The sequence below is a fragment of the Choloepus didactylus genome (assembly GCF_015220235.1).
Source record: "Choloepus didactylus isolate mChoDid1 chromosome 25 unlocalized genomic scaffold, mChoDid1.pri SUPER_25_unloc1, whole genome shotgun sequence".
Classification (NCBI taxonomy): Eukaryota; Metazoa; Chordata; class Mammalia; order Pilosa; family Megalonychidae; genus Choloepus; species Choloepus didactylus.
In genome coordinates this window covers 4,144,461-4,431,035 of record NW_023637606.1, presented here as the reverse complement: position 1 = coordinate 4,431,035, position 286,575 = coordinate 4,144,461, and the positions used below count along the sequence as shown (strand labels likewise).

Genomic DNA, 286,575 nt, shown 5'->3' with positions numbered 1-286,575 from the left:
GCGACTCTAAAAGTTGCATGTAAAAAGCACTTTGCCCCAGTTCTGTAGGCATGAAGCACAGTGGGGGGGAGAGACACGTCCCAGTCGCACAGCCCGGAGGTGGCAGAGGGTAGATTCGAACCCAGGCCCGTCGATGCTGACTCTTCTGCCTTTTTCATTTCCTCGCCACTGTTCGATGAGGTTCACTGCCACGCAGGACGGTGCAAGGATGTCGGGTGTGGGTTTGAATCCTGCCTCAGATGCAGCTTTGCTGTGTGACCTTGGAAATCCTCCTCTCCCTCTCTGGATCTTAAGTTTCTGTACTAAGAAAAATGGGGAGGCCCCACTTGGCCCCAGAGCCCAGCACACAGAAGGGGCTCCCAGAAGAGACACCAGATGAGGGTGCCCACTTGCACCCCAGGACTTGTAGAACCCCTCACCCCACCCTCATACCCCCTCCACCTTCCCAATTTCACTCCCTATTCCCTGGGTTGCCCCATGCCAGGTTTCTGTTTAGTTTAATAATCTTCCGAAAGTTTAATTGTTGTTTTATTCATCCGTGACCTTTCTCTCTCATCTGGAGACGTATTATTGCTAATCTACAAATTTCAAGAACCAGATTTATTTGCAAAACCAATTACCTGCCTATGCAAATGACCTCTCTCCACGCCCGCCCCCCTGGCCAGCTGGAGAAGGGGGTGCTGCTGCCCGCCCCGATATAACCGCTACTCAAACACTCGGGTGCAAACTTTTATCTATAATTCCTCTGAGCAGGGTGGCCCCGTGGCCCCGGAGTTAATTAGAATCTCAGCAATCAAGAGAGGTTCTGATCTCAGGCATCTCAGCTCTGATCTCCTAAAGGGGCCTCTTGGAGTGGCTGGAGGCTGATTGCCTTCCTGCGTGGTCCTTCTGATGGGAATTAGGCTCACTCATTCATTCATTCGTTCATGCATTCATTCATGAATGCATGCACTCCTTTCAAAATCTCCACTGAGTGGCTGCTCTGGCCCCCACTGTTCCAGTCTCTGGAGACAGAACAAGGAACGAACAGGACAGAAGAAAAGAGGTCTCTTCTCTTCATAGAGCTGACAGTGTGGGGAGGAAGGAAACAGACAGGAAAAATAAGGAACATTTGCAGCGCATCACAGAATAGCAATGGAGAAGAAGAAAGGGGGCCGGGGTATTGGGGCGTGCCAAGGATGGGCAGCCAGGGGGCACTGACCACTCTCCCGCTCGCTCCCTCAGCTACAGCTACAAAAACTTGGTCCCCACCCCACGACCTGTGCACTTGCCGTCGTCTCTGCAGGGAGCACTCTCCCCAGACCTCTTGGCATGACTGACCTCCTTACACAGTTCTCTGTTCATGTGCCACCTCCTCAGGGAAGCCCTCTCTGACTACCCCAGCTAGAGGACATCTCCCCTACCCAGTTTCTGCTCCCGTCCCCTGCTTCCATGTGCCTTATAGTTTTTACCACTTCCTGAAACCGTAAGATGCATTTATGTGTTATTATCTGGTTTGCTTTACTTTTATATCAGCTTCTTGAGGACGGAGGGGCCGTGACTGGTTTGTTTGCAGCTATATCCTCAGCAGCCAGAGCAGTGCCTTAGCATGTACTCGGTAAGTTCTTGAATAAATGAATGAATGAATGAATGATGCCGGGACCAGGAGGTCCTTGCTGTGGTCAGCTTGCCTTAGTGCTTACTCGCAGCCTCATGGAGTGGGTGGTGATCTGTCCGGGAAACACCAGCAAGAGTGGTTGGGGATGGGACCAGAAGCAAGCTGATAAAGGGGTCATCCAAGAGTGTCCCCGGGACCCCCACAACTCTCCGACGTGAGGAAGGGGCAGAGAGATCACCGATGGGAGTCTGGGCTGGGAGGCAGTTCCTTGCCAATCCTGGACCTTAAATCCTCCATCTGGGCAGTGGGAAGTGCTGGCTGACCAGTCCCCGCTCGATGTCCCCTCCCCTTCACAGGGGACCGTGTCCACCCCTGGCTCCCCTCCCGCCACTCTAGGCTGCACCATCTAGTCCCCTTTGCCTTCTTATAGTCTCCTATGGATGATGCTTGATTATCCCTCCTGGACACCCTGCAGGCCCTCCAGAACCAGTGGCACCCAAACTTGGGTCAGCAACTCCCCCACCACCACCAAACCCATTCCTCCTCTACGGTCCCCTCCTCAGAGCAGCTCTGTCTGCTCCATGCTTGAGCCAGACATGGGACATTTGTCTCCCCTTTGCGTATGCTGTTCCCCTTGAGAGCCCTTCCACGACCCTCCAATCTAATTAGCCTTCCCCTCCTCCCTCCGCTGCACACCTCAGAGCAGCCCAAGTGTTTCTTTAAGGAATGATTACAATTCAAATGATGGAGTTGTTTGTTCAATTATTTGTTTAGCTTCCCAACTAGACCCAGAGCTGTCATATTTACCCTTGTGTCTCCAGCACCCAGCACAGATGTGGCTCTCAGCAGGAGCACAGTAAGTGTTTGTTGAAAGATGGAATCAATGGGTGGGAGAATGGATGATGGGTGTAGGAGTGGGTGGGGGGATAGGTGGGTGGGAGTTTGAGTGAGTGCTTGGATGGGTGGATTGATGGAAGGATGGATGGTGGGGCTATGATGGATGGATGGATGGGTGGGTGGGTGGATGGATGGACAGATGGACAGATGAATGAGTGGATGGATGGATGGATGGATGGGCAGATGAATGAATGGAAGGATGAATGAGTAGATGGATGGATGGGTGGATGGACAGATGAATGAGTGGATGGATGGATGGATGAATGGGTGATGGATGAATGGATGGGTGGATGGATGGATGGATGGATGGACAGATCAATTAGTGGGTAGATGGATGGATGGATGGGTGATGGATGAATGGATGGGTGGATAGATGGATGGATGGATGGACAGATCAATTAGTGGGTGGATGGATGGATGGGTGAGTGCACAGATGGATAGATGGATGGATGGGTGGGCGGATGGTTGATTGTTCATTATGATACCAATCAAATGTGGAATTCTCTGTCTATGACACTCGGGTTTCAAAGGGGAGAAACAGTTTATTGTTACATGAATCAAGGAGAACAGATGGCCTACTGGCCTAAAATCTGTCAGAGAGAACTGCAGTAACTCTGATAGTTTTATAGTATCAAAAAATGGGCAGGTTTTAGGATAATGAGCATAGCGACAAGAGATGAAGAAGTTAGAGATGATCTAATTGTTGAACAGGTACAGATTGATTACATGCATATGTAAGAAAATGGTGGCCTTAATATTTTGATGGGCATGATTTTTAGTATTATAATGAGGTATAGGTCACTTATAGATTAAATTGTAAGCTATCACACATGTCAGGAGGGCCAATTTTGGTGAGATCTAGCTCTGTCTAGTAAGATAACTTAGGAATCGGGGAAGGTTAGTTCTGGGCTGACTCAGGCTCCTTCATTAATAAACACTAGGGGTGGACTTTGGTGATCATAAGACTCTAAAGTAAAACAGGCTAAGGAGGTTAAAGTGGGGCCAGTCACGAGGGTTTTTTACTCTCACAAGATAAAGGTTATATAGTCATACGATCGTCATCAAAGATCAAGGCATCTGGGTTACAGTTCAGTGGGTTTCAGTGATTTCAGATATTTTCCTTTGACTATTGTATGATTTGCTAGAAATTAAGAAAAAGGCATCTATAGAATGATTCAACCATCCTAATTATGTGTTGGTTCCTAATTTATCTTTATAGTGGAAACTAGTTTTGATGATCATGGGCTGCCCTTGTCAGTGGACCCCAGTGAAACTCTACCTCCCGCCCCCCACCCAAGTCTTGCCACATGGCTCTGAGGATTCAGCAGACCCTGGGGGGTGGGCCACGGATGATGGCACAGGCCCCTCTCTCTCTCTGCAGGGCTCAGATTGTCTCAGGTAGAGCAGTGAGAGGCAGATCTGCTTGTCAGATTTCACATGCCCCTTTTCCACAGCCCAACGCATCCCCCCAAAGAGGGCCCCGCTTTTAGCTGAGAATGAGGCCCCCCAACCCTCCCCTCCTTACCCCCCTCACTTGATTCAATCCCAGCCGCCCCGCCGATCCAATTATTCTGCTGCCGGGGTGGCCGGCAATTTTCTTTCGGGACTGAGATGTTCTGGGATCGGTGTGACTTTTAACAGCAAGACGACCCAGGGACAGAGACACAGAGACGAAAAGAGGAGAGAGACAGAGAGAGAAATAGAAAGTCAGAAAGTCAGAGGGAAAGCGAGAGACAAGAGACGGAGGCAGATTTGCAGAGACAGGGAGAAAAGATGCCCAGGCCGGATTAACCTCATTCCCGCTGTCTCAGTATCCCAAACAGCAACCACCCTGCAAAAAATTCCAAAGCTTCCGAAATCAGCTCATCACTCATTCCACCACTGTCCTTGTCCCCAGCCCACACTTCACAGGGAACGACAGTGAGCCCTGGCTTCACCCCTGCTGAGCAGGACTTGGCTAATGGCCATAACTGCTCAGAGATGCACCGGGAGTTGTCGGAAGGTAGTGAGCTCCTCATCCAGGGAGAGATCCAAGCAGAGGCAGTGAACTAGACATTCCTTTCAGATCTGAGATGTGTTCAAGATCCCCACTTACTCTGTATTGGGTCCTTTAATTTTTTTTTTTTTGTTTTTAGTACTTGCTAACGAGTGGAGAGAGCAAGGGGGAGAGAGGGGCAGGGGAGAGCAGGGAGGTGACGGGACAGGTCATGCAAGGTTCTTGTGGGGAGAACTTGGATTTTTAAGCTGAGTCAGGTGGGAGCCATAGAGGGCTGTGGACAGAGGAGAGTCGGGACTCAGGTGCTCACAGGCGCCCTCTGGCTGCAGCAGGGAATATATCTTCCATCCTTTGCTGTGTGACCTTGGGCAGGTCACTTTCCTTGTCTGGCCATCTCTGAGCATCCTCCTGGCCCTGACAACCTGGCCCCACCCACGAAGCATCCCGGGGGCATCTGTGAAATGCCCAGTGCCCTGCATCACAGGAGATTATCTGTAAACGTCAACTGTCCCGAGAACTTTGCAGACACTAACAAAATCACGTAATCTTGTGATCGGAAACTTATCCACAGGCGCCATTCCCCAAGGAGAGATTCCCAAGGCTCGGGCCGAGGAGAGAAAATGTTTCCTTCCCATTCTGCCTCCCCCTGCCAGGAGCTAAACAAAGTTGGCTGCTCCCTGGAGAGAGATTGTGGTGTTCTCTTATTCATTGAGGTTGAAGATGAAACCTAAGATCTGGCTGTGTCCTTGTTTGCTGTGTGGTCCTGGGCAACTCCTTGCCCTCTCTGGATCTCAGTTTCTCTAAACTGGCACCTGGTGCTGCTTCTAGACCCATTGTGGAAAGCAAGGGGAGGTTACCTGTTAGAGGCAAGAAACTTCCTTCAGCCCATTTCAAAGGTGAGGGATTGAGCAGGAGAGGAAAGAAGAGAAGAATTTCCACGTGCGGCTCAGAGAAGAACTCAGCACAGAGGGAGCCAGGCCCAGTGATCATAGGGTGGGATGCAGAATGGTTGAGAAGATGGGCATCTGGAATTGGATCTCAGCTTTATCACTCATTAGTTGGGAATAATCCTCAGGCCTCCCCTCTATAAGCCTCAATTTCTTCAACTCTAAAACAAGGTTAGAAACAGCATTACCTTTGTAAGAGTAATGGTCAGCTATTGCTGTGTAACAAACCGACCCCAAACAATGTGGCTTAAAAACAATCATGAATTATTGCCCTTCTGCCTATGGGTTGGCTAGGGTTTGGCTGATCTAGGATGACTTTGGCTGGGGGGTGCACCCCAAGTTAGATCACAGCTCTGGCTGCCTCAGTTCAGTCCCATGTGTTTTCATTAGAAGGCTTGGGCTGAAGGGGCAGTAGCTACACAGGGGGAGTTTTTCTCTTGGTTACAGCAGAGGCACACGAGGGAAAGCAGAAACACACAAGGTATCTCAAGGTCCAACTTGAGAACTGGCACAGTCACTTCTGCGCACATGCCACTGATCAAAGCAAGTCATGTGGCTGAGCCCAAAGTGGAGGGAAGGGAAGTTCAATCCAACTACAATGAGGCCATGACAAGAGTGTGGATGCTGGAAATGCTGAATAATTGGCACCATTTAATCTAAAACAATAAACAAGGCTGCTTTGGGCTGCAAGTTATAGAAACTCCAACTCAAAAGGCCTACAAAATAATACAGCTGTTACCACACCTCACAATGCATCTGGTGCAGGGTGGTAATTCAGTAATGATGAAAACATCATCAAAGTCTCTGGTTGTTACCTTTCCCCCTTCCACCATTCTCATCCCGTTCCCTCATGGTCAGTCACAAAACAGCTGCCAGAGCTCCAGCCATCACACCCAAACACAAACACCATCCAGGGAAAGAATCAGGCCCTCTCCTCCTCTGTGTCTCTTTGTAAGAGCAAGGAAACCTTGCCCAGAATTCTCCCGGCAGACTTTTCTTCACATCACTTTGGACGGCACGCCCACCTCTAAACCAATCATCGGCAAGGAGCTTGGACTGATCACATCTCATGCCATGGGGCAGGGGCTGGAGGCAGCCTGTGTCCTGAAAGGCCATGGTCTTTCGGGAGGAGGTGGATATCCAAACAAAACAGGGAAGGAAGAGGAGGGGACAAGCAGGAGTCGCTGGGGTGGGCCACTAGCTGGGTCTGTCCCTCTTCTCACAGGGCCAGCATTCAGGATGGAGTCGACAGAAATTATAAGCTTAAGGTTTAGGAGGGGTCGATAGTCTAGGTGTCCAAAGAGTTTCCTGGGTCAGCACCATACCACAACCTCTTTCTCTTTTTTAAAATAAATTTTATTTTTTATTTTTTGAACAGTTTTGGATTTACAGAAAAATTGCAAAGATTACACGGAGAGTTCTCATATAATCGTCACCAATATGGTACATTTGTTACAACTAATGATACATTATGATTTGTTACATTCTTGTTAACAGAAGCCCCGGCTTCATTCAGCTTTCCTTCATTTTGATCTAATGTCCTTTGGCTGTTCCAGGATTCTCTCTCCAGGATCCTATAGAGACATTTAGTCATCACATCTCCTTAGCTCCCTCTTGACCATGACAGTTTCTCAGACTTTCCTTGTTTCGGATGGCCTTGACAGTTTGAGAAGGGCAGGCCAGGTAGCCTGTGGAATGTCCCCCGGCTGGCATTTGTCTGATTTTTTTTTCATGATTCGACTGGGCTTACAGGTTTGGGGGAGGAGGACCCCACAACCTCTTTTCATGGAGTGTTGAATTGCCTGGCTGTGTGCTAAGGGCTTTACATGTATCATTTCACTTATTTGTTACAATCATCCTCAAGGTTTTATTATCCCCATTTTATAGATGAGACAACTGAGGCTCGTGGAGATGGCTCCATCTTCCCAGGCTCGCACAGTTTAGGAGTCTCCAAGCCATGATGTTCTTTTCCTCTTTTTGTTTGTTTGTTTATTTTCTGATTGCATTTCTGCCTTTTGTTTGTTTCTTTGCTCTATATATTTATATTTAGTATTCTGAGGAGGTAATGTATGAAAAGATATACAGTAATTAAGACGTCTCTTTGTCATCCCATTGCTCATTTGCTCAGTTCCTACGTTCTCATCCTAGGAGACTTTTTATTCATTTCTTGCAACCACTTGTGTGGTTTCCCCAAATGCAGTTAAATGAAAATATATATTTTTATTTACCTTTCTCCTTTTTTAATGCCAAAGGTAACCTCTTGAATATTGTTCTGCACCTGGCTTTTTTTTATCTTAACACTTTGTCTTGGACATCCTTTCATGAGACACCTCTTTCTTTTACATGGTTACATAGTACTCCATGGCGTAGACAAACCATCATTTATTTGCCCATTCCAGGTTCTCTAAACCAGGACTCATACTCAGGTCTAATTCTAGAGCTCAGACCCTTAACCCTGAGCTATCTGGCTAAGAATCCTTGATATCTGGGGTGATATTAAAAATATTTAGCTGTAGGTACAGTGGATAGCAGTGACCAGAGAGAATGGACCATTGGGGGCAGGTCCTAGCATCTTCATGGGGAGATCCAGGGATCACAGGGGAAAGGACAGGTCAGTGGGGACAGGGGGTGCCTTGAGGGACAGGAGACAACAGCTATTCACCAGCCATCTAGGAGTGAGTGGCTTGTATGGACATCAAAATCACGGCTGCATCTGGATCCCAAGTTGTCTTGCTCCCTATCTGCTGGCTCTGAGGTCTGAGGCTTTCTGAAGCCAGTCCTGACATTTTCCACTGGCTTTTATTGCTCTTTCTCCTAGAGAGTTTCTTGGGTGTCAGAAAGCCCAGGCCGGGAACCAGGATGGCAGGGAGGGGCAACCAAGGATCCCGAGAGCTCCTAGCCAATCCCTGACCCAGTCTGCAAGCCTGTAAGGGCACCGCCCTCTTCCCTCGAGCCCTCTTGGGGGTGGGGGTGGTTGGAGATGGAGAGGGAATTGGGATGCGCGGTGAGGCGGAACTTAACATTTTTTTAATCAGAAGCTGCCAGCCACCTTTTCTTTGTAAAGCAGAGACAGCTCAATTCCTTGAAGCAGAACTTGCTTATTTAGGGAGAGTCAATTGAGTGAGTCCTCCTATTTTGTTCAGATTTAAGGTCAGTGGGAACCTGCTGTTCTGGGGAAACGGTGATGGTGATGCTGTTGCCGATTGTATCAGTCAGCTACTGCTGCATAAGTAACAAACCACCCCCAAGCGCCATGGCTTAAAGCGCTAAGCATTTATGTTTGTTCATGAGTCTACAGATGAGCTGGATGTTTCTTCCGGTCTTGACTGAGCTTGTTGCTTCTTCGCGGACTAACAGCTCTGCCGATCTTGGCTGGACCGCCTTTTTGTTTGGGGGTCAGCCAGCTGTTGGCTGGGACAGCTGGGCTCTCCCCACATGGGCCCCCCATCTTCTACTGACTAGCCTGGGGTGATTCCCATGACAGAGTGGTGCTCTCTAAGCCCAGGCACACCAAGGATTGCCAGCAGCCACCCGATCTGGGGGAGAGACATGGAACAGATTCTTCTCTAGAACCCACAGAGAGAGCACGCTCCCGGTGACCCCTTGATTTTGGACATCAAGCCTCCAGAACTTTCAGAGAAGACATTTCTGTTCTTTTAAGCCATCCAGTGTGGGGTGACTTGTTACAACAGCTGCAGGGAACTCATACAGGCTGTATGACCCAGTCTAGCAGCCCTATCTGTCATGCACTCGAACTCACCTCTCCTTGCAAAATCTGCAGAGTGCAAATACCTGCGACCCCTTCCTGAAGGTGTTTCTCTGGCCGACGCAAGCCAGGCCAGAAGGCAAGAGAGTTAATGCAACCTTCAGCCTTTACAGAAGGGGAGTTGGTGTATACAAGCTTCAGCTCCCTCATTCCTCTATTGGGACAACTCAGAGTCGTGTTCTACACCCTCTCCCAGGGGGCCCCAGCGGGACTGAGCCCCAGTTGCCCACAGCAGGCATCTGTTCATCTGTGTTGGCTCTTTCCTTTCCTAGTCTCACTCTCCTCTCCCTTCTGGATGCTTCTTGGGATCACCTTCTAGATAAACCACTTGCCCCCCATATCTTTGCTTCAGTGTCTCCTTCTTGCAGAACCCAATCAAAGACACCCAGGGCTAGCTAATCAGAGGATATTCTGTCTCTAGCTACAGCAATCCGTTCAAGGGCCAGACACCATGACCCATGGCCCAATCAGAGCGAACCCCTGAACATTTGCTGAGATTATGGGGGATGCTTTGCTATGGGGAAGGGGACCCTCTTTTTACTCAAGGATTGATGAGCTCATAGGAACCATCCGATCACCACGTGGGAAGTGCCTCCCTGTGACTGGAACTAAGAGAGAGGAAAGCAGATGATCTTGACATGGTTTGAGTGCCTTGATCGAACTGTGCCTGAAGCCATATATTTCTGTTATAAGAACTATTAAAACGTTGCCTGCAAAGTCAGCTTTCTGCAAACACCTGCAACCACTCTCTGAAGGTGGTTTCCCTTTCTTTCTTTCCCTCCTCCTTTCCTTCCTTCCTTCTGCAGATCTGAGTTTTGCTGTACTTGTTGCTGCTTGCAGCCCAAAGAGTCCTGACTTTTAAAGACCTGGAACTGGTGAAGCTGGTCTCGTGGGCTTGTGGTTTCTGAACCTCCTTAACTGCAGAACCATGCTGGCTTGTCCTGGAAGCTGGAAGGCCAAAGAACTGCTCAGGGTAACAGGAGGGATCAGGCTCTAACACCTGGGGGATGTTACAGCCAAGAGTGGTTTAATAAGCAGCTTTTGGGCTGGAGCTTGGTACTGCAGGTGGAAGCCCATCTCCCAGAGCAGCCGTAATCACTTAGCAGAGTGGTTAAGAATGCGGGGCTTGGTAACAGAGTGCCTCGGTTCAAATCCCAGCCTCAGAGTTTACTTGCTGTGTGACCCTGCACAAGTTAGCTAACCTCTCTGTGCCCTGCCTCACTGAGTCACTGGCTAGGTTGAGCAGAGGGCCTGGGCCTTTTCTTCTGATGGGGTCTGCCTTGAAGGCTGGTCTGATGGTCTCATCTTCCTGATGAAGAACTTTCTAGGGCTCTCTTCTGCCTGGTACTCAAGGCCTTTCCATGGTCCAGCCCTGCCTTTCCCACCTTCTACAATCTCTCGGGTAACTCTTGGCTCCCACATCGCTCACTAGGTCTTTCCAGTCTCTTCTGCCAGCCCTTCCAAATTCTCCCCATCCTTTAAGGCCCAGCTTCAACATTGCCTCCTCCAGGAAGCCTTCCAGGTCACCTCGAGTTCTCCTGTGTCCTCCTTCAGGATTTCTCCACACCCACCAGGCTCAGCATGTCTGTCACGTCAGACCCACATCAAACCCCTCTGTTTCTCAAACCCATTTTGCAGATGGGGAAACTGAGGTCCAGCAAGTTAAATTGCTGGCCCAGCATTAGAGGAGCTGGGTTGGGGATCCAGGTCTGAGGATTCCAAGATTTGGGCTCCTTTCAGCTGCTGAGTCCTGCCTCCGAGGGTTTCCAGGAGGGGCCTGGCTGACCCTCCTGGAATCCCCTAGGATATCTTTGGGAAGCTCTGCTGTGTCCCTCAGGCTCTGCTTTGCACCAGGCAGCCTGACAGAGACCTGGAGAGGGGCAGAGGGCTCTGGGGTGGAGGTGGGAGATGGGCAGCACGAGGGGTGGGTAAGATTGATCACCTGCAGCATCCTGAGCCTCTGTGGCCACGTGGCCTGGTGGCTTCTGCAGAGAAATGTCACCTCAGCACTTGGCACGGCTTCTCCCAATCGCTGCCACTCCAGCTTTCACTGGAAAGACAAAGGCGCAGCAAAGTCCCAGCTTTCTCCCTTGACACAGTGGTAGACAGTGGACCAGAGCCTGGCAGCCCTGGGTTCAAGTTCTGGCTCTGCCACCTGCTGTGTGACCTTGGAATTTCCTTCAACCTCTCTGTGCCTTAGTGGTCTCCTCTGTAACACCCACTCCAGAGACTTGGGTCAGCAGATCCCAGAGGCTGAGGCTTGGTAGCTTCTCCACAAATGGCCCCAACGATAAGAGTCGTGAGACAAATGATCTCAGTGGTTAAAGAAGGCACGGACTTCGTGTTCACACAGGCACAGGCTCAAACTCCAGCTTTGGAGCCTCAGTCTCCCAATCCATGCAATGGGTACAGAGGTATTTTCTCCTTTGCAGGGGCTTGGAGGATGAGTTGGGGAGGTCAAGGGTGATGGTCTCAGCTCCAGGCTCAGCGTTGAATACATGGGAAGGCTGCTACTAATTTTCTTCCCATCAGAGGTGCTGCTGATTGTCCAGGTTAGGTGGGGCAGTAGACAGAATAAAAACTCCTCCATCTCACCCCTGAAGATGTCCACCTCCTAACCCGCAGAATCTGCAAGTATATCAGGCTTCATAGCAAAGGGAAATTCAAGTTGCACTTGGAATGAAGGATGCTCATCCTTTAAAATAGGGAGGTTATCCTTGATTATTTGGTAGGGGAAGAGGGAGGCAGAAGAGGGAGAACCAGGGAAGGACAGCTGAGAGAGATTTGGCCCGATGTTGCTGGCTTTGAAGATGGAGGAAGAGGCCACAAACCAAGGGATGCAGGCGGCTTCTAGAAGCTGGAAAAAGGAAACAGATTCTCCCCCCGATCCTCCAGGTGGAAGGCAGCCTTGCCTACACCTGGATTTCAGTCCAGGGAGACCCACTTTGGATTTCTGACTTCCAGAACTATAAGATAATAAATCCGAGTTGTTTTAATCACTAAGTTTGCAGCAATAGAAAAACTAATACAGGGTTAAACGGCATCTGGAGATGTGGGGGTCACAGTACACCATTGTTCCCTAATAGCTATCCTTCTGTTTTTCCTTACTTGCAGAACTGCTGCTGGATGGGGACGAGGTGGAGACTGGCACTCTGCAAGACTACAATTCCCAGAATCCCTAACAGCAAGCCAGGTGTGGCCATGTGACTGCGTTCTGGTTGATGAGATTTTGGGAGGGACTTCTGGGAAGGCTCCATAAAGGGGAGTCAGCTGAATAAAGCCTCCTTTGTCCTGCTACTGGTCTTCTTTGCTGCTGCTAGAATGAGGGTGTGATGGCTGGTGCTTCAGCAATCATTTTGGACCATGAGGTACACCACGGTAGCTTTGATGAGGAAGGCAGAGGACAATATTCTTGAACAGCTGAATCAACCAACCCTATATGAATAAGTCATTCATTGATTTAACATTTTTGAGGTCCTTCTGTGGGCCAGGCTCTGTACCAGTTACTGGGGAGATGTGAACAAAACTGACAGATTCCTTCCCCCTGGGGAGCCGACAATGTGCAGATACATAGTGCTGTGGATAAGGAGACTCAGGCTTGGAGGGGGTGTGACTTGTCCAAGAACACAATTAATAAGAGGGAGGAGGCAGAATGGGTAGCTGGGAGCCATGGAAGGTTTGAATCTGGGAATAAAGCAGTGAGATCTATGCTCTGGCAGTATGATTGGCAGTGGGGAGGGGGTCAAGGAGATACATGAAGCGACACTTTCAACCTCCAAACCTTTGCTTCTGCATCTCCCCTGCCTGTGATGTCTTCCCCTTCCAGTCCCAGCTGCAGCCACACCTCTTCCAGGAAGCCTCCCCAGGTCTCACTGTCCCCAGGGCCCCGCCATGCCCTGTGGTGAGAGCTCAGAGAGTTTGGGGACAGCTGTGAGTCTCTCCTGCCTGAGACGTCATGTTTATGCATCATTCTGGAAAAAACTGATTACATTCTAGCCTGACCTTCTCCCTGGTGGTGGGGCCCATTACCACGTCAATCACACAGGCTCAGAGGGGGAAAAATTATTTTATCTTTAATGATATTTAAAACCGCTCAGCAGGGCCGTCATGGGGGCTGGGCACAGCAGCTGAAGGGCCCCGTGTGCTCTGGGTCTCTGCCTCCCTCAGACCCCCCTTTAGCTATCTCCCCCCTTACCAAAATGCATGAGCCTTCTGGTTGCAGCTCCATTTTCACTCTTAGGGCCACCCCATCTCCAAATGGGGCCCATTTTGGGGGACCCACCATCCAGATCCCTATCTCTCTGTCTCTTTCCATCTCTGACCCTCTCTGTCTCTCTCTGTCTCCACCCCTTTCTATCTCTGACTCTGTTTCTGTCTTCACTGGTACTTGGGGGGACCCAAGTAACCCCTTCCACGTATCAAGCACTTGCCCAGGTGGTGCCCCCACAAATCATTTCTCCTCCCCAGCACCCCGAGATGGAGGTGCTACATTCATGCCTGTTTTACAGAGCTGGAGATGGAGGCCCAGAGAGGCATAGCCCTTTTTTCAACATCACACAGCAATTATGAGACCCAACCAGGACAAACTGAACCCACGTCTGTCTGTCACCAAGGTCCATCCCTGTAGCTCCTCTAGTCTGACCCTGCATAGAAGGAAAAGCTGTTCGCTTCCCTTCAAAAGCAGCATGGGATCTGGAAGCCTTTGGAAGACTTGGGCTTTAGGGTAGAGCTTGAATCTTAACTCTGCCCCTGTGTGACCTTGGACAGGCATTGAATGACCTCTTGCCTCATTTTCCTCATGAGATGAAAGGGTATCCACCTCGTCCCTTGTGGGGCTGTTGGGAGCTGGCATCCTGGGTGTCACAATAGGATTGTCAGATAAAATACAGGATTGTCCATTAAATTTGAATTTCAGACAAGCAACAAAAAAAAAAAAAAATTTTTTTTTTTTTTTAGTATAAGTATATCCCAAATATAGCATGGGCTATACTTATGCCAAAAATTTATCTGCTGTTAAATAAACTCAAATTTACCTATATTTTTATTTGCCAAATCTGACAACCTCAGCTGGGGGCCTGGGAGGAATTTGAGATTCTGGGCCAACTCCCTTCCATACGTGGGACTATACTGTCTTGGCTGCCACAGATACAAGGTCAAGGCTCCAACCACAGAGCTTGCTGGGAGATTTGAGAGTGGCATGGTAATTCAGCCCTTTGGCAGGAAGCAGGATCTGCTTTGGTTATTTGGAAATGCCAGAGTCCTCTGGGGCTTGAACTTCCCGGGCAAAGCTGGCCAGAAGCCAGACATCTCAGAGGGTGACCCAAGGACACGGACAAATTCAGGCCACCATCTCCCATCCCACCCCCACCCCTGACCCCTGCACAGGCCGCCCCATCACCACCCTTCTCCAAGGCTGGTGGCCCTCTCCCCAAGTGTCAATACCCCCCCTTCTAAATTTCACCCTAGAAATCAATTCGGGGCCTGGGGGGTGGGGTGGGGATTGATTATAAATCAGCTGTTTTCATAATTGTTATGTCTTTAATAAATTACAGTGGCCCAGGTCGCCGGCAAAAAGGAGCTGTTCTCTTGGGGTCATCAATTAACTGGGGCAGACAGGCGTGTGTCCACATGCTCTCATCCTCCAGCCAACCCGGACAGGCTGCCGGCCATCCAGGGATTTCCTGGACCCGGGCCAGGCCCTTCCATTATGGAATTGCTTAAGCAGCGTTTTAAATAACAAAAAGGGATATCATTTAATTTTTTCGCAACGTGGAAATCAATACACTGTCCTTCAGGCGGCCTGACGGATTGTCTTGGCAAGTTTCTCTGAGTTAATCCAATTTCCCTGGGGCTGGCTGGGGCTGGGTGGGCTGGGCAAGACCTTCCGAGAGCTGGCATCATCCCAGACTGGAACCCGTGGGCTCGGGGGGTCTCTGCCTCCCCCATCTCCAGCTCATAAATGCTGAGGGTGTGTACAGCAGTAGGGGAAGCAGGGAGATGGGCAAAAAGCCAGTTATCTAGGATAGGGACTCTCTACTGGGGGTGGCTTTGCCCTCCAGGGGACATTTGCAATGTCTGGGGACATTTTTGATTGTCACAACTTTGGGGGATGGAGTGGTTACTGGATTGAGCCAGGCAGGCTGCCCAGCACCCTACAATGCCCAGCATGACCCTCATCCCAGAGAAAGAGCCGGCCCCACATCTCTACAGTGCCAAGATAGGAAAGTTGGCTCTACGGCAAATCATGGGGGGACAATTTGGGGACTGCCCCCCTCTCTTCCCATCCTCCCTTCTGAGCCCTGTGTCCGGTTTATTCTGAGGCTCAAGGCCCTGCCACAATAGAAGAGAGAACTGGGTTCCAGGCTCAGACCTTGCCCAGCTGCACGTGCTCACCCAGTCTGTGATCTGGGACTTTGCGTCCTTCACCATCCAATGGGCCTTCACCTGCCACACCACAGGGCCTTTGAGACCACAGAATCAGGGATCCACTTCAGTCAGTATCTATTGAGCTCTTACTGTATACCAAGCATTGAGGTTACAGCCACAAGCAAAATGGACAAAACGCCCACCCTTGTGTAGTTTAAATTCTAGTCAGGGGAGAAAGACAATTGATGAGCAAATGGATAAACACGGAAGTGGGTTTGGACTCAGTGAAGGGAATAAAATGGGGTGCTGTGGAGTGGCTAGAGGTGGGGTGACTTCAGACAGTGCGGTGCAGTCATGGAGGACTTCTCTGAGGAGGTGACAGCAGCACGAAGGCCAGGGGTCTGCAAGAGAGTCTGGACCAGGTCTTTATGGAACTTCCTTGTTATAAAATAATAATTATGATTAATGAGAGCTTGTATTGAGCACATTCTCTGAGCCAGACCCAGGCATTATCTCTCTCATTCTCCTTTGTCAGGTGAAGAAAAAGATTCTGGGATGAATAAGAAAATGAGGGGAATGGAGCTCAGCCTTGCAATTTGCAAGGGACAGGGGACTGGGAAAGCCCTGGGTGGGGGGAGCGGAGTGCTCACTCCAGCTCTGCCCCAATTTGTTGGGGGAGGGTAAACAGGGAAAAGAGGAAGGCAGAGGGGGCAGCGTGGATGTAATCTTGAAGTGGGAATATGTGGGTGAGCAGGAGCTAATTGCTGCCCCTCTTTGCTGGCTAATTTGGTCTTGTTCAGCTCTTGGCTAATGTATCACCTCCTCCAGGAAGCCTTCCTGGGAAGGCTGTGGGCAGAGGAGGGTTGGGACTTAACTCAGGTTTTTGCAAATGCCCTCTGGTGGCTGCAGCGTGGACAGACTGTGGGGTGAGGGTGGGAGCTCGGGAACCAGGGAGGAGACAGAGAGGAAGGGGAGAGGCAATATTCTGGATAGGCTTTTTTATTTTTTTAAATGTCTAAAACTTAACTCTGTACCCACCCAAAAGCAACCACTCCCCTTTCCACTATCCCCTGGTAATCTGTAATCTACTTCCTATCTCTATGAATTTGCTATTTGTAAATATTTCATGTAAGTGAAACCATACAGTGGTTTTCCTTTTGTGTCTGGCTTGTTTCACTGACAATAATGTCTTCAAGTTTCATCCATGTTGTTGCTTGGATCAGAACTTCATTCCTTTTTAGGGCTGCATAATACTCCATTGCATGGATAGACCACACTTATTTTTATCCTTTTGCCTGTTGATGGACACTTGAGTTGCCTCCGCTTTTTGGCTATTGTAAATAGTGCATCTGTTTGAATCCCTTTTTCAGTTTCTTTGGGTTTATACCTAGGAGTAGAATTGCCATGTCATATGGTAATGCTATGTTTAACTTTTTGAGGAACAGCCATATTGCTTTCCACTGAGCCTGCACCATTTTACATTCCCACCAGCAATGCACCAGGGTTCTAATTCCTCCACGTCCTCGTCAACACTTCTTATTTTCCGTTTTTCAATAATAGCCATCCTGGTGGGTGTGCGGTGCTCTGGGTAGGTTTTGAAAGCAGCAGGGACAGGATTTATTGAGGGATTGGATGTCAGGTGGTTGAAAAAGAGAGGGGTGAAGGATAGAGGGCAGTCCACATATGGAAGCCAGGAGGCTGGAGAGCTCAGTCCTCAATTTATAAAACAGGGCTAGTAGCCCCTGACTCCCAGGTTCAGAATCAGCAACTGTTATGGACCCACTCCATGGAGCCCAGGGCTGTATGAGTCTTTATGCTGAGGTGTCCCTGACTCCTAGGTAAGCATATAACACAGTTTCAAATTCACACCACTGCAAACCAGGGTAGGGATTCCTGTTAAGTTGGAGGATTGAAAGCAAGTGGACACCCTCTACTGGTGAAAGGTGACATTGCAACCATGCTCTATTAGACACAATAACTAGAAAGTGCAGGAGGAAAAGGTGAAATCTGGAAATTCCTTAGAGAAGGAATAAACTAATTTGATTTTATGGGCTATGACTCTGGTGGCTGTGGGGAGAGTCCAGGCTAGGAGGAATCATATGTAGCAGGTAGCATGGAAGAGATATTAAAAGACACCAATCCTAGGGTCGAACAGAAGTCTGCCTTTGGGACTTGTTACCTCTAGGGGCGAGCTACTTTGAATGCTCTGAGCCTCAGTTTTCCTATCTATAAAATAGGAGTGATAAGAGCATCCATGAGGTTTAAATGAGACCATGGGGGCAGAACACAGAGCATGGAGCCGGGCAGAGTAAATGCCTAAGTAAGTGTAGCTTCTATTACTAACTTGGCATTTGGGAGCTGGCTGCCAGTGGAGCACCCCTCCCCTTTTTCTGCTTGCACTCACTGAGCTCTTTTATAACTTAGGGGAAGAGGATAGAGTTTGGGGGAGGGTGCAGAGGCAGCAAGGAAGGAGATGAAGAGATGGAAGTTCCCAGCAGGAAACAGCTGATCCACTCCAATTTGGATAGTTTGTGTTGAGTTTAATAAAGGCACTGCTTTCAGAGATGTGGGAAAGATTAAGGGAAATCACCAAGGGATGGTGCAGCACCCAGGCTAGAAACAGTGGGGAACACTTACAATCCCTACACCTGAAGGAGCAAAGGAAGAAGAATTTTCTGGACCCCAGAGAGAACCATGTTAGGAGGGTCACCTGAGTCTTTGGGAAAGTGGAGTCAAGCTGCAGCAACCCTGTAGGGAGAGAGCCAGGGAAACATATCCCCAGCCCTCTGCATCCTACTTAACACATTCCAAAGTTTATTTGGTCACATAGCTCAGGGGAAGCCGATCTGACCTTCAGCTCCAGGAGAGATGTGTGTCTTGTCCAAGGGTGATCTCACCTTCTTCATTCAGTCACCAGATATTTATTGATACCCATGCTGTTTCATGGCACTGTTCTTGGCACTTGGGGTGCAATAAGGAGTGAAACAGCCAAATAGCCTTGTCCTCATGAGCTGAACTTCTAGTGGGGGCACAGAGACATTAAACAATGAGCATGATAAATTAATAACATGTATAGGTGATGAGTGTGATGGCAAAGAAGGTAGAGCCAGGTATAAAGATGGGGTGTCTAGTTCCAAAAGAGTCATGCAGATCACTTCTGACCTTTAAGATGCAAGGGAAGCCATGGAAAGTTCTTTCTGTCTTATAAGAGAGAGAGTTTTATGAATCCAGTCTCCCTCTCTCTCTGTCTCTCTCTCATTGGACATGAACCAGGAAGCATTGTCTCCTGTAGTTGCCCCAGCTGCCCTTCAACCCCAAGGAGACCAGATTTAGGATGAATGTGGCAGAGGGAAGAGAGAAAATGAGCCTGGATTCTTGTCACCTTGTTGAATGCTGGATCAAACCAGTCCTGAAGTTCACCTGACTTCTGAATTAAATGCAGACATGACCTGACTTTGCCTTCTGAGCCACTGAGGCTGGAAGACATTCAGGAGACCCACAAACTCTGTGGGAAGAAAGATGGAGAGCAGTTAGAGCATTCTTCTCCACTGGCGATGCTTCTGATTTGCTGTGGGATATGGGACAAGTGTCTTGCTATCTCTGAGCCCCAGTTTCCTCACTCATAGCATGGAGATGAGAATACCTCCTTGGTGGGGTTGTCTTGAGAGATGGATGAGGAAGCATGTGTGGGGTGCCTAGTAGAGGGTTTAGCATAAAGTAAGTGTTCAGTAAATGGGTCCATTAGGGCTGTTTATTGGATTCCAGTTTTCTGTCCACCTGGGACATGATACTATTGCACTTCCCTGCCCTTTTGAAGTAAGGTGTGGCCTCATGACTTGCCTGGGCCAGTAAAACATGTATCTCTTATAGGTAGAAGCCTTTAAAAGCCAGTGTGCAATTCTCCACGTCCATTCCCCTGCCTCAGAAACCACTGATGTCCCACCCATCTGCCTTGAAGCTTGAGTGAGGTAGACACAGAGGTCTCCTGCCAACCTATTTTGGGCAATATATCATGAGTGATAAATAAACTTTAGTTGTTTTAAGGCCACTGAGATTTGGGGGTTTGCATCTGTTACTACGGGTTGTATAAAAATACCTGAAAACTTAGTGGCTTAAAATAATCATTTCGTTCCTCCGGTGATTTTGTGGGAGGGGTTTGGCCAGGCAGTTCTGGTTTTAAGTCTTACAGTCGAGACATTAGCTGGGGCAAGAAGGAGCTGCTTCCGAGGTGGTTTGCAAACACAGCTGTAGACTGGAGAACCCCGTTCCCTGCCATGTGGATTTCTCCACGGCGCTGCTTGAGTGTCCTCAAAACATGGCGGCCAGCTTCCCCCAGGGGGGGGGGGGTGATTCAAGAGAGCCAGGAAGAAGTTGCAGTGCCTTGGGAGCAACTCTGTCACTTTTGCCTATTCTATGAGTCACAAGGAATCACCTGGATTCATTGTGGGAGGAGACAACAAGAGGATGTGATCCCAGGAGGCATGGCTCATTGGCACCATCTTGGAGGCTGGCTCTCCAGGGCTGTTTGTTACCCAGCCCATCCTGACTGATACAAGGCACCGCTGAACTGTCTGGCTTGGGAGATCTTCGGAGAATCACTTCTCCTTTCTGAGCCTGAATTTCCAAACGTGTAAGAGAAGTGGGGGGCACTCGTCAGTTATATGACAGCCTCCGCAGGGGAAGGGGAAGTTCCCAGGCACTCATTGACTCCATTACAAACCTGGAGATGTATTCATGGGACAAAAGGCCCCCTTCTGTCCCCCACCCCCAGTTGCCAGAATTGAAGACATGTACCCCGAAATCCCTGCCAACACAATGCCATAACTTGGGAGCTGAGAGTGGAGACCAAAATAAAGCACATAGTGGTTAGGTCCTGGATCAACCACCCACCAGCTGTGTGACTTTCAGCAAGAGGCTGGACCTCTCTGGGCCTCAGTTTCCTTATCTGTAAAATGGAGCCAATGCTAGGACATACATCATAGGGGACAGTGAGAGTGTGTCCAAAGAACCTAGCTTATAGTGAGCACTCATTAACATCAGTGATTATTACGACAAAAATGGCCACAGAGAGGATTAATTTCCAATGGACTACCCATGTAGGGACCCTAGACTCACAGAACCTTAACTGAAAGAGATTTCAAATCCTCCTGGATTCAAGAGCCCATTTTCCATGTGGGGAGATTGAGGCACAGAAGGGAAAAGAGAATTCCTTGTTTGGATAGCAGTCAACTTCCTGACCTCTCTTTCCGGGGACTCCGTTTGCTGTTCTCCCTGTGGGCATGACGTTTGGGCTGAGGATTTGAGGGGGTGGGTAGGAGGGGTGGAGTTGGCCAGCTGGGTGGAGGCCCTTGTGTGAACAAAACCCTGGGGATGGACAAAAACAAACAAAACAAAAGTTCAGGCAGTCTGGGAAAGAGAGGCTGAGACTAGATCTCAGGACAGAAACTGCACCTTGATTCTGGATGCCTGGTTGAAATGCTGGATCAAACCAGTCCTGAAGTCCACCCAGTTTCTGAATTAAATGCAAACATGGCCTTGCTTTGCCTCACGAGCTGCTGAGGCTGGAGGGCATTCAGGAAGCCCACAAACTCGGTCCAAAAAAAAAGAAGGAGAGCTGGTGAGCGGGCTTCACGCCGGTGCTGCCATGACTTGTTTGGTGCTTGGGTTGAACCCAATTGGACCAAATGATGTCTTTGGCAGCTGGGGCCATGGAAGGTGCTGAAGCAGAGAACTGACTCCTTCAAGTGCCCCTAGTTATTGCACTTTTCTTTCTCTGGATGGTTTAGAGAAGGCCTTGGGCCTGAGCCGGCCGGCTGGGACCCCCCAGTTCCCCTGTGTTCCCCCTCCCAACTGCTGCTGGGCTGTCATCACTGCAGGAGGGCCTGGGAACTGAAACGAGAATGACCCGTGATTGTCGCAGAGGCCTCTGCTCTAATTTTCCGAATGGGTTTTGAGCGGCTAATGCAGCCCCTGCTGGGCAGAAGATGGGGCACCCGGCAGGGCCTCGGAGACTGGAGCATTTGAGGCTCATCCACTGCCTGGGCCTTAACCTGCTCACTTGCTGCCCTGGGCCCCTGGGAAAGCTCCAGTTCTGGGGGCTGTGAGGGGAGAAATTGGGGCAGGTCCCCTGCTCGCCCCTCCTGGAACTGGCCAAGCTTGCCTGGGTCTCAGAGCCTGTCCCTTAGTGGGAAGTTAGGGTTGGGTTGAGAATTTAAAGATAGCGGGACTGAGAGGAGCCCAGTGCCCTCTGGGGATGGATGTGGAAACTGAGGCTCAAAGTGGGGCAGGGTTAGGGTCGTAGACCAGGGTCAGGGCTCAGTCTGGGGTTGGGGCTCAGCTCACTTGGATTTGGAGCTCAGTGAGGATTAGGGATCACCTGGGATCAGGGCTCAGGTGGGATAGGGGCTCAGTTCAGGTTGGACCTCAGTCTGGGGCTCAGCTGGGATTGGGGCTTGGTCCAGGTTGGGGCTCAGTCTAGAGTTGGGAATTAGTCTTTGGTCAGGTCTTAGCCAGGTTGGGACTCAGGTGGGATTGGGGCTTAGTCTGCAATGGGTCTCAGCTAGGTTTGGGGCTTGGTCAAGATTGGCATTTATCTAGGATCAGGGCTCAGCCAGGATTGGGACTCAATAGGGATCCGGGCTTACCCAGGTTGGGGCTCAGTTGGGACTGGGGCTCGGCTAGAGTTGGGGCTCAGTCCAGGGTCAGGGCTCACCCAGGTTGGGGCCTAATCGGGGATCAGGGCTTAGTCTGGGATCAGGGCTCAGTCCAGCATCCGGGCTCAGCCTGGTTAGACTAATCTCAAAGAGGACATGAGGTCACTGTTTGTTGACCGAATCAGGGATCCCCCAACGTCATAGAAGGTCCCAGGTGTGAGTCCTAATGGTGGAATTTCAGACATTGTGACCGTCATCAGGGACTTGCCCCTTGCACCCTCACCCCCTTCAAGGATGGACGTGGCCATGAACTTTCTGGCTCTGGGCTCCCAGAGATTCACATGGGGGGTGGGGGCAAGGACGGGTAGGTGTCTCCCCCAGTCTCCCCACCCAGCCCTGGCAGACGGATGATAGTGGAGACAGCTGCGTGCGGGGAAAGACAGAAGTCATTCCTGCTGGAGCTCCAGTGAGAGCCAGGACATTGGCAGGGACGTGAGTCAGGGGGACGGACTAGCCATCTTGGGATTCGGGGTGGGGGTGGGTCAAGTCAAACTGCCCGGGACGAGAGCGTCGGTACCCCAGGCTGCTTGGGGGGTGAGGCTCGTCTTGTCTTCCCAGAGAGCCTCAAAGATTGTCGCCATCTGAGGTTCTCTCCATACGAGGTTGTCAGTGTGACAATCACAGAGGCTCGGGAAGGACAGAAGTTGACGGAAACCCTCTCCAGCTCCCACCTTCCTTGGGGTAAGAGCCCAAGGAGCTTTCAACTGTCTCTTCCAATATCACCTTCTCCAGGAAGCCCTCCCTGATTTCCCTGGCTTAAGTACCACCACTGGGTTTCTCAACACTACCACCCTGTTTATTTTGATCCAGAATTTATCAGTGGCTGACATTTTCTTGTTCATTTATTGGCTTACGTGTCTCTTGCCCGTCTTTCCTGCTGGACCGCACGAGGGCCGGCAGCGGGGTCGTCTTAGCCACCATGGCAACCCTGGTCTGGGTTCACGGTGCCTAGAATGGTGTTGGAGGGGACTGACTCGCACGTGTCATGGGGAATGGATGGATGGATCTCGCCTCTGGTGTACCCGGAATTAATATTTCAAAATAAATCATGCAATTACCTGGTGAAGAGCATAATTATTTGCATCGGATTTTGTGCGGCGTGCAGCGGCGGTCTCCATTTGTTAAATATTCTCTGTTAAAATAAGCCGGCGTGCTTTGGACGTGTCTTTGTTTTTTTATTTCTTTCAGGGTGTTAGTAGTCAGAAGCAGCCCTGGTCTGTCTTTGTATCTGAGACACCTGCTTCTGGGCAATTCCTTCTGTCATGAAAACGACAGATGCACTTTTCCCAGCATCAGCCGTGCACAGAGCACTGGCTGTGGGCTGGGTGCTGGGGAGACACTGTGGGGACTAAGAAAGGGCCAGCCCCCACCCCCACCCCACCCCAGGGTCCATAGAGAGCAGGTGATGACAGCAAAGTGGAATCCCAGCTGTAATAGCAGATGTGCAGAGAATCCAGAGGGACTTCCTGGTGGAGGTGTCTTCCAGGCTGAGACCTCAAGGGAGAAGAGGATGAAGTTGGAGGAGGCTGCAGGGAAGGGTGTTCCAGGCAGAGGGAACAGCACGTTGAGGGCACCAGAGGCTCAGACTGTAGCTCAATCCCTCCACCCTGTAGGTCCAACCACCACCTGGGCTTCTCCCCTTGGACGTCTCCCAGGCCCTTCACCCCTCAGGGCCCAGTCTGGCCTTGGCATCTCCCCCAAAATCTGCAATGCCTCCTGGGTCTGTGTCTCAGAGGTGGCCCTTCTGTCCCCCCCATCCCCAAGCTGAAGACCTCGTGTCCTATCTTGCCCTCATCCCTACCACCTCCTGCTGGTTTTCCTCCAAAACCTCTCTCCCATCTGTGCCCTCCTCTCGGCCCTTAGGCTCTGCACAAATCCCTCATCCCCCAGCCTCCTCCCTGGTCCCCTAGCCACCCCACTCTGCACCCTCCAATTGCCTGAAGAGCTTGTGGCTTTTGCCCTCTCTGCCGCCTCTGCTGGGCTCACTCCTAAGCCCCCTCTCTTGGCTGCTTGTTCCAACTCATCCCAAGGGCCTTGTTCAGAGCCACCTTCTCCAGGAAGCCTTCCATGATGCCCCAGGCTGAGCCCTCTCAGCACCTTGTTTGCCTTCCCATCAGAGCTCCCACCACCCTGCTTTTCAGCTGCCTCGTCCCGGGTCCACCTCCTTCCATGAGAGCTGAGATTTTTGTCTGTCTGGGATTCCCCTGTGTCCCCAGCACCCAGCATGGGATCAGGCACACAGTAGGTGCTCAATAAATATTTTCAAAAGGAATATCTAGATGGTAGCACGGAGTCAGACCTCCTGCCTCTGCCTTTGGTGGGCAGGGACCCCTTGCAGAGACTGAGTTGCCCTGAGACGGGATTTCTCTGTGCCCCTACTGTGCGCAACACAGACTCAGATAGGAAACCAGACAGGATTCCTGCATGATGGCCAAACAGAAGCCACCTCGGAGACAGTAAACCTCAGACCCAGCCCAACAAGATTCCCTCCTTGGAAAACCTCCCCCTCTGGCTTGACCTCCAGATCAGGTCCAACAATGATGGGATTTCATCGAGCCTTTCTTTTTCTTAAACACAAATCAGAAACAAAACTCTAATGAAAAATGCCTCCCTCTAATTCCTCAGGGAAGCAGTGATTTTTCCCCCGTCATTAAATAGTTTGCGATGACTGAGATGCCTTCCACGAGTAGCGTGGTGATTAATTCCGCACCCCCCTTGTTGGAACTTCCGCAGCCCCCCGTGCCCCACCGTCCCTGGTGGCTCCCGGCGGTGGGGGCGGCAATCAAGCTCAGGAGTGGCCCTTCATTTTCTGACAATAGCAAGATCTTCTGCCCTGGGACAGGGGCACCTGTGCCCTCATAGGAAATAAAAGGCTGGAGATGGGAGGGAAAAGGGGATCAGAGAATCTTTTACCTCAACGTCGCTGAGCCACTCACCCTTCCGCACCTCCTGGGTGCCAAGCCCCAAGCTTTCTGTGGAATGATTTATTTCATCCTCTTGCAGGTTTGTGGTATTGGGACTATCGTTCTGCCCAGGTGGGGAAATCGAGGCACAGAGAGGGGAGGTGATCTGCCCAAGGTCACACAGCACTGAGATTCGAACCCAGGCAAGCTGGCTCTTGAATCAGGAGACCAGGCTGTCCCGTGCTACACCCCCATCCCAGCTCCCATCACCCCTCGTGGTAATGGCCCGTGAGCCCCAGCGGGGCAGGGCCAGGTCTGTCCCGGTCACTGCTGTGTCCCCAGAGCCCAACACACTGCCAGGCACATGACAGGTGCTCGGTAAATGTTTTCACTTGAACTGAACTAAAAACCATAACCCAGTTGATTATTAGTTCAGAAGGGGCCTTCTGGAGGAGATTTGATGCTGTCAATGGGGTTAGTGTTGGAATGACGTGGGAATGATTGCTTATTGTCTTCCACCTGGACATCCCGATCAGTCCCCACCCCCCCGACCCTCTCCCCTCCTCCCTTCCCCTGGCAAGGAACCCCAAATCTGGATCCTGCCTCCCGATGGCTGGGTGACCACGACCCAACACCTTCTGCTCTCTGAATGACCCCAGATCCCATATCCTTACAACAGGGATGCATAAAAGGCTGCTAATTCCCATTAGCAAAAAGGCACAGAGACTGCAAGCAATTGTCTCAAGGTAACACAGCAACTCAGGAGGAGACTAGGGACTGGCCCCCTGGGGTGGGGTCTCTGCTTACTGCTCCCAAGCCAGCCTTCAGGCTCACCACCCTCTTATCCCACCCTACCACCCCAGCCTTCCTTTCCAAGCCCCCCCAGCAGCTTGGCTGGCGGTTTCCCTGGCAGGGGCTAACCAGAGTCTAGCAGCCAAGAAGACAAGCCCGATGAATTTGTTTTTCTGAATATCTCAAAGCAGCCACGTCGGCCAAATGCTCGCACCCACTGCCTCGCCCCCCCACTCCCCCACCCGCTCCCCTCGCCCCTCGCCCGCTTGCGTCAATATCTCAAAGCGGCAGGCGAAAATCCCCTTCAATGGAAACCTCTGCAGAATGCGCAGAGCCTCTCTTTTATTCCTTCCTCCATATTTATTTATATTCCCCCTCCTCTCTCCCTCTTCCCACAGCTCCGAGAGGAAGCAATTCGATTAACAGCAGAGGACAAGGAGAAATGCACAAAGACACTTGCGTTTTGGGCCCGGCCGGCCAGGCAGAATGGGGGGATTTTTAGGCCGAGCTAGCGGACGCGGGAGGGTGGAAGGTGCAATTGATGGATTGAATGGAGGCCGGCTCTGAACAGAGGATTCTCCCAGCTCAAGGCACAAAAGCAAAGCTGCAGCACCTGTTGCCTTTTCAACAGCCCTCAAAGGAAGTGCAGCTTCTGATGCAGCCTCTTGGGTCCCAAAGAGGGGGAGCAGGGGGGACATGAGGGGGCAGCCAGAGGGTCTCTGGGCCCAGGGCTGTGAGTGAGGGGCTTTGGCCAAATCCAGTGCCCGAGAATCAACCAGCTCGGATTTGAATCTCGCCTCCGTTTTTTGCTAGGGGTTTCTTGAGCACCTACTATGCTCCAGGCCCTGTTCCAGGCCCTGGGGCCCCAGTAGCAAGTGCAAGAGGTGCCAAATCCCTTGTCGCTGTGAGGCTGACCTTCTAACAGATTGCACGACCTTGGGGATTGGCTGAGTGGCTCCTGGCCTCGGTGTTCCCCATCTGGAAAATGGGTTGGCACAGAAGAGGCCCCCAGGACAGGGCCCCGCAAAGAGGCTGTCTCCTCCATGCCAGCTGGCTTCAGGGTTTCCCACCGCTCACAGCTGACATTTGGGGCTGGGTCGTTCTCTGGGGTGGAGGCCATCCCGGGCACTGTGGGGTTTTGAGCAGCCTCCTTGGGCTCCACCCTCTCGAAGCCAGGAACAACCGATGTTTTGCCATGTTGCTATTTTTATTACCTTTTAAAAATTGAGGTAGACATCACCAACTCTGCATTTTGCACCCTTAATGGCAGTGTTGTCAAATTTTAACTGTGGCCCCTTCCCCATAACTGGGCATCACAGACCAGTAAGACCCCTCACGCTCCCTGGCCCGAGGTTAGACTGCAAGTTGGACTTCCCATATCGGTTCTTTCCACCTCTATTAGGATCCTTTCTGGAATCCTTGCCCTCAGCCTCGGGGCCCTTCCCAGCCCCAGAAACACCAGTCTCTGCAGAGCGGGGAGCAAATGACACCCCTCCCTTGCCCTAACCTTTGTGTTTCTGTTTCTGGGGTGAATGGGATTCTTATACCTGTGGAACAAAGATACACTGGAGTCTCTGTCGGGGGAGGAAAGAGACAGACCGAGGGGCTGGCTCTGCTGCCCCTGGGGAATTAGCCTGTTCCCAGCAAAGGCCCTGATGGGGGGCTCCTGTGGCTGCCTGGGGAAGGGGGTGGTCAAAGGAGGAGGGGTGGGACATGCACCCCAATCTGGCGAGCTTTAGGGCAGAGAGAGGGGCTGTCGGAGGGCTGATGTCTCGGGATCTGCGGGGTCCTTTCCACTCTCACTCCAATGCCTTCCTTCCTTCCTTCCTTCCTTCCTTCCTTCCTTCCTTTCTTCCTTCTTTCTACATTCACCACCCCCTCCTTGCACACTGGCTAAGGCAGCCCCAGCCCTGCCCTCCCAGAGCTCACAGTCTGGCCTGGGGGTGCAAACATAGGCAGTTCCAATGCGGGCAATGACTGTAAGCATTTGGGGTGCACTGGCAGAGGACAGAGCCCAAGGAGGCAGGTGACCTCACCTGGAGTTCAGGGATGGTGATTCTAAGTGGATTCTGGAAGAAAGAGGAGTGAGTTGGGTGAAGATGGAGAGGTAGGGGGGACCTGACCAAGGAGGAGAGGGTAAGGCTGGTGGTGGGATCCTGGGGATGGTGGGAGAGGGTTTTGGGAGGGAGGGTGCACAGGATGTGGGGGGCAGGGTTGGGGGGAGGTGAGGCTGAACCCCCAAGTCTCAAGTCCCGAGGCCAGGCAGACTCAGGGGGCTCTGAGACGGGAGCCAGTTTGGGGGTGATGCTGAGGCCCGCTGACACCTTCCCTGACAGGAGCCTGTTTTTGGGGGACCGGGGCACTGACAGTGGTTAACAGCAGCCGGGGAGCAATGCAAATGGGCCCCTCGAACACACTGACAGCCGAGTGACGGGCCTTTATTAGCTCGCGAGCCGCGTGGGTTTAAAATAGCATCGTCGAGCCAACAAAAGCAATTTGCCTTCTGAATTTTCATTCGGAACGGGTGATCTGCTTTTAATCAAGCAAGCCATCCCAAAATGCTCTTAATTACCCTGACTCAAGGGCTCGGCACTTATTCCGATGTCGACTTTTCGGGCGGGCGTGATTAGGTTTTCACAAAACAGGTTCCCAGGAAGCTTGGCCCTGCGGACAAGGATTTGGGGGCGAAGTTGGACATGGCTGCCCTGACTGCATCGATTTGGAACCAGAGGGCAGGAGGCCACGGGGGAATTGCCCCCTACTTCTGAACCCTCAGTCTCTCCATCTGCAAAATACAGATAACGCCGGCACCTACCAGTGTGAGAATAAAATGAAACAGAACTTGGAAACGTCTTAGTCGTGGGAAAGAGAGTTCATTCATTCATTCAACCAGCATTTATTAAGCACCTACTGTATACCAGCCCCTGTTCTAGGCACTGGGGACCCTGTGCTGAGTGAGACAAGCAGAGTTGGGGTCTGTCTGAGAGGCACCCACGAAACAAAAAAACATGCCACTTTTCATCGATTCTAAGACACACATTTCCAGGCAAGGCCATCTTCTTTCCTAACAGGATATAAAATGATGTGTCATATTTGACAACGTCTCGGTCAACAAGATGCAGTAATCGGTACGTGGCAGGGCGTGTTACATGGTGAGAAATGGTATGTAAGGGAAGAAAGAAAAGACGGTGCTTTCACAATGTTTGGACTTAGGCCAAGGATCAGGAACTGTAGCCCTCACCTCACCCGAGGCTGAAGGGCAGCGAAAATCTATGGGTCCCGTGTCTCCTGATCGCAAGACACTTAGAAGAAAACCAAGCAGTGTTGGGGGTTTCCCCAAGGAAAAGGGTGTCTGTGATAGGAAATCTTACCCTGTGACAATGGTCAGATCAGGGAAGGAACTGATAGCATTGGGTATGGGATTTAATAGACAGATTTAAATCCCGCAGGTGAGTTTGAGCAGCCCTGTGGTCACATGGCTTCCACTCAGTGGAGACCGAAAAACCACGTGGCTGCAAATCCTCGGAACATTGTGGCACGGAGGAAGCCAGATTCCAGGGATAGGCAGGCTCTGGAGTCGGGAAGCAAATTCTGGAACTATCACTTCCTTACTGTGTGACCTTGAGCAAGCCATGCCCCCTCTCTGAACCTAGTGTCCTATTAGGTAAAATGGAGACAATATAATATAGCATGAGTGCGTAATAAATGAAATAGTTCTGGAAAGCGTTGAACATAACATCAAACCATAGGGGAGGCTTTCACCCAGATCTGTGTCATCCGCCACCTCTTTCTGCCCAAAATGGCAAAAGTCTCATTTGTATTGTATCAGTTAGGATGGGCTTGGTTTTGCTGCAGTAACAAACAGCCCCTACATCTCAGATGCTGATAACAGCAAAGGTTTATTTCTTGCTCATTGTGTCTTTTTGGACCAGGGCCTTACTCCACGTCACCTTACCCCTAGACCCTGGTGGATAGAGCAACCACTGTCTGCAATATTATTGGTTTTGTGGTGGAGGGAAAGGAGAGCCCTGGAGGGTCTCTCACTAGCAATTAAATGCTCAGGCCCAGAAATGACAAGGCCATTTCCTGTCACTATTCATTTGTCCAGAACTGGTCACAGAGCCTCACCCACTCCAACCAATAACAGAGGTTAGGAAGTGCAATCCTATTATGTGAGCATGTAACAGTCAGCTATTGCCGCATAATAAACCCTCACCATATCTTTTTGGCATAAGACAACAAGCATTTACTTCTCATTTGTGTGTCTGTGGGTTAGCTGGGCTCAGTTCTAATCTACAAACTGTGTCCAGATCCACTCCATGTGTTTCTCATCTTCTTTGTGTTACTGGCTACTCAAGCCATGTTTGTCTCACGGCTAAAGGCAGGAGTACAAGAAGACAAGCAGAAATATGTGCCACTGAAGGTCTAGGGTTGGAAATGGCACCATGTCACTTCTGCCCACATTGGCTTGACCAAAGCAAGTAACGTGACTGGGCCTGACTTCAGTGGGGCAGGGAAGTTTGGGGAGGGGCCCAGCAGGAAGGAAGTTTGGTAAATAGTAAAACCTTCTGCAGCCCAGAAGGTGAGATTAGGAAATATCTGAAGAGTGCGTTTATGGATGAGCCATATACATACATGTCCAGGTTGTAACCAAAAAGCCTGGAGTGGGGGTGAATATCACCTTCAGGCATGGCTGGATCCAGGAACTCGTAACTCTCTGTCTCTCTGCTCTACTTTCTCCACATTGCTGTTTTCAGGCTTCATGTAAAGATCCAAAAAGATGGTTGCAGCAGCTCCAACCTCTTTTCGTTTCAGGTTCAAGCCTCACAGGAAAAAACTGTATTACGACATTCCCTTTTCGGGTGTCGAATTTCTCAGATAGCATGCGACAGAGAAACAGCAGCCTCCATCAATTGATTGATGTGTAAAATGAGCAAATTATAGGCTTCTTTTCCCACTGCCCCCTCACACTTCTGGTCACACTGAGCAGTCAGCTCATTCTCTGCAGAGCAGACTTTTCCTTTCCACAGCGTTTTGCCCAGGGTTTGCTCACAGGCTACCTTCCATCTCTCCTCCCCACCCCAGCCCAAAGGGAATCGGATTATACAATCAAAGCATCACAGGCTCCCAGGGGGCTGGGTTGGAGCTCTTTGGATGGATGCCCGATCTCGCGGCCCCTTCTCAGATCTGCCCACAAGCACATTTGCTTGAACTGAAGTTGCAGGACCAGAATATGAACCTCCAGCCGAGGTCAGAGTAAGATGGTAGCAGCCAGCACAAAATTTGTTTAATTGATTTGCTCTTAATTGGCTGTCTCCCAGCTGGTCCTCAAGGGTGAGAGGGGATTCTGGAGCTTGCCTTGGCCACTCGCTGACCCTGCCTCTGCTATGACTCGGTGCCAACCTGCCCTCTAGAGATCCCCAAAGTTGAGAGAGAATAAAGATGGACTCGGATGCTCCAAGCCCCAAGCATGGGGGGCTGGGCCAGGGATAGTGACCCCAGTTTGTTCCAGGACTGAGAACGCTGCATGGGAAGTCCAACAGCTGTGGCTTCAAATCCCTGCTCAGCCACTTAGTGTGTGACCTTGATCATGTTGCATGCCTCAGTGCCTCAGTTTCCCCATCTATATAAAACAAGGCAGCTAATAGCCTCTAACTCAGAGAGCAAGGAGTTAGTAATGCATGGAGAGCAGGGGTTGGCAGACTTTCTGTAAAGGGCCAGATTTTCAAGCTTTGAGGGCCGGACGGCTGACTCTACCACTGTAGGGTGAAAGCTGCCGTGGATGATATGTAAGTGAGTGGGTGGGGCTGTGTGCCGCTAAAACTCTATTTTATGGGCACTGAAATGTGGATTTCGTATCATTTTCATCTGTCACAAAATATGATTCTTTCGATTTTTTTCAGCTGTTAAAAAATGTAAAAAACAGGCAATGAGCTATATTTGGCCCCTGGGCTATAGTTTGATTCCTGAGGTACAGCATTTACTATAGTACTCAGTGCATAGAAAGTGCTTAGCAAGTACTATTATTATCGTTGTTGTTTTAAATCTAGACATTGTAAAGCGACTCTCAGAGTTAGGACGTAAGAGCTAAACAGGACTGCAAACATCCATTTTACAAACAAGGCTGTTCCTCTTCCTGGCCATGTGACCTGGAGAAAATGACATAGCCACTCTGACCCTCAGTCTCTTCATCTGATGACCATCCCTTCACCCTCTTGCAATATCATGCTGCCTTCTCTGATACATACAACCCTCTGCTTCTCACTCCCAGGCCTTTTTGCTCAGGCTGGAATCTTCCATCCAGAACACACTCTCCCAATGCACCCATGGGCTCCATCTCATTCTCTGAGGTCACTGCAGAAGCTGTCTCCTGCAGAAAACCCTTCCTGACCTCCAGGTTGGCTCTGGGCTCACTCAAGTTCCTGTATCCCTGTTCCCATGAGGGCAGACATCACACCAGGCTGGGAATATCAGTGTTAGCCCAGGAGGGCCCGGGGCTGGGTTTCACTGGGACGAGACTAGGAAAAAAGGAGGCACCAAATTTAGGGGTTAATAATGCACAAATAGCAAGGGCTGGCTTTCTACTTCCCTCTCCCCCAATTCCCAGGTTCTCTTACCCTCAGCTACTTCCTGTTTTCCCTCCCTCCCTTTCTTCCTTCTCACATTTCTGATAGAACCCAGAGCCATTTCCAGCTGTCCTTTTCACCTCCAGCTTCCCATCCCTCTGCCTCCTGATGTTCTTGCTGTGTATTGCTCCTCTCCTTGGGGATGGGAGGAACTTGTGAATTGCTGCTAACAGAATATTAAAAAGGGAATGGAACGTCACTTCCATCATTAGGTGACCTTATATAAGATTCCATCGTGCTAGCAGATTTGCCACTCTTTTTCTCTCCTGGCAGCACGTGGTCATGTTGTGAGCAGCCCACAGAGAGGATCTCGTGGCCAGGAACTATGGGCAACTCCCAGGAGCTGAGATCAGCACCCATTGACAGTCGGCAAGAAGACGGGGCCCTCAACAAGGAAATGAATCCTGCCGGCGACCAGAGGGGGTTTGGCGGGAGATCCTGCCCCGGTCAAGCCGCTGATGAGACCACAGTCTGGGCTGACACCAAAATCACAGTTTCATTATGTGAAAGCCCCGGAAGCAGGGGGACCCACCTAAACCACCCCAGAAACTGAGAGAATAAATGTGTTTCACTTGAAGCTGCTAAGTTTGTGGTGCTTTGTTACATGGCAATAGCTAACTAATACATCTCCTTTGAAACATGTTCCTCAGAGCTCTTCTCTAGCTCAAGTATAATACGGGGAGCCCTAAATTCTCCCACTCATGCCCCAGCTGCCCAGACTGTCCCCAGATCCGTGGAGTCCAGGCCACCTGCCCCCGTGCAAAGGAAGCAGTGGGTCCAGGAGGCCTCATTCTGGAAACGGATTCTTCTACCATCTCTGCAGCCCTGGGGTTGTGCCTGCTCTGGATGATGGATGTAGTGCGGGATGCGTGTAACTGTGGCCGGCTTATAAAATACCATTATTGGCCTAGACAAGGTGTTAAATTACACTGCAGAAAGAGAAAATTCACTCTTTTTCAGTTGTCTTTCAATCCTTCGACCGCCACATGGCCCAAGAGGGTGGCTGCCAACCACATCTGGCTGTCTGAATTTAAGTGAATTAAAACGAAATAAAATTTTGAAATTTAGCTTTGTGGTCACCCTAGACACATTTTAAGCGCTCAGTAGCCGCGTGGGGCTGGAAGATCCTGTATTGGGCAGGGCAGATAAAGAACGTTTTCTCGTCACAGAAAGTTGATCTAGAATGCATCGAGAAGAGAATGCTTTTTTTTTTTTTTATCATCATTTTATTGAGATATATTCACATACCACGCAGTCATACAAAACAAATCGTACTTTCGATTGTTTACAGTACCATTACATAGTTGTACATTCATCACCTAAATCAATCCCTGACACCTTCATTAGCACACACACAAAAATAACAAGAATAATAATTAGAGTGAAAAAGAGCAATTGAAGTAAAAAAGAACACTGGGTACCTTTGTCTGTTTGTTTCCTTCCCCTATTTTTCTACTCATCCATCCATAAACTAGACAAAGTGGAGTGTGGTCCTTATGGCTTTCCCAATCCCATTGTCACCCCTCATAAGCTACATTTTTATACATCTGTCTTCGAGATTCATGGGTTCTGGGTTGTAGTTTGATAGTTTCAGGTATCCACCACCAGCTACCCCAATTCTTTAGAACCTAAGAAGGGTTGTCTAAAGTGTGCGTAAGAGTGCCCACCAGAGTGACCTCTCGGCTCGTTTTGGAATCTCTCTGCCACTGAAGCTTATTTCATTTCCTTTCACATCCCCCTTTTGGTCAAGAAGATGTTCTCCGTCCCACGATGCCGGGTCTACATTCCTCCCCGGGAGTCATATTCCACGTTGCCAGGGAGATTCACTCCCCTGGGTGTCTGATCCCACGTAGGGGGGAGGGCAGTGATTTCACCTTTCAAGTTGGCTTAGCCAGAGAGAGAGGGCCACATCTGAGCAACAAAGAGGCATTCAGGAGGAGACTCTTAGGCACAAATATAGGGAGGCCTAGCCTCTCCTTTGCAGCAACCGTCTTCCCAAGGGTAAAACTTATGGTAGAGGGCTCAACCCATCAAACCACCAGTCCCCTATGTCTGTGGTCATGTTAGCAACCATGGAGGTGGGGTAGGCGAATACCCCTGCAGAGAATGCTTTTTTAACGCCTCTCCACGTGCACTAATTTTCCTTTTAAAGAGCACAGAGGCCAAAGTTCACAGCTTTGGGAGGGCAACAGAGAGGACTGGTTTTCAGTGTGGTTCCCCCAACTGTCCTCCCATAGCCAGCAGAGGGCGCCTGTGAGCACCGAGTCAGGACCCATCCCTCCTCTGCCCACAACCCTCCATGGCTCCCACTTTCCTCTGGACAGAAGTCCAAGTCCTCCCCACAGCCCACCAGGCCCTGCACGATCTGCCTCGTCCCCTCCTTGTCCTCAACTCTTTCTGCTCTCCACCTCTGCTCCAGCCCCACAGGCCTCCTCGCTGCTCCTCCAACTTGCCAGGCCCCATCCTGCCTCAGGGCCTTTGCACTGGCTGTTCCCTCTGCTAGCAAGCTCTTCCTTCAGGCAGCCACATGGTTGACTCACTCACCTCCTTTGGGACCCTCATTTTCATCCCAAATATTCATTGTAACCCCCTCTCCCCCATACTCAGAGCTCAGAGCCATTTCCTAGTTTACCCTCCAGAGAAGACCCTGGGGCTCAGAATCTGGGACCCCCCCCCCCAAACCAGGCTCCCAGGATGGGTGTCTAGACTGCCCCGGCTTGCCCACAACCTTGTCCTCAGCCTGCTCTGTCTTCAGCTCACTCTGCCCCCTCCCTCCCGGAGCTCAAAAATTCACCCTGTGCACAGATGCCAGACGGGAAAATTAACTGGGGCTTGCAAAGGCTGCTCTCCCAGCTCCCCCGTCAATAACAGCCGTAAAGCAGGATTTATGTGGCCGTGCTGGCTCTGGATAGAAACGGGGAGGAGGGGCAATGTTCTAGAAAAGTCGATGCCTTGCCACAGGAGGCAGGCAGCAGCTGGGGCTTATGGTCCAGAGCCACCCTCCCTGCTGCCTCTCGGGATGTCCCCCCTTTCCATGCAGGGGTGGGTGGGGGTGTTCAGGAATCTCTCACCTGCTTCTATGCCACATTTATAAGCACTTACTCCGCACCAGGTGCTTTGGCAACATTTACCTTTTGAATCCTTGCAACAACCCTATCGAGGGGCAGGAATGATTTTATGATAATTTTACCGACAAAGAAACTAGGCACAGAGAGGTTAAGCAACTTGCTTTAGGTTGCACAGCAAGAAAGTGGCAGAACGGGGATTTGAACGCAGATCACCTGGGCCTACCCAGGTTGTGGCTTTTGACTGATGGACGTGTGAGTATGAAACTACCTGGTGGTGGATGCTTTTGGCTTTTTGATTGCAAGGATGTTGTGGCCAGGCAGTGGCCACTGCTTCTCTTGCTCTGGGCAAGGAAGTAGGGGTTCTCCAGGGGTCCCTGCTTCCCAAACTCTAGCCTTATTTCCCTTACCTGAGCCAGCTAAGGTTTTACCCTCACCCCCGGCCAAGGGGTGTGTGGGGATTAGGATCTGATGGGAAAGATGTGGCCGGCCGGGTGCGGGATGCCAAAATGCCCCATTTGCGTCACCACTGAGGCTGGGGACCCTTTCATGTTTGTGCCCCTCCTTCCAAGCTCCATGCAGTCACGGACTGATTTAACTGAGGGCTGCTGGCTACAGCTGGGGCTGTCAGGTGGAACGTGCTTGAAGCGTTTGCCCAGGCTGATCCTTCAGCTTCTGTCACATTTCCTCCCCTCTTCCCAGGGTGGAGGCATCCCTGGGAAGGTCAAGTAGGGTCTGGGTTCAAATCCCCCTTATGCTGTGTGACCTTGGGGAAGTGTCTTCCCGTCTCTGGGCTCAGCCTCCCTCATCTGCAAGACAGGACTATTTAATCGTGGGGCTGTGCAGGCACCTGGAGCAAGCACAGACTGCAGAGCCCCCAGCCCAGGGCCCGGTGCTCAGCCAGCGGTGGCCGTTTTACTCTTATTTTTACTGTTTCGAGGCCGCTGCACCACCCTCCCCCGGGAGCCCTTTCCGCAGTCCCCGGACCAAATCTGGCTTCGTCCCTCTCCCTGCCGGCACCGCGGGGATGCTTTTGATGGACATGTTTTTTGCACGGAAAAAAAAGCCGGAGGAATTGTATTTTGCCAAAAGTGTCAGCCGAAGAGAAAATATTTCCCGCATCTCTGGGCGAGTGTGATGGGCAACAGCCAGCACTTGGGGTGGGGTGGGGTGGGGATGACGGGGGGGACAGGGAGGCTTCACACACCCCGGGGACTGCCACCCCCTCCCCAGCTGTGGCCTCAGCGGCCCACCCAACCCCACTACAACCCCGTCACCCTCCCCAGCTCCCAGGTCCCTGCCTGGCTTCTCCCCTTGAAAAGCTTTTTCACCTTCTCACTCTCTGAGGCCCTCAGATCCCTCCCTCCCTCTCTCTCTGTCCCTTTCTTTCTTTCTCTCCCTGCCTGATAAGTATGGAATGAATCAATGGCCTGAGAGCTGTGATTTGAAACCCGGGTGGGAACGAGTCAGCCTGGAGAGAGGGGTTAGCATGAAGAACATTCTAGATGGAATAGCATGTGCAAAGGCCCTGAGGCAGGCCTGGGCCTGGAGTGTTTGGGGAGCAGCGAGGAGGCCCGTGGGGCTGGAGCGGAGGGAGTGAGGGGGAGAGCGGGAGGACGGGAGGGCAGGGAGGGGATGGGGCAAGGCGTGCAGGGCCTGGTGGGCTGCAGAGATCTTTGGGTTTTATTCAAGCAGCACTGGGGAGCCAAGGAAGGTATGGGGAGGAGGGTGAGTTCCTTTATGTACAAAAGATCCCTCTGGCTACATGCCTGGCATGGCTTGGGAGGGGGCAGAGGCCAAGGCCGAGGGCTCTGGACACCCACCCCTTGGGGACAGAGGGAGGTTGGCAGCATCACTCAAAAGTCAAAGTTAACCAAACCCAGCCTTTGCCCCATTTCTAGAGCAAGGGAGACACACGTCCAATTGCTGTCAATTCTGCGTTGAAATATAAATTCCTGGAAACCACCAGAAGACCCTCTCCAGGGGGCAGTGACCTGGACCCAACTCTTATAAAGGAGGACTCAGCAGCCATGATGACAAATGAGGGATAAGGAGGGTGGATAAAGTTCTGGAAGGATCTGCACCAGAAGGTCAATGGTAGTCATGCAAGGGAGGGGGATTGAGACAGGTTTTTGTTTTTGTGTTTTGCAGGTGTGTTTTTGTTTTTAACATTTTTATTTTTATTTCTAAAGTTCTAAAATTTACAAACACTCTGTACCCACCGGACAAAACCCTGTCCCCACTCCCTCCATCCCTTGGTAAGCTGTAGTCTACTTTCTATCTTTTTGGAATTGCTATTTCTATGTAATCCACAGATGTGGAATCATCCAGTAGTTGTCCTTTTACGTCTGACTTTTTCCCCCAAGCGTAATGTTTCCGAGATTCATCCATGATGTAGCATGTATGAGAACGTCATTCCTTTTTTAGGGCTGAAAAATATTCCACTGTCTGGACGGATCACATTTTGTTTCTCCGTTCCTCGGTTGACGGACACTTGGTCACTGCCCCCTTTCGGCAATTGTACTTGGGGCAGCTGCAAATTGGGAAAGAATAATGAAGACACCTTGCTCAGAGCAGACACATCTGGAAAGCCAGGGCTGACGGTTTGCAAATTTTGGCTTCCACTTGTCTATACAGTTTGAAGGCTCTCTCAAACATGTGTGATGTTTGCAATGTGAAAAAATAAAGGATTAAAAGGGGCCGCAGGGGAGGCTCTGCCCACAGCCCTTGACGGGGGTCTCCGGCTACTCACCGAGGGGTAGGTTTGCTGAAGGTGGAGGTGGAGAAGCAGCTGCAGAGATAGTGGTGGATCTTGGGGTCCCTCAGTGGGTCCCCTGCAGCCCACGGTGGCCCGGCTTGGGCTGGGGGATCCCGGCTGGGCGAGGTCCCCGCAGTGAGCAGATGTTCCCAAGAAGGTGGATGCGAATTCTGACTCCATTTAAATGAGCCTCCCCAACAAATTACCACCAACTCGGAGGCTTAATACAACACAGATCTATCACCTTACAGTTCTGGGTGCCGGATGTCTGAAATGGGTCTTGCTGGGCTACAACCAAGATGGGCAGGGCTGGTTCCTTCTGGAGGCTTCTGGAAAGCACCGGTTTCCTTGCTTCTCCAGCTTCCGGGGGCTGAAGCCAGCAGCAGAGCATCTTAAAATCTCCCCCTGACTGTGAGCTCCCAGACTCCCTCATCGAAGGGCCCACGTGCAATGACCCAGGATAATATCTCCAGCTCAAAGTCTGCTTTGTCACGGCAGGGAACGTACCCACAGATTCCAGGGATCAGAACGTGAACATCTTTGGGGGGCCATTATCCTGTGACCGCACATCATCCATCTGGCTGCTTCCCTCCCATGCTCAAAACCCTCCCATGGCTCCCTATTGCCCTGGAACAAAACTAAAACTGCAGCTCACAGGGTTTGGCATGGTCTAGAATCTGCGGCTTCCTCCCACGTCCCCCTCCCAGATCACCGCAGTCTGCACCACCTTCGTGCTTTTCTTAAAACAGGCGAGCTCTGTCCTGCCTCAGGGCCTTTGCACTTGCTGAGCCTGCTCTCTGGAATGTCCTTTCTTCTCAAAATCTTCTACTACCTGCTTCTCATTCACCTAGAAGTCAAAGGTCACTTCTTTAGAGAAGCCTTTCCAGATGGCCTGGGCTAAATCCCCCATCCCCGTGTCCTCTACCATCCCTCACCCCATGCCATAAGCTTATAATCCTGCCCTGGTCCTTTAGTTCTCACCCTTTTCCCCACCCCAGAATCTGTTCCCCCCTGCAGCAGCCAGAGGGCGCCTGTGAGCACTGAGTCAGGGTCCGTCTCTCCTCTGCCTACAACCCTCCATGGCTCCCACCTTCCTCAGGGAAAAAGCCCAAGTCCTCCCCGCGGCCCACCAGGCCCTGCACGCCCTGCACCGTCCCCTCCTGCCCTTCCCTCCTCCCGCTCTCCCCCTCGCTCCCTCCGCTCCAGCTCCACGGGCCTCCTTGCTGCTCCTCCAACACGCCAGGCCCAGGCCTGCCTCAGGGCCTTTGCATGGGCTGTGCCCTCTGCCTGGAGAATCTCTTTCCCAGATACTCTCCCGGCTCCCCCTCACCTTCGGTCTCTGCTCGGACATCATCATCTCCTCAGTGAGGCCTCCCCTGATCTCCCCCTCCCAATCTATGCCCCGCTCTGGCATCCCGTCCCTCCTTCCCTACTTCTTTTTCACAGCACCGATTACTGACCATACCATATGACTGTTGACAGTGTTTATGGCTCTTCGCCCATTCCCCGGCCTGGGAGCCCCAAGAGGTCACGAGCTAGGTCTGTCTTGGTCGCTGCTGGCTCCGACGATTATCTGGGTCACCCCGGCTGACTCACTGCCCATCCTGGAGCCTCAGTTTCCACATCTGTCTAAGGGGCCCTGCTTCCTCCATTCTTGGGGTCACTGCAAGACTCTGGCCATCCTCCAAGTCTGTGGAAGCCCGCTGGACCCTAGCACACAGGGAGCCTGACTCTCGCTCCCTCCAGGAATCACTCGGATCCAGCGTGGGTGGTGACGACTCTGCAGATGCCAGCAACGGGCCAAGGCTCTGCCATGTGTCATAAATTGCAGGCAGGCACCTCCCCCAACCACAGAGCTGAGAGTGTGCAGAACACAAGTGGGGTGATCTGGGTAGCCTCTTAAGACCCACTGCTGGGCTGGGAGCTGGAGGCCTGAGACTCCTCCCTGCACCTCTCTGGGCCTCAGTTTCCCCATTGGCTAAAAGAAGGGGCCTTGAGATTATCAAGGCCCCTCTGTCTCGAGTCCTTGATCAAACCCTTCAGTGGTTCTGAGCCTCCATATGTAAAGTGAGAGGATGAACAAAGAAATGAGGTCTGAGCACAGGGCGTGATCCTTTGTGAGCTCAACCATCTGTCTCCTAGTGCCCAATAAGCAATCATGATAACCTCTTCATAATGGCGAACATTTATGGAGCACCTGCTGTATGCCTGGCCCCTGTGACATGGGATACTATTATTACCCCCATTTTGCAGATGGGGAGATCGAGGCCCAGAGAGGTAACAGTGCCCACCCAAGGTCATAGAGCTGGGAAGTTGTGGAGGTTGAGATGGAAGTAGGTTTCTCTGATCCCAAGTCTGGGAAAACACCACATTCTCCCGCCCCAAGGAAACGTTTGTTGAATGACTAAATGAGTGTCGATGAATCATTTGGGAAAGGGGAGAGGGCTCATGGCCACGTTCCATAATGACACAGGGACCCCCATGCTGTCCCCCAAAGAGGGGTCATGGTCCCAGACCCCCTGCCACCCCGTAAACCTCCCAGCCCTGCTGCAAACTTGGAAACAGATTTCTTCCTCGAACCCGGGCTAAGGGCGTCTTCAGCGCCCTTCTCCCAGAAACCCCTTATGAAAGAAACAAAAAGGCAAGGAAAAGAAAGGAAAGGGAAGGAAAGGAATAATCTCCTTGTTTGTCCATCTGCAGCTTCCTTTAAGGAAAACCACAAAATAAAAAAAATAAGAAAGCAAGCCTGCAGGCTGTGTGTGTGTGTGAGTGTGTAAGAGAGAGAGAGAGAGAGAGAGCGTGTGTGAGCTCATGCACAGTTCTATGAAATATTTAGGAGGCGCCCAATGCATTTATGGCAGTAATTAATCTTGTGTCTCGTTGGCAGAGAGCAGAACGTTAAGAAATTAGTTTTCGCAGCCCGGGTGAGGCAAAGGCTGCTCAGACCCAGCTCTCGTGCCTGGGATTGGGGTGTTTGGAGGGTGGGGGTGGAGGGGAGGATGCGGGGCAAGTTGTGATCCCCAAGTCTAGCCTCAGACAGCTTTTCCTGGGGACCCCACCCCCGCTCTATCCAATGTCAACCAAGAACTCACTTTCTAACTGGTAACCCCCATGTGCCAGGCACTGGGCTAAGAGCTTTTGTTTTTGCTTGTTGCTTTTATTTTAAAGCTTTATTGAGGCACAATTGCTGTGCAATAAACTACAAATACTTAAGGCGTACAATGTGATGAGTTTCGACACGTGGCATATACCCACAAAATCATCGGCACATTTAGGATGGCGGACATGCCTCTTACCCCCCAAATTTGCCTTATCTCCATTTGTAATCCCTCCCTCCTGCCCTCTCCTACCCACGTACCCCCTCCCTTCCCCAAGCAACGACAGATCTGCTTTCCCTCATTGTGGCGTAGTTTCATTTTCTAGGTCTTACAAATATACATATATTTTTTTCTTTTGTATATTCTTATTTTGCCTGGCTTCTTTCTCTCAGCATAATGAATTTGAGGTTCACCTGGGTTATTGGGGGTTTAAACACTCATGTTTCTTTTTATGGCTGAGAGGCTTGTCACTGTCTGACAACTGGAAATGTTTGTTGAATGACTAAATGAGTGTCGATGAATCGTTTGGGACCACTGTTTGTTCATCCATTCACCTGTGGATGGACATCTGGGCTGGTTCCAGTCTGGGGCTATTTCAAATAAAGTTGCAACAGACATTTGGGTATAAGATCTTTTACGGACGTCTGCACTCAGGTCATGGTGGAACGGCCAGATCAAATGGCAGCTGTGTGTTTCACTTTCGAAGGAACCAGCATTTAGCAGTTTAACGAGGAGCAACGAGAGCTGATATTTCGACAATGCATACCAAGCACCAGGCATGGGAGGACTTGGTCCATTCTTGAGGCAACTCGGGGAGAGTATGTGTGTTTTTACAGAAGGGGAAACTGAGGACAGTCCACATGGCCGGTGAGTGGCAGAGCTGGGACTTGAACCCAGGGCTGTCCAAGCCCAGAGTCTCACCCATTAGGCTGCACTGTCCCATTCTGGGATGGAAACTCCCACATATACTAAAAGTCTTTCTCTATCTCTCCCAGCTTGGCTCTGATTTTGCACGGTGTCCCCTGTGAGTTTGGAACCCAGTAGGTGTTCAATAAATGCTCACAGAAATGTACAGACGAGGCCTGTAAGTCCAGCTGCAAATCAGATCTCGTTTCTCCCCTGCCTAAAACCTGCAATGGCTCCCCAGTGCCCTTGGGATAAGGACTAAATTCCATAACATAGACCTACAAACCCCTTGAACTCTTTCCCTCCCTCCCTCCGCCACACTCACACTGGCCTCCTTGCTCTTTGTGCAAAACCCCTGCCAGGTCCATCCTCAGAGCCTTTGCACTTGCCATTTTGTCTAACTGGAATGCCCCACCCCTGACTTGCAAATGACCAAGTACATCTTCCTTCAGGCCTCAGTTCAAAGGCCACCTCCTCCAGGAAGCCCTCCCTGACCTCTGCCTCTAAATTAGCCCCACCCAGACCCCTCTGTTGCCGCAATCAACGACATTTCCTGTTTCTAGCCCTTCTTTCTCCTTGAAATTATATATTTACTTAAAAAAAAATCAACATTTACATTAGTGCTTACTGACTGCCCTGCTCTGTTCTAAGGACACACCTGACACAGTGTTAACTCGGCTCCACTTTTTAACAACTTTTTGAGTTAGGTACTTGTCTGAGTTTCCTAGGGACGCTGTAACAAACGACCACAAACCGGGTGGCTTAAAATAACAGGCATTTGTCATCCCACGGTTCTGGAAGCCAGAAATTCAAAATCAAGGTGTCGGCAGGGCCACACTCCCCCTGGAAGTTCGAGGGGAGCTTCTGCTTGGGGCTTCTGACTTCTACTGATGGCCGCCGTCCGTTCGTGGCTTTCCTCTGGCTCGTGGCTGTGTCATGTGTCTTCCCGTGGCCGTCTTCCCTCTGTGTCTAGGTGTGACCCCTCCACTTCCTCTAAGAGCACCAGGTTTTGGATTGAGGACCAACCCTCTCCCAGTTTGACATCATCTTAGCTTAACTCAGGTCACACTCCGAGGTTGCAGGTGGACGTGAATTTTGGGGGTATACCATTCAACCTGGCACAGGTACTAATTATTTCCATTTACAGAGAAGGAAACCGAGGCACAGAGAAGGGTTAAGCTCACACAGCCAGAAACCTGGTGGGCGGTGGGTACGTGCTTACCGTCTGCCACCTCCAGGAGCAGTCTGACACATCCACAGCTGCACCCGTGTCCCCAGCGCACGGCCCATCTCGTGTGTGGTGGTTAAAAAGTCCCTATTTTTACAGGGAAGGCCCCAGAAATCCCACGGGGGTGGAAAAACTTGCCTGGTGGTGGAGTTGGCCTTGAACCTGCATCTCGAGACTTCCAGGCCCTTATTCCATCCTGTCCCCATTGGGGGGGAGGGCCCTCCTGAACTGCGAGCTGGCACTCCGGGGTGGCCTCGGCGGGTGCTGGCTCAGACGACGTCGAACAGATGCTCGCTATTTTAAACCTACTGTTAACTCATTAAGACAGCTGTTTGCCATCCCCAAAGTCGGCGGAATTAGAATTAAATTCATCCCAGAATTAAACACACACATACACACGTGCGCACGCCCCACCACCGTTTAGAGGCAAAACTTGTTAGCTTTTAGGCAAGCTGTGTCTCCCAGCCTGGAGACGGGGCTTGGCTTCTGTCTGAGAAATTAAATCCCGGCCCGGTGGTTACCAGCTGTGCCCGTGGCCAAATGCTCTATGGGCTCAGAATCCTGGGTCTGCCAGAGCTCCGCGATGACTCTCCAGCTGCCAACTGGGGGGGCCCCTGGGACATCTCTCTGACCCCCCAGATCCAGCAGGACCCGGATCAAGTTCACTGTCTGCTCCTGAATCTGTTTTTCCTTCCAGGTGGCTGCCGCACATCCACCTGCCCTTCACACCTTCCTCCCCTCTTACGGCCAAATGCTCAGCATTTCCAAACTGCTTCACTCCACCCTGATAGCTACTGCATAGGTCCGAACCTCCATCTCCTCCAGCCTGGAGGCCTGATCCTTCCTCAGCAGCCACAGGGATCTTCTCAGCTTAAATCAGAACATGCCACTTTCCCACTTAAAAAACCCTCCAGTGCAGGGCCGTCCGATAGAAAGTTCTGGAACATCGTCCGAACATTCACCACCAGTTATACGTGGCTATCAAGCATTTGAAATGTGGCATGGGTGAGCAAGAAACTGAATTTTAAGTTGTATTTCATTTTGAGGAACTTAACTTAATTAACCACATGTGGCCAGCATCTCCCGTATTGGAGTACGCGGCCCCCTAGCTGATACCAGCTGCAGCCCCCCACCCCCTAGTGAATCCCTTTGGCTCTCTCACCATTTCCCTCCGCTGCTGGCTGGCTTTCCAGCTCTGAGGTTGCTCTGTGGCCATCTAAGTCTGCGTGGCCCTTGCTCATGACAGCTGGGAGATATCACAGAATTCAGGCCACTTGTCCCCAGCTATCCCCAAGCAATGACTGACAATTTGCTGGTGGATAAATAGCCCAGCTCCCTCGTCCCTCAAATGGGAACACACCGATGTGTGTACTCTATGATCTCCCCCAGAAGTCCCCAGCGGGAATGAGCTCCGGTTGCCCACAGTTGTCACCTGCTCATGAACACACCTGTCCTGACCCCTTCTTTTCCCTCTCTCACTTCCCCACTCCCCTCCTAGAGCATCCTGGGGTCACCTGCCAAATGAACCCTTTGTACCCAAATCCTCAGCTCAGAATCTGCTTATAGGAAGCTCATAATTTGCAATAAAATGCGCTGTTTACTGTGGTCCTTCAAGGCCCTCTGTGATCAGTTCCATCGTCCCTCTGACCTCAATCCCTGCCACCCTGCACCAGCCACTTTGTCCTCCTGGGGTGTGCCAGTTTGGATGTATTATGTCCCCCAAAATGCCATGTCCTTTAGTACAATCTTGTGGGGGCAGACATATCAGTGTTGATTAGGTTGGAACCTTTGGATTAGGCTGTTTCCATGGAGATGTGACCCACCCAACTGTGGGTGATGACTCTGATTGGATTATTTTCATGGAGGTGTGGCCCCGCCCATTCAGTGTGGGCCTTGATTAGTTCACTGGAGCCCTATATAAGCTCAGACAGAAGGAGCGAGCTTGCTACAGTCAAGAGGGACACTTTGAAGAATGCACAGAAGCTGAGAGAGGAGCTGCAGATGAGAGACACTTTGAAAGCAGACTTTTGCTAGTCCTGAGTTTGCCTGGGAGAAACTAAGAGAACACCCCCAGATGCCTAGAGAGAAACATCCTGGGAGAAAGTGATTTTGAAACACAACCTGGGAGCAAAGGATAAGACGCCGGCCACGTGCTTTCCCAGATGACATTGGCCATTCTTCGGCCTTAGCTTGGACACTTTTATGGCCATAAGACTGTAACTGTGTAACCAAATTAACCCCCTTTATAAAAGCCAATCCATTTCTGGTATCCTGCATAACGGCAGCATTAGCAAACGGAAACATGGGGCATCTTCAGATGCACCAAGCCCCTCTCCTACCGCAGGGCTCTCACTCACACCCTTCTGCTCCCTGGAACTCTGAACCACCCCACCTCCCTTCCTTCTCACCCTTCCAGTCTCAGTGTAAGTGCCGCCCACTCAGAGAGGCCTTCTATGGAGACCTTCTACGACAACCAAGAGCTCTGTTCAAGTCCCCAGCCCTGGTGGCTGTGACTTTGAACTTATTTGGAAATATGACTGCTGCAGATGTCATCGAGTTAGGATGAGGTCACACTGGAGCAGGTGGGCCCTAAAGCAAAGAAAAGACACAGAGAGAGAGATCCACGGAAGGAAGAGGGCCACAGGAGAGCAGATGCAGAAATTTGAGGGGTGCAGTGGCAAGCCAAGGAATGCCGAGGAAGGCTGGGAGAAGCCAATAAGGAATCTCCCCTGCAGGTTTACTGTCAACACCTCAATTTTGAACTTCCGGCTTCCAAAACTGTAAGGAAACATATTTCTACCATTTTAAGCCATCCAATTTGTGGCATTTTGTTACGGCACTCCTAGGAAACAAATTCAGGCTTTCTTTAATTTTTTCTTAAAAAAAACTTCTTATTTGAGATAACTTTAGACATACAGAAAAGTTGCAGAATGAGTAGAGTTCTTATAAACTGTTCATCCAGCTTCCCCTGGTGAGAACATCTTACGTAACCACAAGACAATGACCCAAACTGGAAAGTGATATGGAAGGAAAACAGTTAATCATCTGCAGACCTTATCTGAGTTTCATCTGTTTTTCCATTGATGTCCTTTTTCTGGCCCACAGTTGCATCCGGGATCCCTTGTGGCATTTAGCTGTCATGCGTCATTCGTCTGTGTTTTGGTTTGCTAAAGCTGCCAGAATGCAATATACCAGAGATGGGTTGGATTTTACTATGGGGATTTATTAACTCACAATGTACAGTTGTCAGGCCGTGAAATTGTGCAACTCAAGACATCAACAGGACAATATTTGGACTCTGAAGACAGGCTGCAGGCATCTGGGGCTCCTCTGTCACATGGGAAGGCACATGGCCGGCGTCTGCTGGTCCTTCTCTCCTAGGTTTCATTGCCTCTAGCTTCTGGCTTCAGTGGTTTCCTCTCTCAGCTTCTGTGAGTGTGCCCTTGTGTCTCAGCTTCTCTGGGGGTTTTCCTTGAGCTTCTCTTAATTTCCTCTCTTAGCTTCTGTAGGTGTTTTATCCTCTTATAAAGGACTCCAGGCAGAAGGTTAAGATCCGACTTGAACGAGGTGGGTCACATCGCAATTGAAATAACCTAATCAAAAGCTCTCACCTGCCATAGGTCTACACCCACAGGAAAGGACCAAATTTAAGAACACAGTTGTCTGGGGTCCATAACAGCTTCAAATGACCACGGGCTCCTCCAATCTGGGACAGTTCAGTCTTTTCATGCTCATGAACTTGACACTTTTGAAGAGTCCAGATCACATGTTTTGTAGACTGTCCCTCAATTTGGGTTTGCCTGAAGTTGTCTCACGATTAACTTGAGGTCTTGCCTGCTTGGAAAGGACCCTGATCCTTCTTAGAACATCACATCAGGACACATGTGCTGTCGCAGAGTATTGTCACCAGTGACGTTGACCTTGAACAACTGGTCGCGGTGGTGTCTGCCAGGTTTTTCCGCTGGAAAGTTACCTCCTTGCCTTTAGACTGAATAAACACCTTCGGAGAGCTACTCTGTGGCCCCACAATTATCCTGTTTCTCCTTAAACATTCACCTGCTAATTTTAGCCTTCCTCGATCGATCTCGCCTCTCAAATGCTCTTTATCGCATCTCCTTGCTGTTTCATTTTCCTCGTGGGACTCATCACTATTTGAGATATTCTTGTTTGTTTATTTGCTGGCCAACGTTTGCCCGCTCTGCTGAGCAGGGGGCCCATGGCCATTTTTGGGTTCTCTTTGCCTAGCACCCCTGATGGGTGCTTAGTAAATATTCCATGAACAAATGAAGGAGATAAAGTGATGCCAATTGGCAGCTCATAAGTGCCCAGGAGTGGGACTTGGTGGCACCCCAAGAATGACATATGTTCTAGGAGCAAAGGCAAAATCTCCCTCATAGATGGGGATGCTCAGAAGATACAGAAGCTCTGAATCTCCCAACAGCTTCCCCACCCAGGTTGGAAGTCTGCATAAGATGCTCAAGCCACATTTACTTTGCCCTTGGAAATCTAATCCCATTAAAGCTGCAGTAATAGAGACAGGTGGTATTGGCATAAGGATAGACAAATAGATCAATGGAACAGAATAGGCGGCTTGGAAAAAGGCACCACCCTCGACATACACAGTTATTTGATTTTTGACAATCTGATGACAGAAGGCAAATCTTTTCAACAAAAGCTTCTGGAACTAGGTTGGTCACTGCCTAGACATTCCTGAAGATCGGGAAAGTGATTAAACTAGAGGAAGGGGCAGCAATAGGCAAGATGGAATTTAACAAAGGATGATGAATACTGAATCTTTATATATTTTTCTTTTCCTTAATTGCTAGGGTATTAGAATAGTTAGGAGGAAAAAATTGAAATGGCAGAACTGTAACCCATAACATCCTTTGAAATTTGTCATATAGGTACTTGTTAAATTGTAATTTGAAAGCTATGCCTTTTTGTATAGATGTTAGATTTCACAATAAGGAAATGACTGAAATTATGGTACTATAACTCAAAATAACTTAGGAAATTTTCTATATATCTACTACTTAAATCATACTTTGAAATACAGTAACTTTTTTGTATATGTTATATTTCATAATAAGGAAATAACTGAATTTGTGGAATTATAACCTATAATATTCTTTGAATTTGCTCTCTAACTACTTGTCAAATTGCACTTGGAAAATTGGCACTGTTATGTATATGTTATATTTTACAACCTGAAAGTATGATTCTGAAAAAAGGTGCTGAGGAGGGGGCAAGATGGCGGCATAGAGAGGAGTGGAAGCTAAGTAGTCCCCCTGGAACAACTACAAAAAACCAGAAACAACTAGTAAATAATCCAGAATAACTGCAGGGGGACAAACGAGACCATCCACTCATCATACACCAACCTGAATTGGGAGGAATGCCCGAGAACACAGCATAAAATCTGTAAGTAAAACCTGCGGAACCAGGTCGGGAGACCCCCTCCCCCATAGCCCAAGCTGCAAAGCCTCGTGGTGCCAGAGAGAAGCTCTCTCCCAGCAAGCGAATACAGCTCAGCTGAGCTCCAACTGGGGTTTTAAATAGCGAGTGTGAACTGCTCACTACAGGTACGCAGCCCCAAAAAACAGACAGAGGCTTTGGGTGATGACTGACCTTGGAGAGCCAGAGGGTCGCCTTGGACTGGGTCTGAAGGGGACTATCTGTTTCTTTTTCGGTTCAGTGGAGAAAGCCCCAGTCATTTTCAGTTTCCAGGGCTGTGACTCAGAGAAGGGTGGAGACAGCACAAGCAGAGAGCGAGACCATTGAAATGCTAAAGACCTCCACCTGGGGGCTCTGTCTTCTCTAGGAGGAAAGGGGTGGGGCCCTTTCCATTCAGAACCAGACCCCAGAGCCTGGGGGAACACGGCCACACCTCCTCACACCAGTCAAGAATTATAGGCTGACAGGCATCACCTGCTGGGCAGAAAAGCACAGTGACCCGAGGCATCGAAGGGTGGAGCAATTTTCTAAGACACACCCGCAGGGAAACCAGATACTGAATATTTCTTCCCTCTGGGACCTGAGCCTGTTCTGGTCTGAGAAAACCTGATTTGGATAACCAAGGAAACCATGCCTAGACAACAGAAAATTACAACCTACACTAAGAAAAACAAAGTTATGGCCCAAAGGAACAAATGTACACTTCAACTGAGATACAGGAATTTAAACAACTAATGCTAAATCAAATCAAAAAGTTTAGAGAAGATACTGCAAAAGAGATAAAGGCTGTAAAGGAAGTACTGGGCATGTATACGGCAGAAATCAAAAGTTCAAAAAAACAACCAGTAGAATCTATGGAAATGAATGGCACAACACAAGAGATGAAAAACACAATGGAAACATACAACAGCAGATCTCAAGAGGCAGAAGAAAACACTCAGGAACTGAAGAACAAAACACCCGAAAGCCTACACGCACAGGAGCAGATGGGAAAAGAATGAAAAAATATGAGCAACGTCTCCGGGAACTCAAAGATGAAACAAAGTACAATAATGTACGTATCATTGGTGTCCCAGAAGGAGAAGAGAAGGGAAAGGGGGCAGAAGCAATAATAGAGGAAATAATTAATGAAAATTTCCCATCTCTTATGAAAGACATAAAATTACAGATCCAAGAAGCGCAGCGTACTCCAAACAGAAGAGATATGAATAGGCCTACGCCAAGACACTTAATAATCAGATTATCAAATGTCAAAGACAAAGAGAGAATCCTGAAAGCAGCAAGAGAAAAGCGATCCATTACATACAAAGGAAGCTTAGTAAGACTATGTGTGGATCTCTCAGCAGAAACCATGGAGGCAAGAAGGAAGTGGTGTGATATATTTAAGATACAGAAAGAGAAAAACCACCAAGCAAGAATCCTATATCCAGCAAAGCTGTCCTTCAAATATGAGGGAGAGCTCAAAATATTTTCTGACAAACAGACAATGAGAGACTTTGTGAACAAGACACCTGCCCTACAGGAAATACTAAAGGGAGCACTACAGAGTGATAGAAGACAGGAGTGCATGGTTTGGAACACAATTTTGGGAGATGGTAGCACAACAATGTAAGTACACTGAACAAAGGTAACTATGGATACGGTTGAGAGAGGAAGGTGGGGAGCATGTGAGACACCACAAGAAAGGAGGAAAGATAAAGACTGGGACTGTGTAACTTGGTGAAATCTAGAGTATTCAACAATTGTGATAAAATGTACAAATATGTTGTTTTACGAGGGAGAACAAGCAAATGTCAACCTTGCAAGGTGTTAAAAATGGGGAGGCATTGGGGGAGGGATGCAATCAGCATAAACTAGAGACTGTAACTAATAGAATCATCGTATTATGCTTCCTTTAATGTAACAAAGGTGATATACCAAGGTGAATGCAGATAAGAGGGGGGGGATAGGGGAGGCATGTTAGACACTTGACATTGGTGGTATTGTCTGATTCTTTATTCTACTTTGATTTAAGGTTATTTTTCCTTTTGCTACTTCCTAGCTGTCATTTTTTTTTCCTCTTTCTTTTGCCTCTCTACCTTCTTTGACTCTTCCTCCTGCCTTGTGGAAGAAATGTAGATGCCCTTATATAGATAGTGGTGAAGGTGGTGAACACATAAATGTATGACCATGCAGAGAACCATCGATTATTTACTTGGGATGGAATGTATGGTGAGTGAACAAAACCATATTAAAAAAAAAAAATGGGTTGATGACAAAACCTCAAGGGCAATATACTGAGTGAAATAAGCCAGACACATAAGGACAATTATGGCAGGGTCTCACTGATAGGAATTAATTATAATATGTAAACTCATAGACATGAAATATAAGGTGCCAAGATATAGAACGAGGTTTAAGAATGGGGAGTGGTTGCTTAGTATGAGCAGAATATTCAACTAGGATGAACTTAAATGTTTGGAAATGAACAGGGGTGTTGGTAGCAAGATGTGAGAATAACTAACAGTGCCGAATGGTGTGTGAATGAGGTGGAAAGGGGAAGCTCAGAGTCATATATGTCACCAGAAGGAAAGTTGGAGGTCAAAAGATGGGAATGTATAAAACTGAATCCTATGGTGGGCAATGTCCGTGATCAACTGTACAAATACTAGAAATCACTTCCATGAACCAGAACAAATGTATGACAATACAATTAGAAGTTAATAATAGAGGGGCATATAGGGAAGAACTATATACCTATTACAAACTATATACTACAGTTAGTAGTATTTCAACATTTTTTCATAAACGGTAACAAATGTACTATATCAATACTACGAGTCAACAATTGAGGGGGGTTGGTTAGGGATAGGGGAGGATTAGAGTTTCCTTTTCTTTTTTTCTTTTTTCATCTTTCACTTTATTTCTTGTCTGGAGTAATGAAAAGTTTCTAAAAATTGAACAAAAATTAAGTGTGATGGATGCACAGCTGTATGAGGGTACCCAGGGGCAAGTGATTGTACACTTTGGATCTTTGGATAATTGTATGGTATCTGAACAATCTCAATAAAAATGAAAAAAAAAAAAAAGGTGCTGAAACCACCAGCTACCCATAGAGAAAAATGAAATAAAATGAAATAAAATAATAACATAAAGAACCCCCAATCCCCACCTCACAGTATACATAAAAATTAATTTGAGTTGGATCATCAATTAAATATAATGGGACATTTTGAGTTGGATATGTTACTACAGTAAAAAGATTTTTTAAAAGTTGTAAAAGTTAACACTATAAACTTTCTAGAGGAAAACAGAATATCCTTCTGCCTTTGGAGAAGGCAAAGTTTCTTAGATTGGAAATAGAAATTAATAATCATAAATATGTTTCGTAAATTTGACCCCATTAAAATTAAAAACTGCCCATCGTAAAGACAGCCAGATACTCAGCATTTGTTATGCATTTGTCAAAACTCTAGAACTATACAACACAGAGAGGGAACCTTGTGTAAACTATGGACTTTAGTTGCTAATAGTGTCTCAGGTTGCTTCATCGAGTGTGACAAATGTACTACACAAATGTACTACACTAATGCAAGGTATTAATAATGGGGAAAATTACGTGTGCGAGGAGGAGATGTTTACAGGAACTACCTGTACTTACTGTGCAGCTTTTCTGCCAACCTAAAACTGCTCTAAAATATTAGCAGCAGCCAATATTGTGCATCTACTATGCACCATTCTTAATTCTTTCTGGGTGTAACTGAAGGTTAAAATTGGAAGAAGCAAATGGGATCCAAGATTCAATGGGTATGACCAGCCAAGAAGCAAATTTCCAAAGAGAAATGTCAGAATGCTAGCCATTGGGCTTGCTTGCTTCTAGAGCTTCGTTTTTGCTTGGATTAGGGCAGGCAATCACACGGTTCAAAATCATCACCATAAAAAAGATGTCTGGTGAAAAGTTTTGCTTCTATGTTTTCCCTGGTTCCTATCCCCTCCCATACCTGGTAGTCACTTTTATGGCTTTCTTGTGTATCATTCCAAAGTTATGGTATGCAAATAGAAATCAACTTGAATAATTTCCGCTCTTTATAAAAAAAGTTGTGGTAATGTAACTATAGCACAAAAGTTGTCATTTTAACCATTTTAAAATATACGATTCAGTGGCATGAGTTACTTTTAAAATGCTGTGCCACCATCTATTACCAAAACTTTTTGATCACCTCAATCAGAAACTCTATAATCATGAAGCAATAGCTTCCAATACTTTTTTCCCTCAGCCTCTGGTAACTTCATATCTACTCTCTGTCTCTATGACTTTGCTTATTCTAGATATTTCAATATTTGTGCTTTTGTGTCTGGCTTCTTTCACTCAAGGTTCATCCATGTTGTAGCATGTATATCAGAACTTCATTCCTTTTTTGGCTGAATATTATTCCATTGTATGGAAAGACCACATTTTGTTTTTGCATTCATCTGTCTATGGACACTTGGGTTATTTCCACCTTTTGATTACTGTGAATAATGCTGCAATGAACATTGATATACAAATATCTAAGTCCCCCCTCTTTTTTTAAATGTTAGTGTAGTATGCACACTGTTCTGAAATCCACATTTTCACTCACAATGGAGATCTTAACATATTAGTAAATAAAGAGTGTCTTCATTCTGTATAGTTCTCCATTGCACAGATGGATCAGAAGCTATTTAACTAGTTCCCTCTTTTTTTAAAAAAAATTCAGTTTTATTGAGATATATTCACATACCATACAATCATCCATGCTGTACAGTCATCCATGGTGTACAATCAACTGTTCACAGTGTCATCATATAGTTGTGCATTCATCACTCCAATCTATTTTTTTAATTCAGTTTTGCTGAGATATATTCACATACCATACAGTCATCCATGGTGTACAATCAGTTGTTCACAGTATCATCATATAGTTGTGCATTCATCACCCTAATCAGTTTTTGAACATTTTCCTTACAACAAAAAGAATAAAAATAGGAGTAAAAAATAAAAGTAAAAAAGAACACCCAAATCACCCCCCCATCCCACCCTATTTTTCATTTAGTTTTTGTCCCCATTTTTCTACTCATCCATCCATACACTGGATAAAGGGAGTGTGAGCCACAGGGTTTTCACAATCACACCATCACACCATGTAAGCTACACAGTTACACAATCATCTTCAAGAATTAAGGCTACTGGGTTGCAGTTCAACAGTTTCAGGTATTTCCTTCTAGCTATTCCAATATACTAATAACTAAAAAGGGACATCTACATAGTGCATAAAAATACCCTCCAGAGCGACCTCTCGACTCTGTTTGAAATCTCTCGGCCAGTGAAACTTTATTTTGTTTCATTTCACTTCCCCATTTTGGTCAAGAAGATTTTCTCAATCCCTCGATGCCAGGTCCAGATTCATCCCCGGGAGTCATATCCTGCGTTGCCAGGGAGATTTGCACCCCTGGGAGTCAGGTTCCATGTAGAGGGGAGGGCAGTGAGTTCACCTGCTGAGTGGTTTTAGCTAGAGAGAGGCCACATCTGAGCAACAAAGAAGTTCTCTGGCGAGACTCTTAGGCACAGTTATAAGCAGGCTTAGCCTCTCCTTTGCAGTAACAATCCTCATAAGGGCAAACCCCAAGATGGAGGGCTGGACATACCAAACTGTCGTCCTCATGTTTGTGAGAACATCAGCAATAACCCAGGTGGGGATGTCCAACATTTCCACATCCTCCCCCAGCTCCTCAGGGGGCCCTTGCAAATATATTTTTATTTTCTGCCCAAATTACTTTGGGATGTATCATTATTTCACACTAACCTCTACAAACCTACCAGATCTCACTTCCTATTCAAAGTTCCATGTAATTATGATGTTTGAATAAATTGATCATACAAGTTAAATTATTTAGTGTGCTGTAGAAGGTATATATCCTGCACCAAATAAACATCTCTTCCCTTGCTCTCACACAGAAGTTGAAGTTTTAAAACATAGTCAATATCGTCCTTTACCCTTTGGCCTGATTTGCCTTAGTCCTAACCAGATCTGCCTCATTCATATCTCTAATTGAAGTCTGGACTCTTTTTTCAGCTTTTTTTAAATAGTTGCTGTATGGGGTAATACTGGCATTCATAGCTGCTGAGCTCTAGCTCTGGGTTTCAGGTGTCACACAAATACCCAAAGTTCCAGAGACCAACCAGGTTATACACAAAGGGATACGCATCTCAAAATTTAGAGATAACCATTGCAACTCAGGAATAGATGTGACTGCTGTAAGAGCTTACAATCTAGGGACAATTATGAAAAGTATTCCCTTGATAAGCTGTGCTCTAAGATTTAATTCTCAGAGTTTACACATTGTAGTTAGTCCATATTGGTGGGGCATTATCATGTTTGTCTTTTGAGAACTTCACTCAAAATACTGTCCAAAGGATCCATTCACCTCGTGGCGTGTCTCACAGCTTCGCTCCTTCTCGCAGTTGCGCAATATTCTGCTGTATGCGTACACCACAGTTCACCATTCTGTTCCTCAGTCGATGCAACCTTAGGCCACCTCCATCCATTGCAAATCGTAAATACCGACGCCATAAACACCAGTGTGCAAATGTCTATCCATGTCCCTGCTCTCAGATCTTCCAGGTACATGCCCCATAATGAGGTTGCAGGACCTTATGGCCCCACATACTTAGCTTCTTGGGGGACCATCACATTGTCCTCCAGAAGGGCTACACCATTCTACCTCCCCACCAACAGTAAATAGGTACATCCCTCTCTCCATGTTTTCTCCAGCACTTTTATCCCTATTATATTTTTTCCTATAATTTTATAGAGATATATTCACATACCATACAGTCATCCACAGTGTACAATCAATTGTTCACAGCATCCTTATATATCTGCACATTCATCACCACAATCAGCACTTGAACATATTCATTATATTGAAAAAAATTTTTGTTAAAGAATAATTAAAAAGATAATAATAATAATATAATAAAATGCCATACAATACAATAATAAGATCAGACAACACCACCCCTACCAAGAATCCCATATCCATCCCTTATATCTCCTCTCATACACATTTAGCTTTGGTATATTGCCTTTGTTACAATTAATGGAAGCATCTTACAATGTTACTGTTGACCATAGACTCCAGTTTGCTTTGATGATATTTTTTTCCCCAATACCATCCCTTTTTCAGCACTTTACAAGGGTGACATTTATTTGTTCTCCCACGTGTAAAAACATTTTTATATTTGTACATTTAGTCACAATCATTGACCACTCTAGTTTTCACTAAGTTACACAGTCCCAGTCTTTATCTTTACTTCTGGTGTCATACATGTCCGTAGCCCTCCTCTTTCAGCTTTACTCAGAGATATCTTCGTTCAGTGCACTTACAATATTGTGCTACCATCACACAGTATTATGCTATCTATTTCTGGATCTATACAATCAATCCTGTTGAACATTCTATACTCCTTCAGCGCCAAATGTCCAATCTCTAGCCTCTTTCTATCTCCTAATGACCTGTATTCTCAGCTTTTAACTCTCAAAGTTTGCTCCTTAATATTAGTCCATATCAGTGAAACCATGCAGTATTTGTCCTTTTGTTTCTGGCTAACTTCACTCAACATAACATCCTCAAGTTTCATCTACATTATTATATGTTCCGTGACTTTGCTCTGTCTTACAGCTGCATAATAATCGACTGTGTAGCTATACCACAGTTTGTTTATTCACTGTTCTGTTGATGGGCATTTGGGCTGTTTCCATCTCTTGGCAATCGTGAATAATGCCGCAATAAACATCGGTTTACAAATGTCCATTCGTGCCTTAGCTTTCAGTTCCTCTGAGTATATACTTAATACTGGAATAGCTGGATCATATGGTAAATCTATACTTAGCTTCCTGAGGAACATCCACACCGCCTTCCAGAGTGGTTGCACCATTCTACATTCCCACAACAGTGAATAAGTGTGCCCCTTTCTCCACATCCTCTCCAGCACTTGTCATTTTCTGTTTTCTTGAATAATGGCCATTCTGGTAGGTGGCTTTTGACTTGCATTTCCCTAATAGCCACTGAAGTTGAGCATTTTTTCATATGTTTTTGAGCCATTTGTATTTCCTCTTCAGAAAATTGCCTGTCCATGTCTTTTGCCCATTTTTAAATTGGGTTCTTTGTCTTTCTACTAGTTTCCTCTTAGACTCTCAAGTTGCTTCCTATTTTATGCTGTTACAAATGGTATGCATATGACAAGAGTGTCTCTGAGCTAAAAGACAACAAATAGAATTTCTGAGTCAAAAGGGAACCACATCTTAAATTTAACTTTAATGAAATTATGGGTGAAATATTGCTTTCATACAGATGCATTGGCAGTTTTGCTAAATATTGTTTCCAAATTCCATCCCTAAGGATTGTGTCATTTTGCATCCCCACCACCAATGAATGAGAAGGCCTGTTTCCCCACAACTTTCTGATGGATATCTAACTTTCAAATCTCCCATACATGTCGATGATCCAAGAGGGTCCCTCGAGAAAAGGAGCTGGGAGCCTGTCTCTCTCCTTAAGCCTTTAGTCAGGAGGCGAGCTGCTGGGTGATTCAGTGGTGCAAGCAAAGAACAGGGGTTCCCTCAAGATTAGCATGGGTGTCCTGAAGTGGTCAGGGAAAAGAATTTGATAACAACTCCTAGGGTGCCCTTTGGGCTGCAGAGAGAGACAGAGCAGCTTGGAACAGTTTAAAAGATCTCCCCTTAAAACGTGACTTAAAGGGACTGCAGAGGTTTTGGCTTTTTTTTCTTTTTTAACTGAGAATGATCAGGAAAAAAATGGGTGAGACAGAGGGGACTAGAGCTCATCAGCACTGATATGTCTCCTTTCTCTCCTAGGCATGCAGCTGGTCTTCATCTCCCAGCCTCCCCTGCAGTTAGGGGCGACCATGTGACTGAGCACTTGGTCAGTGGAATGTGGGTAGGAGGTGATTTGGAGCCTCTAGGTGGTGGGAGCCTGGGTTCCTGAATACTCTGTGCAGTAGAGAACCCCTGGCAATTGGATTATGACATGAGAAAGAAAGAATTCTTTATTATTTTAAGACACTTAGATTTGGGCGATGTTTGTTACACAGCTGGTGTTACACACACTTACTAATACCAAGGGATTCTGAACTATGTGACAGGAACAGTGGGAGAAAACAGTATGGGTGCTTTCTGATTGTATCATGTGGGTCCTCTTTGTTCAGGGTTCCAGCTGCACATGCAATATCAAACAACCCTCACCATAATCCTATGAGGTCCTGCTATTACCCAGCAGTACAGATAAGGAAACTGAGACTCAGAGATGTCATGCAACCTGCCTGAAGTCGCCCAGCCAGGAAGTGACCAAGCTGACATAACAGACATCTTGAGGGTCCCTGCTGCAAATCCCAGGAAGGTAGGAAAGAGTCAGCTGGAATTTCAGCAGTGGCCCGGTCTGAATAGTTGATTGGGATGAGGAAGGAAATTGGAGTTTAGTGCAATGTTTTGCACACATGTCAGCCTTCAATCTCCTTGCACTAAGGCAGGGATGAACTTCTTTAACAGGTGAGGAAGTGAGTAGCAGCCCAGGAAACTGAATGCACTGAGCCATGTGGTGCCAGCTAGGTTCCCCAGTGGATCATGGGAAAAGGAAGGCTCAGGATGCCTCAATGCACCATGGGAGAGGTGGGGCTAGACCATCTCAGGGCACCATGGGAAGGGGTAGAGCTAGGCCACCTTAATGCTCTAGAGGAGGAGGGCAAGACTAGACTTCCCAAGTGCATCACAGGAGGAGATGGGGCTGGCCTCCATGGTGTGACATCAAAGGGGTGGGGCTAGGCCACCTCAGTGCACCATGGGAAGGGGTGAAACTAGACTACTTCAGTACACCATGCTGCCCAAGTGCATCATGGGAGGAGATGGGGCTGGCCTCCTTGGTGTGACATCAAAGGGGTGGGGCTAGGCCATCTCAGTGCACCATGGGAGGGAAGCAGGGTTAGGTTGACCCAGTGCACTATGGGAGGGGTGGAGCTAGGCCATCTCAATGCCCTATGAGAGGTAGCAAGGCTAGACCACCCCAGTGCATCATGGGAGAAAGTAGGGCTAGACCACCCCAGTGTATTCTGAGAGTGGGCACGTTTAGGTTACCCCAGTGTGTGGCAGGAAGGCATGGGGTCAGGCTGTCTCAGTACACCCTGGAAAGGGGTGGGGTGCCCAGTGCATCAGGGGAAGGGACATGGCAACTCTGTCCCGGTGCATCAAGATAAGAGGTGGGGCTAGGCTGCCCTGTAGCATCATGGGAGGGGCCCAGACTAGCATGTCGCATTGCATCATGGGAGAGCATGGCACCAGGTGCTGCTATGCATGCTGGAGCTCAGAATGCCTTTGAGTTCAGAACCCCGTCTGCAAATAAGTCTCAAGTCTGCAGGGGCAGGGTTCAAGTTCTGGTCCTTCCACTTCCTGCCTGTGTGATCTTGGAGAAGTCATTTTCCCTCTGAACCTCAATTTCCTCTCCTGGAAAAGTGGGTAATGAAAGTCCCAGCCTCCTGGGGCTAGATTCCAGGGAGAAAGCATGTCAATCGTGTAGCTGGGGGGCTGGTACGCACCAGGTTCTCAGTGAGTGTTACCTGTATTGTTTCTTGGCCCTGTGAGTGATTAAGCACCTACTGTGTGCCTTGACCTGGGTCAGGCCCAGGATGGGGAGGCAAAGAGAAAGAGAAACGCCAGCCCTTAAGAAGTGATCACCAGTCTCAGCCCACCAAGCTCCAAACCATCACCTTCTCTCCATCCTCATGGCTCCCCCGGATGGCCACACAGCTTCCTCCCTGGTCTCTCACTGCCACATGCATCTGTTCTACATCCAGAGCAAGATAAACCTTTTAAAGATGAGAATCAGATCCTAACCCTCTCCTGCTTAATCCTGCCTTGGCTCCCCATTGCCCTTGGCATGTAACACAAACTCACCATGGCCCTGCACAATCTCCTCCCGTCACCTCCCTGCCCGCCTCTCCCCCAACTCACCCTCTCTACTCCAGCCCCATTGGCCACCTTGCTCTTCCTTGAAGATGCCAAGTTTGCTACCGCCAGGGCCTGTGCACGTGCTCTTCCTCCTGCCTGCAACTTTTCTCCAAGCTCTTCCTCCCTCACTTCAGGCTTCTACTCAACTGCCCCATCCTTGGGGAGGTCTTCTCTTACCACCCCGGCTAATGCTGCCCCTCTCCCGGTCACCAGGTCTGTTTAATTGCCTTCATACCCCTTAACACTGGGATATTTCTTCAGTTTTTGTTTTTTCTTCATTTTTATTGTGGTAGCATATATATAATGCAAAATTTCCCATCTTAACCACTTTTAAGTTTACAATTCAGTGGCATTCATTTACCTTTGCAATATTGTGCTACTGTCACCACCATCCGTTACCAAAACAGAAACTCTGCACACATTAAGTGATAACTCCCCATCCCCCTTTCCCCTAGCCCTTGGTCACCGCTAATCTATGAATTTGTCTATCCAGATATTTTATATAAGTGGACTCCTACAATATCTGTCTTTTTGTGCCTGCCTTAGGAGATGTCTTCTTTAATATCTATTCATTTATTTGGTTTGCTTATTGAGTTTCTCCCCCTCACTCTGCTCAGATGGAACATAATCTCTGTAAGGTCAGGGATTTCTGTTTTGGCCACTGCTGTATCCACAGTGCTGAGCACACTGCCTGGCACACATTAGGTCTTCAAGAAAGAGCAAAGGTTTGTGGGTAACAGTAAGGACAATAGGTCCTAGAGTCAGGCTGCCCCAGGTTACATCTGGGCTCTATTATTTTTTTTAAGTGACCTTGATCAGGGTACTTGAAGTCTCGGGGCCTCAGTTTCCTCGACTGTAAGATCGGTTTGACAGCTACCATGAAGCCTTGATACGAGGATGAAATGGGTTAATGGGGACTGAGCCCTTAGCACAGGGCTAGCGCACAGTAGGAGCTCTGTAAATATTAGCTCATCATTTGTTGATTTGTGACCTACCCAGTCAAGGCTTACGGGAAATCCTGGCCCATTGGAGTCAGGAGATGGGAATTTGAGTCTTGCCTTTATCTGTGATGTATTAGGTGAGCTTGGGATGGTCCCTTCCTCTCTCTGGGTTACATTTCCCCACCCATCCATTCAAAAAAGGTGGAACACAGTCAAGTCTAACTCTTAGGCCAGTGGGGACCACCAATGGGTTTTCTCCTTGCACCCACCCCCCAAGTACTAGTCATCAGCAAGATCTGGGCAGAAATTGGGCCACCAGACAAGGCATTGGCATTTGTGAGAACCCAGGACATATTGTCCCGAGCAGACAGATTCCTTTTCCCAGCAATGTTTTCTGTCTCCACAAGTTTAATTATCTCGGCATAAAAACTGGGAACTTGGAGCAGAAAGGAGGGAAGACAAATGAAGCAGCAAGGCTGTTTCATTTCCAGCTGGATGCCTGGCCTGGCGGGGGCCAGGCTGGGACAAAGCCAGCCGGGAGAGGAGTGTTGGGGAGCTCTGTGCAGGCGAAGATGGGGAGCTGAGTCCTGATTTATCCTTTTCTTAGCTGTGGCGCTTGGAGAGGGCTCATCCCCTCTCTGCAAGTCAGCTTTCTCCAGGGTGAAATGGGGACACTGACAGCCCCAAGCTCAGAGGGTGATGGGAGGGTCCACGGGCAACTCTCCAGAAAAGTGTTAGTGGACTCTGCATTGCTTCCTCCTTATTTTATAGGTGGGGAAGCAGAGTCGAGAGGGAATGGAACTCACTCACCCAGCATGTGAGGGGTAAGATGGGGCTTTGTGCCAGTTTGGATATATTATATCCCCCAAGAAAAAGCCATGATCTTTTAATCCAATCTTGTGGGATATTTGGATTCGATTGTTTCCATGGAGATGTGATACACCCAACTGTGGGTAATACCTTTGATTGGATTATTTCCATGGAGGTATGGCCCCGCCTATGCAACCTGGTTCTTGATTAGTTTACTGGAGCCCTATAAGAGTGCAGACAGAAGGAGCTCAGTGTTGCAGCACGAGAGAGACATTTTGGAGACAGCCGCTGAAAGTAGACTTTTGCTAGTCTAGAGTTTGCTTGGGAGAAACTAAGAGAACACCCCCAGGTGCCTAGAGAATAGCATCCTGGGAGAAAGCCATTTTGAAATGCAACCTGGGAGCAAGCAAACACCAGCACGTGCCTTCCCAGCTAATAGAGGTTTTCCGGATACCAATGGCTTTTCTCCAGTGAAGGTATACTCGTTTATGCCTTGGTTTGGACACTTTTATGGCTGCAGGACTGTAAATTTGTAACCAAATAAACCCCCTTTATAAAAGCCAATCCATTTTTGGTATTTTGCGTAACGGCAGCATTAGCAAACCGAAACAGGCTTTAAACTCAGCTCTTGTCTCTTATCACTTCTGGCTCGTGTGGGTCCAGGAAGACAGCATCTTTGGCCTTGAAATTGCCAAAACCCACTGCATGTTTATTGTGGACCAGGGATAGGGCTGGGAGGAGAGAGAGAGAGAGAAAAGAATAGAGACAGAGAGGCAGAGAAAGCCCCAGAGAGAGAGGGAGAGAGAGAGAGAGAGAAAGAGATTCTGAGATAGAGATTCATAAAGAGACAGAAATACAGTGAGATGGAGACACAGAGACATCCCAGGTTGACCTGAAGGTGGATGACTCACCAACAATTTTTCACTGGATCTTTACAGGCTTCCCCACACCACCGAGCTCATTCTGAAGCCCCACCCCCACCAGCCCTAACACCACAGGGCCCCACCAGTCTGTCTGGATCACAGTTCCCGTGTGTGTGTGTGTGTGTGTGTGTGTGTGTGTGTTGCATACCTGTGCGTGTATGGGCAAACCTCACCTTTGATTTAGCAGTAGATGCACCAGCGGAAGGAGGTGGTAGCTTTGACTTCCAGAGAAAACAGGGTTCATAAAGACACATCTCATCACCCCTTCTGATAACTGTTTCACATCCAACCATCAGAGGAGCCGTAAATCAGTAAATCTCTGGAATATTTCCTCTGGGCATCCTCAAAGGAAGCTCCCACTAGAAAAGTTGGGGAAGGGATGCAGCAGTGAAACACAGAAAGAGAATTCAAACTAACAATTGTGCCCTGTGTCGGTTCTCCCATGAGCTCCTGGAAGCCTCCTTGATCTCCTATGAGGTGAGTTGTTCGGAGATAGAGACCTACTCAAACTATCTTAGATGAAAAAGGGAACATGTTAGTTCATATAACTAGAGGTGTTGTGTGGCCTTCAGGCTCAGCTGGATTGAGGTGCTCAAATGATGATTTTAACAACCAGCTCTTTCAGCCTCTTTCAGTTCTGTTAGGCAGCATCTTAACTTAGGTTCCCCCAAAAGCAGAGTCTGTGAAAAGAATTTGAGTTCAAGTAGTTTATTTCAGGAGCCACTGCAGAAAACACTGGGGGAGTGAGACAGGAAAGAGAAGACAACAAAGGATGCATTATCAAGCAAGTCATCCCTGCAAGCAACTGGAGCTCTGTCCCACTGGGACCTCCAGGAGATGACGTGGAATGTGCACCCCAGAGTTATCTTCCAAGAGGGGAAAGGGAAGTGATCTACAGTATTTGCCCACTGACAGTAATCATTCATTGGTTGAGAGTTGCTTCCCAGGGGTGTTAATTATCTAGCATATCCAGCCTCTCCTGCACATGGGAAAAATGGGCTCAGAAAGCCAGAGGAAACACATGGGAGAGACACAGGTGCTAGAAACTGGAAGCCAGACCAGCAGGCACAGAAACTGAAAGTTGGGAGGCAATGAGTGGGGCCCCAACAGCATCTCTTGCTAGCAGCATCTTCCCTATTGGCAGCAAAAGTGATGCAGGAGATCCCCAGACTTTGTTTCCCGCTGCCCCAACTCAGCTGCCAAAGCAGGAAGAGCCTTTTTCCCAATAGTTCCTAGAGAAAGTCCCATGGCAGGCTCTCATTGGCTCAGCTTGGATCATGTGTCTCATCCTGAACCAATCACTGTGGCTTTGAGAAAGCAGTGCTCTCATTGACCAGGCCTGGGTCATGTGGCCACCCTGGGGCCAGGAAAAGGTTTGTCTCCCACCCCTCCAGCCCGATGAACCCAGAATTGGGGGAGTGGTGGTTCCCCACAGGTACTTTATGCTCCTAATCCTAAATATGTTTCCACCATAGATAGCTGGTCTTATTATCCCCATTTCTATAGAGGAGCAAATCTAGGCTCAGAGAAGTACAGTGACATGGCCAACAGTTGCACAGTAAGCAAGCAGGGCTGGGATTCGAACCCGGTACCCTTGACTTTCTTTTAGGATTCTTTCTGCAGATTTGAGCAAAGGACTAAAAAGGCAGTAATGCTTTGCAAGGCTAGAGAAGTCATGGAGAGCTCTGGACAGAAAAAAACTCCTACGCAAAGATACAGAGGGGGCAGTGAACCCGGGGTCAAGGAAGCGGAGGGAAAGTGAAGGGAGCTTGTTTGTATTTTTATATATATGTATATTTTTTGAATTTACCTGAAGCCACTCATTAAATTCTCCCAGCAAGAATGTGGGGTTGCATATTGCCGTGATGCCCATTTTACAGATCCAAAAAAGCAAAGCTTGGAGAGAGAAACAGACCTGCCTACTGTCTTAGTTTGCCTGAGCTGCTATGACAAGTACCAAACAACAAGTTGTCTTCCTGACGGGAAATGTGTTGGCTCATGGTTTGCATGCTAGAATTTCAACATTGAAGCATCACAGACTTTTTCCTGGAGTCTGTAGAATCTGATGCTAGCTTGGTCATTGGGGTTCCTTGACTTACATCTCTGCCACGTGGTGACATCCTCAGTCTCTTGCGGCTTTCTCTGACTTTTGGTCTCTACTTCCTCTACTTCTGACTGTGTCCAAATTTCCTTTCTTTATAAACTGGATGGTTTAAGATCCACCCTGATTCAATCTGGCCACCCCTTAACTAACACTAACATCTTCAAAAGGTCCTATTTACCAATGGGTTCACACGCACAGGAACTCAGATTAAGATTTGAACGTGTCTTGTGTGTGTGTGTGTGTGTGTGTGTGTTGCTGGTTTGGATGTATTATGTTCTCCAAAATGCCATGTTCTTTAATGAAATCTTTGGGGGGGAGGTGCAGATGTATTAGTGTTGATTAGGTTGGGATCTTTGGATCAGGCTGTTTCCATGGAGATGTGACCCACCCAACTGTGGTTAATACCTTTGATTATATTATTTCCATGGAGGTGTGGCCCTGCCCATTCATCGAGGGTCTTGATTAGTTTACTGGAGTACTTTAAAAAGAGAGCTCCAGGCCCAGCTAAGAGAGACATTTTGGAAATGGCCAATGAAAGCAGACTTTTGCTGATGCTTTGGAGATGCTAGCACAGAATTTGCTCTGGAGAATCCAAGAGAGGGCAAAATGCCCCAAGAGCAACATTTTGGAAAATGCCATTTTGAAACACAACCTGGGAGCAAAGGAAGAAGATGCCAGCCACATGCCTTCCCAGCTAACAGGTTTTCCAGATGCCGTTGGCCATTCTTCTGTGAAGGTTCCCTATTGTTGATGTCTTAGCTTGGACACTTTTATGGCTGAAGAATGTAAATTTGTACTCAAATAAACCCCCTTTATAAAAGCCAATTTCTGGTATTTTTCATAATGGCAGCTTTGGCAAGCCAGAACAGGGGGCATACTTCAGTCCCCAACACTCACCATCTGAAAGAGCAAAGCGAGTTTCAAACCCAGATCTGGTAGCCTCCAGAGGTGGGGGACCTTCTCCCCTTCTTTCTCACCCACACTATCAAATGTTCATCTTTGGAGAACTCTGATCCTTTCTTGATTTTGACTCTAATCATCTACCTGTTTTGTTTACCAAACATTTTCTAAAGATCAATTCACCTTTTGTCTGTGTTTAAAAGGAAAATGTTATGAGGATCAGAAATGAAAAATCAGTATCGCTTGCCACAAATAGAAGACACTGTCCAACAAAACAGTCTTTTAAAATTCCAACTGGGCCTTGGACCTACCTGTAGAAAGGGCAATTAGCAACTGTCTGAAAGGTATTAAAGATGATAACACTGAGAAGAGATTCTCTCAAAGTAATACAGAGGGAAAGATTTAGAAGTGGACAAACTGCATTTTCCCTGTGTGAGCTGCTTTCACTTCCCTTCTCTCTCTTCCACCTCATACCCAATCGCTTGTCCAGTCTTGTTGATCGTCTCATCTGCATCTCTCTCACTTCTTTCCTCTCATCCCTGTTCTCTGGCCCCATTCTTGGTTCTTGGGCCCCCTCCCCAGTCTCCCAAACTCTCCTTCCCCCTCCACCCAGCAACCAGAGGGCTCTTTCCAGAATACGGATCTCTTTTTACTTCTGGCTTTTAGGGTTTCTTTCTATTATGGAAGTAGTAAGTGAATTCATGCTCATTGTAAATGATCCAAGCAGTGCAGGAAAAGAGAGCAGAAATGGGAAATACAAATCCAAGCATGCCCTGCCTCCACTCCAAACATTTTGGGGGCTTCCCATCCTTCTGCATAAACTTGAGACTGCACATGTTCAAGGCTTGGGCCTGGCCCTGCTCACCCTTCCTCTACCACCCTCCCATCGCAACATGGGACTCTGTTCCCAGCCACCCCGAATGACTTGTAATTTCCAAACATTCAGCACATGCTCTCTCAGCTCAGAGGCTTTTCCTATGCTGTTCCCATTCCCAGAATGCTGTTCCCTGCTCCCTTAAGCTGAGTTTATCCTTAGATGCATCCTCCAGTCTAAGGCATGCGGTAGGTTGTGCAGGGCCTTGTGGGCAATGGGGAGATTTGGGTTTTATTCCCAGTGTGCCATGAAGCCTTTGGAGGGGTTTAAAGAGAGGGTTGTGTGATTCGATCTAAATCTGAGGAGGTAAACCAATCCTCCCTAAGGTTTCCCATTCTCTGCCTAAATTTCCACCACTATTACATCATATAATCACAGAGGGCAGCCCAAGCAAGCCTCCGATGCCAAGCTGGCAACTAGGGCTTTTTCTCCTCCCAAAGGAAAAGCAGCTATTGGAGATTTCTGCTTCCTGAATGATGTCTGGGCAAGAGTCCTGTGCTGGTTTGGATGTATTATGTCCCCCAGAATGCCATTATCTTTGATGCAGTCTTGTGTGGACAGGAAATGTATTGGTGTTGATTGGTTTGGAGACTTTTGATTGGATGTTTCCGTGGAGATGTGATCACTCAACTGTGGGCAAGATCTTTCATTGGATAATTTCCATGGAGATGTGGCCCTGCCCATTCAGCATGGGCCTTGATTAGTTTGCTGGAGCACCATATAAGCTCAGGCAGAAGGAGCGAGCTTGCAACAGCCAAGAGGGACACTTTGAAGAACGCACAGGAGCTGAGAAAGTAGCTGCAGCTGAGAGACAGTTTGAAGACAGCTGTTGAAAGCAGACTTTTGCTCTGGAGAAGCCAAGAGAGGAAAAAACTCCCCAAGAGCAACTAAGAGTGACATTTTTGAGGAATTGTAGCCTAGAGAGGAATGTCCTGGGAGAAAGCCATTTTGAAACCAGAACTCTGGAGCAGATGCCAGCCACATGCCTTCCCAGCTAACAGAGGTTTTCTGGACACCATTGGCCATCCTCCAGTGAAGGTACCCGATTGTTGATGACTTACCTTGGATACCTTATGGCCTTAAGATTGTGACTTTGTAACCAAATAAACCCCCTTTATAAAAGCCAATCCATTTCTGGTGTTTTGTGAAAAGGCAGCATTAGCAAACTAGAACAAGTCCTTTAGGGTTCAGGGTCTCCATTTGCCAATCCGTAAAGTGGATTCATCTCTGAAGTTCCCTTCCAGCAGCATCTTTACAGAAGATGTGTATGTGATGTAGGTTTTCAAAGTTAAATGGTAAGTAAAAATTTAATCCCAACCACTCAGAAAATGGATACAATTATTATTCCCATTTACATATGGGGAGACCCCACCCCACAAATCCACTTGGCACCTGTTTATAATCACTGTACAAACCCCAGGGCCCAAGGCCACGCTGAGATCATAAATCAAAATTTCGCACGCATTACATACATGCGGATGCTTTGGATTTAACTACTCAAAAATTGCCTGTTCCCATCCCTCCTCAGCAATTACCAGCTGCCACACGGGAAGTGATTATCTGCCAGCCCCCAGCTTTGGCAGGGCCCATGAATTTACTGGGAAACTGCAACATGTATGGTGAGTGTTTTCATTTCCCCGGGCTTCCAAAACCAAGAACCACAAGCTGGGTGGCTTAAAACAACAGACATTTATTCTCTCACAGCTCAGGAGTCCAGAACTCTGAAATCAAGTTCTTGGCAGGGCCACACTTCCTCTGAAGGCTCTCTGGGAGGATATAGAGCCTCTTCTAGCCTCTGGTTGCTGCTGACATTCCTTGGCTTGTGGTTGCAGCCCTTCTATTTCTGCCTCTATTGTCACCTGGCCTTCTCCCTATGTGTCTGTCTGTCCCTGTGTCTTCATATGGCCTTTTTATAAGGACACCAGTGTCAGATTTAGCCATTGAACATTTAGTCATTGGTCCACCCTACCCCAGTAGGATGTTACCTTAATTTGATTGCGTCTGCAATCTTATTTGGAACTATTTACAAATAAGTTCACCATCAAAGGTACTGGGAGTTAGAACTTCAGCATATCCTCTTGGGGAACACAAATCAACCCACAGTAGTGAGTAATTCAGATGAATCTGATTGTCAGCCAGCCAGGCAGGAGGATGGGGCAGAGTCTGACATCGGTGGAGAAGGCTGGAATCCAGCAGAGTGAGGTTGTAAAGACCAAAGCCCTGGGTTCAAATCCAGCTGCATCCTTCACTCCTTATGTGATCTTGGTGTGGTAGGCAGAATTGAAAGAAGACTGCCATGATTTTTGTCTCCAGTTGCTACACCCTGTATAATCCCCTCCCCATGAGTGTGGATGGGACCTGCAACGTGCGTCTAACTAATAGATTATGGCACGGGCAATGGGCAATCGCTCTCTCAGTTAGGTTACATTATAGAAGACTCCTTTTAGCAGACTGGAGCGAGAATCTCCTGCTGGCTTTGAGGAAGCACGCTGCCATTTGTGGCAGGGGGCTGCAGGTGGTCTCTGGGAGCTGAGAGAAGCCACTGATCAAAAGTCTGCAAGAAAACAGGGACTTCTGTCCTACACTGTAATGAGATGATCCTGCCGACAACCTAAGGAGCTTGAAAGTGGAGGCTCGGATGAGACTGCAGCCCTGACTAACACCTGAATTGCAACCTGGTGAGATCCTGAAGCAGTGAACCCAGCTAAGCTGTGCCCAGACTTCTGATCCACAGAAACTGTGAGATAATAATGGTGTATTGTGTTAAGCTGCTAAGCTTGTGTTGATTTGTTATGTGGCAACAGCTAACTGATACACCCAAGCAAGTCACTCTACTTCACTTGGTTCTTTTTCTTCATCTGTGAAATGAGGATGAAAATGGCCCCTACTTCACCAGATTATTGGGTTTAAATGGGCTCACGTGTGGAAAGTTTCCAGCGAAGGGGCCTGGCACACAGTAGGGGCTCAGTAATTGCTTGCCAAAAAGAATGCACAAATTAAAAAGCAGTGAATGTCGTGACAACATTTTCTTGCCCATTAAATTGACAGAGATTCACTTTCTTTTACCAGTGAATGTTCAAATTTCTCTAAATATCTCAGAATATTTTTTACATTGGCTTATTCAAATCAGAATCTGAACAAAGCCTACACAGGGCATTTTGTTGTTGAGTTTCTTGAGTCTTCAGTCTGTGCATATGGTCCCCAGTATACCTTCCCCCCACCCCTTGGAATTTATTTGTTGAAGAAATTGGGTTGTTTGTCTGGTAGTGTTTCCCACATGGATTTTATAAACCAACAAATATTTTTAGAAGATAATAACACCCAGTGCTAGTGAGGCTGTGGGGAAATGACAGCTTTTGTGCTGAACTGGAGAAAGAAGCCATTGGCATAAATTCTGGGGAGGAAAAATTGGTTACACACAACAAATGTGCCTGATGCAAATCCCCCCTTTGGCTCAGCAATTCACCTTCTGGAACTTATCCTAAGAAAAATATTCCTGGATATGGGACCCAGCCCTGGAGATGTTCAGGAAACTTGGTTAAAACACAAGAAGTTCACATCCATTATTCCAGTACAGTAGGATTAGGTATGATTCCCCCACCTATTGCCTTAATAGTCTACAATGAACAGGGATTATTTTACCCTTAAGGAAAGAAAAACAATAATAATTAACTGAAAATTGCTTGTGGAATGACTGTTTGAATTTTTGTTGGATGAATCAATGTAATCAGGGTTCAGATCAAGACAACTGGTCAACCAAGGCCAGCTCAGCCACTTTCTAATAGTGGGATGCTAGTCAAATTACTTAGTCCCCCTGGGCCTCAGTTTCCTCATCTGAAAGATGGGTATAATAACAGCACCCACCTCAGATCTCTTGTGAAAATTAAGTGAGTTAATTCAAGTGGGATTCCTATAACCTCTGAGTGTCTAGTAAGTGTTCAATAAATGCTAGTCATCATCATCATCATTAGAACTGAGGGATTATATTAACTCAGAGTTTCTTAATGTAGTACTGGTGACATTTGGGGCAAGATCACTGTTGGTTGTGGGGGGCTGTTCTAGTTTGCTAATGCTGCAGAATGCAAAACACCAGAGATGGATTGGCTTTTATAAAAAGGGGGTTTATTTGGCTACACAGTTACAGTCTTAAGGCCATAAAGTGTCCAAGGTAACACATCAGTAGTCGGATACCTTCACTGGAGGATGGCCAATGGCATCCAGAAGGTGTGCTGGGAAGGTACGTGGCTGGCGTCTGCTCCAAAGTTCTGGTTTCAAAATGGCTTTCTCCCAGGGCGTTCCTCTCTAGCAAGCTTACTCCTCTTCAAAATGTCACTCACAGCTGCACTGAGTTCCTTCTCTTTGAGTCAGCTCATTTATATGGCTCCACTGATCAAGGCCCACCCTGAATGGGTGGGGCCATGCCTCCATAGAAATATCCCATCAGTTATTGTTCTAGTTTGCTAATGCTGCCGAATGCAAAACACCAGAGACGGATTGGCTTTTATAAAAAGGGGGTTTATTTGGCTACATAGTTATAGTCTTAAGGCCATAAAGTGTCCAAGGTAACACATCAGTAATCGGCTACCTTCACTGGAGGATGGCCAATGGCGTCCGGAAAACATCTGTTAGCTGGGAAGGCACGTGTCTGGCATCTGCTCCAAAGTTCTGATTTCAAAATGGCTTTCTCCCAGGACATTCCTCTCTAGCAAGCTTGCTCCTCTTCAAAACGTCACTCATAGCTGCACTGAGTTCCTTTTCTTTGAGTCAGCTCATTTATATGGCTCCACTGATCAAGGCCCACCCTGAATGGGTGGGGCCACGCCTCCATGGAAATATCCCATCAGTTATCATCTACAGTTGGGTGGGGCGCATCTCCATGCAAACAACCTAATCCAAACGTTCCAACTTAATCCCCACTATTATGTCTGCCCCACAAGATTGCATCAAAGAACATGGCTTTTTCTGGGGGACATAATACATTCAAACTGGCACATTCCACCCCCTGGACCCCAGAAAAACATATTCTTTCCAAATACAAAATACATTCATCCCACAATACCACAGAAACTTAAATCATTTCAGTAACAATAGTTAAGTACAAGATCCCATCAAAATCAAATACAGGCATGGTCAGTCCTAAGGCATACTTTTCCTTTAGCTTTGGATCTGTGGACTTAGAACAAGTTATATGCTTCCAATATACAAAGGAGGGACATTCATAGGATAAACATTCCCATTGCCATAAGGAGAAAGAGTAAGGAAAACAGGGTTAACAGGACCAAAACAGTTCCTAAAACCTGCAGGACAAACTCCATTAGATTTCAAAGTCTGAGAGTCATTAACAGAACGTCGTTGCATCCTTGGGGCTTGAGAGAGTGGAAGTCTAACCCTTCCTAAGGGCCTTTTCAGCAGCCCTTTCCTCTCCAAATGCTTGGGTGAGTGCTCCAACATATCCACACATTGGGGAGACCACCTTCTCGGCCCCACCCTCCTCAAACCTCGGGGCAGCTCCCGGATTCCCTTCCATCTCCGGGGCACATGCTCAACCCCTTCAGAACAGTGTGGTGGCAGCCAGGCTCTCCCCAATTCCCTGGGAATGTGCTCCACCCTCTTTGGGGCTTGGGGTGGCAAGACATTTCCTGAGCATCGAGGCAGAAGGCCCACCCTCAACCTCCAGAGCAAACTCACCCTTTCCATGCATGTGGGCTGCTCTGCTCTCCCAGCCTGAGACCTCTTGACTCCAGACCTCAACCTCCATGGCTCTGTCTTTGAAGAAATTTTTCCTTTAGTTTGTTCCTTGTCTGTCTTCTCCAGTCCAGACTGGCAATGGCTCTGTCTATAAAGATCTCGCAAAAATTCTGTTGGCTTCGCATGAAGCACACAGGGGTCAAAGCCGTCAGACAATAGGACTTTCCACAAATCCTTTCTGTATAATTCCATCTCCAATCTTGGCTTGTACTGAAATGGCGGCTGGGTTCTAAGTTTGGTTGCATCCTCACGTTGGGCTGTAGCTTCTGGGATTCCACCCCCTGGAAGCTCATAATTTTCCAAGCCATCAGCTTCTAGTTTCTTTGAACCCAAGAGTTCAGTTCTAAGTTTCTCTCTCTCCGCTCGCATTTTACTATAAGCTGCAAGGAGAAGCCAGGGTATATCCTCCACACATAGTCTGGAGATCTCCTCAGCTAAGTATTCCAGGTTGTCACTTTCAAATTCTTCCTTCCATCTGACACCAGGCCTCAATTTTGCCAAGTTCTCTGCCACTTTAAAACAAGGATCGCCTCTTGTGCCGGTTTGAGTGTATTGTGTCCCCCAAATGCCATTATCTTTGTGGTCTTGTGTGGGGCAGACGTTTTTGGTGCTGGTTGGATTTGTTTGGAATGTGCCCCCACCCAGCTGTGGGTGATGATTCTGATGAGATGTTCCCATGGAGGCGTGGCCCCGCCCATTCAGGGTGGGCCTTGATCAGTGGAGCCATATAAATGAGCTGACTCAGAGAGAGGGAACTCACTGAGTGCAGCTGGGAGTGATGTTTTGAAGAGAAGCAAGCTTGCTAGAGAGGAACGTCCTGGGAGAAAGCCGTTTTGAGGCCGGAGCTTTGGAGCAGACGCCAGCTGCCTTCCTAGCTACCAGAGGTTTTCCGGACGCCATTGGCCATCCTCCGGTGAAGGTACCCAATTGCTGAGGTGTTACCTTGGATGCTTTGTGGCCTTAAGACTGTAACTGTGTAGTGAAATAAACCCCCGTTTTATAAAAGCCTATCCATCTCTGGTGTTTTGCATTCTCCAGCATTAGCAAACTAGGACACCTCTCTTCCATTTCAAAACAACACAGTCATCATTTCTGTTCAAGGCCTCGTCAGAAGTATCTTTAGAGTCCATATTTCCACAAACAGTCTCTTCAAAGCAGTTTAGGCCTTTTCTATCAAGCTCCTCACAATTCTTCCAGAATCTTCCCCTTATCCATTTAAAAAGCTGTTCCAACATGTTTGGTATTTGCAAACTCAGCAGCAAAAGCACCCCACTCTCGGTACCAAAATCTGTTCTAGTTTGCTAATGCTGCCGAATGCAAAACACCGGAGACGGATTGGCTTTTATAAAAAGGGGGTTTATTTGGCTACACAGTTACGGTCTTAAGGCCATAAAGTGTCCAAGGTAACACATCAGTAATCGGGTACCTTCACTGGAGGATGGCCAATGGCGTCCGGAAGGCGTGCTGGGAAAGTACGTGGCTAGCGTCTGCTCCAAAGTTCTGGTTTCAAAATGGCTTTCTCCCAGGACATTCCTCTCTAGGAAGCTTGCTCCTCTTCAAAATGTCACTCACAGCTGCACTGAGTTCCTTCTCTTTGAGTCAGCTCATTTATATGGCTCCACTGATCAAGGCCCACCCTGAATGGGTGGGGCCACGCCTCCATGGAAATATCCCATCAGTTATCATCTACAGTTGGGTGGGGCGCATCTCCATGCAAACAACCTAATCCAAACGTTCCAACTTAATCCCCACTATTATGTCGGCCCCACAAGATTGCATCAAAGAACATGGCTTTTTCTGGGGGACATAATACATTCAAACTGGCACAGGGGCCATCCTGGGCATTGTAGGATGTGGAGCAGCATCTCTGCCCCCCACATATTAGCAACACCCTGATTATGACAATCAAAAATGTCCCCAGACATTGCCAAATGTCTCCTTGGGGTGGGGGCAGAATTGCTTGCAGTTGAGAGCCACTGGATTAAATAAAAGCATTGGCACTTAGGGTATACAGAGGAGAGTTCAGGACCATGGACTTGGATGAGGGTGGGGCTGGGGGGCTCCAGCTCTGGTTGGCACAGAGGGTGCTGTGGACGCTGATGTTTCTTCCTGTCCCACCTCTGCACGTATTTCAGGTGGAGTTGACTCCATCTCCAGGGAAAGCACAGGGCACACCCCGTCAGAGCCCTGCATGCCCCTGGCCACAGTGGATTAGTTCAGGAATGAGATAGACCTCACCTGGGATCAAGGAGACACATCAGAATAGGCGTTTTCTTCCCTCTGGGCCAGGCAGGCTGGTGACACATCACAGGCCCAGAGCTCCTGGGGCTCCCTTGCCCACAACACGGGGAAAGCCTGATCGGGAGCATGGCCAACACAGAGGAAATGAGATTCCTAAGTGGGAAAAAAATACACGCCCCATGATGTCATTTTAAGTGCCTGGTGTCAGCTGTTCCTGAGTCCCACACCCTGGAATTTCCAGTTACGTGAACCGATAACTTCCCTTTTCCACTTGAACCAGAGTGAGTTAAATTTTCTGTCACTTGCCACCCCAAATCTCCCAACAAAAACATCGAATAAGACTTGGACAAGCAGAAGAAAGACTCAGAAGCACTCACTTGTACTTCTGCTGAGCCTCGGCCTCCACATCTGTCTTGAAAAGGGGTCAGTAACTCCCAATGGAGAGTTAAACTCCAGGGAAAGAGCCTCTGATTGGAACCAGAGGGGAGAACTAACAACCTGTCCCTTGTTCCTCAGGGCTGTGCCTGTCCCCCTAAACTGCGTCTGGAAGGGGTCTCAGGCCTCAGGCAGCCAGAAGCCAGATGCTGTGTGACGATAAGACCTGGGATCCCACCCTCGTTCCTGGGCCCCAAATCAGACTGTTTTCCAGTTTATAAAATGGGAACAGTGGCCATTTGTTTGTCCCACAAATATGTATTGATGACCTATTATGTGCCGGGCTCATGCTGGGGGCTGGGGACAGACAGAAGGAGACCACACAGTCTGATGGAGGAGAGGCCATGAGGGAAACAAAGCTGGGGAAGGAGATAAGAGAGCAAGAAGGGGTCTGCTTTGGATGAGGACGTCAGGAAAGCTGGACGCTGGACGATGTGCAGGAGTTGGCCAGGTAAGTTGCAGGGAAGGGTTCCAGGCAGAGGAAACAGCATGTGCAAAGTCCCTGAGGCAGGGCCGAGCTTGGGGAACTTTGGAGGAACAGCCAGGAGGCCCGAGTGTCTGGAGCAGAGGGACAGAGCGAAGGAGGTGGAAAGCAGGAGGAAGGGGGGGAAGGAGAGGAGGCCAGGAATTTGGGTTTTAAGAACTGACCTCATGGGCTATGTGACCAGAACAAGTTCAGGCCCCACTGGGAGTCTTGAATAGAGGGGTAAGGGTTGCTCTTTCCCTAGTGGATTGCTGGGAAGCTCAGCGAGATGATACTTGTAGAGTCTCAGCACAGCGTGAGTGAGGGCTGAATCTATATGGCTGGGAGTCACCAGCCCACTACGCAGTCTCCTGGGCCTCGTTGGTTCCAAGAGCCAAGGATACTCTGAGCATTCAAGCAATCCTTCGAAAGGCTGCGCAGAACCCCAGATCAGGGACCCAGGAGTTCTCCACCAGCCACAGCCCCAGGCAGCTGGGAGCTCCTGGGGGACAAGCTGGAACCAGACGATGTCACAGAAGCTGGGGGGCATCTAGAACCCTGGGACTCCTGGCTCTAGTGTCATCTACCAGCAAGACGGCCTGAGACCAGCCTTCAAAGTCACGATGCGTTCTAGGGGGTCGCCAGAAGCCAAATCCGCCTAGGACCTCCCCCCAAGGTCCCAGCTGCTCTGCTTGACCACCTCCGAGTGTCCCCCTCTTTGAGCTCTTCTGTTTCCCCGTCCCGGCCACGGTCCCCCCGGGAGGCCCTGGAGATGCCCAAGGGCCTCCCGTCTGCCATCCCCAGCGGGACCTAGCTTCATGCAGCCAGAGGGGGCGTCCATGGGGGCATGCAGGCTGGCTCTCACCCCAGGGACCCTCCAAGCCATGCTGATCCTGTGGGTGCTGCTGGTGACGCCCACCCAGGCGGTGGTGCGGGCAGTGCTGAACGGCAACTCGAGCACGGTGGACTTCGCCGACCTCCCAGCCCTTTTCGGGATGCCGCTGGCCCCCGAGGGTCTCCGGGGTTACCTGATGGAAGCCAAGCCCCCCAACGCGTGCCAGCCCATCGAGGGCCCACGGCTGGGCAACGGCTCACTGGGTGCCATCGCGCTGATCCGCCGCTACGACTGCACGTTTGACCTCAAGGTCCTGCACGCCCAGCGGGCGGGCTTCGAGGCCGCCATCGTGCACAACGTCCGCTCGGACGACCTCGTGCGCATGGCCCACGTGTACGAGGACCTGCGGCGCCAGATCGCCATCCCCTCCGTGTTCGTGGGCGAGGCCGCCTCGCAGGACCTGCGGGTCATCGTGCGCTGCGACAGGTCGGCTCATGTGCTCCTGCTGCCCGACTACCCACCCTGCCCCGATCTGAACTGCCACCCGGTGCTGCCCCTGACCTGGGTGCTGGGCCGCGCCCTGGCCATCCTCACCTCCAGCGTTCTGGTCTTCCGGAGCCTCTGGCTCTGGCTGCGCACCCACTGGGGCTGGGGGCGCACGGTCAAGACCCAAGCCCGCCAGAAGGCCCAGGTCCGCACCTTCACCCGGAGGAATGAGCTGTGCGCCATCTGCCTGGATGAATACGAGGAGGGTGACCAGCTGAAGATCCTCCCCTGCTCGCACACCTACCACTGCAAGTGCATCGACCCCTGGTTCTCCCAGACCGTCCGGCGCACCTGCCCCGTCTGCAAGCAGTCGGTGGCCAGCACGGAGGATGGATCCAACTCCACCGTCGAGAGCTTCGGCGATGAGGACCCCTCGCTGCCCGGCCACCGGGCCCCTCTCTGGGCCGTGCAGGCCTGTCTGCGCTCCCGGAGGCTGGAGCTGCTGACCCTGCCCGGCTCGCACCGCCGCTGCAGCGCCACGTCCGTGGGGACGGCCTCGGAGAGGCCCTCGCTGCCACCCTGAGCCCCGGCTGCCCTTCCAGCTTCCTGGCTGGGGACGATGAGCCGGGGCTGGGTGGATGTGGCAATGCAGAATGTCTCTAATCTGGAGAGAATAAAGTGGATTTGAAAGCAGATTCTTGCCCTCACTGCTTGTCCGGCGGCCCGGCCTTCTGGCTGGGGTGGCACGAGGGGCACCTGGCAGGGCGCCGGGCTGGTGTCCGTTTCTGCAGGTGGGTGAGGAGATGGGACACGGGGCAGCGGGCTTTTCCCCAGCTCTGAGACGGGGCTCGGTTTTACTCGGGGGGTACACGGGTGGTTGGCTTCTCCCCACTGTGCTTATGCTTGACTTCAAAATAAACATTTTAGTCCAAAATAATTTTAGATTCGCACCAAAGTTGTGAAGGTACCACAGAGATTCCCTGTGGACACTTCACCCTGCTTTTCCTCATGTTAGCGTCTTGTCATTATTGGGCCATTTGTCGCAACTGAGAAACCGACTGGGACATGGTACTCTGAACTGAACTCCGGACTTTGTTTGGATTCCACTGTCAGTCAAGCTTTTGACAAAGGAAAACAAACACACTGAAGTCAAAAGAAATTCAGTTCCAGGCACCCAACATACCCAGCGTCGGATTCGACCATCTGGTCACCCGCGTCTCATCGGTACCCCCACTCCCCTTATTATTTCAAAGCAAATTCCAGACATTGCTTCATCTGTAAATATTTCCATGTGTGTCTCTGAAGCGGTGATTCTCAAAACCGGGGTGAGGGTGAGGGGAGAAGGGATTCTGCCCCCCTGTTTTAGTTTCCCAGATGCTCAAACAAACACCGTGCAACGGGTTTGCTTTACAACAGGAATTCATTGGCTCCGGGTTTCAGATGCCATAAGCTGGCTCCCCCCCCCCACAATCTTTGGGGTTCCTTGGCTTTTGCATCACATGGCAATGGTGTCTTTTTTCTCTTCCGGCTTCCATTGAACTTCCAACTTCTGGCTGCTCCCCAGGACTTCTCTTTCTGTGTCCAATTTCCTTTGCTTTTAAGGACTTCACCATATTTCTCTCTCACTTTCTTTCTTTCTGCTAGAGCAGTTGTAGGTTTACAGAAGAATCAGGCAGAAGTATAGTTCCCAGATACCCCACACACACATATATACACAGTTTTCCCTATTATTAACGTTATGCATTAGCGTGGTAATCTCATTACAATTGATGAAACAATACTATTACGATGATACTATTAACTGTATAGCTGGGACTGGCTTTTGCCAACCGTGTCCCTGTGGTGTCATTTATGTGTTCCCCAGTCCCCTCTGTTTCCTGTGGATTTGTGGTTGGATTCAGAGAGCAGATCAGACGCCGTCTAATTTTTTTTTTTTTTGGCAAGCAGATAAGGCACTTCTCCAGCACCCAGCGCCTCCCCCTTTGGAAGGGCTGGGCCATGCTAAGGGGTCTTCCCGGGTGTGAGAGAGGGGCAGCTGCTCGGCTGGGCGCTGATGGGAAGGGGCGGGAAGCGACCCTTACAGCTTCCCCTGGGAGAGTGCAATTGTGGCTGACACTTTCAAGATTCAGATGTAAGCTTGATCAACCTTTAGCGAGGCCTTGCTGTGTGTTCTGGGAGCTCATTCAGGTACTGGGATAAAGCAGTGAGTGACACAGAGAAAAACCCCTGCCCTTTGGGGCTGACAGTCCATGAGGGCAATGGACGCTGAGCCAATAAGTAATAAATGAACAGGGAGGTTTATTCCTAGAGATAAGTGCTAGGAGTCAAATACAGGGGGTTGGGGAGATGGAGAACCTGCTGACGTCAGGCAGGGGACACTGGATCTGAGACTGAAATGGTGAGAAGGAGGTGGCCGGGCAGGAAAAGCATCTCAGGCTGAGGGAGCAGAATGTGCAAAGGCCCTGAGGCAGGGCCAGGCCTGGCGTGTTGGAGGAGCAGCGAGAAGGTCCCTGGGGCTGGAGCAGGGGGAGCGAGGGGGAGAGCGGGAGGAAGGGAGGGCAGGGAGGGGATGGGGCAGCGCATGCAGGACCCTGTAAAGCTTGGCAGAGAATTCAGATTTTATTGTGAGGTGATAAATAAAACCATCAAAGTGTCTTTAAGTAACTTGGAGAAAATCCATCTTAGCAGTTCTCCCAGATTCCCATTTCACAGGTGAGGCAGCTGAGGCCCAGAGAGACCAAGTCACTTGCTTGGAGCCACACAGCACGTGGGTGGTGGCAGTGGGATTTGGACCCTGGTGGCCTGGCCTTGGTGGGTTCATGGGCATTCGTGTTCAGATCAGATGTTTCCTTTTCCACACATGTATGTCTGCACAAGTGCATGTGTGTTGTGAGAATGTGTGTGCATGCATGAATGTGTGTGTGTGTGTGTGTGTGTGTGTGTGTGTGTGTGTGTGTGTGTGGTGAGGGCACAGAGAATGGGGTGATGTTTTTGTGGGGATTCCTGGGGGACTGCAGGCTCTGTGGTGAGAACTGTCCTCCCACCTTTGGGGGGTCCTGGTTCATCCTGGCAGCACCTCCTGACCTATCACCACCGATGGAGGCTGTGCTGTCCACCAAGCTTGGCCTTTGGAGGCCAGTGCTGTCTTCTCGTTCCACAGGCATGAGAGGGGATGAAAATGAGAAACGGGGACAGGAAAGGGCAAATGTGGCTGCTAAGCCAGAAGACCCAGCCACAGCAGCTTAAAACACACAAGTCTAATTGCTTGTGAAGTCAGTCCAGAGATGGCACAGAGGCTCCACAGTGTCTAAGTCCTGGGCTCCTTCCATCTTATTACTTTACATCCTCAGCAAGTGAGACCTTCCTCATGGACCAAAGCAGCTGCTTTAACACCAGCCATCACATCACATTCCAGTCAACAAGGAGGTAGGGATGAGGAAGGGCCTGCCCTCTCCCTTTAAGGACACTTCACAGAAGTGTCACATTCTACTTCTGCTCACACTCCATGGGCCAGAACTTTGCCATGTGGCCACACCTGGCTGAGAGGCTGGAAATTGTGCTTTACTCTAAGTGACCAAACATCCAGCTGAAAACCAGGGGTTCTATTGCAATAGAAAATGAGAGAGCAGATATTGGGAGGCAGCCAGTACTGCTGCCATTTAGACACACTCGTAGAACCTGGCCCACAATGGCTGTCTAATATATATTTGTTGAATGAGTAAGTGAATGAATGAATGAATGAATGAATGAATCCCCAGACCCTAGCACAAACCTTCTTCAAGGTCCCAGGCACACGAGGGAGTAGATGCATCTTAGTTCACCAGACAGACAGCCTTTCTCACAGACTGCTGGGAGAAGGAGTGAGCTCACCATCGCTGGGGATGGAACCAGCTCTTACTGATCTCCTACTGTGTGCCAGGCCCCAGGTCAGATGACTTCACTCCACCATTCAACCTCTCTGAGCCTCAGCTTTTCCATCTGCAACATGGGGAAAACAAAAGCTCATTGTCTTCTAAGCATGACATCTACTAAGTGCTTTGTCAGTCCTTGTTGACCGACTAAGTGACCTGCTCACAGCCCTCTTACAAAACTGGGTGATCAGAGCTGTGATGAGGGAAATCCAGGCACTGTGTTAACCCACAGAGGTGCCTGACCCAATCTGGAGAATCTGGGAGGCTTCCTGGAGGCGGCGTCTTCTAAGTTGAGACAAGAACAAGCAGAAATCAGCCCCGGGGAAAAAATGTGATCCTGGCTGAGCAGATGCATCAGGCATCCAGTAGGTGCTTAATAAGTGTGCATAGTGCTCCCTGCCCCCTCTCAGGATCCGCTCCCTCTGAGAGGGGGCCTTGGCTTCATCCCAGCCCCCTCGACACTCCTGACAGCCAGGCCCCGGCTTGTCTCCAGCTCCCTCCAGGAAAGCCGGGCATTGCCAAGGACTGACAGCTTAACAACGCCAGCCCTTGCCAATGCCGGTGGCCCCAAGTTTGGCTGGTGCTCTGTGTGAGCATTAGCAGAGACCCCCTCCTGCCCATCCAGGTGGTGCCACATCTCTGTTTGCCTAAAGGGGAATGTAGTCGAATGGAGAAACTGAGGCATCAGAGGAGGTGGGAGCCAGCCTTGATGGTGGGTTGTCGACTCAGATAACAGCAGCAGCCAGTGCTGCTATTGAACGTGTATGGATCATGCATCTTCCTGCACTAGCTCCCCAGCATCCCAAGCCAGGTGCACCCCCATTTTCCAGAGGGAGAAACTGAGCCCATGAGAAGGGAATGGCTATTCTGGAGCCACATGGCTGGAAGGTGGCTGAGCTGGATTCGAACCCAGGTCTCTGGCTCCACAAACACACTCATCAATTGCTTATGATTTGGGGCCCCAGACCTGTGCTGGGAAATGCTGGGGACCCCAAGAGACCTCAGTTCCCAGCCTGGCCTTCAAGGATCCCCTGGCTAGGGGGAGACGAAGCAAGACACAGTCGTGTGTGGTTTTGGGCCTGGGGAGAGCAGGGATGGGACAGAGGAGCCCAGAAGAGGGGGTTCAGGGGAAGCTTCCTCTGAGCTTGAAGGACAAAGAGGAACCCACCAAGAAAAGTAGGAGTTGGGGAGGGGTGTGCTTAGCAATGTGGGGTGAACTGGAACTCACAACAAACCACGAAACAAAGGCTAGCGGTGGCAAGGAGGGATGGAAGTCCTGGAGATAGCTGAGTCTGCAGTGACAGAGGGACCGATAGGCAGCACCTGGCTAGAATTGTAAATTAAACCCTGATGTCTTTGAGCCTTCTGTAACTTTTGCAATTTGGAGAATGACAAAATGAGCCCTTAGGACGCAAATGCAGGGAGAGCAGTGGTGTTCAAAGCCTTGATCGCCAATATGAGGAGTTTGATTCTGTACTCCACTGATTTGTTCATTGCTTTATTCAACAAAAACAAAATGCTCATGGATGCTCCCAAAGCTCCAGAGGTGGCGTCCTGATCTGGTCAAAGCTAGGGTCCCCAGCATGTCTGCAAATATGGAAGTGACCAGCCTTTCCCCCCATCGAGGCTCTTGCCTGCAGAACTCAGGGTGTCCAGGGCTGGTTTCTGCCCCCCTCCTACTGGACCAGATCTCCCCTCACCCCCATGAGATAAGGCTGTTAATCCTACCTTCCAGATGAAGAACAGAGAGGTTTAGCAAGTTTCCTGAAGCCACATAGCATGTCAGGGGCTGAGCCAGGATTCGAACCCAGGTCCATAGGATCCTCTGCATTGTACTTTTTTGATCAACTGCCACTTGATCCATATTTAATGAACACCTACTGTGTGCTGGGTGCTGGGCTGGAGACACTATCATGACCGAGAGAGACCCCACCCTGGTGAACTGAATCAACTAGTGAATTGCAGGGTGACAAGGAAATGCAATGATGATGGGGTCCCGGGGACAGTGGTGAATTTACTTTGGGGTAATCAGGGAGGGCCTCCCTGAGGAGTAACCTGTCGGCAGAGGAAGGTGGGAGGATTTGGGGGGAGATGCAGGGAACAACATTCCAGCTGGAGGGAATGGCAAGTACAAAATTCTGGAGGTGGGAAATGTTGAGGCAGGCAGAATGGCTGGAGAGGAGTCAGAGAGGACTTCTTTCACTCAACATAACACCTTCGAGAAGCATCCAAACTGTTGCATGCTATCAGGTATTCTCTCCTTTTTATTGTTGTGTAATATTCCACTTACGGACAGACCACAGTTTGTTTATCCATTCACCTGCTGAGGGAAACTTGAATTGTTTCCAGTTTGGGTGCAATTATGAATAGAGCTGTTATAACCCTTCCTGTACAGGCTTTTTTTGTGGACATGTATTTTCACTTCTCTTGGATGGAAACCCAAGTGGGATTGCTGCACTGTTTGGTAAGCGTATGTTTAACTTTTCAAGAAACTGCCAAACTGTTTTCCAGAGTGGCTGCTCCATTTTGCATTCCCATCAGAAGGATCTGAGAGTTCCGATTGCACTGCATCCTTGTCAACACTTGGTATTGTCAGGTTAGAAGATCTTAGCCAAGCAGTAAGTGAAGTGTATCTCGTTGTGGTTTTGATTTGCATTTCCCTAATGACTCATGGTTTTGAGCATCTTTTCATGTGCTCCTGGCCACCTGTGTATCTTCTTTGGTGAAGTGACAGTTCAAGTGTTTTGCCACAGAGAAGGATGTGAGCTGATTAACGCTTTTAAAAGCTTCATTTGGTGTGGAGAGTGGATTGATGAGGGCTGGGAGTTGGAAAGACAGAAGGGAGGAGACAAATGCACAAACAGGATGACAAACAGGGCCAGGCAAGAGCTGATGGGTCTGGACAGGGTTGGTTGCCATGGAGGGGTGGGATGTTTGCCAATTCTGGAGGCAGACCTCTTGTCTGAGATGTGAAGGGGGCAGAAAAGAGACACATCCCACTTACAGTTAGGAAAACTGAGGCCCAGAGAGGGAAAGTGAGTTGCCCAAGGTGGCACAGCCAGTCAGTGGCAGAGCTGGGATTTGAACCCCTCTCTGAGGACACCCCTCCCTGCCAGACCTGCCCCGATGATGTGGGTATCACAGCTCAAAAGGGAAAGTTGAAAAACAGCAGCTCCATCTTTGCAAGTGCTCCATCGGATTCCTCTTTGGTTCTCCCCTTCTGCCACGCAATGCCTCAGCTCTCAAAATCTATCTAGAATCCACACACCTCTTAACCCCTTAGACCAATGTCATCGCCACCTGCCCGGAGCCACTCTTCTGCCATCTCCATGAAGAATGGTTGGACAAGAGTGACTGCATCACCCATGGCAAGGCCCCATTTCTTCCTCCCATCCCTCCTAGGTGGGTGCCAACACTCTCCAATTTAGGCTGAGAGCAGTGCAATCTTCACCTCCTCTATCCCACACCCTCTGCTCCTCGTGATACAACCCTAAGAGACGCAGACGCCAGCAGACTCAGCCGCCACTGGGGCAGCTGCAAAATGATGGAAACCACGAGAAGGCCAGCTGCCAACTTCTCCATCCCTGGCGTCCATTGGGAAGGCGGCTCTGAGGTCCCGGGGTCCTCCTCCTCCAACTCCACCATCTTCCCACTCCCCGTCCTCTTCCCTGCCCACCCCTCACGGCCTCCCAGCCGGGCCCAGGAGGGGAGGACGTTTTTAGGAACAGATGGCTGCCTTCCTTGCCCAGCTCTCTGCCAGTTAATTAACGCCGTCTGTAATTAAACTTCCCACAAATTAGCTGTCAGCTATGCTGAAGGGAACCGTCCCTCTCAAATGCCACCTTGACTCGCTGAATTGTGAGCCTTGTCGACAAAATAATTACAGGCGGAGGGAGGCGACCAAAATTTGGAGGCTTTATTTATTTATTTTTAATATCTCAATCGGTGTCCCCGGCTGAGTGCTCCTGGTCAGGACTTTGGGAATACAACAAGGTGGTTTTTTTTTTTTTTTTTTTCTTTTTTTTTTTTTTCCCTAAGGTTCTGTGAATTTGTGCTCTCCGTCTTGGAAGGAATCTTTACTAAGCACCTACTGGGTGCTAGGCTCTCTGGGAGGAGCCAGAAAGACAGCTGCAACCAAGATAGAACCACTGCTTTCTTGGAACTTAGCTGCTTGGTGTGCATTTAAAAAAGAAAAGGAGATAAATGAAGTAATTCCAGCTGAGGGGAGAACCTTCTGGGCAGAGGGCTCAGCCCATGCAAAGGCCCTGGGTTGGGGCGTGCAGGGCCTGGTGGGCCGCAGGAAGAACTTGGGCTTTTATCCCGAGGTAGGTGGGAGCTATAGAGGGTTGTAGGCAGAGGAGGGACGGGCCCTGACTCGGTGCTCACGGGCACCCTCTGGCTGCTGCAAGGAGGACAGACTGTGGGAGGAGACAGCAGAAGCTGGGGACCCGGGCAAAGAGGACTGCATGGGTCCAGATGGGTGACAGTGGGGGCTGGACAAGGTGGAGGCAGAGAAGGAGATGAGAAGTGGGAGGGTTCCTGATCAATTCTGCAAGCAGCGGTGACACGACTGGCTGAGATGTCGTATGGGAGCTGGGGGTGGAGGGAGTGGGTAGAGAAGGAAAGGAGCTGTGGATCCCAAGTTTCTGGCCTGATCCAGGTCGGCAGAAGGAGTAGACAATTGATCCACCAAGATGCCAGGTTTCCACGGAGCAAAGCCTCTTTCGAAAAGAAAATTCTCCAGCCGTGCATCCGCCGGTGGTGGAGGAGGCTGGAAAGGCCAGTGTCCCCATCCCCACAGCTCCAGGGTCACCCCCAGATCAAAGACAGGCAGGAGCACTGTCTGTGCCTTTTAGGATATAATGAGGTCTTGAGGTCTGGTCCAGATACCCTTGGCTTCCTGGGGTCAGAGGAGTCTCAGCAGGTGGGGCAGGGGTGTGTACACAGGGCTGGGGGAGGCTGTGCTCTTTCCCCTCCCAGGATGACTTGCAGCCCCCCGGGACAGAGTCCAGACACCCCAGGTCCTTTGCAGAAGCTGCATCTTCTGCTGGAAAACCCTGTCCTCTCTCCTTCACCGTCCCTTTCTGATTTTCAGCTCTTTGCTCAGCCTCCCTGACCCCCTAGCCCAAGTCAGAAGTCACCTCTTCTTCCGGGCAACCACCACGCCCAGGTTTCCCCCATTTGGGGCCAGATCACCCAGTGTTGTAACCACCCGGTGCCATCTTGGTGTGTCTTTCCCCACTGGGCTGTGAACTTTGTAGGGGGCTGGGGCCGTGGTGACCCCTGCTGGGTCCTTTGAGCTCCTGTAAATAATAAATCATAATCCAAATAATAACTTTTCTGAAATCCTTGGGGCCAGATGTGTTTTGGAATCCAGAATTTTCCAGATTTTAGAATGCTGATAAGATGCACTTGGCCTATATTTGATAACACCCAAGCAGGGCCAGGGGCAGCCCGGACCTCTTGCTCCTCAAATCAAACACAGGAGACATGACGAGAAGATTCCCAGCAAATGGGATAAATAAAGATTAACAGCAACCACTGGTCAGCTAAGTTCTTTACACCTGATGAGTTTTAAAGTTAATCTAATGAAAAAAAAATATTCTATTTTTAGAGCTATTTCCATGTTGGAATTGGGGGTGATGGGTGTGGGGTTGGGGCTAGTGTTTGTTGAGTGGCTCCACTAACCTGGAAGGCAGTGGGTGAGGATGAGGGGCCCAGGTTCAAATCCCAGCATCCCCTCTTTTCAACCTGGGGGGCCGGGGCAGGTGACAGCATCTTTCTACACCTCAGTTGTTCCATCTGTAAAATGGGGGTGACACACTCCCTTAGTGTGTTGTTAGGGGTGTATGTGGGGAGGGCGGGGGGTTGGTATTAAATGACTTAATTTGCACTTAACTTACATAAAGTGCTTGGGATGTCACCCGGCCACATTAAGTGTTCAGCAGTTATTTGTTAGATTAAAAATAATAATAATTAAATGCACCAGAGGAGACTCAGGTGAGTTAAGTTTACAAGGCACCTCTAGCCTAGGGGTTCTCCAAGAAGGCATGAAAGTCATGTCCAAGGATGTTTATTGAGGTGCACATGGGTGGTGCCCCAAAACACAGCATGGAAAGCGGAAAACAAGAAAAGGGGTAAATAAAAAATGTGTCTGGAGGGAATTCTCTGGGGTGATGGAAATGCCGTGTACTCTGATTCAGGTGGTGGTTATACAGAGTGCATGTATTTGTCACAATTCATCTGACTGCACCTTGAAATGAAGAATAAACTTGATCAAAAAAAAAAAAAAAAAAAAAAAAAAGGCATGCCCCAAGCACGTATTCTCAGGCGCTCTCCTCCACAGCTGGTGGGAATGCAAAATGGTACAGCCACTTTGGAAAACAGTTTGGCAGTTCTTTAAAAAGTTAAACACACACCTACCAGGGGACCCAGCTGTCCCCCTGCTAGCTGTTTACCCAAGAGAAGGAGAGCATATGTCCACACAAAGACATAGACGAGAATGTACGTGGCAGCTTTATTCATAACAGACCCAAACAGGAAACAACCCAAATATCCATCAGCCGGTGACTGGATAAACAAACTCCGGTCCATCTGTACAGGGGAATACAACTCAGCAATAAAAAGGAATCAGCTATTGATACATGCCCCGACTTGGATGAATCTCAAATGCCTGATGTTGCTGAGTGAAAAGCCAGACACAAAAGACTGTCCATTGTATGATTCCATTTATATAGATTTTTAAAATAAGCAAACTAAACAGTGGTGATGGAGATTTGAAAGTGTTATCTGGGGAAGGCGGGGTATTGCATGGAGGGGAGGGGGGCCTGGGGAGCCTTTGGGGTGGTGGAATGTTCTATACAGGCCCAGGACTCAGGTGGGGTGAATGAACCACTCCCTTTGGGTGCAAAATGTAAGTGGCACCAAAAAACTTGGCAATCAAGCTAAATAATATTTGACTGCAGTATTTAAGAAAAGTCGAAGCGAATGCAAAACAACAACAAAAAAATCCATGATGAACGAAATCTCAAAGTTTTAAAGGAAGAGAGGATCCGACCCTGAAATTTGCCAGACTCTTCTCACTTTTCCCACCCACCTACCCCACCCGCTAGTCCAGGCCCTGATTCAATATCTCGATCTGGTTGCTGGTGACGAGCATCTGTACTTAGGTAAAAATCCATCCAGCTGTGCATTTGCAGGATGGAATTTACACCTCCATCAGAAAATTTAGCAAAAAGAAAGGGAAGGGAGGGAAAGAAGGAAGGAAGGAGGGAGGGAAGGGAGGAAGGACGGACAGACAGCCCATTAAAATGGTTATAGGGCGGGGATGGGGTGGGGTGGGGATGGATCAAAGGGAAAAAGTAAGCAAATAAAACAAAAAGCCTGTGGGAAAAAGTCAAATCCATGTTTGTTGAATGAATACAGCAACGAACAAAGAGGAACAGCTCCAAACCCTCCCGGAGCTCCCAGAAAATAAACAAGTGAACAAGATAATTAAGAAGGGAACTTCCCCTGCGCCGCCTCCTCCAACGCCTCTGCCGTCCCCGCCCGACGGTGGCAGGCAGCGGGTGACAGCGCGGCCCGGCTGCCGGGAAACTGCCGCCCCCATTTCCAGCGTCAGCCTAGGAGGGGAGGAGGGCGCTGGGGGCGGGGGCCGCCTCGGGGGTCCCTCTTCCCCATTTGTCCGTGAGTTCACAGGCATACAGTAGGCGCTCAATAAATGTCAGTTGTCCGGAATGGGCAGCTCAGGGGTCTCCCTCCCTACCGGAGGATTGGGGCGTCCCTGGGGGAGGAGGGCGAGGTCAGGGGTCTCTATGTCCCCCTGAGCCCAGAGAGGGGCCGGAGCTAGGGGAGGGGTGGGGGCAGGTGCCCAGGTCCCCCCCACCCCCGTCCCCACCCCAGGGGCCTTGCTTGAGTCAGCCCGCGCTTGGGGGGCTGCCGGGACCCCGGCTTAGGTTCACCGGGCGCCGACCCCCGCCCCACTCGCCTTCCACCTTCCTGAGAGTGCAAGGAGAAGGGGCTCCAGGCCGGCCAATGGGAGCGCGGAGTGGGGGGGAGCATTACCTCATCAGGCAGCGCGGCCATTGGCTGCGGGCTCCGGGAGGGCGGGAGCCGGGCTCCAGCTCCCGGGGGGCTGGGGAGGGGGTGGCTGCGGCCAGCGGGGGAGGGTCTTGGGGGAGGGGGAAGGGGGAGGGGAGGGAGCGCGGGTATGGAGGGATTGGTGGTATCTGAGGGGGTGTGAGTGGGTCTTCGTAGGCGTGTCACCCCCTCCCACCTCGTGTCGCCCCCTTCGCGGGTCCTCTCGCCTGACCGATCTTGGGGGGAAGCAGGAGGGGCAAGGGAGTGTCCCCGCCCCCAGGCAGGCCCGGGCTAAATTAGGAGACCTCCCAGATTCTCACACACAGACGGATCCCAAAGACAGCAGGGACAGAACCCTCTCTCCAACTCAAACTGGGCAGCACTTTGGGGGTGTGGGCTGGGAGGGGGCCAGTCAGGAGGGCCCCAGGTGCTGAGACACCAACATTCACCCCACAGAGGTGGGGGCACACCCTCCAGCCATAGACAGCTTTGGTCCCCCAGCCCCCAGCCCTCTCTGAGCCTCAGTTTCCCGCTGGATGAAATGGGGTTGATAAAGTCCCGAACTTGGAGAGGTGCTGGGAAGATCCGTAGAGTCACCCAACAAGCACGTATTGAGCACTTGCTGTGTGCGAGGCCTTGTGCAGGATGCCTGGTGATCAAGGACCCTAAGTTCTGGTTGGGGAAGCAAACTTCAACAGATCAGTACAGGGGGTATTTCAGAGGACCGTAATGCTGTGAAGGAAATAAAAAGCAAGGGGCTAAGGAGGGGAGTGAGTTGGAAGGTACTTTGGCCAAACAATCAAGGAGGGCTTGCTGGAGGAGGTGACATTTAGGCTGAATAAAAAAAAGAAGCTGTGAGAAGAAGAAGATCTGGGGGAAGAGTGTTCCAGGAAGAGGGAACAGCCTTTGCAAAGGCCCTGAGGCAGAACCGGGCCTGGCGTGTTGGAGGAGCAGCGAGGAGGCCCGTGGGGCTTGAGCGGAGGGAGCCAGGGGGAGAGCGGGAGGAGGGGAGGGCAGGGAGGGGACGGGGCAGTTTGTGCAGAGCCTGGTGGATGGCAGGGAGGACTTGCACTTTTATCCCAAGTAAAGTGGGAGCTACGGAGGGCTGTGGGCAGCTTGACTTGACTAGCTCTGGCCTCTGAGGGGAGGACAGAGTGTGAGGGGAGCCAGAGGATTGGGGTAGAGGCAAATGCCCTGGAGCCATGGCTGGCTGGAGCCTTGGGGAAGAGTGAGAAGTGAATGAGATGGAGGTGTGTTTGGGATGTGGAGCCAGTGGAATTTCATCACAGACATAATGGGAGGAATTTTGTTTCAAGTGCAGGATTTTACGCACGAGTAGACACTTGATAATGAGCAGGAGTGAGAAGTAGGGGAGAGCTGAGTGGCTTTGTTCTACCCCAGGACCAGTTCTCCGCTCCAGGCCGAATGAATGAGTCACCGCAGCTGAGAGTGGTGGGGAGCTGTGTACACGGGGCACTGACTCAAACTTCCTGCTCAGGAGCCTGTATCCCTGACTCATCTACACTCCCCACCTCTCCCCATCTCAGGGAAGGAGGTCCAAGTCTGCCCCCCAGGACAGAATACTAACACACCCCAATCCTCTCTGCAGCCTCCACTCCCACCCTCCTGGATGAGAACCCTCACTCTACAATGCCAGCCTCCTCCTGATGCTGAAAGACTCACCCACTCATAGGCCCCCTGGGTGGTCAGTGCACTGGCCTTATCTTACTTCCCTCCAGGACTGGGGAGCTCACTCTTTTTGAGACTGTGAAGTATCTTATGATTGACCTCCCAATCTACCTCCATAGACAAGGGTATCTTAAAAACATAAATCTGACTCTGTGTCTCTCTGTTGTAAACCCTCAATGGCTCCCCATTGCCCTCAGGACAAAGTTCAGTCCTCCCCACCGTGGCTTAGAAAGCCCTGGGTAGTCCGGGCTTTGCTGACTTCCCCAGCTCACCCCTCTCCCCACTCACCACGCAGTCACACTCGGACCCCTTAATTGCCTGCTTTATCCTTTTCAGCCTTTGCACAGCTGCTCTCTCTTCTTGGAAGGCCCTTCTCCCTTCCTTTTTGCTAGGCACCCTCAGTTCATACATCAAGCATGGTTTAGATGTCGGCCCTTCCAGGAAGACTTCCCCCATCCCTAACCCCCAGGGTGAGTTAAAGAACCACTAATTCCTCTGCATACATTGTATCTCCCCTACCCAGCCTTGCAGATTGGAATTTCTACCCGCCCACTGCAGCATCTCTGGGCTGGTAGTTGCCTGCAAGCCTCTGAAATTTACCAACCAGGACTTTTGTGAAAGTTCTGTTCTCCCCAGAAGTGCCCCTCAGGCTCTCCCTGAGGGCATCATTAGTTTAAAACCATTTCTTCAGATCCGCTCCCTGCAGGCAACCCCCCATGCAGCCGCCTTTTGAAGAGTGATTGACTAACAGCTATTAGATTAATGGGCAATGTACAGCATTTTCATTTCTGCTGCATCTACACACTAAATGTTCCTGTGTAATTACAATTAAGGACATGTTCGCGGCTGGCTTGGGGCTTCCCAACCTCCCAGTCGCTCCCTCCCTCCCCCTCTCTCCAACCATTTGCCTATTTCCTCCTCCTTCTTTCCCTCTTCTTTGGCCTTCTCTCCCTCAGTTACTCCCAATTTTCTCCTCTCCCCACATTTCTGAATTCACTTTTCCCTCCTTTCTTTCTTTGTTCTCCATGTCTATCTGTCTCTCCTCTGTTTCCGACTCTTTCTCCCAGTCTTTTAGTCTGTCTTTCACTTTCTATGTCTCTTGATCTCCATCTCCATCTCTTTCTGTTGACATTTCTCTCTGTGTCTCCTTCCTCTGTCTCATCTCCCTCACTCTTTTTCTTTCTCTGTCTCTTTCTTTCTTTGTCTATCTCCCAGTATCCTTCTCCCTCCTTTCAACTGATGCATAATTTACCTTCCAAAGTGAGCAAGTCTTAATGTGTGCAGCTTGAAGAATTATTACACAGGTATAGACCCATGCAGCCACCACTCAGATCAAGACATGGAACATTCTAGCCCTCAGAAGCCCCTTTTGTGCTGCATCCCAGGATGGCCCCCTCATGGGTAACTGTTTTATCTGTCTCTCTCTCTTTCACCCTCCCCCTCCTCAGCCTCTGCCCCCAAATCTGATCCTGGGAACAACCTCTTTCACATTTCTCACCCTCCCCAGGTTCTCTTCCAAGAAGGCCCAGATAAGGGGCTATGTGACCGGGATCATGGTGAAGCTACCCCTTTAGAGAAGCTGGAGGTGGGCTGCTGAAGTCCCCAAGGGACATTGCAGGACTCAGGAAAGGAAGTGTGGCCAAGACATCTCTTTGCTCAGAAATCCCTTCCAGCTCTCACCTAAAAATCCCCCAGTATTGCTTACCAACCTCTTATGATGACAAAGACCCTCTCAGGGGTCCCAGACCTACAGGTGAACCTTCTTGGCACAAGGGACCTTGTGCCAGGGAATCCAGCACATTCTAGATTCTTTCCCACCCCACCTCTTTACTTAGGCCAGTCCACCATCCTTCCTCCTCCCTCCCCTGCCTATCCAAAGCCTCCCAGCCTTTCAAAGCAGAGCTGCAGCCTGGAACTTCTTTTTTATCTCCTTTATGGTGACCTAGCACAGGGCTGGGCCTCCAGATGGAAAGCAATATCAACAATGACAGCTTTAGTCATCACCGTCGTCATCATCATCACCACAATCACCACCACCATCATCACCACCATCACCAACACCTCCACCATCATTGTCATTGTCATCATCACCACCACAATCATCATCACCATTTTCATCACCATCACCATTATCACCACTACTATGACCATCATCACCATCATCATCACCACCATCATCAATATCATCATCATCATCATCACCTCCACCACCACCACCACCATCATCACCATCATATCATCATCATCGTCGTCATCATCACCTCCACCACAACCATCATCCTATCACCATCATCATCACCATCACCATCACCATCAACATCATCATTATCATTATCACTATCACCATCATCACCATCACCATCAACTTCATCATCATCATCACCATCTTTATCACTGTGCCAGTTTGAATGTGTTATGTCCCCCAAAATGCCATTATCTTTGATGCAATCTTGTGTGGGCAGTTGTATTGGTGTTGATTAGATTGTAATTCTTTGAGTGTTTCCATGGAGATGTGACCCACCCAACTGTAGGTGATAACTCTGATTAGATAATTTCCATGGAGGTGTGGCCCCACCCATTCAGTATGGGCCTTAATTACTTCACTGGAGCACTATATAAGTTCAGACAGAAGGAGTGAGCTTACTACAGCCAAGAGGGACACTTTGAAGAATGCACAGGAGCTGAGAGAGGAGTTGCAACTTACAGAGACATTTTGGAGATGGCCTTTGAAAGCAGACTTTTGCTCTGGAGAAGCTAAGATAGGACAAATGCCCCAAGAGCAACTAAGAGAGACATTTTGAAGAACACACAGGAGCTGAGAGAGGATCTGGAACACAACCTGGGATCAACAGATGTCAGTCACATGCCTTCCCAGCTAACAGAGGTTTTCCAGATGCCATTGGCCTTCCTTCTGTGAAGGTACCCGATTGTTGATGACTTAGCTTGGACACTTCTATGGCCTTAAGACTGTAACTTTGTAACCAAAGAAACCCCCTTTATAAAAGCCAATCCATTTCTGGTGTTTTGCAAAATGGCAGCATTAGCAAACCAGAACACCATCATCACCATCATCATCATCACTATCACCATCATCATCATCTTCATCACCACCATCACCACCATCATCCCTGCATTGACTGAATATTCATCATATGCCAGGTATTATGCTAAGGAGTTGACCTGAATCCTCTTGGATAAGCTGGACCACTGCTCACAAGAATCTTCTGAGATAAACACAATTATTGTCCATTTTATAGATGAGCAGACTGAGGCCCAGAGAAGGTGCAGTACTTTGCTCAAGGGGAGTGGCACAGGTGGGATTCAAACCCTGGTCAGGGTGATCCCAAACCCCCCACGGGAAGCTACCATCAGAGCATAAGCTGGGTCCCTTCTCTCCCCTCCCTGCAGCTGAAAGGGAGTTCGCAGACATCGAAGGCTGGCTGTCAGCAGCTCCTCTGGCCTCTGATAAATTGAGAGAATTAAAATCCATTTAGAGGGAAATCTCTAAATAGGTCTTGTTATGTTTTGTGTGTGTGTGTTTTTTTTTTTCCTTCCCTATCTTTGTTTTCCCCCCTGCTGTCTCTGGCTGGGTAATGTATTCCAGGAGCAGAACTGAGTCTGACTTAATTGAATTTAAAAACAGGTATTACATCTGCACCCTGTAAGCAGATGCATGTGGAGGAATCACTGCCGAGATGGAGTGTCTTTGCCCAGTGCTGCCTCAATCCCTGCACAAGGAAGTGGCATTAACTCCTTCGAGATCTCCTTAGAAGACCTGATGGAGCTCTTTGCTAGGGACCTCCTGAAGCTACATCATAAATTGTGGAATTTGGAAAGGAGGACTGGCAAGTGGAGTGTGGTGTCGGGCCTCTGGAGAATGGGTCATCAACCCAGTGGCCTCCTTCATCCTTTATCCTCTACTCCTCTATTTCTCTTACCTCTGCCCAGCTTCCTTGTGGCTCCAAATCATACCCCAAACAGCTCACTTCTCACCCTCTCCTCTGCCTCTGCCTGGCTCTGAACGCCCATCATCATTCACTTGGGCTGATTGTTCCATCCTGGTCTCCAACAACAATCAAAATGATTTTTTAACAAACGTCACTCATGCCCCTGCTCTACATCCTTCCATGGCTCCCTATTGTCCTCAGGAAAGCTGAGCTACCTTACCTTTGCCCTCAAGGTCCTGCAGGACCTTGCCAACTTCTCGTTCCTATTCTCCTTTCCCACCCACTCCACACCAAATTACCTTCAGTTGCCCCCACCCCAGGCCTCTGCACATGCTGCTCTCCCTCACTGCAGCTGTCCTTCCCATTATTTTTGGGTGACTACTCCTCAGCCTTCAGCTCTAAGCTTTTGCTGCTACCAGGAAGCCCTCCCTGATTCCCCAGGCTGCGTCAGGCCCCCAGAGCTGCCTGTGCATTGCCCATCACGGCTCAGATCATGGACCACTGCTGATGTGAGGGCACAGCTGGGTCTGTCTTGGTCACTGCCATGTCCCCAGCACACAGCCCGGGACACAGCACACAGTGGGTGCTCAATAAATGCTCGCCGAATGCTGCCACGATTCTTTCGCTTCTCCTGCAGACCCCATGCCCTTGAGAGACGAGACTCAGCCACTTCCGTGCCAACTTTTCCCACTAATGGCAGATCCCAAACAGAAGCTTAGGCTGTCGATTAGAAATAGATCCAATCAATGTGCTTGTTTTTCATTCTGCGATGCGTCGGTGATGGATGGGAGGATGGGTGGGAGTGCTATTAAGCCGGCAGAATTTCCTATATGTTCCAGGCTCTGGGCAGACTTTCTTCAAAAAAGCTAGCTGGCCCTATCTCAAGAAGAGAAAGTCATTAAAACACACACACACACTTCCTCACTCATGCACACATATTGTGGGAGAGCAATTCGTTCCTGAAAAAAAAAGAAGCAATTAATACACAACTGCAAATGTCGCAGTCTGTGTGTGGAGGAAGCAAGGTCCACAGCCAACGAGGAGGGAGGGGCAGTGGGGCATTTTCCAAAACATGCTGAAGTCCTCCCCTGGGAGTGTTGGCACCTGAGTCACAGAGTCGAGAAATTTTCATTGCAGTGTCTTAGGTTGGGTTCCTGGAAGCAGCCCGTGAAACAAGGATTTGGGGGCAAGTAGTTTATATGGGAGGTGATCCCCAGAGGTCCTGAGAGGGGAGTGGGGAAGGAAAAGAGTCAGGGAAGGGAAGGGCACCTGGGGCTGAGTCCCACTGGGGACCCCCTGGGAGACGGCGTAGAGCACGCCTGTGACAATTTGGATGTATTATGTCCCCCAAAACGCCATTGTCTTTGATGCAGTCTTGTGTGGGCAGAGGTATTAGTGTTGATTGTGTTGGGAACTGTTGACTGAGTGTTTCCATGGCGATGTGACCCACCCAACTGTAGGTGATAACTCTGATTGGATAGTTTCCATGGAGGTGTGGCCCCGCCCATTCAAGGTGGGTTGTGATTGATTCACTGGAGTACTTTAAAAGAGCCACACAGGCTCAAACAAGCTTACTGCAGCCACAAGGGACACTTTGAAGAATGCACAGGAGCTGAGAGAGGAGCTGCAATGCAACCTAGGAGCAAGCAGATGCCAGTCACGTGCCTTCCCAGCTAACAGGGGTTTTCTGGATGCCATTGGCCATCCTTCAGTGAAGGTACCTATTGTTGACACCTTACCTTGGACACTTTATGGCCTTAAGACTGTAACTTTGTAACCAAACAAACCCCCTTTATAAAAACCAATCCATTTCTGGTGTTTTGCAAAAGGGCAGCATTAGCAAACCGGAAAAACACCCCTCAGAGTTGTCTCTCCCAAGAGGTGAGGAAGCTGGGGTATTTGCCCACAAGCTCCTGTATCAACTCCTTCAGCAACAACCCAAGCTGAGAAAGCCTTACTTGGGGAGTGGCAGGTGTCTAAGGAAGGGTGCTGTCGACAGGTACTGAAATGTGGGTACCAAGGGGATGCAAATGGGGCACTGACAGCATCTGTCCACTACCATTCATTCATTCAAAAGGTTCGTAAGCCCCTCCCGGGTGCCAGGAGCTGTGTTGGGGACTGGGGACTGTGGTGGACAAGATGGACCCAGCTGTTGACCTCCTGTAACTCAAGAACTGGTAACCAGGCAGTGGTTGACCAGATTGTTGATGAGGGGAGCTTAGGCAGGTGTAGCTCAGCCTTGGGGGTAGGGCACTTGGGGAAGCATCCTGGAGGGGTGAAATCTAAGGATGAGAAGGAGTTAAGTGAATAAAGAAGGTAGGGATGGGGCAAGGAACAATGGAATGGCTAGACTATGAGGAACTTTGAAAAGGAGTTTGGATTTTCTCCTGAGGGTACTGGGGAGCCATGGAGAGCTAGGGAGGAGGAGAGGGGAAGGGTCAGACATATTTTGAAACAATCCCTCTGGCTTCTATGTGGACCCAGTGAAGCCAGCAAGGAGGCTACTGGAGGAGCTGGTGTTTGAATGAGGTAGATGGGGATAGAGAGAGGGGGGTGGTCTGGTGACAATAACAGTGGAATCAATAGGAGTCAGTGAGTGTGGAATTGGGGGTAGGGATAGGAAAATTGAGGCTTGTTCACCAGCTTCCTGAAGAATAATGGGGCCAGGAGGATGAACTGGTGTGGGGGTAAAAATGATGCATCTGGGGTTGGGTAGGATGTACCTGGTGGACCTCCAAGAGGAGGCATCCTGGAGGAAATGGCCACTGCTCTGGGGCCAAGTCTGGGTGGATATGGAGATCAGAGCATCATCAGGGTGGTTAAAACCACAGAAATGTGTTCCTGAAGTAGAATCATCCAGGATAAAGACCAGTTTCAACTGCAGAGCCTCAAAAACTAGTAATAATTAAGTGACTTTTGGTTTTTCCTCTCCCAGAAGCAAATACTAGAAGCCCTCTAGGTTGGCCCAATTCTCTGGCTCTGTGCAATAGGCCGGGCAGTCTCGGGGCTCCCTGATGGGATGGTTCCTGCACACCCACCAAACTTCTTTATCTGTATTGTCCTATCATGTGACCACAGCTGAACCAATCAGGAGGCCACTGGGAATGGGATGCTGTGATTGGCTTAAGTCACTCAAGACCCATCCTACCCTCAGAGCTGGGGCAGAGCCAATTATCCCTATACCACATGGTTGGAAAGGAGGAAGGGTGTGAATTAGTTAATTAGTTTAATTGTTGTTCCAGTGACTCAGGAAGCAGCTTTTTCTGTTCTGTCCTGGCTCGGAGGCGACCATGTGTCACTTCCTCCCACATTCCATTGGCTACATTCAGACACATGTCTTCCCCAACTGCAAAGGATGCTGGGAAATGTAGTCTTGTCCTGTGCCTAGAACTGGATCTGGAGAACACTGCAACAGTCTCTAACAACTTGTAGATTTCCCAGGTAGCAGCAAAATCAGGGCACTGCTGCCTCCTGACCATGGGAGAAGGAATGCAAGCAGGAAAAACACAAGTATGTCCACTGGGATGACTCTCATCTCTAAAAATCAAAGGAGATAAATTATTTAATTCATGTCATGAGGTTGCTCAAGAGATGAAAAGTACCTTCACTAGTTGAGAAGTTCTGAGAGTGTGGGGAGACCAGGTTTGTCTTGATCACCACTGTGTCCTCATATCCTACGACAGTGTCTGGCACCCAGAAAGTGCTGGATATATGTTTACCAAATGGGCAAATGGATGGTTGGTTGGATGGATGGATGGATGGATGGATGATGGATGGATGGATGGATGGATGATGAATGGATGATGGATGGATGGATGGATGGATTGATGGGCGGGTGAAAGGATGGATGGATGGGTGGATGGATGGATGGGTGAATGGATGGATGGATGGGTGGATGGATGGATGATGGATGGATGAATGGATGATGGATGGATGGGTGCATGGATGGATGAACAGGTGGGTAGATTGATAGATGGGTGGGTAAGTGGGTGGGTAGATTGATGGATAGATGGATGAATGATTGGATGGCTGGATGGAAGGATGGATTAATGGACGGATAGGTGGATGTTTGGGTGAATGATCGGGTGGATGACTGGATGGGTGCATGAGTGAATGGGGAGGTGGATGGTTGAGTAGATAGGTAGATGGATAGGTGGGTGTACTCATGAGTGAAACAATCCCTTCTCTATTTTGGGGCTGCACTGATGTGACTGTGGACGCTGATGGCATAAACCCCCAAATGGATGCCTGGCCATAATGCTAGAACTCAGGGTGTTGGGACAGTTTTCCTGCCTCTCAGGTAGATGGGTACCAGCTTGGTGGCCCACGAGATGATTTTAGGTGACATGAAGAACAACCTTAAATGCCATTGAGTCTCACAGTGAAAAATCTCTTCCTTTGCATTTCCTTTTCAAGGGAAAAGTCTTAATTGGGTGCTAATCCATCTTTAACACCTCTTCCACCTGGGAATCTCCCATTTGGACAAAGAAAGAAAGCAGGCCCCAGCTCAGAGTCTCAGAGGCAATGACCTCTAGTTGGAAATTAATGACATGATTTTGTTTTAATTGAGTTAGTGTCTACTTATGGTAAGTCATGCTGGCTTTTCATTTACAGTCACGATAAACAATGTCTTTTTAAATAGACTGAAGTTTTTAAGGAGTGAGTCAATTTGAAGGAAAATATTCAGTAAATAATAGCAGAGGTGGTTTCAAAGTGGTACAAGATGGACTGAGATTTGGTGGGCTGAGGCTTGGGACCTGACCTATCTCACAGTTTGCTGTGTGACCTGGAACAATTCACTTCACCTCTCTGAACCCTGTTTTCTCATCAGTAATCCAATGTGTCAAATAGTTTTGGCAAGTAGATGACATATCACAGCTGTGTGACCCTGGGGACAGGCCCTTCCTTTCCCTGGGTCACATTTTGTCTGTCTGCCTATCTCAGAAAACAAGCCAGGGAGACAGGTTGAAAGTTCACTCTGAATTGTGGGAGGTCAAGTATAGATGTATTATGGACAGGTAAAAGCTCTTACCCGTACAGTCTTGGGGAGATTTGGGGTGTCTGTTGCAGGGAAAAGTCCCTGTTTAACCTCTTTTGGGGTCTGTGCCCCATGGGGTGTTCTCTCAGGAAGTGTTTTCAGATAGATTGTGTCTTAATGGCGGAACGAGAGGCTTTGTCTCCCTGGGGAAAGTTTTGAGGCACTTGGCAGAATGTGTGGAGGGAGATTTGAGGGGATTTAAAAATTCCCTCCCGGGCTCAGCATTCCCACCTTCAGGTGTAACTATGAGGAGCTTTCCCAGGAGGAGAAGCCAGCCCACCTTGGAATAACCTGTGTGTGTGAAGCCTGGTGATATTGGGGGGTGAGCGCCCCAGACTTTTTCTCAAGAGTCGGGGCTGCGTCTTCTCCTCTCATCCCCCCATCCCCCTACCCCCCGCCCAGCCAGGAACGGTGTGTTTTCCCTCGATGACATTTGGAATCTTTTAATAGTTGTCACATTAGCATACATTTGCATACCTTATGCTAATCGGGCTGTTTATTTTTGAAAAAGCACTTTGACTTTTGGAGCCCTTTCTGACCCCGGATCTCAGAGTTTTCCTGGAGATGTCTGCTTCCCTTGAAGTGTGTGTGTGTGGTGGGGGGCTCCATTCTGCCCACAGCCTGGGGCAGGGGCCACCAGCTCACAGGCACGACCCCCCATCCCCTGAGGCAGAGACCTGTCACCAGGCTTTGCGGTGCTGTTCTTATGCCCATTTTTTAAAAAATTCAGTTTTATTGAGATATATTCACACACCATACAATCATCCATGGTATACAATCAGCTGTTCACAGTACCATCATATAGTTGTGCATTCATCACCCCAATCTATTTTTGAACATTTTTCTTACACCAGAAAGAATCAGAGTAAGAATAAAAAATAAAAATAAAAATAAAAAAGAACACCCAAATCATCCCCCATCCCACCACATTTGTCCTTTAGTTTTTATCCCCATTTTTCTACTCATCCATACACTAGATAAAGGGGGTGTGATCCACAAGGTTTTCACAATCACACTGTCACCCCTTGTAAGCTACATTGTTATACAATCGTCTTCAGGAGTCAAGGCTACTGGGTCCGGAGTTTGGTAGTTTCAGGTATTTACTTCTAGCTATTCCAATACACTAAAACTTAAGAATGGTTATCTATATAGTGCATAAAAATGTCCACCAGAGTGACCTCTCGACTCCATTTGAAATCTCTCAGCCGCTGAAACTATTTCATCTCATTTTGCATCCCCCTTTTGGTCAAGAAGATACTCTCAGTCCCACGATGCCGGGTCCACATTCATCCCCAGGAGTCATATCCTGCACTGCCAGGAAGATTTACTCCCCTGGGTGTCAGATCCCACGTAGGAGAGAGGGCAGTGAGTTCACCTGCCACAGTGGCTTAGCTAGAGAGAGAGGCCACATCTGAGCAACAAAGAGGCACTCGGGGAGACGCTGAGGCTCTTGTGCCCATTTTGCAGACCAGATAAGAGAGGCGGGGTGAGCACGCTGTCCCAGGGTGGAGCACCGGATCCCGAGCCCCCTCCCACCATCGAGGACCTCGCTCCAACAACGATCCCTTTCTCCTCTGTCATCCATCTAACAGTGCCAGAGGCAAAGTAACGCCCACACCCCTCCAGGTACCACCCATTTCTCTGAATTTTTGGGGGGGGCCGGGGGGCAATGCTCCTTCAAGAGAGCCGTCTACACTCGCTGATTTCATTACCCACCCTTGTCCCGCGGAACCTTCTCCAAGCGGCCTCCCCCAGCTCCTCCACCTCCCCCCACCGAAATCTCCTTTGCCAAGGTCAGTGCTGACCTCCCTGTGTCCAAGTTCAACTTCAATAAACTTCTCAATTCCCGTCCTCCTCCCCCTCAGGACCCCTCACACACCGGGCTCCCCTCCCCCTCTCCCGGCCCCTCCTCCGCCTCGTTGGGCCCGGGGATCGCCCCTCCGCACCTACACCCTCCCGGGGGCCTGGTGCAGTCCCCCCACCTTAAACCCTGTCTGCACCCTGAGTGCACCCGTGTCCTGCTCCAGATTTCAATCCTACTGAAATCCAGCCTCGGGATCCACCTCTCCCACGACATCTCCACGCGGGGGTCCTACCACATCTCCCACCCACCATGCCCACACCGTGCCCTGACCTTCCCCTAAACCCACATCCCCCCATCCCAGCTGAGGGCAGTTCTCAGCCAGAACCCGGCAGCCACCCAGGCCTTCTCCTCACCCCACAGGCAATTCCTCAGCAAACCTTGGCATCCCACCTTTAACAGTTACCTAACTCTCTCCTCCTCGGATTCCACTCTCCATCACCCCTGCTGACCTCCCGGCTCTCATCTCTAGCTCCCCGTACCCCTCCCCAACCGCACTCTGCTCTCAGAGCTCCAGACACACCAGGCCCCATGGTGCCCCAGGACCTTTGCACACAGTGTTTTTTTTTTACCCCTCTGTCTAGAACACTCCTCCAGATCTTGGGATAAGTCTGTTTTGTTTCTTGCTGTATCCCTGTCACCTAAAACCACACCCTGCATGCAGGAGTTGCTCAATAAATATTTGTGCATGGATGAATAGATATGCACAGAAAAACATTCTGGAAGTTCATGCTCCCTGCTGGCTGTGGTTATCTCTGAAAGGACATATGTCACCTTCCACAGATTTATCTGTGTCTTCTAATTTTTTTGCCACAAGGAAAATAACTTAATTGGGCGTTCAAAGAAAGAAAAAATATATATATCTCAGGATGGTTTTGGGGCAATGATCCACCAGCTGTGCAAGTTGGGGGAGCGATTGGCAGCCCCTCTCTTGGATCCTCGATGTTTTCATCCTGAGAATGGAGCTGATCCCAGCCCCACCCCCAGCCCAGCCCCCCAGAGCCAGCCCTCTCACCTCAAAAAAGAGTTAACTCCGGTCTCAGGCGGTGACATTTGCAATGCATGAAGTTTAAACCTTTTCAATAAAGAAAAACAAACCGGGACTGACAGAGCGTTCTGATTTATAATAATTGCAAACCAGCAGCCATTTATTTAATTGTCCTACCACGGAGTGGGTGGCCGGGGGTTTTCAGCCCTGGGTGGGCCGCGGGCCCCAGCCCGGTGAAGTCAACCCATCTCTAATAACCCAGGAAGGCTGCTGGAGCCATTAGCGAGAGGGGAGAATAAATACTACCCCAAGAAGCTCTAGAATCGGCGGTTTTATCACCGAGAATTGTCCCTGTGCTATTTACTTTCAATTTAGACTTTCGGGAAAGTGGCTCTTGGCACATTTTATGTATGAAGGGGGAATGACTGGAATTGAAAAATGACCTGGTTTCTCCATCCAGGAAGCAAGGAGCCACGAGTTTTCGGGGTCAAGAGGGCCCTGAGCTGTCCCACTGAGTCACCCTCCCTCTTCTTTACTCTTAAAAGCTGTGCACTGAGGCCTAGGCTGGTACATCCTGAGATGGGGACAGTGTGGGTTGATCTGAGTCTGCTGCAAATGCTCGGGGGGCCTGAGGATAAATAGACAGGAACGTGGCCTCATGTGATCTTACAAATCCCCTGGTCTGATTGTCTGTTTACTGACGGGGGAAACTGAGGCACGGAGTGAGGCAGTCATGGGCTACTTCACTTCACCTGCCCAAGTCCTCTTCCATCCATTCTCCTCTCACTCAAGAACCCACACTGGCTCCCCAGGTACCCAGGGATAAACTCCACTCTGCTGAAAACCCTCCCAGGCTTTCCATCACGCCTGGAATAGCATTTTAAATAGATCATAGATCTAAATGTTAAATGTAAAACCATAAAATGTTTAGGAGAAAATCTTCCAGACCTGGAGTTTGGCAAAAAATTCTTAGACAAGACATCAGAAGGATAATCCATAAAAGAAATAAAATTGATAAATTGGACTTCACCAACATTAAAAACTTTTGCTCTGTGAAAGGTGCCATTACAAGGACAGAAAGGAAAAAAATATATATATATGAGATACATGATAGATCAGATAGGTAGATAGATGATAGATAGATAGATAGATATGACACAACGATACAACAAAGGAGGCAAAATGTTAAAATTGGTGGATCAAGTATCTGAGAGGGTGAGGATATGTTGGAAATCTCTGTACCAGGGGGTTTGTATTATTTTGAAACTGTCAGGTAAGTTTGAATTTTTTTCAAAATAAAAAGTTTTTTTAAAAAGAACAAGAAAACAAGCCACACTCTGGGACAAAATACTTGCAAATCACATATCTGACAAAGGACGTGTATCCAGAAAACATAAAGAACTCTCAAAGCTCTACAGTAGGAAAACAAACAATCCTGTTTAAAAAAAAAAAAAATTGGATGAAGACACGCACCAATGTTTTACTGAAGAGGATAGACAGATGGCAAACAAGCATACGAGAGATGTTCAACACCATTAGCCATTTAGGGAAATGTAAATGAAAACCCAATGAGAGATATCACTTCACACCTATTAAAATGGCTAAAATAAAAAATAACAACAACACCAAATGCTGGTGATGATGAGAAACTGGGCCACTGAAACCTGGCTGATGGGAATGTAAGATGGTACAGCCATTCTGGAAAAGCCTAGCAGTTTTTGCCTTTTGGTCTTTTTAACCTAACAATTGCACTCTTTGGCATATATCCTTGAGAAATGAAAAATTATGTTCACACAGAAACCTGTGCACGAATGTTCATAGTAGTGTGCGTATATGTGTGTGTGTATTTATTTCTAGGCAATTGATATGATGTGTATATTCACATGGTCACCACATTGTCAAGACACAGAACTGTCTCCTCCATCACAAAGGACCCCTCGAACTACCCAACCGCCCACCTGGAAATCTGTTCTCCATCTCTTGCAAAACTATAGTACAATTTCACAATCGGGGTATTGATATTAAAACAGTAAAGATACAGAATATTTCTCTCACCTCAAATTTCCTCTTGTTGCCCTTATATAATCACATCCACTTCCCTTCTGTCCCCAACCCTCCTTAACCCCTGGCAACCACTAATCTTTCTCCAATTCTATAATTTTGTTGTTTCAAGAATGTTGCATAAATGGAACCAAACAGTATATAACCTTTAGGGTTTGATTCTTTTTTTTCACTCAACATTGTTTCCTTGACATCCATTCAAGTTGTTACATTTATCAATAGTCTGTTCTTTTTATTACTGAGTACCATTCCAAGGTATGGATGTACTGCATTTTGCTGATCCATTCATCAGCTGATGGACTCTTGGATTATTTCCACTTTTTGGCTTTTGTAAATAATGCTACTGTGAGTATTCATAACAAGTTTTTGCAGGGACATGGTTTTCATTTCTTTGGGGTAGATCTTAAGCATGGAATTGCTGGCTCATATAGTAACTCTATGTTTAACCCTTTGAGGAACGGCCAGACTGTTTTCCAAAGTGGCTGCAACCATTTTGCATCCCCACCAGCAGTGTAGGAGGGTTGCAATTTCTCTGTATCCTCACTGATACTTGCTATTGTCCATCTTTCTTATTTTTGTCATTCTAGTAGGTGTGAAGTGATATATCAATGTGGTTTTGATTTGCATTTACCTAATGACTAATGATGTTGAGCATCTTTTTTATGTGCCTGTTGGCCAGTTGTACAATCTTCTTTGGAAAATGTTTATTCAAATTCCTTGCACATTTAAAAATTGTCATTGGCCTTTTGATTTTTGAGAGAGCTTTATATATTCTGGATCCAAGACCTTTGTTTTCTCCCATTCTTTAGACTGTCTTTTCACTTTCTTTTAAATTTTGATGTAGATTAATTTGTCATTTTTTCCCTCATGTCACTTGTGTTTTTGTTGTCATATCTAAGAAACCATTGCCTAAGCCAAAGTCACAAAGATTCACTCCTACATTTTTCTGTATTACTTTTTACAACTGCATGTGTATCTACAATAATCTCAAATTTTTAAGTTTTTTTAAAAAATGGCCAAGTGACTTGAATAGACACTTTAAAAAAGAGGATTATATGGATGGCAAATAAATACATGAAAAAGATGTTTGACATCAGTAAGCATTAGGGAAATTCAAATCAAAGCTATGATGAGCTATCACTATATACCCTTTAAATGGCTAAAATTAATATAGATAGATAGATAGATAGATAGATAGATAGATAGATAGGTGTAGACAACACCAAGTGTTGGTGAAGATATGGAGCAACTGGAACTCTCAAGCGTTGTTGGCAGGAATGAAAATGGAACTACCACTCCTGAAAACCATTTGGCACTTTCTTATAAAGTTAAATACACACTTATTTTGTGACCCGGCGATCCCACTGTTGGGTATTTATCTAAGTGAAATGAAAACTTGTGATCACACAAAAACCTGCATGTGAATATTTGTTGCAGATTTGTTCATAATTGCCCCAAACTGGAAATGACCAGAATTTCTTTCAGCATGTGAGTGAATAAACAAGCTGTGGCACATCCATACAGTGAGATACTACTCAGCCATGAGAAGGAATAAACTATTGATGCATGCAGCAACCTGGAAGACTTTCAAAGGCATTATAATGAGTGAAAGAAGCCAGATACAAAAGAATAGATCCTGTTTGATTTCATCTATATTACTCTGGTATAGATACAGTTGATGCAGGTTGAATATTGGCTCCCAAGTACATTCAGATCCTAATCTCTGAAACTTGTAAACATTACCTTATCCAGCAAAATAGACTTTGCAGATGTGATATAAAGTTAATGATCTTGATATTGGGAGATGATTCTGGATTATATGGGTGGGAGCTAAATGCAGTCATAGGTGCTCTTGTAACATGGAGATTTGACACAGACAGAAGACGAAAAGGCTAGAGAGGCAGGGATTGGAGTGATGTCATTGCAAACCAAGGAATCAGCCACGAGAAGCTGGAAGACACCGGGAGCAGATTCCCCCTTGGAGCCTCCGGAGCCACCACAGCCCTACAGATGCCTTGACTTTGGCTCCAGGAAACTGATGGTGGACTTCTGTCCTCCAGAATTGCAAGAGAAGAAATGTGTGCTGTTTTAAGCCATCACATTGGTGGTAATTTGTTAGAACAGCCATAGGAAACTCATGTAATGACACTCTTAAAATCAGAAAACTATAGGGATGGAGGTCAGATCAGTGGTTGCAGGGGTTAAAGCTGGGGGGAGGGTGCAACCTCAGAGGGGCAACATCAGGGGGTGTGTTGGTTTGAATCTGTTATGTACCCCATAAAAAGCTATGTTCTTTTAATCCACTCTTGTGGGGTCAGACCTATTGTGGGTGGGACTTTTGATTGGGTTGTTTCCATGGAGATGTGACCCACCCAATTGTGGGCAGGACCTTTTGATTAGATTACTTCCATGGAGGTGTGACCTTGCCCATTCAGGGTGGGTCTTAATTAGTTCATTGGAGTCCTTAAGAGAGCTCAGGGGCCGACACAGAACCAGATGCTTGGAGATGCTGACAGAAAGACGTTTGGAGATGCTAAGTTAAGAGATGAAGCCCAGAAGTTTGCCCAGGAAAAGCTAAGTGAGAACCCACAGATACTTAAAGAGAAAGCACTGGAATCAGAACCTGAAAGCAACACAACCCAGGAGCAAAGGACCAGCAGACACCAGCCACATGTCTTCCCAGCTGACAGAGGTGTTCCGGACGTCATCGGCCATTATTCAGTGAAGGTCTCCTCTTGTTGATGCCTCAGTTTGGACACTTTTATGGCCTTAGAACTGTAAATTTGTGACCTAATAAATTCCTTTTATAAAAGTCAATTTATTTCTGGTATTTTGCATTCCAGTGGCTTTAGCAAACCAAAGCAGGGAGTTTGAGGGAAGATGGAATGGTTCTGGGTCCTTATTATGAATCTACACATGTGTTATGTTTCATAGAACTTTATACACTGTATCAGTAGAGCGAACAACAAAAATCACATGGTCTTCTCAATAGACACAGAAAAAATATCTGACAAAATCTAACACATTTTCATGATAAAGACACTCAACAAAGTAGGAATAGAAAGGAATTTCCTCTGCTTGATAAAGGGCATTTATGAAAAACTCACAGCTAACATAATACTTAATGAATGCTCTCCTCCTAATGTCATGAACAAGACAAGCATGCCCACTTTCATCCCTTCTGTTCAAAATTGCACTGGAGGTTCTAACCAGAGAAAATCAGAATAAAAATAAATAAAAGGCATCTATATTGAAAGGAAGATGTGCAACAATTTCTGTTTACCAATGGCATGATCTTGTACATAGAAAATTCAATCAGATCTAATAAATGAGTTCAGAAAGGTTACAGGGAACAATTTCAATATAGAAAAATGAATTGTATGTCTATACATTGCAATGAAAAAATCTGAAGAGGAAACTAAGAAAACAATTCTACTTATGATACCGTCAAAAAGAATAAAATACATAGGACTAACTTTAACAAAAGAAGTGCAAAACTCGAACTCTAAGAACTACAAAACATTGTTGAAAGAAATTTAATATGTATATAAAGACATCCCATGTTTGTGGATCAGAAGACTTAATATTTTTAAGATGGCAATACTTCCAAATTGATCTAAAGAATCAACACAATCCCTATTCAAATCTCAATGGCTTTTTTTCTGCAGAAATTGAGAAGCTGATCCTAAAAGTTATATAAAATTTCAAGGGACCCAAATAGATAAAACAATCTTGAAAAACAAACAACATTGAAACACTCACATTTCCCAATTTCAAACCTTACTACAAAGCTACAGTACCAAGACAGCATAGTCCTAGCATAAGAAAGGATGTAGAGATCAGTGGAAGAGAATCAAGAATCCAGAAATAAACCATCCCGTTTAGTGTCAACTGATTTTCAACAGCGATGCCAGGACAAGACGATGGGGAAAGAATAGCTTTATAACAAATGGTGCTGGGACAACTAGATAGTCACATGAAAAAGCCAAAGTTGGACCCCTACTTCACACCATAGACAAATTGACTCAAAATGGGTCCTAGACCTAATTGTGAGACACCGATGGCTCAATAACTGAATCATTTGTGGTCCTGGAGTAAAGGGACAATCAATCAAAGTCATTAAGGGGCATATAATAAAGGAATCATTTACAGAGGCAGTGGGAAACACTCAGGGCAGGGTACACCATTGTAGGGCTGCAACCATGTGTAGTTGTTACCACATCTAGATCTGAGCAGGGTGAAGAGAGGACATGGTTGCTGGAATCCAATGAAAGCTGACTCAAAGGGGGCAGGGTGGGAGCTGGGAGAATAAATACGTTCCCAACCTCTCTCTCCTGTTCTCTGATCTCTTATGGATGCTTTCCATTGGTTGAAACCAGCAGGTTTTGACCAATGGGAGACCATAGATTCTGTCTATGCCAGATCATTCTTTCTTGAATCATGGATCTGTATGGAAAAGGGTGATGAGTGGACCTTGGTTTGGGGGTGGGGAATAGGGAAATTTCCAGCTTGCATCCCAGGCTCTAGCCTTCGTGGGACCTGTCATCTGAGGAGCCCACTGATGCTAAGTGTGCATTTCTGCTTCTCTTGCTTTGGTTGGGGTGGGGATTGGGATTCACTGTGAAATGCTGAGCTGTGTGATGCATAGCATCAGAGTGCATCATACGGAGGCTCTTTTTTGGGAAGAAACAGCCCAGGTGCTTCTGGCAAGGATTGGGCTGGTGAGCATGGAGGGGGCTGGGGAACCTCTCAGCCGCATGGAGTGGTCACGCAGCAGAATGAACAGAACTATGCAAGGAAGTGGACCTTAGAGGAGCATTCTTCCTCAAATCCTTTCTTCCATGCTGGAATACAAATTTTTGTTCATCCTGATCTTCAAAGCCCTCTAGAGCCCAGCCCCAGCCTTTCCCTCTAGTATCTTCTCCCCCAAGCCTAGTTCTCCCAGCCTGCCCACCTCTCCACCTGCATCTCCACAGATTCGTCTGATTCAGCCTCAACATACCTGGCACTGAGTCTTTGCTCTGGTCTGAGCTCCCTGCCAAGCACACCCTCCCACAGCACCCCATCTCCCTTCTCCAACTCCTACCACTGTGAGATCTGGGAGGCAATGCATGAGCTGAGGCTTGAAGGATGAGAAGGAGCCAATCACAGAGAGAGGCACTGCAAGTGCAAAGGTCCTGAGGTGGGAGTGTGCTTGTGTATTTGAGGCACAGCCAGGAGTAGAGTGGGGTGTAGGGAGGAGAGCACATCAGGAAAGTCAGAAAGGTGTTGATGGATCATTGCATAGAGTTCGAGCTTGGTTTCAGTGCAATGAAGAGCACTTAGAGAGCCTGAACAAGTGAGGAAATGTTTCAATGAATGGGTGAATGAATGAATGGAAAAAGCAGATGGTGTTGCGCTGTGGCCACAGCCTTGGCCCACGCAGCAGTCACTGACCTCCAAGTGGCATCTGTTCACCCTCAGTGTCCTGTGAAGCTGCCTCTTTCCCCCAGCCATGCACCCCAATGATTCAGAGAAGCCACGAGACTCATACTCGGCAGCAGAGCCCAACCCCAGCTCTGTCTTAATGACACCCAAACAGCTACACAAAACCAACGGCTCATCACAATTATTATAAAATATTAAAATGACTCACAAAATAAATTATTCACGCACCTCATGCTCTCACTTCCAGGTGTTTTAGAGATAATAAGATTGTATTTTTTTAGAGGGGAAGAGAGGAGGGGCCCTTGGGAATTGGAATGGTGCTGAGATATCATCTATCAGTCATGTCACTTTGTTGACAGGGAAACTGAGGCACGGGGTGGAATTGTGGCAGGGACATGGTGACCGTTTATGCCCCAATTACTTTCGCTTATAAATGGCTGGTGCGCGGGCAGGGCGCGTGGTGAGTGTCTGTTTGCTTTGTTCCCCTCCCCAGGTGGCTGGAGAAAGTTGGGCCCATGGCGGACAGCAGGAAGGGCTCAGAAATTTCAAAGAGGTGGGAAGGGGGAGACAGACACGGAGGGCGACCATGTGGGTTCCTGAAACCCCGGATTGCGCAGCTGCAGTGTGGGTAGTGTAAAGACCAACCACCACTCCCACCCCTGACCCAAGATGGGGACTCCAGGTGCCCAGGAACGGTGATGTGGCCGCCCGGCACCTGCAGCTTTCAGCACCAAGGGTAGCACCACGGATAGCACCACGGACAGCACCACGGTCCCGGGGCCTCCGCGGGGTCTCGGCTGTCGGCCCTTTCCCTTCTGCCTGTCGCACCGGGCAGCGTCACATCTGCCATACAGGGTGGGTGCCGTCTTCTCCGGTGGGGAAACTGAGGCTCGGAGCTGCGAAGGCCCGTATGCAACGGAGCCAGCTCCCTTTGGGAGCTTCCGAAAATATGTACTGAGTACTTACAGTGTGCCAGGCCCTGTGCTGGGACTTGGGGACAGAGCAGTGGCCAAAACATACACAAATCTCCACTTTCATGGGGCAGAGAGACAGCTCATAAGCAAGCAGACAAATCAAGAAAAATTCTGAGTGCAGTAAGGGTTATAGAGAAAAGAAAAATGAGGTAGCTTTATCTGGGGCTAGGGCCTGGGCAGGGAGTGCCTTTCCCAGGATATGACACTTGAACAGGGACCAAAAGCTTGGGGTGGGTGCTACAGGAAGAGGGAGCAGCAGGGACAAAGGCCTCAAGGCCGGAGAAAGCTTGGCAAATTCAAGGAAGAGAAAGAAATCAAACAGGGTTCGAGGTGCTTTTCAAACAAGTGGGTCCTGAAACCATGTTTTTTTCTTCTTATTCTTTTTTTGTCATTGAGAGGGAAGTGACCACCATTCATCATTAGAAATTCTGGGTATGGGATCCAGTGGTCATTGTGGAGAAGGAATAGTTGAACAAGTCTCCACAGAGTCCTGGGTACGAATTCTGGCTCTGCTACTTCCTAGTCATATGATCTCAGACAAGTGACCATCTGTATCAGTTAGCTATTGCTGGGTAACAAGTTACCCTCAAACTCAGTGGCTTATAGTTATTTCTTTCTATTTGAATCCTAAAATTAAATGGATATAACCCATAAATTATTTTGTTCTTAGCAAAATAGAATATATTGATTTATTTAAAAAAAATACAATCAATAGAATGTATTGATTTATTTAAAAAATAACCCATAAATTATTTTATTCATATCAAAATAGAATATATTGAAATAGCAGCCACTGTCTCACAATTTCGGTGGGTCAGGGATCTGGGCACGGTTTAGCTGAGTCCTCTGCTTCAAGCTGTAAACAAGGTGATGGACATGGATGCAGTCTCATCTGAAGGCTTGACAGGGGCAGGATCTGCCTCCACTCTCATGTAGATGCTGCCAGGACTCAGTTCCTCGCAGGTTGTTAGACGTGGGGTCTTGTTCTTCTCCAGCTGTTGGCTGGAGACCACCCCAAGTTCCTTGCCACATGAGCCTATACCCCCATAGTGACTTGCTTCATCCAAACCAGCAAGAAAGTGAATCAATGAATGAATTGAACAAGATGGATGTCACAGTCTTTATAATTTAATCATAGAAGTGAAGTGACATCCCTTCTCTTTTGCTGTGTTCTATTCCTTGGAAGCAAAGGGAAGGGGTTACACAAGAAGGAGAGTAGAAGGAGATTACTGGGGCCATCTTTGTAAGCTGGCTGCCATGCTGCCCTCCCTGGGCCTCATCTGTAAAAGGAGCAATGAGTTCCTACTTTGCAAGTTCCTGGGAAGGATGCTGTGTGATGGGGCATAGGAAGGTTCTGGGCTTGGTGGGCCCCTCCAAGTGCAAGGTCTGGGCCCCCAAATTGGAGGACTCTGAGCACTTTGTCCTTCTAATCAGAGGTGAAGTTGGCTCGGGAAGACGTGCTTTGCAAAAGCATTTCCAACTCCTTTCTATGCCCAACTATACAGTCATTTGTTCACCCCTGGGCCTGAATCTGTCTATCTCTGGTTCTTTCTTTCTCTGGGTCTGTCTCTCTCTGTCTGTCTTTGTTTCATCGGCTCACAGTCTGTGGCTTGTGTCTCTCTTTCTCTGTCTGTCTTTCTCCAAGCTCAATTCCACCTCAGGCCCTTTGCACGTGCTTGGAAAGGCCCCAGCTCTTTGCAGGTCTGGCTCCTTCTCAGCTCAGATGCGACCTTCTCCATACCTCCTCTCCAATCTACCTCACCTTCAATTCCCTTCTGTCATCTGCTTGCTGTTCCTCAAACATTCCAAGCACGTTCCTGCCTCAGGAACTTTGCTTGTGTGTATCCTCTGTCTGGAACATCCTTCCCTTAGATCTCCACATGACTCCCTCTCTTGTCTTCTTTGGATCTCAGCTCAAGTATCACCTTATCAGCTAAATAGTCCCTTCCTCCCCCAGTCCTTCCGAAACCCACCCCCTCCCCTGCTTTGTCTTCTCTGTTGCACTTTTCAGCACTGGACAGACTAAAATCCATTAGCGTAACTGCTTCTCCTGGTTCTCCCTACCCTAGGCATGTGTTCCATGAAAGCAGAGATTTTTGTCTGTTTTGGTCACTGCTGTATCCCCAGCTCCTAGAGCAGAGCCTGGTTCACAGCAGGAGCTCAATAAATGTTTGTGGCATTGGTGAATCCTGTAACTAATCAGATCATAGAAAGGCTGCCCAGATTCCTAACACTGTGGAAATTTGGGATTTACTGATGAATCCCAGGTGGAGAATCTTAGAAACAGAAAGAAAAGAGTGTCAAAGTCTCCACAACTCCAGGTCCCTTCACAGCTTCCTGAAGGTTCTCGAGGGTCTCTAGGGTTCGATGCCTTGGTTACCTCCTGTGATGGGGACCTCACTACCACCAAAAGCCATCCCTTTTGGATTTGGACAGTTCCATAGGTGTGAAAATCCTTCCTTAAGAACTGAGTCCACATTTTCCACCCTGGAATTCCCTCTGGTATGAAAATCACTCCTCCCACACCCCACTTTTTGTCCGTATTGGCCAAGATCAGTCAACTCCCACCGTTCCTTGGAAGCCTGGGATGGGGGTGGGGGGACGGGAGGGTGGGAATTGAAGACAAGAATCCTGCTTTCTGATCGCAGTCCCCCTTTATTCTGCCTTCCCTGAAAATTTCTGACAAAGAAGATAGCAGAGGTGTGATCTGATAAGGAAAGTGTTAGCTGATAAAAGGTTAACTGATCAGGGAGAGTTGGCTGATAATGAAATGTTTGAAGCTATCCAGAGTATTAAGTATGAACTAAAGTACACTGCCCTCTCTCCCTCCCTCCCGCTCCAAGCATTTATTAAACACCTACTGCATGCCAGGCCCAGGGCCAAGAGTGGGAGTTATAAAATGGATCAGGTGCAATCTCTCCTTCAAGATTTTCAATCCAACACACCTATGTTCTCAGCCAGAAAAGTCTTTTAAGACACGAAAGCACTGAACTATAATGATGGCTGTCAGACAGCAGGCAGATTCCGCCCCCCATCCCCCAGCTTCCTGACTGTTGGTGGGTAAGGGTGGCCCACTGGGTCCGTCCCTGGTGTTGGCACTTCTGGGAGCTACTCTCTCTCCCGCGTGGGTGGTGAGTGACTTCATCTGGCCCCGAAGGCTGTCACTCAGCTCCAGTCAAACAGGAGACGAGATGGTTGCCATGGTAACGAATACGCTTCCCCCTGGGGTGGGTTGGGGGTGGGGGAGAGGAGAGAGACCAGGAAACTGGAGACCGTGTGCAATGCGTTGTGAACGCAGCACAAAGTGACCCAGGTGGGAGGGGGGCGCTTAACTCTTTCACTGCCGCTTCCAGCTCCGCTCTGCCCACGCGCGCGGGGACATCGAGGAACCGGGTCTGTGAGCAGGGGCCCCTGAGGGGGCCGAAGCCGGGCTCTGCCTCTCGGCGACTGAACCGCCCTGTGCCTCAGCTTGCACATCCAGAAAGGGGGCAAGAATGAGAACGTGCAAGCATGCGTTTCTGCCTCCATTTATTTGCACACTGCATTACAATTTATTCCACGCCTGTTGCTTGCCAGGTGCTGTTCTAGCAGCGAACACTGCAGAAAAGACACGGGGTGGGGGCGAGGGTGGGGAGCAGCGAAGATCTCCCTAAGGAGGTGACATTTGAGCTGAGACTTCAAGGATCAGGAGCCCGTGCACAGGTCCTGGGGCTGGCCTGTGTCTGGCAAGTTGCGGGAGCAGCGAAGAGGCCTGTGGGGCTGGAGCGGAGGGAGCAAGGGGGAGAGCGGGAGGAGGGGAGGGCAGGGAGGGGATGGGACAGGGCGTGCAGGGCCTGGTGGGCCGTGGGGAGGACCTGGGCTTTTTCCCCCCAGGAAGGTGGGAGCCATGGAGGGCTGTAGGCAGAGGAGGGACAGGCCCTGACTCGGTGCTCACAGGCGCCCTCTGGCGGCTGTGGGGAGGACAGTCCATGGGGGGCGCGAGTGCGAGAACTGAACATGTTCAGTAATGTAGACCAGCCATCACTGCTGTATCAGGGTGTTTGCTCTGACCTTGCTAATCCCCTCTCGTGGTTTTGCTGGAGTATTTACATATTGAAATACATCAAATTTTATTATAAAGAATGCTCCTTTTGCCAGTTATATATTTTTTAGTAATTACATTGTAGGCTGCTTATAGCATCCATGAATCTTTCTCTAGAGTGGAGCATTGTTCAACTGGACAGAGCTGCGACCCTCAGTGTTTGAGGACCAAGCCTTGGGGGTACCAGGGTGTGGATACCCTGTAAGTGTGGCCTGGCCCATATGGCCCCTAGAGAGGGCAGCAAGAAGGCAGAGTCCCCCCGGGTCCCTGAGTATCCTAGACACACTGCAGCCCTGAATCTTGACATTGAATCTCTGTTCCTCATCCAGTTCCTCTGCCCTCCTTTTTTTTTTTTTTTTTTAAATTAAATTCAGTTTTATTGAAATACATTCACACACCATACAATCATCCATGATATACAATCCACTGTCCACAGTATGATAACATAGTTATGCGTTCATCACCACAATCTATCTCTGAACATTTTCCTTACATCAGAAAGAACCAGAACAAGAATAAAAAATAAAAGTGAAAAAAGAACACCCAAATCATCCCCCCATCCCACCCCATTTGTCCTTTAGTTTTTATCCCCATTCCTCCACTCATCCATACACTAGATAAAAGGGGTGTGATCCACAAGGTCTCCACAATCATACTGTCACCCCTTGTAATCTACATTGTTATATAATTGTCTTCAGGAATCCAGACTGCTGGGTTGGAGTTTGGTAGTTTCAGGTATTTACTTCTAGCTATTCCAATACATTAAAGCCTAAGAGGTGTTATCTATATAGTGTATAGGAATGTCCACCAGAGTGACCTCTCGACTCCATTTGGAATCTCTCAGCCACTGAAACTATTTCGTCTCATTTTGCATCCCCCTTTTGGTCAAGAAGATACTCTCAGTCCCACGATGCCGGGTCCACATTCATCCCCGGGAGTCATACTCTGCGTTGCCAGGGAGATTTACACCCCTGGGAGTCGGGTCCCACGTAGGGGGGAGGGCAGCGAGTTCACCTGTCGAGATGGCTCAGTTAGAGAGAGAGAGGGCCACATCTGAGCAACAAAGGGGTACTCAGGGGGAGACTCTTAGGCACCATTACATACAAGTTTAGACTCTCCTTTGTGGTAATGAGCTTCATAAGGTCCTCTGCCCTCCTTTTAATGGATGGTGAAACAGATGCCCAGAGAGGGCAAGCCATTTTCCTGATGTCACACAGCCTGTCATGGTGAGCCTGAGATTTAAACCCTGGCTGTTTGGGCTGGTTCAGGTGATGTGGGGGTGATGGAGTTGTCTCTGCCTTTTGGGGGGTACCCTTGCTTCCTGCCTCCCAGCCTGACCCCACCCTGACCCCATCCTGGCATACTTCGGCTTTGGGGGGGAGTCTGGACTCATTAGTGGGAGGAACATATCCTTCAGCCACAATGATTGGCTCAGAGGTGGCCATGTGACCCAAGTCAAGACAATCAGAATCAGCCATGGGCTTTAGGGGAACCAATAGGTTTCCGTTTCCCTACCTGGGAAGATGCAATAAGTTTGGAGCTTGGGGGTCTCTTTTGCATGGAGCCCTCAACTGCGAGTGAAACTGAGAAACTGAAATAGACAGACTTCCAATAATATTGGTTCAGCTCCTGGATCCAGCTATACCTGAAGCTGGATATCCTAGGTGTTGCAGTTGCTGAAGCAACTTTCTTTCTATCTTTCTTTCTTTCTCTTTCTTTTTTTCTTTCTTTCTTTTCTTTCTCTTTCTTTCTCTCAACTCTGTTTAAGTTCTGTTGCCTACAACTAAAAGCAAATCCTGACTGAGGCACCAGGTTTCATAGCTGAGAAGTCTGCATCATATCGCCAGGATTTCTTCATGTGTTGAGTAATTTTGTTCTTGCCTTAAAAGCCCAGCCAAGTCTGGGGCCCCCTGCTCCTCTCGTCTCCCCTGGATAGAGAACTCCTTAGAGGTGAAGCTCAGATTGGTTTAAAATTTCCACATATTCATATATATTTTTAAATGAACGTTGATCCCATCTTCATACCATGTACAAAAATTTATTCAAAATGGATCATCGACTTAAATGTAAAACCTTATCTAAAAAACGTCTAAAGAAATCAGGAGAAAATCTTTGTGACCTTAGTTAAGCAAAGATTTCTTAGATATGACACCAAAAAGAGACCCCATGAAAGAAAAATTGATAAAGTTGCACTTTTCAACATTTAAAACTCCTGTTCTTCAAAAGAGACTGTCAAAAGAATGAAAAGACAAGTCACAGACTGGGAGAAAATGTTTGCAAATTGCATATCTGAGAGAGGACTTATATCTAGTATATATAAAGAACCTCTCAATAATAAAAAGGCAAAAAAAAAAAACCCAACTTAAAAATGATCAAAGTGCTTGAATAGATATTTCTCCAAAGAAGATATGGGAAAGCTATCTAAGCACACAAAATGATGCTCACCAGCCTTAGTCATCAGGGAAATGCAAATCAAAACCACAACGAGATACCACTCCACACACATTAGGATAGCTATAATCAAAAAGACTGATAATAACAGATGCTAGCGAGGCTGTGGAGAAATTGGAAACCTCATGCCTGCCTGGTGGAAATGCAAAATGGTGTGATCGCTGTGGAAAACAATTTGGCAGTTTCTTAATGTGTGAAATATAAATTTACCATCTGACTCAGCAGTGCCACACCTTAGAATCTACCCAAGAGAAATGAAAACTTAAATCCATGGAAAAACGTAGATGTGAATGTTTGTAGCAGAATTATTTCTTTTTATCCATTTTATTGAGATATATTCACATACCACGCAGTCATACAAAACAAAGCGTACATTCGATTGTTCCCAGTACCATTACATAGTTTTGCATTCATCACCAAAATCAATCCCTGACACCTTCATTACCACACACACAAAATAACAAAAATAATAATTAAAGTGAAAAAGAGCAATTAAAGTAAAAAAGAATACTGGGTGCCTTTGTTTGTTTGTTTGTTTGTTTGTTTGTTTCCTTCCCCCATTTTTCTACTCATCCATCCATAAACTAGACAAAGGGGAGTGTGGTCCATATGGCTTTCCCAATCACATTGTCACCCCTCATAAGCTACAGATAGCAGCATTATTTTTAATAGCCCCAAATTGGAAGCAACCCAGATCCATCAACTAATGGATGGAGAAACAAAATGTGGTCCATTCAGACAATGGAATATTATTCAGCCATGAAAAGGAACGAAATTCTGATACCCACAACAACCTGGATGAACCTTGAAAATAATAGGTTGAGTAAAAGAAACCAGAAACAAAAGGCCACTTATGGTGTGATTCCATTTATATGAAATGTCTAGAACAGGGAACTCTATAGATCAGAAAGATTAGTGTTTACCAGGGGCTCGGTGGGGAAGGGAGAGGGTGTTAGTGGGTTTAGGGTTTATTTGGGGGGGTGACAAAAATGTTCTAAAATTAGATTGTGGTGATGGTTGCACAAATCTGCAAATATACTAAAAACCATTGAATTGTATCATTTAAACAGGTGAGCTTTTATGGTATGTAAACTATATCCCATTAAAGCTGTTTTTAAAACCCTCAATAATCAGAAAACCAAAAAAACCCAGCTTTTAAAAAAATGGGCAAATCATTTGAGCAGACTTTTCATCAAGCAAGATATATGGAAGGCCAATAAGCACACAGAAAGATGATCAACAAATCAACATTGGGGGGATGCAAAGTAAAACCACTAGGGAATCCCAACACCCCTATTATCTTAGCTAAAATTGCAGACTGACCATACCAAGTGTTGACAAGGATGTTGGCCAACTGGAACGTGGCTGATGGGAATGTCAGGTGGCACAACCACTCTGGAAAACACTTTGGCAATTTCTTAAAAAAAAACTTAAAAATAGTTTCTTAAAACACCTACCATATGATCCAGCTATTCCACTCCAGGATGTTTACCAAAGAAACACAAAAACAGATGTCTGTGTGAAGACTGGTAAACAAATGCTCATTTATTTCTTAGCAGTTTTATTTATAACAGCCCCAAACTGGAAACAATCCAAATGTCCATCAACAGGTGAATGAATAAACAAACAGTGGTCCATGCATATAACAGAACACTACTCATTATCAATGAACTATTGATAACTCGCAACAATGGGGATTCATCTCGAAAAATTATGCTGAGTGAAAGAAGCCAGGCAAAAAACAAATAGCGTATAATGTATGATTCCATTTATATAGAATTCTAGACGGTGCAAACTAATCTATAGTGATAGAAGGAAGATGGGTGGTTGCCTGGGAACGGGGAGGGTGAGAGGAAATCATTACAAAGGATCACGAGGGAAGTTTGGGGGATGATGGATATGTTCATTATCTTGTCTGTGGTTATGGTTTCATGGGTGTGTACACATGCCATAACTTATCAAATTGTACACTTTTGTATGTTTATTGTATATCAACTATACATCCATCAAGGTGCTAAAAAAAAAAGCATCAATGTTGTCATTTCAGCTCCTTGATCCAGCCATGCCTGTAAGCGGAACTCCATGCTTTTCGGTTGCATAAGCCAATAAATGTCCTTTTGGAGAAATAATAATTACTGTTGATTTTAATTTTTTGTCTGTTTTGTTAGCCCTTGTCTATCTCTCTTATGTCACAGCTTTCTAACACAAGCCTTAGATGTATGCGGTGATGCTTCCAAAATAATGCCCAAGAAACTGTGCTGTGGATCCAATAGTTGTCTGTTCTGCAGGACTTGTCAGAGCCTTTAATATATGAAAGTGGACCTGTAAGAGGGGAAGGGAGGAGGGACCTACCCAAACTTCTCTGATCCCAGAACCCTTTGTTTCCAGCAGATTCGGCTACTGGTGAATTGGAAACAGAACGAGACTTGACATTAGCGAGACCTGGGTTCTAATCCTAGCTCTGCTGGGTGACTTTGGGAATGCATCTGGGCCTTGGCTGCCTCCTCAGTCCCTGCCTTTGTGCTTCAATGCTTCCAGCTTCCAGCACCTGTGCCCTTCTGCCCAAGGGCATCTTCTGGCCTCAGGACCCCACTGGGTTTGCATATAGTCCACTTGCTTTTTCTTCTCCTGTTGCAAACCATCAGCCAGTTCAGAAGGCACCGTTCTCTCTGGCTTGGGGAGAAAATCTCCCACGATCTCCTCTTCCGTCCACCATCTGCGCCTTTGCACAGGCTGTGCTCCCTGCTAGAATGCTGGTGGTCCTCCACTCAACCAAATCCTCAATCCTGACATGAAGAGACCCGAAGTGATTCTGGGTGGTGCCTGGATAAGTGATGAGAAGAGTGAGTCCCTTTCAAATCCTCTTTCATTCCTCCTGATCGGGCAAAGGAGGGGCCCCCACTGGTGCTCGGGGGGCTTTTAACTCCTTTCTAATCCTTTCTGCTCTCCCTTCTGAGGGAGCTGGCAGTGACTCCTGGCTGGGACGGAATAACCACGTTTTGTTTCCCACATGTGCGTTTTGCCGCCCACCTTCTATTTGTGGCAGGTGCAACTGGCTTTCCATTTCCAGGAGGCAAACAGAGCTTCTGTTTTTAACTACACTTACTTGAGAAGACACGGGTCAGTGGAAGGCAAATATTAAATAAATCGTGGAACTGGCGGGGCACCGAGGTGGCAACAACCACGGCCCTGGTGCCTGCTGATGAAGCTTGGGAAACACTCACCTCTTTCAGGAAGCCCTCCCAGATGGCTCTGTCCGCAAACCTGCAGGACCTCTGCTTTGCCATCTTTTCCCCATCTTTACCCCTGTCCCCCCACCCCCCAACGTTGGCACACGTGGGGAACAATTTTCATCTTGGAAGGGCAACTCAGAGGGGATGACAGATGTCCCAGGGCCTCCGTCTCTCCATCTGCTCCAGGATGAGGGTCTGGGGGTGGGGGCGGCAGCGGCGCTGGGATCCGGGGGGCAGGTGCCTCCGTGCCAGCTGGGCCTGCCTCCCGCAGCTGCTGGCGTTGCCATGGTTACCGAGCAAGCGATTCCCCCCCCCCCCCTTTCCTCTCCAGCCCCTCACCCTTGGACCAGCCCTTCCAGGAACTAAAGCTCTCGGGTGTCATGGAAACGGTTTCCAGGCACCCGCAGCGGGCTTCCTCATTGGCTGGGCAAGGCTACAGGCAAAGGTCACCCCCAGGGTCACTTCTAGGGGCCCAGGCTGGGTTTTCTTCAAGGGCCCCAGGCACACAATGGTGGCGTGTTGATTTTTTGTTCTGTTTTGTTTTGATTCATTCTTTTCTGGGGATGCTGAGAATCTCGGAAGTTACCGGGATGGAATGGACTGACTCTGATCCACAGGTTGGGTTGGCTTGGGGGAGACATTTAAGCCCCCCTAAACTCCCCCAAATTCTGAACAAAACCTCTTGTCCTCAGCAAATGCACCGGGCTTGCTCTGCAAAAGCAGGGGTCCCTGGAGAGGAGCTGCCAGGCAGCCCCTCCCCACCGTGTGCAGCCCCCAGCCCCTCCCATATGAGAACTGGAATCTTCCTTTCTCAGCTGTGGCGGCTGCCACAGAGCAGGGGCTGGGAGCCAGGACACGGGCCTTGCACCCCGAGCAGGGGATAGCACAACTGAGACCGAGCACAGGAGGATTGAAAAACAACCACAATAACAGCCATAAGCACTTGTTCAGCAATTTCAATGGGGAGACACTGTTTCAAGTATAAATGCGTATGAACTCATCTAATCTGTGAAACAAGGTTAGAAGGTAAGTACTACTATCCCCGGAGTGGATATGGGGAAACTGAGGCCCAGAAACACCTGTCGCCTGCTCAGGGTAGCCTTTCTGAGTTGAAAATTGTGCCCTGCATGTGCCAATATAGTGGGGAAAGGTGGGGCCTCCGTGGGCAAAGCAGAGGCCCTGCAGGTTTGGGGACAGAGCAATCCGGGAGGGCTTCCTGAAAGAGGCAAGTATTTCCCACGCATTATTCCAGGCACCATGGTCATGGCGGGGCCCAGAAACTGCTTGCCTTCCCCAAGTTCACACAGAATGGACATAAATAACAGGGCTGCTGAGATTTGAAAGCAGAATGTCTGACTCCAGGGTCGATCACTTGAGCCACGAGGTTCTCCTCTGCGATGGATAATGCGACTGAGGTAACATCAGGATTAACCGGCAGAAGGGCAGGGCCTGGGGTTGAGACAGAAGTGCCAGGAGGGTGATGGGACCCTGGGTAGCCAGAGGCAGAGCCGGGCACTGCCAAGGGGTGGTTTGGTGGTTTGGGGGACTTTCGACTCCCTCTAAAATCTCCACCAGGGACCCCAAAGCCACCTCAAAGAAAGTGACCAGCTAAGTCTAAGAAGTGTGCCTGCCACGCAAACCCAACTTCAAGGCTCCCAGCCATTCCGGAAAGAGGGAACATCATCGGAACTGCAGCTTAGAGGATGAGCAGGGATTTGCCAAAAAAGAGAGGGGAGTGTGGGAGAGGGCACAGCCGGTTCAAAGGCCCTGGGGCAGGGTATATTTTGGAGACCAAGCCCGAGTCTCGCTGATGGAAGACTGTGATGGGGGCGGAATGGGGAACTGGGGGTAAAAGCCGGGATTTGGACCTTTTCATCCCTGACCCAGAGAAATCATCAGGAAAGCTCTGAGCACAGACAGATGGTGGGACGGGAAGCAACTTGGGGCCACCCAGCTTCCAGGAGATGTCCCCTCGCTCTGCAGCTCCCTGATTCCCGCCAGCTGCCAGCAACATGTGGCCCAGATGTTCTATCCCAGGGACATCTGTGCCAGGCCTTCCCCGTCATGGGGGAGGTTTGGGCTGTCACAGCGGCGGTTACTCTGAGATGCCTTGGATGGGGGGAGAGAAGGGGGTTGGGACTTAAGCTATCACCGGCTGGCACGGTGCTGGAGATGGGTCTGCACCCCTTGAATCGCCAGGCCAGAGCCTCCCCAATCAGCAAGGGGGAAGGCTGGGGCACCCCACACTGGATGCCCATGACTCAGAACATACGATGACAAACTCCTACCTGCAAGCGTTATCCCCAACTCGTCTTCCTTCCAGGAGCATCCTGCTTGTGCCCCCTTTTATTCATTCCCTCGACAAGTATTTATTAAGCACCTACTGCATGCCAGGCCTTGCTCCAGGCACCAGGGAGACAGCAGGGAACAGGGCAGACCCAAAAAGTCCCTGTCCTCGTGGAGCCCTGTCTAGTGGGACAGAGAGACAATAAGTTAGCAAATAAACAGATAAACAAAATATTTTTAAATAGTGAAAATAGGGAAGGAAACCAAACGTTGATAACATTGCTGTGCTGTGAAAGGAAGGACCAGGGAGGTGTCTTTAGCAGGGGGTGGTCAGGGAGGGCTTCTCTGAGGGGGTGGCATTTGAACTGAGACTTGAAACAGGAAGAAAAGCCAGCCATGGGAATAATGGGGGGGGGTGTTCCAGGCATGGGGGACCAGCAGGTGCAAAGGCCCTGAGGCAGGACCATGCCTGGAGTGTTGGGGAAACAGCAAGGAGGCCCATGGGGCTGGGGTGGATTGAGGGAAGGGGATAGCAAGAGGAGGGGAGGGCAGGGAGGTGAGCAGGGGGATCCTATACAAGGATATAGATTTAGGCAGAGCTCAGAGAGGGTAAGGGACTTGCCTGGAGACACACAGCGATTACAGGCTCCAACCTGGTGTTTCCCCACAGCCCTGAGACTCGGGGACTTCCAAACTCAACGGTAACTTTTTTGTAAGTGAAAAAAAAGACATGCATGACCAGCTCCATGAGGTCTCCTAGCTATTTAGGGGTGAAAGAAGAAGGAGAAGAGAGAAAGGAAGAAAAAAAGAGCAATGTTTCTATTGTCCTATCCAAATAAATTGAGATGTATTTGTGAAAGTGTCAAGGAAACCTCCAGGAGCAAAACTATAAAACCACACAGCTGCTCCGAAAGTCCATGACAGACAGCTCAGATTAATGTAGCTGTATTTTTATGGTCTGTTAACAACTGATATGGGTTTTAAATATATTATCTTCCATTGTATTGTCTGTCATTTTAAAAATTGCTTGTGTCTCTTGTGTTTGCTTTTAAGAGGTTCTTATAGAACATTCCACTGCTGAGCTCCCAAATCTTTTTTTTTTTTTTTTCCTGTAGATATATTATCACAGATCTTCTCCCCCCAAGCTAGGTTTTCCCTGGTACTTTCATGGGCAATTTACCACAGAACCTATTGGAGCCCCTTGAGTTTCTTAATACAGAGAGCTGCCGTAGGAAGCCAGATTCCTGCCTAACTGGAGATTTCCGAGATGTGCCGAGGAAATTGGTCTGGATGGGATGGAAAGAGTCGGGCACATCTCTGGCCTCAGTTGCCAGCTCTATCAGAAGGCACCTGACCTCAGAGAGCTCACAGTCTGTGCCGGGAGACTTGTAGCAGTCAGCTAGTGCTGCAATAGTGCCGCGTAACAAACCACTGTCGAATATCAGCAGTTTATCACAACACATATAAGTTTCTTGCTCAAGGGCACCTGCTCTTTTCCTCTTGGTGACGCCCCTCATCTCTGCAGCTTCAGACATGGCTCCCAAGACCGCATCCCCAGCCCTGTGCTTGTTTCTGTCCTCCAGACCTGGATAGCCAATATCTCCCCCATTAGAGGGGACACAAGTGGGACTTAGAATCTTCCTTACAAACCTCCTTATGCCCCCTTCTCAGGAATGGTTCCATCACCCACCCCACCCTCCACCACAAACCATCTCCTCTTCCATTACTTGCCTGCACCCCCACATCCTGCCCATCCTTTCCCCTAAATATCTCTCACATGTATCCTCTCTTTTCCATCCCCACTGCCCCTGACCCATTCAATTCCCCTTAGTCTCATCTTTGGAAGACAGGAATGCCCTCCTCTCCAGTCTCCCACCCTCCATTCTTCACAGCCCCTCCAATTTGCTCCCCTTATAGCAACTAGAGAAATTAGTTCTTGTAAGAAATATTTAATTTAAATCATTTTTCAATAATATTATTTTGAAAACAGTATTTAAAATAACACATTTAAAATAATTGATTGACTCTTTATCTAGCTCAAACCCTCTCAGGGCTTCCCATCATACAGATGATAAAATCTAAGCCCCTCAGGCTGCCCCTCTGTACTTTCATCATCTGCCCTCATTAACTTCTCTGTTTTTTTTTTCTCCCCAATTTTTTGCCCACTTCAATTCTACACTCCAGCCAGACTGTGTCACTAATTTTTACCCTGCCCCGCCAAATGCCCTGCTCTTTCCAACATCTGAACCTTTGTCCATGCTGTTCCCTTTGCTAGGAATATCCTTCCACCTCATGAACTCCTATGCATCCTGCAATACCCAGACTCCATTGCCCCTCCCCCAGCACTCTGGTTCTGTGTCTCAGTGTACAGCCATGATTTGTGGCTCTCATGAGCCCAACGCAAATCTCATGCTTGCCTGTCATCTCCTCAACTAGACAATGACCTACCTGAAGGCAGGGGTTGTGTCCCTCCTCCAGGCACTGCCTGTGCCTTCCCCAGGAACGAAGGTGGCTCTAACTGCACAGAGCCAAGAGGACGCCCTGTTACAAGGCATTAATTACAGAGCCCAGACATTTAGAGGCAAGGCTGGTACTCTACAGCCGCACAGGCAACCACAGAGCCGTATATAACGAGGCGCTAATTATGCAGGGAAGACAATTAGGAAGGGAGGTTCTGAGTCACCAGCTCCACGGTCTGGACAATTAGACATTGGGCAATATATAAAGAACGTGCTAATCGCTTGGTTCAGACAACTAATGGGGTGCCCGGAAAATAGTAAAGCAAAATGCCACCAGCAGCCAGGCACAGAGCCTGGCAGTACTGGGAATCGGGCTGCCGAGATGCGGGACTTGAACAAGCCATTTCTCCCCTTGCTGAGCCTCACTCTTCTCATCTGTGAAATGGGATGTCCATGGGGCCCTCCATAATGGGTTAACAGAGGCCAGGTGAGCCACGCTTGTACATTGAGCCCTCGGAAAATGACAGCTGCTGGCTTTATTATTGCAAACAGCAACGGGGCAGCTTTCAGAGAAGTGTTGACTGACAAGTGCAGGATGGTACAAGATACTAATTACCCGGCTCAGAGTCTGCAAAAATGGGATGGTGTATATGAGAAATAGAAAACTGAAAAGCCGAAGGGTTCTAACCCAGAGTTAATTACTCCCTGTGGATAAGAGAAGGCCAGTGGGATACCCCCACCCTGCCCCTGCCCTTGACATTGACCCCATGTGTATTTATTTGAGCCTTATTAGGTTTCCTGAGTGGGGTGCCTCGTAGCTTTGGAGCAGACAGACCTGGGTTTGAGTCCTGGTTTTGCCTGTGGGAGCAGGTGCTTTCCCCTGGTTGAGCCTCAGTCTCCTCATCTGTAAAATGGGTGCAGTGAGAATCCCTGATCTCTCCAGATTCAATAAAATGTCACACAGAAAGCTCTTAGCACTGTGCCCAGGAAGAGGTAGAAAGGTGTTAAAAATGGTGCCTATTTTAGGATTGCTATGAATATTGGTGTAATTATTGTTTTCATCCATCTTGCAGAGTTTCCCACAGTTCCCCCATGACAGTGCCTGGCTTCCGTGACAGGGGCAAAGACAGGACTCAAGGGAATGCACAGAGTGACTTGCTTGAAAAATTAGGAGTTGTTCCATCCAGAGCTAGAGCAAGAGAGTCCCCAGGTTGGAGGGTAGGGACAGGTGGGTGGCAGGTGTCCAGTGTCCTGGTGGATGCAGGACAGAGCCTGGCATGTTCAAAGAAGAGTGAGGAGGTCCATGTGGCTGGAGGGGAGAGGACAAAGGGGGAGAGTGGGAGGTGAGGGCAGGGAAGTGAGGGGGCAGATCATGTAGGCGTCGTGGCCTGTGGCAAGAGATTTGGACTTTGTTCTAACCCCAGGAGTCAGTCTGGGGTTTGGATCAGGGGATGGTGTAGGGACGATGCACTGCAGGGGCTGGAGCAGGTGGTGGTCTAAGTGGGATAGTAAAGGCTTGGACGTGTGCAGTAGTCAGTGAGCAAGGCGAAGAGGTCCGAGTTTGGAAATGAAACGGCTGCAGAGACAACGGAAGGACTCATGGGCAAATTCTAGGCTTTCGGCTTGTGCAGCAAGTGACATTTACTGAGGAGCTCAATTTGGAACTGAAAATGTAAGATGCTCGTTTGACATTCACGTTGAATCCACGTCCTCCAACCTCTCCAACACTACTTACGGTCCAACGTAATTTTTTTTCCCATCTATCATCTTTAAAATGTATCTTGTTGTTTATATTTTTCAGTTTCCTATAAGGTTGGGAATCTTTTCATGGGTTGTCTGGTCGTTTAAATCTGTATTTCTGCTTCTCGGAATTGCCTGTTTCTATCCTTTGATGATTTTCTATTGCTTATTTTTTTATTATTGATTTGTCAGGGCTCTTTACATATTCTGGCATTGCATCCTTTGCCTGTTATGTTTGTTAGGCAGCAATCTTCTCACAGTCTGTCCCTTTTGCAAAATTTGGTTTCTGGTCTCTTGCTGCATAGAAGTTTCTGGTTATTATGATACAGTCACATTTATCACTCTGAGCCAAGGAAGCCTGGAGGAGAGGCAGCTGGTTACGCGTGTGGGCTGATGAAGGGTGAAGATGCTGATCAGACATGCCGGTCTCAAAAAAGACTCGGGAGAGACCCCGACCATGACTTCAGATTGTAGACCCTCCAGAGGAACTGATACTAGAAGAATAAAGATAAAACAGCCACATTTTGTGTCCACCTGAGTTAGCAGGCTCACTCCATAACCCGTGGTTTTTTAAGTTTATCACTGTCTCCCCCACTGAACTGAAAGCCCCGAGAGGACAGGGTTGTGTCTGCCTCCTTCACTCCTTGGGCACCCTCAAAGTTGGGGATTGGCAAGCTTTCCCTGTAAAGGTCCAGATAGTAAATGTTTTAGGCTTTGCAAGCCACGTGATCTATGTCCCGACTACTCAACTCTTTTTAATGTGGAAACAGCTATAGACAACACATACATGGATGGCTGTGACTGTGTGCCAATAAAACTTTATTTACAAAAACAGGCAGCAGGCCAGATTTGACTCATGAGCCATGTTTTTTAAAAAATTTGGTTTTATTGAGATATATTCACATACCATGCAGTAATCCATCGTGTACAATCAACTGTTCACAGCACCATCATGTAATTGTGCAGTCATCACCCCAATCTACTTTTGAACATTTTCCTTACATCAGAAAGAATAAAAATAAGAAACAAAAATGCAAGTAAAAAAGAACACTCAAATCATCCCCTCCATCCCCCCTATTTTTCATTTAATTTTTGTTCCCATTTTTCTACTCATCTATCCATACACTGGATAAAGGGAGTGTGATCCACAAGGTTTTGACAATCACATTGTCACCCCTCATAAGCTACATTGTTATACAATCATCTCCAAGAGTCAAGGCTACTGGGTTACAGTTTGATAATTTCAGGTATTTACTTCTAGCTATTCCAATGCATTAAAACCTAAAAAGTGTTATCTATACAGTGTGTAAGATTGTCCACCAGAGTGACCTCTCGACTCCATTTGGAATCTCTCAGCCACTGAAGCTTTATTTCATTTCATTTCGCATCCTCCTTTTGGTCAAGAAGATGTTCTCAATTCCATGATGTCAGGTCCAGGCTCATCCCCGGGAGTCATGTCCCACGTTGCCAGGGAGATTTACACCCCTGGGAGTCAGGTCCCACGTAGGGGGGAGGGCAGCGAGTTCACCCGCCGAGTGGGCTTAGCTAGAGAGAGAGGGACAGGCCGTGTTTTGCTACCTCCTGCTGTAGGTGCTTCGGAAAGGGTTGTTCAAGGGTGGGAGGGGCTCCCAGAGGAAAAAGGCAACTGCTGGGTCTAAACGGTGGGGGGCAGTTCTACCAGCTGAGCAAGGAAGGGCATTCCAGACAGAGAAAATTGTGTGTGCAAAAGTCTGGAGGTGGGAACGAGGGTGCTGAGGGTGATTCAGGAGTGGTGGAAGAGGTCACGCAGGGCCTCCAGAACTTAGGGTGGGGAGTGTTGGGTTTAATCCAGATGGCAGTGGGAGCCATGGAAGGTTGTGGAGCCAGAGAGGGGCTGCATTTTAAGCCTCACTTCGGGATGAGCTTCATTCTTTCATCCTGGCCGGGCATGTCCGAGGTCTCTTTTGGCTTAATATGCTTTGAAAGGAACTTGAAACACCTCCCCTCCCCCAAAAGGTGCTTTTGGCCTCTCACCGGCCCTATAAGAGTAGCATTTATTGAGTGCCTACTGTATACCAGTGCACGAATCATCACAGTTACTCCTCGCACAACCTTATGAAATAGAAACTGTTTTTGCCCCCATTTAAGTCCCTGCCTAAACCCCACTCATAGTGTGTGTGTGTGTGTGTGTGTGTGTGTGTGTGTGTGTGTGCCTTTTATGAGGTTTAAACCACACCCATTTGCACAGGGCTGAGCTGCTTTCTGGGATTCAGGACTTTGAGTACTAGAACCAGGAAAGTCCCAGGCAAACTGGGATAAGTTGGTCACTATATAGGACAGCTAAAAAATAATAATAAATAAAATAATAATAATGATAATAATAAATTTTAAAGGGATCACACCACAAGCTCTTCACACCCAGTGGCCCGTAGGTCCAGAGCCTCCTAAAGGAACTGTTTTGGTGGTAAGGAACCAGCTGGGCCAAGTGTGTCTTTTCTAATGAGTGCTTGTTTAAAAATCAATAAGAATAGTATCAGTAAACAAGCTCCTTATCTTTGTCTCCCTCAGTAAGTTGCCACTGGGGGCCTGAGGAGTCCCCCAGCTCCAGCCCTCACCCACCAGTCTGTCCTCCCCGCACAGCCAGAGGGTGCCTGGGAGCACCGAGTCAGGGCCCGTCCCTCCTCTGTCTACAACCCTCCATGGCTCCCACCTTCCTCGGGGAAAAAACCAAAGTCCTCCCCATGGCCCACCAGGCCCTGCACGCCCTGCCCCGTCCCCTCCCTGCCCTCCCCTCCTCCCGCTCTCCCCCTCGCTCCCTCCGCTCCAGCCCCACGGGCCTCCTTGTTGTTCCTCCAACATCCCAGGCCCCATCCTGCCTCAGGGCCTTTTCATGCTCTGTTCCCTCTGCTTGGGACACCCTTCCTCCCCATGTCCCCAAGGCCAATTCCTTCTCATCCCTCAGGCCTCAGCTCAAACGTTGCTTCCTCGGAGAGGCCCTCCCTGACCACCCCAGCTACATTTGCAAACCCCCCAATCACTTTTTCCCATGTCACCCTGTTTCAATTCTATCGCTTATCATTTGAAATGACCATGTTTGTTTACTTTCACATTCTCTGTATCTCTCCAGCTTCCATCAGCTCCGGGAGGGTGGGGAATATTGTCCCTCCTGGTTTCTGCTCTCAGACACCTACACCAGGGTTGAGCCCACAGTGGCTGTCGATGTTTGTTGAATGAATAAATGAACAAATGGGAGCAGGGAGGGTTAGAGGCTAAACACGGTCACCCAAGAACCCATGTTTGATCCCCAGTTCCGCCACATGCTGGCAGTGTGACCTTGGGCCAGTTGCTTAACCTCTCTGTGCTTTCATTTCCCCTTCTGTAAAATGGGAGCATCTAATGAGATCTTCTGGATGACATGCTTGGCGTGGTGCCCAACACGTAGTTGGCGCTCGCTACAAGAGCTAGTTTTACCAGGAGAGATAGTGCCCCACCCACAAGACAAAATAACCTCTGTCCTAGAGACCTTGTAGGTTAGGACACAGGGCTGAGCTCTTTTTCTCTCCCTCCCTTCCTTCCTTCCTTCCTTTCTTTCTCTCCCTTTCTTTCTTCCTCTGTCCAAAGCCTGCCTGCCTCCTTCCCTCCTTCTTTCCTCTCTCTCTTTCTTTCTCTCTCTCTTTCTTCCTCCCTCCCTCCCTTCCTTTTTTTATCAGACATTGATGTTAATTTTCCATCAGCCTCACTTCCACTTTGTTTTGGAGCCTGTGGGAGAACAGGGTAAGGCCATCAGGTAGTGGCTCCTGCCCCTTCCATGTCCTGAGCAGCAGCCCCGTCCCCAGCGGCAGGCAGAGCCCACCGACCTCCAGGAGCTGCTGAGGGTGCCCGGAGGCTCCCGCCTGCCCTCAGACCAGTCTACAACCTCGAGCTGAGCAGCAGTAAACTCAGGAGCTAGGGCAGTCCATTCACCCCAAAATTGCTCCTTGGCCACAGCCCGCTCAGCTGCAGCCAGCTCTTCCTTTTGAATCTCTGCAGGGTGTCTGCAAAAGTAGAGATGAGGCTCAAACGCCCCGTGGATGCTCTTGGGAGATGCCCCCCTCATGGGACCCCCGGGACCAGCACCCAGCCCACCAGGCCCACTGTCTGCACTCCCCCATCATTGCACGGGACCGAGGAGAACCCGTCACACAGAGCAGTGACCAGCAGGTGGACATACGCTGCCTCCATGAGAGGCCGGAGCTCAGCCACCACCAGCCAACGTGGCTGCCTGGATCTACTTAGTGGCATTTCCGGGAGGGAATCTCCTGGCTGTAGGAGTAGCTCCAGCTACTCCACTGCAGACAACTTCAGCACAGCCCCCCGCAGGTGCTTCTAGGGGGTGTGTGGCACTGGCATCAGCTGGGCTTTCCGAGGCGACAATGGCCCCAGCCACCAGCAGAAGTTTCTCCCAGGTCCCCTTCAGATCTACCATGCAGAATTATCACTTTTCCTTTTGTAGATGTTCTGAACCCTTGGAAAGTCAAGGATGGGGTCAGCAAAGTGGGTTCCTGCTGCAAGGAATTTGAAGACAGCCTCTTCCTTCATTTGCAGGACTTCAAGCATTCCGGACACTGAAAGTTTCCCTTTCAGCTCAGGACAACGTGGTATGGACGGACACCACCCTGAGTAGCCCGGGAAAAAAAAAGAAGCTGACCTCTTTCTGTTTTAACTGCTGTGCAATTTTCCATCCGAGCCATGATTCCTGGTTTATCTACCACGTCCCCCCTTGATGGACACTCATCACAGACAGCTCCACAGGGCACATTCTGGAACTCCGCTCTTTATGCACACACGATGTTGGCTGCTGTGAAGTAGCTGGAGCTACTCTACCACCAGGTGCTTGGCTCCCAGCACGTGTTTCTCTGGGGCTGGAATCTCTATGTTGCAATTTTCCCTGACATGGCCAAGCAGCCCAGCGCTTCAAGCGCCCACCAGCCATCTAGGCGTCCTCTTCCCCCCACCCTCCTCAATATTTGATTCCAACTTTTTTTTTTTTTTCCCCAATTGGGTCAGTGCAAAGTGAGATCTGGTCTGAGTTCGATTGCCCATTTCCTCAACCACAGTGATTTTTTTTTTCCCCTTCTCTTGGCAGAGTGGACGTGCCCCCACTCACAGACACTGCCATGTGCACCCACTCGAGCGAGGCCAGTGAAGCCTGAGGTGTGTGTGTCTGGGTTGGGGGGGTCCATCGATCCCCCCACACCACAGCCAGCACTGTGCGTTCCAGCTGAGTCGGGAAAAGCTCCCTACGGAGCAGCCTCTGGTGAATCGATTGCCAGGAGGTTGGAGAATGATCTTTGGCAGCAGCTCCGTAGACCCCCCCAGCTTGCCTCCAACCCCCAGGCCTGGGACGTTGTTGGGGGGACAGGGCAGAACTGGGGAAACTGACCAGCCCAGTTTGAATCCTGCCTTTGCCACTGTCTGCTGTTGGACTTGGAGTGGGTGAGGATCTCTCTCCAACCACTGCCTTTTCTTGTCTGTAAGAGGGACATTGAATAGCCTCCCACCTTGCAGAATTCATTATTCATTCATTCATTCATTCATTCATTCATTCATTCATTTATTGAGCATCTACATGTGCCAGGCTGGGTTCTAGGCCTTGGGGATTATGGCCGTGAATAAGACAGACAAAATCACTGCCCACAAGTTGGTAACAATCAGGTGGGGCACAGGAAGTAGACAGTCACTGGTTCAACCTTTCAGTGATTGCAAAAGGGCTGAGAAGACAAAGAAAGCACAGTGTGAGAGTAGAGAGCAGTGGAGTGGTCAGGGAGGGCTTCTCTGAGGAGGTGATGTTTGCAGAAAAGATTTGAAGAGGGGAGAGTGTGAGCCAAGTGGGTCAAGTGGGAAAAGCATTCTTGGCAGATGGAACAGCCAGTGCAAAGGCTCTGAGGCAGGACCATGCCCCGTGTGTTGGGGGCACGTGTGGCTGGAGCAGAGGGAGCCGGGGGGGAGCAGGAGTTGGTGAGGGCAGGCAGGACACGGGGCATGGCTGGGACTTGGGCTTTTACCCCTTGTGAGGTGGGAGCCCTGGGGGAGGGGGTTCAAGTGCTTGAATGAGTGAATACGTGAGCCAGAGAGAAAAGTCACTCTTATTTCCATTTCACAGAAGTGGACACTGAGGCCCTGAGAGGCAACATCACTGGCCCAACGTCAGCCAGCAAGTGAGTTGCAGAGCTGGGTGTAAAGCCAGACAGTTCCAGTTTCTTCTTTCCTTACCCTCCACTCCTTGCCCATCTAATCCCCACTTCCCAGACTCAGATTCCTGCCCACCCACCCAACCCCCCAACTTTAACTTGGCCTCCCTTATCCTTCGTTCTTCTTTCTTTAAGAATAAGCATTTAGTGATATTGTTCAGCCCCTTCTGACCTCAAAAGCAACACTGTTTGCTGCAGAAAATTTGGAAAATCCCAACAAGCTAAGAAGGGAAGGAAGGAAGGAAGAAAGGAAGGAAGGAAGGAGGAAGGAAGGAAGGAAAAGAAAAAAGAAAAAGAAAAAGGAAGAAAGAAAGAAAGAAAGAAAGAAAGAAAGAAAGAAAGAAAGAAAGAAAGAAAGAAAGAAAGGGAAAGAAAGAAAGAAAAACTTGGCCATTATCCCAGCCCCAAAGTGGTAACATCTAAGTGTGTTTCCTTTTACTCTTTTTTTTCTGGGCAATTATATACATTGTGCTTTATTTAATGGCCATATACTGGTTTGGTTTTCTAAACTGATCCCCTATAGTTGGCCATCTAGGTTATCTCTGATCTGTCACCATCACAGACCAGGAAAGTAGCTCCTTGGGGCTGAGTCCACAGCCACAATTATTTGTCAGGGTAATGCCAAAGCGCAGGCAGAGTTCTAAGATTTTTGATGTATCATTCTCATGCAAATTAACCGCTTATCAGACATCCAATCACCAAAGATAACCACTGTTATGATTTTGATGTATTTCCTTCCAGTCCTTTTTCTAGGCATTAAGCACGTGTTCCATCATTTTCTCTAGACATCAGCTTCATTTCTCTCATTATAAATTTAATTCCATTAATCATTAATCTGAGGGTAGGTCATTTTGTCTGTCTTGCCACTACCAGAACAGCCTGCACACAGCAAATAAATGTTGGGCCCATTCACGAGCAACCATAGCAAGATGTGTTTTATTTTTCAACCCTACAAGTTAATACAACAGGATTTGTCCTGGGAGCTTGAGATTATGGGAGTGAAATTATCAGTACAAGCTGGAGAGTAGGTGTCCTTCCAGAGTCAAATAGAAGCTTGGAGGCCACCCTCCCAGTTGTGTCATCCTGTCACACTCCAGCCTGGTGGGCAGTCTGGGTGTCACATAAGGTTCAAGGAGAAGGTCATCTAGAATCATCCAGCTCTCTCCATCACAGCTGGGACTTTAAGAGAGGGAAAGTGTCTTGACCAAAGAGGCACAAAAAAATAATTACAGAGGGTCGATGTTCCCTTTCATTTTTTCCTTTAATGCAGTTTCACTGAGATACATCCACACACCATACAATCCTTCCAAAGTATATACAATCAATGGCTCAAATTATCATCACCCTTTCACTTTTAAAGGACACGGATGAGTAGCATTTGCCTGGGACTTTGCAATTTGCAAAGCATGTGGTTTCACTAGCTTGTCACTCACCCTTTTGATGAAGACAGCGTTCTCCAGTTGGGGGGGAGTGGGGAATGGGGCGGAAAGGGGAGCCCAGGTATTTGAGAGAGAATCGAGTCTGAACCCTCAGTGTACGGAGGGGAAACTGAGGCTCAGAGGGGAGGGCAGAAATGCACCTTATTTGCAAAACCCGCCCCCCGTGTCACCCATGGGGGCGGGGCTTCCATGGGAGTGGCCATTCCTTCAGAGTGAGCTCCGCCCCTGCTTAGCCCCGCCCCACTGAGCCCTGCCCCTGCTGGGTCCCCGCCCCTGTTTAGCCCCGCCCCCTTCTTAGCCCCGCCCCTGCCGAGCCCCACCCCCGGCTGAGCCCACAGTCAGCCCTCAATTCGAGCTCTCTGAAGTTAAAATCACCGCCACACACCAGTTTACACTGGGGAAAAAAAACTGCAGCTCCACCAGGGCAGGGACTTGCCCACGGTCTGGGGCTGCAGCTCAGCAGCTTGAGACCAGATCCTGTAGTTTTTCATTTGCACACCGTGGCTTGTCTGGAATGGCCACGTGAAGCATGGAGGCAGGCCCGGGATGGTGTGTACACACGCACACACATGAGCACAAACCCACACTTGCACACACAGGCTTAAACACATGTATGTGTTTGTACACACGTGTGCACACACGTGCCCGCACACTTACACTCGCTGGCTGGGAGACCACAGCATCCCTCAGCCCCTCACAGACAGCCCCTCCAACCGTTCTGGCGCTCTCTCTGATTCCCTCAGAACCATTTAAACGATTACAAAGATGCTATTTTTATCCGAAGGAAAATTCAATTATAGACATTGACCTTTAAGGTTTTTTTTTTTTTTTTTTTTTTCCCCAGGCTCACGTGCTACTGGCTCTGGGTGCAAAGGCCTCGGTGAATATCCTTGGGAGAGAAACTTTCTCAGACTCAGAAACTCGAGGGGTGAGAGAGATGGTGGCAGAGTGGACTGGATGGGAAGTGGGGCTCAGCCCCAGAAGCCCCGAGTGGGTGGTTCAGAGCAGGGGCCATTAGAGCTCACCAGGGGACCCCCTTCTTGGTGCCGCATTTTGGGGCTGAGGCCAGGCACCTCCAGTCCCTACTGGCTCTTTTGTCCTTTCAGCATGGAATACCCACTTGTTCTAGCTAGATTTCCTCTCTTCCTGGCCACATCTTGCAGGAAGTGGCAATAATAGGTGCTTTAATCAGTAGGCTGGGATGTCCCTTGAGTATTTGATCATTCAGCAGATGTTAACCATGCAGCAGAACCTGTTCTAAGTGCAGGGAGGAAATGGTGGGCAAAACAAAATCTGCCTTCAAAAGCTGACACTGAACGTTAAAAAAGGAGCGAGTAAAATATATAGTGGATTAGATGGCAGTGAGAGTTAAGGGGGAAAATAAAGCTGCAAAAGAGGAGGGGAAGTACGTGGATAGGTTAATTTCAAACAGTGAGGCTTTATGGAGAAGGTGACATTTGACTAAAGTCCAAAAGGGTCCAGGGAGGGGCCTTGGGGGAGATCAGCGGGAACAGCATTCTGGGCAGAGGGAACAGCAAGTGCGAAGGCCCTGAGGTTGCAAAGGGGGCAGAGTGGCTGGAGCAGAGACAGCCAGGGGGAGAATGGGTGAGAGGAGGGCAGGGAGTAATGGGAAGGTTATGTAGGGCCTGGTGGGCTGCAGGGGTGAGGGATGGGCTTGGGCTTTCACCCCCAGTGAGGTGGGAGCCCTGGAGGGCTGAGTACAAAGGAGGGCCTGGACCCAAGCACCTGGCTGGTTGGAGCTGCCCTCGAGCTGAGATGGGGGTGAGGGAGGACCGGGTGGGTGGGGATTAAACATGGGCCACGTTCAGGTTGAGAGAACAGCTGGAGATTCTCTGGGGCCTGTGGATATTAGGGGTCTGGGGCTCGGGGCAGAGAAGCCTTCTGAAGACATCAACCTGGTGTCAAGGAGGTAGAAATGCATTTTAGATCCATGGTGATGCATAAGAGTGTGGGGAGGGAGAAGATGCCAGGGGCTCGCCTGTGTTTAGAAATTGAGCAGAGGAGGAGAGAAGGAGCTGGCAGAGATGTTGAGGAAGGGGGAAGGGGCCGCCAGGGAGGTGGAGGGAAGCCAGGTGAGTGCGGGGTGCTGGGGGCACTGCGTGAAGATGGTGTGTCAGATGCTGCTGAGAATTCAAGGAGGATGAGGACTAAGATGTGACTGCTGGATCTGGTGTCCTGGAGGTCACTGGTGACAAGGGCAGCCTCAGGACAGGGGAGAGGGTGGCCCACCAGTGAGATTTTAAGGAAAGACCTTCATTCTCTGAGCCTCAGCTACCCCAACTCTTGAGTGAAAGTATCAGTGGGCCCCACCCCAATGTTAGTCTGAGGATTTGGTGAGGCCATGTGCTCAGCACATACTGTGCTTGGCAAGACAGAGCTGGCATCACTGGACTCTTGAAATTAACCTTAGGAGTGCCATCTGTGCATCCTCCTACCCACCCATCTACCCACCCATGCACTCATCCATCTATGCTTTATTTCTTCCAGTTATCCATCCATTCATATTTATTCAGCTACCTCTAATCCATCCTTCCATGCTTCCTTCCTTGTTTCCTTTCATCCACCCACCCACCCATCCACCCACCAACCATCAATCAAATTCATCCATCCATCCATCCATCCATCCATCCATCCATCCATCAATCCATCCATCAACTTACCCACCCACCCACTCATCCATCCATCCATCCACTCACCCACCCACCCACCCACTCATCCATCCATCCATCCACTCATCCTTCCACCCACCCATCCATCCACCAATCCATCTATCCATACATCCACCCACCCACCCATCCATCCATTATCCATCTATCCATCCACTCACCCATCCATCAGTCCATCCATTCATCATCCATCCATCCATGATCCATCCACTCATCCATCCATCCATTCATCCATCAACTATCCATCCACTTACCATGTACCCATCCATCCATTCATCCACTCACCCCCCATCCATCCATCCGCTCATCCTTTCACCCATTCACCCATCCATCCATCCACTCACCCACCCACCCACCCACTCATCCATCCATCCATCCACTCATCCTTCCACCCACCCATCCATCCACCAATCCATCTATCCATACATCCACCCACCCACCCATCCATCCATTATCCATCTATCCATCCACTCACCCATCCATCAGTCCATCCATTCATCATCCATCCATCCATGATCCATCCACTCATCCATCCATCCATTCATCCATCAACTATCCATCCACTTACCATGTACCCATCCATCCATTCATCCACTCACCCCCCATCCATCCATCCGCTCATCCTTTCACCCATTCACCCATCCATCCCTCCACTCGTCCATCATCCATCCATTCTTCCACTTATCCATCCACCCACCCATCCATCCATCCATCATCCATCCATCCATCCACTCATCCTTCCACCCACCCATCCATCCATCCATCCATCCATCCATCCACCAATCTACTCATCCATTGATTTTTACCCATCCCTTCAATGTCTGCACAATCTGGACCCTATGGTCTGCTCTATCCCCAGGCCTTGCACTGCCACATCTTCCCACCATCTCAGGTCATTTTCTCCAACATCCTCAAGTTAGTGCCCAGGTTTGCCTCCTTGGTCTCCACCCCCCCACCCCCGGCCCCACTGCCAACACAAGTCCTTGTGTTCCATCAGTGCTAACTTGAGTTGGTTGAACAAACCAGTCTTGGAGCCCACAGCAGATACATCTGATGAAAAAAGTCCCTTAGGGGCCTTATCTGGAGCAAGTCTGAAGAAGCCATTCCTCTTCCCTGCCCCCAAAATCTGCTCCCTGATGTCCCCCACTCCCTTTATCAAGAAACCCCTTAGCATCAGCCAAGAAAAAACAAGAACAGATAAGAGTTGTGGTGGACCCAAGCATCCTGGAGCTGGGCCCTTGGGTTCAAATCTGCAGGCAAACCTTGTCCCCTCTCTTGGTCTCAGTTTCCTTATCTGTGCCATGGTGTTACACATACCGTCCCCACCTCAGGGTCTTTGGGAGGATTAAATGAGTCCTGAATGGAAAGCCCTGAGCACACAATTCTTCGTAAGTATCAGCTAGTCTTACTATTTATATTGCCAGCCTCCAGTTGCAACCACAGCCAATATGGTGATATGTGCTCTTCAGGCAATTCTCTATACATGGAAATGGTTTGGAGGCTTTAGTATTTTTTTTCAAGTGGGATATTATAAATATCACAGTTGTCTCCAAATGAAATAATAATAACAACAACAATAGACCTCCTGACCCAAAACTAGGCATTTTGCATCCCATTAAATTTTCCCAACAGCCCGAGGAAGGAGATTTTGTATTAGTCCCATTTGACAGATGTGGAAAAGAGTCACACCTCTGGGTGAGAATGCAGGTCAGATCAGCTTCAATCCAGAGGCTGTGCTCTTAGCTGCTGAACTGAGAGGGCTGGCCAGGCCAGCCATTGGGGACTGGGGGGGACGGGGTCTCCGCTGGGGCACCCTGAGCAGGCTCCACTCCCAGCCTGAGACTTCCTCCCGTCGTCATGGCAACCGGCTCCTCTGAGATGCTAATTAAGGTGAACAGGAGCCGCTTCCCACCCTTGACCCTCCCCTGAGGAAGGAATGCCACGAGGGGGCCCTGTGTGGGTGAGATATTGCAGGAGGACCTGTGGCGAGAGGGACTCAGTTTCCCCAGGTTGCGTCACTTGCTCTGAGACTGGGTCCCCGGGGGGCCAGGGAAGGGAGCAGGGAGGAGAGAGGGTGAGCTCACCAGCTCCAAGATTGCAGAGTCCAGCTCTGGGCTTGGTGCCAGGCGCTAAGCACTCTCCACGCGCCATTCATTTAACACTCAAAAAATTTAGTCTTAGGGATTTATTTGTTTGAATAGGTAAAGCTGAAATAGTATATACAAGTGATGAATAATGCTTAGATGGCGCCTGACTTACGCCAAGCCCTATTTTCTGCACCTTATTGGTGTTAATTTGTTACATCCCCATCCCAATAGCCCTGTGGGGTGGGTGTCAACAGCTCAGTTTTGTAGATGAGTTCACCAAGGCACAGAGCTTATGTGACTTACCCAAGGTCACACAGCTGGTCAAAGGTAGAACTGGGGTATGAACTTTTAACCATCATGCTTTTCTCCCTTTCTAGGTATAAAAAAGTTCAGGGACTTTGTCTTTTTTATAAGTAAAAAAAAATCATCCTCCTTGCCCTGGCTTTAGTCACCCAATACCCCTCTCGGAGGCGTATGCACACACATATGTACACACAGATGCACCTGTGGGTGTGTTTTCTCACCCTCTTTTATTCACACACATGGGTGCATACTGTACTCATCACACGCTGTCCTGCCCCTTCCTTATTTCCACTTAACAATAAACCTTCTTATTGGCACATAGCGATTCTTCACCTTTTCCACAGCTGCATAGTACTCCACTGAGGGAATTAACAGGACTTTAAAATTTTTCGGTCAAATACATGTAACATATAATTTACTGTTTTAACCATTTTAAAGTGTAAAATACTGTGGCTTTCAGTGCATTCACAGGGTTGTGCAACTGTCAGCATTATCTAATTTCAGAAGTTTTTCATCATCCCCCAAAAGAAATCCCATACACACTAAGCGGTCACTCTCCAGTCCCTCCTGTCCTGGCCTCTGGCAGCCATCGATCTACTTTCTGTTTCTAGAGTCCCCTGTTCAGACATTTCAGGTAAGTGGAATCCTACAAGAAGTGGCTTTAGTGTCTGGATGCTTTCACTCAGCAGGATGTCTTCAGGGTTCATCCAAGTTGTAGCGTGTATCAGAACTTCATTCCTTTTGCTGGCTGAATAATATTCCATTGTATGGATGGACCACATTTTATTTATTCATTCATCCATCAATGGCCATTTATTGGGGTTTTTCCACCTTTTGACTATTGTGAATAGTGCTGCTACGAACATTTGGGTGATAGCATCCTCTTCGGACAAGTTGTGACTCGAACACCTGATTTTTTCAATTCTTTCAGATCTCAAACCAGACTATTTTAATGCACCCCCCATGGATGGACATTTAGGTTTTTGCCATTTTCTTGTTGGCTATTGCAGGTAACACTGCAATGAACACCCTCACTGGCTCTGTGGCCTTGGGAAAATCACTTCATCTCCCAGTGTCTCAGTTTCCTTATCTATAAAATGGGCTGATAATACTTCTTACCTCATAGGATGGTGGGAGAATTAAATGTGGAAACTATTGCAAAGCATTTTGAATAGGGCCTGGTACACAGTATGTGCTCAATTAATGTCAGCCCTCCTGGGAAATTTGGAAACTGCAACATCTCACCCTTCTCCAGCCCTGTCCAGAGCTGCAACCTTTAAAACTCAAAAGCCAGGGGGCAGCTGGCTGATCGATTGGGGGTGGGGTGGGGTGCTAGGGAGGAGAAAATGTGGGGAGGGTTGGGATAGGCATTTCACAGGGGTGATGTCAACCCTGGGGCTGCTATGTGGCCCATCTGTCTCCCCTGGCAGACAAGATCCCAGGGGCAGGGAAGCATGTGGGGCAAATGGCAATGGGAAGCCAGGGTGTCTGTACCCTGAGATTCTTCATCTCCAGAAAGAGGGAGCTCTGGGGGGCAGCCAGATTGGGGCCTGGACAGGAGGGCCAAAGCTGGTCCTGTGAGGATGAGTGAATGTAAATTGATTCATTAGTTGGTTCATTCTTTCATTCATCCATTCAATATTGGGCACCTCCTGTATGCCAGGCTGTTCTAGGCACTCGAGAGGAGGAAACGTGACTGGGAACAAGACGGACAATTGTGAGCTAACAAGCTAGTGACTCCTGCCCCCATTTGACAGATTAAACAAACTGAGGCTCAGAGAGGGGCAGAGGCTTGCCTGAGGCCACACAGCTCATGCAGGAGAGATGGGCACTGGACAGGTAAATACTCCTTGACAAACGCAGGGATTTTTTTTTTTTTTTAACCAGATGGGGAGTGGAGCTAAGAAGGAAATGGATGGGGGTAGAGAATAATTGGGTGTCTGCTCAGGCAGGGCAATCAGGGAAGGTTTCTCAGAGGAGGTGACATTTAGGCTGAGGTTTTAGCAATGAGGGGAGTGAAGAGCCAAGAGCCTGGGAAAGAGTCAGGCAGCAGGCACAGCTTGTGCAAAGGATGGGGCCTGGCAAGTTGGAGGAGCAGTGAGGAGGCCCGTGGGGCTGGAGCGGAGGGAGCGAGGGGGAGAGCGGGAGGAGGGGAGGGCAGGGAGGGGACAAGTAGGTCATTTGGGGTCTTTCGGGCCACAGGGAAGAATGAGGACTTTATCAATAGAGCATGGGGGACCCATGGAAGGGTTTGGCACAGGGGCGACCTGATCAGATTCAAGTTTTAAAGCGACCCCTCTGGTCTCTCTCATTCATTCGTTCATTCATTCATCCATCAAACAAGCTCTAACCCCCAATTTCTTCACCTGTGTAATGGTGACCATCTGGGAAGTGACCCTGGGGCTGGCGGGGATTTCAGTGAGATGGTGCAGGTGAGGACGTAGCTCAGAGCCTGCTGCATGAGTGAACCCAATGACAGTCACGTCGTGGGGCATTCAGAGCTTAGAGGGTGGCCGAGCCAGTAACCATGGAAGCCCAGTGCAGGGGTCATCTGACTCAGTCTTGGGGGACAGCATCAAGGTGGGGGGGGGTTCCTTGGGGAGGTGCTACTGAAGCTGAGACCTGAAGTTAAGGGAGCAGGCCAGGAGAGAATGGGAGGGAAAAGCATCCCACAGAAGGATCAGCATGTGCAAAGTTCTGGAAATGAGAGAGGTGATCTGTGGAGGACATGAAGCTAGTTCAGGGGGCTAAGAGGCTAGCATGGGAAGGAGGCTGGGTGGGGGCAGTGTGGGGAGGGAGAGGATAGCTTGGGGGTTGTTGGAGCCCCACAGATCACAAGGGAAGTCCGGGCTTTAGCTTCAGGGCAAGAGGGACCACAGGACAGATGAAGCGAAGAGGGTGTTTGTGTTTTTAAAGGCTCCTTCTGGTTGCTGAGTAGAGGATGGAATATGGGGTGTCATGGGGGACAGGAATGAAAACCAGGGAGCCAGGAGGCTGGGGGTAGCTGGGAGAGAGGCCACCTCTGTCTCCAATTCCCAAGCCTGGTTCAACCCCACTCCTGCCTCACCCTGCACATTTATTGCTTTCCAAAGTCACCCCTGAGTCAGGCACCAGCAAGATACTTTTGGGGTGTCCCCTCCTCCTTCCAGCTCCCCAAAGCCTCTCCATATGCCAGCTGAGCCCCGGGCTGTGCCAAGCAGGCAAAATAGTCACAGCTACCTGCAGATATGAATGTTGAGATGGGGATGCCAGGCCAAGAGCTGGGAGCTGGGCAGGTGTTGGGACGGTCCCACCCAGGTTGGCAAGGAGCATCCCAGCCGGCCCAGGTGATGGGAAGTGAGTGAGTGGAGTCCAGGTATGGGACCCCCCACACCCCTAGAATCCCAGGCCCAGATGTCCCCATGCCCACTTTGTCTTGTGTGTACCACTGCCAGCTGGGGGCATGGCTGTAGATGATGGGCACCAAAGTTCTGGCAGCAGTGGGGCCAGGACCCAGGTACAAAATGCAGCTGAGGGCAGAGCTGGAACCAACCCCAGAGCTGGGCCTGGCAATAAAGCCGATTCAGCTCTGGACTCTGGGCCACAGAGAGGGGAGGTTTGGAGAGGCCAATGTTAGCCTCTCCTGCGTGCAGAGCACATTACTCACACCACAACACATAATCTGCAAAATAACTCCACGAGAGTGAAATTTCTGTTCCCCCTTTGCAGGGGAGGGAAATGAAGCTCAGAGATGGGAAGCAACTTGCCTAAGATCACGCAGGGAGAAGGTGGTGCAGCCAAGATTTCAGCCTCTGTCTTTCTGAGTCTGGGATCCATCCTTCTGTGCTCTCCAGCAGGGTGTGGAGGATTTTCTCTGAACAGAAGGAGCCCCTAAACCCAGGGAGGGCAAAGGTGTAGCAAACAGACCAACTACAGCCACTGCAGCTGCCGTGGCAGGCACCACTAATCAATAACAGAACTCTTTCCCAGGGAGTCAAGAGTCAGGCATCACTAATAGATTGCAGCACCTCCTTCCCTGTAGAGTTGGGACAGAGACCCAGAGCCCTTCCCAACACAGCCCCAGGCAGCTACTCTCCATCAATGGGCAGCTGTGCAGTCGGTGTTGCTGGGTAAACACACAGGAACGTTTCTCTTCAGCAAACATTGCTCCTTCATCTTCCAGAGCGACCTCTTTTTAAAGCACCAGTTGCATGCCTTCCTTGCTAAAAATCTCTTGAGTGTCTCTCCTTGCCTTAAGGATGATATCCAAACTCCTGCTCTCCCTCCCTGCCCACAGGCCCCCTTCCCACCATCTTTGTTCTCATTTTCTCTTTTCCCTCCTTGCCTTAGCTTTGCAGAGAATGCCTTTTCCCAATCACCCTGGCTAAAGTCTCCCCAACATCTAGTCCCTCTATCATGCCACTGTATTTTTATGTCTTGGTGGCAATTGTCACTACCTGAAATTATCACCCTTATTCCTCAGTTTGATTGTCCCCTACAAGGCAGGGGCTTGGTCTGTGGCATCTAGAACCTGGATTGGGTGTTTTGACCCCAGATCCCCAGAGAACCGAATTGGCTAGGCTCACCCTGGTCCGATCTGCTAAGACTGGAGGGTGAGGTCACATGGTAGGTGAGGCGCTGGGTTAGTGGGTCAGAATGTCAAGGGCAATTCTCAGGAAAGGGCTGGGCAGATGCCCAGGAAGGGGCATTATGAAAACAACAACAAAACCCCTAAGAACAGCTAATAATAACAGCAAATATTCACAGCCAATATGAAATAGTAAAATATTATCCTTATTAGGCAGATGGGGAAACTGAGGCACAGAGAGGGGGAGACACACACCCAAGGTCACACAGCGAGGGCTCGGGTGTATGCTAGGAACTTCCTTCCCCAGGAGGACAAATATCTGTGCAAGGAGGGGCCCCAAAAGTAGCTGGCCAAAGTCAAGGAGGCACCCCGGGTCCCAGCACCCCAATTCCATGCCCTCTCCGTCTCCTGGGAGGGCCCCAAGGACAAGCCCTCCTCACAGCAGCTCACACCCTGTGTGACCTTCCTTTATTCTTGGCACAGCCCCGTGAACACATAGGCCTTCAACTCGGGAGAATTACATCCTCTTTGTGGTTGCCCACTCCAGCCTCCCTCACAGGCCTGGTGCTCACAGCTGCGGGTGAAGTTTGCATGTCGAGGACAGGAAGTGTCTATCTTTATATTCTGGCATTAATGAGCCTCGTTCTTATTGAGATGGCATGTTTCTTTTTCCTCCTAATAAATGAAAATGCTTTTTTTTTTTTTTTTTTTTTTTTAGCTCTTCCGCCATTGCTTGATTCTCAAGCTTGCATTGTCTGCAGGCTTAAAAGTCTTCTGGCTGCATCAACACATTTTAACAGTTTCCTCTCCTGAAAGAGAAAAGCAGAAAAAGCAAAAATTGTATATTTATATATATGTATATACTTGGATTGTATTAACAGGAGTATGAAGTGCAGAAAAAAGGAGGTGATTGTGCCACTCTCTGTTTGGAGCCTCTCTAAGGAGGAGCGTATTCAGTTCACAAAACTCTGATAGATAGAAGCATTGTGCAGAAGCAGGCAGGACGGGGTATAACACGTATCATTCATTTTTTTTTTCATTCACAAGCATTTATTGAGCCCCTAATGTATGCCAGGGGCTGCCTAGGTGCTGAGGCTACAAGAGTGAATGGAACAGATAAAAATCCCCATGCTTGTGGCGCACAGACTTGGTGAGAAGACAGATGTTGGGCAGTTAACTACACAATCAATTATTTCAGTTAATGATTTAAATGCAAACTGTTCAACAAGAGAGGGAGCTGGAAGGGTGGAGGAGTGTGTCTCATCTGACTTCTCAGCTGCAATAGAAAGGATGAAAAGCAAAGCGTGGCTGGAAGGGCATTTCTGGCAGAGGGAACAGCATGTGCAAAGGCCGTGAGGCAGGAAGGAGCTTGGCGTGGTGGAGAACAGTGGACAGAGCACAAACAGCGTGGCTGAGCCCTATGAATCCTGGTGAGGGGGGGTGAGTGTGACTCGGGGTAGGGGGCTGGTATCCCCTTCTCTTAAGCAGGGTCAGCTTTGGGGCATGTGAAGTCTAATCAATGGACCAACAATTGAAGGGGAAAAGGGTGGAAACCAACATTCATTCACTTCAGCAAACATTTATTGAGCATCTCCTGTGTGCCAGGCCCTGAGCTGGGCACTGGGATCCACAGGGGCAACTAGGATGAGGAATTTTGCCTTCTTTTTTACAGATGAGGAGACTGAGGCTCAAAGGGATGACGTGACTTGCCCAAGGACCCACAGCTGTCAAGAGGCAGGTCTGTTTGCTGTTAAACCAGGGAAACATCTGTTCTACACAATCCTCGTCCTTAGAGAGATAGCTGAAGGGCTGCCTGGAGGAGGAGGGGCAGAAGCAAAAGGGGAGGGAGTGAGAAGGGAAAGGAGAGGGACAGATGGAAAAGAGGTTGACAGCAGGGCGAGGAGGAGTGGGGGGCAGAGGGACACTTTTTCTGAGCACCTGCCAAGGGCAGGACCAGGGAGAGTCAAAGGGGAGAGGTCAAAGGGAGAGGATTCAGACTGGCTGGATTAAAGGAAAAACTTTCTAACTCTTAGCATGTCCAAACTATAAGGTGGCTTTCCCTGACAGGGAGTGAGGGCCTCATCACCGGAAGTGTGCAAGGCCAGCCTGTGCCAGGGAAATCCACCGACTTCCCCAACCCCTCACTGCTTGCAATTTGTGGGTGGAGGGGGCTCTGACCCATGACGCAAGGGCAGCCTTGGCTCAGCTCGACAGTGTGACAGAGCCCCTGTTTCCAATCCCGGCTCTTTTGTGTGACCTGAACTGGTTTCTCAGCCTCTCTGTGCCTTGTCTGTAAAATGGGACAGTGACAGCCCAGACCTCCAAGGGCTAATGAGGACTTGCTGGAAAGCGCCTGGAACAGGGCCTGGAACAGAAGGCACGCTCAGGAAATGCTACTTCTCGTGCCACCTCCAGGTCCTGCCACTGGGAGGCTCTGGCTACCACTGGGGCCTCAGCTGTGTCTGGCATGGGCCTCTGGGGGTGATGACATTGGGGGTCTCCTTGTTCAGTCTTCCAGGGACTCCTGCTCAAGTGCTCAGGGGAGGCATGGCTGCATGTGACCCATGGCGGGAGGCACACACCTCAACCTCGTGGCATAGCACCTGGGGCAGCAGCTAGCAATGCTAGAGGAGCCATGGGCTGTGGTTTGACCGCTGATGGGTGCATCTCTGGGCAGGCAGCAGCCTGAGCTGAGTCCTGCCCTCCACACAGTCTGTTCTTCCCCCCACGGCAGCCAGAGGGCGCCCATGAGCACAGAATCAGGGCCAGTCCCTCCTCTGCCCACAACCCTCCATGGCTCCCACCTTCCTCAGGGGGAAAAGCCCAAGTCCTCCCCGCGGCCCACCAGGCCCTGCACGCCCTGCCCCGTCCCCTCCCTGCCCTCCCCTCCTCCTGTGCTCTCCCTTGCTCCCTCCGCTCCAGCCCCACGGGCCTCCTTGCTGCTCCTCCAACTCACCAGATACGGTCCAGCCTCAGGGCCTTGGCACATGCTGTTTCTTCTGCTTGCAACGCCCTTCCCCCACCTCCTCCAAGCCTTTGTTCAAACATCACAGCGAGGCCTCCCAGGATACCACCTTATTCCCCTCCTCAACCCTTCCCCTTTCTGTGTGACCCCCTGTAGACTTGTTGACTTACCTGGTTTTGCGTCCATTTCCCCTGTTGAAATGTCAGGGCTGGGACTGGTACCTATTGTGTTTCCAGCCTAGAACAGCACCTGGTCCTGGCAGATGCTCGGAAAATATATCGGATGGATGGATGGTGGATGCAGACATTAAGGAATGAGCGGAGTCAGACCCAGGGCCCAAAGCCCAGCCCGGCCTTTCCTGAGCTGTGTGGCAATACATCCCCACCCTCTCTGAGCCTCAGTTTGCTTCACTCTAAAATGGAGACAGAAATTGTCCTTCTCAGCCCACGGGGTTGAGTTTTGCTGCTTGGATGCAGGGACAGCTCTCTGCCCACAGCCCTTGCACACTGCAGGTATCCAGAGGATGGAACTTTCTTTTGTTCTATGCTGATGACCTTCCCCATTCCCTTGGCAGCCTGCCCCCAGCTCAGAAACAGCCCACTATTTTGCTTTCTCTCCATTCCAGAAAAGTCATGATAATGTTGGGGGACGAGGACAGCAGCCACGGGCTGGGGGACCCAGGTGGAGTGTCGGATACGCCACAGCAGCCCTGGGCCTCTCGGGCACCGGAAAATCTCTTCCTTCCCGGGCCCGAGAGTGCCAGGCACAAGGAGAGGAGCTTGGGTGTGTAATTGGGACACGAATGGATTTATTTAGCACTTCCCGTTTTATCCTACGCGACATCTCTGCTGCCAGGGCGATCCCACTCGCAGCCGCGTGGTGCTCAGTCATTCCCTGTGCGCCTGGGGTGGATGGGAGCCAGCGAGGGTGGTAGGGGGAGGGCAGGGAGCCCTGGGTCCCAGCCCGGCTGTGACTTCCATGCCCAATGTTGTGCTTGGCCAACCCGCATCCCCTTTTTGAGGCGCAATTTCCTTCGAAGGTGTGACCTAACAACACTATGACATGTATTAAATGCCTACTGTGTGCACATGGGTACGTTCAATGAGAAGCTGCTCATAAGTGTTTGTTGATTGACTAACTAATTGGCTTTCACAGCTGGGTTGAATTGCCTGCCAGTGGCTGCTGCTTGCTCAGTTTTCGGAAGGATATGCCATGTGTCCACACTACAGATAGATATACTGAGGACAGAGTTATAATCTTCTGGAAGGAAAACACAGCTCTTGACCAGCTGCACCCCTCTAGCCAGCTTGGCATGGGGCAAACGGATGTCCCCGTGGAATGACGCCAGAGCTGTTAGAGTCCCATGCCTCACCCCTAACCCAGGTTCCTCTAACTCTGCCCAGAAGTCCTCTCCCCAGCACCCACCTCTCCAGGGGCACCATGGCCACCCCCTCTGCTCAATTACAGTGCAGTCTATTCCCAAGATGCAACTGGGTGCAGTATGCAAATGAAATGTGTTGATCCTCTCTGCACACAAGGAAAGTTCCATTCTTTCCATGAGGTGCTTGGCTCTGCTCCTCCCAGGCCCCCAGCCCAGCTTAAGACCAAGGATAGGTTCTGTGCACTGGAAGGATGAGACAGGCCCCGCTGCGGCTGCAGGGAGGAGCTGGCTGGGACCCAGAGCAGCAGAGAGGAGCAGAGAGAGCAAGCTATGCCTTCAGATGGCCCAAGACAAACGTCTGGAGGCAGGAGAAAAGAATAAAGCTTCACCTCTCTGAACCTCTGTGTCCTCATCTGTTAAATGGGTCTCCTTAAGGCCCAACACCTCTTAGGTGTCAGCAAGTTCCAATGAAATAATTCAAATTTTTCTCCTCTTTGGTCTTCTTGGAACCATCCAACCAACTGCATCCTGGTGCAGCCCAGCCCATTTGGGACTCAGTCATTTCCTAACAGCCCCTTGTTTGCTTTTATGTAACTGAACTTTTTAAAAAAGCAACCCTGTAGCTTCTCTAGTGTCCGGCGCAAGGACAAAGTAAATGAATGCAGGGAGGCAAGTAACAATATGAGTCAAAAGAACAAGTGAGACAAAGTTTAAAAAGATAATGAGGACTGAGCTGCGAAATGATTGAATCTGAGTGAAATCAGCAAGTGCGAGAGAAAAGATCAAGTGGAAACTGGCCCCAGACATCCAGCCCTTTCCTTTTTGCAAAGAGTGCTGAGTGGCTATTGGGGGTGCAGATGTTTTGGATGCCTAGAACCCCCCTGAGACATTCTCCCAGAAGAATTATGAAGCGAGTATCTTTGACCTTCCGCGATTATTTGCGGTGTTTCATGTTCTGTGTGTGGAACTTAAAATCGCCCATTGGTTCCTTCCCTTTCCTTACAGGTCTGGATGCCCACTTGGGGCTCCTGGCGTGGTGAAGCTCGAGGCAGGGGCTCCGGATGGTGAGACCATGGCGAGTTCCTCCTGCCCCAGCGCAGAGCCCCCCATCCCTGGTGGGAAACTCAGATCTCTCTCCCTGAGAACAGGTAAAACAAGAGGCCCCAGCCCCTCTACCAGGCAGCAGCTGACAGGAGACAATGGAGAATTGATATGAAGATTGTCACTGGGTCCACAGGAAGGGTGGGGGTGGGGGGGACAAAGCCCTTTCATCTCTCCCTTTGCCCCAGTACTGGCCACAGAACTGTTCCATCACTACAAATGTCAAGATGCTACTTTAAAAGAATTAAATGACCCATCAGTCTCACTCCTGGGTCTTTATCCAAGAGAAATGAAAATGCAGGTGTACAGAAAAACCCGTACGTGAATGTTCATCGCAGTTTTATCCATAATTGCCCCAGACCTGGAAACAACCCAGATGTTCATTTGATGAGTGAATGGATAAAACAACTGTACACCGTATCTCAGTTTGCCGAGGCTGCTATAACAAATCCCGCCGGCTGATTGGCTTAAACAATAGGAATTTTTTGTCTCACTGTTTTGGAAGCCAGGTGTCCAAAATCGATGGGACAGAAGAGCCACACTCTCTTTGATGTCTGGAAGGTTCTGGTGGCGGCTTGTTGGCGATATCTAACTCAACCTCCGCTTCCGTCACCTGATCATCTATCTTCTGCTATTGTGTCACAGTTTCCTCTGCTTTAAGGACCCCAGGCACATTGGATTAAGTCCCATCCTCACTCAGTTTGGTGTCTCATCTTAATAACATCTCCAAAGATCCTATTTACACATAAATTCACATTTGTGGGATGATGTCTTTAAGAGGGGCATGATTCGATCCATTACAGTATAGGAAAAGGACTCAGTAATGAAAAGGAATGAAGTGTCAATACAGTAGCAACATGGAAGAATCTAGTAGCATCAAGCTTAAAGAAAAAAGCCAAAAAAATAAAAATAAAAGAGGGCAACTTATTTTACAAAACTCCATGTATGTGACATTGTGGGAAAGGCAGCCCTAAAGCTGTGGATGAACTCAAAATCATTTCTTCTGTGGGTGGTTTGACTGAGAGGGTGATAGAAGGAGCCCTTTGGGGCCTGGGAATGTCTCTTATTTTTATTTGTGCGGAAGTGGAGACATGGATTCATACCTACATACATATGTGCATTTGCTTGTATTAAGGATAAGCTGAAAACTGAGATAAAAAGTAGAACATGACAAGCAATGCTTTTCACTAGCTTGTGTCAGTAAAGTATCTTGGAGAACCCTCTATCAGTCCACGCATTCCTTTTTCACAGCTGCATAATATTCCACAATAGGGTTGCACCTGCTTAATTCAACCACTTCCCTTTGGGTGGACATGTGGGATTCAATTATGTCTTTACACTTTCCAAAGTAGTTCCCTATGCTCCGTTGACCCTCACAAAAAGCCTGATTGGGGGAGGTCCAATTACACCCAATTTCAAGGAAAAGAACCTAAGATTAAGAGAGGAGACAGGTATGGCCTGCTTGGGGTCACAAACAGCAGAGGTAGAATGGCTTTATTGAACTATAATTCAAGACCAGATAATCCACCCATTTACAGTGTACAATTCAATGGTTTTTAACATATTCTGAGTTCTGCAACTACCACCGTAATATAACTTTAGAACATTTTCATCACCCCAAAAAGAAACCCTGTACCCATTAGCAGTCACCCACCATCCCCTCCCCGCAGCCTCTGGTAACTTCTAATCTACTTTCTGTCTACGTTTTTGTCTATTCTGGACATTTCATACAAGTGGAATCATACAATATTTGTCCTTGTGTGTCTGACTTCTTTCGCTCAGCATCATGATTTCAAGGTTCATCCATGTTGTATTAATTATCAGAACTTCAATTTTGTTTATGGCTTAATAATATTCCACTGTACAGCTAGACTATTTCCCTTTGCCAGTCATGTGTTGATGGACACTTGGGTGGTTTCCACTTTTTGACGAATCTCAATAAGGCTTCTATGAATATTCACATACACGATGGTGCACGGACATATATTTTCATTTCTGTTGCATATACCTAAAATTGCTGCATCTCATAGTGACTTTATGTTTATACTTTGAAGGAACTTCCAGACTGTTTTCCACAGCAGCTGAACCACTTTACATTCCCATCAGAAATGTAGGATGGTTTCAGTGCTCTCCATTCTTGCCAACACCTGTTATTGTCTGTCTTTTTTTGATTATAGTCATCCTAGTGGGTGTGAAGTGGTATCTCATTGTGCATTTGGTTTGCCTTTCCCGATATGCCTCCCCGCCCCCCATTTGTATATCCTCTTTGGAGAAATATCTATTCAGATCTTTTGCCAATTTTTAAATTGGGTTATTGGTCTTCTTCTTATTGAGTTGTAAGAGTCTTTTTTATGGTCTAGATACGAGTCCTTTATCAGATACATGATTCACAAATATTTCCTCTCATTCTGTGGGTTGTCTTTACATTTTCTTGATGATGTCTACTGAAACACATTTTTAATGAAGTCCAAATTATTTATTTTTTTGTTCAGTTGCTTGTGCTTTCTGGGTCACATTTAAAAAGCCATTGGCTAATGCAAGGTCATGAAGATTTACTTTTAAGAGTTTTATAGTTTTAGCCCTACATTTAGCTCTAGGACCCATTTTGAATTAATTATTGTCTATCATCAGAGGTAGGGGTCCAACTTCATTCTTATGCAGCTTTCCAGTTTTCCCAGCACCATTTGTTGAAAGGAGTATTCTTTCCTAGTCGAATTGTTTTGGTACACTTGTTGATAATCAATAGATGATAAATATGAGGATTTATTCTGGACTCTCAATACTCATCTACAGATTAATCTATCTATTCTTATGCTAGTATGACACTGTCTTGATTACTGTAGCTTTGAAGTAAGTTTTGAAATCCAGAAGTGTGAATCCTCCAACTTTGTTCTTTTTCAAGATTGCTTTGGCTTTTTGGGTCTCTTGCAAATACATACGTATTTTAGAGCCAGCTTGTCAATTTCTGCCCAGAAGCCAGTTGGGATGTTCACAGAGATTGCATTAAAGCTGTAGATCACTTTGGGGAGCATTGCCATTTCAGTAATGGCAAGTCTTCCAATCCATGAACAATGGGATGTCTTTCCATTTATTTAGGTTGTCTTTCATTTCTTTCAATGATGTTTTGCTGTTTTCAGTATATAGGTTTTGCACTTCTTTTGGTAAATCTACTCCCAAATATTTTATTCTTTTTTCATCTATTATAAAATGGAATTGTTCTCTTAATTTCATTTTCAGTTTGTTCATTGCTACTGTATAGGAATACAATTGATTTCTGTATATAACCTTATATTCTGCAACCTTGCTGAACTCATTTACTAGTTCTAATAGTTTTTTAAGTGGATTTGTTAGGATTTCCTATGTTCAAGGATGTGTCATGTGCAAATACAGATAGTTTTACTTATTCCTTTCTGATCTTAAGGAGTTTCATTTCATTTTCTTGCCTAATTGCTATGACTAGAACTTCTGGCACAACGCTGAATAACATTGGTGACAACTGGCATCCTTGTCTTGTTTCTGACTTTAGGGGAAAAGCTTTCATTCTTTCACCATTGATTGTAGTGTTAGCTGTGGGTTTTTCACAAATGTCCTTTATCAATTTGAGGAAGTTCCCATCTTTTTTCTAGTGTTGAATACTTCTTCTTCTTCTTCTTCTTCCTTTTTTTTTTTTTAACATAAACTAGTGTTGAGTTTTGTCAAATGCCACAGCCAGGATTTGAACCCATGACTGCCTGACTCCAGAGCCCCCAACCTTTACCTGAGAAGCTGAATCAATGGAGCCATTGAAGAGCAGGCACTCAGCAAAAGGGGGCTTCCCACTTGCCCCTTTTCTCTTTGGCATTGGAAGTGAACTTGCAGGGAGAGCAATGTTTAATTGGAAAGAACACCTGATAATGGTAGAATCTCTGCCATGGGGCAGCATTGTAGGGGAGATATTTTCAAGCTCTCTGGAGGGGATTTAGGGCCGGATTCTTTGCCTTGTTAAGGCTGGGACCCTGAGCCTGCAGGAGGAGTTGCTGTGCACAAACACAGTAATGGGCAGTTGATGGTTGGCTGCTGGTTCCCCTGCAGTTGTCTCAACAAAAACACAACGGAGCTAATTACCAGGTTCTGGGAGACAGTGGTGGGGAGAAGGGTGGGAGGGTGGGGAAGAGAGGGGCCCCCCACAAAGAAGGGAAATGTTCATTGACTAAACTTTTCACCCAACAAACAATGAGTCACACCCACAGCTTGCCAGGTGCCCTCCAAGCCCCACTTCCCAATTCTAGTGTTTTCCCCAGTGTGAAGGTCCAAGGTTCAAGCCACACCCCTGGAGAGAACTATTCTCCCCTCCTGGATTATTGTCAAGGTTTGGCTTGTGGGAGGGAAGTCTTGGTTCCCTGCTGCTGCATCCTTAAGGGCTTTCTGATATGTGTCAACCTCCTGGGGCTGCCTGATGCCCGGATCTCACCAGAATATTCTGTTCTTGTCTATTGATTTTTCTGGTCACCTTCCATTTCTGGCCAGTGATCCTGGCTTTCCCATTTATATGGCCACACTGATCGAGCAAAGCCGCCTTCAGCCTGTAGTCTGTGCCGGGTCCTGCATGGACAGGCTGTAACTCTTTTCACCCTCTCAGCAACCCTAGGAGGGAGAGACTATTATTATCCTCATTTACAGATGGGCAAACTGGGGCCAGAGAGGGAAAGAGACAGAAAACAAACTGGCAAAAACATAAAATCATTCCGAATCGTGTTAAATAATCTGGCCCTGGGATGAAGACGAACATTCAGGGCCTCATTAGTGGGGTGGTTGGGGAGGAGCTCTCCGAGACTCGATGGCTTGGGGGGATCTGAACTTGGGAGAGGCAGGGGAAACAGCATCAGAGGCAGAAGGAACAGCCCGTGCAAAGGCCCTGAGGCAGGCCTGGGCCTGGTGAGTTGGAGGAGCATCGAGGAGGCCTGTGGGGCTGGAGCGCAGGGAGTGAGGGAGAAAGTGGGAGGAGAGGAGGGCAGGGAGGAGATGGGGCAGGGTATGCAGGGCTTTGTGGGTTGCAGGGTGGACTTGGGCTTTTATCCCAAACGATGTGTGAGGAGTGTGAACTCCAGGAGGCAGGGATTGTGTGTGTGTGTTTGTGTGTGTGCCTGTTTTGTTTACTTCTATATTTTCAGCCCAGTGCACAGACTGAATAGATCAGTTTACTGGGTACTTGCAGCACTGTATCTCACACCCTTGTTTTCTTCTTTGCTCACAAGAACCCTTGGGAGGCACCCATTTTTGCAGATGGGGACAGTGAGGCCCAGAGTGTCACTGGGATTCACTCAAGGTCCCTCCTCTTATACACAGCAGGACAGGGGCACTTGCCATGCCCAAGCCCCTCCAGAGCCTGGCATTTCACTCTGCCTCCTTTGAGCACACAAGGCTTGAACACTTAGCGTGTCTTAGAAACTGTGTTAAACATCTATGCATGGACCATCCCACATCATCCTTTAAGGTGGGGCTGTGTCCCCCCTGCATCGAGACGAGAAAACCGAGGCCCAGTTGTCGACAGCCAGGTCACGGTCATCCAGACAGAAAGGAGGATGCACTGGCCGCTGAGAAACTCGGAGCTTAATTTAGATTCTTTGTTTAATTATTCATTATCTCCTCTCTCTTCTCCTGTTTATGACTTCCGCCTTACCATCTTGTTCCCGGGGTTAATGCTTTTTTGTTTATCTGCATCTTTAGCCTGGAATGAATGAATCAATGATTTTAGAGGGGGAAAAAAAAAATAACCAACAACACAAAATTCTATACTTGAGTCCCTCTGTGGGCATCTGGCCCTCTCCAAATATGTACCTGGAAGAAATAAATACTTTCCACAGGCTCAAAACTCAACAGCTTGATGTGCAATCTGGGTGGGGATCTTTGAGAAAACTTTTTCAATTTTTCTTGGTGTCTTTTTTCATATTACCCTTTTTTTTTTTTCCTCTCTTCTTTTTTGAACCCATCCACAGGCCAGGCAGGCACCTTCTCACAACTCATCTTCACACTCTCTAAAGGAGGAGAGCCCACCTGCCACCCCCTATCCCACCCCCACCCCTTTCACAGATCGGAAGCTTGAGGTCCGGAGAAGAAATCCATTTTTGCACGTGGGGAGACTGAGGCTCAGCAAGTCAGGGTCTGAGCTGGTCTGTCCTAACTCCACCGCAGCACGGCAGGTCATCAGGAGAGCTGCGTGTAAATGGTTCTTCTGCCTCCCTCATCCATTCATTCACTCATTCAATCAATAGTTAGGGATCCCCAGGCCCCGAGGAGAGGGCTCTGCCTGCGTCCCCTCATTCATGCCATCACATCCTGGCGTGACTAGAATGAAAACGGGAGGATGGGATGGCTGGTGGCCGTGCTCAGAGAGGTGTTCTCCCGGGGACTGACGTTTGAGTGGAAATCTGAAAGAGGAGGAGGGAAAGATCTGGAGAGAAAAGCATTCCGGGCAGAGGGGACAGCAGGGACCTGTTGGAGGGACCCCAAGGAGCCCGGAGCTGGGGGGCAGGGTGGAGGGTGGGCCAAAGCGAGGAGGCTGGCTTTGACCCCCAGGGCACTGGGGAGCCCCGGCAGGGTTGCGAGCACCGGCATGACATCCTCCACGGCCTTTCGGTGCCGGCCGGAGAGGCCCCTCGGGCGGACGCCGCAGCCGCCACCACCGCCGCCCACGTGCTCCGCCGAGCCCAGCGGCCCCACGTGCTCCCGCGGCCCTTTAAACGCCCCCGGGCCACGTGACGGGCCCGCACCGCCTCATTGGCGGAGGGGGGCGTGGCGACGGCGCGGCTGCGCAGTGACGCGCGCGGGCCGGCCCCGCCCCCGGCCGGGCGGCGGGCGGTGCTGGCGGAGGGGGTGACGTCACCGGCTGGGCCGGGGCGGGGGGCGCGCGAGCCGCAGTGAGTGTCCCCGCGCCGCCCGCCCGGCAGCCCGGCCGGCGCGCGCACGCCGCGAGCCGCTGGCGCTCGGGGCTCGGCTCGGACTCCATGCAACAGCCAGGATGTGAAGCGGGGCAGAGCCGGGGGAGCCCAGCCCAGCCCGCCCGCAGGTAAAGGGGGAACGCATGCATGCATTCCGTGTCCCCCCACCAAAATAAAAGACCTCCCCCGCACCCCTCTCCGAAAGCCATCCAGGCGTTCGGCCCGGGCGGGGAGGGTGTCTCGGCGGCAGCGGAGTGGGCAGCGCGCCGGCTTTGTGCCCGGGAAGCCCGCACGGCCATTGTGCTCCGAGGGAGCTCAGCTGCAGCCCGCTGCCCGCCCAGCGCTGCGTCGGGAGGGCTGCGTCCGAACAATGCCCGCGAGGGGCTGGGCCGGGGAGGGGGGCTCGGCGAGCGATGGGGGCCTGGTGGCTTCGCCCGCGGCGTGGGAGTGAGGGGGGGGCTGGGCGGCGATCGCCCGGAGCCCCCCGTTGGAAGCTGCCCAGCGCCGCCGGCTGCACCACCCGGGGCTGCGGGCGAGGCAGGGGCGCGGAGTGGGGACGCGCGCGCGGTGCGTGTGTCTGTGTGTGGAGGGGGTGCTGGTCCCCGCTGGACCGGGGATGGGTTTTGGAGGCAGGGGGCGCTGTGTTGGGGTGCGCTGCGCTCTGGAGTGGAGATGAGCCTGGGATGGGTGGCTCGAGATGGGAGACTGGGGGGTGGGGGGCGCACGGGACCGGCCGGTGCGCCCCGGGGCGGCTGCTGCGCCCAGCGCTTGCCCTTTCCGGATCTCCCTTCCCGGGGGACCCCTGACTCAATCCTCTTTCTCCCCCATCACCCCCGTCGATCCCTTGGAGGCGGGGCGCCCCTCTGGCACCCTGGCTTTGCCCCACCCTTCTGCGGCCCGGCTCCCCCTCCCCATCCCCCAGGCGGGACGAACCCCAGCCCCCGGCCCCAGGGGCTCCCGCGGATGGGCGCACGCGCCGGGCACCCCGACCTCCCTTTGGGAGCTGGGGGCCCCGTGGGGATCCCGGAGAGGGGAAGCCGCCCCTGAAGCTGTCAGTCCCGCGGGCTCTGCACGCCCCGGGAGCCCCCTCGGGGGAGTAGGGGGTGGCGGTGACGTCATCCCGGGGGCGGGTCGGTCGGAAGCAGGTTGAAGGGGGCGCAGGGTGCGGGGGGTGCAGGGCGTGCTCTAAGGGGAGCCCCCACTGGTTAGCGTCCCCACACCCGGCGTGCTTGGGTTCGGCCAGTCTAGGGTCAAGTTCACTCTCCCCTCCTGGATTTAGGATCCCTTCTTGGCACTGCTTCCCACAAATCCTGGATCCTTCGCCCACTAGAGCCCCCCCCAAATTGGGGAACTCCCATTCATGCACTTTCTCTCCAAAATTCTCAAATCAGGCCCCCCACCCCATAAACCGGGATATTTTCTCAGCCACACCCCCACCCCTCAATCTGGAACCTGTTCTTCAGTGACCCCCTTCCCCCAATCTCACATCCTCCTTCAGTGGCTCCCCAAATATGCAGTTTTGAGAACGCCCCTTCCTCAGCAACCCTTCCCCAAACTGAGCCATGCCTCGGGCCCCATCCCCCAAATCAGCCACCCTCCCCAGTGTTTCCATCAGGGGGTGCCTCTTCCCCTGCTCAGCTGGGATTCCCCTGCTCCCTCCACCTCAATCTGGGGAGTCCCCAATCCGAGCATCTGACGGGTTTTACCTTTGACTGAACCCCTGAAAAATCAGCCTCGCCGCCGCCGCTGGTGAAGGGGGTTGGAGACGTCCCCTGTCCCAGGCGAGCTCAAGGAATGCCGAGAAGCTGGGACAAAGCCGGAGGTTCCCCAAGGGGTCCCCAATTTGGGTTCCCACCCTCTCTGGTCCTTCACCAGCCCCCACCCTGACTTTGGCTGCTGGGATTCCAGTTTCTCCTCCATGCCCTCTTCCCCCATGGCTGCTGTTCCAGGGGTGCAGGGGGTACAGCCCCCTCTTTGTTCCGGGCACCCTCCTTTAACCTCGGAGCTGCTGGCCACCCACGAGGGGAGAGAGAGACACAGCCGTTGCCTCTGCCCCTGTGATGCCAGCTGCTGCTGGAGGTTTTATTTTATTAATGGCCGAGGGACTCGGTCGATTCTGCCGTTTGCATAGCTCCCCTCCCCCTCCCCGGGTTCCTTTGTACCCCCCTCCCCCTGCCAATCTTCCCTTCTGTCCCTTGGCTCCTCTCTTCTTCCTTTGCCAGCTGATACTTTGGCGGCGGAAGGCAGGCAGCTGGGGCTGGGGGCGGCCGCTCCCCAACCCCCCAGCGCCCACAAGCTGGGACCTGTGGCTGGAGCCCCCTGCCCACCCCCACCCCCCACCCCAATGCCCTCCATCCGGCATCTCTTTCTGTCACTGACCTTCCTCTCCAGAAAACATCAATCTGCCCTGCCCCCCCCCGCTCCCCAGACCTGCAAGGTGGGGGAGCCCTTTATCATGACAGTGCACTTCTGCATGGGGAGCCCCCCCCAGCCCCCTGGGGACCACCACACTCCCGTCGCTCTGAGAGTTGGTGTAATTGGGCTCAGGCAAACAAAACGTCGCGGGAGACCCAGGCTGGCTGGTGAGCTCACGGCCTTTTCTATTCCTGTCACCCTGGCCGATGACATTGGTCCCTCCTGGGGGGTCAGTGGGGGCTGGTGCTGTTGTGTCAGTGTCTGTCCCCAGAGGCGGTGGCCCGGCCCGCCCCTCATCCCCTGGAGGGGATGGGTGATGGGTAATTCTAGCGTGCCCGGGGGTGGCATTGGAGGGCGTTGGAGGGGTCGGGTGGGGGGCTGGCTGGCTGCCTGGGTGGGGGGAGATTCCCCCTCCTCCAGTGTCCATTGCCAGGCCCCTGTTTTGGGGGTGCAGACCTGAGCCCTCCAAACCAGGTCCCCGCCGCCCGCTCAGTGACAGTTACCCACAGCCGTGCTTCTGCTTCTTCTTCAACTATTCCGAGCTCCCTTCTTTTTTCCCTGCTTCCCAGGGGATCTGGGCATCTTGGCACGCCAGTGGACCCCACTTGGAGCCACGAGGCCTTTGTCCTCCGAGGCTCAGGGCTGCGGTATCCGAGAGGAAGCTTCGCAGATGTCCGTGATTCAGTGGTAGCGCTCGTGGATGGTTCCGGAGCCTTCACTTCCCTCTTTTTATTCTCCTTTTGGGTAGAGCGTGGGGGGCTCTGCCAGGGCCCCCCAGAGCCGGGACCCGCTGACCATCAACCACTCAGCCACTGGCTTCTGGGGACGTGCCTCGGTTTCCCCTCCCGCCCTCCAAATCGACACCAAGCAGCATTTTACAGGTGTCCCAGCTCGGTGCTCACCTCCCCGGCCACTTCCCAGAGCTGGGTGCAGATTTACCTGTGGCTTCATCGACTGTCCCCAGCCGCTGCGCCATGCGCCACCCCACCCAGCCACCCCGTGGCCCCCCGATCACCTGCTTCCCTTGACTTTGAGTGCAGCCGCTGTGCACATGGGGGAGAAGAGGGGGGCGTTGAGAGAGTTCAGGATGGGGGCAAGCCGGGAGGAAAACCCTAAAAATAAAGGTGGATATTTATAAACCTGGCGGGTTTTGGGGGATAATTGACAAAGCTTAATGTTTTCAGCCGACAGCGATCTCTCCCGTCCTCGACTGCATTAGGACTCAATTTGCGGAATCAGTTGGAGCCGGGGAAGGATTTCAGGGCTGTGTGGGGGGTTTGGGGGGCACGGTGGCGGCTGTGACACCCCTCCGGGGTTTCCGCAGGGCAGCGGGGACCCTAGGAAGGGATTTGGAAACACCTACCGTGTTCTTATCTGCATTTAAGATAAGATGGCTGTGCCGGTAGGTGGGCATCCCATTTCCCAGAATTTGTGACGAGGAGGATGCTTGTCTCAGGCGAAGCTGGCATGAGATGCCCTTGCTTTGTCCTTCCCTGCAGCAAATGGTGCCCGCCGTGGGGTATTTTAAGAGACCCCAGACACTTACCAGGCAGGGAGGCTCAGCCTCCAGCGGAGGTAGGTGAGGACGGAATTACTGCCAACTCCGGGCCTGGCACAGGAGCCGGTGCCAAACTGATAAAAACCCTGCCGTGGGGACCCAGACACTTTCACACCACCACCCACCTGTGTTGTGGGGGGAGGAAGGGTTCAAGGGCTTTGCAAACTGGGAGAACAGTTTGTCCCTGCATTTTGTTCTCTTCCCACATCCCTTCCCTTGCCCAGAACCAGAAAGCTGCTGGTTTGTGGGATTGACGAGAAGATGCTAGAAAGGGACGGAGGTTCAAATGCACGTTACCGGGTGCTGCGGTGGAGCGGGAAGGGGTGGCTGCTACTCTGTTCCAGGAGTGATAGTCCAGAGACGGGCAGATTCTGCTCAGAGACACACAGGAAATCGGAGCAGACACCTGGGTCTCTCCGTGGTCCAGTTTTTCACCCTCTCTGGCTTTCCCAAAACTCAAGGATGTCCAGTGCGTTTCATAATTTTTTGGTTTCTTTTCCTTTCTTTAAGGGAGGGAAAAAAAAAAAAGAAAAGAAAAGAAAGAAAGAAACCCGCTGTGCTGTTTCTGCTTGGTCTCTGGCTGATACCTCCATAGCATCGAGGGAGGGGCTGACTGCGTGGGGAATTTGAAAAATCAATTGGCTTACACTTCTGGGGAGGCGAAAATTAACGAGCGGGTGGCAGTGACTCACGGACAGGGATGCAACTTTCACATCGCTTTATTTTTGTCTCTCTCGCTCTTTTTTTTTGCTCCTCTGCGGAGCTGCCGGGCCACCCCTGGCCGGGCTGGACACTAGGGGGTCGTTGCTCGTTCCACGGAGGCTAAAGGGATTCCAAATCCCCGCTCCTCTCCGATTCCCAAGGAAAACCACCCTGGTTGGGGGCTCGGAGCTTGGTAACCGGTGCGCCCTGAATTCAGCCTTTGAAGTGGGGTTGAATTGCAGATGCCCCATTTCAAAGGGGCACTCTTTGTCTGGGTGCCGTTTATGACTGATGACTGTGTGGTTCCGTCTGGCTTTTGAGTTTTTGTTCCTCGCTGTTAGGCCCTTGTGGGAAGTACATCTGTCTTCAGCCCCTCTCCCCCCGAACCCGCCTGGGGAACCGAGAATCCCCGTTTTTATCCTGTTTCTGTTTTCTCTCTCCCTTGCTGTGTGACCACTGTTTTGCCCCTTGCCCTCTCTGGGCGGGAGCTTCCTGGCTTGTAAAATGAGGTTGCACCTTTGGCTGACTCCAGCCTCCCACCCCTCTCTCAACTCTCAAACATCTCATGGCGAGCGGCGTCGAGATGCCAGGCGTGAAACACCTCCTGCGGGTCTCAAGGCATCCTTTGCCAGCCGCGATGGCTGTCCCACGATGCCCGGTGTGCCAGCCGTGCGGAGAGGAGCCATTGCAGCTCCGGAACCCCAGGCCCAGTGGAGAGGGGATGGGTGGATGCTGTGTTGTCAGGCCGCCGGGCGGGTAATTGAGTGTTGGTGTAAATTCAGGGGTTCTGGGGAAGCGAGTTCGGCACGTCTGTGTGTGTGTATAATTTAATGCCGCTTATAATTAACCCCCGTGATCAGCAAATGAGGGGATGTTGGGTAAGGGGGGTGGGTTAGACAGAATAGCTGCTCTGACTTATTTGGCATCCATGCCCCGTGCCAGGCCTTCTGCTAAGGAAGCACATTTGTTAGACGCATCCTCCTCATCTTTTACCCTTAAATTCTCCAGAAGCCCAGCTGCGGTTCTCAGAGCCCCGATTTGCAGAGAGGGAAGCTGAGGCACAGAGCGGGAGGCTGGCCTGAGGTCACACAGCCGATACGTGACCGAGCAGAGATTCTTTAACCTGGGACCGACTGATGCCGGAACCTGAATTCTTAACCGCTGGAAGGTTCTAGAAGTCAGGACATGCTTTTGGTGACAGTTCACGGGCTGGCGTTGCTGCAGACACTCCAGGGCTGGGGGCTGCCTTCCTCAGCATGGACATGGGATTGAGGCTGCCCAGGTTCAAATCCCCGCTCGGTCACTACTCAGCTGTGTGACCTGGGCCAAGTTGCTCAACCTCTCTGAGCCTCTGTTATCTCATTAGGGTTGTTGGAAGGCTTAAATGAGTTAATGCGGGTAAGGAGCAGCGCCAGGGACATAGATGCTGTTTCTGCTGCTGCCGTCGCTGCGGTTATTACTTTCTTTGCCACAGGAGTCGGCAGTGCTGGCATGCTACGGGACGTGACCCGGCGGGGGTCCCCCAGCGGCCCCGCCCCCACCCCAGCCTCTCGATGGGGTCCAGCAGATGTCAGGATGACTCAGCGGCTGCAAATCGGGGCGTTCCCCATCACTGGCTGCCTAATCAAGGTTGCCCCACTTCTGCGGCAGGGCCGGGCAAGCCGCCTGGTGGGAGCTGAGCTATGGGGGGCCCCGGGCAGCCAGGCGGGGAGGGCAGGCAGCTGCTTTGGGGGGCTCCTGGCCCTCCCGAGACCCCGGCTTCCAGGGCCCCTCGCGGGGTGAGCTCCACTTTGACTCAGGAGAGGGTCAGTTTCCAAGCCGGGTGTGCGAGCATTCATTTCTTCATCCACTCACCAATTCATTCATTCACTCACCCATTTGTTGAAGGCTGGCTGCCAAGGAACAGAGGAGCCAGACTCTGAGCTCAAATCCCTCACCGGCTGAGGGGGCCTCAGACTAGTTCCGTAGCCAGTGTGTGCCTCGGTTTCCCCATCTGTAAAATGGGTACTTAGAACCATCCCTCCCTCCTGATTGGGTTATTGTGAGAAATAGATGCATTAGCATATGCCTGGCAGACAGAAAGCACTATGTAAGCTTTTAATTTATCTTTATTTTAATTTATTTAAGTCAAAGCAAATAAAAATAAAATTTGGGGGGAAACAGCCATAAATAAAGCAGGCCCAGACTTTGGTCCCTGGGAGCTTGTAGTCTGTTTGGGGGAACAGTGAACATATTTTTAAAAACCAGAAAAATGTCATCGGCTACCAAGTTGCTTTTTAAACACAGGCGACCAGTGTACCCAAAGCCCCCCCAGAGCTGGGTGTAAATAGCACCAACCGAGACAGTGGCGCTCAGAACCCACCCATTGGGACGGCTGTCGGGCCAAGGCCCAGAGAGGGACAGGGATTTGCCCAGGGTCACACAGCCTCACCGGGTCCTCACTCGGAGAGGAAACCAAGGCAGGAAGACGTGGCGGGACCAACACCAGGGCTGGGCAATGACCTTCCATGAAGGGTGTATGCCGGGCAGGCTGCCCCCAGCCTCCGGGGACACCCCAAATGGCTTCCTGGCCGGATCTGCTGGTTTTCTTAGGAAACACCAGAAATCTAGATTTTACTTGAAATCGCCCCATTTCACATCCTTGGAGCCTCTTATTGTTTTCTCCCCTGTGAAACACCATAGTGCGACATGGTACGGGAAATCAAGGGGTCTGACCCCATCCTGGGACCCCTCCCTTGGGGTCGCTGGGTTGGTTTCCTGGGCTGTGAAATGGATTTGGGAGCCAGAGCCACCTTGGTGCTTGTTTTTAGAGGCACGGGCACGATCCCTCGGTGGGGGGCAGGCCGAGACCCCGGCCTGGGCCAGCGTCCGCTCTCGATGCACGTTAGCTCTTATTATATTAATTTTGGTCCTAACGATAAACCCAACTTAAATTAAAAGCTCCCGCGGGGCAGTGCCATGAATTCTCTAGCTGGCCTCGTTCCCTCATCCTTTCCGGAACATACCTGTTTGCTCTCGGTGCCAGGCTGCCCAGTTGCCAACCGGTATCTGCCAAGCCTGTGGTTTCTCAACTGGGGTCGGGGGGTGATTCTGCACCCCTGGGGGACGCTTTGCCGTGCCTGGGGAAGTTTTTGACTATTGCACCCCACAGTGATGCTCAGGCCCAACCAAAAAGGAATCGTCCAGCCCGCAATGCCAGGAGTGCCAAGGTTGGGAAAACTTTGGCGGCGAGAGAAATCAGGCAGATTGGGCTTGTCCGTGAATGTCACCTCCCCAATGTCCCACTGGCGAGAACGCCCGAGATCACTTAACAAATGCTCACTGCACAGTCCTCTCGGCCACACTGCTGATGGATTATTGGAAATGGGTAATTTCCAATGCAGGAAAATGTGAGCGGCCAGGGTTTCTTGTCACAGTGCTGATTCTGTTCCCCAAGACGGTGTGTGTGTGTGTGTGTGTGTAAGTGTAAGGGTCGCCAAGTTGCAGGACTTTTTCTTTTGGTCTCGCCTGGCACTTCTGCCTGACTGCTTTGGCAGAAAGTTTTGGAGGGGCCCAAGAACCCCAAGTTTGAAGTTTGGATACCAGCCCAGCCCTCCTTGTCACTATGCAGCAAACCCTTTGGTTTCCTTCTCCTGAGCCTTGGTTTTCTCATCCGTAAAATGGGGACATTTCTTGCCACGTCACTGGAGGCTGAATGGCGACGTGTCGATACAGTGCTGGGTGCACAGTTAGGACTGATGACTGTGTTGTCCCTGCCAATCCTCCTATCTTTGTGAACAATCAGGGGAGATGGGGATGGAGCCCCAAAGACCCACAATCCCCCAAACAATCACAATTGGCAGGAAGCAACCCAGGCGGGCAGCAAGATCCCCTGCTCCCCCATAATAACAGCTGCTGGCTTCAGTGAGGGGTCTGCCCCAGGGCTGGCTTCACGTGCATTCTCTCATTTCATCTTTGGAACAGCCCAGAGAGGTGGTGGCCATCACCCCATTCTGCAGGTGGGGAAACTGAGGCACGAAGAGTGGAGGAGACACAGGGATAAAACACAAACTCTCCTCTGCGGCCACAAGCTCGGCCTCTCCCATCCTCTCCGCCCTCATCTCTTGCTTCTGTCCGCCTCGCTCATTCTTCTCCAGCCACCCTGAATATCCCGTTCCAACCTCAGGGCCTTGGCACGTGCCGTTCAGTTGCCTGGAGCTTTTTTTCTTGCCAGGCAGACTCCTATCCTGTCATCGTATCCACCACCCGTTTTTATTTTCACATGCTCTGTGGTTATTTTATGGTGTGTGTGCCCATCTCTCGAGAAAGCAAACTCCACCAGATCCTGTTGCCCCCCAGACCGGCCAACCTGGCTGTCAGGAACCGCCACCTGGTGACGCTCTAATTGTCCCGATAAGGCAGGAAATGGCGGGAAGAGCCCAGCATTGGGCCGGTTAGAGCCTGTGTCCCTTGGCTCCACTCTGATAACGCTCGGAACAGGTGACATTTCAGGGAGAGGCAGCCTCAGTGGCTTCTAGGGGAGGGGGTTCCAGGCAGCGCTGCTGTGTGACCTCAGCCACTTGCTCACCCTCTCTGAGCCTCTGAGTGTCTGCAGTGTCTGGTACAGAAGTGCTGACAAATGGCAGTCGAGAGCGATGTGTCTGAGTCTCTGGCCTCGAGCCGGGGGGTCTGAGAACAGGTGACAGGGGGCCAGGGTCTCCAAAACAGTCTTGAGATTTCCTGCCTCCCGGGGGGATGGTCAGAGGAGCCCCCCAAGGGACGTGACCAGGTGATTTTAAGTCTTGGCCAGCCATAGTGTTCATTTGACTCCCTTGCTTCAGGCCTGAGAGCTGGAAAAGTTTACCGAGGAAGAGCAGGCAGCCACAATGGGGAAACCGAGTCACGGCAACATCGCCAGAGCCCCCAGCGGGTGGGAGCTTGGGCTGATCAGTTCTGACCTTCTTGCGGCTGCACCCAAGTGACTGGACTCCGCGTCCGTGCTCTGCCTAAAACTGTCCTCCCCAAATTACAATCACTCATCACAATATTTGTCCCTTTTACTAGATGGTTTTCTTAAAGCCGTTTCCCTTTTAAAACTTAAAAGGAAAAACTCTTCATGTTTGTAAATGGGAACCGGTACATCCTTGGCATAAGTAGGCAGAACCTGAAAAATGAATGCAACAAGAGCAAAAAAAAAAAAAAAAAAGACATTAAATCGTCGCTGGACAAAGCAGCCCTCCCAGAATTGGAGCAGAGACTTGGATGCTTCTTAAGTGTGAAGGGCACGATAGCACCCACCGAGATTTTCACCGAAGCCAGAACCACTTGGGGGTCTCCTCGCCTTGCTGGGAGTTCGGGTCCCCTCCACCCTCGCCCTGACGAGCCGGGATGGACTTTTCCATGTGCTTCCGAGCTGACCCTCTCAATGGCCCGGGGAGAAGGTTACTTCTCCCTGAATTCAATTAATGAGCCCATTAAAAACTATTTATTTTCCCTGACAGTTGTTTACGGAGAAGGAGGAGATGAATCGGTGGTGTCCTTGGTGGCTTGTGGGATGCTTGGGGCCTCGGGCTGTGGAGCTTGGGAAGCACAGGTCCGACTCCAACCTTGGGGAGTCTTTGGGGAAGTGAACCCCAGAATGAGTGGAAACCATCCTGGCGTGGAGGCGGGGGACTGGCCCTGATGACTTTCAACTTCTTCCACTCCAGAGTGCCAAACACACTGGTGTGTGTGTGGCAAAGCTACCGATATCCCTTGTCCCCTCCTCCATGGGAGTTGAACCCTGTGGTTTTCATCTGGGCACGTGGCCATCTGGGGGGAGAAGAAAGTACATTTCCCAGAGTACCTTGTGGCCACCTGTGGCTGCATGGTTCACTTCTGACCAATGGGATAAATGAGCAGGAGTTCCTGGAAATGCCTTTAAAGGGAGGTAATGTATGCTCCCCAGTTGGAGTGTGGAGGTGATGGCCGGCACTCAGGCAGCTATTTTGGACCATGAGGCAGACATCATGGATAAGAATGGGAGATCAAAAAGATGGAAGGAGCTTGGGCCCCGATGATTGTGGGGTGGCCAGAATAGCCCCCAAAAAGCTGGCCTGGGGGTTCGATCTATGTGCCACAATAAATGACTCTTCTCGTGTTCTAGCCCCTCTTGTGGGTTTTCTAGCACTTGCAGCACCACCTCATGCTAACAGCACTAGTTCATGAGCCTTGGGACATGATGCTGTCTGGGGAATAAGGCTGCCTCTCTGACCTGGAGACCCCAGACTGGAAGTTTTCCAAAGGGTGTGAAGAAGAAGATGATGGCAAAAGGCCGGACTGCCCCTGCCCCAGGATGCCTGCCGAGCGCTTTGTACACACCGTCCGGTTTAATCTGCATGTCCCTGTGAGACAAGTATAGCTGCTGCCTGCCTTTTGCAAATAAGGAAACAGAGGCTCAGAAAGGGGTGTGCTTTGCCCAGGGTCACACAGCCAGTGGAGTTGGGCCAGTGTCTGGCTTTCTTTGTGCCAGCCTCCCACCCCATCCTGAGGCTCCCTTGCCCCCAGTGGCCCCAGCCTTGATCTGTGTTGCCATCACCAGTCATGCCTCTGGGCCCATCAGCGTTCTCCATCCTGGGACAGGCTAGCAGGGACATGAGGGAGGAAAATGTGTCCTCTTTGAACCCACAAAATATCCCCAGCAACAGGGGCTGCCCTCTGCTCCCGGGTTTTCGCAGGTCCCTGTGAGGGAGGTAGACCTCAGACTTAGGATAGAGTGACCAAGTCTCTAAAAATAATACAAGTGTGCATTTATTGAGCACCTACTGTGTCCCGGACCCTGTGCTGAACACTTTCCATGGATTAACTCATTCAATCCTCAACAACCTGAGGCAGTGAGGGCAACGAGCACCTGAGTCAGGGCCTGTCCATCCTCTGCCTACAACTCTCTATGGCTCCCACCTTCCTTGGGGGAAAAAGCCAAGTCCTCCCCGTGGCCCACCAGGCCCTGCATGCCCTGCCCTGTCCCCTCCCTGCCCTCCCCTCCTCCTGCTCTCCCCCTAGCTCCCTCTGCTCCAGCCCCACGGGTCTCCTCGTTGCTCCTCCACCACTCCTGGCCCGGTCCTGCCCCAGGACTATCTCCGCCTAGATGCTCTTCCCCCAGATAGAAGCACAGCTCCCTCTTTCACTTCTGGGTCTCTGCTCACCCTTAAGTAAGGCCTTCCCCTACCACCCTATTTGAATTTGCAACATGCCCTTCCACCCCGCCTCTGCCCAAGGTTTGCACGGTCTTGATGTTGCATGTGTCTTCCTTAGTGGCCCCTTTCTGCTGTGTCCATCACACAGGAGAGCCCAGTATGTGTGTTTTGCATTAAGCACGTCCTGGCTTGCCGGGGAAAGGAGGAGGCTCCCAGAGGCCCAGGGCCTTCCAGCTGGCTGGTGGTGGCCCCAGCATTTGCACCGAGCAGGTGGCTCTGTGTGCTCCTGTCTGGGCTGGCCCGTGGCACTCCCCGTAGCTGCTCCTGCTCCTGCCTTCTGCCCCGTCTTCTCACCTCGGCTCCAGAAATAGCCCCTTTAAAATAGCCATGTCCCCGTGTTCCGGGGCCCCTGCCTGCCCACGGATGTGACGCTGCACTGACGGGCCAGCCTCCTTATTGCTGTGAGAGTTTTAAAAATATAGCTGGTGTCAGGTGTTGTTTTTTTTCTCCCCTCTTTATGCCTGAAGGAGCCCAGACACCCCCAGGGCTGACTTTCCATCCCAGACCTGGGCTCCAGGGGTTCAGGTTTGCAGAGCTGAGGGCCCAGGGCTCCAATTCTGATCAGGAGGCCCTGAGTTCGAGGCCCAGTGCCGCCTCTTGCCGGCTGTGTGCAAGCAGCTTGGGCAAGTGGCTGAACTTCTTTGAGCCTCAGTTTACCCTTCCGGAAATTGGGACAGTCTCGGGGCTTTGGCAAGTGGCTGAACTTCTCCAAGCCTCAGTTTATCCTTCTGGAAATCGGGACAGTCTTGGGGCTTGGACAAGCAGCTGAACTTCTCCGAGCCTCAGTTTGCCCATCTGTGAAATGGGGACAGTCTCGGGGCTTAGGCAAGCGGCTGAACTTCTCCGAGCCTCAGTTTACCTTTCTGGGAGCAGGGACAGTCTCAGAGCTTGGGCAAGTGGCTGAATTTCCCTGAGTCTCAGTTTGCCCGTCTGTGAGATGGGGAGGCTGGGGGTTTCCCATGCAGGGCCTGCACCCCAGTGGGGCACTCACTGGGTGTGAGCTGACCGCAGTGCACTCCCCGATTGACCTGCCCCTCTTGGAGGGAAGGACTTAGTAAATTTAGCACCAGCTCTGGGCTCTGCTTCTTCCAGGCCATAGAACCTTCCAGAAATCACTTCTTCCCTCGGGGACTCAGTTTTCCTCTCCCCTAAAATGGGCTCACATTTCTGGGTTGTGGAAATGAGGCCAGACTGCTTTTCCTCCACCCCAGGCTGAGCACATGGCAAAGGCTCCCGAAAATCTCCTGACAGTTAACCATTACCACATCTTATCCTTATTTATCGAGATCTTGTGGGTCAGTGGTTACAAATCACACTCTGGGACCCAGTGGCCGGGTTTTGCATCCCAGCTCTGTCTTGTTTTCTGTGTCTCTGGGCCTCAGTTTCCCCATCTGTAAAATGGGGATCATTGTAACCCCAGCCTCCCAAGAGCTTTGGGAGGGTCCAATGGTTCAATACAAGGGAACACTGTAGAAAAGCACGAGGCTCAGAGTGAGAGGAAAGGGAGCACAGAAATAAATAGATTTTCTTGCTAAATCGGCATCAGGTGCTTTCTGTACGCTGCGTCGGTCTGTTTGGCTTCGAGGTCCGGCTCAGCCCCCCACCACCTAGTGCACCAGGAGGGGCCGGGCCCCTGCTCCCACCAGGAAAGGGATCAACCCTGCTTGGAGCAGCCGCCCCTGCTTCCTGCCCAGCAGGTGTCTGGCCGGGCCCCCGGGTCCCCAGGCGGCTCACATAGGGGACAGGAAGGGCTTAGCCGGGGGCGGTGTGGATGCTTCCGCGGCCAGCCCGGGAGGCCCAGTGCCTGGCTCAGCCGCGGCCACCTCTCTCCTCCACATCTGTGCCTTCCCTCGTCCGGGGGGGGGGTGGTATTTATTGGGCACCTGCTGTATATAAACAAAATCGAATCCCTCTTATGTCAGGTGGTGGTGAGAGGAAAGAAATAAAGCAGGAAACGGGGCTTGGGAGTGTCCTCATTTTTTCCATCTTACCGAGGAGGTAATGATGGAGGAAAGGCCTGGGGGATGTGAGGGAGAGAGCCACGGAGCTGTCTGTGGGAAGAGCTTTCCAGGCACAGGGAACAGCCCATGCAAAGGCCCTGAGGCAGGGCCGGGCCTGCAAGTTGGAGCAGCAGCGAGGAGGCCCGTGTGACTGGAACGGAGGGAGCGAGGGGGAGAGCGGGAGGAGGGGAAGGCATGCAGGGCCTGGTGGGCTGCAGGGAGGATTTGGTCTTTTCCCCCAAGGAAGATGGGAGCCATGGAGGGTTGTAGGCAGAGGAGGGACGGGCCCTGACTCAGGAGCGCACAGGCGCCCTCTGGCGGCTGCGGGGAGGACAGAGTGTGGGGGCTGAGGGTGGGAGCTGGGGACCCAGAAAGGGACAGGTGGGCAATGATGGGGGCCGCAGTAGGATGGAGGCAGAGAAGAGGGAAGAAGTGGACGGATTTGGGATACATTTCAAAAGCAAAGCAGACGGGCCCTGCTGGTCTGATGTGGGGGTGAGTGAGTGAGGCAACGAGGGCCACTTCCAGGCTTCAGGCCAGAGCTACTGGCGGAACTTACCCCATCTCTTTCCTCCCATCTCTGGGGTCCCACTGGCCAGTCTTGGCTGTCACTGTCACCTCCATCCTTCCATAGATGTTTCCGGAACTTGGAGTTGCAGAAAGAGGCCCTCCAGGGACTCACTGTCTGTTGAACGGAGAACACAGATTGAGCAGCGGACCCCAAGATGGGCTTTGGGGGGGCTTCTCACTGACCCACACGTCAAGAGGCTTGCGGTTGCTCGTCGGTCCACCTGGCCAGTCCAGGAAGAAACAAAAAGAAAACTCCACCATTTATCGGCCACTTACCAGATGCTGCAAAGCTGCAAACAGCTCTGCAAACTTCACAGAAGTGTGTATTTTGGGGGGAAGCAAGGACTTTTTATACCCATTTTACAGATGAGGAAACAGAGGCCCAGAGAGTTTGAGTCACCTACCCAGGGGCACACAGCTCAGACACGACTCAGCCCATTGTTTTGTCCCCTCATTCCCTCCCCAGACAACACATGCCACCCACTTCTTCCTAATTTATAGGTTGAAGACCTCCAACCCCTCACTCTGTGCATTTGAAGGCTTGGATGGATTTGAATTCTCCCCGCCCTGCCTGTTTTAGAAAATTTCTTTGGAAGTGCTGGCAGCAGGCGCAAACAGGTGAGGAAAAGCCTGGGATTCTTTTAGATCTGGATTCGAATTCTGCCCTCCTCTCCTTCATTGGCTGTGTGATTTTGTGGCTATTGCTTGACCTCTGAACCCTCACTTCCTTTGAAGTTGGACTTAGCTAGTTGCTTGTGCATCTGAGTACTAGTTTTTGAGCACCTGCTGTGTGCCCCAGCACTGTTTTTTTTTGTTGTTGTTTGTTTGTTTGTTTGTTTTTTAATGAGCATGTTAGCAATTTACTCCTTCATCCGTGGTCATAATTCCCATACAACACAATCATTCATTCTTTCCACCATTTAACATTTATTAAGTACCTACTTGAGCCAGCACCTGCGAGGTGACTTTTATTTGCTTATACTTTCTACTTGTGTGTGATTAAAAATATCTTTTTTTAAATTAAATTCAGTTTTATTGAGATATATTCACATACCATACAATCATCCGTGGTGTACAATCAACTGTTCACAGCACCATCATATGGTTGTGCATTCATTACCCCAATCCATTTTTGAACATTTTCCTTACACCAGAAAGAATCAGAATCAGAATAAAAAATAAAAGTAAAAAAGAACACCCAAATCATCCCCCCAGCCCCACCCTATTTTTCATTTAGTTTTTGTCCCCATTTTTCTACTCATCTATCCACACACTGGATTAAGGGAGTGTGATCCACAAGATTTTCACAATCACACTGTCACCCCTTGTAAGCTACATAGTTATACAATCATCTTCAAGAGTCAAGGCTACTGGGTTGCAGTATTTTGATAGTTTCAGGTATTTACTTCCAGCTATTCCAATACATTAAATCCTAAAAAGTGTTATCTATATAGTGCGTAAAATTGTCCACCAGAGTGATCTCTCAGCTCCATTTGAAATCTCTCAGCCACTGAAGCTTTGTTTCGTTTCATCTCGCCTCCCCCTTTTGGTCAAGAAGACGTTCTCAGCCCCACGATGCTGGGTCCAGGCTCATCCCCGGGAGTCATGTTGCACATTTCCAGGGGGGTTACACCCCTGGGAGTCAGGTCCCACGTTAAGGGGGAGGGCAGTGAGTTCACCTGCTGAGGTGGCGTAGAGAGAGAGAGAGAGAGACCAATCTGAGCAACAAAGAGGCACTCAGGGGAGACTCTTAGGCACAATTTTAAGCAGATTTAGCAGGTGCTGTTTTAAGTACCCAACCACGACAGCCTCCCACAAAGTGTCAGTCGACAAACCATGGTGTTCGGGTCATGCAAGGGGGACGGGGGCGGTACCCTCAAGGATCTCTCAAGGTGGGTGTCACCAGCTTGAAGGGGGTCCTTGGGACAGCCCCCTGTGTGAGACGCGATGTCTTAGGAGCTGGGATCTTGTGCAAAACTCCACATCAGTGACTCCAGGGGCAAAGAGCAATTCGGAAGAGCTAGACTCAGAACCCGGAATAGTTTTAGGAAAAGTCGAACCGCTTGCATTTTCCATTTATGTACCTAACCCGGGAGTGAAAAAGGGATGAAAATCTATATTTGAATCAGTCTTAAGAAAAGCTCTTTAAGTAGCTGTCAAGTAATAATACTGTGTGATAAGGGAGTCGTGTCTGGTGTAATTCGCAGAGGTTTTTCTCTTACTCATACGCAAAATAATGATGCATCGTAGAGGCAATGAAATATGGTAATCGCCAGGCCTGGAAGTGGGATGAGGGAGGGTAAGTGGAGATGGAGGGGTGCAGCTCTGAGAGTGGACAACAAGAGGGGAAGTCAGGGTAGGTGCTCACTAGCCACCCCCAGCCCCAGGAACTGGAGGATGCCACGTGGGTGTTGCTTTCTGGTGACCGCCCGCGACCCAGAGCTTTGGGCCTCATCTGAAGTCCCTCAGCAAGTTGAGACAATCTTTGAGTCCCAATATACTTCGCTCCCTGCCCTGGCTGCTAAGGAGATTCTGTCTTTAGGTGCCCGGTGGTCTCGCAAACCAAACTGACTCTAGTACAAACCAGGGGAATTGAGTGGCTCTCATAACTACGAAGGCTGATGTTAGCGGTCAGGTTCAGGTATGGTTCGATCCAGGGGCTCAAATGGGCGTCCTTTAGCAGACAAGGAAAAGCATCCCCACCAGAGTGCAAGCTGCTTACCTGAGGCCACACAGCTGGATGGAGGCTAAGCCGTGTTTCAGACTCAGGTCTCTCTAAATCCCACGTCCATTCTGTTCACCCCGGGTCAGAGGGTAACAGCGAGCAGCCTCCATTTTACAGATGGGGAAACTGAGGCTCACAGAGGGGAGATGACTTGCTTAGAGTCACCCAGTAAGTACAGAGCAGAGCCTGGGATGAAACCCATGTCCAATCCGTGGTCTCGGGCTCCACGCTGTACTGTTCTCGGTAGACACGGTTGAACGGTGAGTTGGTTGGTCTAAGGCAGACGGCAGAGCTGCCAAGAAGGAGAAATGGTTTGCCAGAGCCCACGGTGAGCTCAGGCCAGGCCCTCTCTCTTCTTTGGGCCTCAGTTTCTCACCCAGGGAGCACCCACTCAGCCTCCTCCTGCCGGCCACTGCAGACGGTCATCATGTCCCTCCTGCTCTTGATGAACACATCATGAGGTGACAGGTGGGGACGTCCCCACGGACCCTGGCTCTGTGCCGGCCATGGGCCCCGGCCAGGCCTGCCTTTCTCTGTCACAGCAGGAAATGAAACTGACGGCCAATTGTTCTATCCCGAGCCAGCCCCTCGTGCTCCTAGCTGCCCAATTTCCTCCGTGTTTGCATTGATCGTTCAAATCCTTGCCTCTTCATCCCAGAGAGCATTGTCCGATCAACTGGCTGATAACTCCCACATCTCCGCCAGGCACAGCCCTGCCTCTGCCCACTTGGGAATCTCCGTGGCATTTATTGAGCACCTACTGTGTGCCGGGCATCGAGTTCATCCACCAGCGTGCATTGTCGCCATATCCCAGGCCAGGCTCGGGCTCTCCGTTACCTCCAAGCTGTGTGACCTCGGGCAAGTGACCTGCCCTCTCTGAGACTCAGTCTCCTCATCTGTAAAATGGGGAGAAGCAGGTGAGTGGTTCTGCATAAAGCACTCAGAACAGTGCCTGGCATACAATACATGATAGAAAATATTAGCAATTAGTGTTATTATTGCTATTATCATTTTCACCGTCTTCATTTCCTGGGGCTGCTGTAGCAAAGTACCACAAACTGGGAGGCTGGAGACCACAGAAATTTATCGTCTCACGGTTCTGGATGCCGGAAGTCCTAAACCAAGGTGTCAGCAAGGCCAGACTGTCTCCAAAGTCTGGAGGAAAGAATCTGTTCTCTGCTTCTCTCCTGGCTTCTGGTGGTGGCTCGCCGGCAATCCACGGTGTCCTCTGCTTTCGTCATCACCTGGCCTGCTCTCCACTTCCTCCCTTCTTATAAGGACCCCAGTTGTATTGGCTTAGGGGCCCACCCTGCTCCCTTCTCCATCTGACCTCATTTTAACTTACCTGATTCCATCTGCAATGACCTTATTTCCAAATAAGGTTACACTCTGAGGCCTTGGGGATTAGAACTTCAACAAATCTTTTTGGGGAGTGTGCAATTCAATCCATCACACCAGCATTCACAAATATGTGCATATTTTCCTCCTCTTACATTCCCTGCATCTCTTGTATGCCCCATTTCACGCCGGGCACGCTAACTAGAGGTATCGGTAACTTCAGAGCAGCCACCTCCTTTTTCGGGGCTGTATGCTATGCCACCGCCGTGCTTGGTCCCCTCTTGGTGAATGTGCCAATTTGTCTCTTACTTTTGCTTTCATGTGAGACCAGCTGCGGAGCTTATTCACTGGGTCTCCAAGGGATCTGTAGCTGGAGCACATGGCCACGGGGTGCTTTAGTGTTTGCTCGGTCTCCCCGGTTGCTGTCTACAGTGCCCACCCCACCACCCCTTGAGTGGGCGCCTGCTTCCCCGTAACAGCTTTGAGGGCGTCCGGGATGTTTTCCTTCTTTCCTTGGCTGCTTCCTGCTGAACTAGTTAAAAGCATTGCCCCTCTCCTTCCCCCCAACCCTGTTGGGGTTTGTGCCGATGTGGGGGGCTAAGGGAAATGGTTTCCAGTAGAAGATTTTCTTTCGGATCCTGTGTAAAGCATCTGTGTGTTCAGGGAATGACTGCAGGGCCTCTGCTGGGCCCTGTTGGATGTCTAGAAATGCATCGATTGACATTTATTGGGCACCTACTGTGTGCTGGGTCCTGAGCCGGGTGCTGGGAACAGAGCAGCAAATAAGACAGAGAAAAAGTCCTGCCCTCATGGAGTTCCGGTAGATAGACATTAATAACTAAGTAGATAAAATGCCAGAGATTAGAAATAAAACAGTGAATTGCTCAACAAATATTTATTAAGCACCTGCTGTATGCCATGTCTTGAAGAAAAATAAAGCAGGGGAAGGCGGATGGAGAGTGGGACTGACCTCACTCAGGAGGGGACATTTCGGTAAAGACTGGGCAGGAAGTGAGGGAGGAGTCATGCAGAGATTTGGGGGAACAGTGTTCCAGGAAGAGGGAACAGCATGTGCCAGGGCCCTGAGGCTGGACCATGTCTGGCTTGTTGAAGAAACAGCGGGGAAAGCTGGTGTGCTTGGAGCAGAGTGAGTGAGGTGGAGAATGGGAGTCAGGGAGGGCAGGGAGGGGACAGGGCAGGTCGTGCAGGGCCTGGTGGGCCACAGGGAGGACTTGGGCTTTTCCTGAGGGTGGTGGGAGCCATGGAGGAATGTAGGCAGATGAGGGACAGGCCCTGATTCAGTGCTCACAGTTTCCCTCTGGCTGCTGCAGTGGGGACAGACTGGGGGGGCTAGGATGGAAGCCAGGGGACTATGGTGGTGGCAACTTCACAGGTTTAGGCAAGAGACGATGGTGAGATCCAGCCAGGGTAGAGGCAGAGGAGAAGTGGGTGTATTCTGGAAAGATTTGTCAGAAGAGCTTCTGGGACTGGCCAAGCGGTTCTATGTGTGCAGGTGGGGGGTGGGAGATGGTGAGAGGAGTTGAAGAGGATCCCAGGTTTTTGGCTACAAACCAAAGCCACTCAGTGGCTTTGGGCAAGGAATGTGCGTTTTCTCTTGCCTCAGTTTCCCCATCCGTAAAATGTGCTGATAAAATGAATTAATATATAGCAATCACTCAGAACAGCATCCAGCCCAGGCAGGGGCCGTGGGCTACATCCGGGGTTTGGGGCTTGGCCAGCTACAAGCTTCACTGGGGGTTCCTGGGACAGAAAATCTGCAGTTTACTGGAGGTTAGCATTGTCTGGGAAATCCCAGCATGTGGAGAGGGCTTTGTTTTGCAGACCAAGAGGCTGAAAGCCCAGAGAGATTAAGGCACTTGCCCAAAACCACCCAGCGCCCAGCCAGGGTCACCCTCCCCAAAACTCCACTCCCAGAATTTGGTGGTTTCTAGGCACCCCTTGGCTCTCACTGGGCACTCTTATCCCCACACCATGAGCTTGGGGGTTGATGCCAACCAGGCTTGAGAGCTGGGGTTGTTGATGAGCTCCCCCCCAACTTATACTCAGCGCGCCCCCCCCCGCCCCTCCCATCACATTCCCACTAATGATGCAACAGGAACGAGAGCGAGCAAGCGAAATTATATACACACGAACATATAAAAATTAGTTTAGGATCCAGGCCAAGAACCACTTGCGCTTGGCCAGGCATTGTGGGTAATGCATCGCTGATTACCATAAAAGCTAGAGCCTGCCTGACAGGCGGCCGCGGGGCTTTTGTTTAAGATTCTGATGAATATATAATTCCTCTCCCGGCTTGGAGTCCATAGCTCACTTCCCCACCTCCCCATAGCTTGGCTGCCAGACCCCCCATCTGCCCTGCCCACGTCCCCCCTGGGAGAATGTCCACTTCTGGCCCGCCCAGGTCCCCCCAAGACTGCATCAAAGAAGCTTGGGTTGGCATTCGATGCCCCCACCCTGGCCAGTGTGATCCCACATCTCGGCTGTGGCCCCAGCTCTGGGCTTGCCCCCCTCTGCCCCTCATTCATCCACTTGACATGGGTTTATTGGGTTCCATCCATATGTTTGGCCCCATCTGAGCTCTGAGGCTGCAGCGACAACCAAAACAAACCCAACCCCTGCCCTTCTGGGGTCCCGGGGGGGGGGCCCGACTGGATGAGTAGACGGGCATTTATCCATATTTAAAGATCTCCTACCTCTTGCCCAAGAGATGCAAATTAAAACAACGAGATGCCATTTGTTGCCTGTCTGCTTGGCAAAATTGTTTGAAGCGTGATAATATCCACGGCGAGGGGAAGCAGGGCTCTCTGGGTGCCACTGCGGGAGAAGAAATCGGCTTTGCGGCTCTGCGACATCTTTTATTTTTAATTTTGTTTTCTTGGCTAGATAACGCATGCACGAGGGACACAATGCAATTGAGGGACGTTTGGAAGAACGCACAGCGGGGTCTCCCTCCAGCCCCCTGACCCCAGACCTCTCTCATCCTGGCTGCCTGGAGTCACCCTCTGTGTCTCCTCGGTCAGGGGTCAGCAAAGCTTTTTCTGTAAAGGATCAGAAAGTAAATATTTTGGGGTTTGCACTGGGAAGGTCTCTGACTGCTGCAAACAACCCCAAAGCAGCCAGAGACGATATGTAACCGAATGGGCATGGCCGTGTGCCAATAAAGCTTTATTTATAAAAGCAGGCAGCGGGCCGGGTTTGGCTGATGGGTTACAGTTTACCAGTCCCTTCTTTGGAGCAGCACTGTCTGCTAGAACTTTCTGGAGGATGGAAGTGGTCTCTGTCTGCACAATCCAATACAGTAAAACCATCAGCCACGTGGTTGAAATGTGGCAGGTGCCACTGAGAAAGCGAGTCTTAAATTGTATTCCATTTTATTGAATTTAATGGTTACCATTTTAGGTGGTACAGTTATCTTTATCTAGAGATCTGTGAACATTTAATAGGCTTATAGATTTATATATATTTTTTTTAATAAAATATTTTAAAAGCCATTCTGCACCTTGTTTTTTTCCCCTCCCCAATTTTATTGCAGTAACACATCTATAACATAAAATTTGCCATTTTAATCATTTTTATATGTACACTTCAGTGGCATTAATTACAGTGTTATGCTACCATCCCCACCATCCATTACCAAAAATTTTCCATAGCTCCAAATGGAAACTGTACCTATTAAACGATAACTCCCCTTTCTCCTCACCCTCAGTTTCAGGTAACCTTTCATCTATTTTCTGTCTCTATGAATTTGCTATGAATTTCTAGGTATTTCATCTAAGTGAAATTAAACAATATTTATCCTTTTGTGTCTGGCTTATTTCCCTTAACGTGATGTCCTCAAGAGTTAGCCACGTTGCCGCATGTATCGGAGCTTCATTCCTTTTTACGGCTGAATAATATTCCATTGTGTGAAGATACCATATTTGGTTTCTCCATTCATCTTTTGATGGACACATAAATGGTTTCCACCTTTTGGTTGTTGTAAATACTGCCGCTATGATCATGCATGTAAAAGTATCTGTTTGAGTCCGGGCTTTCAGTTCTTTTGGGTAATATCTTTTACAAGCTGTTCTGCACCTTGTTTTTTCCCCTTAAGAATTAAAATGAATTGCATAGTCATGCATCTGGGTACCCCATTCTTTTTTACAGCTGCATGGTATCCTGTGTCATTATTTGTCGCTTGTATCATTATTTATTTAACTAATCCCCTATTGTTGGGCACTTAGCTTGTTTCAAGTCTTTTGCCATGAGGGTTTTCTACTACATGTCATCTCAACAAAATTCATCCAGCAGACAAATTCCTCAAAGGGGGCCTTAGCAAGCCCAAAGGGAACGTGCAGATTTAATTTGGGAAGACAACACACAGTTCTCCTCTTCGGGTTCTGTGCCGATGTACACGTTCCTGGCCATGCGTGATGGGATCCTGGGTGTTTAGAGTTAACTGTGACCAGATCCTCCACCCCACCAGCACACAAAAGAAATGCTTTCCCGAGGGCCTGGGAGGTGTCCTTGGGAGGTTTTGCCACGGTGTTAGGTGAGGTCGGGGAAAACGGAACCAACCTACATGTCCAGCAAAAGGGGATTGGGTCACAAACAGGCACAGCTTTGTGATTGGAGATTGTACGGCAGATGAAAGAAGCAGAGATGTGTGGGTTCGGTGTATACAGTGTCCTTTGAAAAGAAACAGGCTGGGAAATGATACAAATAGGATGATACAGTTTGTCTTGAAAAGTCGCTCAGTGTTCTAGAGTTTAGTCTGAAACTATATGATGACGATGTTCAGAGATTCACACACGCCAACAACAGGGGCTGCTTTGGGGGGCAGATAAGAGGGTCCATCCCCTCTCACCTCCTTCTCTTTCACAAATATTCACACTTTCTGCGTGCCAGGCTCTGACTGTTCCGGGCATGAAGAATTGAATGAGCCCTTGCGTCATTGGCCCTCCAGCTGGGGTGATGAATAAACCAAGTAAAGAAGAAAAATATGAGTGTCAGAGGGTGGTACATTGCTCTAAGGAAAAAAGTAATAATAATTCAGAGAAGGCGGATAGGAATGCCAGATGGGGGCAAAAGTTTAAATAGGGGATCTGGGAAGACCTTATTGGGACAGTGACATTTGAACAGAGGTGGCGAAGAAGGAGCCATGTGGAAATCTGGTGGAAGAGTGTTGCAGGCAGAAGGAACAGCATGTGCGAAGGCCCTGAGGCGAGCACGCATGGTGCAATAGGAGAGTCCAGCCCACTGCCTGTCGTGAACCACCTCTAATATAGCTTCTAGGGAGCACTGCTCACTGCGTCCCTGTCTGTCCCCCACCTGCCACCATCGCAGGGGACAGCTGCTGGGGAAGAATTCATAATTAATAATAATAATAATAATTAATACATTTGGGAACCAGAACCCATCCTCATGCCTCCAAACAACAGCACTTGCCCATTCGCAGGCCGCTGGGTCTCCGACAGGCTGATTAGAGATGCAGTTAATTCTGGGACCTTGCGGCCTCCTGTTGAGATAGGAGGGCTAATTCTGGGGGAGGGAAACTGAGGCCCGGATGAGTGGCGGGGGGATGTGTTACAAAGCAGACTGGGTTCGAGGCTCCCCTCTGCCACTCCTCGGCTGTGAGAATTTGGGTCCTTTTTGTAACTGCTCTCCGTGCCTTGGTTTCCCTACTTGTCAGATGGGGAGAATAATGCCAGTCATCGGGGTGTGGGGTTCACCAAACTGCTTTGCGTGTGCCTGGCACATGGAAAGAGCAGAGGATGCTAACCAGTGTGCTTATTGGGCACCTGCTGTATGCCTAGCTTGGTTCTGAATACTTTGCTCTATTGAGTGTCTGACAGGTGTCTTTAGATCTTGGGGGACACGGGGTTGGGTCAAGAGCCAAACTGCTGTTCAAAGATACTACCTTCTCGCTGGTCACTCAGGACCTGAGAATTTGGGGGGCCGTCCAGAGAGGTTAGGTCCCTAGTCTGAGCTTCTGCAGGGGTCCCCACCCTGCAGCCCTTCCCCCCGTCCCTCATCTTCCTTGGCTGTGACATGGGACCTGGCCCAGGCTACCCACCCCACCTCTTCCATCTTGCCCAGCCCTACTTAGCTTTCCCCTCTCTTGCCTCCAGACCTTTTGCTGTGCAGTTCCTTTTGCCTGGAACCCCCTCCCCACTCCCCAGTCTCCCCAGTCCCCCCACCTCAGCCGGGGACATTGTTCTCATCCTTCACATGTTAAACGTCACCCCCTCCTGGAAGCCCACCCTGCCCCACCCTATACCGGTGTGTCTCCATCATGGCTCTCATCTTGAGCTCCTGGAGCCCACATCTGCCTTGGCCGGGGCCACTGGCTCATTGCTGTATCTCCAGTACCAGCCTGGGGCCTGGTATACCATAGGTGCTCTATAAATGCTGGAGGACGGGGCAAACTGAGAAGCCTTCTTCTCCCCCAAAGGCCCCTTTCCCAGGGTTGTGACGATTGTCTAGTGTTCATATATTGACACGGCTGTGGGAAGCACCACCCTGGGTGTCCCCCACCCCTGTTACCCCTCTGTCCTTGTCTCCCCCCCCGCCCACTGCAGCCACACCAGCCCCCTCCCTTTCTCTGGAATGCCACACTTGCTCCCACCTCAGGGCCTTTGCACATGCTGTGCCCTGTGCCTGGAACTCCCTCCCCACCCCCACTTTTGGGGGGGTGCTGCTTCTTGCTTCCTAGAGAAGCCCCCGGAGGCTCTGCCCTGGGGCCCGCTTCATCCCCAGACCCAGGATGGCACCCAGGGCACAGTAAGAGCTGCTGATGCAGCGGTGACCGAGGCTGGGCCCTGTCCCCACACAACCAGCCCAGAGGGAAGTTGGGTCACCAAGCTCAGATGAGGGTCGGCCACTTACCCCGCCTTGGCTATTTCTCTCTCCTTTAGCCTTGCCTCAGTTTCCCTGATCTTCACATGCCTCGAACACACCAAAAAGCAGCCCCAAGGGGACCACTGGCACCCAAATAGCCACCCCCCTCTGTGCATGGGTGGGGAAACGGAGACCCCGGGGCTTGCCCAGGACTCCACAGCCGGGGAGAGAGCTGGGCCTCCTGCCTCCCAGGTGGGGCCGTTTTGGGGGTGTCCCATGGCTTGGAGCTGCACACACAGGCAACGAACAACTCCGTTTTCACTTGCTAACACTTGCAAGGAGAGAGCTTGCTGGGGGTAAGCTCCAGTTTAACTCCACCTCCTGCCAATCTCTTTATAACAAAATCCCATCTCGCCACTGGCTTTAGCAACATTATCCAACAAGCATCAAATACTGGGTACATTTTCTTCATTATTCCCCTTCTTCCAGGGTTACTTTCGGGTGCAGGCTGAAAGCAAATTAATTGAAGGAAAAGGCACGAGGTCCGTTGAATGAAAGGTTAAACGAGAGATTCTGAGATGTCGCCGTGTCGCAGAGAAGGCACTGGGGATTTGAGGGGAAGGCTGGAACTGCCCTCATCAGAGACTTGGCCAGTTGCAGAGAGAAAAGAAGATGCTTGAACGGAGGAGAGGTTGTGGCCAGGTCCGTTAAAGCCCCCGCGGCTGGCTCGCTGGCTCAAAGTGGGGGGACAGCAGCCTTGGTGGGGGCACAGCCTGGCTGCCCGGGCCTGGCAGGGGGACCGGCCCGTCTGCACTGCGGCCTCTGGCTGAGTCAGCGTGTTGGCCGAGATGCCAGGCTGTAGGATGGAGTTTGGCTGTGGCCGTGGCGGCTTTTAAAACTTCCTGTCCTGGGTTTTAAGCCAAGTGGACCCGGGTTCGAATCCCAGCTGGGTGTTATCTGCTCTCTGGGCTTTTGTTACCTTCTCTGGCACATGGGGAGTTTAGAGATGCTGCGGGGGGGATGGGGATGGAGATAGACCCTCCCCCACTCCCACCACCAGGCTCCACAGATCTCTTATTTAGTCACTTGTTTATTCATTCATTTAGGGAACAATTATTGAGCACCTGCTGTGTGCTGGGCCCCAGAATCCAGCAGTAACCGCAGCTGGCCTGGTTTCCCCCACCTCCATCCCCAGACCCGGGTCCCACAATCTTGAGCAGTTCTATCTGGAGAATTTTCTGCAGTGACGGAAGTGTGCTAGGGCTGTGCTCTCCAACCCATAGCCATGAACCACACTGGAAACGTGGCCAGTGCAACCAAGGAGCTGAATTTTAAATTCTATTTAATTTATTTAATTGCAGTTGACAGAGTCACTGTGAGGCTAGTATTTCTCGAGTTGGATAGTGCAGCTCGAGAGAGGAAAACAAGTAAAGAAATAAAGGAGGTAATTTCAGATGACAATAAATGCCAAAAAGGAAATAAAAAGGGGGTGTGTGTGACCAGGGGGTGACAGTTGTGCCACCTGATGCAGGTGACGAGCAAGGGCCTCTCTGAGGAGGTGATGTTTGAGTGAGATGTGCACGGTGAAAAAGAAGGAAACACCATGAGAATGTGGGGGGAAGGGTATTCCTGGAAGAGGGAACAGCATGTGCAAAGGCCCTGAGGCAGGACAGGGCCTGGTGTGCTGAAGGAGCAGCAAGGAGGCCCGTGGGGCTGGAGCGGAGAGAGCCAGAGGGAGAGCAGGAGGAGGGGAGGGCAGGGAGGGGACAGAGCAGGGTGTGCAGGGCCTGGTAGGCCACGGAGAGGACTTGGGTTTTTCCCCCAAGGGAGGTGGGAGCCATGGAGGGTTGTAGGCAGAGGAGGGACGGGCCCTGACTCAGGTGCTCACAGGCGCCCTCTGGCTGCTGCAGGGAGAACAGATTGGGGGTGGATGAGGGTGGGAACCAGAAACCAGGATGGAGTGGGGCGCTCATGGAGAAAGATGGACAAATTCACAAGAAATTTAGGAGGGAAAATTGACAGCATTTCCAGACCAACAGGGTGTGGGGGCGAGGGGAGGAGAGGCGTCTGGGTTGCGAGGGGAGGAGAGGCGTCTGGGTTGAGCTCCTGGAAGGAGGGAGCCTGCCATGAGCTGAGATGGAGGGAGCTGTGTGCAGATATGGGAGGCACAGGTTGCTGGATCCACCCGCACCTGAAGGCATCTTGGATTTGTCCAGAAGGAGAGCCAGGCCTGGGAGAGTCGGTGGGTGAAGAAAGGCAGCCGAGGAGCAGGGGTGTGCCGGAGGTGGGCAATGTGCCCGCTGTGGTGTGGCTGGCAGGCAGACATGGCGTCGGATCCCAGGCATGGCGGGTTTCTGGCCAGTCGGCACACGCTCACTGCCTCAGGGCATGAATGCTATGCTGGGTGGGGTGGGGCCCCTTGGGCACAGGTCCATTTCTGGGGCGCCCTGGAGCCTGGAGGAAGCTGCCTGACTAGTTTCTCTCACCCTGAAAGCCAAGGGTGCAGAGTCTCACGGTTGTGCCCTGAATGAAACTTTCAGGGATTTTTGGTCCCAACTAGAGGGAGAGGGGGGTACAGGCTGGTGGAGGGGGGTTGTCCTGCCTCGGAGACCCCAATCAGATCAGATTTCAAAGGCTCTGCCTTCATCCCAAAGGCATCACTCCCTCCTTGGAAGTTATCTGCGGGAAATGATGGGCCACAGTTTCGTCCGGGGCTGTCCCCTGCAGTCTTGTTTATGGTGGAGAACAACCTGCATTTCCAGCAGGTGGGAATCCCTTAAACTGTACATGCTGGACACCGGCAGCTGGGCTCAGAAGGGTGACCCCCATTTAAAAAAGAAACGTACACATTTGCAAACATCAGAAAAAGACCAGAAGAAAGCAGCCAACCTCAGGGCCGTTGTCGCTGCTGTTCCACATGCGTGGAAGTCTGTTCCCTTCAATATTTGCATGTCTGACTTGTACACTTCATCCGGGTCTAAACTCAGACGTCACCTCTTCTGAGAGGCCCCTGCAAGCACCCCCGATCCTTGCAGCCAATTTATTTTCTCTTTGGCATTTCTCTTTGGCATTTCTCCGCACTACCCAGCATTATGTTAGCGACCTCGCTTCTCTGTGGGTGCCATCTCCCGACTTGTCAGTGAGCCCCACGAGGGCAGGAGGGGGGTTCTGGCTCTGTCACGCTCACCACTGTACCCCCAGCAGCCCGGCACACAGTAGGTGCTCAATAAATGTCCGTGGAAAGAATGGACGAAGACACCCCAACGTTCACAGTCTCCAACCGAGAGGTGGATGATGGGCAATTTTTATTTTCATCTTTATGCTGAATTTCCCTAATTTTCTGCTGCACGTGCCTATTTTATAATTAGAAGAAAAGTTATTTTGAAAAAAAAATTACCCCCAAATATCCCAGCTGCAAGAAGCTGAGGCAGTCTAATCCCGTGGCCATTCTCAAGGGCAGCCGCCTCCTGGGATGCGTGTGGAGGACATAGGGACACAGTGTGTCCTTCAGGGGTCAGCCCTCAAGGGTGCCGGGGGTGGGAGGGGCAGGGGCAATCAGGGAGGACTGCCTGGAGGTGGCAAGGCTAGTGGATGAGATGGGTTTGGAGCCATGTAATGCTTTATCCCACCCCACATGCTCACCCTCCTCTTTGCTTTGTTTGTCATCTCTGCACTTACCATCGTCGACTCTTTGTGTATTTCATTTCTCTGGTTTCCAGCCTGTCATCCCCACTGGAGTGTCAGCCCACGAGGACAAGCATCTTCATGGTCACCGCAGCATCCCCAGTGCCTAGAACAGGGCCTGGCGTGCATGCAGCTGGTGCTCCGAAACATTTGTTTAGAAGAGGGCAAGTGAGGGCACCCACTTTGTGACAAAGGCACCCCTCCATGTGGCTTTTAGGGGAGAGAATACAATGAGGTGGAGGGCAGACGGACCTGATTGTTTGGGTAAATGTTTGTGACACCCCTACTATGCGCCACGTCCTGTGCTGCTTGCTGGGGACCCGGCAGTGGCTGCGACAGGCCCTGTCCTGTAGGGTCACATGTTGCAGTGTCGCCGGAGGGGAGGCAGAGCTGTGTCCGGGCATTTAACAGATGGGGTGATCAGAGCCACGGAGGCCGGACGCAGACCTCACTCCAGGCCCTGATGTGCCCCGGCACAGGGGGGCTGTGTTCCCAGCCCACTGCTGTCACCGCATGGAGGCAAGAGGTCGTCTCCAAGGAGACATGGGCGAGAGGCCCAGAGAGGGCAGGGCCAGCGGGGAGGGGGTGGCAGGCCCTCCGCCACCATCCCCAGCTGGCCCAGAGACAGCCACGGGCAGACAGCGGCCATGCTGACCCTGACAATGCGCAATCATTAAGCGCCTCCTGTGTGCCCAGCTTCTATTACTCACAGGGAAACTGAGGCCCAGAGCGGTGCGGGTCCTTGCGTGAGGTTACATGGAGCATGCTGACATTCAAACCCGGGTCTCTATTTGGCTTGTGCCTGGGATGGGAGCTGGCAGGTGCAGGCGAGACACCTACTGTGTGCTCTGCCAAGCTGGGGGAAACTTGGCCGCTCGATTCTACACCCTCGTCAACACAAATTTCTGTACCACAAGTGGCCGGGTGTTCCGCCTCCATGAAGCACCTACTGTGCGCCTTCCCAGGGATGGGGGCTGTGGGGAGAAGCAGAGAAGTCAAAGCCACCGTGCTTAGCCAGCGCCTACTGTTTGCTCCGCTGTAGAAGGGGTGGGGTGGAGAGTTGCCATCTCGCTGTCCACACGACACCTACTGTGCGCCCAGCTACCAGTGCAGGCCACCCCAATGTTTGCAGGAGGTGGGATTTATAAACTCCATTTTGCAGGGGGGGGGAGGGAAACTGAGGCAGGGAAAGGGACAGAATGAGGTCGCCTGGCAAGGAGAAGCCTTCTGAGCTGGGGTGGCCATAGCAGGACACGGATGGGAGATGAGCTGTCCCCAGCCCAAGTCGGGGTTCCCACAGCTGCCTGTGTGGCCCCCACAAAGCTCTGGGCACACTCATGTCTATCTGCTCCCCTGGCCTGGGAGACTGTGGAGGCGGGGGTGGTGGTTTATCTCTGACACTGCTGTGTCCCCCCCAAAATCGGGGTGCTTTAAATTTTATAATGACTTGTCTTCAGCAGGGGCCTGGGGGTTAGGGTTAGGAACCCAAACCTGAGTTCAAATCCCTGCTTTTCTTGCCCTAGACAAATCAATTCTCTCTATTCCCCAGTGTCCCCTTTTGGAGAAGCGGGGTGATCTGGGGTCTCCCTCCTGCCTTACCAGAGCAGAGTCACTCAGTAAACACTGGCTCCCAGGGGTCCCTCCTGAGCGCTAATATGGGCCTCAGAGGTAGTTGCTCCAGGTTTGAGGACCAGTCCTGGGGAGGGGGGTTCGAGAGTGCCCCCACCCCACCCTGACTGTTTCCCCCATCTCCTGGGACCCGCTGGGCCTCTCCATCCCTGGCCACTCCGGAGGGGTTTTCAAACCCGCACCCCGGGGCAGCGCGGGCCGGGATTGGCTGCTCCGACGGGGCCGCGCCTCCCCCCCCAGCTCCCTCCCCAGCTCCCCCATCCCCCACCTCCCCGGATCGGGTGTCGGGTGTCGCGGGCCTGGCACCGCCGCCCCATCTGTTTCCAATCTAACCCTGCGCTCCCCGCCCCCGACTCCGGGTCGTAGTTTTGGGGGTGAGGGGCTCTGCTACGGTGCTCCCCCCCTTTCATCCTCCTAGACCCCGACTGGACTCGCAGCGGGAGGGAAATTCCCCCCCCCACCCCCGCCACCGCCCCATCGCTGGGTCTCGGTGCTGGGGCGTCCTCCGCTGCTGGGCCCCCCACTCAGCCCAGGGTGGGTGGGGATCTTTCTGCCCCGGCTCCGACCTCCCGATTTGGGGGGGGGGGGTTCGGGGAGTCCCCGGCCGCCCTGTCCATCATTCTTCCCCCTCCTGCTGCGGGGGAGGGGGGAGCGGGGGGGGCTCCTCGGGGCCTGGGCAAGTTGGAGACCCCCAGCATCGGGGCACCCCCACTCTGGTCTCCCGCCCCACTTCCGGCCGGGGCCCCGCCCCCAGCCCGCCCCGGAGCCCCCTCCCCGGGCCCCGCCCCCGACCGCAGGCCCCGCCCCGGCCCCGCCCCCCGCGGGCCTCGGCCTCTCCCGAGTCCTCGCAGCGCCGCGCGCTCGGGGCGGACGGAGGGACGGACGGACGGACGGACGCGCTGCGGCGGGCCCCGCGGAGGCAGCGCGCGGCTGCCGGAGGGGCCCGGGCCCCGGCTCTCCGGGCGGCGGGGTGAGTGCGCCCCGGGAGCCCCCTGCACCCCGAGGCCAAGTCCGCGCGGGCTTTGTCCCCTCCTCGCCCTCCCCCAGGCCCCGAGGGGGCCCCCCGCGCCTCCGCGGGCCCCGGGCACGGCGCCCAGCCCCCCGCTGCCTGGCGCCCCCCCAGCCGGGCCCGGGGCTGGCACTTTGGAAAACTCCGGACCGTTATGCTTCGCGGGGGGCCCCCCTTCCCCGCGCTGGCCCCCGGCCCGACGCCCCCCACCTCCCCGGGGCGGAGCCGAGCGCGGGGGCGCCCTGATGGGGGGACCCGGGACAGCGGAGGAAACGGCAAGACCTCGGCCAGGGTTGGGGAGATGGGGTTAGGGCCCCAGCTTGCAGCCAGCCCCCCCAAATCACAGAAAGTTTCTCCTCCCCCCCAACCATGGGTCCCTGCTCCCCTCCTGCCTGTGGATCCCACGGAGACCCTGTCCCCCCAGTCAGGGCTTTTAACAATCGGGGGATCTGGGCTCGTGTAGAGTTTTGGGGTGTTATCTTCTGGCCTCTTTGGGCCAACAGATCAATTCCCATTTTCCCTCTCCCCATTCTTATCCCTGAACTTCGGGCTTCTGCACCCCCATTTCTGCTTACCAAACCCCTGCCTCGGAGCCCGCAGCTCTGCTTCCTACCTTGGCTTTGCAGAGATCCGGCAGCTTGCCTTTGATGACCCCTGGGGGATATCCTGTGGACCCCCCCCCCAACTTCCCTCAGCCCTGTCTACTCCTTTGCAGTCTCTCATCCACCCTCCCACCCCCCCCAAGACTTGAACAGACCCTGGTGCAGATGTAAGGAAGTTGCAGCTGACGGTGGCCCCTGTGGGCGTCCCCAGCCTGCGGTGGCCTCGCCTTGTGGCCTCAGTTTCCTCCTCTGAAATGGGCCTGACGTAGGAATGACGTGGGTGAGGGGCAGCAGGGGGCTGGGCCTGAGCTAGACCCTCGGCCAAGGCGGGGGATTGACAGGCCTTGGACAGGAGCAGAGTCGTGATGGGAGTGTGGGGGGAGGGACATTTGGGGTGCTGGGGAGCCCAGAAAGGGGCCCAGTCCAGCTGAGGGCATCCAGGAGGGCTTCCCAGAGGAGGTGACAGCTCAGCTGAGATCTGAGATGGAGCGTGAGGGCTGAGGCTTAATAGGCAGCGAGAATGGGTATGTGGGGGGAAGGAACAGCACATACACGCCCCCCTAGGAGAGCGAGAGGGCGGGGAACTTGGGGACAAAGGGGACAAGAGTGGCACTGGTGGTGTGTGATAGGCATTGGGGGAGGCTGGGTCTAGAGGGCAAGGTTAAGGCTCTGGGTTTTCATAGACAGCAATGGGGAGCCATGGAGGGGTATAGAGCAGAGCTGGCCCCAGTGTCGGGGGAGAGGGGCCCAGACGTGATGGTGGCTCAGCCTGGGAAGGGGGTCACCTGCTGTACCTTTGAGGGTGCATTGACAGGTGGGCTGGCTCGGGCAAGGCGTGTGTGTCCTGGGAGCTACGGAAACTTTCACAAGGCCTTGTGGGAAGAGCCAGCGGGGGGCTGTGTGGGGTCAGACGGCCGAGAGTCCGGAATGCCTCACGGAGGAGGGTTGCACCCACATCTTGGTATGGTGAGCGAAGCCGGCATGGGGGGCGCCCCAGCGCAGGCCAGCCTGGAAAGCTGGGTACCCGGGAAGCAGGGAGCAGCAGTGCGGGGCCCTCTCAGCCAAATAGCTAGAATCCCAGCTCCTTCCGGCGCCCTTCTCGCTGTGTGACCCTGGGCATGCCATGAGCCCTCTCTGAGCCTCAGTGTCCTCATTTCAAGTGGGTGAAAGCATGGGGTGCGGCGTGCCTGGTGGGCATCATGGATTCCTCTCTCTCGGCTGGGCCTGAACCCCCACCCAGCCCCACCCTGGCCACTCCCCACCACAGGTACCCTTGGGGACAGTGTCCTGAGTCTTTGTGTCTTCCCAATGCCAATCGATAGCCAATTAAAGCCGGATCCCTCCACCCTGTTCCGGGAAGTGTGGCAGGGCCGGGCCCCACCTGATCCCACCCTGAGTCCATTTCCTGGTGTATATGTGTTTGGGGGTGGGGGTGGGGCATGGAGGTCCCAGGGGGGTGAGAGGCTTGGCTGGAGCCACCTCACATCCACTAGGGTGGAGGGCTCCCCTGCCAGGGGGGTCCCAGACTCCTGTCCCCTCTTGGCACTGAAGCAACTTGGGGTCCTTAGAAGCCAGAGGCCTGGGTGTTCCCAAGGGTTGGGATTGGGGAGAAGAGCCCCCAAACATCCCAGCAGGACAGGGCAGACCCTGGCATCATCAGGCCCCAGGAGACCCCGCCTGGAGCGGGTGACACAGAGTCTATTCCATGCCCAGTTCTGGGTCATAATCACCCTTTTATATTCCTTGCATCCCGTGGGCACGCAGGGCTGACTCCGAGACCGCGTGACGCCCCCCCGCCCCCAGCGCCTGGCAGGAATGGGTGCCCACTCAGCCCCTGTTAGTGCTTCTCCAGCAGCTGCTCCCCTGCCCCCCCAGTTAGGCCCCCTAGCAGGAGCCCACCCAGCCCCCCATTAGTACGTTCTGGAAGCAGCCAGAGGCCTCCCAGAAGATTCTACTGGGCCCAGAGAGGGTCATCCACTTCCCTGTGTTCACACAGAGCCCAGAGGAGACCATGATCATGTGATGACATGTGGGTCCCAGAGTTGGGGTCAACCCCACCTGAGAGGGGGTCCCCAGGCGAGCCCCTGCCCTTTTGCGTGCCTCAGTTTCTTCCTCTGTGAAAGGCAGGCCCCTGCCGCTCACTGGCTATAGTGGGCATTCGGCGCCTGGAAGAGAGGAAGCACTCGCAGACGTCTCCGGGGGCCGGCAGGGACCCTTGCACCCCCAAGTCCCTAGGTCCCAGGAGGGCCGGCCCCCCTCCTTTCCCACCTCCCCAGCCCCAGCTCAGCCTCGGCTGCTGCCCGAGTTACTCCCGCTGGCACCCGTGGGCAGCTGTTCCTGTCTTGGCAGCCAAGCCAACCCCCCGGAGCTCGGGGATCGCCGTGTTGTACAGCCCTGGTACACCCGCCTCGGTTTCCCCTTTTGCACGAGGGCAGGGAACCGGGGATGGGCCAGGTGCCAACCTGGGCATGTCCTTCGCCGTCCAGGGCCACCCTATGTGTCCAGCTCCCACCCCGCTCTCTGCCCTCATGTCTCCCGCCTCCCTTGGGCTGAGACACCCCCCACCCCACCCCCACCATTCCCATTACCCTTTAACTATCAGCCAGATAACAACAGCATTAAATCTGGGGGCAAAGCTTCTAGGCAGAAAGAATAACCTGTGCAAAGGTCCTGGGGCAGGAGCTGCCTGGCATGTTGGAGGAGCAAAAAGGAGTTGCCTCGCCAGAGCAGAGGGAGCGAGGGGGAGAGCGGGAGGAGGGGAGGGCAGGGAGGGGACGGGGCAGGGCGTGCAGGGCCTGGTGGGCTGCGGGGAGGACTTGGGCTTTTCTTCCGAGGAAGGTGGGAGCCATGGAGGGTTGTAGGCAGAGGAGGGACGGGCCCTGACTCAGGTGCTCCCAGGCGCCCTCTGGCTGCTGCGGGGAGGACAGACTGTGGGGGGGCGAGGGTGGCGGTGACCGCCCAGGTGCAAGTGGGTGATGATGGATCAGGTAGAAGAAGAGCAGGGGGTCCAAGTGGCTGGATCTGAGATGGGCTTTGAAAGTAGAGCCGCCGGGACTTCCTGTCCTTCTCCCCTGACCCCATATCCGTCATCTCCCAGGAAGTGGCTGGTGGCGGGAGGGCCATAGGCTTTGCCTGGTTCACCTCCCCCACCACAGAAAATTCTCCAGGGAGATCCTGGATCCTGAGAGACATCAGAACATTTTATCCTTTGGGGTTTATCCGCTGTGCTCCGACAGTGCCAGTCTGTCCTGGCCTTGCCACCCCCCATTCCTGCCTCCATCACCCATGCCTTGCAAGCCCCCAATTTCCTGGCCCCCTCCCCAGCTTGCTGGAGCAGTGGGTTTGGGGGAGTTGGGTGTCCTTGGCCAGGCAGCTGGAGGGCCAGGCCAGCCATCCCAAGAAAGGAAATTGAGACTGTAGCTGGGAGATCACTGCCCCAGGGCCGGTGGTGCTGCAAGCCCCTCTGGGCCGTGGACTCACCACGCTGCCTCAGTTTCCCCAGGAGCTCTCTGAAGGCCTGCCCAGCCTGACCCGAGTGGGTCTGGGCTGGAGCCCCACTCCTATCTGGGCCAGCCGCTGTGGTCACTGATGTTCCCAGCCAGGGCCACTGCCTTACTGGCGCCTTTTAAAGGGCCCTTGGGAGTGGGGGGATGGGTGGACCCCAGGGTAAGGAACTGTGCTCTGGACTTTATCTTCCTGTGTTCCCACTCTCCAGCTGGTTGAGTACAGCTGTGTGGCTGTAGCCATGGTCTGACTGTGCGCGGGCCTGTCCCTGGAGCCTGGCTGTGTGCACACATATGTGTGATAGAGCTCTGATTTTGCACGTCTGAATTTGTGGTCCAGCCGTGTGTGCAGGGATGATCTGCTGCCTGTATCTGCAGCCTGACTGTGTGCACCCATCCCTGTCTGATCTGTGCGTGAGGTTTATCTGCCTGGGCACCTGTGTGTCGGAGCTGACTGTGAGTTTTTGTCGGCCTGGCACTGAGCTGTGTTCCGTTTGTTGTCTGCCTGACTGTGATCCTGCTGTTTGTCTTGTCGACTGTCTGCCGTCTGCGGGGGTGCCTGTGTGTGTCTCTGGTCCTACTGTGTGTGTGCCCCTACTGTGTGTATGGTTGGTCTACCAATTGTGAGCCATTGTGTGCATCTTGACTTTCTGCGTATGTATGTCTGGGATCTAACTTTGCACATCTGTGCCTGTGGTCTGACTATGTGCAAATTATATCTGCATGACTGTGTATGCACCCTTTTCTGTTGCTTGCACATGAAAATATCTGTGCCTGCATCTAGGCTTGCTGTCTGACTGTGTGACTAAGCTTGCGGGTCTCTCTGTGGTCTGACTATGCGTGTGCCCGTATACATCCGTCACGGTTGCCCAATCATGTGTCTCCATCCACGGGTACGTCCAGTCTCTGTGTGCAGATGGTCTGACTAGGCGTCTGTGGCCTGACTGTGCGCTTTCTGTCTCCCCGGGCGTCCCCTGCCTCCTCCCTGAGCCGTGACCCGGGTACCTCCAGCCCAGCCTTCCCCTGGGGCTGGGCGAGCTGACCGCAGCTGGGTATTTTGGGAGCCAGAATCATAGGGGCTTACCCCTTCATTATGTGACATCCTTCCCCGTAACCGCAGCCCAGTCCCACCCAGGGCACGACCCCGCTACAAGTGCCTCGCCCTCCACTTCACCCTGCACCACCCTGGCCCTGTGCCCCGCTGCCTCTGGCCCAAGTGGAGATGGGGGAGATGGGGAGGGGCCCTGGCTCAGAGTAGGGGTTTCCTTCTGCCCTGGAGGTTGTTAGTTCTTGGGGGACACAGATGCTGAATGATCAACATTTGTATTGAATCTGCAAACGGGAGTGAATGCAGTGGAGGGTGATTTTAGTCATTTCCGAGGCTCTGGGATGTGGAGTTGCAATGGGGTGGGGGAGGCTTGACCTGTCCCGTGGTGGGGGTGGCGATGGGGGAGGCGAAAAATATTTCCAACTGAAGGACTGGCAGGTGCAAAGGCACTGAGGCAGGACAAGCTCAGCCTTGGAGCCAGAGCAGGAGGGGAGATTGGCGGGAGTCTCTTTCCCTGGGGCAGTGGGAGCCATAAGAGGTGTTAGAGCAGAGAGGAAGAGGCAGGTTTGTCTCCGGCAAGATCCGCCTGGTGGTGGTTGGGTGGAGCGGGCTTGTAGCACCACGTCGCAGCAGGAGGCAAGAGTGGACAGAGCTGGGGCACTCTCTCCTTCTCGGACACCCAGCCAGTGACGGGGGAGAAGGTGGGTGTTCAGAGCCCCCTCAGGGCTGGCAATCAGTTCCAGGTTGGGGCTCAGCTGGGCTCGGGGCTCAGCCAAGATCAGAGCTTCTGGGCTTGGGGCTCAGCCCAGAGTGGAAGCTCAGCCAGGGGTGCAGCTGGGGGTTGGGGACCCAGCATTTTTCTGCCTCCTTCCTCCCAGACTCTCACGACCCTTCTGTTGCCTCCGCAGACGCTGCCCCGTCTGACCTTCGGCTCGAGGCCTCTCTGTGAGGGACGGGGGGGCCATCCCCTCCCCTCCCCAGGGCGGAGGGCGGAGGTCGCTGCCAAGCATGGCGCCCGGCCGGAGCCCTGGCGTGGCGTCCGTGGTTGGCCCCGTGGGGTTTCTCATGGTCCTGCTCGTCGGAGGCTGCGTGGCGGAAGGTAAGGGAGAACCGCGTGGTCACGGGAGCGTGGATGTGTGTGTGTGTGTGTGGATACGTTCCCCAGCTCCTCCCTGGGGCTCCTGTTTGTGCCAAGCAGACCCCTGCCCTCCAGGAGTGAGGTGGAATTAAGTGCCCATTGTGCACTGGGCCCTGGGAGTTCACAAGCACATCATAACGATGGCATTAATAAAATAATAACAGTAACGATGAAAATGACATCCATTTCTCAAGCAGCTGTGCCCAGACTTTTCTGGCTTCATCTGGAGCCTTACAGAACCCAGGCATGCCAGCTTGGTTCCCTTTCCTATTTTTTCAGTGAGGACAACCAGGTCTCAGAGAGCGGGGACTTTATTGAGGTCAACCCCAAGTGAGCCCGAAAGTCATTTCCTCTTTCCTTACAGAGGGCAGCAAATGCCAGCACTCAAGTTTGCAGACACACGGGAAGACAAACCTTTCCAGACAGAGAGAGGGAGCAGGAGTTGGGAACAGGGAAGATGGGAGATGGCTTCCTAGGGGAGAGGGCATCGGAGCTAGGGCTTTGTGGATGCATAGGAGTTTGCCAATGGCAAGGACGTTCCTGGTGGAGGTGAGAGCACATGCAGAGATGAAAAAGGCTGCATTTCCAGATATACCATGGGAACATACGGGGTCAGGCCAGGGGCTCCCCTCCATCATGGAAAGAAACAGTTCTGCAGTCAGGCTGGGTTGGGACCGTGTCTCTATTACCAACTCGCCATGTGATTGCAAAGCCTGTGATTCAACCTCCCTCAGCCACCATTTCCACCTTATCAAATGGGGCTCAGAGTCCTGCCTTACCAGGAGCCTGTTAATTTTTGCTGCTGGGCTAACCCCGCAGACATACATCCCGCCTCATCCATTCGTGTTTTTCTTGTTTTCATGTTGTTTTTTTAATAAACGCTTTATACGTTCAGGTCGACCACCACGACCCAATGAGGTGAGAGCTGTTATTATCATCATCCCTGTCCTACAGATGGGTAAACCAAGGCACGGCGAGGTTAAGTCACAGCTAGAGAGTGGCCGTGCTGAGATTTGAATCCGGGGCCACCTGGCACCAGAGTCCGGGTTCCAAACACCCAGGGGCCCAGCGTGGTTAGCCACAAGCTGTCTGGCTGCTCTCGAGGGCCTGTTTTCCTGGACTCTTTCCCCTCAGAGAGAACGGTGGGGAAAAGGGGCTGTGCATTTTGTGGTTTTCATTCATTCATTTAACATAGGGTTTCTCCCTTTTGGCACCATTGGCACTGGAGACTGGGTCATTATCTGTGTCAGGGACCGTCCTGGCCACTGTCGTGTGTTGAGCTGCCTCCTTGGGCTCCAGTCACTCGATGTTGGCAGCACCCACAGTTGTGACAAGCACAAATGTCTCCCACCAAAAACATCTTACACCCTGGTGAGAACCCCTGGTTTAACTTGTGTTGGTTGAATATATAATATATTTATTGCTTTGATATTTTACTCCGATAACAACATTTGATGCGTCCACGTGATCATCGTGTGGAAGGCTTGACAGCCTTGGAGCTGGGATCATCCCCGTTTTAATGGTGGGGAAACTGAGGCTGCAAAGCGGCCGCTGTGCTGAGGGGGTGGAGGGCACAGAGTTTGGGGGCTCCCCCTGGCTCTGCTACGTGACTGCAAACAAACCTGTGCGTCCATCGACTCGTTCAGTGAGCTTTTATTAAGCACCTACTGTGTGCCAGACCCCGTTTTCCACACAGGGGACAAAACAGAGAAACAGCCCTGCCCTGTCATGGAGCTGAAATTCTAACGAGGGGACTCTAAGTGCCGTTTGGCTGGTGGGCGAGCCAGGGGATGAAATCAAGCAGGGGACGGAGGTGAGGGGCTAAGGGGAAGGTGGTCAGGGAAAGTCACAGTGCAGAGGTGTGGAGTTGTCTCCATGGAGATCTGCAGGAAAGTTGTTCCAGGCAGAGGGAAGGGCCTGTGCGAAGGCCCTGAGGCAGGCCTGGGCCTGGTGTGCTGGAGGAGCAGCGAGGAGGCCTGTGGGGCTGGAGCAGAGGGAGCGATGGGGAGGGCAGGGAGGGGACAGGGCAGGGCGTGCAGGGCCTGGTGGGCTGCGGGGAGGACTTGGGCTATTACCCCCAAGGAAGGTGGGAGCCATGGAAGGTTGTAGGCAGAGGAGGGATGGGCCCTGACTCGGTGCTCATGGGTGCCCTCTGGCTGCTGTGGGGAGGACAGACTGTGGGGGGCAAGAGAAGGAGTTTGGGGTGGCCAGGAGGAGATTTCAGTGCTGGTGCAGGTGAGTGATATCAGCAGCTGGCAGGTCGCAGGGACTTGCTCTACAGCTGGGGCATCTGCACCCCAGCAGGTGGATCGGTTTAGCAGCAGTCTTATCACCTGGAGCCCGGAGAGGGGTTGTGGACACTGTAGTCGGCACTGCCAGCTTTAGGAGGTGGCGCCGGGACCTTGGGGTGCCACCAGGAGGTGGGCTTTCAGGCCACAGAGGTTCCAGGCAGACGACTGCAGTGACAGCATCCAAGAGGAGCAATTTCCACTGTAGAAATGGTTTCTGGTCCAATGGGGCCTTCCCAGGATGCCGTGGGGCTGGCTCGGGCGGGGTTGCAGGGGACAGGGTGGCTAGGTCACCGGCTCTGGCATCGGAGCTCTTCCCTGCAGAATCCGAAATGGAAAAACAGAAATCAGGCCAGGCCGAGCCGGAGAAGCCTGAGTTCCCGTCCCAGACTCTGCACTGTTGGCTTCACCACTTGGAACCTCAGTCTCTTCATCTAAGCGACTGGACAGCTGCAGTGTTCGTGGCCAACGGAGACCCATAACCCCATTTATCGAATGCACACTATTTGCAAGGCCCGGGGACCTGGTGGGACCCAGTCCCAACCCTAGCCCTGCCCCTCACAAGCCCTGTGACCTGGGACAGGTCATTTGTCCTTCCTGTGCTTTCACTTTTTGCTCCTCCGGGACCTGGCCGTGAGACGGTTGCTGAGCCTCTCCAGGCCACCACCTGGTGGCATTTGGTCCCCAACACCTGTTCATACCCGCTGAGGCCTCCCCATGTCCTATCCCCCATCGCCAAGAAGAGGAGGGGAGAGGGTTTGCCAAATGAGAGAGTCCAAGCATCCGCGAGAAATCTTCTAATGGGGGACGCAGCGTGCCCGGAAAGTTCCTCCTGGCTGGCTCAGGTCCCAAAACCGCCTGGAGATTGGCCGAGGAGGCATTTACTATCTGGGGTTGGGGAGATGCGACCTTCTGAGGCCAGCAGTGAGCTGGCAGCTTCAGGGGGTCTGAATATCAGGGGGTCCTTCAGTGTCAGCCCAGAGAGGAGGTGTGGGGTCCCTGGAAACTGGGACTGTCCTATGAACATCATCCGGTAGCCACCGCAGCCACAACAGGGGTCTCCTGTGCCGGCGGGCTGTCATCCAAGAAAGCTCCCCAGCAGGGGGTCCTGGCCAAGCTGCTGTAGAAGCTACTAGATGCAGGGGAAGAAGCAACAACCCCAGGCAAGGGCCTGTCCATGTCCCCTTCTCTGGTTCGCTGTATCCCAGCGTCCAAGGGGTGTATCCCTGGCTCTGAGTTGTAAACAGGCAGCTGGAGGCCTCTCGCCACCCCCAGCCGCTCCCCTCTTCCCTCCCAGGGCTCCCGAGGGAGGATTTTTCCCAGAAGTAGTAAGATTCCTGACCCAGCCACTGTGATTTTCCCCCGTGTCCTTGGCCGGGGATAGCCGTGGCCCGGGGGTCACCATTCCTGAGGCTTGGAGGAGGGGCAGCCCTGGGAGTCAGCCAGGGAGGCGGGCCTGGCCTCGGGATGCAAATCATCTGCCCTGAGTCAGGCTCAAGGCCTGGAGGCGATGGGAGCAGGAGACGTGGGTTCAAATCCCAGTGCTACCCTTTCCGAGCTGTGTGACCTCGTGTAAGCCGTTAACCTTCCTGAGTTGAAACATTTCTGTCTGTACGATGGGATCAACAGTCACTGCCTCAGAGAGATACAGGGGGCTGGGGGAGGCCACAGGCTCCTAAATGTAGCACCCCAAATACACATGGTCACATCAATAGGAGCAGGGGTTGGGAGAAGGGAGGTGAAGATCCCCAGGCTGCTGGGCGGGAACTCTATCTTGTTCAAAGCCTGGCCTGAGACAACCATGGGGGGCATCTGAGCCTGTGGGGGACCCAAGCTTGGGACCTGAGGCCTCCCCCAGCTTCTCAGAGCTTCCAGAGCTTTTCTGGTGAGCCCCGGTGGACCCTACACTCTCTCCACGCGTTTCTGGCCTGTCCTCAGAGGCTCAAAGATCCAGCATTGCCCAAAGTTTAGTTGTGCATCTTCTGCATCTCCTCAGATCTCCAACTTCTCTTTACTTAATGGTTTTCTGTAATCAGCTCACCTTTTTTTAAAATTTTTAAATGATCTTGTCTTTAAAAAGTAATTTTAATTTAGTTTTAAATAGTTCTAAATCCAAGCAAGACACCAATATACAAAGTATCCTTCGCTGCTGAATCTAGATATCTAGTTTCTCTCCTGGGAGGCAGTTGCTGTTTCCAGCTCATTGTGGATGGAAACACATAACCTCTCTCTTCTCTCTCTGCATCCACGCACACAATCTTTCTCCCTTTTCATGTCTCTTATTTAACATGGCATTCTTTATATTCTCTCTAGCTTTATTTCGTTTAACAACATATCTTGCCTAAATTCCATAATGGGGGGGAAAGCATCCCTTTTTTACAGCTGCCTAATATTCCACTGGGTTGCCTGCCCACCCAGCATTTGTTTTTTCGATCCCCTTTTGTTGGATACTTGGATTATTTCCTGAGGAACCTTGTAAGTCCATTATATAGCGCTTGAGTCTGCTGATAAAGATCTCAGAAGTAACAATTCGTTTTAAAGGCTACACTGTGGCCTTACCACCCATGGGAAGGAGTCAGTGGTTACTGTAAAAAGAAGTTGTTGGAAAGGAAACAATATTATTAAACTTGCTGGCCCAGGGGCAGAGTGGGGGCTACTCTTTGTGAAGTCTAGAGACTTTCTTGGTGAGTCCTAATAACATTGGATCATTCTGGGTGAGTGAAGACTGTGGGCGCAACCCAGCCTGGTTTGGATCCCAGCATGGCCCCTTGCTGGCCGTGTGGCAAGTGCCTCCCCTGGGCTCTGCCTCAGTTTACCTGGGCAGAAAAAAAGGGGTCATGAGCCTGGCCCTGCCCCTCAGCTCTGTTGGAGGGTTCGGTGATACTGCACATACAGTGCATGCATACAGTAGGTGTTCAATAAATGCTCCAGTGGCCAGCGGCGTCTCAGATGCAGGTGGTGCTTACTTCGGGAAACCGCGGTAGCCCCTTCTGAGCCACTGCCTCTGGCTCGCAGCCCTGGACTCCGATCCCTCACTTCTTGTCACCTCCTGGTCCCAGAGACTGGAACCTGGGGTTTGAATGCTGGTTCCAACCCCAGATTCCTTGGCCATCCCCGTTTCCTGCTTTGTGCCTCAGTTTCCCCACATGGCCCCACTAGGGGATTTGACCAGGTCTTTTCAGGGCCCAGGACTCCCTAGGGCTTGACTGGGGGCTTCCAGGTGCTGAATTGGGGAACCCCAGACTTGCAGAGTTCTCCCCTTCCACCATCGTGGGGACCTGTCAGAGCAGGTGGGCCCCTCTGTGGGTGTCTCCACATGTGAATGTGTGTGGCGGTTGTGTCTGGGTCGGGGTGGGGTGGCCGGGCAGGTCCTGGGGCGCCCCTGGATGCCCCTTAACGAAAAAGGTGTTGAGTGGCTGTCTCTTTCTGGCTCCTTCCTCCTCTCTCTGGCCCTACTTTGGGGTCCACGTGGTACCTCCGTGGCCAGGCAGGGGGTGGAGGGCACGTTGGCGTGGCCCCCGAGGGGTCCCGGCCACACGTCCGGGCCCCCCTGAGCCCCTCCTCTCCCTGCTCCGTCCCCAGAGCCCCCCAGGTTCATCAGAGAACCCAAGGACCAGATCGGCGTGTCGGGGGGCGTGGCCTCCTTCGTGTGCCAGGCCACGGGCGACCCCAAGCCGCGGGTGACCTGGAACAAAAAGGGCAAGAAAGTGAACTCACAGCGCTTCGAGGTGAGTGGGGAACCGGGGAGGCAGTCCTGGGCCAGCACAGACACCTCCCCGCAAATACGGCATTGGCTGCGGGGGCTGGGCAAGTCCCGGGGGGCCCTTGGGCCCCTCTCCCACCCGCTCTGTGCCGTGCACCCCACTCCTGCCTGCTCAGTGAGGCCCCTGCTGGGCTCACTTGCTATGCTTCCTCCGTGCTGTGTGGCCTCAAGCAAGGCCCTGCCCTCTCTGATCCTTAAGTCAGACAGACACGGGAATTCACAGCTCTGCCACACATACTTCCACATTCAACAAACCTATACATGCCTTTACACACCAGTCTCACACTTACATGCGTAGATCACACACCCACGTGCACACAGTACCCTTTGCCTGTCAAATGCCCCCCTCACAGGTCTCTGCCTCGAGTACCTTTAAATGTCCGGGATTCTGCATGGGTTAACACGCCAACACATGGATGTACTTTTACGCGTGTGCGTGTGCACTCACATACACACACACACAGCCCCCAGCTCCTCTCCCAGCCATCCCTGGAGCCGTGGGGATTCCACGAGCACTTTCCTGAGACCCCAGCCTCATCCTGCCTCCTCACCCTCCACCCCATCCATGACAGACGATTGAGTTTGACGAGAGTGCGGGCGCCGTGCTGCGAATCCAGCCACTGCGGACGCCCCGGGACGAGAACGTGTACGAGTGCGTGGCCCAGAACTCGGTTGGGGAGATCACGGTGCATGCCAAGCTCACTGTCCTCCGAGGTACTGGGCACCCTGAGGCGGGTGGGGAAGGGACTTGGGCCCAGGTCCTTGGGGACGGACATCAAAGGAGTCCCAGAGAGTGACTCCCAAACCCTCCTGCTTGGAGTTTTCCCCCTGGGGGTCCTTGATCTCCCTTCTCCAGACCGTAACACCGTCGGGGCCCAGAGCCTGCTAGTGGGTGTTTATTGAGCCTCTGCAAGAGGGAGAGGAGCTTAAGGACTGAAAGCGACAAGTCTTTAGTGATGTTCCAGAATCTTCTTTGTTTGTCATCTTAATTGTGTTCTTCTGATCACAAGAGGCAGACCCAACTTGAATGGGCTCAAGCAAGAAAGATTATCAGTGTAATTAAAATGTCATTGGGGCGAGCAAGCTTCAGGTTCAGCTGGCTCTAGGAGCTCCTACAATAGTCTCAGGACTCAGTTTCTCTCTGCTTCTTGGCCTTGCTTTCTTCCATATCCTCAGTGAGTCCCTGTGAGCTCCAGGCTCACAGACCTCCTATCCCCACCCCGAAAGTGAGGACCGAGCAGTTCAGGGCTGCTGTTCATTGGCCCAGCTTGGATCACATATTAATTCTTGAGCCAGTCACCGTGGCCAAGAGCAACAGACATGCTGGCCAGACTGAGGCAGTTTGCCCAGATGAAGAAAGGACAAATAGATGCTGGGCACGCAGAAACAGCTGCCTGCCACTGCCACCATCCCTTCCCACGAACCTTCATAAACTCTGCTTTACTTGGGCTGATTGCTGGCCTCAGCGGGTGGGCCAGGGGCCTGGGGAAGTTGTTTCCCTGTTATAAAGCAGCGTCATTCAAACAGCTCTGCTCCCAGCCCACGCCAGCTGCCCCCTGCCGCCTTCTTCTTTGCCAAGGTCGTTTTAGAGCACAGGGGTCAAGGGTTTTAACCCAGGGCTCAGACACTCTGGATTCCCATCCCTGTGCTGCCACTTTGTAGCTGTGTGACCTTGGTCAAGTTAACGAATCTCTCTGGGCTGCATTCTCCTTACTTCTAACGTCGGATAATTGGGGTACCCGCTGCTAGAGATGTTGATGTGAATCAGACGAGTGAATGATGCTTGGAGATTAGCAGACAAGGAGGGTTTCCTCTGTCCTACCTCTTATTATTATTGTTGTCGCTATTGTTATTCAGGACGGCCGTGGCCAGTCCTTGGTGCAGCTCCTGGGTAAGTGGGTTTTGCCTCTCACCTGCAGAGACACAGCACCCTCTGTTATCCGAGGCCGCAGGGTGGGGTGCCCCCCCATGTCCTCCAGGTCAGCAGAACCAGGGATGGAGGCCAGGCTGGAGCCCCAGAAGGACTTCTCCCGGCCACCCCGGGGGGCACTTTGTCCCAAACCCTGGCCCCCGTGAAGCTGGGAGACATGAGCGTGCAAACCGAGGGTCTGTGCCTGGAAGGGCTCTGCTTTCAGGGTTCTCGTGTCGCCACCTCGAAATTCCTAGTAATTTCTTCAACAAGAGGCCCTTTGGTTCAATTCTGCACCAGGCCCCGCAAATTCCGTAGCCGATCGTGCCAGGAGACGGAGGGAGGAGCCCACGGGCCCCCTCCTGCCCCCTGCCCTCCCCCTTCCCAGCAGATATTTTTGCCCTGACCTTTTCCGGGCACACACGGAACAGCATCTCGTGCCAGCTTCTTTTGTAAGGGCTCAGAGTTAAAAGGACACGCTGTGAATCTACGAACCACCCAATCGCTGGGAGGCTGGCAGAGACACTTCTCTGCCCCCTGCCCCCCTCTCAGGGGGCTCCTCTGGGTTCTTTGGCAACTAGAAGGACGCGGGGCTCGAGCCGGGTGTCCGGCCCAAGGGTGATGGGCAGGGGTACGGCAGCTCCCCGAGCCCCCAGCTCCCAGCCGCTCTCCCGGCCTCTCTGCCGCCTCTGCCAGCTGACTGTGGCGCCTGCAGGCGACGCCCGCACTGTTGTTTTAATTAAACTCCGAGGAATTGGGCGCCGCGTGATAACGCAAGGAACATTTTTGTTTAATTAGGAGCTCTCTCGATGCCGTCAGGTGGCCACGGCGCCAACCCCCACCCCTCCCTACGCCCCGCACGCGGGCACACCGGCTGCCACCCACCTGTGCACGCTCACGGAGAACACCCTCCCCGCCCCGGGGCTGCATGCTCCCTGGAGGAGCTCACGCGTGTCCACGTGTGGGGGCATGGGTGCGGCACGAGTGGGCGTGCCTGGATCACACATGTCCCCACGCACGGAGGAAACAGGGGTACGGAAAGGTCCAGCGTGCCCATCGGAGGCTTCCACTGACACACGCACGTGTGCACACACACACACACACACACAGATCCAGCCTCACTGTGAGCCCCAAGACAGATCATTTTGACCCGTAGCCTCTGGTGACGTCACCAGTGCCCTATCAGAGCTGGTTGCGAGGTTGTCCGGGCCTCGGGCCCAGGAAGGACCAGTGGGGCCTGTGGACAGGCTCTGCAGCTTCCTCTGGGCTCAGCCAGGCGTGAGCTCGAATCCCGGGTCCCCATAAAACTTTATTTGCCAAAAGATGACGCAATAAAAAAATATGATTCAAAAAAAACAAAAAACAAAAACAGATGATGGGCCAGATACGGCCCCGGGGGCCGTGGTGTGCTCTCCGTCCCTTGGAACTTTCTCCGCTTTGCCCACCGTCGTGGAAGTCCTGATCCCGACTGTAGAGTGATGACTCCTGCTCTTTGCGGTTTTCTGTCTCGCCACGGGCCCGGCCACTCCTCACTTGTCCCCCAGTGGTGGCTGATGTGATGAGGTGGCCTCTGCCCTTTTGCTGTGACACCCCTCCCTCGGTGTGGGGGCTGTGGAGGCTCTGATGGGGTGTGTGGGTGGGCAGCACTGACTCGTCCCCTTACCATGTGCCTCGGCGTTCCTGTCTCTTCTAGGCCTCCCCACACCACGTTTTAGTACCCTTTAGCCCGGACTGATGAGGGGTGTAAGGGGGCTGCCTCCTTTGCCCGCTGGCAGCCCTGTGTCCATCAGCTGTCCTGGGTGGTGGCCCAAGCAGGGGGCAGGGACAGTAGGAGTCAGAGCAAAAGGGGCTCGGGGCTCAGCTCCCGGAAAGGGGAGGGGAAGAGTGTCAGAGATCCCCTCTCCTGACCGAGCCGCCTCCCCCTCCCCTGGGGCCGCTCGATGTGGTTTGCGGGGCGCTCCAGTGGAGGCTGTCCCTGTCCAGCCATCAGCGGCCACCTTATTACGTCACCTGGAGCCACGTTCCCGCCACTCCCAAGGCTTCAGGGAGCTGGACCTTGGGGCCCAGGAGTTTCTAGGGAGGCCAAAGGAAGCTTGATCCTAGCGAACCCACAGGGAGGTCTGGAAGTGTGGTGCCTCTCAGGGGTTGACGGCAACTGTGGTTGAGTCACGCGTTTATTTACTGAGTGTCCATGGAGGGGCAGAGATGACGTGACACCCTGGAGGGTCTTGGGGGTGGGGAAGAGCATCTTCAAAGCTGAACCAGTGGGGCTTAATGGGGTATAGAAAGGTGGGAGGTATTGGGAGCTATGGTGGATGGTGGAGGGAGGGTGTCTTTACAGCCGAAGCAAAGCTGGGGATATAATGGGCACAGGCAGGCAGGGGTAATGGGGAGCTATGGTAGATGGTGGAGGGAGGGTGTCTTCAAAGCTGAACCAAAGCTGAGATTATAATGTAGCATAGACAGATGGGGGAAATGGGGAGCTATGGTGGATGGTGGGAGGAGGGTATCTTCAAAGCTGAACCACTGGGGATATAGCAGGCTCTGACATATACAATGATGGGGAGCCACAGAGGGCCACAGGGAGAGAGTGTCTCCAATACCCAAGCATTGGGGTCAGAGTGAGGCCCTGAGCTGGGTGCTAAAGACCCAGTGGAGACCCAGATAATTACAAATGGTGTTCGACGCCCCAGAGAAGACATTCCTGAGTCCAGGAAAGCCTATAACACGGCGACGTTTGGTTAAGTAGACGGAGGAGGGCACGAGCCGAGGCATGGGTAGGAAGGGGCTTGAGGCTGACTGGGAGAGAGCGAGAGGGGGAACGTGGTGCATAGGGGGTGGGCAGGGGCCAGCCGGCAGGCAGGAGCCAGGGTGCCTCCTGAGGGCAGTGGGAGAGCACGGCAGGGGAGGGTGCGGTTTGTTTGATGATTAGAAGGGCTCCTGGGTGCTGTCAGTTAACAGCATCTTCTGATCTCAGCACCATTGACACTCGGGGCCGGATCATTCTCTGCAGTGGGGCTGTCCCGGGCATCGCGGGGTGTTGAGCTGCACCCCTGGGTTCTGCCCATGTGTGACAGCCAAAAATACCCCCAGACATTGCCAGGGGTCCTCTGGAGTTGGAAGGGCAGGATCTCCCTCCCCGGGGGAGACCCCCCGATCTAGCCTGGGGCCTCAAGCTGCCAGGAGAGCTCGTCTCCCTGTTTTCCGGAGAAGGAGACGGGCTGTGGGAGGCTGGGGGCCAGGACGGAGGTTTCCCAGGACCACCCGGTCCCCCAGACCATTGAGCCTTCTGCCCCGTCTCTCCCCTGTCCCCGCCCACAGAGGACCAGCTGCCCCCCGGCTTCCCCAACATTGACATGGGCCCCCAGCTGAAGGTGGTGGAGCGGACGCGGACGGCCACCATGCTGTGTGCCGCCAGCGGCAACCCTGACCCCGAGATCACCTGGTTCAAGGACTTCCTGCCTGTGGACCCCAGCGTCAGCAACGGGCGCATCAAGCAGCTGCGGTCAGGTGAGCTCGGGGGGCCACGGAGGGCGGCAGGGGGAGGGCACTATTCCCAGTGCCCCTGCCCTGGGGAATAATGGGGAGGTGGGTGGGCAGAGATGATGTGATACCCAAGAGGGTATTGGGAGTGAGGAAGAGTGTCTTCCAAGCTGAACCAGTGGGGATATGATGAAGCATAGACAGGCAGGGGCAATAGGGAGCTATGGAGGATTGTGGAAGGAGGGTGTCTTCAAAGCTGAAAAGCTGAACCAGTGGGGAAATGATGGGGCACAGACAGGTGGGGATAATGGGGAGCTATGGAGGATGGTAGAAGGAGAGTGTCTTCTAGGCTGAACCAGTGGGGATATGATGAAGCATAGGCAGGCAGGGGCAATAGGGAGCTATGGAGGATAGTGGAAGGAGAGTGTCTTCAAAGCTGAAAAGCTGAACCAGTGAGGAAAGGATGGGGCACAGACAGACAGGGGTAATGGGGAGCTATGGAGGATGGTGGAAGGAGGGTGTCTTCAAAGCTGAACCATTGGGGATATTATATAGCATTAACAGGCACGGGTAATGGGGAGCTATGGAGGATGGCAGAAGGAGGGTTCTTCAATGACTGACCAGTGGACACAGACATACACAATGATAGGGAGCCACAGAAGGCCACAGGGAGAGAGTGTCTCCAATAACCAAGCAGTGGGGTCTGAGTGAGGCATAGAAGGTTACAGGTAACAGAAAGCCACAGCAAGTGGTGTGTCTCTGCAGCCCAGTGGGGACACAATGGGGGGCAGATAGGCAGAGGTGATGGGAAGACGTGGAGGGTGACAAGGGGAGACCATCTTCAGTGCCCGGCCACTGGGTATATAGTGGAGCACAGATAGTCAAGATAGTGGGGAGCCATAGAAGGTAGCAGAGGGAGAGTATTTTCTATGCTAAAGCAGTAAATATGCCTGGGGGCAATATAAAGGGGCAAAGAGAATCGCGTAAGGAAACAGCAAGAGAGTATTTCTAGAGTTGATGCAGTGGGCGTGTCCAGAGGAGGTACAGTGGGCCATAGACAGCTAAGATCACGGGAGCCATAGAAGGCTGCAGAGGGAGAGTGTCTCTAACGCTGAAGCTGTATGGCCATGACGGGGCCAAGACGGGCAGAGGTGAGGACGAGCCATGGAGGGTGGTGGCAGAGGCTTGGGTACGTGACGGGGCACAGACACAGGCAATCCAGCCCATTCGTGCAGGCCCCAGCTGGACCAGGGGGGGCCTTGGGACAGAGCACCAGGCCATGGCCACCTTGGGGCTGGGTGGCTCCGCAGCTTTGTCTCCACGTGTCCTCTCTGTGAGTCCATTTGTCTGTGGGACTGTGTGTGTGCATTGTCAGTCATCCTACTTCCTCCTGGCCCGTCAGCCTCTGTGTCTGAGCGCCCTGTGCAGTCCTGACCTGCATCCCATGTGCAGGCCAGGCCACGGGCACGCACAGGTTCACCTTCCCCTTTCCCAGAGCAAAGCTCGTCTGTGTGTCTCGGCCACTCATGTGCCCACGTTGCAGTCCCCTGCGTGTATATGCACCGGGGACGGGAACTCCTTTGCCCTGACTTGGCGTGTACCTCCCTGGTGCAGACATGCATGCCAGGGACGTTTCCGTGTGCATTCACGTACATGTTGCTACTTAGCAAGTACACACAAGGCATACGCACACACAGTACATGTCCGTGTCGTGCATTTATTTTTTCCCTTTGCTACCAGCCTGAGACTTGCCTTCATGCAGGTTCCCGTTGAGTCACCCACAAGCCCACATGCACCCTCTTATTGCTTGCTCTCTCCCTTTCCTCTGAGGACCCCCACCCCTCCCAGCAAGCCCCCCGAGGATCCTCAGTGCCTTCCTTATCCTCCGAGGAGCCCATGTGCCCATCTTCTGCTCTCTCCTTTCCCCGCAGCGAAGACCCTTTCCCTAAAAGAGGGCAGACATTTTATCCAAAAGAGAATACTTGGAGCTTGGGGACTTCAGCAGAGGCAACTTTGGGGATCCAGTTAGAGTCCGGGCTGCAGCCCCAGCTCTGCCGTCTACCAGCTGCCTCCCGTGGCAGGTCCTCCTGAAATGTGCAATTTTCGTAGCATTATTGTAAGGTGTCCTTGCCAAAACGCCTGGCTCAGACTACACGCCCAATGATCATAAGCTGCTTTGATTAATAATAATAAATCTGATTATTGCCTGGCTTCCGGGCCCTGCCCCCCGCCACTCCCCACCCGGACGGGCATACAAGCGTCCGAATCACCACCACCCGTTAACGCTCGTGTTCTCTTTTCTTGTCTCTCCCTTGTAAATGTTCAGAGACCTTTGGTAAGTCTGATTTTCTCACCACGTCAGTGACTAACGTCCCCTCGTTCCTCCCCTCTCTCCCCTCCCCCAGACTAACAGCCACCGTGACAGTAACTGTGCCCGCTCCGTGTGGCATGTTTACTAATGGCTTCCCCCTCCCCGGTCCCTGGCCCTCCCCAGCGGGGTGCCAACGGGCAGCAGGCAGAAGAGACCAGAAGGAAAAGAGGAAAAAAAAAAAAAAAAGACAAGGCCACAGGGGCCAGCCGGATCCCAGAATGGGGGCTGCTGGGGAGGTCAGGGGGCTCCCAGGGCTCCCAGAACTTCACGTCTAGCAAAGTCTCCCCCTCCCCATTCCGGGCTGGAAAGGGGTTTAATTACAGAAATTTTAGGGCAGGGGTGGGACAGTGGTGGAATTTTCCAGTCTGGCTGGTGCCAGGTGCTTCTCTCTCTCTTGCCCCCAGCGTCCAGCCTGAATCCCCAAAAACCCACTGCTGGGCTAATTCTTACTAAGGTGAGAGTGACTGATACTGCCCCATGACAGTCCCTTATCTTCCCCAGGGTAGGAAATGGAACCACATTTGATACCCAAGAGGTCCACTGTGTCACCTCAAAGAGAGTGGCCACACCGGGGAGCCCACTTCCAAGGCAGGAACAACATAAATTTCAATTCCCAGTGGTTCCACCTTGAGCAAATGCCCGTTTCCTCAACTATAAAAGTGTGGAAAAGGACCTCCTAGGGTTGAGGATTTGGCGAGCGTTAATACAGGGGCCAAGAAAGTTCAGGCTTGGGAGGCTGGGGAGCCAGGTTCCAGGCCTTCCCCTGCCCCTGGCTCACAATTCCCTGCTCTCTCTGGGCCTCAGTTTACCCATCTGTAAACTGGGGCTAGGCCACACAGAAAGAGCTTATAGTTTCCGTGCGTCTATAGCTGTTCTCAGCAGTTTCTCTGCCTTCGTCTCAAGGTTTCCTGGTTCTCTGCCCCATTATCTCCAGAGAGGAGGGCCCCAAATCTCCCCACTGGGAAGATGAGTCAAAAGCAGAAAACTCTCCAGCCCGGGATCTTCTGTTTCTGACTTCTCACCCCCAAGCTGGCCCCGTCCCTACGGCTCAGACGGACAGACAAGCAGGCAACCCTTTCCTCTTTTCCTTTTGGAAGTTCGGAAGGCTGCAGGGCCTGCCCCCTGCCGTGGATACCCCCCTCATGCCCTTCCCTCTTTCCTTTGCTTTATTAATGCCCGGCCCTGGGCCACTAACCCCTCTCCCTTTGCCTCTTAACAAGATTCCCCAGACACCCCCCGCCCCGTGCCTCCTGGTGCCAACTTGAAAGCCCCCCAAGAAGGAAACATGGAAGAGAGGTCATGGGCCTCTCTCCCGTGGGCCCAGAGGAAGCCCAGAAAACAAGAGCCAGGCCCGGCGAGGCTGATTGACATCCCCAGGGCAGGGATGCCCCTCTGGCCAGACCAGAGAAGCTTCTAGACTCAGCCCCGCCTTCCTGCTTGGCGAGCCCCGGACACCCCTGTCCAGCTCCCGGGAGCCTCGTCTTCCTCTCCAAGGGTCTTCACGGGCCCTGGGCCCAGCTGGCTCAGCCCCTTCACCCCACCCCGATGGGGGGCAGCGTGCACAGGCCTGGCCTGTGCCCCCCGGCCCCCCCCGACTACCTTCTGGTTTTCACCTGACTCTCTCTGTTTCCCTTACAGAAAGCACTCCGATTCGAGGTAAGAGGCTCTTTCCTCACTCACTCACCCAGTCACGCTCTCCGCCGCTGCCCACCCAGCACCCCCCTTGTCCCCCAGGTTCCACGAGGGCTGCCCGGCCCCCCCTTCCACCTGTCTCTTCCTAGCCACCCCACCCGGTGTCTGTCCGGTCTCGTTTCTGTGTTGCCGTCTGTGGCTGGGGAGCCATGCACGGTGGTGGTGGTGATTCCTTGGGCCCCCCCGCCATGGTTGCAGAGAGAGGGTGGGCTCCTTCCCAGGAAGGGACAACACCCCTACCCCCGACACACACACCCTGAGCCCCAGGGGCCAGGTTTCTGCACGAAGCCCTTGTCTGTGTCTGGCCTCAGTTGTCCCCGTCTGTGCAATGAGTACGCAGAAGGGACTCTGGTTCTATGGTTCCTTCTGGTGCAAGCAGAGGGCTTTTCTGAGTCTGGCTCCCTGGTGCTGCCCCAGAGAGGAAGCTAGAGCTGGCCTGGGGAAGAGCCTGGCAGAACAGCCAACGTTTAGTCCCGGCCTTGCCCCAAGATGCTGTGCAGCTCAGAGCAGATTCCCTGCCCTCCCTGGGCCTCCCTAGTGAAACCTGCCTGTCTGCTTCCCGAGAGCCTCCAGGTCAGGGCAAAGCAGGGAGTGGTTTTAGGGGTCAAAGTCCTCATTCATGGCCCTTAAATAGAACTTCCCAGTGTTTGGAGCGGGCACCCAATTCTTTGTATCTGCAGCACCTCCAGGGAAAACTCATGAGCAAAGCTGGGGAGGAGGGGTCCGCTTGGGAAGTTCAACTGATTTTTGGCTTGCTGGTGCCAGGGCCTCTGATTAAAAAGACTGTGATTCAAACACACCTTCATTGACTCATGGTCTTCGACCCAGGCCAGTGCTTTCAGAAATAACTTGTGGAAATCTTTGCCTCGCTTTTATTTATTCACGGGTGCTGAAGTATTTTCTCGAGGCCTGGGATTTCAAACCTAATTAGAGGTGTTCACTCAGCCCCATTTACTTGTGAAAATGAAGACTTATTTCATTTACTCGTGGGCACTGAAGTGTTTGCTCAAGTCCTGTATCAGATATTCTTAGGAAGGCTCATTTATTTTTTTTTTTTTTTTTTTTTTTTTTTTTTTTTTTTTTTGTACCCAAGTTTTTTTTTTTGTTTTTTTTTTTTAATCATCATTTTATTGAGATATATTCACATACCACGCAGTCATACAAAACAAATTGTACTTTCGATTGTTTACAGTACCATTACATAGTTGTACATTCATCACCTAAATCAATCCCTGACACCTTCATTAGCACACACACAAAAATAACAAGAATAATAATTAGAGTGAAAAAGAGCAATTGAAGTAAAAAAGAACACTAGGTACCTTTGTTTGTTTGCTTCCCCTACTTTTCTACACATCCATCCATAAACTAGACAAAGTGGAGTTTGGTCCTTATGGCATTCCCAATCCCACTGTCACCCCTCATAAGCTACATTTTTATACAACTGTCTTCGAGATTCATGGGTTCTGGGTTGTAGTTTAATAGTTTCAGGTATCCACCACCAGCTACCCCAATTCTTTAGAACCTAAAAAAGGTTGTCTAAAGTGTGCGTAAGAGTGCCCACCAGAGTGATCTCTCGGCTCGTTTTGGAATCTCTCTGCCACTGAAGCTTATTTCATTTCCTTTCACATCCCCCTTTTGGTCAAGAAGATGTTCTCCATCCCACGATGCCGGGTCTACATTCCTCCCCGGGAGTCATATTCCACGTTGCCAGGGAGATTCACTTCCCTGGGTGTCTGATCCCACGTAGGGGGGAGGGCAGTGATTTCACCTTTCAAGTTGGCTTAGCCAGAGAGAGAGGGCCACATCTGAGCAACAAAGAGGCATTCAGGAGGAGACTCTTAGGCACAAATACAGGGAGGCCTAGCCTCTCCTTTGCAGCAACCGTCTTCCCAAGGGTAAAACTTATGGTAGAGGGCTCAACCCATCAAACCACCAGTCCCCTATGTCTGTGGTCATGTTAGCAACCATGGAGGTGGGGTAGGCGAATACCCCTGCATTCTCCACAGGCTCCTCAAGGGGGCACTACATCGTTTTTTTTTTTTTTTTTTTTCCTTGTTTGTCTTTTTTCTTTTTTTTTTTTTTAACTTTCCCTTCTTTTTTCAAATCAACTGTATGAAAAAAAAAGTTACAAAGAAAACAAACATACAATAAAAGAACATTTCAAAGAGACCATAGCAAGGGAGTAAGAAAAAGACAACTAACCTAAGATAACTGCTTAACTTCCAACATGTTCCTACTTTACCCCAAGAAAGTTACATACTATAGCAACATTTCAGTGAACTTGTTCCTACTACACCCATCAGAAATTAACAGACCATAGTCATTTCTGGGCATCCCCAGAACGTTAAATAGCTTATCTGTTCTTCTTGGATTATTGTTCCCCCTTCCTTAATTGCTCTCTACTGCTAGTTCCCCTACATTCTACATTATAAACCATTTGTTTTACATTTTTCAAAGTTCACATTAGTGGTAGCATATAATATTTCTCTTTTTGTGCCTGGCTTATTTCGCTCAGCATTATGTCTTCAAGGTTCATCCATGTTGTCATATGTTTCACCAGATCATTCCTTCTTACTGCCGCGTAGTATTCCATCGTGTGTATATACCACATTTTATTTATCCACTCATCTGTTGATGGACATTTGGGTTGTTTCCATCTCTTGGCCATTGTGAATAATGCTGCTATGAACATTGGCGTGCAGATATCTGTTCGTGTCACTGCTTTCCGATCTTCCGGGTATATCCCGAGAAGTGCAATCGCTGGATCGAATGGTAGCTCTATCTCTAGTTTTCTAAGGAACTGCCAGACTGACTTCCAGAGTGGCTGAACCATTATACAGTCCCACCAACAATGAATAAGAGTTCCAATTTCTCCACATCCCCTCCAGCATTTGTAGTTTCCTGTTTGTTTAATGGCAGCCATTCTAACCGGTGTTAGATGGTATCTCATTGTGGTCTTAATTTGCATCTCTCTAATAGCTAGTGAAGCTGAACATTTTTTCATGTGTTTCTTGGCCATTTGTATTTCCTCTTCAGAGAACTGTCTTTTCATATCTTTTGCCCATTTTACAATTGGGCTGTCTGTACTATTGTCATTGAGTTGTAGGATTTCTTTGTATATGCAAGATATCAGTCTTTTGTCAGATACATGGTTTCCAAAAATTTTTTCCCATTGAGTTGGCTGCCTCTTTACCTTTTTGAGAAATTCCTTTGAGGTGCAGAAACTTCTAAGCTTGAGGAGTTCCCATTTATCTATTTTCTCTTTTGTTGCTTGTGCTTTGGGTGTAAAGTCTAGGAAGTGGCCTCCTAATACAAGGTCTTGAAGATGTTTTCCTACATTATCTTCTAGGAGTTTAATGGTACTTTCTTTTATATTGAGATCTTTGGTCCATTTTGAGTTAATTTTTGTGTAGGGGGTGAGGTAGGGGTCCTCTTTCATTCTTTTGGATATGGATATCCAACTCTCCCAGCCCCATTTGTTGAAAAGACCATTATGGCTCAGTTCGGTGACTTTGGGGGCCTTATCAAAGATCAGTCGGCCATAGATCTGAGGGTCTATCTCTGAATTCTCAATTCGATTCCATTGATCTATATGTCTATCTTTGTGCCAGTACCATGCTGTTTTGGCAACTGTGGCTTTATAATAAGCTTCAAAGTCAGGGAGTGTAAGTCCTCCCACTTCGTTTTCTTTTTTAGAGTGTCTTTAGCAATTCGAGGCATCTTCCCTTTCCAAATAAATTTGATAACTAGCTTTTCCAAGTCTGCAAAGTAGGTTGTTGGAATTTTGATTGGGATTGCATTGAATCTGTAGATGAGTTTGGGTAGAATTGACATCTTAATGACATTTAGCCTTCCTATCCATGAACATGGAATATTTTTCCATCTTTAAGGTCCCCTTCTATTTCTTTTAGTAGAGTTATGTAGTTTTCTTTGTATAGGTCTTTTACATCTTTGGTTAAGTTTATTCCTAGGTACTTGATTTTTTTAGTTGCTATTGAAAATGGTATCTTTTTCTTGAGTGTCTCTTCAGTTTGTTCATTTCTAGCATATAGAAACATTACTGACTTATGTGCATTAATCTTGTATCCCGCTACTTTGCTAAATTTGTTTATTAGCTCTAGTAGGTGTATCGTTGATTTCTCAGGGTTTTCTAGATATAAGATCATATCATCTGCAAACAATGACAGTTTTACTTCTTCTTTTCCAATTTGGATGCCTTTTATTTCTTTGTCTTGCCGGATTGCCCTGGCTAGCACTTCCAGCACAATGTTGAATAACAGTGGTGACAGCGGGCATCCTTGTCTTGTTCCTGATCTTAGAGGGAAGGCTTTCAGTCTCTCACCATTGAGTACTATGCTGGCTGTGGGTTTTTCATATATGCTCTTTATCATGTTGAGGAAGTTTCCTTCAATTCCTACCTTTTGAAGTGTTTTTATCAAAAACGGATGTTGGATTTTGTCAAATGCTTTTTCAGCATCTATTGAGATGATCAATTGATTTTTCCCTTTCGAGTTTTTAATGTGTTGTAATACATTGATTGTTTTTCTTATGTTGAACCATCCTTGCATGCCTGGAATGAACCCCACTTGGTCATGGTGTATGATTTTTTTAATGTGTCTTTGGATTCGATTTGCAAGTATTTTGTTGAGGATTTTTGCATCTATATTCATTAGGGAGATTGGCCGGTAGTTTTCCTTTTTTGTAGCATCTTTGCCTGGTTTTGGTATTAGATTGATGTTAGCTTCATAAAATGAATTAGGTAGTGTTCCATTTTTTTCAATGTTTTGAAAGAGTTTGAGTAAGATTGGTGTCAGTTCTTTCTGGAAAGTTTGGTAGAATTCCCCTGTGAAGCCATCTGGCCCTGGGCATTTATTTGTGGGAAGATTTTTGATGACTGATTGGATCTCTTTGCTTGTGATGGGTTGGTTGAGGTCTTCTATTTCTTCTCTGGTCAGTCTAGGTTGTTCATATGTTTCCAGGAAATTGTCCATTTCTTCTACATTATCCAGTTTGTTGCCATACAGTTGTTCATAATATCCTCTTATAATTTTTTTAATTTCTTCAGGATCTGCAGTTATGTCACCTTTTTCATTCATTATTTTGTTTATATGGGTCTTCTCTCTTTTTGATTTTGTCAGTCTAGCTAGGGGCTTGTCAATCTTGTTGATCTTCTCAAAGAACCAACTTTTGGTGATATTTATCCTTTCTATTGTTTTTTTTGTTCTCTATGTCATTTATTTCTGCTTTAATCCTTGTTATTTCTTTTCTTCTACTTGGTTTAGGATTGGTTTGCTGTTCATTTTCTAGCTTCTTCAGTTGATCCATTAGTTCTTTGATTTTGGCTCTTTCTTCCTTTTTAATATATGCGTTTAGTGCTATAAATTTCCCCCTTAGCACTGCTTTTGCTGCATCCCATAGGTTTTGGTATGTTGTGTTCTCATTTTCATTCGTCTCTATATATTTAGCAATTTCTCTTGCTATTTCTTCTTTAACCCACTGCTTGTTTAGGAGTGTGTTGTTTAACCTCCAGGTATTTGTGAATTTTCTAATTCTCTGATGGTTATTGACTTCTAATTGTATTCCATTGTGGTCAGAGAATGTGCTTTGAATAATTTCAATCTTTTTAAATTTATTGAGGCTTGTTTTATGTCCCAGCATATGATCTATTCTGGAGAAAGTTCCGGTGAGCACTAGAAAAGTATGTGTATCCTGTTGATTTGGGATGTAATGTCCTGTAGATGTCTGTTAAATCTAATTCATTTATCAGATTGTTTAGGTTTTCAATTTCCTTATTGGTCTTCTGTCTGGTTGATCTATCTATAGGAGAGAGTGATGTGTTGAAGTCTCCCACAATTATTGTGGAAACATCAATTGCTTCCTTTAGTTTTGCCAATGTTTCTCTCATGTATTTTGTGGCACCTTGATTGGGTGCATAGACATTTACGATTGTTATTTCTTCTTGCTGAATTGCCCCTTTTATTAGTATGTAGTGGCCTTCTTTGTCTCTCAAAACATCCCTGCATTTGAAGTCTATTTTATCTGAGATTAATATTGCTACACCTGCTTTCTTTTGGCTGTAGCTTGCATGAAATATTTTTTTCCATCCTTTCACTTTCAGTTTCTTTGTGTCCCTGTGTCTAAGATGAGTCTCTTGTATGCAACATATTGATGGTTCATTTTTTTTGATCCATTCTGCGAATCTATATCTTTTAATTGGGGAGTTTAATCCATTTACATTCAACGTTAAAACCGTGAAGGCATTTCTTGAATCGGCCATCTTATCCTTTGGATTATGTTTGCCATATTTTTCCCTCTCTCTATTAATATCCTTTATTGTACCCATACCGAATCTCTTTAGTACTGAACCTTTCTCCAAGTCTCTCTGTCCTGTCTTTGTTTCTCTGTCTGTAGGGCTCCCTTTAGTATCTCCAGTAGGGCAGGTCTCTTGTTAGCAAATTCTCTCAGCATTTCTTTGTCTGTGAAAAATTTAAGCTCTCCCTCAAATTTGAAGGAGAGCTTTGCTGGATAAAGTATTCTTGGCTGGAAATTCCTCTCACTCAGAATTTTAAATATATCGTGCCACTGCCTTCTTGCCTCCATGGTGGCTGCTGAGTAGTCACTACTTAGTCTTATGCTGTTTCCTTTGTATGTGGTGAATTGCTTTTCTCTTGCTGCTTTCAGAACTTGCTCCTTCTCTTCTATGTTTGACAGTGTGATCAGTATATGTCTCGGAGTGGGTTTTTTTTGGATTTATTCTATTTGGAGTTCGCTGAGCATTTATGATTTGTGTATTTATGTTGTTTAGAAGATTTGGGAAGTTTTCCCCAACAATTTCTTTGAATACTCTTCCTAGACCTTTACCCTTTTCTTCCCCTTCTGGGACACCAATGAGTCTTATATTCGGACGTTTCATATTATCTATCATATCCCTGAGGTCCATTTCGAGTTTTTCAATTTTTTTCCCCATTCTTTCTTTTATGTTTTCATTTTCCATTCTGTCATCTTCCAGGTCACTGATTCGTTGTTCAACTTCCTCTAGTCTTGTACTATGAGTGTCCAGAATCTTTTTAATTTGGTCAACAGTTTCTTTAATTTCCATAAGATCATCCATTTTTTTATTTAGTCTTGCAATGTCTTCTTTATGCTCTTCTAGGGTCTTCTTGATTTCCTTCATATCCCGTACTAGGGTCTCATTGTTCATCTTTAGTTCTTTGAGTAGCTGCTCTAGGTGTGTCTCTTCTGGTCTTTTGATTTGGGTGCTTGGGCTTGGGTTATCCATATCGTCTGGTTTTTTCATATGCTTTATAATTTTCTGTTGTTTTTGGCCTCGTGGCATTTGCTGACCTTGATAGGGTTCTTTTAGGGTTTGTAGACCAGTTGAAGTCCTTATCTCTAATTTATCAGATCTACAGCTTCGTGGAGTACACTTTCTCTAACTAACCAGCAGGTGGCGTCCACAAGCCACCTGTTCTCCACAAGCCAGATCTCCCCTGCTTAGCCTTTTTGGTGAGTGGGGGAGCGAGTCTTGTGGGGCCCAATTGGTGTCCCAAGCTTGCGTGTGTAGTTGGTGTTGCCTGCCCTGTATGTGGGGCGTGTTTCTGGGCAGTCGGGGAGGGGGGGTGGCCCTAACAATCAAATCTCCCTGATGATCCTAGAGTTTTAAAGCTACTGCAATAGTCTAATCCTTCAGTTCAGTCCTGCCACAGTTTGTCTCTGCCACTGACCCACAAGTCTTTGGTATTGGCGTATGGCTCCTGAGACTTGCAAGTGGGCCCCTCTTCCAGGCTGTGCACCCCGGGTCCTCTGTTGAGGGATGACTGTGCTATGTCGCAGGTGAGTGCCATCCCCCCAGGGCAGTTCTGGGCTGCTGGGCTGTGTTGGGAGGCTCCCAGTCTGCTCAAATGATGGCTGAATGGGGCTCTGTTAATTCACACTGCTCCCCCTTCCCAGCTCTGGGACATTCAGCTGAGGTTGCAGGGAAGGCTAATGTCCACGCCCAGTTTTGTGGTGTGTGCCTGTTATTGAAGCACTTCCGTCACACTGGGTTGTCTGGGGCAGCTCTGGGCTATGGGGCTGGCGATGGGCAGGAGTGTTTCCTGTCCACCAGGATGGTGGCTGTGAGCGGACACCCCCCTTTTCTTGGGAAGTTGTGTTGTTTAGTGAATTTTCTCAGCCACTGGATTATTGCCTTTTGTGTCAGAGCTCTCTTAGTTCTGCTCTTGACTTGACGTGCCCAAATTTCAATTCTTTGAAGCTTTCTGTATTGAGCTTCTTAGAGTAATTGTTTTAGAAAAAGCAAAAAGGATTTAAAAAAAAAAAAAAAAAAAAAAAAAAAAAAAAAAAAAAAAAAAAACGGCCCTCCTCAGAGATCTAATGGGTTATTGAAATGGTAATAGACAAAGCAACCAGGGCCATTAAGGAAAAGTGCCCAGGGCAGAGAGATCAGCCTTGCTTCGGGATTTGCATATGCGCCTCAAGGCCTGATCTCCGCCCTTCCCCTTTCTGTGTTCACCAGAACTCCAAAAATCCTCTGCTTTTATTTTGGAGTTTTTCGTGTTGTTTTTTTTCTATGCCTGTCTCCTCTCTGCTGGGCTGGCTGCTCTCAGAGTCTCTGGTGTCTGGCCTCAGTCTATCTATGGTTGGAGTTTGAATCAGTAGAATGAGTTTCCGGTAAGAGCAGCCACTGCAATTCTCCCTTCTCCTTCCTGGAGCTGACAGCCCCTCCTCCCCCGGGACTGAGCCTGGCAGGGAGGGGCGCGGGTCTCCTGGCCGCAAAAACTTACAGATTTCGCTGATCTCAGCAGTTCCACGTTTTCATGAGTGTTGTATGAAGTATGCCCAAAGACAGATTGCTCTGTGGTGTCCAGTCCACGCAGTTCCTGGCTTTTTACTTACTTTCCTGGAGGAGTAACTAAAACATACAGCTCACCAGTCTGCCATCTTGCCCCGCCCTCGAAGGGCTGCCTTCTAAGCCTCTCATTTGTTTTTATACGTTCTTGGGAAGTGATGCCGTTGATCTGGGCCTGTGGTTTCAAACATACCAGGAAACCAGCCCTATTTTCATTTACTCATGGGCACAAAACCTTCGGTTCAGACTGGTGATTTTAATTATGCTTATGAAAATTGGCATTCATCCCGATTCACTCTTGACCAACACATTCTTTGATGCAGGTGATTTCAAACATACCGGGAAACCAGCCTTATTTTCATTTACTCATGGGCACAAAACCTTCAGTTCAGGCCTGTGATTTTAATTATGCTTATGAAAATTGGCATTCTTCTTGATACACTCTCAACCAATGTGTTCTTTGATTCAGGCTTGTGATTTCAAACCTGCTTAGGGCCTTTCACCCTCAAGTTGATTTGTGGATGTCAGAGGCATTCATTCATTCAGACCTCTGATCTCAAACACTTCTGAAAGTTCAAGCTCATCCTCGTTTACTCACAAGCACCACAGACTTGGATCTAGAACCATCATTTCAAACACACTCGAGGAAATTCAGTTATTCGTGAGCACCAGGCTCTTGAATCCAGTGGTTTCAAACATACGTGGGTGTCTTCAGACATATTCTTATTTACTTAGAGGACTTCAAACATCTGCAGAAGTTCAGACTCAGGTCCGATTAGTTTCAGGCACCAAGCCCTCAAATTTCAAACACGCTTGACTCAGTTCAGTCTCGACGTCATTATGAGCCCCAAGGAGGGCTTTGAGGCCTGTGGTTTCAAACACACTTGAGGAACCGAGACTCACGTTCATGTACCCATGGGCACTGGCTGAAACCAGCCGAGCAGCCACCAGCTCCCCTGAAGCTACACATCCCTCGTGGCAGCCACCTCGGTCCCTGGGTCTCTCAGACGACCGCCACGGTCGTCCCACTCTTCCCACGTTACCCAGAAACTCATCGAAACTATATTGTACCCACTGCCCCGGCTTTGTCGTTGAACTTGGCAGTCGCTTCTGTAGTGCCAGACACGTGGTACTTCTTTCAGGTGAGGGTGGAGGATTTTTTGGGGGTTCAGGTGGGGATTGTTCAGGCCTGCCCCGGGGAGCTTCTAGGCTAAACCCACCACTCACTCATCGTCTTGCTTCTTGGGCCCAGGACGAGGAAGGACTCTGGGGTACCCTTCCCAGCCGCCTCCGGGGGTCCCCCCTGACTGGTCAGGCTTTCTCCCCTCTCCCCTACAGGGGCCCTGCAGATCGAGAGCAGTGAAGAGACGGACCAGGGCAAATACGAATGTGTGGCTGCCAACAGTGCCGGCGTGCGCTACTCGTCACCCGCCAACCTCTACGTGCGAGGTAGGGACCGGCGCCTCCAGGTCCAAGGCAGGGACCCCCGTCCCCGTCCCCCTCCTCCTTCCCCCCTTGGGCTCACAGCCTCTGGGCTCTCCCAGTCCCTGCAGGCCCAAGCGGGAAGGCCCCCTTGGGTCACGACGGAACCCCGGGCCTGTAAAATGGGGGGGCCTGTTCAACTTCCTCTGCCTTGCAGCAGGGCTTGGGGGAGGCAATGGTAGCAGGGCACGGGGGTGGTCTTGGGCCCACAGGGCTGGGGGAGCCTGCAGGCCACCGCCCCGCCCCACCCGCCCGCCTGAGTCGGCTTCTGTGATGTGTCGTACCCCCTCTTGTCGTCTGCTGGCTTTGCTTCTCCGAAGTCCGTGGCCTCGTAGCTCCCTGCTTCACCGCCCCCTCCCCCCGAGTCCCCTCTCATCCACGAGTTGGGGAGGGGGTCCTAGAAGCTGCCACCACCCCGGCCCCCCAGAGCCTGGGGCTCTCGGTCTTCTCCTAAGGACTCTCAGGAAAGGATGCGTTTAGGCCAAAATTGTGGGTGGGGGGCCCCCCAGCAGGTACCTCCACCCCTGTGTCTTGGTGGTCTCGTCAAGCTGAGGCAAGCACAGCATGCCCATGACGCTCCTTTCTCTCAGTTGCCAGGTTCCCCCCACCCCACTCCGGATCCCTCGGGGTCACCCCCTGTGGCCCCCCACCCCCAGATGCCTCAGTCCATGCCCTCCCCCATCCTTGCCCAAATTTTCCTCCATCTCCCCCTCCACCGCTGTCAGGACCCCGGTTCAAATCCCGGCTCAGCCCCCGATCAGCTTTGGGTTGCTGCACCAAACGCACCATTCTCCGTGCCTCAGTTTCCCCCATCTGGTGTCCCCTACCCCACCAAGACCTCGTCACTCTTGACCCCTCGGGCCCTCCTCACCCCCCCTGACCCTCCCCGACACCGTTCCCACTGCCCCCGAGTGACTCTTTGGTTCTGAGACTTGGGTTTTGCATCTTGCCTCTGAGGAGGAGGCCGCGTGGGGGGTTGGGATTGGGGGGTGGGCGTGCGGGCGGGCAGGGGGCACATGCGGTCCGTTGCCACGTCACCTCGGGTGAGTTACCTTGTGCTTGTGTCTCTGACTGACTGGTCACCACCTAACCTGCTTATTTCTGCAAACACCTGGGGTGGGATTCGTAAGTCTGGCAGGGTTCGAGGGAAAATTGTGGGCGCCAGGTGTGGGCTGGGGAGGGGGCAGGGGGTCGTTAGTGAGGGGGTGAGAAGGAGGGGCGTCTTCTGCATCCTCAGCCCCCTGGAAATGGGGGTTCCAGGTATGAACCTCCTTCCTGGTGGGGGCAGGTGAGGGGTGTGGTCCAGCCCCCCCCCCCCCCAATCTTTACCTGAGTCTCAGACGCTCCAAAATCGAGTTTAAAAGATTGTGGAAAGCAGACATAGATCTTGTATGTCAAGGGCAGAGTGGAGAAAAGAGAGGAAAAAGGTCATTGTTGTTCTTTTTATTTTTTAATTTTAATTTTTTTTTTTTTTTGGTTTAACGAGAAAAAAAAAAACAACAAACTATTGCAGCTTTTAGCCTTGGGAAGTCCTCTTTTTACTCTCTGTATCTCCCCTATTTTTTCTCTCCTCCCCATGTCATTGTGTTCCGCATCAAACCCCCTTTACATCCCTCAGAGCTTCGAGAAGGTTGGTGTGTTTTTTTCTTTTTTACTTTCTTTACCCACATTTTTACATTCTGAAAGTGACACGCACACACACGAAACACACACGGACACGCACTCGGACACACGCAGACACGCACATGATTTAAAAAAGTAGAAACACGAACCAACAGTAAATAAATAAATAAGCGGAATGTTGAATAATCAGCGCAAAGCAAACAAAAAGAAAAACCGCCAAGCGAGAGAGCAAAACCCAGAAAGACACGAAAATTTCAGCCGCGCTCAGCCCGGCCTAGGGCCGGCCGTACACATGTGATGCTTGCATTGTGATCGCCTTCTCTGCATCGTTGGTAATGTTGTTGCTAAGTTTTTTGCACTCCTCGTCGTCATGGTAACTTGGGCCTGATGCATGCTGGGAGAATGTAAAAATTTCTCTGCATGCCACTCTTGTCGGTTCGGTTTGGTGAACTCCCAATGCCTTCTGTTGGAGTGTTTCTCGTCTTCCGTTCCGTTTTCCTCCTTTAGCTTTCTTTCTTTCTTTTTTTTTTCTTTTCTTTTCTTTTCTTTTCTTTTTTCTATTTTGCTTTTGTTTCATTTTGGGGGGAAAAAACCGAAGTGTTCGTTTTTTTTTCCCTCCCATCCCTTTTACCTGGCTCCCTCCCCACCCTCAGAGCGTTTTGTCTTTGTCCTGTCTGGTGTTGCTGTGCTTTTTGGTTCTGGTTCCTTCGGCTGAGCTGTTCTGTGGTTGTTCTCCAAACGCATCGTGGTTTAAAAAGCCAGTGTTCCTGTCCGAGTACCATCCGGGAGGACGGGAGGGGGTCCCACAGCTGGGATGCTGCGGGCACGGGGCAGAAAGTGACCGCCTGGAACACAAGGCCACGAGGGAGGGGGCACAGACAATGGGGGGGAGGTCAGACCCTGAATGGGGCATGTAGGGGAAGCGGCCGATTTGATCGGCCCTCACTGGCCAGCTCCCTTTTCCCAGCTCTAGAGGGTGCCTTGGCACACCCCCACCTGGGGCGGCCATGTTGGAAGGAAGCTTAAGCAGCTGTCTTCCCATCTTCTCCCAGCCTCCCCGAGCAACCCAAAATCCGGCATTTGAAGCCCAGCCAAACGGGCACGGGCATTTCGAGCTCTCGTTCAACAGGGCAACACGTCCAAATACGGGAAACAGTCAATTTAAAATGGGGCTGGGGGTGATGATTGCACCATCCTGCCAAGACGGCAGTTGTTGGGATGATCCGATGCATCTTGGATGGGCAGGTAAGGAACTGCCCATTGGAAAACGCAGCAAGCATGGGAGACTTTGGGGGAAAAAAATGGCCAGTTTTGGTGCCCTGCAGTGCTCCGCTTCTGGTTCCCAGGCAGCAACATGGCTTGCTCCTCCAGTCCCCCTCTCAGGCCCTGTGCCCAGGCCACGGGCGTCTTTTGCCTAGCAGTACGGCACGGTCACTTTCTGAGTGCCTGAGTATCAGAGCTGTGGAATTCTTGAGAAAACCCAGGGAACCTTAGACACATCCTCTCCCCCCCTTCTCTCTGTCTTCCTGTCTCCCCACTTCTCCCTCTTCCCTCTCTCTCTTTCATCTCTCTCTTTTGCTCTTTGTCTCTCTCACTCTTGCAAACCTTCTGAGATGCACGCCTCCACCTTCCACTCCTTTCCCCGAGGAAAGGCAAGCCCTTGAGGGCCCACTCCAACCCGCTAGATTAGTAGTCCAGCTAGATTTCTAACCCCCAGCCCCCAACCTTCAACCCCCACACAGATGACAGTCTGCGGGTGGAGGGCAGCCTCTTGCCCCTCACCTGTCTTTTCTAAATTCCCAGTTATTAGGGCCAAGGCCAAATTGGCAAGAGGACTTTCGGTGCAGCGGGGACGCATTAGCTGCTTCTGCATCTGCTCGCCCAGCGTAGTTGCCAGGCCCCTACTGCCAAGGCGACTTTGTCCTGTTGTCCTGGTGAAATGGAACTGAGGGATGGCCGAGGGCCTCTGAACGCCACTTAACGTCTCAGGCAGGATGGCCTAATGGAGGGAGCACAAGCTCTGGGCCCCCTGCAGACCTGGATTCAAATGCCGCGTCTGCTCCCCACGCCAGGTGTGTGATCTCAGGCCAATCACTTGAGCGGAAGCCACCATAAGTGTCCCTCAGTCATGGAGAAGTGGAAAGAATCCATCAAGCAATACTTTGGTGCCCCGCAAAGGGCATGGCTCGTAAGAAGTCACGGGTGAGGTTGCTGGGAGACAGAGAAGCCAAAAAAAAGAGAGCAGATGATCTGGGCTAAGCCACTTCCCTTCTTTGGGGTCTCGAGTTCCCCATTATGTACCTTATAGAGTCACTGTTTGAATAAGATGACATGTGGGAAACGGCTTTAAAACCAATCGGATCAGAGAAACCAATTCATCAGCTCAGACTTCATGTTTTTGCTAGTCGTTCTCAGAGCCCATCCTGGGAGCTCATTTCCTCCTAGCTCCAACCCCTACCCCCATCCCCAGCTCCCCAGAGCCCCAGCTTTCATCTCCCTGCCACTAATACCCCACTCCCAGGAAGCTTGGTAGTCAAAGAGCCAGAAGGGGCCAATAAAAGCGCCAGCTCCTGGGGGTAGGCTACCCTTGCAGATAAATAAGAACCAGCTCGCCAGAGAATGTGTGCCATTGTCTTGTTCTACCTTGCAAGCTACAAGTGTTAACGTTGTTGCCAGTCTGGGGAGTTACTTGCAAGGAATCCCCACCCCCAACCTAACTCTCTTCAGTCAACTGTTTCCATCTTCTACACACTGAGTAGCTCAGGAGAGAAGAGCATTTGAGACTTGCCTCTCTCCTAAAATTTATACCTGGGATCCAAAGAGCCAGTCAAAACCAAACCCATGGTTTTAAGGCAGCAGGGAGCTCTACTCCCAGATGTCCCCTGGGGAAGGAGCAACTGAACCTCTTGAGAAGGTGGCAAGGTGATCGGCTTATACTCTCCCCGGCTGTCCAGTTTCCTTTTTGTCTCCATGGAACTGTAAGCCTTTCGAGTGTGGCCCAGCAGCCAAAGCTGGTGTCACGGCCACTCGAGCTGGTGACGTAGCGTGATTAAGCCACGGGGCTCAGGGCCCGGTTAAATGGCATGCCACCCACCCAGTCCTGCAGGGACAACTCAGAACAAACTGCTATAACATCAGAGAGAATATTGTATCTTCAAGGGTGGGCTCTAGGGGATCTTCAGGGTTTTGGAGGAGGCTGCATGGAGCCAGAAATCATTTAACTCAAGACCTCGAATGCCGAGCTAAAAAGCCAGGGCTTGTCGCCCGATGCCAATGACAGAACATTCTAGATCTCCCGTTCTCCAAGCCTTCAGATCAGAGCCCTATATTCAGGACCTGTCCCCTGGGTCCTTTTTCAGATAAATCTGTAATGTAGAATTTGGTGGAACAAATTCTTTTTTTTTTTTTTTTACATTAAGCGTCCCACACCAAAACCCAGCAATTGGTAGCTGTGACTTCTGGGTTGCTCCCAACACCCCTTACCTCTTGGTCACCCTAGAATGACGTCCGATGGACATGCTGGAGAGCTGCCCGCTTCCGGCTGACCACAGCTGCCCTCGTCCCTCCTGCAGGGTCCTCGGTTTCACCCCGGTGGCTGGCGGTGGGAAATCAGCTCTCGGTCCTTTTCCCCCTTCCACCCTCACCTTGGGGGACGGGGGGCGGTGAGGGGGAGAGAGGAGGCTCCAGGGCCCGGGGTGGGGGACGGGCTCCCCTTTCTCGGGGCCCGGCGGGCGCGGGGAGGAACACTGAGCTCTGCACCCCTCTCGCCTGTTGCCTGCCTGGTGTCCTTTGCATCGCTCTGTCCTCTGTTCTGGGGGCGGGGGGTGCGGGGAAATATTAGATTACACCTTGTCGTTTGGAAGGCCCTGCGTCTCCAGCGGCCGCAGCGAGGGGGCGAGGGGAGTCGATTGGCAGAGATGGTGCCATTTTCTGCTAGAACCCCCCCCCCCAAAAAAAAATATGAGAAGGGACGTGGGGGCGGGGGTACCGAAAACAAAAAACGAAACCCCTGTAGTGCAGCCAAACGTCCAGCTCAAAACTGCCAACGACTTGCCGGGGCCGCTGGCCAGGCCGCGAGCCAGGGGTACCCCAGATCCCTCTGGGCCTTGCATGCCACCCCAATGCCCGAGGGAGCTGGCGGTGGGGTCGGGGTGGGGAGGCAGGAGGGCAGGGACAGGGCACGGTGGGGATGACACAGAGGGGAGGGCAAGGGGGACAGGCACGAGGTGTGCCACAGAACGGCCCCCCAAGTGGCCTGGGCTGCAGGCCAGGGGTTCCAGGGAGGCGGGGTCTGAGAAATGGGCTTTGGAATTAGGCCGCGGACCCCTGCCCCCCCACCCCACCCTTCTCCCGACAGGTGTAATCTAAGCTTAACTGAAACCCGTGGAGGCTGCACAACTTCCTGGCATCCCCCCCCCGCCCTTCCCATCCACACCCTCATTTTGGAGTTCGGAGGAGTCAGGCACGGCCCCTTCCACCCCAAAATGGCCCCCAGAGCCCTGCCCTCTCCACCACCACCCCCCCTCGGAGCTGTGGCTTGCTGAACTGTTGGGATGTTTGACAGTCGAGTTCCCACCTAGTGCCTCAACCAGATCACCTCACTTTTGAGTTTCCCCCCCCTCCCTTCTCCTCCCCCACTCCTCTCCCCCCCTTTCCGCCCCTCCCCACTTTTTTTTTTTTTTTTTTTTTTTTTTTGGGTTTTTGAGTTTCTGCCTGGGGGAGGGGTCGTCTCCCGGTTGCTTTGACAGTTTTTTGAGTTGTTTTTCCATGTGAATCGGGGTTTGAAGCGACCACTCTCCTCCCCCCCAACCCCGCCCCCCTCCCACCGCCCGCCCTCCTGCCCCCCTCACCCACGCGGGCTCCCCCCTCCCCGCTGGGACACCCACCCCACCCCCCCGGCTACTCGGTGACGAGAAGAGCTGGAAACAAGAGCCAGCTGGAGCGTGCTGAGGACCAAGCTGGTGTGGTCCCCTTATAACCCGCCTGGACCCTCCATTCAGGTCGGTAATTGGGGGTGGGGGTCCGGTGGGGCCTCGCTGTCCCCTGGGCTCCGGGCCCACCTTCCTCTCTAACCCGCACCTCAAGCTTGCAGCCAGGGGTGGAAAGATGACGCGGGTGGGGTGTTGGCAACCGAACCGGGCAGAACACAGCATCGGCCCCCCTGCCCGCGCCGGCCAGAGGATGCTCGGGGGACTTTCGAGTTCCCCCCGACCAATGCCTTTGGGATGGTCCTCTCCAAACTTGTGGCAAACCAGCCCCTTCCTACAGCCCACCCTGAGAAACCAATGAGGCGGGTGAGAAAGCAAGTGAGCAGTTTTTCAGGGGTCAGAGCAGACTTTGTGGCTTACTGGCAGGCCCATTTAACTGATGGCCGCTGGCCACGTTGGGGATCATGATAACTGAAATAACTGTGCCCTCCCTTACTTAACTGACTTACGGTTAATTAACAATCCTGTACCGCAAGTCTTTTACATATTCAAGGTGTGTGCCTTGTCTCTACTTCTAAAAAAAGTCTACTTCCAAATTATGACACCCTGTCAGGGAGATGTTTTAAGATAAGATCTGGCGTGAACAGGGTCTTTGGGGTGAGTTTTTGCTTTCGCAGAAGGGAAAAATGGGGTTCACGTTTAACCTTTAGATCCTAACGATAGAGCTCATTCCCTTTGAACAATCCCTTGTAAGTGAACCTTAGGCTGTGAGCCTTTAACTGATGGCTTCTGCACATCTATTGTGATGGCCGCTGGATATTTTGCAACTGGTGGTTACTGAACATTATTCAGTCGACAGAGCTGTGTATAGGTTATGGCTACTTTTGTTGTTGTCTTTTGGTGTCCCCAAAGGGTGAGGACACGCAAGTTTTTGAAAGAGCCGGATGCCAAAAAAGACGCCTGGCTATAGTTCTTGCTTTCTCCTGCAGTCTAGAGCAATCTGCTTCACCGTGATGAGAGAAGGGCTCGCCTTACCTGAGAGGCAGGGGTCAGGCTGGCCTGGCTTCAAGCTCTGGCCACCCCACTCCCTTCCTTTGTGACCTCCAGCTAGTCCTGTCCCTTCCCTGAGACTCACCTGCAAAACGGGCACCAGGACCTTTGTTTGTCAAAGCTGTTGGAGGGGATAAAATGAAATGGGGATATCATGGGAATTTTTACCATTTCCTTTCTTTACTGTACTTCACCCCCAAACTCCCTGAAGGTAGAGAATCTCTTAGCTCTTCCCGCACACCTTGGGAGGCTGGAAGGAGATGAAGCCATCCCTGCGGCCAGGCTGGGTCAGATCTGCATGTCACCCATTTCATAGGCGGGCAAACTAAGGTTCAGCTGCTCCACCTCTGCCTGGAGAGGTTTTTGGTGGCAGTCTGAAGCCTTGAAGAGTTTTCCTTAGTGTGTTTAGGGCTTCGGACCCCCAGCTGAGCAGCCCTAAAATAGGGGCAGGGTGTCCCCGAGAAGTAGGGAGCCGAGAGGGCCTTCCCAGAGAGGGGCTCAAGGGGGCCAGGTTGGTTTGCTCCAAAGGTTCTTCGTCTACGGGGATCCTGTCCCCCGTGGCCGCCTCAAAACACTTTTTGGGGTGCCAGGTGGGGAGGGGGGCAGATCCTGCGTTCTGCTGCTGCGTGGGGCGCCACCCTGGGGGAAACCACGGCCCTCCTTTCAGACCCCGATTTTCAGCCCCACACCCATTCCATGTTTCCTTTGGGGTTTTTTCATTTTGTTTTGGAGGTTTTTGTTTATTTTGTTTTGTTTTTTTTCTTTTTTTTTTGGTAATTTTTTTCTTTCTGGCTTTTTTTTTTTTTCTCCTTTTTTTTCCTTTCATTTGTTTCTCCTGGTTCTGTTCTGGACGTCGATGCCGTTTCCTGTCCTTGATTAATTAGCTCCACGCTCACACTCCCCCCACCCCATCGTGTTCTGTTTCCATGACAACTCAGCGTCGGCATCCCCCCCACCCCGCTCCTCGCTGCGGATGCCGCCGGCCAGCCGGAACCCCCACCCTCCACCCAGCCCTGCCCGAGAGCCCCTCATCTCAGCCCCCCACCCGTCCCTCACCCCCACGCTGCTGCATGGCCCCTCCGTGCTCCCCCCACACACACCCCGATGCCTCTCTCCGCCCCGTGTTCTCAACCTTCCTCCATCCTGTCTCCAACGTGACTCTGGACTTTTCGTGGGGCTTCGTTTTCCGAAGGGCCGCCAGCCCCCACCCCGATCCTCGCTCCCACCCCCTTCCCAGCTCCCCCCACCTCTCCCCATCCAGCCGGGATCCAGGGAGCAGGGCTGGGGGTTCTAGTAAGACTGTGGCCATCAGGCAGGAAATTGGGGTTTCCTGCCTTCATCCCCTGGAGCCTCCTTAGGGAGGGCCAGACCCCCAGATCATCCCCCTCCTTGGACCAGACCCCCCCAGATACCATATGCAGATCAGAGGCCCATGGGGTGATGGGAGTCATCTCCCCTCTGGGTCCCCTTAGCCCAGAGACAAGGATCCCATCCCCACCCCGAGCTCAGGACGAGCCCCCGGGACTTCTCTAGATCTTAAGCCCTTCCCAGAGATGACCCCTCTCTGGCCGGCGGAACTTTCTAGACTGACCCAAGTCCTTCCCACCGCAGTGAAGCACCCACCGCTGGTGGGGCAGCAGTGCCTTCCGGAAGTTCAGCTGCCCACTAGCGTCCACCCCTTGGGCCTGCCCCTGTACCCCGTCTGACTTCCGAAAATGGAGCCCCCGAAATGTATCCTGCAGCCTTTGTGGTCTGTGACAGAAGGCCGCATCCACCTCCCCTCTCAGAAACGCACCGAACATGTCCCTGTTCTCTCGACGTTCGAGTTCATTCCCTCGTTTATTATTATTACTGTTATGATGATTATTAATTAATAGCTATTGATTATTCTGCCAGGGCTGTGATGTGAAAATGTGCGATGTCACATTGGGTCACATCTGCTAGAATTAACATGCAGCATTGGAAGTGGGCCCCTCCCTCCTCCTCCTTTCTCTCTTTCTGTCCCTCCCTCTGTCTGTCCCTCTTTCTCTGTTTTTTTTTCTTTTTTCCCCTCTTTCTCTCTGCTCATCCGTCTCCTTCTCCTCTCTCGGGCACCCACATGGGTGTGCAGTAGAGACCCCTGAAGTCAAGGTCCCCCCTTTGCATCACCCCTCTCTCTCTCTCTTTCTGTCCTTCCTTCTGCCTCTCTCTCGCTCTCATTCTCGTTCTCTCTTTCTCTTTCTCAACCTGTTTTGCATGATGTTTGTGACTCTGAGAGCTGCATTTATCGGTGGAAACTTGTCAGATCCGACAGAAGCTTCTGGAAGGGTTTCTATACCCCAAAAAACCACAAAAATTTCATTAGAGTTTCTCATCTTTTTCCTCGAGGGTCCCAGGAAAGTGGGGGGGTGGGTGGGTGGTTGGGTGGGAGAAACCCTGAGTTCCCAGAGAGAGACCAGGGTGGGTTGGGGGGTGAGTTCCAGGGCCCCCCCTCTGCCTCCCGGTTCCACTCTCCTTCTGATTGCCCCTTCTCGTCACCGTAGAAGCAGGGAGGACTGGAAGTCAGACCCTCTCCCAGAACCACCACCCCCTGCCGGAATTTTCTCTGGAGGGGGTGAAGGTGGGGGGCTGCCCCCCAAAGCCACGTCCATCACCAAAGATGAGAAACGACTGATAAATTTTTGTGTCCGTATCTGTGCTGTGACGAGCCGCTATGGTCTCAGAACCCTGTTGCTATGAAATAATGCTTCATGTTTCTTTATTATATATCGATATATCTCTCTATATATTGTTTGTGAAGTACCTTCCTTTGAAGTTTTGGTTTCTTTGTGTTGGAATTTGGTTTCTTAATTTGTTTTGTTTTTGTTTCGTTTTCTTTCCTTTTTCATTTGGAAAAAAAAAAAAAAAGAAATCACCTGGTTGGGGGAGGAAACAGCCCTGCTTAAATTGTTTTCCACTTTTTTTTTTCTTGTTTTTCTTTCTTCTTTCTTTCTTCTTCCTGCTTGTCTTTCTTTTCTCCCCTCCATCCCACCCGCACCCTCCTGTGCAAACCCCCCCACCCATGCAATCCCCCTTCCCGTCCCTGCATCTCCCTCTGCCGCCCCCCACCTCCCCAGTACGCCGTGTGGCTCCTCGTTTCTCCATCTTACCCATGAGCCACGAGGTCATGCCAGGTGGGAACGTGAACATCACCTGTGTGGCCGTGGGCTCGCCCATGCCGTACGTCAAGTGGATGCAAGGGGCTGAGGATCTGACGCCCGAGGACGACATGCCCGTGGGGCGGAATGTGCTAGAACTCACGGACGTCAAGGACTCGGCCAACTACACGTGTGTGGCCATGTCCAGCCTGGGCGTCATCGAGGCCGTGGCCCAGATCACGGTGAAGTGTGAGTGGGGGCATGGGGGGGCAGAGGAGCAGGCCACTCATCCCCGAGACCCTGGCTCGGCTGGGGGGTGCTGTTGGGGGGCCTCCGGGTGACTGTTTTGGTTTTACTTATCCATGGCTGAGGACAGTGGTTCTTTGGACAAATATCTGCTATTCTGGGCCAGGCCTTGGAATGAGACATGGATTTGGTCTTCTGAGCTCATTATCCAGCGTTGGGGACACCCATGAAATCAGGAAGCTTCAATATAGGCCAGTTGGTGTATAATGGGGGGATATAGAGACACTTACTTTTTCTCCCAGGAAAAATAAGTCAGCAAAGCCTTCCCAGTTGAAAAACTGAAAGTTGAACAGGAGTGAGTCAGGCAAAGGAGACAGGGAACAGTGTTTTAGGAAAAGAAACAGCACCTGCAAAGGCTCAGAGGAGAAAGAGGGGACTGCAGATTCTCCTGGTGTCCCAAGCTTTTGGTGAGATTCAGAGGATGGTGCCTTCAGACATTTCTCAAGCTTTAGAGCAGGGGCCAAATCTGGCCCACCACCTGCGTTTGTAAATAAAGTTTTATTGGCACATCCATTGATTTACGTTTTGTCGACTGCTTTTGCACTGCAACGGCAGGGTGGAGGAATTTCCCTGAGACTGTCTGGCCCACGAGGGCAAAAATATTTACTGCCGGGCCCTTCGGGAGGAAGGTTTGCCAACCCTTGCTTTAAAGCCATAGGAAGTGTCCGAGTCAGCAGGTTTGATCCTCATTTTGCTGATGGATTAAACATCTCCTGGTGAATGCTTTTTTGGGGGGTGGGTGGGAGCCCTAAGTTGCAAGAGATCCTGGGACAAGTGGGAGGAAAAGTCACAGTTATCAGGCAGTGCCTTTGTGGCAGGCCCTGGGGCACAGCCGTGAACAAACCTCGAAAATAAACATGAAAACGCGCCAACCTCCATGGTGAGGCCTGGGAAGGACGCCCCAGCTAGGTTGGTGGGCACGGCCTGAAGGAATGGGGGCTGAGAAGGAGCCAGCGGCACGGCTGGCTGGGAGAGGAATGTTCTAATTCCAGAGAATAGCAAATGTGAGGTGGGAACACACCCGAGGCCTGTGTGGCTGGGGAGGAGGGAGCCATAGAGAGTTCTAGACCAGGAGCAGCTACCGTACCCTTAAAAGCATAAATATCTTTCTTAGAGAGTAAATATTTCCAGCTTTATGGGCCATCTAACTTCTGCCCTTGGGATTAGGGGCACAGACGCAGACGTAGACAGCAGGTGGGTGTGGCTGTGTGCCAGTAAAACTTTATTTACAAAAACAGGTGTCACCACGGATGAGTGTACGATATGTGAATGTATCTCAATAAAACAATTTTTTAAACAGAATACATAGAAAAAAACAGAATTAAAAAAAAAAAATTAAAAAAAAAACAGGCAGCAGGCTGTAGTTAGCTGACAGCTGCCCTAAATAAAATCTATTAACCTGGTGTAATTTTAAGAATTTAGAATCTTTTTATAACAATGTGTCTCTTCATATAACTTGTAAGAGCAGTAATTTAAAATATATATATAAATAACCTTTTCTGAAAAAAAAAAAACTAAATGAGTTTCATTTGATTATTTGAATGGGAACCACATGGTGATTTTTTTCTTGTGTTTAATTTTAAATACAGTGAGCTAAACCTATTTGCTCTTACCGCTAGACTAGCTATTATTAAAGATGTTTAGACAGTTATTTATTTATTTATTTATTTTTGATTCTTTGGAATGTATTGGAATCCTGGAGAAATCTCTCTATCATTGAATATTAGGTTTTATGTTCACAAAATAAAAGTTTGGTCTTGGAAAAAAACAAAACAAAACAGAACAGGTGTCAGCCCTGCTGTAGATGATGAGCTAGGGGTCATTATGCCCAGGAAATCAAGGCTCAGAGAGGGCACTGCTGTTACTAAAAGCCACACAGCCCTCGGGGTCCGCCCCCAGCTTGGCTGACAGGTGACCCCGTCTCCCACCCACAGCTCTCCCCAAAGCCCCTGGGACTCCGTTGGTGACAGAGAACACAGCCACCAGCATCACCATCACGTGGGACTCAGGCAACCCAGACCCCGTGTCCTACTACGTCATCGAGTATAAATCCAAGAGCCAGGACGGGCCGTACCAGATCAAGGAGGACATCACCACGACGCGCTACAGCATCGGCGGCCTGAGCCCCAACTCCGAGTACGAGATCTGGGTGTCGGCCGTCAACTCCATCGGCCAGGGGCCCCCCAGCGAGTCGGTGGTCACCCGCACGGGCGAGCAGGCCCCAGCCAGCGCGCCGCGTAACGTGCAGGCCCGCATGCTGAGCTCCACCACCATGATCATCCAGTGGGAGGAGCCGGTGGAGCCCAACGGCCTGATCCGCGGCTACCGTGTCTATTACACCATGGAACCCCAGCACCCCGTCGGCAACTGGCAGAAGCACAACGTGGACGACAGCCTGCTGACCACGGTGGGCAGCCTGCTGGAGGACGAGACCTACACCGTGCGCGTGCTGGCGTTCACCTCCGTGGGCGACGGGCCCCTCTCGGACCCCATCCAGGTCAAGACGCAGCAGGGAGGTGAGACGCGGGACCCGGTTGGGATTCGGGCACGGGGTGTCCCAGTCTCCCCGAAATCAGACGTTCTGGCTGCCCTGCTGGATGCATGCTGGTTTTGATTCGTCCCGTATGGTGCTTTAAAAAATTTTATAAAAGCAGGGAGTCGGCTCAGAAGATCCAAATTTCTGGCTTCCTTTGGAAAATCAGATTTGGCAGCCCCATAGGGCTGCTACGATCGGATGCCTGGATCAGTCTCGGGCTGTGTTTGAGGCAAGGGTGCAGTTCCCTGCTTCCCTGGAAGGAGGAGGACACTGGCATGGTTTGAAATAAAAAGGGGATTAAAAATGTTTTTTTTTCCCCACTGAAAGAAGTGAGGGTGGGGGAATAGAGGTGGGCAACTGATGCTGAAGGGCAGTAGTGAGTTCCCAGAAAAAGAACAGTGTGAGAATGGTCCGGAAGATTCCAGAAACTTCCGGAAACCTCCGGATGCTAAGCGTCCTTCTTGCAGGACAATGCTGAGCACCACGTGTCTCTTTTTGGGAGAGCAAGAGCACTTGGTAGACTGGGCACCCATCCTGGGTGGTGAACCCCGCCCTGATCTCCCCTCATTTTGCTTCCTCTCCCCCCACCCCTAGTGCCCGGCCAGCCCATGAACTTCCGGGCCGAGGCCAAGTCGGAGACGAGCATCGGGCTCTCGTGGAGCCCCCCACGGCAGGAGAGCATCATCAAGTATGAGCTCCTGTTCCGGGAGGGCGACCACGGCCGAGAGGTACCGGGGCGCAGCGGGTGGGGGAGCGGGCGCAGGTGGTGTGGATGTCACTGACTCTCCCTCCCCTGCCCCCGCACTGCCCCCTGTCCCCCACTCCGGTTGTGTCCTCCCCCCCACCCGCTCTGGTTGCCCCCTTTCCTGTTCTCTCACGGCTCAACGACTGTCCCTGGGGGTCTTCCCCTTCTCTTTGGCCTGTTTATTGCTCTTTTCCCATTTCTCCTCTCCTGGTCTCTCTCTCTGTCTCCCTCTGTCTGTCTTTAACTCTTTCTCTCCTGCCTCTCTGTCTCTCTGCATCTCTGTCTCTATCTCTGTCTCTGTCTGTTTCTGTCTGTCTGTCTCTGTCCCTCCTCCCCACCCTCCTGTCCCTCTCTCCTCCCTCCTGCTCCTCTCCCCTCCTGTCCCTCTACCCTGGCCTCCTGTCCCTCCTCCCTCCTGTCCCTCCTCCCCGGCCTCCTGTCCCTCCTCCCTCCTGTCCCTCCTCCCCGCCCTCCTGTCCCTCCTCCCTCCTGTCCCTCCTCCCCGCCCTCCTGTCCCTCCTCCTCTCTCCCATCTCTCCTCCCTCCTGTCCCTCCTCCCCGCCCTCCTGTCCCTCCTCCCTCCTGTCCCTCCTCCCCACCCTCCTGTCCCTCCTCCCCACCCTCCTGTCCCTCCTCCCTCCTGTCCCTCCTCCCCGCCCTCCTGTCCCTCCTCCTCTCTCCCATCTCTCCTCCCTCCTGTCCCTCCTCCCCGCCCTCCTGTCCCTCCTCCCCACCCTCCTATTCCTCCTCCCCACCCTCCTGTCCCTCCTCCTCTCTCCCATCTCTCCTCCCTCCTGTCCCTCCCTCTGCTCTCCTGTCCTTCCTCCCTGCCCTCTTCACCCGCCCCCAGGTGGGGAGGACCTTCGACCCGACGACTGCCTTCGTGGTGGACGACCTCAAGCCACACACGGAGTACGCCTTCCGCCTGGCGGCCCGCTCGCCGCAGGGCCTGGGCGCCTACACCCCGGTGGTGCGGCAGCGCACGCTGCAGTCCAGTAGGTGTCTCGCCGAGCCCGCCCTTCCCTGCGGGGGGACCGCGGCCCGGCCTCAGGGGGCACCTCCGGCCCATGCCCGCTGCGCCCCGCGGCATCGGTTTCCCCACGGCACAGCGAGGGACCCACTGACATGTTCTCGCATTCTCAGCGCCCGACTTTCTCCACCTCCCCAGGGCTGGTGGCTTTGCTCCAGCCTTGGGGACAAGGAGAAGCAGCCAGTATCTCCCCTAGTTTTGGGGGTGAAGTTGCTGAGCACACCCCAAATCCTGTGTCCCATAGGACCCACTCTTTCCCTCCCTATCCCGGATTGCGGGGCCCAAATGGGCAGCCATGTTGCACCCATTTCACAGGCGTTCCAGGGAGTGTGATAGGGTTGTGAACCAAACTTGCTCCCCATCATTCCAAAAGAGAGAGCACAACACACACAGACAGACCCCCTCCTCGGATCCCCAGACAGCCCTCCCCCTGGGGCCAGGGCTCTCAAGACCCCAGGGCAGGGTTCCCATGCTAGGCCTAAGGGTGGGGGGTGGAGTCCCAGCCGACGCCATGTCTGGATGGGTTGGGGTGGTGCAGACCCTGACTGGCCGCTCGGCCCCAAATATGGGGCTCCTGAATCTCCGGAGTTCTTTCCTAGCTTCCCTGTCGCAAATAAGTCACCCTCCGACCGGGAGATTCCAGCCCGTCATCTGGCTTCTGGGCCACACTGTGGCCCCGTCACTGTCGTCCCTGCTGCAGAAATTGGGGCTCAAGTAGGCCCCTTCTGTTCTCCTGCTCCCTCCACCGTGCTCCCAGTGCCTCCTCTCTGCTTAGCTGAGCCAGTCGTGGCCTCTTTGTGATTCTCTAGATATCTCCTGCCTGTCTCGGCAGCACATCCACCCTATGTTTTATTTCCAAAGCGGCCTTGGTGTTTATTAAACCATCAAACCCATGAGGGGTGGCCCAGGGGGTGAGAGAGTCAGTTGAGTGTCACATCGACGCCGGCCAGGGCATCTGAGCCGCTGGCATCAGGGGCCTCGGAGACACAACAGCTCCCCTGCTGCCCCCTGGCCCCCTCCCCTCCTCCCCGCTTCCCCTGCCCCCGCCCTGAGCCAAGCCACCTGCTCGGTGGCTCAAAAGCATCTGGGTGTGTCCGTGAGTGAGAACGGAGGTCAGTGAGGGTGGCCTGTGGCTCGGGCAGCCACGTGAGAGACCGGCAGAGGTGCCGCCAAGGTGAGTACGTGCTGGTCTCAAGCAGGTTCACAAACACGGCCCACCCAGCGTGCCCTGCCCCCTCCACCCCGCCATGCCTGCCCAGAGGTTCTGGGCGGCCCAGATAACCCAGAGCCCCGATTTGGCCTCAGAGACCTCCCAGCTGCCAAGAGGCATGTCTCCCCAGCCATGGGGCTCTCGAACCACGCCCCACCTGTGACACCTCACGTGTGTCTGATTTTCCCACACGGCCACCCCCTCACACGTGTGTCTGACTTTCCCACACAGCCACCCCCTCACACGTGTCTGACTTTCCCACATGGCTACTCCCTCACATGTGTCAGACTTTCCCACACGGCCACCCCTTCATACATGTGTCTGATTTTCCCACACAGCCACCCTCTCATACGTGTGTCTGATTTTCCCATACGGCCTCCTCCTCACACATGTTAGACTTTCCCACACGGCCACCCACTCACACATGTGTCTGACTTTCCCACACGACCGCCCCCTCACATGTGTGCCTGACTTTCCCACACGGCCACGCCCTCACATGTGTCTGACTTTCCCACACGGCCACGCCCTCACATGTGTCTGACTTTCCCACACGGCCACCCCTTCATATGTGTGTCTGACTTTCCCACACGGCCGCCCCCTCACACGTGTGCCTGACTTTCCCACACGGCCACCCCTTCATATGCGTGTCTAACTTTCCCACACGGCCCCTCTCACACGTGTGTCTGACTTTCTCACATGTGTGTCTGACTTTGTCACACATCCATCCTCTCCCTAGACATCACGCAGGTTGGGCCGGATTGTGAAGGATGCGGCCTCCCAGGTCGTCTAGAAAGCAGCTTCAGCCCAGCCATGTAACCCTCTGGGGCGGCCCAGGACAGGGAGTTGGGGAGAAGGGACTCCCTGCTTCTCACCCCAAGATGGGTGGGGACCGAGAAAGCTTGGCAGCAGAGACTCAGGGCCAGGCGTAACCTGTGGGCTGTGGGTTCCTTAGGCTGAACTCAAGGGTAGGTGGAGGCCAGACCACTCAGCCGTGGGTCTCTGCAGACTCCATACCACCCTCCCGGAAACACACCAGGCCCATGCTTGGCACCCAGAGCCAGGCCTGTGGCCCCGCTCGCATCCAGAGACCCACCAAGAGCTCGGTCTGGCCTCGTAGCTCAGCATTCCGCCGTTCCCTCCCTCGTAAGAAAGTCTTGTAAGTTAGCAGTTGAAGAGTGGAAGGTAGGTAATCAGACTGGGAAATCTCTGGAAGGCGTCTTTCTTTCTTTTATTATGGTTTTTCTCATCATCATCACTGTCATCGTTGTTTCTTATTTTATTATGGTTTTGGTTTTATTTTTCCTCCCCCTTTCTCAGCAAATCCATTCCTTCCAGTGCATTCCTTGGTTGGTTTTCCCCCTCCTGCCTGATTGCCTGGGCACTTTTGGTTGGGGTGGCTGGTCAAGAAATGGGGGAGAGGACCCCCTGGGGTCTATGTAGATCCAAAAGAAGGATATCCGGTGTATTGCTTCAGGCAAAACCGAGAGGGTCATCCTAGTTGAAGTAAGCTGCTGGGTGGCCTCTGGGGTCCCTGGTAGCCCATCATCTTTGAGAGCAGGGGGTTCTAATCTGTCTCGGGGTTCTACAGTCCAGTCCAGCAAAGTCACTTGCATGTACAAAGTAGTCTGCAAACACGGGCTCTGTGAACAAACAATGCTGGCAAGATGTGGAAGGTTCCATGTACCTTGACATCGAGCAAGGCCAGCGACTTCCCTGGGCACCCATCTGGGTGAGACAGAGACAGACTCTAGAGTCGTGAACAGTAGAGGAAATGTGGCCCCAGCTGTCCTTCAACGGCTTGAGCTGACAGAGGTACAGCCCGAGGCTGAGCTGCCAATCTTGAGCCGAGACAGCCCACGGATAACCACTGAGCCTGGGTTCAGGTCCCGGCTCTGACACCCCCTTGCCGTTCCTGAGCCTCAGTCTCCTCACCTGTCAAATGGGACTCACCTATGGGTTTTTGGAAGGATTTAGGGAGGCAATATCCAAAAACCACCCATGTGGTACATGACCAGTGATATGTTAATTCAAAATTGGGGAGGCAGGCTTTGAAATCGGTTTCCCCACCTGTTAACATGGGGTGACAGTTCTGACTGCCTGTCGGGGTGTGTGGAAATTGAAAGAGATAATCCATGGAAAGTGCCTAGAACAGTGCCTCACGCGTAGTGGGGCCTGTTGTGTGTAAAGGCCTCGGGGAGTTGGGTGCACAGTAGGTGTGCAGAACATGAGGTTTATTATCAGCAGAGCCCTTAATGCAGTGCCTGACACACAGTAGGTGCTTAATATGTGGGGGCTGTCACTGTTATTCCATAAAGCCCGTAGGGTAGTGCCTGGCACACAGTAGGTGCTTAATATGTGGGGGCTATTGCTGTTATTCCACAAAGCCCTTAACGCCGTCCCTGGCACACAGTAGGTGCTTAATATGTGGGGGCTTCCACAATGCCCTTAGCACAGCACATGGTCCACAGTATAAATGCAGCCATTGTTCTAAATCTAAAAAGGAATTGGCACAGTGCTGGGTATGCAGCCAGCATGCAAAAATGGAAGCTATTTTCACCTTGAAACAAGCTTAATCTGGTGCCAGGTGCCCAATAGGTGCTCAAAACCCAGGGGTTATGATTATTCTACACCACCCTTACTACAATGCCTGGCATACAGTAGGTGCTCAATAAGTGGCTCCTGCTATCAAGAGGTTAGATTGGTGCTAAGCACATAGTAGGTGTTCAGGTGGGTGCTGCTGTAGTCTGCAAAGGGCCTAGCATGCTGCCAGGTGCACTGTTGTTGTCTGCAAAGCCCCTGGCACAGTGTGGTCGTGTAGTAGGTGCTCGATAAGTAAGAACTGCTATTTTTATATAAGATTGTTAACATGGTGTCTGACACCCAGTAGGTACTTAATATGTGAGGGCTATTGCTGTTATCTGCTAAAGCCCCGAAAACAGTAGGCACTTAAGAAGTGAGACTTAGTAACTTATCCCATAAGGCCTTTAGTATATAGTAGTTGGTGCACAGTAGGTGCTTAATATGTGGGAAACTTACTGTTTTTCAATAAAGCCCTTAGCATGGTACCTGGCACACAGTAGGTGCTTAATATGCGGGGACTATTGCTGTTTTCCAACAAGGCCCTTAGCATGGTGCTTGACACCCAGTAGGTGCTTAGAAATTGAGTGCTCTTAACTTATTCTTTAAGGTATGATGTCTAGCACATAGTAGGTGCTTAATATTGGGGCATTATTACCCGCCACCTGATAAAGCTCTTAGCACAGTGCCTGTTACACAGTAGGTGTTGCATAAATGGCAATTGCTGGTTTTTAATCTTTAGAGGGCTATTAAAATACCCAACTCGTAGTAGATGCTCAATAAACGAAACTTAATATCAACCTGGGATGGGCTTGGGGTGGTTCCAGGCGCACAGTAGGGGCTCAAAACGGGAGAACCAAAATCGATAAAGATCTTGGCACACAGTTGGCACTAACCGTGGACTGTGTTATCTTGAAAAGCCTTGAGCCCAGTACCTGACACACAGTAGGTGTGCAGTAAATAGGCACTGTCCTTGTTACTCTATAAAGCCTTTGGCATCTTAACTGGCACACAGTAGGTTCTTAAGACATAGGCATTATTTTCTCTAAAGCTCTTAGCACAGTGGTTGACACATAGCAGATGTTCAATAAATGGAGCTTTCACTGTTATTCATTGAAGCCCTTGGTGCCATGCCTGGCACACAGTAGGTGCCCAATAAATGGGGCTTTTATTGCTTTTCCCAGCACACAGTAGGTCTTCCAATAAATGTGTTTACTGTTGTTCTATGACGCCCTTGGCGGTGTGTCTGGCACATAGTAGGTGCCTGGTAGATGAGGCTTTATTGCTCTGGTGCCAGCACATAGTAGGTCTTCACTGAATAAATGTTTTTCCTGTTATTCTATAGAGCTCTTGGAACAGTGACACATCATAAGTTCCTGCTAAATGTGGCTCTTATTGCTGAGCTCTGTTCCCCTGGCACAATGCTTTGCACATAGTAGGTGTTCAATAAACAGGTACTTTGTGTTACTTTTGAGGCCTTGGCCACAGTGCCTGGCACATAGTAGGTGCCTAATAAACGGGCTTTTCTGGCTATTCCCCTGGCACAGAGCAGGTGTACGTTCCATGGGAACCGTGGCTGACCTCTGCCCGAGACCTACTGTGCGCCCGGTAGGTGCAGCCCCAGGTGGTGAGCGCAGTGTTCTTGGCCAGCCCTCCCGGCCCCCATCCCCACCCCCGGCCCGCCCATCTCACTTTTGGTTGACACCCGCTTCTTCTGGGTTCGACTTCTCTTTGGTTTGGTTCTGTTTTGTTTGTTATCATCTTCTTTTTTATTTTCTCTTTCCCATCTTTTGTTTCCCCGCTCCCCTCCCCGCCCATCCCACTTCCCTCCCCTCCCCCCCACGTTCTCCCCCCTCCAATAGAACCGTCAGCCCCCCCTCAAGATGTTAAATGTGTCAGCACGCGCTCCACGGCCATTTTGGTAAGTTGGCGCCCGCCGCCGCCAGAAACGCACAACGGGGCCCTGGTGGGCTACAGCGTCCGCTACCGACCGCTGGGCTCGGAGGACCCGGAACCCAAGGAGGTGAACGGCATCCCCCCGACCACCACCCAGATCCTGCTGGAGGCGCTGGAGAAGTGGACCAAGTACCGAATCACCATCGTGGCTCACACAGAGGTGGGGCCAGGGCCCGAGAGCTCGCCTGTGGTCGTCCGCACCGATGAGGACGGTAAGCACCGACCCCGGCCCGGGACCCCCGCAGGCCCCAGCTCAGCCCCCGCTTTGGAGCCTTCCTTCGCTGGAAAACTGGGCTGGTGGTCCCGCGGGGAAGCCAACAGCCATGGGGGAGACACAAAGCAAGGAAAGAAAGCAGCCTCCCCAATAAATCCTGGGCATTATTTTCTCTAAAGCTCTTAGCCCAGTAGCTGACGCACAGTAGGTGTTCGGTAAATGAGGTTTTATTGTTATTCCCTGGTCTCGGAATTCCTTGATCCTGGAATTCAGCGTTCTAGACCTTCTGGGAAGCCTCAGCTTTGAAGCATTCTTTTGCTGAGCCTGATATTTCGGCCAGTTGGTAGAAACCGTGGAAGTAGGGTATAGGAAACAGCTGGCAGCTTCCATAACAAAATCACAGTCCCTGGATCCCAGGAATTGGGTTTTAGACTCTCAGGATAACCCAGAACTTGGAGCTTCGTCTCCTTGAGCCCTCAGACCTGGGATGTCCATTGACAGCCGGTAGCTGATGATGTTTAACGTCCAGCTCTCTGGGGGATGGAGACCCTTGTTTGTACCACTGGCCAATTGCTGTGGTGAAAATATTCCCACCGATTTCCAGCTAGAAAGCTTTAAGCTGCAAAATTTGGTGGGTGGTCCCAGTTTCGGGTCAAATGGTGGAAGCTGAGCCACTGGGGAGAAACGAAGCTAACAGCCTGCGGGATAAGATTGCAGCCCCTCGCTTCCGATCTGGGGGCAAGCTGAGAAAATCCCCAGCTCCGGAGGATTTAAGAGCATGGCGTTAGACTGCCTGTGTTCAAATCCCAGCCCACTGGGCGATCACAGAGTCAACTCTCTGGGCCTCAGTTTCCCCGTCTGTAAAATGGGAAACAACTAGAGCCTCTGCCTGGAAGGGGATGTTCTGGGGACCGACAATCAGTGTGCGTTAAGATCTCCCAACGGTGCCTGGAAGTGGGGTGGGGTGGGGTGGGGGGACAGCCTCAGTTTCCCCATTTGTACACGGGGCCGATCACCAGGGCCCCCCCTCCCCAGCCAACCGGCAGACCCCGCCGCCAGGCATCCCGGCATCGGACACTCGGTCCTGCCCGGGTTTGGGGCCGGTCGCCCCGGTAACAGCCCCTCCTGCCCGCCAGTGCCCAGCGCGCCCCCGCGGAAGGTGGAGGCGGAAGCGCTCAACGCCACGGCCATCCGTGTGCTGTGGCGCTCGCCCGCGCCCGGCCGCCAGCACGGGCAGATCCGCGGCTACCAGGTCCACTACGTGCGCATGGAGGGCGCCGAGGCCCGCGGGCCGCCGCGCATCAGGGACGTCATGCTGGCGGATGCCCAGGTGCGCGGGGCCCGGGGTGGGCGGGCCTCCAGGTGGCGGGCGCACCCAGGTCCCCCCGACACTGCAGCCCTGCACCCCTGCTTCTCTCTCTGGCCTCCCCGCTCATCTCCCTCCTCTCTCCCCCGCCGCCACCTCCCGCCCTCAGTGGGAGACGGACGACACGGCCGAATACGTAAGTAGCGTCGGGCCTGCGCTGTGCAATTCCCGCGGGCCGTGCCGTGCTGTGCCCCTGTCCCCCCCCAGTTCCTCCCCGCGCCCCCCAGTACTAAAGGGTCTCTTGCCCGCGGGCCTGATCACCTTTTGGAGCACGCAGCCTGTTTCCCTGTCATGCAAACCGGATGTCCTGCCCACGTGGGAATCCCCCACCCCCACCCCGGGCACCTGGGCACCAAGCTAAGTCCACCAGCCCTTGCACCTGGGTGCCCCCAGATTCCCAGATTCCCCCCAGCCATGCTCCCCCTGCGGTCTGTTTTCCACCAGGCATCAGTCTCTTGCACAGCCCCCCACCTTTGCTCAAGCCGCCCTCCCCCCACCTGCCTACCTGGAATACCTTTCCAACACGGGGGTCCCAACCGTCACCCCCCAGCCTCCTGTTAGACCCAGGCCTGGCACGTCAGAACTTGAGGTGTTTCCTGGCCCAGCCCGACCCTCTTATCACTAGGCTTGGGAATGCCTGGCCCGGAATTTTCTCCCTCTGGGGACAAGGGGTGCCTCCAGGACTCCATTAGAGTCACCCCTCAAAGCTTTCACAGAAGGCCCTAAGCCAGAGAGTTGGCAGGGCTTGCTGTGTGTCTTTGGACAAGTTGCTGCCTCTCTCTGGGCCGTCTTTTGCCCCCAAAATGAGTCTCATAATCATTTGGCACCAGCTCCCCCCGACTCCCATAGGCTTTGCCTCTTCCCCCTCAACCTGACTCTGAGGGAACATTCCCAGGGGGGCTCCAGCTTAGCCCCAACCACCCCAAGACCCTGGGGGGAGGGGACTGAGTGTGAGGTTCAGGGGCGGGAGACCCCAAATGTGCCCCCTTCTTCATGCTGCTTTCCTGCACCCCCTCCCCCCCGACCTCCCAGGCATGCTGGACCCTGTTTGTGGGTTTGCACGTATGTGGAAATGGCACCTGCGTGACTGTGCGAGGGTGTGTGCGAGTTGGGGTGCACACTGGTGTTCGGGGTCAGTTAAAGAAACGGAAGTTTATTGAGCACCTACTGTAGGCCAGAGGCTGAGGGCATAGCTGGCACCAGGGGGCCACGGAACGGGGGTGGTGGTGGACTTCAAACACGAACAAGATGCCGATATTCATGCAGCTACAACCGTGGTAGGGGCGGGGTGTAGACGCCAGTGTAGATGTCGAACAACCGGCTCTCTGGGACGGGCGATCCTGATTCATAGCCCGTGCCCCTTTCCCGCTGTGAATATTCCCACCATGGTCAATCTCGAGCTACCTAGGAGGTACCTGGCATGCATCCTTTTACAGCACTTCCGCCACACAGATACGACAGGTGTCGATCACCGCCAGAGCATTGCGATCGTAACCTTAGTAAATTGATCAGGAAGGGAGGACTTTGAGTATCTGTTAGATTCATTTGTAATAGGGTTTATTTGATTGTAAGTCTATATGATGTCATTTTTAATGATGGCAGTGTTTAATATCCGGCTCGCAGAATTCCTGAAAAGTTTAACTGGCATCTCCAGTGCAGCAGTGGGTGTGGAAGCTGGGGGAACAGCCTATGCAAAGGCCCTGAGGCAAGACTGGGCCTGACAAGTTGTAGGAGCAGCGAGGAGGTCCATGGGGCTGGAGCGGAGGGAGCCAGGGGGAGAGCAGGGAGGGGATGGGGCAGGGCGTGCAGGGCCTGGTGGGCTGCAGGGAGAGCTTGGGCTTTTCTCTGAGGAAGGTGGGAGCCACGGAGGGTTGTAGGCAGAGGAGGGACAGGCCCTGACTCAGTGTTCCTAGGCATCCTGGGAGGACAGAATGTGGGGGCAAGGGCGGGAGCCCTGAGGATCAGGTTGGAGGTGGCTGCACGGGTCCAGGCAGATGGTGTAGGATGTGTGTGTGCCCATGTCAGCATAGATGTGTTGCTTTGCATGAGCCTGTGTGCACGCCTCTGTCTGCAGCTGGGGCCCGGCAGCCGCCTTGCTTGGCTCCAGCACGGCGAGGGGAGGCCAGGCTGCCCCCAGCCGCCAGCGCTGACCCACCACCGCCCTCCCCACAGGAAATGGTCATTGGCAACCTGCAGCCCGAGACCGCATACTCCATCACAGTAGCCGCCTACACCATGAAAGGGGACGGTACACGCAGCAAACCCAAGGTGGTGGTGACTAAGGGAGCAGGTAGGGGACCATGCACCTGTCCACGCCCCTTGGCCCATCCTCGGCCAGAGCTGCCCCTGAGACTGTCCAGGCAAGGGGGTCAGTGAGGGCAGAGGTAGGGCACTTGTTCTAGTTTGCTAATGCTGCCGGAATGCAAAACACCACAGATGGATTGGCTTTTATAAAGGGGGTTTATTTGGTTACACAGTTACAGTCTTAAGGCCATAAAGTGTCCAAGGTAACACATCAGCAATCGGGTACCTTCACTGGAGGATGGCCAATGGTGTCCGGAAAACCTCTGTTAGCTGGGAAGGCACGTGGCTGGCGTCTGCTCCAAGTTCTGGTTTCAAAATGGCTTTCTCCCAGGAGGTTCCTCTCTAGGCTTCAGTTCCTCAGAAATGTCAGTCTCAGTTGTTCTTGGGGTGTTTGTCCTCTCTTAGCTTCTCTGGAGCCAAAGTCTGCTTTCAACGGCTGTTTTTAAAGTGTCTCTCATCTGCAGCTGCTCTCTCAGCTTCTGTGCATTCTTCAAAGTGTCCCTCTTGACTGTAGCAAGCTCGCTCCTTCTGTCTGAGCTTATATAGTGCTCCAGTAAACTAACCAAGGCCCATGCTGAATGGGTGGGGCCACACCTCCATGGAAATTATCTAATCTGAGTTATCACCCACAGTTGGGTGGGAACATTTCCATGGAAACAACCTAATCCAAATGTTCCAACTTAATCCCCACTAATATGTCTGCCCCACAAGATTGCATCAAAGAATATTGCTTTTTCTGGGGGACATAATACATTCAAATTGTCACAGAGCTGCTTAGGAGGGCATCCGGAACCTTCCGTCATCCTACCTGGCTGGCTGGTTGCTCCCCGCCCTTTGAGTCTTGGCTCGGTCTTGCTCAGGTGTTCCTTCTGGTCCTCCTCCAGCACCCTGTATTTCCTCAGGAGTTGTCTCCCCCTCTGCTGGCAGCCCTGCCTCAGTTTCCCTTTCTGGCCCACCAGACCCTGTTCTAAAGAGGGATGTTTCTCTCCAGGAAAATTGAGCTGAGCAAAGAGAAAGATGCAGGTAGGAAGATGCAAGGGGAGGGTGTTCCAGACAGGGAGAGCAGGCTTGGCGTGTTCTAGGGCAGCTGGAAAGCCACTCCCCATCCCACATCCCCTCCCATTCTCAGAGACCCTCCCAGCCCCATCTCTGACCACTTGCCTGGCATTCAAGACCTCCCAGCTGGGCACAGCCCCTCCTGCACATTCCTGCTGCCCAGCCCTTGCCCACAGTCATCTTGACACCAGCCCCAGCGTCACCTCCTCCAGGAGGATCTCCCGTGATCTCTCCCTCCCTTGTACCAGCCAGTGGGTTGCCTCCCTTCTCTATCAGGGATGTCATATTAGAGCTGGATTTGCTAAGTGAACCCCCTGCCCTGGGCAATTAAAGGCCCTGATAAGTCCTGCAGTGGGAGACTCCCCAGTTTATTTTGGGGGCAAAACGTTTCCCACCCTTTACCTGACCCCAGAACCTCTGATTTTCACCCAGACTGTGAGAACCACAGGGCTCCTTCCACTTGGCCATGTTTGGGACACCTGTCTCCCCTGGATATTGGCCAGGTAGCAGCAGTAGGTGAGAGGTAGATAAGCCAGGAAGAGACGAACGAGTTAGTAATCGAAGGAGGAGGTCAACGGACGGGGGGCTGCTGTGAGGTCTGCAAACAGTTTGCTTTCACCGGTTCTCAGACCATTCTCTAACGGACCCACCTCAGGGCCTTTGCACGTGCTGTTCCTGCTGCCTGGAACGCTGTTCCCCTGGCTATCTCCATGACTCCCTCCCTCGCCTCCTTCAAAGCCTTTGCTCAAATGTCACCTTCCCAGCCAAGGACCCTGACGCCCTGCCCTTGTCCCCGCAGTGCTGGGCCGCCCCACCCTGTCGGTGCAGCAGACCCCCGAGGGCAGCCTGCTGGCACGCTGGGAGCCCCCGGCCAGCCCCGCCGAGGACCCGGTGCTGGGCTACCGCCTGCAGTTCGGCCGCGAGGACTCGGCCCCCCTGGCCACACTGGAGTTCCTGCCTTCCGAAGACCACTACACGGCGTCGGGTGTGCACAAGGGGGCCACGTACGTTTTCCGGCTGGCGGCCCGCAGCCGCAGCGGCCTGGGCGAGGAGGCAGCCCAGACCCTGACCATCCCTGAGGACGCGCCCCGTGGCCACCCCCAGATCCTCGAGGCGGCCGGCAACGCCTCGGCCGGCACCGTCCTGCTCCGCTGGCTGCCACCCGTGCCCGCCGAGCGCAACGGGGCCATCGTCAAGTACACAGTGGCCGTGCGGGAGGCCGGGGCCCTGGGCCCTGCCCGAGAGACCGAGCTGGCCGCGGCGCCCGAGCCGGGCGCGGAGAACGCCCTCACCCTGCGGGGCCTCAGGCCCGACACGGCCTACGACCTCCAAGTACGAGCTCACACCCGCCAGGGCCCCGGCCCCTACAGCCCCCCCGTCCGCTACCGGACTTTTCTGCGGGACCAAGGTAGGCGCACGGCGGCTCCCCACCTCAGAGACGGACGGGGCCTCGCGCCCACCCCCACCCCAGCCCCCTCCCTCCCCCCTGCCCAGGTAAGTGGCCGCTTTTCTGCTTCCTTGTGGACACTCAAGGCGAGTCCAGACCCCGAGGCTCCGGCGTTGGCAAAGGTGGGACGTGCCTCGGTGGCGCCGCCACTCCCTCCATCCCCGTCCTCCCTCTCCTCCTTCCTCCCTCCTCCTCCTCCTCCTCCATCTTCTCTCTGCAGCTTCCACAGCTGCACCGTCTCCTGCAGCAGGGACTGGGGACAGGGCAGGCAGGGCTGGGCCAGAGCCAGGCAGGAAGGCCACGGGCCCCAGCACAGCGGACGACAGGGAGCACCTGGGCCGCCCCATCCCCCCCCCCCCAACACTGTCCAGCCCCCGCCCGGCCCTCACGCAGCCTCTCTTCTGCTCTCTCCCTGCTTGGCCGCTGCCCGGTATAGTCTCGCCCAAGAACTTCAAAGTCAAGATGATCATGAAGACATCAGTCCTGCTGAGCTGGGAGTTTCCTGACAACTATAATTCACCCACTCCCTACAAGGTGTGGGCAGGGTCAGGGATCATGGTTGGCCAGGGTTAGGGCTCAGCTGGGGTTGGGGATGAGCCAGGATCAGGGCTCAGTCGAGGTTGGGGATGAGCCAGGATCAAGGCTCAGTTGAGATTGGGATTCAGCTGGGGTTGAAGCTATTCTGGGATCAGGGCTCAGACCAGGTTGGGGCTCAACTGGGATTGAGACCCAGTCTGGGGTCAAGCCTTAGCCTGGGATTGGGACTCAACTGAGGTTGGGGCAGAATCTGGGATTGGCTCAGTCAGGTTGGGATCAGCTAGGATTGAGGCTTAGCCTGAGATTGGGGCTTAGCTGAAATTGAGACTCAGGTGGGATTGAGGCTGAATCTGGGACTGAGACTCAGCCTGGGGTTGGAACTCAACCAGGGTTGAGATTCACCAAGGATCAGGGCTCAGTCAGCATTGGGGCTGACTAGAATTCAGGCTCTGTCTGGGGTCAGCCCTCAGTATCAGGGCTTAGGCAGTGTTGGGGCTTTATCAGGGTTTTGGTTTCGCTGGGATCAGGACTTAGCTGGGATTGAGACTCAGCTGTGGTCAAGCCTCAGCCTGGGGTTGGGACTCAACCGTGGCTGGGGCTGAGTCTAGGACTGGCTCAGTCATGATTGGGGTTGGCTAGGATTGAGGCTCAGCTGGGGTTGGGACCCAGCTGAGATTCAGTTTGGATCAGGGCTCAGTCAGGGTTGGGGCTGAGCTAGGATCAAGGTTCAGCTGGAACAGAGGCTTAGTCTGGGGTCAGGCCTCAGCCCAGTTATCAGGCCTTCTCCAGAGCTGGCATTTAAGCAGGATCACTGTTTAGCTGGCTAAGGGCTCAGCTGGGATTGAGGCTTAGCTGGAGTTGGAACTCAGCCAGGGTTGGGATTCACCTGGGATCAAGGCTCAGTCAGGGTTGAGGCTGAGTTAGGATTGAGGTTCTGTCTGGGGTCAGTTCTCAGTATCAAGGCTTAGACAGTGTTGGGGTTTTATCAGGGTTGCAGTTTAGCTGGGATCAGGGCTCAGCTGGGATTGAGGCTCAGCTGTGGTTAAGACTCAGACTGGGCTTGGGACTCAACTGGGATCGGGGCTGTATCTGGGACTGGTTCATTCAGGATTGGGAACAGCTCAGCCTGGAGTTGGGCCTCAGCCAGGGTTGGGATTCACCTGGGATCAGGGCTCAGTCAGGGTTGGGTCTGAGCCAGGATCGAGGCTCAGCTGCGATCAAGGCTCAGTGGGGGGTCAGGCTTCAGCCCAGTATCGGGCCTTCGCCAGAGCTGGCGCTTAACCAGGGTCAAGTTTAGCAGGAATTGGGGCTCAGCTGGGGTTGGGACTCAGCCAGGATTGGGGATCAGTTTGGAGTCAGGGCTCAGCCCAAGGCCAGCCCCTGAGTGCACCAGGCCCCGCTGACTCGCCCTGGCCCCACAGATCCAGTACAACGGGCTCACTTTGGATGTGGATGGCCGCACCACCAAGAAGCTCATCACGCACCTCAAACCCAACACCTTCTACAACTTTGTGCTGACGAACCGCGGCAGCAGCCTGGGCGGCCTCCAGCAGACGGTCACTGCCTGGACTGCGTTCAGCCTGCTCAGTGCCAAACCCAGCGTCGCCCCCAAGCCCGATTCTGATGGCTTCATTACAGTGTACCTGCCCGACGGGCAGAGTCCCGTGCCCGTCCAGTATGTTTTCCCCCCACCCCCCAGGCTACCCCTCTCACCCCAACCCTAGAAACACCCACGTTAGCCAGCTTTGGGGCTCAGTCTCCTCACCTGTATAAAACAAGTGTCACATCAGCCCCTGCGTCTATGGTGGTTGTGACGGTTCAGTGTTTCTCAAGCTGTCTGCTCCTCAGACATTTCCTGACAACCCTGTGTACGTGATGCCGAGGCCCCCGAGAGGATTTGGTTCTGGGCTCCCAGTTTGGTGGGGAGACAGAACCGGATACAGACATCATAAGGTGGGAGGCACCAGGGCCGGGGTGCCCATTAAGGAGAGGAGGCAGAGAATTAAGGGCTATAGGAAGGTGTGGGCATCAGAGCTGGGGCTTTGGAGGTTGTGTAGGAGTTTGACAAGTAGAACTACATGGGATGGGCTTTGTCGGCAGAAGAAGGTTCAGTTGAAGTTCCAATTGATTTAGTAAAGTTACATCCTGAGAATTCCTTTTGAGAAAACTTTTGTGCTTTTATAATCAAAGGCCTGGAGACTTGAATCAGGAATTGTGGTCATTTGTGATTTGGTTCTAGTATGTAGAGGGCAGGGGACTAGATCCATTCTTTGAGCAGAAGAGAAGACTTAGGGGGGGGCTCCCTGCTGACAGCCCCCTCTGCTGTTTCTCCACTTCCCGGCAGGAGCTACTTTATTGTGATGGTGCCTCTGCACAGATCTCGTGGCGGCCAGTTTCTGAACCCACTGGGCAGCCCAGAGGACATGGATTTGGAAGAGGTAAGGGCCTGGGGCCCAACTCATGAGGCCCAGACAGGTCCTGGCTTCCGGGCAGCTGGTCGCTCCCGGCCAGACTCTGAGCCACCCCCTCCTCTGTTCCCACAGCTCATCCAGGACATCTCTCGGCTGCAGAGACGCAGCCTGCGGCACTCGCGCCAGCTGGAGGTACCCCGGCCCTACATCGCAGCTCGCTTCTCAGTGCTGCCGTCCACCTTCCATCCTGGTGACCAGAAGCAGTATGGTGGCTTTGACAATCGGGGCCTGGAGCCGGGCCACCGATACGTACTCTTTGTGCTGGCTGCATTACAGAAGAGTGAGCCTGTAAGTCCCCAATGGCATCCGCTCTGAGACAGAATCAGACACAGCTCCTCCAGCTCCCTATGGTCAGGACTGGGCAGAGGGATGGAATTGGAGGTTGGAGAAATCCCAAGGGGAAGGCTTCTTGGAGGAAGGGACTTTGGGGCTGGGGCTTTGAGGGATGAATAGGAGTTCAACAAAGACTGGTCTCTCGGGTGGCCAAAACAACTCAGAGCGAAGGTCTGAAGATATGAGGGGGACAGAAAGGATTTCAGAGGAGGGGACGAGGAGAGAGAAGGTTGACAAGGGCCAGCCATACAGGCACCAAGGGCCAAGGCTCTTGGGAATCACAAGAGAGTTTGGTGAGGGGGAAGGAGGTAGTCAGGGTTGTGTCTGAGGAAGCCCCATCCAGCCACCGTGAGGGAAGATGGGCACTGATGGCAGCCCCTGTTCCTGCAGACGTTTGCGGCCAGCCCCTTCTCAGACCCCTTCCAGCTGGACAACCCAGACCCCCAGCCCATTGTGGACGGCGAGGAGGGGCTCATCTGGGTGATTGGGCCTGTGCTGGCTGTGGTCTTCATCATTTGCATCGTTATCGCCATCCTGCTCTACAAGAAGTGAGGCCCCCCCTTGGCTGGAGGGAAGGCTTCCTAGAAGAGGTGGCGGTGGGGGTGGTTTATTCTAGAAAAGTCCAGGAAAGGATCATCTCTGTCCGAATCGTCACAGAAACCCTCTATGGTACAGATGGGGAAACCAAGGCCCAGAGAGGTTAAGCCACTGGATCAAGGTCACACAGCCGGGGACTTGGTAGAGCTGGGGTTCGAACCAACCAGTAGTTTGGCTCCTCCTGTTAACCCAGGAGGAAGCAGATTTGGGGTGTCCCAGAGGGAAGCATGTGGGATGGGGTGGGTGAAAGCCGCCACCTCTGTCCATTTTGATAACTACAGTAGCCACATGGGGCATGTCCCAGCTTAGAAAGGGAGGGATGGAACCTCAATGTACCAGGGATGTCAATCAGGGAGGGTTAGCCCCGTTTTTCAGAGGAGACAACTAGGGTTCAGGAGGGTTAAGAAAGTCACAGAGCAGGCCCTAATGACTGTCACACTCTCATGTCGTCTTTCTCCCGATGCTCACTTGCGTCTGCTTTCTGGAATAGCAAACCTGACAGGTAAGGGCCGGCCCTGCCCCCTGGAGACCTAAGTCGGGAGGTTGGGGAGGAAAAGTGGGGTAGCGTAGGGCCCCTTGGGGGCGGGGACGCCTGCCAGTTCTGTCAGGTTGCACGGGCATCTGCGCACAGCCCTGGATACCAAAATTGCACGGGTTCACGGCCCCTTCCCTCCAGCTGGCTGGGTCACGCATTCAGGCTGCCCGCGTTTGTGTGCCCATGTATCTTCTGCACCCCCTGTTGCTCACCCACCTCTCCCACTTGCCTCCACACGAAGTAAACGCAAGGATACAGAGCCCCGCACCAAATGCCTCTTGAACAACGCAGACCTCGCCCCCCATCACCCCAAGGACCCCGTGGAGATGAGACGCATCAACTTCCAGACACCAGGTACATGCTCATCCCTGGTGCCGGGCAGACCCGTGTCCCTGGGACGGGGGAGGTGGCTTGGTGGAGAGAGGAAGCAGCCCCCTGGGTGCAACCTTATGTGTCCCCGCTGAACCGTGCTCAGTGCGGTTAAATTCCTGATTCCCAAATCGCTCGCACTCTACGTAGAGCTAAGCTTGGAGCTCTCGTGGGTTCGTTCTGCTGACAATCAAGCCAAGATTTTTTTTTTTTTAAGTTGCATTTAACTGGTGGCTGCTGTCCTCTTGGGGAGCTTTAAAGGGCATCTGAAAAACAAAACCCCCAAAAAAACCTCATTTCTCTGGGCAGAAAGAGCTCTGCTTCTGTGGACACTTCTAGTGTTAAGGCGGGTGTTGAGGTGTGTCCTCGGCCATTTGCCACACTCCTTTGGGGTGTGCCTGTAGCAAGAAGCAGAAACTTCACCAGACTCTGCGCCCGTACTCTTAGTGGCTACAGGATTCAGCTAAAATCACCTGCCTTGCCTAGTGGGAGAACTGAATCAGGGTCTTGTCCTTGATCGCTTACCTGCCACCCTGTCCTCCCCCTCCTCACGGGCTGATGCCAGTGGCTTTTAACCGAATAAGGAATTTTTAATTTAACTGATGGCTGCTGGTCTCCTTGTGAGCTCATCACCTAGTTTCATATGTTTCTCCACCTCCATCCTGGTCTCCATCTCCTTTCTCTAAACAGGCTCTAACGTACGCCCTTCTCTTTCTTAGCTCTGAACTGGCTTATATCAGCTCTAATTTTGTCCAGATGAAGATTTTAAACATATGTATTTAACTGATGGCTGCAGCCCTCCTTAAGGACTCATGTATGTCCTCAGATGCCATCTTAAATATACTCCCTTTTCCTTTTTGTTTCTGGACTGGACCATGTTAGTTCTGTTTCCGTCTGAATGAGGATTTAACTGATGGCTGCAGTCCTCAAGGGCTTGTGCATGGCCTCACGTCATCTCTAACGTACTTTCATCTCTTTCCTAACTCTGAACTGGCTCATGTCAGTTCCATTTATATCCAAATGAGGACTGTAAACATATGTATTTAACTGATGGCATGGCCTCACATGCCATTCCTAATGTACCCCCTTCTCTTTTCTGCCTCTGGACCACCTCTTGCCAGTTCTGTATCCATCCAGCTGAGGATTTAACTGATGGCTGCTGTCCCTTTTAAAGCTCATGGCATAGCCCATATATATGTCCTCTCCCTGATCAGACCCCTGTTTCTCCCTCACCGTCCTGCCTCCATTTCCCCTGTGCTCACCCCAGCAGGAGACCCGAGGCCCAGGGTGGTCTAAGGGGGACACACACATGAGCCTAAAGCTTTGGGGTGCCCCAGCGTCGTGGCTAAAGACTGGTCAACGTCCAGCGGGTTCTCAGGCTGGGGCCCGGGCGGCCGTGTGTCCCTTATCATTCTCTGCCGTCCGCGTCTGTTCTGCATGCCGTTCCCCGCGCACCCAGCGAGGGGCGGGGGAGACAGAACACCCCCCCGCCCCCCAACCCCCGGCGTCTTTTCATTTATTTATTTGTTTGCTGTTTCTGCAGATTCAGGCCTCAGCAGCCCCCTCAGGGAGCCGGGGTTTCACTTTGAAAGTTAGTTCTTGTGTCTCTCTGTTCTCGGCTTCCTTTCGCCCCCTACTCCCTCGTTTGTTTCCATCTTTGGGTTCTCCATCCCGCTTCCCGCCTCCTCCACCTGTGCCCGCCTGTCCTGCCAGCGCTGACTTCCCGGGAGGGCGGGCGGGGGTGCGGGGAGAGGCCCCTGGTTGTGAGCGCGTGTGTCTGCGTGTGCCGTGTGCCGAGACACATCTGTAAGGAGGGGAGCTCACAACCAGGGGAGTGGACGGTGGCACTGGCTAGAGGGTTGCCAGCCTTAGATGTGGGCTCGCGGGGACTGGATGGGGCCCAAGGCGGGGGCTTTAGACGGTTTCGCACGTGGTCCAGCCTCAGCGAAGGCGTGTAAGCTCACGCAGCCGGGCAGCCCCTGGAGATGACGGGATGGGGGTGGTGGGCCTCTGGTGGACCCCGATATCCCACCTGCAGTTCCCTCAGCAGCCACCCTGGGGGCTCTGAAAGATAAGTAATGTCACCGTTCCTTAATGCTAGACGAGAAGCAAAAACCCCAAGAGGTTACGGGCACCAAGCACGGACTTATGGCGCCTCATCCTGCCCCCAGCAAGTTCAAGGATGGACGGGGACCCCCACCCCAAGCAAGTTCAAAGACAGACAGGGACCCCCAGAACACGCACACACTGTGTCTCCCCTCCTCCCATCCCAAAAAGCAAAGAGCTTTTCAGCCCCCTGCCCCCACCCCAGGGACACCCCAACAGGATTTCTGGACACCCTGGGGCTGCATCTGCTTCTTCCATTTCTGTGCACCTGCCTGCTTCTCGCCACGAAGTGCTGGGAGCTTGAGTCCTCCAGGGGAACCCTCCTCCCAGGGGTGTCAGACCCAGTCCCGGCGGGAGCCGCCCCAGAACATTCCCTCCCATTGACAACCCCCCCCCCCCAACACTCCCTTCTAACCGCAGCTCCATCGCAGACTCACACTGTAGAGCACCCCCCGGCCCCCGCCCGCACCCCCGAGTGACTGCCAGGGTCTCTTTCCCCCTGCCCTCCCCCAGGCATGCTCAGCCACCCCCCCATCCCCATCGCCGACATGGCCGAGCACACGGAGCGCCTCAAAGCCAACGACAGCCTCAAGCTCTCCCAGGAGTACGAGGTGAGCTGGCCCCGCCACGCGTCTCCCCGGCCCCGCCGAAGCCCCCCGAAACCCCCCGCCCTGACGCCTGCCTCCCCTTTCCGCCCCCCACCACCGGCAGTCCATCGACCCGGGACAGCAGTTCACGTGGGAACATTCCAACCTGGAAGTAAACAAGCCCAAGAACCGCTACGCCAACGTCATCGCCTACGACCACTCCCGCGTTATCCTGCAGCCCATCGAAGGTAGCTGCCTTACTCCGCGGTGGTTGCCCAGAGCCTGCATCCCCTCCCACACATGGGGCAGGGCCAGTGTGGAGAGCGGGGAAACTGAGGCCCCGTTCTGGGCACAGGTCCAGCTCCAGCCAGAGGCCACCAGGAATCTTTTGACTGGTATTTAACTGATGGCCGCTGTCCATAATGGGATTCCAACTGTTCCTCTACATCCATGGTTTTCCACTGGGGCAATTCTACCCCTGGGGACACTTGGCAATATCTAGAGACATTTGTGGTCATCACAGCTTGAGGGTAGAGGGGTTGCTATTGCTTCTAGCGCACGGATGCTTTTTAACACCCTGAAGCACACGGGACAGCCCCTGCCACAGAGAATTGTCCGACCCCAAATCTCAGTAGCGCTGAGGGGGAGAAACTGAGGGAGGTACCTGCCTCATGCTCATCCTGGGGACATTTTGGGGGCAGGTTGGGGGCAGTCAGAGAGGGCTGCCTGGAGGCGGTGGGCTGAAGCCAGCCTGGAAGTCCAGAGCAGAACACCCACCCCTCCGACCCGCTGATCCCCGGCCACAGGTATCGTGGGCAGCGACTACATCAACGCCAACTACGTGGACGGCTACCGGCGGCAGAACGCGTACATCGCCACGCAGGGGCCGCTGCCCGAGACCTTCGGCGACTTCTGGCGGATGGTGTGGGAGCAGCGCTCAGCTACCATCGTCATGATGACCCGGCTCGAGGAGAAGTCGCGGGTGAGGGCCGGCGCCCCCGCAGCCCCAGAGCCCCAGACGGCTTCCCCGGCCAACCCCCACCCCCCACCACTGCTCACCCGTTTTACCTCTCGCCCGGCACAGATCAAGTGCGATCAGTACTGGCCCAACAGGGGCACGGAGACGTACGGCTTCATCCAGGTCACGCTGCTGGACACCATTGAGCTGGCCACGTTCTGCGTGCGGACGTTCTCCCTACATAAGGTAGCACCCCCCTCCCTCCCTCCCCATCCTCCACGGGCCCAGGCGGACTGCGTGTTCGCAGACCCTGCTTCGCAGATGGGGAAACTGAGGTTCAGAAGGGGGCACACCCCAGGTCCTCCCCACCTCCACTCACCCTCATGCTTTACACAGCTCGGCATCCGAGAGCTCGAACTTTTGACATCGACACCCTTGACCTTCTCTGAACCCCTGAGGGTCACCCCTCTGGGCATCAGGCCTGAGTAGAGTGGACAGGAGGGGGTGAGAAATCTCAGTTTGTTCATCTATGCATACAGAAAGTGCATATTAAGTGCCTACTGGTCTGGGCATTAGGACACAGCAGAGTCCACGACAAACAAATTGTCCCACCCTGGTGGAGCTTAACATCCAGTGGGCAGATGAAGATGGTCTATGTAAAACATCCAGAAATCTTACACATAGCAGAAAGTTAACAGTAGTGTGTGTGTGTCGGGAGAGTAGAAGGAGCTGAGGGGCGTTGCTTTGTGGATAGCTGAAGGAAGTGTGTTCCAGGCAGAGGGAACAGCCCATGCAAAGGCCCTGAGGCCAGAGGAGGCCTGGCGTGTTGGAGGAGCAGCAAGGAGGCCTGTGGGGCTGGAGCAGAGGGAGCCAGGGGGAGAACAGGAGGGGAGAGAGGGATCTGGGCAGGCCATGCAGGGCCTGGTGGGCTGCAGAGAGGACTTGGGCTTTTCCCCCAAGGAAGGTGGGAGCCATGGAGGGTTGTAGGCACAGGAGGGGCACGCCCTGACTCAGTCTCACAGGCGCCCTCTGGCTGCAGCTGGGAGGACAGAGTGGGGGGGAGGAGGGTGGAGCCGGGGAGCAGGGTGGGGCTTGGAACAAGGGCGGAGCCAGGGAATGGGGCAGGGCTTGGGATGAGGGCGGGGCCACAACCAGGGCGGGGTTTGGAACGACGGTAGAGCCAGGGATGAGGTGTAAGTGACTGCAGGGGTACAGGGAGGTAACAATGGGGACCACCACGGAGGAGGGCAGACGTGGGCGGATTCCAGACTGGAATGTGACGGTGCAGCCGAGAGCAGTGGCTGCTGTGTGGGGTGCTGGGGGGAGGCCTGAAAGCACCTCCCAAGGTGCAGCCTGGGAACCCGGAAACCTCCATCAGCTAAGAGGGGAGGAGGTGGGCGAGCGGGTCCGTGAGGAAAGTTAGGGCCCAGTCACAGCCCTGCAGGAGCCCCCCACATCCAGCGGGGAGCAGCTGGACACGGAGCCTGGGCTGGGGGCGTGAATTGGGGCGTGACGGGCAGCGTCCCCGTGTCCCCCCACCCCTGCAGAACGGCTCCAGCGAGAAGCGCGAGGTCCGCCAGTTCCAGTTCACGGCGTGGCCGGATCACGGGGTGCCCGAGTACCCCACGCCCTTCCTGGCTTTCCTGCGGAGGGTCAAGACGTGCAACCCGCCCGACGCGGGCCCCGTCGTGGTGCACTGCAGGTAAGGCCGCGGCCCCCACCCCCCGGTCCCCGCGCGCGCCCCCCGCGCCCCCTGCCGCCGCCCGAACGCCCCCCACCCCGCTGTCCCCCGCAGCGCCGGCGTGGGCCGCACGGGCTGCTTCATCGTCATCGATGCCATGCTGGAGCGCATCAAGCCCGAGAAGACGGTGGACGTGTACGGGCACGTGACACTGATGCGCTCGCAGCGCAACTACATGGTGCAGACCGAGGATCAGTACAGCTTCATCCACGAGGCCCTGCTGGAGGCCGTGGGCTGCGGGAACACGGAGGTGCCCGCCCGCAGCCTCTACACCTACATCCAGAAGCTGTCCCAGGTGGAGCCCGGCGAGCACGTCACCGGCATGGAGCTCGAGTTCAAGGTGCCCGTGCGGGGGGCTGGGGTCCCCGGGGTGCCTCCCGTTGCACCGCGAGCGCTCGGGCTGGAAAGCACAGCCCCCCCCCCCCCCGGAGACGGTGGCGGGGGGCCTGTCCTTGATCGCCGCCCCCCTCCTCGTCCCGCAGCGGCTGGCCAACTCCAAGGCCCACACGTCGCGCTTCATCAGTGCCAACCTGCCTTGTAACAAGTTCAAAAACCGCCTGGTGAACATCATGCCGTACGAGAGCACGCGGGTGTGTCTGCAGCCCATCCGGGGCGTGGAAGGCTCCGACTACATCAACGCCAGCTTCATCGATGGCTACAGGTGACCCCCTCCCCGCCGCCGTAGCATCTGGGTCCCCTGCTGGCCCAGGCCAGGGCTCCGGAAGGGTCTCAGCCTTGCCTGCCCTCGAGAGTCTTATGTGTGGAAACTGCTAAAAAGATATTGCCAACACTGTGCGGTCAAGGATGGGGTGGGGTGTGTGTGTGTGTGTGTTTAGGTGTGTGTTTAACTGATGGCCGCTGTCTGTAACATGGGTCCCGTCTACCCCTCTGTATCAGCAGTTCTCAGTCAGGGGAATTCTGCTGCCAAGGGGATGTTTGGCAATGTCTGGGGACATTTTTAGAAGAAAATGAACATAATTGCAAGAGGAAAAGGGGCACTTACGGCTGGTTCAGGCCAAGCACATATGATTTGGTTTTATGAGAAAATGAACATGATTGAAAGAGGAAAATGGGGACATTTTTGAATGTCATGTCTTTGGACTGGCACTGAGTGGACGCTACTCAGTGTCCTCCGGCACCCAGTACGGTGCCCACCAGAGAATGACCCAGCCCCAAATATCACTAGTGCTAAGGGTGAACATCCCTGGCCTAGGGGAGGGCACGGCAGGCAGAGGGTACTTCCTGGGCAGAGGCACTGGTTGGGGGGAGAGCCTGGCCTGCGAAACAGCGGCCCTTAGTTTCATGGCACTAAAGGAGAGTGCAGGGGAAAGGCAGGAGAAGGCAGCAGACAAGGAGCTTGGAATTCACTCTGAGGCTGATGGTTTCCCCACATGCAGAACGGGGATCACGGTGAGGGTTGAACGAGACGGGCGCTGAAGCACGAGCAGCCATTATGCGGCAGGGAGGCAGCAGGGGGTTGCAGGTGGCCACCTGGGCATCCTGGCTCGGTCCTGGCCCACCGGGCAGCATCAGGCCACCTCCACGCTTGGGCCTCCATCTCCCCGCTGGCCCCAGGCTCACACAGCCCACCCTACAGGCAGCAGAAGGCCTACATTGCCACCCAGGGGCCGCTGGCAGAGACCACAGAGGATTTCTGGCGCATGTTGTGGGAGAACAACTCAACCATCGTGGTGATGCTCACCAAGCTGCGGGAGATGGGCCGGGTGAGCCCGGGGGGCCGTGGTGGGCGGGGCCGAGGCTGGGTAAGTGCAAAGTGGGGATGGGACCAGGTGGGGCTGGGGTGGGCGGGGCCGAGGCTGGACAGGTGAGCTAGGGTGGGTGGGGCTGTCATGGGTGTGGCCAGGTGAGTGAGGGGAGGAGCCTGGGGCTGGCAGGGCCACAGTGGGAGGAGCCAGGTGGGTGGGGCCCAGGCTGGACAGGTGAGCTAGGGCAGAAGGGCCGGCTGGGGTGGGCAGGGACAGGGCTGACCATCACCACCATCTCCTTGGCAGGAGAAGTGCCACCAGTACTGGCCGGCTGAACGCTCCGCGCGCTACCAGTACTTCGTGGTGGATCCGATGGCAGAATACAACATGCCTCAGTACATCCTGCGGGAGTTCAAGGTTACAGACGCAAGGGTGAGTCTGGGGACCAATTGCTAAGAGGGGTTGGGAGGAGGATGAGTGAGTTGACCAGTTGGCCAGACACTCCTGCCCACCACATAGGTACAAGAGAGGGCCATGTCCTGGTGCTGACCCCATTGTCCCCTCTGGAGCGTGTATGACATCACTCTCCAGGGAACGTGGCCCCAGGAGGTCATGAGAATGGAAGTGAGCAGGGCATTTCCTTGGAGGCAACAACCCGTAGCTTGGGGAAGACGATGGTATTAGGGGGCTGAAAGTAGGGTGGAGACGATTTGTGGGATTAATGATAATGGGTGGTGCGAAATGCAGCTGTGGAATGGAAAGAGTGGTGTACCATGAGAGTTGGGTGGTGGGAATTGGCTGCAGGGGGCAGGAATAGATGAGAATGGAGGATGGGTGGGGTTGGCAGATGAAGGCTCAGTGGAAGATGGCGGCGTTGGATGGTAGGAGAATGGCAGACGTTAGGTGGCAACTGGTGAAGGCTGACAACGGAAGGATGATCTTGTTGGGTGACAGAATCAAAGTAAATGGTGGAAGCGGGTATTGGAGGACTTGGGGGTGGTAAGATGGTGGATGGGTAATGCCTATGAAGGTGACAGCAGTGGATGTTGAAGTCAGATGAATGAACAGCCATCGTTGGTAAGAGTACTCTGGGTGGTACAAGATGGCATCCTTGGATTGGTGGAGTAGAGATTGGAGAAGGGTAAATGTTGGGTGGCAGGGAATGGAGAATTCAATAGAAAGAGGCATTCTTGGGTGATATGTTAGATTTTAGGCTGCCATGACAAACACACAACAGGTTGGCTTAAACAATGGGAATTTATTAGATCCCAGGGTTGATGATCTTCTTGCTGACTGGCAGTCACTGGATTCCTCGGCTTTCCCATCACATGGTAATGTCCTCTCCTTTCTCTTCTGGGTTCCAGCTACTCTCCGTGGCTTTCTCTGCTGTGAGACCTCTAGTAATAAGTTGAATATCCATCCTAGTTCAATTGACCACAACTTAACTGAAAATAACATCTTCAAAATGTCCTATTTCCAAAGGGTTTACACCCAAAGGAATGGGATTATGTGTAAGAACATGTTTTTTCCTGGGGTACGTAATTTAGCCGACCACAGTCCGCCCTCTGGACACCAAAACGTGCTTCCTAGATGCAAGGTACATTCTTTCCATCACAGTATCCCAAAGCCTTAAGCCATTTTAGAACAACTCTAAATCCAAAGTTTCATCAGATCTGGTTATGGGCATGGTCCATCCTGGGGCAGAATTTTTCTGTGGGCCTTTGAAATCTAGAAGACAAGTCACCCGATTCCAAAATACAGTGGTGGGCTAGGCATAGGAAAGACACATCCATTCCAGAAGGGAGAACTTGAAAACAGGGGTCACCATTCCCAAACAAGTCTGAAACCCCATTAGATTTCAAGATCAGAGAGTCATATGTGGATCAAAGCTTTGTCCCTTGGGCCTCCTGGTGGGGCAGCCCCACCCTGCAAAGCCATTTTGCAACAACCACACTCTACCCAAGAGCTGGGACCTAGATCCCACCCTTCCCAGACATCGGGGTGGCACTTGAACTCTTCCCCAAATGGGGTGAGGGTTCAGAAGCCTTCAGGCAGAGTCCTGTTCTCTGGTGACTCACTTCCTAGAAGTGCAGAGAAGTCTGATAGAGCCCCTTCTCACCCTATGCTCAGAACACACTGTTCTGGATCGGCTGAGAATTTTCCACATCATCAATTGCTGGTTCCTTTGTGCTTAACAGTTCAGTTCTCAGCTTATCCCTTTCCTCTTGCATTTTACTATAGGCTGCAAGGAGAAACCAGGCTGTGCCTTCCACACTTAGCTTGGAAACCTGTTTAGCTAAATACCCAAGTTCATCACCTACAAGTTCCACTTTCAGTCCAACACTAGGACATAATTCAGCCAAGATTTCTGCTACTTCATATCAGTGATCACCTTTCCACCAGTTTTCAATAAGACATTTCTTCCAAACATCTTCTTCAAAGCAATCTAACCTTTTTCTATCAAATGCCTCAAAAATCTTCCAGCAGGATGCCACTTTCTGGTACCAAAATCTGTCTTAGTTTACAGGCTGTTATGATACGTACCACACAGTGGGTTGTCTTAACAACAGGAATTTGTCTCACAATTTTGGAGGCTTGCTTCCTTCTTCTAGTATGCTGGCTGGCTGGCAGTCCTTGGGCTCCTTGGCTTTCCCATCACATGGAGATGTCCTCTCCTTTCTCTTCTGGGTTCCAGCTGACTTCCAGCCTCTGACACCACCCTGTGGCTTTTTCTCTTTATGGTCTTCAGTAGTAGGATTAAGACCTAAACTGATTCAGTTGGCCATACCTTATCTAAAAATAACATCTTCAAAAGGTCCTGTTTACAGTGGGGTTAATAACTGGGGTACATAATTCAACCTACCACAGATGGTACTGGAGGATGGTAAACAAGAATGGTGTTGGATGGCAGAAAGATGGATTTGGAGAGTGAGCTGTATAGATAGCAGAGGACCAAGGATGCCAGTAGAAAACGATACTATGGGTTGGGGAAGGTGAAGAGTTGTCAGTGATGAATGGGGAAAGAAGGGACTGGAGAAAGGCAAATGCTTGGCCAGCGAGGGGTAGAAAAAATCATTGGAAAATGTCAACAGTAGGAGACAGTGCTGGTGCTTGGTACAAGGTAGGAGAAGACAGGGTTGGAGAAAGGTGTTGGAAGATAGAGAATATCAGGGTAAGATGGCATTGCTGAATGGCAAATGGTGGCAGAGAATGATAGCAGATTGTACCATTTTGTTGATGGAAGCTGTGATTAGAAAATGACAGATGGAGAATGTCAGTGGAAGGTGGGTGCCCTTGGATGAAGGAAGGGATGAGTTAGAGATGGAGGGTGGGAAATGGTGCCATTGAATCATGAAGGTTGGAAGATGGCAGAGGATGATGCTGTTGTAGGATGGCACTGCTGGGTGGGGGAAGATAGGACTGGAGAGAATAATGGTTGAGAGGTGGACAATAGAGAAGATCTGTGGAAGATAGTTTTGTTGGTAGTCAGTTAATGAATTACTTGTGGTGAGTGGTGGAAGATGATGGTGTTGGATGATGCCTTTGGGTGATCAAAAATGATCAGTAATCAGTGGTGAATGGGGGATGATGATGGAAGATAGAGCCATTGGGTGGTGAAAGATGGAAGATGATGGTGTTGGATGGCGCAGTAGAGTTGTAGAAGATGATGAATTACCAGTGGTGGATGGTAAAAGATGGCACCATTGGATGAAGGATGGAAGATGATGGTGTTGGATGGCGCAGTAGAGTGGTGGAAGATGATGGGTTACTAGTGGTGGATGGTAGAAGATGACACCATTGGATGAAGGATGGAAGATGATGGTGTTGGATGGCGCTGTAGAGTGGTAGAAGATGATGAATTACCAGTGGTGGATGGTAAAAGATGGAGCCATTGGATGAAGGATGGAAGATGATGGTGTTGGATGATGCTGTTGAGTGATAGAAGATGATGGGTTCCTGGTGGTGGATGGTAGAAGATGGCACCATTGAATGAAGGATGGAAGATGATGGAGTTGGATGATCCTGTTGAGTGGTAGGTGATGGGTTACTAGTGGTGGATGGTAGAAGATGGCACCATTGAATGAAGGATGGAAGATGATGGAGTTGGATGATCCTGTTGAGTGGTAGGGATGGGTTACTAGTGGTGGATGGTAGAAGATGGCACCATTGAATGAAGGATGGAAGATGATGGAGTTGGATGATCCTGTTGAGTGGTAGGTGATGGGTTACTAGTGGTGGATGGTAGGAGATGGCACCATTGAATGAAGGATGGAAGATGATGGAGTTGGATGATCCTGTTGAGTTGTAGGTGATGGGTTACTAGTGGTGGATGGTAGGAGATGGCACCATTGAATGAAGGATGGAAGATGATGGAGTTGGATGATCCTGTTGAGTGGTAGGTTATGGGTTACTAGTGGTGGATGGTAGGAGATGGCACCATTGAATGAAGGATGGAAGATGATGGAGTTGGATGATCCTGTTGAGTGGTAGGTGATGGGTTACTAGTGGTGGATGGTAGGAGATGGCACCATTGAATGAAGGATGGAAGATGATGGAGTTGGATGATCCTGTTGAGTGGTAGGTGATGGGTTACTAGTGGTGGATGGTAGGAGATGGCACCATTGAATGAAGGATGGAAGATGATGGAGTTGGATGATCCTGTTGAGTGGTAGGTGATGGGTTACAAGTGGTGGATGGTAGGAGATGGCACCATTGAATGAAGGATGGAAGATGATGGTATGGGAAGATGGTGGTGGGATGATGCTCTGAGATGCTGGAGTGGAGGGTGACAGAGGACCATGGTGTTGGAAAATGAGACTTGAAAGGGCAGATATTGGGTACATGGGGATAGAAAATCTCAATGGAAAACTATTACGGGATGGGGAAGGGATGGACAATGGTGGTGTTAGATGTCACCTTGGGTGTGGTAGATGGACTTGAAGTTGTGGAGAGAGGGGCACTGGAGTGGTGCATGGAGAAGATCTGTGTTAGATGAAGGACAATGAGTAGCCCATGGTTGATGGCAGAATGGACGGACAGTGGGGCCAAGGGATAGGGAAGGATGGACCATGGTGTTGGCCGGCAAAATTGAGTGATGGAGAATGGGATTGGAGGTCGGCGGGGGCAGGAAAACAACCACGGCTGATGGCAAGACCGGGCTCTCCCCACTCCAGGACGGCCAGTCGCGGACCGTGCGGCAGTTCCAGTTCACGGACTGGCCAGAACAGGGCGTGCCAAAGTCGGGGGAGGGCTTCATTGACTTCATCGGCCAAGTGCATAAGACCAAGGAGCAGTTCGGCCAGGACGGACCCATCTCCGTCCACTGCAGGTGAGCTCCATTGCCTAATGGGGAAACTGAGGCCCCAGCAGGGACGGCCCCTGGGCAGGTCCGGTTTGGGCTGTCTTCGTCCCTGGGGAACGGGGCCGTGAAATCACAGCCCCCGAGTGCCCGTCGCTGACCTGCCGGTGCTCCTCCCCGACAGCGCCGGCGTGGGCAGGACGGGCGTTTTCATCACACTCAGCATCGTGCTGGAGCGGATGCGGTACGAAGGCGTGGTGGACATCTTCCAGACCGTGAAGATGCTGCGGACCCAGCGGCCGGCCATGGTGCAGACGGAGGTGCGGGCGGGCTGGGGGGCGGCAGGTTCCCCTGATGCCTCTGGGTTTGGGGCCGAAGGGGATTAGTTGGATCTTTTGACATAGGCACAGACTTACCGTCTGGAGGTAAGAAGTATCGCTTAGGGTAGCCAGAGATGGGTCCAATTGTGGACCCAAATTCACAGCCGAGCCAGGACCCTATCCAGGGCCTGATGAGTTCTGACCTCTCCACAGTGTACGGGTGGGGAAATTGAGGCCTGGAGCACACAGGGACTTCCCTAACATCCTTAGAAGCTCTTCCATCCTGGGAAGGACAAAAGCTGGAGTCCCCAACTTCCAGCCTCAAAGGGAAGGTTCCTAGTGGAGAGAACCATTGAGCGGCTAAGTGTCAAAAGCTGAGTTGGGCCTCCCATGCAGACAGAGGAGAGGATCTCCAAGCAGAAGGCCTGGCCTGTGCAAAGGCAGGGAGGCGGGTGAAGCTGCTTGCAGGGCTTGGGGACCCCCAGAGGGCGCCATGGGGGCTGAGAAGCTTGACTGGCTCCCGAGGGCAATAGGGAGCCCTGGGAGGCTTTAGAGCAGAGGAGGCACTGACAAGAGCCGGGTCCTTCCCCACCCCCTGCAGGACGAGTACCAGTTCTGTTACCAGGCAGCTCTGGAATATCTTGGAAGCTTTGACCACTATGCAACCTAAAAGCCATGGCCCCCCCATCCCCGGCCCGACTCCGCTGGCCCCGGAGGCCTACGCCTTGCCGGAAGGACCCCTGGAGGCCCGGACCCCCCTGGCGGGCAAAGCAGGAAGAAGCGGTGGCTGCGGTCTGCGGAGAACAATGTGGCCCCCCGAGCCCCTCCTGGGCCACCCCAGAGACCCCCCACCGGGCACCGGCCACCGCCTTCAAATACTTGGCACATTCCTCATTTCCTTCTGATTCCAAATCAAGAGAGATTCCAGGGTGGGGGGTGGGGGGGACAGTACGCAAACAGGGGTTCTCCCCAGAGCCAGAGGAGAACGGGGCGCGGACGGTGAACTTTCCATGTCCTCCCTGGCGAGCTGGGGGGTCTCCTTCCCACGTCTCCCATCAGGGGGACGCTGGGCTGGGGGCCGGAATTCAGCTTTCTTTTAAACTCTGAGTGTGACTGTAACCAGTGACATCTTTTTTTTTTTTTTAAATAGCGTATTTTTTTTCCTTTTTTTTTTTAAAGAAGAAACAAACCAACAAAAAGTCTTGCCAGTCAAGGAATTTAAAAAAGAAAAACTTTGCTTATTCCCAGTCTGTTCAAAGACAGTCTATTTTTTCACCGTAGACCTGTGTTCTGTGCTGGCTGTGTTCCCAAAAGCTCCGGGGCCCACCACTGCCCCTCCGGCTTGCCTTTTTCTTTTTTAAACCATCGGAAGGTGTGCATAGCTCACGTAAGAATGGGAAGTCCTTTCGCACCTGTTTTTTTGGGGTTTTGTTCTCTTTTTAATTTTTTTTTAAATAATTTTTAAATTAAATTCTCAGACATATCACGTACAGCTCTGAGGGGGAGGGGTGGGGGGATGGGGGGGTCAGACCCCCAGCACCGGGTCCAAGCCCAGTGGTGAGGGTGCTGCCACGGAGAGCACGGGGGGCCCCGGCAGCCTGAGCTCCCCGACTCCCGCCCTTGAGTAAGGGGCCAAACCCAAAGGAGAGGTTCCCACTTCTTTGGGGAGAGGGGCTGCGTGCGTGCTGCCCCAGATGGGGGAAGCCTCCCACCTGGGACCCCCGGGGCCCTTTTGGGGCAAAAGCAGATGGATGGATTCCCCCGAGCAAGTGAGTTTTTCTCTTTGTACAAGAGCAAATCTGTCGTTGCTTTCAACACTTGTTTATTCAAACGGAAGCAGTTGGGTGGTTTTCCCACCCCTGTGTATGTAGATATATCGACTTTGTATTAAAGGAAGATTGTCCGACCCCGGCCCTGTAGTGGAGTCTTTGTTGTCCCCCTCCCCGTCCCGTGTCATCCCTGTGGTGGGTGGGAGGACTGGTGAGCCAGAGTTCTCATTTGATCGTGCAGATAGTCCTGTGAGGAATTGGCTCAGAGAGGTTGTGCTGCTTTTGCAGGGTCACACAGCGAGTGAGTGGCCAAGCTGGGATTTGAACTCAGGACCCAAGCCCTGGCCCTGTGGGGCTGCCTCTTGTTCTCATTGGTAATAATCACTGCGATTGGGCGTCTACTACAAGGCAGGACTGCTGAGATGGGGAGTTACACACCCAATTTACAGTTGAGGAAACTGAGGCTCAGAAAGGGGAAGGCACCAACCCAAAGTCACATGATGAGCTGGGATGTGTACCCCAGTCATTCTCACCCACAGCCCCAAACACCCACCAGGCTGCCTCCCAGGAAATGGCCTGGTTGTTGTCTACACCTCTTTACCTCTGGTAGAGGAGCCATCCCCAGGAGCCAGAGATGGGACAAAAGATCCAGTCCCCAAGGTCACAGAGAAGCTCCAAGGGTGGGAAGGGGTCTTAGCAAGGACAGGAGTCCATCTTAGGAAGAATGGGGTCACTCCCTTTAGAAGCCAGCAAATCACGTCGCCAAAGAATAAATATAAATATATAGGATGTGACTAACACAATTAATACACCTAGTCAAGTACACTTGCCAAACCCCACACCCCCCACCCCCAAATCCTCAAACACAGAAGATTTACATTTCTAAAAATCAGCATTTATAAAACTCAACGATGGAGGTCTTCAGAAATTCCAAGAAGCAGATACCAGATAAGATATTCTGATTTTAGCTCAGAGTGGTTGATTCTCTGATAAAAGCCTCCACTGAAAAGGCCAACAATGGGAAATTTTACAACACGTTTCTAAATCAGGCATAGGTTAAAGAAGGACTCAGTGAAAAAATTACAGTAAAGACTGAACAACAATGCAGAAACTAGATGAAACTTGTGGGAATGCAGCCAAAGAAGTACCCAGAGGAAAATTTATAGACTTGAACACATTCATTAGAAAGCAAGAAAAATTGAAAATCAGCCAACTTAAAAAAATAAAAAAACTAAGTATTCTAAACAAATAACTAGAAAAGAATCAACCCAAATAGAAAAAAGTAGACATGAATCAACTCTAATTGGTAGTTTTCAGGGTGCTGTCTGCATTAACAAAATCAAAAATTTTTTGAAAGCAACCAGAAGTAGGTAACTCTTCAGCAATATAAGCAAGGGGGAAAAAGGCTGATAGTTCAAATAATATTGGTGGGAAGGACAGGCAGTAAAGAGGGAGAAAATTGGAGAAGAAACATGTAAATATCACATTTAGTAGCCCCTGAGGTCTGACTTCAAGAATTGGGGGGTGGGGGGTCAGTCCTCTTCTTAGTGATAGGTTGTAGGACAAGAGACAGAAATGTTGAACTCTAACCCAGGCGTGGCCCTACCTGAATCTTCCAAGAGTTTACCAACAGGCTACTCTGCCAGAAAACTCCTATTCAGTCCTCATTGCCCAGTCCTAGAAGCCCCTCTAAGAAGGCATTTCCTCATCTGTTTTTTTTCTGAGCTGCCAGCATCTCCTGTCCATCCTACTAGCCAAACCGCAACCTCATTGAGTGTATGAATAAGGGGGTTCCTTGCTACCTTACCCTCCTGACTGGCCACTGAATAAAGATCAGGGAAAGTCCATGCTGGCATGTACATGACCCTCAGCCCTTGAGCTCATGGCTGGAGTGGGGATACAGCTAGTGGCAGGCAGAGGTTTATCTGAAGACTTCCTGGAAGAAGAGGTCCCCAAGGAATGGACTCAACCCATGGACATGACTGTCAAGGCTCTGAGAATCTACTGATGAACTGACCCCACCATAGGATGCCATAATACCCATCCCCATTTATTGAGCACTTACTGTATGCTTGGCTCACATACTCCCATTTAATCCTTCCAAAGGTGCACCATTGGACAGATGAGAAAACTGAGGTTCACGGAAGTCAACTCTCTTACCCAGGGTCACACCAATAGAGCCTGGACTTGGCTTAGGTCTGGCCAGCTCCACCTGCCTTAGTGCAAGCTCTGCCTGCCCATGGCCAGCAGCCTCAGGCTGGGATTACAGATACCAGAGCAGAGCCAAGGACCTGTCAGGATACAAAGCCTCCTAGTGCTCTGAGATGTGCAGAGACCCTAGATGAACACATACCTTGTCCCTAACAGCATGGCTTAAAAATGTTTAAAGCCCAGACATCCATGAGGAGAAATGTACAGCACCACAGATGGGCTGGGAGACTGAAGCAAATTCTCAGAAACTGAAAAGCCAAAGGGAGGAAATAATAAGGAACTAGAGGAGATGAATAATGCAATAGCAAACTTGATTAAATAGATATGTATAGGACTTTGAACCTGATAATGAATTTGCATTCTTGCCAAACACTAGGAGCCATCGTAGAAATGGATCATGTAGCAGACCACAAAGGAAAGCTCAACATTCAGACTTCACTCACTAGCCACAATGCAATAAAACTATAAAACAATGATGGCAATTTTTTAACATTGCCAGTTATATGGATTTAAGGGTTTGAACATATAGTTGGAAACGTTAAGTAATGAGCTCAAGAGAAATCAAAACATAAACTACAAAATACTTTAAAACTGAAAGATGAAAGCCCTATAAATGAAAACCAAAAATTTACTCAGAGGTAAAGTCTTAAGTGCATTTCTGGAGGAGGGAGACATTGAAAATAAATAAGCAGCCAAAAGTGTACTCAGGGAAATTTGTAGCCTTATACAATTTAATAGGAAAAGTAACTGAAAAGAAATTCATTAAGCTTTCAACTCAAGCATCTGCAAAAAGAAAAATAAACACAAAGAAAAGTCAAAGGAAAACATTACTTCTCTTAAAAAATTAAGAGGAATTAATGAAATAGAAAATGACAGCGAAAACAAAATAAAAAGCTGGATCTTTGGAAATATCTATAAAAGAGTTAGACCTTTGGCAAGTAAAGAGAAAGCACAAATAAGCAATATTAAGGGTGATAGAGCAACCAGTTAACTACACTTACAGAGGAGATACTTTTTAAGGGTAAGAGTATACTGTATATATACAAGTTTATACCACTAAGTGTGCAAAATGATGAAAAATATCAAGGACAATAAATTAAAATATGCCAAAGTCACAGAAAATAATCTTAGAAAATACTGAAATGATGTTTAAAGACTTTCCCAGATGTTTTCTCAGGTGAGCTTTGCCAAACCTTCAAGGAAAAGACACACTCGCATCTTCCATAAACTATGTCAGATTTTAAAGAGGAAAAAGAGATAGCCAAACTTTCCAAGAACAACCCAAGAGAGAAATCAGCCTATCTCATTTGTTGTCTACATGCATGCACACACACACACACAAAAGGCTAAAAAAAAATACCAGTAATGCAAACCTGGTATCTCATTAAATGAATAGAACACTGTGACTCAGTGGGGAATGAATTATGGAATGCAAGGATGGTTTAACTTTAGAAGATCTACTCACATTGTAAGGGTGAAAATAAATTGGAACTTTGTAGGACTTGAAAGTATCTAATAAATTGAAGATGTACATAACCATTTGACTGAACAACTCCATCCATCTATACATACCTTAGAGACCCTTATCCATGTGCCTAAGGAGATAGGTAAAAAAGTGATCATACCGGCATTATTTGTAATTAGAAATTGGAACCAACTTAAATAGTCTTCAATGGGAAAATGTATAAAGAATGACAGTATACTTATAAAATGCAACAGTGAACATAAAGCAACTGGACTATGCACCCCACATGGATGAATCTCAGAAATATGCTGAGAAGAACAAGCAGTTTATAAGAAGAAATGCACAGTGTAATTCCATTTGTAGGACATTTAAAAGCATGTAAAGCAAATATGTATTGGTTAAGAATAAACATGAAAGCAGCAAATACATTAAAACTCATCTATATGACAAAACTACCCAAAGTGACCTATAGATTTATATAATCTCTAACAAAATTCAGTGACTTTTTTGCAGAAATGGAAAAGCTGATTCCAAAATTCACATAGAATTGCAAGGGCTCCAAATAGCCAACACAATCTTGAAAAAGAATAAACTTGGAGGATCCACACTTCCTGATATCAAAACTTACCACAATGACCAAAGGGAGAAGAGAAAGAAACAAAATAAAATTTCAGTGACTGAGAGATTCGAGAGATTTCACATGGAGTCAAGAGGTTACTCTGGAGTTTGTTCTTTTGCATTACATAGATATCCCTTCTTAGTTTTTAGTTTATTAGAATAGCTAGAACGAAATATCTGAAACTGTTGAACTGCAATCCAGTATCCTTGATTCTTGAAGATGATTGTATAACTGTATAGCTTATATGGTGTGACTGTGTGATTGTGAAAACCTTGTGGCTCACACTCCTTTTACCCAGTGTATGGACAAATGACTAGTAAAATGGGGACAAAAATTAAATGAAAAATGGGTGTTCTTTTTTACTTTTATTTTTATTTTTATTTTTATTTTTTGGAATAATGAAAATGTTCAAGAATTGATTGTGGTGATGAATGCACAACTATATGATGATACTGTGAACAATTATTGCACACTTTGGATGATTGGTATGTGAATACATTTCAATAAAATTGCATTTAAAAAAAAAACATACCACAAAACCACAGTAATCAAAACTGTGGTACTGGCATAAGGATACACAGAGACCAACAGAATAGAACTGAGAGCTCAGAAATAAACCCATACGTCTATGGCCAACTGATTTTTCAACAAGTATGCTAAGACCACTGAATAGGGAAAGAATAGTCTCTTCAACAAATGGAGCTCAGACAACTATATGGCCACATACAAAAGAATGAAGTTGGACTCCTACCTCACACCATATAGGAAAGTTAAAATGGATCAAAGACCTAAATGTAAGAGGTATGACTATAAAACTCTTAGAAAAACTCATCAGTAAACAATTTCAGAGTAATTACTACCTCTGGGCAGTGGAGAGGGGAATGCTTTCTGCAAAGGGTACATGGGCTTCAACTAGATATGTAGAGTTTACTTTTTAAGTTGGGTGTTAAGTATTTGATGTCCATTAACCTATCAATGGAACAAAATCAAGGGAGATATATAATCCCCTCCAAACATTTGATATATCTAACTATCCAAAATAAACACTCAGAAAACTAGGAAGAGAAAGGCATTTCCTTAACTTGATCAATTAACTTGATAATGCTGAAACTTTAGACAGGAGTCCCCAAACTTTTCCTATAAAGGACCAGAAAGTAAATGTTTTAGGCTTTGCAAAGCAGATGGTTTCTGTTGCAACTAGTGAACATGTGAGTGGCCATAAACAATACATAAACAAATGGGCATAGCTGTGTTCAAATAAAGCCTTATTTATGAAAACAAGCAGTGGGGCTGGATTTGGCCCACAGGCCATAATTTGCCAATTCCCAATTCAGAAACATGCTCATTAAATTCAGAAATGAGATGAGAAATGCCCGTTACCATATTGACCATTCCATATAATACTAGAGACGCAGCCAACACAATAAGACAAGAATAAGAAATGAGCTTCAGGTATGGGAAAGGAAAAGACAAAACTTTGTTGCAAGAGATACTGTTGCTTACCTAGACAACCCAAAAGAATAAGCTTAAATGGTATTAAAATTAATGAGATTGTGGGAAGGTAATGGAGGGGGAATCTCCAGGAATCTGTCCCTCCACCAAAACAACAATTGAACTGGCCATAAACTGTCTGAATAGACTATTTTGGAACTTTGGAGCCTAGTGGAACATTGTACAGCATCCAAGGAAGGGCTGGAGGAGGAGACTGGTAAACTGTGGTAAATACCTATGTTTTCCACCTTCCATGTAGCTGTCCATTCCCCATCTCCACTGCCCTACTGTATGACAGGCAGCAGTGGGGACTGTAGCCTGAGTTTCTGGTACAGCTTGCTGTTGCCAGGGCAGGCAATAAAGACCTAGTCTTCCAAAATCTGGAGAAGGGGTGTGTGGTCTGCTCATGGATTGCTGCTTTTGATCAGCTCCTTTGGATCACTGGGATCTGGCTCTACAGGTGGCCACTATTCCAACCCCTCTCAGGCAAAATCAGCAGAGGAGTCTTAAAGAGGCAAGACCTCTTTTTTCCCCCTCTCCTTTTACTCTTCTCTTTTCAACTCCCATTTGGGAGCAAAAATAATTTGGAAAAGTCATAAATTGACAGCTTGAGCCCTCAAGAATTAAAAATAACAAAATAAACAAACAAGAACTAGCAAGCTCAGAGTAGGAGATTTAGATTTCAAGAGTTATTAACATTATACTCAGAATGTCAAGTTCCCACCAAACATTTTCAACACACATGCAAAATCAGGAAAGTATGCCCCATTCACAGGAAGAAAAAAATATGTCAAGAAGCTCATATATTGGAACTATTAGTCTAAGAATATAAATCAACTGTCTTAAATATGTTCAATGAGTTAAAGGAGTCCATATACAAAGAACCAAAGGAAATTAGGAAAATGTTGTCTGAACAAAATAGATAGAAATTATTAAAAGGAAGTAAAAAAATTTTGTAGCTTCAAAGTACAGTAATTGAAATTAAAAAAATGTACTAGAGGACTCAATAGGAGATATGAATAGGCAGAAGAAAAGATCAGAGAACTTGAAGACACTTGAAATTATCCAGTGTGAGGGACAAAAGGGAAAAAATAAAGAAAGATGAACAGAGCCTGAGATACCCATGGGACACCCTCAAACACACCAACATGCACACCCTAACCCAAAAATAACACTCTGATAACTTCCCAAATCTGTGAAAGACATGAATAGACACATTTAGGAAGCCCAACAAACTCCAAGCAGGATAGACTCTAAGAGATCTACACCAAGACACATTAGAGCAAAATTGTCAAAATCCAAACACAAAGAGAGAATTGGGAAAGCAACAAGAGAGAAGCTACTTGTCACATACAAGTCACCCCCAATAAGATTAACAGCATATTTATCATCAGATGCCACAGAGATCATAAGACAATGGGTACATATTTTTAAGTCCTTCAGAGTAAATGAAAAAAAAAAAGCTTCCAACCAAGAATTATATATCTGGAAAAATTATCCTTCAAAAACGAAGGAGAAAAGTTGTGGGAACCTGGTGGAGTAATGAGTGGCAGAACTCACTCCTCCACCAAAAACACCTAGTGAACAGGCAGAAACGGTCCAAAGCAATGGGTCTCAGGAGACTAGGGGAGGAAAATTGCAATGTACAAGGAAGAGCTGAACAAAGAAATGGAGACACTGCAACAGAAACTGCAGTGGGTGACTGAACTTGGCTGTGGCTCCTGGCCCCTCCACTACCTGAGACTGGAAGTTTGTGGTCAGCCCTGTTCTCACCCACCTGGGGGCTGTGGTCTCAGAGAGTCAAGTAAGCCCTCACACTGAGGAGCAGAGGGGATGCAGCACAGTTCTGATCCAATTGTTGGTTAGTGAAATTGGGCTGCACGGTCCCATGGACTTGGTCCTTTCTGGGCAGAGGTCTGCAGCACTTAGGTTCCATTATTTCCACCCAGCACCCTGACCCTAAACCTAACCCTAACCCTAAACCTACCCCTACCCCTAACCCTAACACTATCCCTATCCCTATACCTAAACCTAACCATAAATCTAACACTCTCCCTATCCATAACCCTAACACTATCCCCTTAACTATAACTAAACCTAGGGGACAGGGGACTAAAAAAAAAGCTTACCTTTGTAGGGCCATGGGGAGTAAGTTGCTAAAGAGCACGATCTTTTGGAAAGGCTTGGAAAGTGCAGTCTTGGGAAGCTGCTTTCCTGACCCTCTCCCCAAGGCCCTTTGAAACTATTCTGCACCCCCTGCGTGGGATCTGAGCATAATAATAATGAACCAAGTGACTAAGAAGCCCTTTAACATGAACCCAATCAACAACAAAATCTTAGACAAGAGAGGAAAGCAACTTTCAAAATAATCTTATCAAGATAATCAGATGCACAGATACAAAAAATTACAAGACATGATAAACACAAGAAGATATGGCCAAGTCAAATGTTCAAATTAAAAAGTCAGAGGAGATACAGAATTTGGAACAACTAATCAAAGATGTTCAAACCAATCTCCTACATAGATTCAATGAGATGGCTAAAGAGATAAAGGATATTAAGAAAACACTAGAAGGGCATAAAGAATTTGAAAGAAGACATAGAAAAATAACAGATCTTACAGAAATGAAAGACACTGTAGATGAAATTTAAAATATACTAAAGAAACACAACAGCAGATTTGAAGAGGCAGAAGAAAGGATCAGCAAGCTGGAAGACAGAGCATCTGAATTCAAACAGGCAAGAGAAAAAAAAGGAGAAAAATATGGAAAGATTTGAGCAAGGTCTCAGGGAAATGATTGACAACATGAAGCACAAAAATATACACATCATAGGTATCCCAAAGGAGAAGAGAAAGGAAAAGAGCCAGGAAAAATATTTGAGGAAATAATGGCTGAAAAATTTCCCAACTCTTATAAAAGACATAAATACGCAAATCCAAGAAGCCCAACAAACTCCAAATAGAATAAATCTGAACAGACCCACTGCAAGACACATACTAATCAGACAGTCAAATGCCAAAGAGAAGGAAAGAATCCTGAGAGCAGCAAGAGAAAAGCAATTCACCAAATACAGGGGAAGCCACATAAGGCTAAGTGCTGACTTCTCATCAGACACCATGGAGGTGAGAAGGCAGTGGTACTATATATTTAAGATACTGAAAAAATGCCAACCAAGAATTCTTTATCCAGCAAAGCTGCCCTTCAAAAACTCATCCTCTCCACATACATGGGTGGGTCTACTCTCCTGGCCTGAGGTTTCTTGGCTCCAGATCTTAGCTTCCACGGTTCTGCCTTTGAAGTCATTTTTCTTTCAAGCTGTCCCTTTTCTTCCCCTTTTAGTCCTGTCTGGCAGTGGTTCTGTTTATACAGATCTTGTAAAAAAAAAAAAAAAACTAAAAAAAAAAAACTTGTCAGTTTAGCATGCAGCATACAGGGATCAAAATCATCAGACAATAGGACTTTCCACAAATCCTTTCTGGATTACTCCATCTCCAAGCCTGGCTTGTCCTGACATGGCTGACTTGTTCCACGTTTGGTTAAATCCTCACGTGGGGCACTAGCCTGGGGTCTCACTTTCTGGAAGCCCTAGAATTTTCCAGACTATCAATTTCTGGTTTCTTTGTATCCCTTTCCTCTCTCATTTTACAATAAGCTGCAAGGAGAAGCCAGGTTGCATTTTCCACATTTAGTTTGGAAATCTCTTCAGTTAAGTATCCCAGCTCATCGCTTTTGAATTCTCCCTTCCAGCCAACAGCAGGACTCAATTTTCCCAAATTCTCTGCCACTTTAAAACAAGGATCACCTTCCTTCCAGTTTGCAATTATGCATTCATCATTTCTGCCTAAGACCTCATTGGAAGTACATTTAGCATCCATATTTCTCTTTAAAGCAATCTAGGCCTTTCCTATCAACCTCTTCACAATTATTCCAGAATCTTTCCCTTACCCATTTATAAAACCATTCCAGCATTTTTGGTATTTGCAAACTCAGCAGCACTCCTCTTCTGAAACCAAAATCTGTTCCAGTTTTCTAAAACTGCCAGGATACAAAATAACAGAAATGGGTTAACTTTTTCAATGGGGACTTATTAGGTTGCAACTTTGCAGTTCTAATCCATGAAAATGTCCAAATAAAGGCCTCAAGAGGTAGATAGCTTCTCTGAGGAAAGCCGATGGCATCTGGGGTTCCTCTGTCACATGGGAAGGCAAATGGCCAGAGTCTGCTGGTCCTTCTCTCCTGGGTTTAACTTTTGGTTTCTGTGGCTTTCTCCAAAATCTGTCTGTCTTAGCTTTTCTGAGCGCTCTCCAAAATGTTTCTGTCTTATATCCTCTCATAGAGGACTCCAGCAAGGGGTATAAAACCCACCTTGAATGGGCGGGGTCACATCTCCATGGAAACAACCTAATCAAAAGGTGCTACCCACAATAGGTCTGCCCCCACAAGATTGGATTAAAAGAGCACAGGCTTTTCTGGGGTATGTAATAGATTCAAACCAGCACAGGAATATATGAAAAACCCACAGCTAACATCATACTCAATGGTGAGAAACTGAAAGCCTTCCCTCTAAGATCAGGAACAAGACAATGATGCCCGCTGTCACCACTGTTATTCAACATCATACTATAAGTTCTATTTAGAACAATTAGGCAAGAAAAAGAAACAAAAGACATCCAAATAGGAAAGGAATAAGTAAAATTTTTACTATTTAAGACTACATGATCCTATATTTAGAAAGCTTCCCCTGCCCCCAAATAAAAGGCTATGGCAAAGCTACTAGAGCTAATAAATTAGTTCAGCAAAGCGGCAGGATACAAGATTGTACTGGTTTGCTAAGGCTGCCATTTTGCCAAACACCAGAAATGGATTGGCTTTTATAAAAGGGGTTTATTTGGTTATAAAGTTACAGACTTAAGGCCATAAACTGTCCAAGTAAGCCCTCAACAATAGAGTACCTTCACTGAAGGATGGCCATTGGCATCCAGAAAAACTTCTGTTAGCTTGGAAGGCACATGGCTGGGATCTGCTTGCTCCCAAGTTGCATTTCAAAATGGCATTCTCTAAAATGTTGCTCTTGGGGCGTTTTGTCCCCTTTTAGCTGCAGCTCCCCTTCAAAATGTCACTCTCAGTTGCTCTGAGGTCCCTCTGTTTGTGACCTCTTTTTATAGGACTCCAGTGAACTAATCAAGACCCACCCTGAATGGGCGGGGCTACATTTCCATGGAAACATTCAGTCAAGAGGTCACACCATAATCAAAGGTGTCACTCACAGTTTGGTGGGTCTCATCTCCATGGAAACACTCAATCAGAAGGTTCCAACCTAATCAACACTAATATGTATGTCCCCATAAGACTGCATCAAAGTACATGGTGTTTTGGGGGAAATTGGCACAAAGATCAACCCAAAAAAATCAGTAGTGTTTCTATACACTAGGAATCAGCTATCTGAGGAGGTAATCAAGAAAAAATTCCATTCACAATAGCAACTAAATGAAATATCTAGTAATAAACTTAACCAAGGATGTAAAAGACCTGTATAAAGAAAACTGCAAAACATTGCTAAAAGAAATCAAAGGAGACCTAAATAAATGGGAAGACATTCTGTGTTCATGGATAGGAAGGCTAAATGTCATTAAGATGACAATTCTACCCAAACTGGTCTATAGATTCAATGCAATACCAATCAAAATTCTAAAAAGGCTACTTTGCTGAAATGGAAAAGCTAATTATCAAATTTATTTGGAAAGGACAGGGGTCTCAAATAGCAAAAAACATCTTCAAAAAGAAGAACGAAGTGGGAGAACTCACACTTCCTGACTTTAAAGCATATTGTAAAGCCACAGTGGTCAAAACAGCATAGTACTGACATAAAGATAGACATATTATCAATGGAATCAAGTTCAGAGTTCAGAAACAGACTCTTGGATTTTTGGTCAATTGATTTTTTATAAGGTTCCCTACTCCATTCAATGGGAACAGAATAGTCTCTTTAATAAATGGTGCTGGGAGAACTGGATATCCATTTCCAAAAGAATGAAAGAGGACCTCTATCTCACTCCCTATCAAAAATTAATTCAAAATGGATCAAGGACCTAAATATAAGAGCCAGTACCATAAAATTCCTAGAAGAAACTGTGGGGAAACATCTTCAAGACCTAGTGATAGGCAGAAGTTTCCTAGACTTTGCACCCAAAGCACAAGCAACAAAAGAAAAAATAGATAAATGTGACCTCCTCAAAATTTGATATTTCTGTGCTTCAAAAGACTTTGTCAAAAGGGTAAAAAGGCAGCCAGCTCAATGGGAAAAAATATTTGGAAACCACATATCTGATAATAGTTTGATACCCAGATTATGTAAAGAAATCCTACAACTCAACAATAAAAAGACAAACAACCCAATTAAATGGGCAATAGACATGAATAGACATTTTTCCAAAGAGGAAATACAAACAGCTAAAAAGCACACAAAGGGATGCTCATCATCACTCGCTATTAGGGAAATGCAACTCAAAACCACAACGAGATATAATTTCACACCTATTAGAATGGCCCCTATTAAACAAACAGGAAACTGCAAGTGTTGGAGAGGATGTGGAGAAATTGGAACACTTATTCCCTGCTGGTGGGAACGTAGAATGGTGCAGCTGCTGTGGAGAGTGGTTTGGCGGTTCCTTAGGAAGCTAAGTATACAGTTGCCTTACGATCCGGCAATCCTGCTACTCAGTATATACCCAGAGGATCTGAAAGCAGGGACACAAACAGACATTTGCACACCTAGGTTCATTGCGGCATTATGCACAATTGCCAAAAGACGGAAACAATCCAAGTGTCCTTTATGAGATGAACGGATAAACAAAATGCAGTATATAACACATGATGGAATATTATGCAGCAGTAAGAAGGAATGAAGTCCTGGTGCATGCAACAACGTGGATGAACCTCAAGGATATTATGAACGTTGAGTGAAATAAGTCAGACAAAAGGACAAATATTGTACGATTTCACTAATATGAACTAATTATAATATGTAAACTCATAGACATAAAATCTTGAATATAGGGTACCAGGATATAGAAGATGGCTAGAGAATGGGGAGCGGCTGCTTAAAATGTGCAGAATTTTTAACTAGGGTGGATTTAAATGAGTGGAAATGGATAGAGGTGATAGTAGCGCAATATTATGAGTGTAATTAACAGTGCTGAATGGTGTGTGAGTACGGTAGAAAGGGGAAGTTTACAGTCATGTACATCACCAGAAGGAAAGTCAGAGGTTAAAATCTGGGACTGTGTAACTCAGTAAATCTTGTGGTGAACAATGACTGTGATTAACTGTACAAGTATATAAAATTTCTTCCATGAACTAGAACAAACGTGCGAACCCATTACAGGTTGTTAATAATGGAGGGATATGTGGGGAAGAAATGCACCAATTGCAAATTATGGACTGCAATTAACAGTAATATCTCAATATTCTTTCATCAACAGTAACAAATGTACCTCACCAATACTACGGGATCAATGACTATGGGATGTTTTGGGCTTTCTCTCTCTCTTTTATTTATTTATTTTCTGAGTAATGCAAATGTTCTAAAATTGATTGTGGTGACTACACAAGTATGTGGTGATACTGTGCGCCACTGATTGTATACTTTGGATGGATTGTATGGCTATGTGAATATATCTCAGTAAAATTACATTAAAAAGAAAAAAAAAGAAGGGAACCTAAGACATTTACAAATAAACAAAAGCAGAAAGAGTTCATTACCAGAAGATCTGCTCTATAAGAAATGCTAAAGGGTGTCCTTCAGGCTGAAATAAAAGGGCATGGGAGAGTAAGTCAAATCCCTAAACAAAAGTAAGGGACACTGGATTAAAGGTAACTGTGCTAGTTTGGATATATTATGTCCCACCAAAAGCCATATTCTTTAATACAATCTTTTGGGGGCAGAAGTATTAGTGTTGATTAGATTGGAATCCTTTGAGTGTTTCCATGGGGATGTGACTCAATCAACTGTGGGTGAACCATTTATTTCCATGGAGATATGGGCCCGCCCATTCAGGGTGGGTCTTGCTTTAATCACTGGAGTCCTATGAAAGAGCTCACAAACAGAAGGAGCTCAGAGCAGCTGAGAGGGACATTTTGTGTATGTGAATAAATCTCAGTAAAACTGTATTTAAAAACAAACAACCAACCAAAAAAAACCAACAAAGTGAAGTCCTGGATCAGATGGTTTCACTGCTGAATTCTACCAAACATGTAGAGATTTAACCCAATACTTTATAAACTCTTCCAAAAACTGAAGAGGACACACTTCTTAATGCATTTTATGAGGCTAGAATTGCCCTATATGAAAGCCAGATAAAGATGTCACGAAAAAATCATAGACCAATATCCCTTATGAATATAGATGCAAAAACCATCAACAAAATACTGGTAAATAGAATCCCACAGTATATTAAAAGGATTATACACCATGACTGTTTCGATTCGCTCAAGCTGCCAGAATGCAATATACCAGAAACAGGTTGGCTTTTTTAATGGGGGTTTATTAACTTGCACATTTACAGTTCTAATGCCATGAAAATGTCCAAATTAAGGCATCAACAGGATGATACCTTCTCTGAAGAAAGGCCAATGCACCCGGGGCTCCTCCATCACATGGGAAGCCACACAGCTGGCAGCTGCTGATCCTTCTCCCCAGGTGTCATTGCTTTCAGCTTCTGGCTTCAGTGACTTCCTCTCTGAGCAACTCCAGGGGATTTTCTCTCTCAAGCTCTCTCAGCTTTTTCTGTCCTTTATCCTCTCATAAAGGACTCCAGTAAAAGGATTAAGACCCATCTTGAATGGGCTGAGTCACATCTCAGTTAAAATAACCTAACCAAAAGCTCCAGCCCATAATAGGTCTACACCCACAGGAATGGATTGAAAGAAGATGGCCTTTTCTGGGGTACATAATAACTTCAAACCAGCACAATGACCGAGTGGGATTTATTCCAAGAATGGATGATAGTTCAACATAAGAAAATCAATGTAATATATCACATCAGTAGAATGTAGGGGGAAGAAATGAACATCTCAATAGATGCAGAAAGGGTGTTTTACAAAATTCAACATCCTTTCATGATAAAATCTATGCATAGAAGGAAACTTTCTAGACATGATAAAGGACATTTATAAAAAACCCCACAGCAAATATTGCTCTTAATGGTAAAAGAAATAAAGAAATAAATGGCATCCAAGCTGGAAAGGAAGAAGTAAAACTACCCCTATTTGCAGATGACATGATTCCACATATTGAGCTTCCCGAAGAATCCACAACACAGCTACTAAAACTAATAAACAAATTCTGCAAAATAGCAGGATATAAGATAAACATGCAAAAGTCTGTTTTGTTTCTATGCACCAGTAACTAGCAATCTGGGAAGGAAATCAAGAGAACGATTCCATCTACAATAGCATCTAGCAGAAAAAAAATATCAAGGAATAAATGTAACCAAGGAGGTGAAAAACTTGTACACTGAAAACTACAAAATGCTGCTGAAAGAAATTAAAGCAGATCTAAATAAATGGGAAGACATCCTGTGTTCATGGGTTGGAAGACTTAATATAGTTAAGGTGTAAATACTGCCTAAAGTAATCTACAAATTCAATGCTATCCCTATCAAAATTACAGCAGCCTTTTTTGCAGAAATGGAGAAGTCAATCCTCAAACTCATATAGAGCTGCAAAGGGGCCCAAATTGCCAAAATAATCTTCCAAAAGAAGAATAAAGTTGGAGGACTTGCACTTCCTGATTTCAAAACTTACTACAAAACCACAGTAATTAAAACAGTGTGGTAATGGCATAGGATAGAAATACAGACCAATGGGATAGACCAGAAGTATACCCATACATCTATGGGCAATAGATTTTCAAAAAGAGTGCCAAGTACATGTAATGGGGATATAACGGTCTTCAATAAATGGTGCCAGGACAGCTGGAAATCCACATGCGAAAGAATGGATGTGGACCCCTACTTCTCACTATACACAAAAATTAACTCAAAATGGATCAACAACCTAAACATAAAAGCTAATTCTATGAAACACTTATAAGAAAATATAGGGGAATATCTTCAGGACCTTGTTAGTAGGCAAAGGATTTTTTAATGCAATTTTATCGAGATGTTTTCACATAGCATAGCATAGGCAAAGGATTTTTAGATTGTACACCAAAAGCATGTGCAAAAGTAGAAAAAAAAATAGATAAAATGGACCTCACCAGAATTAGAAACTTTTTTGCAAAGGATATTATCAAATAGTGGAAAGACAACTCACAAAATGGGAGAAAATATTTGGAAACCATACATCTGATAAGAGTTTAATATCCAGAATACATAAACAACTCCTATAACTCAACTACGAAAAGATAAACTATTCAATTAAAAAATGGGCCAAGAATTTGATTAGACATTTCTCCAAAGAAGATATGCAAATGGCCAATAAGAACATGAAAAGATGCTCAACATCATTAGCCATTAGGGAAATACAAATTAAAATCACTATGAGATACCACTTCACACTCAGTAGGTTGACAAGGAAGGAAGGGAGGGAGAAAAAAAGAAGGAAAAAAGGGAGAGGGGAAGGAAGGAAGGAAGGAAGAAGGAAGGAAGGAAGGAAGGTGTTCTAGTTTGCTAATGCTGCCAGAATGCAAAACACCAGAGATGGATTGGTTTTTATAAAAGGGGGTTTATTTGGTTACACAGCTGCAGTCTTAAGGCCATAAAGTGTCCAAGGTAACACATCAGCAATCGGGTACCTTCACTGGAGGATGGCCAATGGTGTCCAGAAAACCTCTGTTAGCTGGAAAGGCACGTGGCTGGCGTCTGCTCCAAAGTTCTGGTTTCAAAATGACTTTCTCCCAGGACGTTCCTCTCTAGCCTGCAGTTCCTCAAAAATGTCACTCTTAGTTGCACTTGGGGTATTTGTCCTCTCTTAGCTTCTCCAGAACAAGAGTCTGCTTCCAACGGCCATCTTGAAACTGTCTCTCATCTGCAGCTCCTGTGCTTTCTTCAAAGTGTCCCTCTTGGCTGTGGCTCCTCTTCAAAATGTCACTCACAGCTGCACTGAGTTCCCTCTGCCTGAAGTGAGGGGATGGGCACATGCTCATGGAATTCTGTGCTCTTACCATGTTCCCTATCATCCAGAAGCAGCTGGGTTGATAGAACGGTGGAATGGCCTATTGAAGACTCAGTTATAGTGCCAACTAGGTGGCAATACCTTGCAGGGCTGGGGCAGTGTTCTCCAGGAGGCTGTGTATGCTCTGAATCAGCATCCACTCTATGGTGCTGTTTCTCCCATAGCCAGGATTCACGGGTCCAGGAATCAAGAGGTGGAAACAGGAGTGGCACCACTCACTATCACTCCTAGTGATCCACTAGGGAAATTTTTGCTTCCTGTCCCTGCAAGTTTAAGCTCTGCTGGTCTACAAGTCTTGGTTCCAAAAGGAGGAGTGCTTCCACCAGGAAACACAACAATAATCCCATTGAACTGGAAGTTAAGGCTGCCACCTGGCCACTTTGGGCTTCTTATGCCTCTGAATCAACAGGCAAGGAAGGGGATTACTGTACTGGCTGGGGTGATTGATCCTGACTATTAAGGGGAAATAGCACTGCAACTACACAATGGAAGTAAAGAAGAGTTTTCCTGGCATACAGGAGATCCCCTAGGGTGTCTCTTACTACTACCATGCCCCGTGATTCAAGTCAATGGAAAACTGCAACAACCCAATCCAGGCAGGACTACCAATGGCCAAGAAACTTCAGGAATGAAGGTTTGGGTCACTCCACCAGGCAAAGAACCACGGCCAGCTGAAGTGCTTGCTGAGGGTAAAGGGAACATGGAATGGGTAGTGGAAGAAGGTCGTGATAAATATGAACTACGGCCACGTGACCGGTTACAGAAAAAAGGACTATGATGACATGAATATTTCCTCCTCGTTTTGTTATGATTATGTTTGTATTTGTCTGTAAAGAAAATATTTTTGCTTTCTTCTCTGTCTTATCCCCTTATCATATGGCATAAGCTGTAACATTCATTTTGAAGGTATGGTTTTAGGTGATGTGTACAACTGCCAAGTTGACAAGGGGTGGACCGTGATGGCTGGGTTCATGTGTCAACGTGGCTAGGTGGCCTAGCTGTCTGGTCAAGCGGGCACTAGCCTGACGATTGCTGTGAGGATATTTGAGGCTGGTTAATAAATCAACAGGCTGGTTTGTTGGATCATCAGTCAATTGACTGCAGCTGACTGATGACTCATCAAGGGGCGTGCTTCCACAGTGAGAGAATGCAATTGGCTGGATTTGGTCCGGGTGATCAGCAGGTTTGTTGGATCATCAGTCAATTGACTGCGGCTGACTGATGACTCATCAAGGAGTGTGCCTTCCACAATGAGAGAATGAAATTGGCTGGATTTGGTCCGGGTGATAAGTTGGAGGCTTATAAGCTGGACGGTTAGAGAACCTTCACTTCTTCTTCGGCTGCTCAGTGAAGCATTTCCTGGGGAGCTCGTTGAAGTTGCCGGTTCGTTTCCCAAGGAGTTTGTCAAAGTTGTTGGTTCGTTTCCCCAGGAGTTCGTCGGACGTCTTCCTTGGAGTTGACAGCTTGTTGACGGCTCTGCAGAATTTGGACTCGTGCGCTCCCGCAGTTGTGTGAGTCACTTTTACAATTTGATAATCAGAGACATCTCTCATTGATTCTGTTTCCAAGGAGAACCCTAACTAATACACTGCCCATCAGCTCATTTACATGGCTCCACTGATCAAGGCCCACCCAATGGATGGGCCAACACTCCATGGAAATTATCCAACCAGAATCATCACCCACAGCTGAGTGGGGCGCATCTCCACAGAAACACTCAAAGAATTACAATCTAATCAACACTGATAGGTCTGCCCACACAAGAGTACATCAAAGATAACGGCGTTTGGGGGACACAATATATTCAAACTGGCACATTCCACCCCCTGGACCCCAAAAGACATTATTTTTCCATATACAAAATACATTCATCCCACAACAATATCACAGAAACTTAAATCATTTCAGTAACAATAGTTAAATACAAGATTCCATCAAAATCAATTATAGGCATGGTCAGTCCTAAGGCATAATTTTCCTTTAGCTGTGGATCTGTGAACTTAGATCTGTGAAGTTATGTGCTTCCAATATACAAAGGAGGGACATTCACAGGATAAAAGTTCCCATTGCCATAAGGAGAAAGACTAAGGAAAACAGGGTTAACAGGACCAAAACATTTCCTAAAACCCGCAGGACAAACTCCATTAGATTTCAAAGTCTAAGAGTCATTTACAGAATGACGTTGCATCCTTGGGGCTTGAGAGAGTGGGAGTCTAACCCGTCCTAAGGGCCTTT

At 50.6% G+C, this 286,575-nt stretch overlaps 2 protein-coding genes across 13 annotated transcripts; both read left to right on the top strand.

Moving 5' to 3' along the window:
- The first annotated feature begins 75,538 nt into the window (after positions 1-75,538).
- On the top strand, positions 75,539-77,473 carry ZNRF4 (zinc and ring finger 4). The gene is made up of 2 exons (XM_037823990.1): positions 75,539-75,557; positions 76,293-77,473. Exons 1-2 carry the CDS (start codon positions 75,539-75,541, stop codon positions 77,471-77,473), a joined length of 1,200 nt encoding a protein of 399 aa, XP_037679918.1.
- A 79,304-nt stretch (positions 77,474-156,777) lies between these two features.
- On the top strand, positions 156,778-267,519 carry PTPRS (protein tyrosine phosphatase receptor type S). Of its 12 annotated transcripts, none has more exons than XM_037823898.1 (37): positions 156,778-156,899; positions 194,517-194,707; positions 200,617-200,762; positions 201,370-201,511; positions 206,028-206,216; positions 208,516-208,524; positions 210,199-210,216; positions 220,442-220,552; positions 222,204-222,215; positions 231,282-231,551; positions 233,543-234,124; positions 234,739-234,872; positions 235,740-235,884; positions 241,569-241,874; positions 243,013-243,206; positions 245,415-245,532; positions 247,402-248,010; positions 248,486-248,583; positions 250,008-250,261; positions 250,931-251,024; positions 251,130-251,345; positions 251,781-251,938; positions 252,478-252,489; positions 252,764-252,876; positions 254,435-254,482; positions 255,511-255,608; positions 255,709-255,832; positions 256,391-256,566; positions 256,669-256,788; positions 258,090-258,244; positions 258,338-258,623; positions 258,766-258,944; positions 259,881-260,007; positions 260,296-260,421; positions 265,164-265,318; positions 265,473-265,608; positions 266,210-267,519. In XM_037823898.1, exons 2-37 carry the CDS (start codon positions 194,617-194,619, stop codon positions 266,276-266,278), a joined length of 5,820 nt encoding a protein of 1,939 aa, XP_037679826.1. In that variant the 5' UTR covers positions 156,778-156,899; positions 194,517-194,616; the 3' UTR covers positions 266,279-267,519. The 12 variants fall into 12 exon arrangements, with proteins under 12 accessions (XP_037679826.1, XP_037679825.1, XP_037679827.1 ...); XM_037823897.1 differs by lacking the exon at positions 156,778-156,899 and adding an exon at positions 188,318-188,416; XM_037823899.1 differs by lacking the exons at positions 156,778-156,899; positions 222,204-222,215 and adding an exon at positions 188,318-188,416.
- The last annotated feature ends 19,056 nt before the right edge of the window (positions 267,520-286,575 follow it).

Bases quoted from the DNA above. Each gene is read 5' to 3' on its own strand.
- PTPRS (XM_037823898.1), top strand. From the start codon at position 194,617: ATGGCGCCCGGCCGGAGCCCTGGCGTGGCGTCCGTGGTTGGCCCCGTG. The intron at 194,708-200,616 runs GTAAGGGAGAAC...CTCCGTCCCCAG, and splicing joins CGGAGGCTGCGTGGCGGAAG to AGCCCCCCAGGTTCATCAGA. The intron at 258,624-258,765 runs GTGCCCGTGCGG...CTCGTCCCGCAG, and splicing joins GCATGGAGCTCGAGTTCAAG to CGGCTGGCCAACTCCAAGGC.